Below are 288,358 nucleotides of genomic sequence, written 5' to 3'. Positions count from 1 at the left end.
TAAGAGACAATGATTGATACTTTCAGGAAGCGGATAATGTCGGATACTATGGTGAACAGTTATTGTTATGATGTCACGAACAGTAATATTTATCCTCGCAAGAACGACACACGTGTCAACTTACGATATCGATCGTCCCACACTGAAACTCTTAAATGAACTATCGTGGCGCGAATGATTACAAACAGAACACAACTTTAAACCGAACCGTGCAGGACCGCTCGTAATATCATCTAGGGGCGATCGATATTCATCGATGTTGGTCAGATATCGATGTTTAGTGGGAACATATCAATGTTTTTACATAGATGTTACAGCCCCTAAAACAACAACTCATCCATCGTACAAAAATAATATCGGAATATTGATATTTCCATATTCAACTCGTTAAACTAATAAAATATTGATATATTGTAGAATGCCAAGCCACAAACCAAAGTGGTGTAAAAATCTGTATTTTGTATTGCATTCTATTTCTTTGTCCTGTACACTCATTCTTTTGCATTAATCTTTTGCTATTTGCGGGTTTTTAAAGATGCCACCAAAAAGTCATACTGCAAACACCTCGAAAAAATAAATAATTCTAGTGTCAAATATCGTTCGTATGGAAAAATATTAAAAACTGCTGGTAACACTAATCATCTGAAATGTCAAATGGATAAAATACTTCCAAATTTACTGTCCAAGGACGTCCAATGTACTAGGACTACTGCACCATCATCACCAACTTTTAGAGAACCTAGTGTTGTGCCGTTAGCTGGTACCGCTAATGTAATATCGCAAATATCTGAATCATTGAGTAATTGGAATTCGGAAGTGACACAGGAACTGCTAACATATCATTCTCTCAACGAGCCCTATGCTCTAGTTTTTGAAAAACATCCGAATATGCTGATATGGAGTCAAGTAGTATTTTGTACGTGATTTTTTTTTTTTTTCAAATGGTGGAAAACGAAAGTAATCTGAATTTGATGAAAGTCGCTTACCCATTATACAAGGTACTTTCATAGTTTACAATAAAAGAATGCTACTAACCAAGTATGATGCTATTAGAGAACTCTATAAAGAAAAACTTCCGACAGTGAGTAGTTTGGGTTCAACAACAGACGTTTGGACAGACGTGATGCAAACAAGAAGTTTTTTGGGACTGACCGAGCTGCTTTTTAATGAGGAACAGTTAGAGCCTGTGACGTTGGGAGTTTGTGACTCAACTCAATCCCAAACTGCGCAATACGCAGCAAATACTTTATTGAAGACCTGTGAACAGTGGAATGTTGGAATCAATAAAATTATGGCAGTTGTCACTGATGCTGGTGCCAACATCATAAAAGCGGTAGATATTGCTTTTGGTAGAAATCGTCATATACGCTGCTATGCCCACATTTTGAAGTTGGTGGCACGAAAATCGGCTGAAAAAGCTCCAAATATGCCTGACTTAATAGCAGCAGTTAAAAGAATAGTAACGTGGTTCAAACAATGTGTTACCGCTAGTGAGTTGAAGCTGATTCACGATGATTGCACACTTTCGAAGTCAACATTGCATATGACTAAAAGAATTTTAAAACTGCGCCTTGCAATCAGTAAAATTATTAACTGTCACACCAGAACACCAGAAATTTTGAATGAAAAACAAGTAATTGATTTAACTGAAGTGTGTGAAGTGTAACGACCAACTGAGATAGCGTCTCGAGAAGTCTGTTGTGAAAATTTTGTAACGTGTAACAAAGTGATACCATTACCAGATCATTTACTATGAAAGTAACTGGCTTCCAAACGAAACAAACGATTGCAGATAGTTTATAAATAACCTAACTATAGAAATTAAAGAATTATTGCTACATACTGCAAATGTTAATATCCGTGCTCTCACCACTCTCTCGGCTGTTCGATTCAAGAATATACATATACATATACATGTACATATTACATATACATATACGTTTTCATGGTGCGCTAACCTATTCAAGAGCCATTAAGAGTGTCAAGGACTTGATTTTAGAACTTGAGATGCATGAAGAAAGTGAAAATGAACAATTACCTGAGAATTCCAAAACACATGGGGAACCGACAGATACATGGAGTGAGCACTATATACATGTTACCGAGAGGAATAATGTTTTTTGGATGAACAGCGTGACAACAGTATGCCTATGGAAGTAAGTTATTATTAAAAAGTCCTGTAGCTGATTTAAAGCAGAATCCATCACTTTTATGACACATTCTAGGAGCCACCTTGTCTGAAGAACGTAAATATCAAACTTTTTTGCTGCGCAGCGTCTTCGATGTCTTCGGAAAGACATTTTTCAAAAACCGCACAACATCTGTACCAGCAAAGAAATAGACTTAACGGAAAACTTCTTGAAAAGTTACTTTTCTGCTGAGTGTACTCACATCACAATTTACTAGTGATGAAGAGTAGGCTGAAGTTTAAGAGACTAATCAGCAAGAAGCAATGAGCAAAGAAGTGGATAAGGAATTACTAAGGAATGATGAGATACGCTTGATGTTCTCTAATGCTATAGACACTGCGGGAAGGAATAGCCCAGTAGGCACTTCAGTTGAAGGGGAACGGACATCTTTAAAAAGGGAAATCACAGAAGATTAAAAGAAAAACAAAGGTACAAAGACGGTAACTGCGAAGAAATCGTGCATAAATGAAGAAATACTTCAGTTGATCGATGAAAGAGGGAAGTACCAAAATGCTCAGGAAAATTCAGGGATACAGAAATACAAGTGACTTAGAAATGAAACAAATAGGAGTGCAGGGAACCTAAGGGAAAATGGGTCCATGAAAAATGTGAAGAAATCGAAAATGAAATGGTTGGCGGAGGGACTGACTTAGCGTATACAAAAGTCAAAACAACCATCCGTGAAATTAAAAGCAAGGGTGGTGACATTAAGAGTACAATGGAAACTCCGCTGTTAAATGCAGAGGCGAGAGCTGCCTAAAGGCTTCTACGAGGGGGAACACTTGTATGATGGCGCGATGGAAGAAGAAACAGGTGTCGATATAGAAGAGATAGGGATCCAGGATTAGACTCAGAATTTAAGAAAGACTTTGGAAGACTTAAGATCTAATTCCCTCAGAATTGTAAATTTGTAGTAAGGTCTTATGGAGCCAAACTGCTGAGTCATCGGTCTCTAAGCCTACACACAACTTAGTCTAACTTAAACTAACATACACTGTGGACAAAGCACACGCATTCCCGAGGGAGGACTCGAACCTCCGACGCCCTCAGAATTTCTAAAGTCATTGGGGTAAGTGGAAACAAAGCGACTGTTCACTTGGGCGTGTAGAATATATGAGTCTGGCGGTACAACACATGGTTTGCGGAAAAACATTATCCACACAATTTCAAAGATTGGAAGAGCTGACAGAGCCGGATGATGTGGCTGAGCGGTTCTAGGAACTTCAGTCGGGAACCGAGCGACCGCTACTGTCGCAGGTTCGAATCTTGCCTCGGGCATGGGTGTGGCTCAAATGGCTCTGAGCACTATGAGACTCAACTACTGAGGTCATTAGTCCCCGCATGGGTGTGTTATGTCATTAGGTTGGTTAGGTTTAAGTAGTTCCAAGTTCTGAGGGACTGATGACCTCAGATGTTAAGTCTCATAGTGCTCAGAGCCATTTGAACTTTTTTTTTTTTTTTTTTTTTTAGGAAAGGAAGGAAGTAGGGTTTTGGAACATATACTGTATTAGAACATTGCGAAGTACCTCGAAGAAAACGATTTATTGACACGTAGTCAGCACGGATTCTGAAAATATCGTTCTTGCGAAACATAACTAGCTCTTTATACTCATGAAGTAATGAGTACTATCGACAGAGGATGTCAAATTGATTCCATATTTTGAGATTTCCAGAAGGCTTTCGACAGAGTTCCTCATACGCTTCTTCTTACCAAACTGCGTGCCTATGGAATATCGCCTCAGTTACGCGACTGGATCCTGATTTCCTGCCAGAAAGGTCACAGTTCATAGTAATAGGCGGAAAGTCATCGAGTAAAACAGAAGTAATATCCGGCGTTCCCCAACGAAGTGTTATAGGCACTCTGTTGTTCCTGATTTATATTAACGACATAGGAGACAATCTCAGTAGCCGTCTCAGACTGTTTGCAGACGATGCTATCATTTCCGCCTTGTAAAGTCATCAGATGACCAAAACCAGTTGCAAAATGATTAGATAAAATATCTGTATGGTGAGAAAAGTGGCAATTGACCCTGAATAAAGAACAGTGTGAAGTTATTCACATGAGTCCTAAAAGAAATCTGCTAAATTTCGATTACGCTATAAGTCACACAAATCTGAAGGCTGTAAATTCAACTAAATTCTTACGGATTACAATTACAAATACCCTTAATTGGAACGATCACATAGATAATGTTGTGGGTAGATCCAACCGAAGACTGCAATTCGTTGGCAGAACACTTAGAAGGCGCAACAGGTCTACTAAAGAGACTGCTTACACCACGCTTGTCCGCCGTATTCTAGAGTATTGCTGTGCGGTGTGGGATCCGCATCAGATGGGTCTAACGGATGGCATCGAAAAAGTACAAAGAATGGCAGCTCGTTTTGTATTATCGCGATGAAATAGGGAGATAGTGCCACAGATATGATAGGTGAATTGGAGTGACAATCATTAAAACAAAGGAGTTTTTCGTTGCGACGAGATCTTCTCATGAAATTCCAATCACCAGTTTTCTCCTCAGATTGCGAAAACATTCTGTTGGCAACCACCTACATCGGGAGAAATGATCATGACGATAAAATAAGTGAAATCAGGGCTCGCACAGAAAAATTTAAGTGCTCGTTTTTCCCGTGCGCCGTAGAGAGTGGAACGGTAGAGAGACAGCTTGAAGGTGGTTCATTGAAGCCTCTGCCAGGCACTTTATTGTGAATAGCAGAGTAATCACGTAGATGTAGATGCAGATGTAAAGTTTCCAGAGAGCCAGATCTGACGTTGCGGTTAATAATGAAAGCAAAAGTGAAAAGAAATCAAGACTCGTTCATATGATTTATCGATTGTAGGATTTATCGACCTGGAAAAAGCGTTCGACAGTGTAAAATAGTGCAAGATGTTAGACATTCTGAGAAAAATAGGGGTGAGCGATGTGAAAAGACGGGTAATTTGGGATATGTACAAGAGCCAAGAGGGAACAATAGGATTGGAAGACCAAGACGAAATGCTCGGATTAAAAAGGGTGTAAGACAAGAATGCAGTTTTTCGCCCCTATCGTTCAGTCTATACATCGAAGAAGCAATGATGGAAATAAAAGAAAGGTTCAAGAGTAGAACCAAAATTCAAGGTTAAAGGATATCAGCGATAAGATTCGCTGATGATATTTCTATCCTCAGTAAAAGTGAAGAAGAATTACAGGATCTGATGAATTGAATGAATAGTCTAATGAATACAGAATATGGATTGAGAGTAACTCGAAGAAAGGCGAAAGTAATGAGAATCATTACGAATGAGAACAGAGAGAAACTTAACATCATGATTGGTGATCACGAAATACATGAAATTAATTAATTCTGCCCTAGGCAGCAAAATAATCAATGATGGATGGAGCACGGAATACATAAAAGGCAGACTAGCACTGGCAACAAGGACGTCCCTGACCCAGAGACGTCTACTAATATCGAATATAGGCCTTAATTTGAGGGAGAAATTTCTGAGAATGTACGTTTGGAGTACAGCATTGTATGGTAGTGAAACGTGGACTGTGGGAAACCACAATAGAAGAGAGCCGAAGCATTTGAGATGTCGTGCTTCAGAAGATTGTTGAAAATTAGGTGGATTGAGAAGGTTTGCCATGAGGAAATTTTCCGCAGAATTGGCGAGGAAAGGAATATATGGAAAACACTGACACGAAGATGGGACAATATGGTAGTACATGTTTTAAGACATCAACTAATAAGTCCATGGTAGTAGATGGGGATATAGAGGGTAAACACTGTAGGAGAAGACAAAGACTGGAATACATGCCGCAAATAGTAGAGGACGTAGGTTGCAAGTGCTACTCTGTGATTAAGAGGTTGGCACAGGAGTGGTATTTGAGGCGGGCCGCATGGATATATTTAATAAATAAAGTAATGGACTGTTTACTTTGGCGCCCAGTACATCTATGTTTTTATTTTGATATTTATCGTACATCGATACCTCTGAATCAATGTTTCATATTCTCAACCCGACCGCGAGCCTCACGCGACACCGCACTGCCTGCCGTCTGCGGACTGTCAAAACTGCCGGCAGTACTGGCGCTCAGCAACAAGAATTTGACTTTATTCAAAATATCGTCAGAGAGCAGCGAATCAGTGATTACTTTAAAATTCCACCTCGGCGAAACCAGAGGTAGCTGAACATAGTCAATGCGATTAATCAGTTCCCTAAATTCACTCTCAAAAGTTATAAATAATAGCAAATGATACAGGATCCTCACATATCTCTGGATCTCACAATGTGTCGAACACCCCCTACACAGATTTCCTACTCCACCTGTCCAAGCTATGAAACTGTGTCGATTTAGCAAGTGGGGTGTCTAGCAACTGATCGGTCCAACCGACTTTTTTATATGCTTTTTATGTCCAGTGGCGGTCTTCTTGTCACTAAGTTAAATTGTACGCTTCTACACGTGTAAAGTGAAGTAAGCAGCAGTACGTATGGGGCGAGTCTTCTGTATCCTATAGCGAAGTACTGGTTCTTGCTGGTATGGCTGCCTACTAATTGTTGACCAGCACTGGAATGGTGGACGATTTACTGGAATGTGGGCACTGTATCAACCTGCGATGGCAGTGACTCCCGGTATCAACACGCTGTTGTTCATGGCACTCGACCCTCTGACGTCCCAGCTGTGTATTCGTGAAATACACGTGACACGATAGCACATGGAAAGCCTGTGTCACCTTGTAGGTGATGTGTCCCACATGTCAGACACCCCGAATCTGAACTTTCTCATACCCTCCATCTTACCCCTGCTACAATCCACCGTCACTTTGATGTTTATCAAAAGTTTTGATGATTTCCGAGTCCAATTACATACCGAGCCATTGCGTTCGACGTGGCGACTCGAGTGCTCTATGTCCAACACAGCAGGACTCTTATTGCTCAACAATTTATACTATGTACACAGTTATATAAAAAATTATTAAACAATGTTTGCTGACCAGTGGAGTGATATTACGCACATACAGTTGTAGAAAATACCATGACTGCTAATACGCAGCAAACAGTGTTGCTGGTAAGGGACTTAACCTAACATCTTTAGATGTTAAATATAATAGGAGATCCGACCGCTGTGGCCGAGCGGTTCTAGGCCCTTCAGTCCGGAACCGCGCTGCTGCTACGGTCGCAGGTTCAAATCCTGACTCGGGCATGGATGTGTGTGACGTCCTTAGGTTTAAGTAGTTCTAAGTCTAGGGGACTGATGACCTCATATGTTAAGTCCCATAGTGCTTAGAGCCATATAATAGGAGAGCAATGAAATCGTTTCACAAGTTCTTATTCTGCACGTTCGTGGAAAGGAAGCCAACTAAATACACGACTGAAACTAGTCCTTTAACTTCACGAGCTGCGATGTTGTTGCGAATAGAAACAGTGATCCAGGAAGTATAATTTTTGTTCTTTAATTGCAGCTCTATTATTACAGAAATTGTCGTCAGACAATAGATTTCGGTCAGTGGTGACTGTGGTGTCACCGCCAGACACCACACTTGCTAGGTGGTAGCTTAAATCGGCCGCAGTCCCATTTAGTACATGTCGGACCCGCGTGTCACCACTGTGTGATCGCAGACCGAGCGCCACCACAAGGCAGGTCTCGAGATACGAAATAGCACTCGCCCCAGTTGTTCGACGACTTTGCTAGCGACTACACTGACGAAGCCTTTCTCTCATTTGCCGAGATACAGTTAGAATAGCCTTCAGCTAAGTCCAGGGCTACGACCTAGCAAGGCGCCATTAGCCTTACATAGTTTGATAGTGATCGTATGAAATGTCTCATCAAGAATGCTGTATTCACATCAAAGAATAAAAGATAAGTATTCGAGGAGCTGCATACTTTTCTTATGAGAATTCACTACTTATCCTGTTCCAGAATTCACGCCCGTCTGCGTTAGATAGCGTGCATTTCGGCCACCTCTATCTACAAGGTGTTGGCACATTTACCAACACATCATTGGCGACGAGGGAAACGTGTTCTTTCTAATTGTTTACATTTACTTGTGTCATGGCTTCGCCAGATGTACTGTCCGAATTTTATCGCTTGCAGAATCAGCAGACGCAGGCGTTATTGGATGCCCTTGGACAGCTCGTCCAGGGTCAACGTGCCATTCAAACCGATGCGGCAGCCGCCGCTTCACCGCTACCGCAGCCACAACATGCAGTTGCACCGCCGTTTCGCAATTTTGATGCACAGCAAGTGACCTGGACTGAGTGGTCACGCCAGTTTGGATTTCATCTCGCCGCCTACAGAATTCAAGGTAACGAGCGGCAGCCTCACTTATTGTCTTGTGTCGGCGTGCAAACGTACCGTGTGATAGTGAAACTGTTTCCCCGACGCGACGTAGCAACTCTCTCCTACGAAGAAATTTTGTCGGCTTTGGACGCCTATTTCAAAGAAACAGTTAATGTTGTTGCCAAAAGGTATACTTTCTTTCGTACAAAACGTACGGCCGGTCAAACTAATAGGGAGTGGGTAGCAACATTGCAAGGCCTTACAAGGGATTGTGCGTTTGAATGTGACTGTGGCCTTCCTTATTCAGATACTATGGTGCGTGATGCAATTGCACAGAACGTTTCTGATGTTCGTATACGGGAGCAAATTTTGAAACTAGTTAATCCCTCCCTTCAGCAAGTGATAGACATATTGGATAGATAAGACACGCTTGACTGTGCTCAGGAATCTTTTGAAACTTCGCCAGCAGTGTGTAACATTAACCGGCCCGCTGGACGCGCTGCGCGGCCCGGTAAACTGCCCTCGCACACGTCCGTGCAGCTGCCGCCACGCTCTAAACCAGGTGTGCCGCGCCAGCACACAAATGCAGTGAAATCATGCCCGCGGTGTGCTACTAGACATTCGCGTGAACATTGCCCGTCACGCCAAGCAATATGCTTTTACTGTAATAAGAAAGGACATGTTCGAAGTGTTTGCCAGAAAAAGCTCAGATCAGACAATCACAACCATTCCAGGCCCTTTGCTTCGCGCCGGAATCGAACCAAGGACACTCAGACTCGTGAACCTTCGCCCATGGACATTCATGTAGTTAATTCCGCTTCGTCCAGTGCCACTTTCTCTGACAGTGACTGTGTTCGTCCCACAAATACTGTGCATCGACGTCGCCGGAAATCACGTCCATTAGCAAGTGATGCTGTACCTGTATCAGTTCAAATTGCACGAGACAGTCGCTCTTGTCGCCAGCAGGACAATAAACTTTTTGTAGATTTGGACTTTAATGGCAAAGTGATCCCATTCCAGCTCGATACCGGAGCTGCAGTTTCATTGCTCAATCACGACACGTACAAACAACTGGGCAAACCTCCGTTGCGTGCCGCAAATGTTCAGTTAAAAAGTTATTCAGGACGGCAGATCCCTGTGTTAGGACAATGCAGCCTTCTTGCAATATACAAGGGACAAACAAAACTTGTGTCATTTTACGTTCTTCGTTCTTCTACTGCAGTGAACTTGTTTGGCTTAGATTTATTTCAGTTGTTTAACATGTCTATTGTAAATCAGGTCCTATCAGTGAATCAGACTGTGCCTTCAGACAGTGTTTCTCGGCTGTGTGAAGAGTTTGCAGACATTTTTGCACTGGGCCTTAGTTGCGCTACGAACTATGAAGCACATTTGGACCTGACAGTAAACGCGCAGCCGAAATTTTTCGGAGCGCGCAATGTTCCTCACGCATTGCGTGTTGAGGTCGCAAGAACATTACACGATTTAGCATCACAAGGTGTGAGTGAATGTGCGCAATGCCTCTTCTATTTCAGCACGGCTTCATAGCTTACGCCGTAAGGGTGTTCCGTTCGTGTGGACGACGGAATGCGAACGCGCTGTTCGCCAGTTGAAATCGGCGTTGCTTTCAAATACTTGCCTTACGCCATTCGTTCCCCAGAAACCCCTTTTGTTGATGGTAGATGCATCGGAATTCGGGATCGGTGCTGTGCTTGCGCACAAAGTTGGCTCGCATGATCGCCCTATTGCCTTTGCGTCCAAATTGCTCTCATCTGCGCAAAGAAATTATTCACAGATAGAGAAAGAAGCTTTGGCTCTCGTGTTTGGTGTTACAAAGTTTCATGATTTCTTGTATGGTCGTCACTTTACCATCATCACAGACCACAAACCTTTGACGTCGCTTTTTCACCCAAACAAGCCTGTACCTCCGCGTACAGCGCAGAAATTCATTCGCTGGTCTATTTTCCTCTCGCAGTACCGCTACGATATCTTGTATCGGTCCACTGCTAAGCACGGAAACGCCGATGCGTTGTCCCGTTTGCCTGTTGCTGAGGATAAAGCATTCGATTCTTCCGAACTTGCTTGCATGTTCATTGATTCGGAAACCGATGAAGTGGTCGAATCGTTTCCGATTGATTTTCGTCGTGTAGCTACAGCCACAGCTACTGAACCTGTCCTTGCTACCGTTTTGCGTTTTGTTGCTACGCAATGGCCTTTGTCAAAGTCTCGGATCGAGGATCCGTTGGTTCGCAGATTTTTTGCTCACAAGGAGCGACTTTTTGTTCGACGTGGTGTTTTGTTGTTGCGTTCTGATAATGATCAATCCAGAGTCGTGGTCCCACGTTCGTTACAGTCCTCTGTTTTACGGCTTCTTCACCAGGGACATTGGGGTATAGTGCGCACGAAACAACTTGCTCGTCAGCACTGTACTTGGTTCGGAATCGATGCTGCGATTACGAATATGTGTTCTTCTTGCATGGCGTGTGCCGAACAACAATCCGCACCGCCGCGGAAAGTCTTTGCATGGCCAAAAGCCACTTCCCCTTGGCAACGCTTGCACATAGATTTTGCTGGTCCATTCTGGAATGCTCGATGGTTGGTTCTGGTAGATGCCTTCAGTAATTTTCCTTTTGTTGTCCGGATGTCTTCCACGACGTCCTCTGCCACCATCCACGCGTTGTCTGCTATCTTTTGCATTGAAGGTCTTCCGCAGACTATTGTTTCCGACAATGGCCCACAATTCATGTCCGCAGAATTTCAGTCATTCTGCCAGGCCAATGGTATTCAACATCTGACGTCCGCGCCGTTTTCGCCTCAGTCAAACGGTGCCGCTGAACGATTGGTCCGGACTTTCAAGTCACAGATGTTGAAGTTGAAAGAGTGGCATTCTCGGGAGGACGCATTGTTGCTCTTTTTGTCTTCGTATCGCTCTCAGCCCCGAGATGGTCGCTCGCCGGCTGAGTTGCTCCATGGTCGTCCTTATCGAAACTTGATGTCTTTGCTGCATCCGCCGCATCAGGTTCCTGTGCAGCGGCAGACTTCTGCTTTTGCTCCAGGCGACGTTGTATTTTATCGCAACTATCGAGGTTCACGGCGTTGGCTCGCAGGGCGCATTCTTCAAGTCACAAGGAGCGACTTTTTGTTCGACGTGGTGTTTTGTTGTTGCGTTCTGATAATGATCAATCCAGAGTCGTGGTCCCACGTTCGTTACAGTCCTCTGTTTACGGCTTCTTCACCAGGGACATTGGGGTATAGTGCGCACGAAACAACTTGCTCGTCAGCACTGTACTTGGTTCGGAATCGATGCTGCGATTACGAATATGTGTTCTTCTTGCATGGCGTGTGCCGAACAACAATCCGCACCGCCGCGGAAAGTCTTTGCATGGCCAAAAGCCACTTCCCCTTGGCAACGCTTGCACATAGATTTTGCTGGTCCATTCTGGAATGCTCGCTGGTTGGTTCTGGTAGATGCCTTCAGTAATTTTCCTTTTGTTGTCCGGATGTCTTCCACGACGTCCTCTGCCACCATCCACGCGTTGTCTGCTATCTTTTGCATTGAAGGTCTTCCGCAGACTATTGTTTCCGACAATGGCCCACAATTCATGTCCGCAGAATTTCAGTCATTCTGCCAGGCCAATGGTATTCAACATCTGACGTCCGCGCCGTTTTCGCCTCAGTCAAACGGTGCCGCTGAACGATTGGTCCGGACTTTCAAGTCACAGATGTTAAAGTTGAAAGAGTGGCATTCTCGGCAGGACGCATTGTTGCTCTTTTTGTCTTCGTATCGCTCTCAGACCCGAGATGGTCGCTCGCCGGCTGAGTTGCTCCATGGACGTCCTCATCGTACCTTGATGTCTTTGCTGCATCCGCCGCGTCAGGTTCCTGTGCAGCAGCAGACTTCTGCTTTTGCTCCAGGCGACGTTGTATTTTATCGCAACTATCGAGGTTCACGGCGTTGGCTCGCAGGGCGCATTCTTCAAGTCACAAGGAGCGACTTTTTGTTCGACGTGGTGTTTTGTTGTTGCGTTCTGATAATGATCAATCCAGAGTCGTGGTCCCACGTTCGTTACAGTCCTCTGTTTACGGCTTCTTCACCAGGGACATTGGGGTATAGTGCGCACGAAACAACTTGCTCGTCAGCACTGTACTTGGTTCGGAATCGATGCTGCGATTACGAATATGTGTTCTTCTTGCATGGCGTGTGCCGAACAACAATCCGCACCGCCGCGGAAAGTCTTTGCATGGCCAAAAGCCACTTCCCCTTGGCAACGCTTGCACATAGATTTTGCTGGTCCATTCTGGAATGCTCGATGGTTGGTTCTGGTAGATGCCTTCAGTAATTTTCCTTTTGTTGTCCGGATGTCTTCCACGACGTCCTCTGCCACCATCCACGCGTTGTCTGCTATCTTTTGCATTGAAGGTCTTCCGCAGACTATTGTTTCCGACAATGGCCCACAATTCATGTCCGCAGAATTTCAGTCATTCTGCCAGGCCAATGGTATTCAACATCTGACGTCCGCGCCGTTTTCGCCTCAGTCAAACGGTGCCGCTGAACGATTGGTCCGGACTTTCAAGTCACAGATGTTGAAGTTGAAAGAGTGGCATTCTCGGGAGGACGCGTTGTTGCTCTTTTTGTCTTCGTATCGCTCTCAGCCCCGAGATGGTCGCTCGCCGGCTGAGTTGCTCCATGGACGTCCTCATCGTACCTTGATGTCTTTGCTGCATCCGCCGCGTCAGGTTCCTGTGCAGCGGCAGACTTCTGCTTTTGCTCCAGGCGATGTTGTATTTTATCGCAACTATCGAGGTTCACGGCGTTGGCTCACAGGGCGCATTCTTCGCTGCCTCGGCCGCGCGATGTATTTGGTTTTGGGGGCCTCTGGTGAGGTGCGTCGGCATCTCAATCAGCTGCGCCTCTGTCGTCGCACGGGTTCTGCCGCTCCCCGTCTGCTTTCAGCGACGGTGCCGTCCGGTCAGCGCCCTGGGGACCCATCTACTGGCTCGCCTCATCCCCAGGTGTTACCGACGATGCCTTCCATTTTGCCCCATGGCGACGCGCCGCCGCAGCCGACGCCGCCGCCGCCGCCTGTTCTCCCGCCGGCGCCGCCCGCATTCGACGCTTCGCTGCAGCCGCCAAGCGCCTCCCTGGGTCACGCGCCGCCGATCGCTTCCCGTGACCAGCTGTCCTCCGCCATGGAACTCTTGCCCGCTCCGGACCGGATGACGTCATCGCGCGTCGGGTACCCCGACGCAATGGAGGTCGACCCTTCCGCCCCTCCTATCTCTTTACGGGCGCATACACCGCATGTTGACGTGCACCCTGGACTAGGTTTTCAGGCGTTTCCTAGCTCCCCTCGGACCGAATGGCCGGGTGCGGGTGGCACAGCCTCGCCTGTTGTTGGGCTCCCCACCTCATCGCATACGTCAACATGGGGTCCTCCGCACGGCGGGCGGAAGCCTTATAACACGACCGTTCGCCGATTTGCGGGGGAGGAATGTGGTGTCACCGCCAGACACCACACTTGCTAGGTGGTAGCTTAAATCGGCCGCAGTCCCATTTAGTACATGTCGGACCCGCGTGTCACCACTGTGTGAACGCAGACCGAGCGCCACCACAAGGCAGGTCTCGAGATACGAAATAGCACTCGCCCCAGTTGTTCGACGACTTTGCTAGCGACTACACTGACGAAGCCTTTCTCTCATTTGCCGAGATACAGTTAGAATAGCCTTCAGCTAAGTCCAGGGCTACGACCTAGCAAGGCGCCATTAGCCTTACATAGTTTGATAGTGATCGTATGAAATGTCTCATCAAGAATGCTGTATTCACATCAAAGAATAAAAGATAAGTATTCGAGGAACTGCATACTTTTCTTATGAGAATTCTCTACTTATCCTGTTCCAGAATTCACGCCCGTCTGCGTTAGATAGCGTGCATTTCGGCCACCTCTATCTACAAGGTGTTGGCACATTTACCAACACATCATTGGCGACGAGGGAAACGTGTTCTTTCTAATTGTTTACATTTACTTGTGTCATGGCTTCGCCAGATGGACTGTCCGAATTTTATCGCTTGCAGAATCAGCAGACGCAGGCGTTATTGGATGCCCTTGGACAGCTCGTCCAGGGTCAACGTGCCATTCAAACTGATGCGGCAGCCGCCGCTTCACCGCTACCGCAGCCACAACATGCAGTTGCACTGCCGTTTCGCAATTTTGATGCACAGCAAGAGACCTGGACTGAGTGGTCACGCTAGTTTGGATTTCATCTCGCCGCCTACAGAATTCAAGGTAACGAGCGGCAGCCTCACTTATTGTCTTGTGCGGCGTGCAAACGTACCGTGTGATAGTGAAACTGTTTCCCCGACGCGACGTAGCAACTCTCTCCTACGAAGAAATTTTGTCGGCTTTGGACGCCTATTTCAAAGAAACAGTTAATGTTATTGCCAAAAGGTATACTTTCTTTCGTACAAAACGTACGGCCGGTCAAACTAATAGGGAGTGGGTAGCAACATTGCAAGGCCTTACAAGGGATTGTGCGTTTGAATGTGACTGTGGCCTTCCTTATTCAGATACTATGGTGCGTGATGCAATTGCACAGAACGTTTCTGATGTTCGTATACGGGAGCAAATTTTGAAACTTCAGCAAGTGATAGACATATTGGATAGACAAGACACGCTTGACTGTGCTCAGGAATCTTTTGAAACTTCGCCAGCAGTGTGTAACATTAACCGGCCCGCCGGACGCGCTGCGCGGCCCGGTAAACTGCCCTCGCACACGTCCGTGCAGCTGCCGCCACGCTCTAAACCAGGTGTGCCGCGCCAGCACACAAATGCAGTGAAATCATGCCCGCGGTGTGCTACTAGACATTCGCGTGAACATTGCCCGTCACGCCAAGCTATATGCTTTTACTGTAATAAGAAAGGACATGTTCGAAGTGTTTGCCAGTAAAAGCTCAGATCAGACAATCACAACCATTCCAGGCCCTTTGCTTCGCGCCGGAATCGAACCAAGGACACTCAGACTCGTGAACCTTCGCCTATGGACATTCATGTAGTTAATTCCGCTTCGTCCAGTGCCAGTTTCTCTGACAGTGACTGTGTTCGTCCCACAAATACTGTGCGTCGACGTCGCCGGAAATCACGTCCATTAGCAAGTGATGCTGTACCTGTATCAGTTCAAATTGCACGAGACAGTCGCTCTTGTCGCCAGCAGGACAATAAACTTTTTGTAGATTTGGACTTTAATGGCAAAGTGATCCCATTCCAGCTCGATACCGGAGCTGCAGTTTCATTGCTCAATCATGACACGTACAAACAACTGGGCAAACCTCCGTTGCATGCCGCAAATGTTCAGTTAAAAAGTTATTCAGGACGGCAGATCCCTGTGTTAGGACAGTGCAGCCTTCTTGCAACATACAAGGGACAAACAAAACTTGTGTCATTTTACGTTCTTCGTTCTTCTACTGCAGTGAACTTATTTGGCTTAGATTTATTTCAGTTGTTTAACATGTCTATTGTAAATCAGGTCCTATCAGTGAATCAGACTGTGCCTTCAGACAGTGTTTCTCGGCTGTGTGAAGAGTTTGCAGACATTTTTGCACTGGGCCTTAGTTGCGCTACGAACTATGAAGCACATTTGGACCTGACAGTAAACGCGCAGCCGAAATTTTTCGGAGCGCGCAATGTTCCTCACGCATTGCGTGTTGAGGTCGCAAGAACATTACACGATTTAGCATCACAAGGTGTGAGTGAATGTGCGCAATGCCTCTTCTATTTCAGCACGGCTTCATAGCTTACGCCGTAAGGGTGTTCCGTTCGTGTGGACGACGGAATGCGAACGCGCTGTTCGCCAGTTGAAATCGGCGTTGCTTTCAAATACTTGCCTTACGCCATTCGATCCCCAGAAACCCCTTTTGTTGATGGTAGATGCATCGGAATTCGGGATCGGTGCTGTGCTTGCACACAAAGTTGGCTCGCATGATCGCCCTATTGCCTTTGCGTCCAAATTGCTCTCATCTGCGCAAAGAAATTATTCACAGATAGAGAAAGAAGCTTTGGCTCTCGTGTTTGGTGTTACAAAGTTTCATGATTTCTTGTATGGTCGTCACTTTACCATCATCACAGACCACAAACCTTTGACGTTGCTTTTTCACCCGAACAAGCCTGTACCTCCGCGTACAGTGCAGAAATTCATTCGCTGGTCTATTTTCCTCTCGCAGTACCGCTACGATATCTTGTATCGGTCCACTGCTAAGCACGGAAACGCCGATGCGTTGTCCCGTTTGCCTGTTGCTGAGGATAAAGCATTCGATTCTTCCGAACTTGCTTGCATGTTCATTGATTCGGAAACCGATGAAGTGGTCGAATCGTTTCCGATTGATTTTCGTCGTGTAGCTACAGCCACAGCTACTGAACCTGTCCTTGCTACCGTTTTGCGTTTTGTTGCTACGCAATGGCCTTTGTCAAAGTCTCGGATCGAGGATCCGTTGGTTCGCAGATTTTTTGCTCACAAGGAGCGACTTTTTGTTCGACGTGGTGTTTTGTTGTTGCGTTCTGATAATGATCAATCCAGAGTCGTGGTCCCACGTTCGTTACAGTCCTCTGTTTACGGCTTCTTCACCAGGGACATTGGGGTATAGTGCGCACGAAACAACTTGCTCGTCAGCACTGTACTTGGTTCGGAATCGATGCTGCGATTACGAATATGTGTTCTTCTTGCATGGCGTGTGCCGAACAACAATCCGCACCGCCGCGGAAAGTCTTTGCATGGCCAAAAGCCACTTCCCCTTGGCAACGCTTGCACATAGATTTTGCTGGTCCATTCTGGAATGCTCGATGGTTGGTTCTGGTAGATGCCTTCAGTAATTTTCCTTTTGTTGTCCGGATGTCTTCCACGACGTCCTCTGCCACCATCCACGCGTTGTCTGCTATCTTTTGCATTGAAGGTCTTCCGCAGACTATTGTTTCCGACAATGGCCCACAATTCATGTCCGCAGAATTTCAGTCATTCTGCCAGGCCAATGGTATTCAACATCTGACGTCCGCGCCGTTTTCGCCTCAGTCAAACGGTGCCGCTGAACGATTGGTCCGGACTTTCAAGTCACAGATGTTGAAGTTGAAAGAGTGGCATTCTCGGGAGGACGCGTTGTTGCTCTTTTTGTCTTCGTATCGCTCTCAGCCCCGAGATGGTCGCTCGCCGGCTGAGTTGCTCCATGGACGTCCTCATCGAACCTTGATGTCTTTGCTGCATCCGCCGCGTCAGGTTCCTGTGCAGCGGCAGACTTCTGCTTTTGCTCCAGGCGACGTTGTATTTTATCGCAACTATCGAGATTCACGGCGTTGGCTCGCAGGGCGCATTCTTCGCTGCCTCGGCTGCGCGATTTATTTGGTTTTGGGGGCCTCTGGTGAGGTGCGTCGGCATCTCAATCAGCTGCGCCTCTGTCGTCGCACGGGTTCTGCTGCTCCCCGTCTGCTTTCAGCGACGGTGCCGTCCAGTCAGCGCCCTGGGGACCCATCTACTGGCTCGCCTCATCCCCAGGTGTTACCGACGATGCCTTCCATTTTGCCCCATGGCGACGCGCCGCCGCAGCCGACGCCGCCGCCGCCGCCTGTTCTCCCGCCGGCGCCGCCCGCATTCGACGCTTCGCTGCAGCCGCCAAGCGCCTCCCTGTTTCACGCGCCGCCGATCGCTTCCCGTGACCAGCTGTCCTCCGCCATGGAACTCTTGCTCGCTCCGGACCGGATGACGTCATCGCGCGTCGGGTACCCCGACGCAATGGAGGTCGACCCTTCCGCCCTTCCTGTCTCTTTACGGGCGCATACACCGCATGTTGACGTGCACCCTGGACTAGGTTTTCAGGCGTTTCCTAGCTCCCCTCGGACCGAATGGCCGGGTGCGGGTGGCACAGCCTCGCCTGTTGTTAGGCTCCCCACCTCATCGCATACGTCAACATGGGGTCCTCCGCACGGCGGGCGGAAGCCTTATAACACGACCGTTCGCCGATTTGCGGGGGAGGAATGTGGTGTCACCGCCAGACACCACACTTGCTAGGTGGTAGCTTAAATCGGCCGCGGTCCCATTTAGTACATGTCGGACCCGCGTGTCGCCACTGTGTGATCGCAGACCGAGCGCCACCACAAGGCAGGTCTTGAGATACGAAATAGCACTCGCCCCAGTTGTACGACGACTTTGCTAGCGACTACACTGACGAAGCCTTTCTCTCATTTGCCGAGATACAGTTTGAATAGCCTTCAGCTAAGCCCAGGGCTACGACCTAGCAAGGCGCCATTAGCCTTACATAGTTTGATAGTGATTGTATGAAATGTCTCATCAAGAATGCTGTATTCACATCAAAGAATAAAAGATAAGTATTCGAGGAGCTGCATACTTTTCTTATGAGAATTCTCTACTTACCCTGTTCCAGAATTCACGCCCGTCTGCGTTAGATAGCGTGCATTTCGGCCACCTCTATCTACAAGGTGTTGGCACATTTACCAACACATCAGTGACCGTATTCAGATCTGTTTAAAACATACCATAGTATAATAAAGCCAAATTGTCCTCGTCAAGGGACAACTTTCGTTCTGGGATTAGTGGAACAAACTACGTCTTTACCAGTGAGAACAAACCAAATGTGGCACTTAGAAACAGGCAGAACATACTTACTCAGCTTATATGACGGAGAAACACTTGTAGGTAGTGGGGTGGGCAGTAGGGGGTGGGGGATGGGGGAAGCAGGAGTGGTTACTATGAAGATAAATAATCACTCGCCCTCCCGTCACTTATACAATGAATACTTTTACTCTCGCAGCGTATACACAACGCGTTTACCATAGATCGCATACGACATCTGGCAAAGATACAGATGTTCTGGCTGCGGCAGGGCAGCCCTGTTATTGGGGTGTAGAGCCAGTGGTTCTATGTCCCCACACTCAATTTAAAATTGATCTCCGTGGATGGTTCAGGTTTTACGAGGTTTCAATAAATTTTCATACGCTCAGAAAATACCAGTGTCGTCCCTAATAATCTCATCTTCATCGGGATTATTAACCTTCGTATCAAATCCTTCAGAATTACCTTCAGCGTTTTGTTTAGCGTAGGATAACACATTTCGCATGGGGAATATGCGCTACTGTTGCGAAACACTCTCACGTTTATTGGTGTCTATAGTCCAATTAAAACTGCTTGATAGTCGACGTCTATCACTTGCCTCTACAGTGTTCCCATATCCGATACTGGCTACCGCTTGGCTAGAGGCCGCACACAAACACGAAAGTCACTTCGCAAATGTTGTTTAAGGGTAAAACGGGGCAATGTCGGAAACGACCGCCGTGAGGCATGACGGAAATAGGAGATGCTCTGTCGGCAGATGATTCTAAGTGATCAATGACTGAACTGCGGCAAACGACACGTTTTGTAGCCCTGAATTTAAACTAATGTCCCTAACCTAACCACAACCTCGTAATGATGTGCAGTGTATCCCAGAAAACGGCGATCAACAATCTCCGGCAAAACTAAAATCTCGATTGCATTGTTCTTATCATTTGAAGGCTAACCTCTACGAGAAAACTCAAGACTGCATAATTTTAATTTCAGTACTAAACGCAAAAGATAAGAGACAGAAAAGTTTCATTATATACATTTCTTTGCATAGCGCCTTCCGCATGAAAATTCAGTTTCATCGGTAAAAGAAAACTGTAATTTCTCACTGTCTTTGGTTGCCTATACTATCCTCACACTATTTACTCAGGATGCCGCATTACCAACTGACGAGCAGTCCAGGCTGGCACTTGGTTGCAGATTACAGGCGATAGAAGAAGAAGCCAAACGGAAAACGAATGCTTGGAAAAAAGAGCAAATAAAATACTCAATAGCATGATGAAAATTACATGGAAAAATGTGTTAGAAAGTAAATATATACCTGTATATACAGGTTCGAGTCCTCCCTCAGGCATGGGTGTGTGTGTGTGTGTTGTTCTTAGCATAAGTTAGTTTAAGTAGTGCTTAAGTCTAGGGACCGATGGCCTCAGCAGTTTGGTCTCTTAGGAATTCACACACATTTGAACATTTGAACCAAGTAAATGAATAAAAATGATAAAGTCATCTGATTAGATTTAGAAAAATAAAAAATTTCACTGCAATTTACCATACTCGAACTTACGACTTGCGAAACGTCAGTTACGCCCGCTAACCACTACACTATGACATTGCACTGCAAAAAGGTGTTGTATTTGTGACTCTCCTGACCCAGTCGCAACGATTAATTGCAGCCTTCAAAAATTCGGCTTCACGCAATGTTGCTCGAAGATTATCTAATGTAAGCTGTTCTCTGTGATTATGTTGTTGTTGCAGTCCAGAGACTGGTTTGATGCAGCCCGCCATGCTATTCTATCCTATGGAAGCTTCTTCATCTCCGAGTAGCTACTGCAACCTACATCAATCTGAATCTGTTTAGAGTATTCATGCCTTGGTCTCTCTGTACGATTTTTCCCTCCACGCTTCCCTCCAATACTAAACTGATGATCCCTTGATGCCTCAGAACGTGTCCTACCAACCGATCCCTTCTTCTAGTCAGGTTGTGCCACAAATTCCTCTTCTCCCCAACTCTCTTCAGTACCTCCTCATTGGTTACGAGGTCTACCCATATAATCTTCAATATTATTCTGTAGCACAACATTTCGAAAGCTGCTATTCTCTTCTTGTCCAAACTATTTATCGTCCATGTTCACTTCAATAGATGGCTATACTCCATACAAATACTTTCAGAAAAGACTTTCTGACACTTAAATCTATAGTAGATGTTAACAAATTTCTCTTCTTCAGAAATATATAGAAATAATTCAGATTATAATAACTGCATATGTCACACTGTTTAGTTTGTGCTGTGTACGAAACGTTTATATTTCGTTAGTGTTGTTTCTGGTGTGGTTATCGTGTGCGATGAAATACGAAATATGAGGGCCAGACCCAGGATTCAGAATCCAAACTGTCAAGAAAGAAACCCATACCTGGAATTGGAAGTAAAATAATTATCGTAGCAATTTGGCAACGGCGATCGGTTCGAGCGTGACACTGAGCAATGTGGTTGGAGGAAACCAGCTACAGCAAGTGAGTGTCAACTATCAAGTAATTTTAATGGGACTGCAGCAATCTTTGGAAACCTTAGGACTGACGCTCCATCACTGAATAGCCAAATGGAATACAATGTTACCTCTTCACCGTGTCGATGTCGTCGCAGCTTGTACTTCTTGACTTACTGACCATTGGCAGAAGAAGCTGGACAAAGAATCCTGTACAAGAAGGGGAGAAAAGTCATGGAGTTTGGTATTGAATGTACTCAATTATTTGGCGTCACGAAACCTTCCTGAATCTTAAAATTATTACAGTCTTATTACGACGTTTACCTACATCTACAGGACTCGTGAAATCTGCAAACTAATTTTACTGAAACTTCCTACGTTTGGAAGTTACTTGATTGAATAAATAACAATTAATCTTCAGCACAATTACAACGCCGGTATACGAACCAATTAAGTCAACACAAAATAACACTTTGATAAATAGCATGAAATAAAAATGTGTAAAATTAGTGTAGTTTTACCTGAATCTTAATTTTCCAGTAAGAGTTCAATTATATTTGCTCTACTGTTACTTCAGTTAAATCATTATAGTGAATATTGCTTCTAGTTATTATGGAACAGAAACTGATGTCCAATGATTTATTTGTAATACTGAACGGTCGCCAGTTCAAGTGGACAATACCTTTTCTTTATCTAATCGATAATCGGAATAGTAATAATTACGTACTTATTTTAGCGAACGTCTCCACCATATTTTTAACAAGAAAAGAAATTTGAGAGCATTAACTTTTTTTATAACATTTTCTTCAATAAATCAACGACACTCTGTGTTTCTATAGCAGAAAGGTATAGGACTTCAATCAAGGTCAGAGTGACATTGACGAATGCTGGAATCAGGGAGCTAGAGTTTATTCATAGTAATTGGGGGTGCTTCACAATACAGGGTGTACATAAAGTCCAGGAACACTTTCAATTATTTATTACACAAAAATCAAATATTGTACAGATATCATACATATGTCATTTCGAAGAGAAACCCTGAAAGTTTTTTTTTTTCATGTATACCACCACAGCGTAGTTTGGTAATTTGCCGATAGTCAGCGCTAGTCGCAAACATGGCGAGTTCAGTGCGGATCCAGCTGTCTCTGTGTTGGAGTTCGACAAATCAAGTGTGCTACAGCTGTTCAACGGATTTTTAGAACCAAGTACGGTAAGAAGCCAGCAACAAGGAAGGCCATTTACCATTGTCACAACAAATTCATTACGACCGGTTGCTTGTGCCCGGCAAAGAGAAGTGGACACCCCAGTGTGAGTGAAATGAGTATGGAGCGCGTACATTCATAAGGAGTCCAAAGAAATCGGAGCGTAGTGCATCCTGTGAACTCAAAGTGGCTCCAATGACAGTGTGGAAAGTCCTGCGACAAAAGCTGTCTATGAAACCATTCAAATTGGAGCTAGTGCAGAAGCTCAATGACGACGACAAAGGCAAGCGTTTTGAGTTTTGTTCTCAGTTGCAACAATTGAAAGAGGATGGGGATGGCATTGTTGATCGCTTAATTTTTAGCAACGAAGCCATTTTTCACACTATTGGGAAAGTGAACAGGCATAATCGTCAAATCCGGGGTACAAAGCATCCACACAAATGCATTGAATTTGAGCGTGATTCCCCAAAGGTAAATATTTTTTGTGTCCTGTCACGTCCGAAACTGTACAGGCCATTCTTCTTCGCCGAGAACACTGTAACTGGATATTCCTACTTGTACATGTTGCAGCGATGGCTGATCCTTCAAACGCAATCGGACCCTCCGTTCATCTTTCAGCAGGATGGGGCTCCATCCCATTTTCATCGTGAAGTTCGTGGTTACCTGAACACGGAGCTGCCGTGCTACAGAAGGGGACAGCTGTTTCCTGAAATGGCCCCCCCCCCCGATCACCAGATCGCACTCCGTGTGACTTTTTTCTATTGGGACACATTAAGATCTGGTGTATGAACCGCCTCTACCACGTGATGTAGCAGAGCTCCGGGAGAGAATACGGGAAGCGACTGCCACAGTCGATGATGCCATGCTGGAACGGGTATGGCAAGAATTCGATTACCGTATTGACGTTTGCCGGGTCACTCATGGTTCGCATATCGAATGTTTGTAATAAAAAAAAACTTTCAGAGTATCTCTTCAAAAAATGGTTCAAATGGCTCTGAGCACTATGGGACTCAACTGCTGATGTCATTAGTCCCCTAGAACTTAGAACTAGTTAAACCTAACTAACCTAAGGACATCACAAACATCCATGCCCGAGGAAGGATTCGAACCTGCGACCGTAGCGGTCTTGCGGTTCCAGACTGCAGCGCCTTTAACCGCACGGCCACTTCGGCCGGCCGTTTCTCTTCAAAATGCAATATGTAAGACATTTGTACAATGTTCAGTCCTTGTGCAATAAATAATTGAAAGTGTTCCCAGACTTTATGTAGACCCTGTATTTATAATTTGAACGAAGCTGAACAGTCTTACAGATCGTTGAAGATGTTGAGGTGATGATTTCGACGCCTGAGATGATTCTCCTTTTACTTTATGTATTACAGACACACTTTTACTAGCCGTGGCCAATTATCTTGCTGTTTCTGGAGCCTTAGACATCGGTACACACTTGTCCCACCCGCTGTGGTTCGCAATTATTAATTTGGTCTTACTTAGACGTAATTTTTCACTCTGCACGTAATACGTGCGACAACACCGTCACGTGTTTTAACATCTGAGGGCCGCATACTCTCTCTGACGTCACATGGCTGCGCCCACAGAAGGTTTCAATTTACTCTTTGACAACCGAAACAAGATGTGCCCAACAGTCCCATCTGTTCCTCTAGGCAATGATCCGATGTAAAATACAATCCATTACAGCGGTAATTTACATTGGTTCAACTAACCCCACATTAATTACAAAAAGGATACTCCATTTTTGCCACAGGTAACATTTCAAAAGCCGGCTAGAGTGGCCGAGAGGTTCTAGGCGCTACAGTCTGGAGCCGCGCGACCGCTACGGTCGCAGGCTCGAATCTTGCCTCGGGCATGGATGTGTGTGATGTCCTTAGGTTAGTTAGGTTTAAGTAGTTCTAAGTTCTAGGGGACTGATGACCTCAGCAGTTAAGTCCCATAGTGCTCAGAGCCATTTGAACCATTTGAACATTTCAAAATTTACAGAAAATGTAAACAAACTGATAAAATTTACAAGATACAAGAAAATATAGCTGGCACTTTTGTGTCATAGTGCTACAAGAGGTGGGGGCCAACCTGGCGAAGAGGCAAAATATTCTCCGTCCCTCCTTGGTCAAAACGCTTAGCGCATCTGCAGTTTTCGTAAACACCACTCTCTTCAACGATCTTAGCTTCTTTCTTTCCTCCTGGTGTACGTGTGTTACGTAGACTCCTTGGATTTTATGGAATATAGAATCCTTCTACACTGCATTTTCCTACGTTTCATAGCATGTCCAAAATCTGTCCATAATGGAGCTGATGTTTTACACCCCCAGTATACTTCATTATCAAGGAGCAAAAAGAAATAGATAATATTATTCCTGAACACAGGGTTGCGCTTTCTTCACAGGTCTCATGCAAAGAAATAACGCACTACGTTTATCTCCAGCATTTACCCTCCGTTGGTATCCAAAGAAAGGCCCCAAGATGCTAATTCATCGTCCAATCACTACGTGGGTATTTGTTCACATGTCTCATTTTACAATGAACGGTGGCAGCTGGAAAATACTGATATTAATTTTGTCCTACTGTGTGCGTATTATATGATTTTATTTTAAGCGTCTGCGTCATAAGGGAAACAGCTGTGGTGTTACACTAGGGATTTCGATCTCTTTCAGTAAGTGAGGAGAAGATTCCGACAGTTTTTCTGCTCTCCTATTAGGAGTCAACTCCTCGTGACACATATTGCACCATCTCGAACCTGGCGTGATGTTTTTCAGCGAATGTATAGATAATAGCTCCGTTGTCTTATCTTTCGTAATAAACACGTGTCCATTGCTAAATAATCAGATAGTTGCATCGACTGATTCATTGCGGAGGTGTATAAGAACACCGGCAAATGTAACGAAATCAGTATCAGTATTTTACACAAGTTAGCAGTGAGACGCATCGAGAAAAATTACCACCGTAACAGGTAATACAAGCTACAGCACGATGCTTCAGGATATACCGATAGAAGAGCTGCTGTCACCACGAAAAGACGTCAGCATCAGTGAGAAAAACAGTTTTACTGAAGTTTTCTGGGAAACTATCTACACAATTACAAGGACATTTCGTCAGTGTCTAACTCGAGGCGATGGCGACTACTTTTGTATCTCTGGTCGGATGGTGACTTTCTCAAAAGTATCCGGTGTGTCAACAACCTGGAAAAAGACTCCTGTAACTGGAACGGGGAGGTACAACAAAACTTACAGCGCCCTCGACGTTGACGTCCTAGAAGGGCTGCACAAAGCAATGGAGCCGAAAACGCAGAGGGATCAAAATGTTACGCTCAAAAGAGCAGTAAGCTGTTTTAATTTCTGAGCGAGATCCGTAGGATGCCCAGAAATAACACTAAAAATTTATCGTATCTTGACTCTTGTGTCTGTCATTTCAGTGTGTAACGTCCTTATTGTGACAGACCAGATATGAAGCCTGGAGCAAGTACGAGCGGGAAAATATACTGCATGCTATGATATGTAACCTGATGTGTGGTTATCTGCATTTGATAAAACGGGTATGGACTACTTTCTACAACAGCCTAAGGACGACGCGTCGATCACGACCTGTGGAGTGGCTAATTCAGTGTAACGGAGTATGAAGAAGCGTTTTGTGCATAACATGTTTTGTGGCATCCTGACTTGGCTACAACGGATATATCTACTGTTCACGACTTCTCAACGAAATGATGCCTCTGTTACAGCATCCAGAGAGACGAGGTAAGCAACCGTTCAATATAATGGTACGATGGTACAGTTATTTACATTTCCATCGCGTTAAATCTCAATTCTCATCATCGTGGATATATGCTTAATGACATAATTTTTCTTTACGCTATACGCATATTCCATTATTATAATTTGACGGTTTCTGGTAAGTTTGATATGTGTATTATAAGACATGTTAACAAGTATGCAAGTTTACAAGTCTAAAAGTGTGAAATACCTTGAACTTTACCCCACTATCAATGTAACTGTGTAATTTATTTCAGTGAAGTTATATTCGTGACTGACAATAATGACACCGAAATATTTTCGTTTCAGGTAATGTTCTGTCTTGCACTGCATGGAAGGAAGGAAGATTAGGGTTTAACATCTCGTCCATAAAATAGCACTCTCGCATTTGAAGGTCCCCTGTTGAAGGCAGTCTTTGCTGTTTCATCAGTTATCTGTAAAGACATGGAAACAGTTTACGAAATTTGAAGAGAAAAGAGTAAAATTACACTAATGTATTAAAAGTTAATAAAATACTTCATATGTGTCTTTTTGTGATAATTGCTGTAAATAAATTAAACTCGTGTGTGCTTTGTTTACCTGTTCGATCCATTCGTAGAATGGCTAACTTGACAAAGGAAGTAACGTCACGGTTTAACGACATGGATGTCATTAGGACGGAGGCCTTAGATCAATAGAAATATAAAAGAACTACCTTGTCATCGAGCTGGAATGATTTACAGAAACAAGGAGATACACACTTGTGGATAGTGGTGTGGGACTTTAATTAAACACCTTTCTCTGTCCCACCTTGAACAACAATGTTGAGTATAAATAGGATAGCGTCTTTCAATACGGATACTCTTCAGTGGAAATCAGTTACAATGATTAATGAGTTCAGGACCAATGTTTTAAATAACGTTTACAACAGGTGACCTAGGATGCCATTTCTATTGAACCAAATGCTAACAACAAATTTAATCTATTCCATTATAAATTCATACTATTGATTGAAAGTAGCTTTCCACATAAGCGAATCACAGAGGACACTAAACAGCCATTTAAAAAATCTTGGATCACTATAGAAATTAAAGTACCTTGTAAAAGGATAAAGGAAACGTATCTGTTGGCAAGAATAACTAGAGATCCTGCAGTAGTTTCACACTACAAAAACTAGTCAAAACTACTAAGAAAAGTTATCAAAAATTCAAGGAACATGCACATAATGTCAGAAATCAGTAATTCCAACAACAAATTTAAGGCCATATGGAATGTAGTGAAACGAGAGACAGGACCACTGCCCACAGAACAGGATAACTTCACTATCTAACTGAATGGAAGGGCTATAAGTGAAGTATTACAAACAGCAAATATATTTAACAATCATGTCTTAAATATAGTAGAAAGTATAGGGGCAAACAGTTCAAGAGAAAAATCGCAACAGTATGTTGAAAAAGCAACATTCATGGAGTTCAGTCATATGAATGTATTACCAACTCTCCATCTGAAATTAAGAAAAATATATATCCTCTCAAAAATAAAAACTCATCTGGTTTTGACGGTACTTCCAATAGAGTACTAAAAGTTTTGTTCCCATACAATAAGCCCTGTATTATATGAAATAACTAACGCATCGGTAACTCAAGGCATTTTTCCAGAGAGACTGAAATATGCCATTGTGGAATTCCTCTTTAAAAAAAAGGTGATAGGAAAGATGTCAATAACAAGGGACCTGTTTCACTGCTGATACCATTTTCCAAAATCTTTGAGAAAGTGATTTTTGAGAAAGTGTCTACCTGAGGAACATTAATATCCTCAGCAAATCACAGTTTGGATTTCAAAAGAGTTACTCTACTGAGTATTCCATTTACATATTAAATCACCAATATTTATAAGCATTAAATAATAAAATAGCTCCAGCTGATATTTTCTGCGAGCTGTCTAAGGAATCTGGCTGTGTGACTTGCAGTGTTCTCCCACATAAATCGAAGTTTTATGGGATTGACGGTATACCCAACCAATGGATAATGCCATATCTAACCGAAAGAATGCAGACAGTTGTAATGAGTAATTCAACAAATGTAGTCCAGGGACATTATTATAACCAGGGAAAAATCACTGCAGGTTCCCCAAGCCTTAATCTTAGGTCCACTATTGTTCCTCGTATATGTAAACGATTTAAACGACTAATATACAACAAGCAGAATGAGTTCTTTATCAATCCCACCAAGTATACATGGAGAAACAGAACAAATGATAACAGTGTTATTAATAGTATTGATGACTGGTTTTCTATAAATGGTCTCACCCTCAACTTAAAAAAGAAAAAAAAACCACAACATACACAGATCAGCACCTCTAGTGGTACAGCGCAAACCACAAATTTCTTAGACATCCATATTGATAAGAATTGAAACTGGAAAAAGCACATTTTGGAACGCCTAAAACAACATAGTTCAGACACATTTTCACTTAGAATCATTGCAGAACTTGGGGAGAGACAAACCAGTAAGATGACATATTTTGCATCTTTTATTGAATAATGTCATACGGAATAATGTTTTGAGGTACCTCATCTGTAAAAAAAAAAAAAAAAAAAAGGTCCTCATTGCCCAAAAACGTGCTGTAAGAACAATATGTGGTGCTCACTCACTGTGATGTTTCCTTCCTTACTGGTAGAATAAAATTTGGGAAAAATGTTTAGCTGTTACCAAAATATATGCGACTTGGCTAAGAAAGGTTTGACTCGGAAAAGACACATAACAAGTGTGATGGCACAATGTGGTTACCACTACAGCATACATCACAAAATTTAATATTATTAGGTTAACTTTCGCCAGCTTTAGTATCTTCCTTCTCTGGTTTCCTGTCGATGTATGAAGCTCAGGTGACTGTTCTACATCGTCATTGTTAGAATTATTTACCGTGAAAATATTTTGTATTGACTTCCACACACAAGATGGCAAAAAGTATGAATACCGATTTCGCTGAAAAATGATGTAAGGATTCGACTTTGTATACAGCGTGTATCATATTTAATGGCGTAAGCGCATACACATGAAAGTAGACGATGCAAGAAGCAAAAAAGTCTCAGTAAACATAGGGTCGAAAATGCATACGTTAACAGCTACGAGCAATTTTTCATCTTGGCTACTGTGAAGCAAATCTCTTCTATTGCAAGCTCTTTGCTTTCCACATTTTGAAAAGTAGTAGTATGGACCAAAAGAAGAAAAATGTCCAGTAAACATTTGCTTAAAATGCATACCTTAAAAGTCATTAGAAGAGTTGTGCTTCCAAGTAGCGAAGATGTGCACGCGCTCATAGTTCTTAAGGCATGCATTTTAGAGCACATGTTTACTGGTCATTTTTTTCGTTGTTTTCGTCCACATTACCATTTTACAAAATATGGAAAGCAGAGAGTTTTCGGTAGATTTGCTTCACAGTATCGTAGATGAAAAATTGCTCATAGTTCTTAAGGTATGCATTTTCGGCCCTATGTTTACTGAGACATTTTTGCTTCTAGTATCGTATACTTTCAACTGTATGCGCGTACGCCATTAGTTATGATACCCCCTGCATACATTACAGTGACAGATCCGAGGCGACAAGCTACTAGCCATTCAGCTTCCAAACAATGTGTTCACTATCCTGATACATAGACCTGAAATATTGAGACTCATAGACCAAATTAGCATATGTGATCCTAAAGGATTCTACAAGTGACGGTAGACACATTTTTTTAAAAATTGTCTTACTATTAAATAATAATAATTATAATAATAATAAGTAACACATAACATTTACATATACCTCTGTTCGCTAATGAAACACAAGAAGAGGTCAAGTGAGCATTGGAAGACCTCGCTTCCCTACTTTTAAATTAAAAGTGGACAACATTTAGATACAATATCTTTGCTGTTTTTTTCGTTATACGCAATCTGTAAAATTACATTCATCTTTTAGGACATAGCTCTTACACAGCATGATCAATAATAAATGAAATTTAGTACATTTTTCTATTTACAATATGTGTTTCACTGCCTCCTTGAATTCTGGAAGTTGTGGTTTGAAGACACTTTACTTCCTGAGTTCAGTTAAAGTTAATTAACAATGGGGCATAATTTTTGTATTTTTATCAAGGTTTTCTTTTGACTGCACGCTGCGTTACAAATTCTACATCTACATCTACATCCATACTCCGAAAGCCACCTGACGGTGTGTGGCGGAGGGTGCCTTGTGTACCTCTATCGGTTCTTCCTTCTATTCCAGTCTCGTACTGTTCGTGGAAAAATGGATTGTCGGTATGCCTGTGCGTGGGCTCTAATCTCTCTGATTTTATCCTCATGGTCTCTTCGCGAGATAAACGTAGGAGGGAGCAATATACTGCTTGACTCCTCAGTGAAGGTATGTTCTCGAAACTTCAACAAAAGCCCGTACCGAGCTACTGAGCTTCTCTCCTGCAGAGTCTTCCACTGGAGTTTATCTATCATCTCCGTAACGCTTTCGCGATTACTAAATGATCCTGTAACGAAGCGCGCTGCTCTCCGTTGGATCTTCTCTATCTCTTCTATCAACCCTATCTGGTACGGATCCCACACTGCTGAGCAGTATTCAAGCAGTGGGCGAACAAGCGCACTTTAACCTACTTCCTTTGTTTTCGGACTGCATTTCCTTAGGATTCTTCCAATGAATCTCAGTCTGGCATCTGCTTTACCGACGACCAACTTTATATGATCATTCCATTTTAAATCACTCCTAATGCCTACTCCCAGATAATTTATGGAATTATCTGCTTCCAGTTGCTGACCTGCGATATTGTTGCTAAATGATAAGGGATCTTTCTTTCTATGTTTTCACAGCACATTACACTTGTCTACATTGGGATTCAATTGCCATTCCCTGCACCATGCGTCAATTCGCTGCAGATTCTCCTGCATTTCAGTACAAATTTCCATTGTTACAACCTCTCGACGTAACACAGCATCCTACGCAAAAAGCCTCAGTGAACTTCCGATGTCATCCACAAGGTCATTTATGTATATTGTGAATAGCAACGGTCCTACGACACTCCCCTGCGGCACACCTGAAATCACTCTTACTTTGGAAGACTTCTCTCCATTGAGAATGACATGCTGCGTTCTGTTACCTAGGAACTCTTCAATCCAATCACACAATTGGTCTGATAGTCCATATGCTCTTACTTTGTTCATTAAACGACTGTGGGGTACTGTATCAAACGCCTTGCGGAAGTCAAGAAACACGGCATCTACCTGTGAACACGTGTCTATGGCCCTCTGAGTCTCGTGGACGAATAGCGCGAGCTGGGTTTCACACGACCATCTTTTTCGAAACCCATGCTGATTCCTAAACAGTAGATTTCTAGTGTCCAGAAAAGTCATTGAACATAATACGTGTTCCAAAATTCTACAACTGATCGACGTTAGAGATATAGGTCTATAGTTCTGCACATCTATTCGACGTCCCTTCTTGAAAACGGGGATGACCTGTGCGCTTCTGCAATCCTTTGGAACGCTACGCTGTTCTAGAGACCTACGGTACACCGCTGCAAGAAGGGGGGCAAGTTCCTTCGCATACTCTGTGTAAAATCGAACTGGTATCCCATCAGGTCCAGCGGCCTTTCCTCTTTTGAGCGATTTTAATTGTTTCTCTATCCCTCTGTCGTCTATTTCGATATCTACCATTTTGTCATCTGTGCGACAATCTAGAGAAGGAACTACAGTGCAGTCTTCCTCTGTGAAACAGCTTTGGAAAAAGACATTTAGTATTTCGGCCTTTAGTCTGTCATCCTCTGTTTCAGTACCATTTTGGTCACAGAGTGTCTGGACATTTTGTTTTGATCCACCTACCGCTTTGACATAAGACCAAAATGTCTTAGGATTTTCTGCCAAGTCAGTACATAGAATTTTACTTTCGAATTCATTGAACGCCTCTCGCATAGCCCTCCTCATACTACATTTCGCTTCGCGTAATTTTTGTTTGCCTGCGAGGCTTTGGCTATGTTTATGTTTGCTGTGAAGTTCCCTTTGCCTCCGCAGCAGTGACTTTTAGTGCAGTACTTTCAAGCGATCACATGATCACTAGCGAAGTCTGGAATTGTATTAACTGTGATCCGATCAAATATTTGTTTCGTTCACCTATTCACTCCCGGCATCAGGGGGAACGGACCGCAAAGCCGCAGTCTGGTCCTCGAGGCTCTCATATTACCCATAATTTCCGATTACAAAGTTTCTTTAGCAAATGACGCATAAAATGGTAAACAAAACAGCAACATTCTTCAGCTTATTAAAACAGGGTATGTTTAACGTACACAGTTTACGATATGTATATGTCACACAAACACACACACACACACACACACACACACACACACACACTGACAAGCCAAAACACTATGACCGATGCCCGAGGCGTTGCGGGCACTTGACATGGTAGCAAAAAGTATGTAAGCGGAGCAGACACGGAAGGAGGATCACCCTTCTGAAGATGTGGGCTACAAGTGGAGAAATCAGTTGAGATAAGCGACTTTGATAGGGCAGATTATTATTGTCGCGCAGAGCCTGTGAACGAGTATCCCGAAAACGGCGAAGCTGGTCGAATGTTCACGTGCTACTGTCGTGAGCATCTACGGAAAGAGGTAGATTCCCACTAGGCGCTAAATAGTTGGACGTTCCAACTGTTCACAGAACATGGGGTTCGGATACTTGTCTGCTCTGTAAAGTAGGATAGACGGTGATCTGCGACATCTTTGCCGAAAGAGCACAACGCTGATGTACACGTAAGTGTTTCGGAGCACACCTTTCATACATTGTTGAACATGGCCGTGTCTGGGAGTCAGGACCGTGCTACTGTGATATACGGGGCGTTATAGCGATCTCACGTTAATGTCTCGGTGGCCAGATTTGCCTGATGTAAATCGTATGGAACCCATTTGGATCACTACCAGCTGCAGTCACCTCGTGCGCAAATCAGCGGCGCGTTATTTACGCATATTACACGACCTGTGCGTACACATCTAATGTCACATACCTCCACAGTCCTACCAAGGAACTGTCGGATACCGGATGGGCATAGTCAGTGACTTATTTCGTTCCAAAGACGGACAAACTAGCTGTTCAGCAGGCGGTTATAATGTTTTGTCTCTTCAGTATGCTCATTAACCTACAGCCACGCAAGATTCGTGGTCCGGTGTTCGGGCGGGATATACGCAATTATCACGAGTCAGGCCAGCGGTGCGTTGGTCGGGCGAAACGTAAACATTGCACGCCTGGTCCCTTACATGACGGTCGCCACATGTGATGTGTTCTACAACACACAGCGAAGACCAGGCTTGTGATATTATCTCTTTCTATCACCCTCAGTTAAATGTTATTCTTGGTCACGTTCACATGTCGAAATTTATGTTCTTAAATGTTTCTAAACGTAAATGTTGAGACGAGCGTTATGTTAGTATCTCTGCTACGAACAGTGAAAGTACTGATATCTCACGTCCTGCACGACAAAAATGCAGGCGATTAATATTTAAGGATGATACAGGTGATGAAGATCAACGACCAGAAAGCTGAATTTTGAAAGAAACACGAAAAAGCCCAAAACCCTGGAACTATACAGTGACTCCTGGCGCGAAAGAGGTAACCTTACGTCAGAGAGTAGTAAATAAAAGAGAACTAGATATATTTATTTTAATATCTGATAACTTTCTGGAAGGATTTTGTAACCGAGAGTGACCGGTACGCAAAAATACGAACCAATCCACACAGAATACCATGAATCGACAGCAGTTGGTTTCCTGTAGATTTTAATCAAATTGAAAGATATTTTGCATTGTCCATAATAATAGTGATCGTGGAAAAACAATATTTCAGCTAAATTGTTCAAAGAAGGCTGGTATAAAATCGCCCATATTTAGAAAACCCTGTGACTTAGTATCTGAATCAAAAATGTAAATAAGGGTATAAAGTGAAACAGGACAGTACTGTAGACGAATAGCTCAAGAAATTTAAGGGACGCAAGTCTTACAAACAATTCAGTCAATTAAATAGGGCACGATTTGGTATTAAATTTTACAAGTTATGTGAGTCAGATTCATGTTATTGCTATGACTTTGAAATACGTACAGGCCTTGTTTAGATAAATCGTGATGACAGTGCCTCCGAAATGTAGCCATATTTACAAATAAATCAGATGAAAACTTATGATGCCGGAGAACTTCTCAAATCTGAAACGTCTATGATGTACGTATACATACTGAAGCAACAAATGAAAATTTGTACCAAGGCCGGGATTCAAACGCGGGTCTCCTGCTGACTATGCAGATGCGCCAACCACTACGCCATCCTGGCACAACGGCTTTTCACAACTCCACGGACAACCTTAGCACGCCTCCGTCCTCAGTCCAAGTTCCCATTCACTCCTCAGCCCATTGGTATTCGTCCTAAACTCAAACAGCATTGCAGAGGCTCTTCAACTGTAGTGGAATGGCACGGCGGTGTCGAACGAAATGAGGGATCCTGCCTGCAAACCAAGGCATAGGTGCTTTTAATCAAATAAAACTATATGTTCCATGGGTCCCTGGGCAGCAAAAGTGTTGGGGTCGTCTTTTTCTACATCTACATCTACATCCATACTCCGCAAGCCACCTGACGGTGTGTGGCGGAGGGTACCTTGAGTACCTCTATCGCTTCTCCCTTCTATTCCAGTCTCGTATTGTTCGTGGAAAGAATGATTGTCGGTATGCCTCTGTGTAGGCTCTAATGTCTCTGATTTTATCCTCAAGGTCACTTCGCGAGATATACGTAGGAGGGAGCAATGTACTGCTTGACTCCTCGGTGAAGGTATGTTCTCGAAACGCCAACAAAAGCCCGCACCGAGCTACTGAGCGTCTCTCCTGCAGAGTCTTCCACTGGAGTTTATCTATCATCTCCGTAACGCTTTCGCGATTACTAAATGATCCTGTAACGAAGCGCGCCGCTCTCCGTTGGATCTTCTCTATCTCTTCTATCAACCCTATCTGGTACGGATCCCACACTAGTGAGCGGTATTCAAGCAGTGGGCGAACAAGTGTACTGTAACCTACTTCCTTTGTTTTCGGACTGCATTTCCTTAGGATTCTTCCAATGAATCTCAGTCTGGCATCTGCTTTACCGACGACCAACTTTATATGATCATTCCATTTTAAATCACTCCTAATGCCTACTCCCAGATAATTTATGGAATTAACTGCTTCCAGTTGCTGACCTGCTATTTTTTTTTTTTTTGGTCATCAGTCTACTGACTGGTTTGATGCGGCCCGCCACGAATTCCTTTCCTGTGCTAACCTCTTCATCTCAGAGTAGCACTTGCAACCTACGTCCTCAATTATTTGCTTGACGTATTCCAATCTCTGTCTTCCTCTACAGTTTTTGCCTTCTACAGCTCCCTCTAGTACCATGGAAGTCAATCCCTCATATCTTAGCAGATGTCCTATCATCCTGTCCCTTCTGCTTATCATGTTTTCCGCATATTCCTTTCATCTCCGATTCTGCGTAGGACCTCCTCATTCCTTACCTTATCAGTCCACCTAATTTTCAACATTCGTCTGTAGCACCACATCTCAAATGCTTCGATTCTCTTCTGTTCCGGTTTTCCCACAGTCCATGTTTCACTACCATACAATGCTGTATTCCAGACGTACATCCTCAGAAATTTCTTCCCCAAATTAAGGCCGGTATTTGATATTAGTAGACTTCTCTTGGCCAGAAATGCCTTTTTTGCCATAGCGAGTCTGCTTTTGATGTCCTCCTTTCTCCGTCCGTCATTGGTTATTTTACTGCCTAGGTAGCAGAATCCTTAACTTCATTGACTTCGTGACCATCAATCCTGATGTTAAGTTTCTCGCTGTTCTCATTTCTACTATTTCTCATTACCTTCGTCTTTCTCCGATTTACTCTCAAACCATACTGTGTACTCATTAGACTGTTCATTCCGTTCAGCAGATCATTTAATTCTTCTTCACTTTCACTCAGGATGCCAATGTCATCAGCGAATCGTATCATTGATATCCTTTCACCTTGTATTTTAATTCCACTCCTGAACCTTTCTTTTATTTCCATCATTGCTTCCTCGATGTACAGATTGAAGAATAGGGGCGAAAGGCTACAGCCTTGTCTTACACCCTTCTTAATACGAGCACTTCGTTCTTGATCGTCCACTCTTATTATTCCCTCTTGGTTGTTGTACATATTGTATATGACCCGTCTCTCCCTATAGCTTACCCCTACTTTTTTCAGAATCTCGAACAGCTTGCACCAATTTATATTGTCGAACGCTTTTTCCAGGTCGACAAATCCTATGAAAGTGTCCTGATTTTTCTTTAGCCTTGCTTCCATTATTAGCCGTAACGTCAGAATTGCCTCTCTCGTCCCTTTACTTTTCCTAAAGCCAAACTGATCGTCACCTAGCGCATTCTCAATTTTCTTTTCCATTCTTCTGTATATTATTCTTGTAAGCAGCTTCGATGCATGAGCTGTTAAGCTGATTGTGCGATAATTCTCGCACTTGTCAGCTCTTGCCGTCTTCGGAATTGTGTGGATGATGCTTTTCCGAAAGTCAGATGGTATGTCGCCAGACTCATATATTCTACACACCAACGTGAATAGTCGTTTTGTTGCCAGTTACCCCAATGATTTTAGAAATTCTGATGGAATGTTATCTATCCCTTCTGCCTTATTTGACCGTAAGTCCTCCAAAGCTCTTTTAAATTCCAATTCTAATACTGGATCCCCTATCTCTTCTAAATCGACTCCTGTTTCTTCTTCTATCACATCAGACAAATCTTCACCCTCATAGAGGCTTTCAATGTATTCTTTCCGCCTATCTGCTTTCTCCTCTGCATTTAACAGTGGAATTCCCGTTGCAATCTTTATGTTACCACCGTTGCTTTTAATGTCACCAAAGGTTGTTTTGACTTTCCTGTATGCTGAGTCTGTCCTTCCGACAATCATTTTTCCTGCAGCCATTTCGTCTTAGCTTCCCTGCACTTCCTATTTATTTCATTCCTCAGCGACTTGTATTTCTGTATTCCTGATTTTCCCGGAACATGTTTGTACTTCCTCCTTTCATCAATCAACTGAAGTATTTCTTCTGTTATCCATGGTTTCTTCACAGCTACCTTCTTTGTACCTATGTTTTCCTTCCCAACTTCTGTGATGGCCCTTTTTAGAGATGTCCATTCCTCTTCAACTGTACTGCCTACTGCGCTATTCCTTATTGCTGTATCTATAGCGTTAGCGAACTTCAAACGTATCTCGTCATTCCTTAGTACTTCCGATCCCACTTCTTTGCGTATTGATTCTTCGTGACTAATGTCTTGAACTTCAACCTACTCTTCATCACTACTATATTGTGATCTGAGTCTATATCTGCTCCTGGGTACGCCTTACAATCCAGTATCTGATTTCGGAATCTCTGTCTGACCATGATGTAATCTAATTGAAATCTTCCCGTATCTCCCGGCCTTTTCCAAGTATACCTCCTCCTCTTGTGATTCTTGAACAGGGTATTCGCTATTACTAGCTGAAACTTGTTACAGAACTCAATTAGTCTTTCTCCTCTTTCATTCCTTGTCCCAAGCCCATATTCTCCTGTAAGCTTTTCTTCTACTCCTTCCCCTACAGCTGCATTCCATTCGCCCATGACTATTAGATTTTCGTCCCCCTTTACATACTGCATTACCCCTTCAATATCCTCATACACTTTCTCTATCTGTTCTTCTTCAGCTAGCGACGTTGGCATGTATACCTGAACTATCGTTGTCGGTGTTGGTCTGCTGTCTATTCTGATTAAAACAACCCGGTCACTGAACTGTTCACAGTAACACACCCTCTGCCCTGCCTTCCTATTCATAACGAATCCTGCACCTGTTATACCATTTTCTGCTGCTGTTGATATTACCCGGTACTCATCTGACCAGAAATCCTTGTCTTCCTTCCACTTCACTTCACTGACCCCTACTATATCTAGATTGAGCCTTTGCATTTCCCTTTTCAGATTTTCTAGTTTCCCTACCACGTTCAAGCTTCTGACATTCCACGCCCCGACTCGTAGAACGTTATCCTTTCGTTGATTATTCAATCTTTTTCTCATGGTAACCTCCCCCTTGGCAGTCCCCTCCCGGAGATTCGAATGGGGGACTATTGCGGAGTCTTTTGCCAATGGAGAGATCATCATGACACTTCTTCAATTACAGGCCACATGTCCTGTGGATACACGTTACGTGTCTTTAATGCAGTGGTTTCCATTGCCTTCTGCATCCTCATGTCGTTGATCATTGCTGATTCTTCCGCCTTTAGGTGCAATTTCCCACCCCTAGGACAAGAGAGTCCCCTGAACCTCTATCCGCTCCTCCGCCCTCTTTGACAAGGCCGTTGGCAGAATGAGGCTCACTTCTTATGCCGGAAGTCTTCGGGCGCCAATGCTGATTATTTATCAAAATTTAGGCAGTGGCGGGGATCGAACCCAGGACCGAAGACGTTTCGATTATGAATCAAAGACGCTACCCCCTTTTTCTTTTTTTTTTTTTTTTTGACCTCATTTTGTTCGTTATAGTTTGTTCTATGTGTTCGGAGCGGACGTCCTAAGACGTCCGATTAAGTTCTTAGTTGATCCACTAACTCAGTATTTTTTATTCCAGAGGGCAACTAACCCTCTGACCGAGCACGCTGAGCTACCGTGCCGGCTGTAATATAATATGTACTGCGGAGAATAAAAGCTATTTACTTACCGTCATATCTTTCAGCCTGTTCTGCCAGTTTGGCTTTGTATACGTTATCATCTCTTTCCGACATGGTTGATGTACTAGGATTTACAACGCGATGTGCGGACCGACCACTATTACAGAGATATCTAAGATAAACAGAGCAAATCAAGTAGCATTCGATACTATTTTTTTTATCTCATTTTGTTCGCTTTTGTTCGTTGCAGCTGCTCGGGGCGGACGTCGTAAGACATCCGTTCAAGTTCGTTATTGATCCATTAACTCAGTTTTTTTTATTACAAAGGGCAGCTAACCTTCTGACCAAACACGCTGAACTACCGTGCCGGCTCTCATTTCGTTCGCTATTGTTCGTTGCATCTGTTCGGGCCAGACGTCGTAAGACAGCCGTTTTGGTTCGTTGTTGATCGATTAACTCAGTTTTTTTATTACAGAGGGCTGCTAACCCTCTGGCCGAACACGCTGACCTACCGTGCCGGCTATCCCTAGACCACGGGTACCTGCTATATTGTAGCTAAATGACAAGGGATCTTCCTTTCTATGTATTCGCAGCACATTACACTTGTCTACATTGAGATTCAATCGCCATTCCCTGCACCACGCGTCAATTCGCTGCATATCCTCCTGCATTTCAGTACAATTTTCCATTGTTACAACATCTCGATATACCACAGCATCATCCGCAAAAAGCCTCAGTGAACTTCCGATGTTATCCACAAGGTCATTTATGTATATTGTGAAAAGCAACAGTCCTACGACACTCCCATGCGGCACACCTGAAATCACTCTTACTTCGGAAGACTTCTCTCCATTGAGAATGACACGCTGCGTTCTGTTATCTAAGAACTCTTCAATCCAATCACACAGTTGGTCTGATAGTCCATATGTTCTCGCTTTGTTCATTAAAAACAACTGTGGGGAACTGTATCGAACGCCTTGCGGAAGTCAAGAAACACGGCATCTACCTGTGAACCCGTGTCTATGGCCCTCTGAGTCTCGTGGACGAATAGCGCGAGCTGGGTTTCACAGGATCGTCTTTTTCGAAACCCATGATGATTCCTACAGAGTAGATTTCTAGTCTCCAGAAAAGTTATTATACTCTCGAAGATAATACGTGTTCCAAAATTCTACAACTGATCGACGTTAGAGATATAGGTCTATAGTTCTGCACATCTGTTCGACGTCCCTTCTTGAAAACGGGGATGACCTGTGCCCTTTGGAACGCTACGCTCTTCTAGAGACCTACGGTACACCGCTGCAAGAAGGAGGGCAAGTTCCTTCGCGTACTCTGCGTAGAATCTTGAAAGTTTCCCAGTATCCATACATGTAAACTTAATTATTAGAGTTTTTCGTAATATTAATAACTGAAGTGTTCAAAGGCTCGAGTCAAGTTATTACAATTTATAGGGTACTGCAGTTCATAAATCGTTCAGTGTGATTTTGAAAAATCAAATTCCTGCATAAAATAGTTGTTTTGAATTTGCTTACTATTCCGAAATGACTTTTGCTGGAATTTGTACAACCCAATAAAACATATGTACTATGCGTGTCTGTGTATGAAAAGTGCTACTGAAAGTGTTGTTGAAAGATATCACAGTTGTAGGATCCCCATTTGTTAGCAATTATTTTGATCGGTTATTATTTTTCGATAAAGAGGTATTCTGCTTTATTAAGCTGTCACCATATGTTACAAATTAGTTTGATGAGTTATTATTTTTCATCAAACAAGTGTTCTGCTTTCTTTAGCTGGTCAGTTAGTAAACGTTAGAGTGTGGAAAGTTTTATTACTTTGATCGTGTATAACTGTAGGGATCCCTGCAGAATTTGTGATTGATGTTGCTAACATGTTCTCGCCTAATTCTAAGGTCAAGAGCTTACATTTTATTTCTGAGTTCTGAACGTACTTAGCTACGAATTCGTTCACAGTAACATTGTCCATTTTTAATAGAAATGTATGTTTCGAAACGAAATGAACAGTCCATGAGTTTTTGTCCTTTAGACACACGATCATGGTCACTCAAACCTGTAAAAGAGGTAACACTTTCCAACTTAGATTGAGTGAGAGTGGTGTTATAACCGTTTGTTTTTTTATCTTATGCTCTCTGACTCTCAATATTCCTCAGTGTGCCGCTACCCAACAAACAGACCGCTGGATTATAAACTCTTTTGTACAGTGCTCTTTTCTATACTTTCATTCTGGAGATATCCACCATTCTTATCAGTTGACCTCTAACGTGTTTACGTCTTACAGATAGATTCAGCTTGTGATAACAAAGGTTGATAAGAGACAATTCACGCATTACTTAGTCGAAAGTTCGTTTTGCTGCCACTGGGACAGAACCTTAACTGATTGGAAAGTTCGGTAAGAAGATAACTCACAAGTTTCTTCTTGCTGAATGTGACTTTATGTGGAAATGAAGCTTTTTGCGTTTCTCCGTGGCTTATTACAGTCTTTCCTAAGGACGGAGGAGGTATGAGGGTGAAAGTATGTGGCAACAGCTAGCTTCACTCTTCACATACGTATCCAAAACACCGTACTTTAAAAGATACGGTCGAGCACGTATTTATTGCTACGGTACCAGGTGGCTTTACTTACGGTAGTCCAGAGTGGGCTGTAATTGTCGTATGGCAGCGAAATTTGGTAGATATGCTAATGCATTAATGCGCAACCGAGAGGCGCTGGAAAAACATAGAATTTTCGCCACCAGGTGCAAATCTGGCGCTGTGAATGCAAGAAAGACGTACAGAAATGTTTTAAAATGTACCGGTAGTGGATTAAGAACGGGACATGGGCAGAAAACATCAAACAAGTTAAGTAGGCATAATGTTGATTTTGTTATTAACCGCCACTTACACAACTTGTTAAATATAAGCACCAGACCGAGCGAGGTGGCGCAGTGGTTAGCACACTGGACTCGCATTCGGGAGGACGACGGTTCAATCCCGTCTCCAGCCATCCTGATTTAGGTTTTCCGTGATTTCCCTAAATCGTTTCAGGCAAATGCCGGGATGGTTCCTTTGAAAGGGCACGGCCGATTTCCTTCCCAATCCTTCCCTAACCCGAGCTTGCGCTCCGTCTCTAATGACCTCGTTGTCGACGGGACGTTAAACACTAACCACCACCACCATAAGCACCAGACACGTCGACGAGATGCTGCATCTGTAAAACGACGTGGTCAACAGTTGCGTGCAGCAGTTGCACAGGAATCTGAGCAATGCGTTCCTGTATAATGGCCTTTAGACCAGGTACAGACCGAACGTGTCCCTGGTAAACGCATTCATTTAGATGTCTCGAGAGCCAAAAGTAACTTGGATTCAGATTAGGTGATCTTGCAGGCCATGCATCCGGAAGACCTCTGGAGATAACGTGTTCGTGGAATGTTGCATTAAGCAGATCTTTTCACTGGGCGTGCGATATAAGATGTTGTCCCATATTGCACGAGAACTGTGATTTCCACACAGTTCCGCTCCTCCAAAGCAGGAATCTCATGCTGTACAAGGTCTCAATAATGAGCAGGCGTCACGACAAACTTGATGGTCCCACTGTGCGTTTCTCTTTAAAGAAGAAGGGACCGACAATGAAGTGTGAATCCACACCTCACACTCACATACGACGGGAGAGATAGCGCTTTGTGCACAACACGCGGTTTACGAGTACCCCAAATTCGGCAGTTCTGTGTATTGACTGCGCCTTATAGCATAAAATGTGCCTCGTCTCTCCACAGAATATTGTCCGGCCACATGTCATCATCGTCGAACCATCCCAGAAACCGAAGAGCATATTCAGAGCGTTTCTGCGAATCGTGAGGCTTCAGTTGCTGCACCGTTTGGATGTTGTACGGGTACCAGTGCAAATAGACCGCAAATTTTCGGTACTCTTGAACATGGAACACACAATTCTTCTGACACTGCATGAGCACAACTACTATCCGAGGTACGTGCTGCATGGTCAGGTACAGCAGCAGTAACCTCGTCAATAACTTCCACCGGAATAGGACGACTTCCTATTCCAGGTGTCACATCAAGATCACACGAGTTTTCGAATTTCAATATCAAACGATTTAATGAAATCAGGCCGCTCCTCAGATCTTTCAGTCGGCAATAATCTCTGAATGTAGCACTGTAATTGCTGCCGTTCACCTGAAACACTTGCACTGTCTTTCTTCTCGAGAGCCATACTGTAATACTCACATTATGGCTTGTCATATGACAGCGTGGACGTCCACAACACACCGTCATACAAAAAATATGTAGCGCCAGATACGCAAGTGGCGGCCAAAACTGGAACTAATTTCTTTCCGGCGAACATCGGTTTCACTTCAACGCATTAGCATGTCTACCAAGGTTCATTGCACATGATAGTGAGTAGCTGCCTTTAATTACGCTACTGGCCATTAAAATTGCTACACCACGAAGATGACGTACTACAGACGCAAAATTTAACCGACAGGAGGAATATGCTGTGCTATGCAGATGATTAGTTTTTCAGAACATTCACCTACAACGTATGACATGAGGAAAGTTTCAAACCGATTTCTCATACACAAACAGTGAAACGTTGTTGTGATGCCTCGTGTAAGGAGGAGAAATGCGTACCATCCATTTCCGACTTTAATAAAGGTCGGATTGTAGCCTATCGCGATTGCGGTTTATCGTATCGCGACATTGCTGCTCGCGTTGGTCGAGATCCAATGATTCATAGCAGAATATGGAATCGGTGGTTCAGGAGGGTAAAACGGAACGCCGTGCTGGATCCCAACGGCCTCGTATCACTAGCAGTCGAGATGACAGGCATCTTATCCGCATGGCTGTAACGGATCGTGCAGCCACGTCTCGATCCCTGAGTCAACAGATGGGGACGTTTGCAAGACAACAACCTCTGCACAAACAGTTCGACGACGTTTGCAGCAGCATGGACTATCAGCTCGGAGACCATGGCTGCGGTTACCCTTGACGCTGCATCACCGACAGGAGCGCTTGCGATGGTGTACTCAACGACGAACCTGGGTGCACGAATGGCAAAACGTCACTTTTTCGGATGAATCCATGTTCTGTTTACGGCATCATGATGATCGCATCCGTGTTTGGCGACATCGCCGTGAACGCACATTGGACGCGTGTATTCGTCCTCGCCATACAGGCGTAACACCCGGCGTGATGGTATGGGTTGCCACTGGTTACACGTCTCGGTCACCTCTTGTTCGCTTTGACGGCGCTTTGAACAGTGGACGTTACATTTCAGATGTGTTGCGACCCGTGGCTCTACCCTTCATTCGATCCTTGCGAAACCCTACATTTCAGCAGGATAACGCACGACCGCATGCTGCAGGTCCTGTACGGGCCTTTTTGGATACAGAAAATGTTCGACTGTTGCCCTGGCCAGCACATTCACCAGATCTCTCACCATTGAAAACGTCTGGTCAATGGTGGCCGAGCAACTGGCTCGTCACAATACGCCAGTCACTACTCTAGATGAACTGTGGTATCGTGTTGAAGCTGCATGGGCAGCTGTACCTGTACACGCCATCCAAGCTCTGTTTGACTTAATGCCCAGGCTTATCAAGGCCGTTATTACGGCCAGAGGCGGTTGTTCTGGGTACTGATTTGTCAGGATGTATGCACCCAAATTTCGTGAAAATGTAATCCCATGTCGGTTCTAGTAAAATATATTTGTCCAATTAATACCCATTTATCATCTGCATTTCTTCTTGGTGTAGCAATTTTAATTGCCAGTAGTGTATAACCACCCGATACGTGCAAGATGAACTATGAAATAAATGAAATTATAGAGGGTGTAGTCGACTGTTTCGACAACGGTGAAGGATGCAGGATGACAGTGGTAAGAGAATGAACTCGCCTTCTGGATTACTTCGGTTCAAAATCCCCTCTGCAAACCTGGTTAGGTTTCCTAGGTTTCGCTAATCCTCTTGAGGAAATGCTAGGATTGTTATTTTGAAAAGGGCATGGCCGATGTCATTTCCCAATCCGGACAGATGTTACGTTTCTGAAGACCGCGTCGTCAGTGCAACGTTATTTCTCCTCTTCCAGTCTGTGTTGTGAAGATGACGCTGATAGCGTGCAAATACACATTACAAGTTTCAGACACTTTTTAAGTCACTTTCGGACTCAGACTACTACAGATTTCTTCATAGCTAATGATCGGTTATTTGTAATTGTGGATACGAATGTATCGTAGACTTCAAGGGTATGTGGTCTGGAGATAGTAAGCGACCTAGGCCGGATGCTACGAGAATGTACGGACTGGAAACGGCAACGAGAAAGTTTCTCTTAAGAGAACAGCAGAATATACGTCAGCGATGCGCAGCCTTTGGTAACCAGCGGGCCTGTTTCACGTACTATGTTAAGCTCGCGGGCTACCTCGTTATGTGACGCGACATTAGAGCTCCTAGCGCATAAAATCAGGACTATAGGGTACTGAACGTTAAATGTTTATGGGATAACGCCCTGGTGTGAAAGACACCCCTTTTCCAACACGTCACGATATGAAACTACGCCTCGAAACACGTTTCTTTGAGAATAATTCTACTTATGTTGATCCCATTTCAGATGTTTACATTCATTTACGCGTCGTGAACATCGTTTCTTTACCTACACGTTTTACAATAGCTGTCTTGGAAATATCAGCTGCAAAATTCTACAACTCCGTTAATGAAGAACAATGTTCACGACACCTTAAAAAACGCAAACATCTGAAGATGGGATGCAAGGCATCTTGAACTGTCGTCATGGAAAAATAAAGCATCTGGTTGCAGATAATTCACTATACTTATTACAGTTTCTAACAATACCACCACTTGCATAGTAGGTTATAAATCAGATTAATAATGTTGCTCACGCAGAATATGTTCGCTTTATTGGGCAACAACAAAGTTATTGACTGTGGATAGTATCGTCAGAATGGAAATAATGAAGTCACTGTAATAAAGTCATTAATTTTGGCAATTATCGTGAATGGATTCCCACGTAGATTTCGTCGAAGTCGTTATGGCTCATCTTGCTGAGTCTAGGGTGATTCCACTTTGACTGCTAGAAGGTCCAGATCTGTATTTTAGCAATATTTGAAGACCTAACAAATGCGTTTTTCAGGAAATACTTAATGATCAAACAATCCCAGATCAGAGCAATGGTACGGTAGAAATAATTTTTGACTTGGTTTTCACGATCTACATTTTTATTAAACTTCTTGTAAATTCACATATACTTCTTCTCAATTGTCATATCATCAAGAAAACAGTTTTTGTATCAATCTTAATATATTTAAATTCCACTTTAACCAAACACAAGACTTGACTGTTCTATTACGAAGCGAAATAACAACTTAACTTCTGCAAAGTGAAACAAAGACTGCTCTGTGCGCATTCGCGCCAAAAACGGTTACAAGTAAGTCAAAGATTATGACAGTCTCACAGAAATGAATACACACAAGAACCACATCACTGTAATATATCGATACATCGGAGTATCTATACATTAATAAAACCTGTTGTGGATTGGCAAGACAGCCAACCCACTAGAAGGAAGCCGAAAGGCACGAGTTTTAGCTCACGCAGGCTGGCGTGAGGTCTGGAACAGGTCAGGGATATGAGACTAGCAAAAATAATACGTAGCTGCTGGAATACTTAACTTTAATCCATAATTGGTGAACATCGCTCTTGGCGGTACATGTTTTACAGCATCAATAGTAACTGGTAATGGCGCCTTGCTAGGTCGTAGCAAATGACGTAGCTGAAGGCTATGCTAACTGTCGTCTCGGCAAATGAGAGTGTGATTTGTCAGTGAACCATCGCTAGCAAAGTCGGCTGTACAACTGGGGCGAGTGCTAGGAAGTCTCTCTAGACCTGCCGTGTGGCGGCGCTCGGTCTGCAATCACTGATAGTGGCGACACGCGGGTCCGACTTATACTAACGGACCGCGGCCGATTTAAAGGCTACCACCTAGTAAGTGTGGTGTCTGGCGGTGACACCACAAAACCAAATGTGAATATTGACACAAATATATGTCTGTTACTTCGCAGGAAAGTAGTACGATACTACTGGTATCGAGAACTGGGGTTGGAGTGCCGTAATGGTCATGTAAATAAAGAACCATTACAAGTTGCAGTGTTTTACGAGGGGGATTCAGTAAGTAATGCAACACATTTTTTTCTGAAAGCAGGTTGGCTTTATTCAGGACTCCAATAAACCACTCTTCTGGCTACAAAACCCTATTTCTTAACTCCATTCAATGCTGCGGCCTTACAGCTTATCGGGAGGGACCGCGCGGGGTTAGCCGAGCGGTCTGGGGGCGCTGCAGTCATGGACTGTGCGGCTGGTCCCGGAGGAGGTTCGAGTCCTCCCTCGGGCATGGGTGTGTGTGTTCGTCCTTAGGATAATTTAGGTTAAGTAGTGTGTGTCAGCTTAGGGACTAATGACATTAGCAGTTAAGTTCCATAAGATGTCACACACATTTGAACATTTTGATCGGGAGGGCCTGTATATCCGCATGGTGTAACTGCACTGGTCGACGTCGGAGCCAGCGTGTTGTTGCATCAATAACCTCCCCATCAGACTCGTAAGGCTCAAGCAATTACGCGCAGATGGTCCTTCGTTTCTCTTCATGGTGCTCTGTCAGGCGGCCAACGGGTGCAAACCTTTGAGTGCTTCGACTGGTGGACCAGTGTGTCAGCACTACGAACAGAGGTGTCCTGTTGTGCACAGAAGTGTTTAATTGTGATTCTTCGATCACCTCGAATGATTATGTCCGCCACTGCTAGTCTCTCTTGTCTGTTCCACATGCATATGAAGCGAGGGAAAACGACTATCTACGAGGTCCATTCAAGTTCTAAGGCCTCCGATTTTACTCTAATTAACTACTCACCCGAAATCGATGAAACTGGCGTTACTTGTCGGCGTAATCTCCCTGCAGACGTACACATTTTTCACAACGCTGACGCCATGACTCCATGGCAGCGGCGAAGGCTTCTTTAGGAGTCTGTTTTGACCACTGGAAAATCGCTGAGGCAATAGCAGAACGGCTGGTGAATGTGCGGCCACGGAGAGCGTCTTTCATTGTTGGAAAAAGCCAAAAGTCACTAGGAGCCAGGTTGGGTGAGTAGGGAGCATGAGGAATCACTTCAAAGTTGTTATCACGAAGAAACTGTTGCGTAACGTTAGCTCGATGTGCGGGTGCGTTGTCTTGGTGAAACAGCACACGCGCATGCAGGTGTCGGTCGTCATGCAGGATTGTATGCACAGAACCCACAGAAATGCCAACTCTAGAGGCGATCTGTTCAACAGTCATTCGGCAATCCCCCAAAACAATTCTCTCCACTTTCTCGATCATGTCGTCAGACTGGTTTGTGCGAGCCCGAGGTTGTTTCCGTTTGTTGTCACACGATGTTCTGCCTTCATTAATGGCGGTTACCCGAAATTTTTTTGGTGGCGGTGAATCTGTGTGCTTCCATTGAGCTGACTGGCGCTTTGTTTCTGGATCGAAAAATGGCATCCACGTCTCATCCATTGTCACAACCGACGAAAAGAAAGTCCCATTCATGCTGTCGTTGCGCGTCAACATTGCTTGGCAATATACCACACGGGCAGCCGTGTGGTCGTCCGTCAGCATTCGTGGCACCCACCTGGATGACACTTTTCGCATTTTCAGGTCGTCATGAAGGATTTTGTGCACAGAACCCACAGAAATGCCAACTCTGGAGGCGATCTGTTCAACAGTCATTCGGCGATCCCCCAAAACAATTCTCTCCACTTTCTCGATCATCAGACTGGCTTGTGCGAGCCCGAGGTTGTTTCCGTTTGTTGTCACACGATGTTCTGCCTTCATTAAACAGTCGCACCCACGAACGCACTTTCGACACATCCATAACTCCATCACCACATGTCTCCCTTCAACTGTCGATGAATTTCAATTGGTTTCACACCACGCAAATTCAGAAAACGAATGATTGCACGCCGTTCAAGTAAGGAAAACGTCGCCATTTTAAGTATTTAAAACAGTTCTCATTCTCGCCCCTGGCGGTAAAATTCCATCTGCCGTATGGTGCTGCCATCTCTGGGACGTATTGACAATGAACCCGGCCTCATTTTAAAACAATGCACATGTTTCCATCCCTTTCCAGTTCAGAGAAAAAAAATCGGAGTCCTTAGAACTTGAATGCACCTTGTATATGCTTCTGTACGATACCACATTTCTCGTGTCGTCGCAGTCCTTTTGCAAGATGTATGTTGGTAGCAGTAGAATCTTAATGAAGCCTTTCAGAAACGCCTGGTCTCTAAACTTTCTCAATAACGTTTCGCGAAAAGAACGTCTTTTCCCTCCAGTGATTCCCATTTGAGTTCACGGAGCATTTCCGTAATACTCACGTAATTTGGGTAACAAATCTACTAGCGCAACTCAGAACTGCCTCGGGGTCTCCCATTAATCCAACCTGGTGGTTATCTGAAACACTCGAGTAGTACTCAAGAATGGTTCCTTAAAAGATTTTGCACGCTATCTCCTTTACAGTTGAGCTACACTTTAGTAAAACGCTCTCAATAAACCGAAGTCAGCCAGTCGCCTTTCCTACAACAGGCCTTACGTGGTCGTTGAGTTTTATGTCGTGTTGCCCAGGTGTTGATTGACGTAACTGTGTTAGGGAGCATGCCACTAATGCTGTATTCGTACATCACAGGATTGTTTTTCCTACTCATCGGCATTAACTTACATTTTTCCTCATTTAGAACAATCTGCCATTCATCACACTAAATAGAAATTCCGTACAAGCCTTCTTGAATCCTCCTACAGTTACTCAATGAAGAGACTTTCGCCAACACTACAACGTTATCAGCAACCCTACACGTCAGGCCGTTTACGTGTGTAGAGAATAAGAGTAGTCCTAAAACACTTTCGCGGGGAACTCCTGACGATACTCTTGCTTCTGATGAACATTCGCCGTTCAGGACAACGTACTGGGTTGTGTTACTTAAAAAGTCGTCGGGACACTCACATACCTGAGAACCTGTTCCTTATTCTCAGATGTATGTTAACAGTCTGCAGTGTGGCATTGCGACAAACGCTGTCCGACAATATACGGATACGGAATATGCCTGTTGCCTTTAATGTTCAGATGTGTGTGAATTCCTAAAGGACCTAACTGCCGAGGTCATCGGTCCCTAGACTTACACACTACTTAAACTAACTTATGCTGAGAACAACACACACACCCACGTTTGAGGGAGGACTCGAACCTCCGGCGGGATGGGGCCACGCAATCCGTAACATGGCGCCTCAAACCACGCGGCCACTCCGCGCGGCTGTTGCCTTTAATCCAAGATTCTTGAGAGAAAAAGGCAACCTATAGTTGGCATGAGCGCGTATTTCTAAATCTTTGGTGATTTGTGGACATAATCTTTTCTCTTTCAGTAATATTTTTCATATTTGAACTTACACTACTGACCATTAAAATTGCTACACCAAGAAGAAATTCAGATGATAAACGGGTATTCATTGGACAAATGTATTATACTAGAACCGACATGTGATTACATTTACACGCAATTTGGGTGCATAGATCCTGAGAAATCAGTACCCAGAACAACCACCTCTGGCCGTAATAACGGCCTTGATACGCCTGGGCATTGAGTCAAACAGAGCTTGGATGGCGCGTACAGGTACAGCTGCCCATGCAGCTTCAACACGATACCACAGTTCATCAAGAGTAGTGACTGGCGTACTGTGACGAGCCAGTTGCTCGGACACCGTTGACCAGACGTTTTCAATTGGTGAGAGATCTGGAGAATTTGCTGGCCAGGGCAGCAATCAAACATTTTCTGTATCCAGAAAGGCCCGTACAGGACCTGCAACATGCGGTCGTGCATTATCCTACTGAAATTTAGGGTATCGCAGGGATCGAATGGAGGGTAGAGCCACAGGTCGTAACACATCTGGAATGTAACGTCCACTGTTCAAAGTGCCGTCAATGCGAACAAGAGGTGACCGAGGCGTGTAACCAATGGCACCCCATACCATGACGCCGGGTGAAACGCCAATATGGCGATGACGAATACACGCATCCAATGTGCGTACACCGCGATGTCGCCAAACACGGATGCGACCATCATGATGCTGTAAACAGAACCTGGATTCATCTGAAAAAATGACGTTTTGCCATTCGTGCACCCAGGTTCGTCGTTGAGTACACCATCGCAGGCACTTCTGTATGTGATGCAGCGTCAAGGGTAACCGCAGCCATGGTCTCCGAGCTGATAGTCCATGCTGCTGCAAACGTCGTCGAACTGTTCGTGCAGCTGGTTGTTGTCTTGCAAACGTCCCCATCTGTTGACTCAGGGATGGAGACGTGGCTGCACGATCCGTTACAGCCATGCGGATAAGATACCTGTAATCTCGACTGCTATTGATACGAGGCTGTTGGGATCCAGCACGACGTTCCGTATTACCCTTCCGAATCCACTGATTCCATATTCTGCTGACAGTCATTGGATCTCGACCAACGGGAGCAGCAATGTCGCGATACGATAAACCGCAGTCGCGATAGGCTACAATCCGACCTCTATCAAAGTCGGAAACGTGATGGTACGCGTTTCTCCTCCTTACATGAGGCATCACAACAACGTTTCACCAGGATACGCCGGTCAACTGCTGATTGTGTATGAGAAATCGTTTGGAAACATTCCTCATGTCAGCACTTTGTAGGTGTCGCCACCGGCGGCAACCTTGTGTGAATGATCTGAAAAGCTAATCATTTGAATATCACAGCATCTTCTTCCTGTCGTTTAAATTTCGCGTCTGTAGCACGTCATCTTCGTGGTGTAGCAATTTTATTGGCCAGTAGTGTAGAATATAATCAAGAATTCTGCAACAAACAGACTTTCAGGATAGTGGTTTGCGAGTCCCTTTTTTTACCCTCATTATATAGGGGAGTTATCTGAGGTTTTTTTGTCGCTTTGATCTATGCCTCACCTGAAAACCTTGGAATTTTAGTGTTTTGAGTGAAAAACGAAGATACATAAATTGATTACTACTTTGTGTAATGAAATTCCCTATCATGACTAAAAATATTCTAATCTGGTTCAATGCTTTCCTCTCCGAAATTGGGTACTAGTTTCATGGACACCTGGATGTTAATAGTTTCTTAATCAGGAAACTAACATAGAAACCCTTAAATAGTTATCGTTTACTGTGGAATAGTTTATAGTAATCATTAAACACGACGTTATTCGCTCTACCATTAAAATGAGTTTGTCTAGCTTGCATAGAAGGTACTTGATGGGGTATGCTATGTGAAACGTCCCCTTTTGAGAAATTATATACGACTGTGCTTAAACTGACACACAGTATTTTTTAGCGCAACCCAATCTGACTTTCAAAAATCCCTACAAAAGAATGGCCCTGACTAGCATTAACCTATACCTTTCACAAATCACTTACCTCACAAAAATCTTCGTTACTCGAACTACTGCAATACAGCGAGCGCCACTACTGCCAGCTAAATAAAAGATTCAAGCTACAGAAGGCACTAACTACTGATAGGCATAGTTAGCAAATGAAAGATTTTAATAGAGAACAAACAATGTATTTACCTTAATAGTCATAATATATACAGCAGTTCATGACATCCAGTCTTACAAATTTCAAAACTCCGCCATTTCTCTCCCCACATCCACCACTGCTGGCGGCTCACCTCCAACTGCGCAACGCTACGCTCTGTTAACATCCAGCTGCCCAACACTACAATGGCAGACAACAATGCAAACTAGCCACAGACTGCACACAGCACAGCCAGTGATTTTCAAACGGAGCGCTACGTAACGTTGCCAATAAGAAAACATAAAGAGCCTACTTACATATGTAGATAACAATCTCATGCATTCAGGGGAATAAAACTTCGTTTGCGGAGAATGGCGAAATTTATGATTTATATTGTTTGACAACAGGTAGACAGTGATGGTTTCGTGGCAGTATACGAGAATTTCAGAACGATGAGGATCATCAGGTATTGATAGATGTCTTCAATATATTTTGAAAAATAAGCAGAGGGCAGTGAAACCGCTAATGAACTATATGGAATTAAATGTCCACACCTCATCGGGTATCGTGGGCGAAGTATTTCTGACCATTCTGTAAAAGCAGAACAGGCAGCTCTCTTCAGACAGGTGGATAGCGGATTACAAGTGTGGAAAAGCCGTAAGTCGTTTTGATTTAACTGATCAGAAGAACGTGATACGTCACGTCACGACGAGCTGGGCTGCTAGTCGTACGTATCGTGTGAGGTGGTGCACTGGACTCATATGCAGGAGTACTGCATTCCATATCCCTGTACAGACACGCAAATTTCAGCAGAATGGATTTTCACTCTGCGTCGGACTGTGTGCTGATTTTAAACTTCATGGTAGATTACAGCTGTGTTCTGGATCTAGACTCGAACGTTGCACTTTAGCTCTACCGACTGAGCAATCCTAACACGACTTACGACCCTTTCTCAGAGGTTCACTTACGCCAGTGCCTCAGCTAACATTTCCCAAACTTCACAGAAATTCGCCTGCGGGACTAGTGGTTCCGAAAGAAACACGGGCTGGGGCAACCTGTGGGACTGATTGCGGAGTCAGTTTCTCTACATTTACGTCAATACTCCGCAAGAGGGTGCTTCTGGAAACACTAACTGACCCATCCTTTCCCAATCCGCTTGCGAATGGCGCGTGGGTAGAATGATTGTCGGGAAGCCTCTTCTGCATTAGCTCTAATTTCTCGAATTCTATCGTCGTGGTCTTTTCTCGAAGTTTACGTGGAGGGAAGAAAAAAGTTATCCGACTCTTTCCGGGAAGTTATCTCTTGAAATCTCAATAGTAAACTTCTAGATGCATGATGCCTCTCTTCTAGCGTCTGACAATGGAGTTCGTTGAGCACCTCTGTAACGCTCTAGTGCAGACTAAACGATCCCGTGTAGGAACGCACGGCTCTTCGTAGGATCTCCTCTATGTCTTCTGTCATTCCTACCTGGCAAGGGCCGCAGATTGAAAAGCAACATTTAAGAATCGGTCGAACAAAGCGCCTTTGTAAATCACTTCCTTCGTTGATGGGATAGATTTCCTTATGATTCTCCCTACGAATCTCAATCTGTCGTCCTCTTTTCGCACTAACTGTTTTATGTTGGTCATTCCACTTCAGGTCGCTTTAGATAACATCGCTTTGGATCGTTACTCCTAGCTATATTACGGTAGATACTTCTACAACAATATGTCATCAATAGTGTAATGTTACAGTAGTGGATTTCTTTTCCTATGTATGTGCAATATATTACTTTTATTTAAGTTGATAGTCAACTGCCAGAGCCTGCACCATTGTTCAGCACTCTGTATGTCATTCTGCGGATCGATAGTGTCTTCTGGCATTGCTACTTGCTTATGGACGACCGCATTTTCTGCGAACAGTCTTAAAGAGCTTCCGGCCGCGCGGGGTAGACGTGCGGTCTCAGGCGCCTTGCCACGGTTCTCGCGGCTTCCCACGACGGAGGTTCGAGTCCTCCCTTGGGCGTGTGTGTGTGTGTTGTCCTTGGTGTAAGCTAGTTTAAGTTAGATTAAGTAGTGTGTAAGCCTACGGACCGATGACCTCGGCAGTTTGGTCCCATAGAACTTACCACAGATTTCCAAAATTTCCAAAGAGCTTCCGACTCTTCCTGCTAGATCATTCCCATCACCTCCTTGGGATACTCCGGAAATTACCTTTATACCTGCAGATTTTGTTCCACGAAGAGTTACATATTGAGTTCTCCCTGCAAGGAGATACTAAATCCAGTCGCAAAGCTCGCCCGATACTCGGTAGGGTAGTTTTTTTTTTTTTTTTTTTTTTTTCACTAGACAACAGCGCGGGACGATGTCAAATGCCTTCCTGAAGCCAACGAACATGACATAAATTTGATTGCCCTTGTTTACAGCACTATGGATCTCACGAAGGAACAGAGGAAGCTGAGTTTTGAAACATCTCTGTTTGCGGAACCCATGATGATTTTAATAGAGGAGATTTTCGTTATTCAAAAACGTCATAATTCTTGAGCATGAAACATATTCCATAAGCATACATCAGACTTATGTCAATGACACAGGCCAGTAATTATGTGCGTCTGTCCTAGGACCCTTCATGAAAATGGGAATGACCTGCGCTTTTTTTTTTATTCATTAGGTACCCTTCATTGCTCCAGCGAACTACGATGAACTGCTGTTAGAAGGGGAGCAACTTCATTCTCATAATCTTTGTAGAATCTTACAGGTATCTCATCTGGTCCTGGTGCCTTTCCTCTACTACGCAATTGTAGCTGTTTTTCTATTCCGCGATCGGTAATCGGGATATCTGCCATTTTAACATTCGTACGATGATTGAAAGGAAGGACTGTATTACCATTTTCTATGTTGAAACAATTTCAGAAGACCGAATTCAGTATTTGGGACTTTTCTCTCTTATCTTCGGTTTCGGTGCCTGTATGGTCGCTGAGTGACTGTGTAACCTCCTCCTTCCTAAACGGCCTATTGGATTGCGATATAACTGACCGTGATTGCATATGCCTAATGAAATTTTACATTGAATTTCGCCTGTTTCATACATCTTGCTCAACAGATGGAAGAATTTTGTCATGGCTGGCTGCCCCAAGGCTATGGAAATGAGCGTTTGGCGTCATTGACCGGGAGGCCCCTTGCGGAGTAGGTCCGGCAGCCTTGGTACAGGTCTTCTACATCTATATCTACATCCATACTCCGCAAGCCACCTGACGGTGTGTGGCGAAGGGTACTCTGAGTACCTCTATTTGTTCTCCCTTCTATTCCAGTCTCGTATTGTTCGTGGAGAGAAAGATTGACGGTATGCCTCTGTGTGGACTCTAATCTCTCTGATTTTATCCTCATGGTCTCTTCGCGAGATATACGTACGAGGGAGCAACATACGGCTTGACTCTTCGGTGAAGGTATGTTCTCGAAGCTTCAACAAAAGCCCGTACCGAGCTACTGAGCATCTCTCCTGCAGAGTCTTCCATTGGAGTTTATCTATCATCTCCGTAACGCTTTCGCGATTACTAAATGATCCTGTAACGAAGCGCGCCGCTCTCCGTTGGATCTTCTCTCTCTCTTCTATGAACCCTATCTGGTACGGATCCCACACTGCTGAGCAGTATTCAAGCAGTGGGCGAACAAGCGTACTGTAACCTACTTCCTTTGATTTGGATTGCATTTCTTTAGGATTCTTCCAATGAATCTCAGTCTGGCATCTGCTTTACCGACGATCAACTTTATATGATCATTCCATTTTAAATCACTCCTAATGCGTACTCCCAGATAATTTATGGAATTAACTGCTTTCAGTTGCTGACCTGCTATATTGTAGCTAAATGATAAGGGATCTTTCTTTCTATGTATTCGGAGCACATTACACTTGTCTACATTGAGATTCAATTGCCATTCCCTGCACCACGCGTCAATTCGCTGCAGATCCTCCTGCACTTCACTACAATTTTCCATTGTTACAACCTCTCGATACACCACAGCATCATCTGCAAAAAGCCTCAGTTAACTTCCGATGTCATCCACAAGATCATTTATGTATATTGTGAATAGCAACGGTCCTATGACACTCCCCTGCGGCACACCTGAAATCACTCTTACTTCGGAAGACTTCTCTCCATTGAGAATGAAATGCTGCGTTCTGTTATCTAGGAACTCTTCAATCCAATCACACAATTGGTCTGATAGTCCATATGCTCTTACTTTGTTCATTAAACGACTGTGGAGAACTGTATCGAACGCCTTGCGGAAGTCAAGAAACACGGCATCTACCTGGGAACCCGTGTCTATGGCCCTCTGAGTCTCGTGGACGAATGGCGCGAGCTGGGTTTCACACGACCGTCTTTTTCGAAACCCATGCTGATTCCTACAGTGTCGATTTCTAGTCTCCAGAAAAGTCATTATATTCGAACATAATACGTGTTCCAAAATTCTACAACTGATCGACGTTAGAGATATAGGTCTATAGTTCTGCACATCTGTTCGACGTCCCTTCTTGAAAACGGAGATGACCTGTGCCCTTTGGAACGCTACGCTCTTCTAGAGACCTACGGTACACCGCTGCAAGAAGGGGGGCAAGTTCCTTCGCGTACTCTGTGTAAAATCGAACTGGTATCCCATCAGGTCCAGCGGCCTTTCCTCCTTTGAGCGATTTTAATTGTTTCTCTATCCCTCTATCGTCTATTTCGATATCTACCATTTTGTCATCTGTGCGACAATCTAGAGCAGGAACTACAGTGCAGTCTTCCTCTGTGAAACAGCTTTGGAAAAAGACATTTAATATTTCGGCCTTTAGTCTGTCATCCTCTGATTCAGTACCATTTTGGTCACAGAGTGTCTGGACATTTTGTTTTGATCCACCTACCGCTTTGACATAAGACCAAAATTTCTTATTACATTCGACGCCACACTGGACGACCTGCGTGCAGGATGGGGATGAAATGATGGTGAAGACAACACCCAGTCCCTGAGCGGAGACCGGGAATCGAACCCGGGCCCATAGAACGGCAATCTGTCACGCTGTCCACTCAGCTATCGGAGCGGACGCCCCACGGCTATCAATAGTTCTGACGGAATGTCGTCTTCTCCCACGGCCTTGATTCGACTTAGGCCTTTCAGTGCTCTGTCAAATTCTTCTCGCATTATCTTATTTCCCATCTCCTATTCATCTACGTCAATAACATTTCTTTCAAATTCTCCTCTTGTATAAACCCTCTATACTCCTTCTACCATTCAGATTTCGCTTCGTTCTTACGACTAGGTTTCGATCTGAGCTCTTGATTTTCATGCAGCTGCTTTTCTTTTCTCCAAAGACCTCTTCATTTTCCTGTAGGCGATATCTATGTTTCCCCCAGCGATATATGTTTCCAAATCTTTGCATTTGTCTTCTAGCCATGTCTTAGGAATGGGCAAATCACGGCCTCTTTGGGAGTGTACGCTGTAAATTGTTGTAATGACGGTCTCACTGATATCCTATTTGATCCCTCACTTTTTTCCACAACTTTCACGACCACGCTTTATATTTACGGATGTGGCTACGCACAGAAATCGGTATTACGAGTACCCTTTGCGTTACAAGTTTTTCGTGGATGAGCGCGCACTTGTATGTCTTATTGCGCTGGAATCCAGAGATAATTCGCCGCATTTCATTATCATTACGCCTCAGTCATTTCCTTTATTATGTTCATGGAACAAACGGTCTGTATATATTGGTGGGGTATTAAGAGTCGTTTGTTACAGCTGATGGAAAGGAAGGTATGACCCAAGATACATAGTTTTGAGTTATTGTGTGTTATACAAAGACGAAAAAAATCGCAGCACTAAAAGAGAGATTAATATATGTAAAGCAATGAAATTTCGGGAATACACCTGTCTTGTTAACATTTTTAACTGATTAACACTGCAAGAACACAGGTTGATGTAAGCACGAGATAAGCCATTGCAAATGGGAGATGCTGGTACATTAATAACCAGTATAACCGCCAAAATATTGAATGCAGGCATAGAAACGTGCATGTATTGTGCCGTACATATGCCGGATGTCAGTTTGGGGCTAGGAGTTGCATGCCTGTTGGCCTGTTGGCCTGTTGGAGTTCTATTTGGTCGGTCGATACAGGGGCAGTCAATGATGGTTGTGGATGATGCTGGAGTTGTCGTCTGATGATGTCCAATAGGTGCTCGATTGGGGACAGGTCAGGTGATCGAGCAGGCCAAGGAAACATGTGGGCGAGTGTTATCCTGTTGGAAAACACCCGCTGTTTTTCTACGTAGTTGCCTTGTTTATTTAAGCACTTGTCATACCGTACAACTAAGTTTTTAATTCCCTCTTCAAAGAATCCGGCCGCCTGCTCCGACAGCCAAGAGTTCACGGCCGCTTTCACTTCATCGTCGTCATTGAAGCGCTGCCCGCCAAGATGGTGTTTCAGGTACCGGAAAAGGTGAAAATCGCTAGGAGTAGGTCGGGGCTGTATGGTGCATGGTCCAAAACTTCCCAGCCAGAAGAATCAATCAAATCCCGAGTCTTTTGAGAGGTGTGAGGCCTAGCGTTATCGTGCAGGAGCAAAACTCCTTTTGTCAGCATGCCGCGCCTTTTGTTTTGAATTGCTATGTGGAACTTCTTTAGAGTTGCACAGTAGGCATCTGAGTTGATTGTCGTTCCTCGTGGCATAAAGTCCACTGGCAAAACACCGAGCCGGTCCCAGAACACAGTTGCCATAATCTTGCGCTTTGACAGCGTCTGTTTGGCTTTGACCTTGACGGGTGAGGTTGTGTGTCGCCAATCCATCGATTGTCGCTTGCTTTCGGGAGTGATATGGGATATCCACGTTTCATCTCCAGTGACAATTTGACTCAACATGTCATCCCCTTCTTCCTCGTAACGAATCAAAAAGTCCAATAAAGTGGCAAAAAAAAAAAAAAAGGTTCAAATGGCTCTGAGCACTATGGGACTTAACATATTTGGTCGTCAGTCCCCTAGAACTTAGAACTACTTAAACCTAACGAACCTAAGGACATCACACACATCCATGCCCGAGATAGGATTCGAACCTGCGACCGTAGCGGTCGCGCGCTCCGGACTGAACGCCTAGAATCGCGAGACCACCGCGGCCGGCGAAGTGTCAAATCTCTTCCCTTTGTGGTCCTCTGTGAGGAGTCTGGGTACCCACCGAGAACACAGTTTCTTAACGTTTAGGTTTTCAGACACAATTTTGTACAAAACCGATCTTGAAACTTGTGGAAATTCCAAAGAAAGAGTGGAAATTGTGAATCTTCTGTCCTCACGAATCTTTGTTTCGACTGCAGCCACCAAATCATCAGTGATCACAGAGGGCCGGCCTGAGCATTCTTCGTCATGGACGTTTTGACGGCCATTTTTAAACTCTCTAACCCACAAAAGCACTTTACCTTCACTCATTGCATTCAAGCCATAAACTTCTGTTAACTGACGATGAAACGATGAATTTCTGCAGCTGATAGGCTTCTCGCGGTCAAAAAACGTATCACTGACCATATCTCACACGCGGCGGGCGATTCAATAATCGTAAACATTATAAAGTAGCACAGCGATGCGTACACGTCAGCTACAGAGCCGCAACTTGCACGAGTGTGAACGGGAAGGATGCCGGCAAGTGGCGCGGTGGCTTGTTGCGGCGTCCGCGCGAACTACGGGACTATACGCGCGAACTGCCCTTACTTAAAAAAACAACACTCGTACTTTAGACGTCTAGAACGGGCACAAAACGTCCGATTGTCGGAAACGCACTAGGAAGGAGAAAAATACTTAAGTTTCGACGCAGTTTGATAGAAGGGACATTGCGATTGGCAGAGAGAGTTTCCACAAAATAAGAGGAACGCTCCTATTGGTCAACAAAGGCCGTGACGTGAAGAACGAATGAACCCAAGTGGGGGAGGAAGTTCTGCCATGAGTAGGAAAAGAGAGAAATTTTCGAGGACTCTTCTCTGAACTGGCGTCAAGTGCAGAACGGAGTGCTTAATGCTCTGTACGACGCAGAGCAAAAAAATTGTGTGGACACTGCTTTCACAGCGGCTGCAATCCAGCTAGAGATTAGCTGTAGCAACGTTTAGCTCCAACTGTGGAGAAACAAACCAGCCAAATTAGTTCATTGTTCTTGCGAGAACTGAGAAGACACTGCAATATGCACGCTGCTCCAACCATGGGCATGTATATCGCCACATCCTAAGACTAGAGCTGAGTACATGTTTTCTTGCATAACGAGAAACATAGGGAAAGTTGCTGCTGGAAAGTTCAGCAAAGGCCTGATTAGTTTTGTAGGAATTTCAGTGGGAGAGAGCAGCCTTGCAGTCGGCAGCACGTCGCAGCTTATGGTAAATACCACACACAGAGGTGTAAACTTTGTTGGTACACCAGCTTGCGTCCACTGCAAACTCGAGCGGCCTTGGGTAATCTTGCGCTCAAATTTGTCACATAACTAACCATCTACCTCGATCAAACTCAGATCGCCCGCTTTCCCCACTTTACACACGAACGGAACGCTCACTGATACTTGATGCACCTTGCATTTGTCTGACTAACAGTCATTCCTCGACAAGAGTCGCTGCTGTGGCTTGGACAGGTTAATATTTCTAGTAGATCGGTGGTCATAATGTTGTGGTTGCTCAATGTATATGTAATAAATTAAGGGGAAAAATTGTTACCAAAAATCTGGAAAAGTTCTTGACCAATTTACTTCAAGTTTTAGCACGATACTCTAATGAACAACGAGGTGTACATGGACTATAATATTTAAAAAAAATATACAATATATAAATATACACGTTTATATGAAGACGAAATGTTTTTACCAAAAATCTCGAAAATTCTTGACCGATTTATTTCAAATTTTTAGACATTACTCTTACAAACGTTTCATTGGACATACGCTACATATTTTTCATATATGTTACAAATAAATATCATTATATAGTATGTAAGCTTGTCGATTTGTGAATAGAATACTGCTACGGAATCGAAATTTGTAATAACAATAAAAAAGAGTCTAGATCAGAGGGGTAGGATAAGAGGACAAGGACAGAAGAAGGGGGTTAGGAAATGGACATATGGGGGGGGGGGGAGGAAGAAGATGTAGAGAGAGAGATGGGGGAGGAACAGGAGATGAATAGAGAGAGAGAGAGAGAGAGAGAGAGCGGAAAAGCAAAGTGGTACATATAACCAGTTATCATGTAAATATAGCAATTGAGAATCATTGCTAGGTTGCTAGTTACTAATATGTAAGCATGTAGTGCACTTCATGCTAATTTGACGTTTGTCACTTGACTCGTAGTTTTATTGGCCAACAGTAAACCAACTGCATTGGGAGCCATTACAAGGAAAAGCTTTATGTGTAACAGAGGACCTGTCTTACAAAATTCGAAGAAATTGTAGAGTTTTGCTCCTACAGTTGGAAGTGATACGTGGACGATAGACAGTTTAGACAAGAAGAGCACAGAGGCTTTTGAAATATGGTATTGTAGAAGAATGTTGAAGTTCAGATGGATAGAGCACGAAACTAGTGAGGAGATACTGAGTACAATTGGGGAGAAAAGAAATTGTGACAAAACTTGACTAAAAGAAGGGATCGGTGAAAGGACACATTCTGAGACATCAAGCGATCACCAGTTTAGTACTGGAGAAAAGTGTGGAGGATGGGGGTAAAAATCGTAGAGGGAGATCAAGAAATGAATACAGTAAACAGATTCAGAGAGATAGTGGTTGCAGTAGTTATTCTGAGATGAAGGGAGTCGCACTGGATAGAGTAGCGTGGAGAGTCGCATCAGACCAGGGCAGTTGACTACCTTCACTTCCATGCCATTCGTGAGTAGAATAGGAAAGTAGAACAACATGTGTCCTTCCCCACACACAGTGCGGTGGTTTTCGATCTATACATTTAGATCTGAATGCTATCTTCTCTAGCCAAATGGTACTGTTTGCTCCACGAGACAAATGATATGAGAAAGTGGCTAATGCCACAGCGCTATGAATGCAGAAGGTAACGGGAATTCCGTCACAGACGCGTCTGGCGGCATGAGGATGTAAATACAGCCGCGGAGTCCTGACTCAAGCGGGCGGTGACGTAGCGATGACGCGGCGGGCTGTTGCGTCACAGGCGGCGATCGTCGCTTGTCGGATGCGTAGCGCGCGGCTCGGTGAACCGGCTAACTTAATTCAGTGCAGCGTCAGAGCGGGCCGTGGCAGTACGTGTAATACATCGCGGAAATCTGCAATAGCCACGGTAAGTGCATTATGTCTTGGTCGTCAGCGCAACAGCTCGCAAAGAGAAAGAAGTGATTAACAAACGGCTTCAGCAATGAGGAAAACTACCGCCTTTCTGTATCTGACGAAAAATAGTTTACCATGAATCCGGCGATAACGTCACTTTCGTGTTACTACTTCCCCGCGAGTGACACACTAGTTTAAATCTTAATCATAACTGAACATCTAGTAGCGCTGTATGTGTAGGTGACAGGAGTATTGTTTAAAACGTTTCAGATGAGTTACTAGTGTCAGAGCATTCATTACTTGATACTACGAGTATTTATGTAGTTAAAATGCGAAGAGGTGCTATATTCATACGTATAATTTCTTTAAGATTGTAGAACTCTTGGTGAATTTCAGGCTGTTTGATTTTTAGAACGAATCATGTAAAGTGAAGCCACGAAGTCACAAAATGGTGACAGTCCAAAAAAAGTGCGTAGTTACAATGACGCTTACAGAAGCGATTCCTGATTCTGACTTACGTCATATGGTGTACAATCACTGGGGAGGGGGGATGTTGTGATTGTACGGGGATTTACTGTTGATATGGCGGAAATTAATATCGTTGTTTTGGTCTGTGGACATCATATATTCCCTATCATTAATTCACGAGCAGCCATATATACCTATTATTTATTCACGAGCATCGTAAGGACCTGTGTTTATTAATAATGCATTTATCCTTTACGCAGACATGTAGCTGTCGAAATGTAAACAGTGCACCAGCTCAGTAAACAAACATCAGCTCAAGAAACTGTTTACGAATGAAACACAAAATTTAACATATTCTGTCGAATGGGCGTACAACTCTGCACATTGATTCTTTACAGTAATATTACGATACAATACATCTAAACGTTTTCTGATCGAGAGTATGAAATTTTGGCCGGCCGGTGTGGACGAGCGGTTCTAGGCGCTTCAGTCTGGAACCGCGCGACCGCTACGGTCGCAGGTTCGAATCCTGCCTCGGGCATGGATGTGTGTGATGTCCTTAGGTTAGTTAGGTTTAAGTAGTTCTAAGTTCTAGGGGACTGATGACCTCAGAAGTTAAGTCCCATAGTGCTCAGAGCCATCTGACCCATATGAAATTTTGTTTCTTGTGACGAAAGTTGTCTGTTTCGCTGAAATTAGTCCTGTTCTCGGAAGGAGCTGTATAAAACTTCTCTAATAACAGTGCGTTTGGGAGGTGAGGGGGGCGGGAGGAGTATGTCAGATTTTGTATGCTGTTTTTATTTCTTTACCGTGACACAGATTACAATACCTTAACACAGATTACAATTCTTGAACAGTTTCATAACGATGGCCGAAATAAGAGACACGGCCTGTAAGAAATATTTAAGGAGTCACCAATAAACACTGTCAGGTTTTTTCTTTTTTTGTTATTCCACGAAAACAGTAACAAAAAATGGTTAGCTTACAATGAAATGACATAAATAAGGTGACAGATAATTGCAATATAAATTACAGCATTCAAGTAATGAGGAATGATTTGCAGTCTTTAGCAGTAGCACACATTTAGCACCTCCACTGTCACCTTCAACTGGTGTTAGTTACAAAACCCTTGTTCTTCTAACACCCGAGCGACTAACGACAATGATTTTCTCGTAGCCCGGATGTTTATTCTTGAATCGGGCCATTTTCCGCTGTTACTTCTCCAAAAGAAGAGCAGCGCGTTTCGTTACAGGTTCATGTAGCAATCACAAAAGCGTCACGGAGATCCTCAGTATTGGTAGATGCTGCAAGAGCGGCGCCCTTGATGACGGTGTGGTTTACTGTTAAAGTTCCGAGAGCGTCCGTTCCTAAACATAAAGAAATAGATTGTTTCCTCCTACTTACACCTCTCAAAACTAAGGTGAAGGTAAAGCTAGAGAGATTAGACCCCACACGTAAGCTTATCAGCAACCCTTCTTCCCTCGAACTATTCACGCCTGGAACAGCATGCACGAAGTACCCTTTGACACTCACCTTCCAGCTTCCGGAATATGTGTTTAGATGTAGAAAATAGGCCACTTCAGCGTAGTTACGTTTCATGCAGTAGACGTAATGACAAAATCCGTCTACTGTCATTAATAAGAGCTTTCATTTCGCAAATGAAATTTTGTATGTTCAGATGTCAGTGTAAACAGCATGTAAAAATTACGTCATTGTGATATTACATATCGCAGAAATCGGCTAGATTCGCGGATGCTTGTTGACATAACATGAAGCTCTTTACATTTCAGCTGGAACCATGGTGATGAAGCTTTGCTTCTGAAGGTACGTTGGCGAAGTATGAACATAGTAGATGTGATTTATCAAGTTTTACGTTCATTTCATTATCTCGGTTTGTCGAGAACGACCAGTACTGCTGCAAAGAAGCTTTATGGAACTATTCTTCCTTTTGAGTAACATGTATAAGACAGGCGAAATGCCCTCTTACTTGAAGAATGTAATACTGGTGTAGAAAACTTAAAAGATGTAAGCAGGCCGCGCGGGATTAGCCGAGCGGTCTGGGGCGCTGCAGTCGTGGCCTGTGCGGCTGGTCCCGGCGGAGGTTCAAGTCCTCCTTAGGGCATGGGTGTGTGTGTTTGTCCTTAGGATAATTTAGATTAAGTAGTGTGTAAGCTTAGGGATTGATGACCTTAGGAGTTAAGTCCCATAAGATTTCATACACATTTTTTAAATTTTTTTATTTTTTTTTAAACGAAAGCATCTGTCATATGACATGTCACTGCCAGTTAACTTATCTCGATGAATTTGGACCACACATAGGGAGAACTTATACAGCACAGTGCAGAAAGTGACCGAAAGAAATAGGCAATGAGACGAACATATATGAAAAGATAGTAATTAAACTATATCGCCGTGAGTTATGATGGTTCCCTGGACATACCAAAAGATGGGATGTGGTTTTTAATAGGGTGTGTGAAATCACTAAGGACGACAATGCAGTCTCTGAGACGAGCTCCATTGCTGGCCACAAATTTAGGTTGACCGTGGATGCACCGCACTGAGAGATTTGGTCAGCATGCTAATTCAGCATGTCCCCAGGCCATAGCACCTTGACCACCAGAACGATCGTGTTTGACAATGTTCCTGGGAGCATTACTTATGACGGTAAGTTCAGCTTTGTCGAAGATGATAGTTTTGGTGGTCCAGGCGTTAGTGTGGTGAGGCAGAAGTTGCATGGGCGTAGTGACCTTCAGGTCTTCGAAGAAGGTACACACAACGGTCAACTTTGTGACACTGTACTTCATCCCCCGTGGGTGTTTTCAGGGGTGCATTCGACCTTGACTTCACTTATATGGATGACAATGCGACTGCATCGAACAGGGCAGGTGGAACAATTAAGGGAACGAGAAGATATTCGGCGAATGAAGTGACGTGCCCGTTATCCTGACTTAAATCCCACCGAGTACGAGACGGACCCGTTAAGTAGACGTATTGTAGCACTTCCATATGCATCAATGATCATCCAGCAGTGGTCAATCGCGTTGCAAGCTATTTCCCAGTCTGATACATCTTGCTCACCAGGTAGAATAGTTCCATAAAGCATCTTTGCATCAGTACTGGCCGTTCTCGGCAATCCGGGATAATGAACGTAAAACTTAATAAATTCCATCTACTACGTTTATGCTTCGCCAACGTACCTTCAGAAGCACAGCTTCATTACCATGGTTTCATTCGAAATGTAAGGAGCTTCATGTTATGTCAACATGCATCTCAGAATCTAACCGATTTCTGTGATATGTAACATCACACCGAAGTAATTTTAAATGCTGCTTACACTGTCATCTGAACATGCAAAATTTCATTTGCAAAGTGAAAGCTCTTATTAATGACAGCAGACGGATTTTATCATTATGTCTACTGCATGAAACACATAACTACGCTGAAGTGGCCCGTTTTCTACATCAAAATAATTATTCCGCAAGCCACGTTGCAGTGCATGAACGGCCGTGTGTGGTGATCACACAAATTATTATGAACGATTTCTTAGTTATTATAATGTTCAGGGAACCATCATAAAATGCTGGAGACTACAGTTTATTGTTGTCTTTGAATAAAAGTCTCACTTCTCTTCATATCATTGCGTATTCGTTTGTTACCTTGTGTTCGATACTGTTGAAGTTGATACGTATGTTCAAAGTTTCATAGATGTATGAAACAGTTGACAGTAGAGCACCATGTGAAAGTTACTTTTATCCTTGAGCTCACAATGCAGTGTAATCCCAATTCCAAAGAAAGCAGGTGCTAACGGGTGTGAAAATTACCGAACTATCAATTTCATAAGATAACTGTAAATAGTGACACGAATTATTTACAGAAGAATGGAAACTCTGGTAGATGCCAGTCTCGGGTAAGATAAGCTTGGATTCCTGGGAAACGTTGGAATGTAAGAGACGGTACGGACCCAACTACTTATCTTAGAAGGCATATTAAAGGAAGATCAACCTAGGTTCATAAGATCTGTGGACTCAGAGCTTTTGACCGGAATACACTCTTTGAAATTCTGAATAAAAAGATGGCAGTTAAGAGAGTTGAAAGGTATGAAAAAAGCAGTGGTTGATAAGGGAGTGAGACAGGCTTGTAGTCTATCTCCAGTGTCGTTCAGTTTGTACGTTGAGCAAGCGCTAACGTAAATTAAGGAAAAATTTGTTACTTCTTCACGCTGAAATCACTGGATGGATTAGGATGAATTTTGGAACGGAGATAGCTTATACCTTGAATTAACACAAAGGATATCTTGTATACACGTATAGAAGGTGTAGGGGTCAAAAAGAACTGCAGCCCACGACTTCCGAATACCGATACTTGTTTCATCCGGTATTTGAGAATGGCGCATTCACTGCCTTGCAACAAACTTAACAAATAATTCCAAACTTGTACGCCCCTTTTTCCTCGCTAACAACCTCCACAAAATAACAGGAAAAAAGGTATTCGTTTAATACATTTTCGTTGTTCACGCAGTAAAACTGCCCCAGGAAGCATGATGTTTTATTACTTATTTACTACTACCTCTGTTCACAACACATTTCTAAGACATTAGGCACATAGACCAATGAATGTACCTGCAAAATGCTATCATTGTACGGACAGTTCAGGGGATACGTCATAAATATTGAGCAGTGTGAAAATGAAACTCTAGTGCGAAGTTCGCTAGAGATACAGTTGAAATGTGTCAAAATACATGTGAAATGTATTCAACGTGTGCGTACGCTAGCAAAGCCATGGGTAAAAATCTCGTCTGAGACCAAGGAAACGATTAGAGCCAAATTTGGTACACATTTTAGTTAAGATCTGGAAAAAAATATACTGTGGTGTGTAAGCACCATGATCCTCCTTTTATGGTGGGAGTAATAACGTCGACAGGAGGAGGAGGAGAAGAAGAAGAAGAAGAAGAAGGTCTGTGTGTGTGTGTGTGTGTGTGTGTGTGTGTGTGTGTGTGTGTGTGTGAGAGAGAGAGAGGGGGGGGGGGTAGGAGATCGACTAATAGAAGATTTGAATAAATACAAACTTGAACACTTTTTATAAATGTCTGTCTAATCGCGGGTAACACCATGGTGTGCAAATACTATACCATACAGGTTGGAAAAAGGCAGTGACACTGGTCAATTATTTGCTGCCGAAGAATAACATTTTTAATGTACGTACACTGTTGAGCAAAACTTAGGATTATCAATGAAGGCACACACACAATACTGGTATAATATTTTACAATATTCATTATTTATTTTACAAACAAGTTTCCAGCTGCTACACCATTATCAAGTACAAAGATAATCTCTGTACTTGGTGATGGTGTGACAGCTGACAATAGATAAGAACTAATCTTCGTACCTAATGATGGCGTAACAGCCGAAAATCGTTTTGTGAAATAAATAATAAATATTGTACAATATTACACCAGTGTTATGGTGTTTTCATTCACAACGCATAAAATATTCTCCGAAGAATCTATGGAACAGTCAATCAATGCAAAACTTAGGAATTAAAGTATTTTGGGCGTGATGTGTCTGCTAAGTAATATCGTTCCATGAAACTTGGAGCAAACGTAGAAAGAACTGCAACAGTAAAGTGAAGAAGCTATCAAAGAAATATGCAATGAGACGAACAAAAATTACACTTTCATTCAAAGACAAGAACTGCTCAAGTCGCCGCGTCTTACGACGGTTTCTCGGCATCACAAAATGCTTACTGCCACTGGATCTCGGGGTACCGGGTTCGTTTCCCGGCCGGGTCGGAGATTTTCTCCGCCCGGGGTCTGGGTGTTTGTGTTATCCTATCATCTCATCATTTGAGACGTGGCGATACTGGAAAGGGACAGATTGGGAACTAGCACCGCCGCTAATGACCACAATGTTGAGCGCCCCACAAACCACCACCACCACCACCACCACCACCACCACCACCAGCATCGTCGTCGTCATCACAACCTCCACCATCACAAAAGGCGAGACGTAGTTCTTAATAGAGCGTATGATACACACGGACAGCAGTTTATGCTTTTCAACGTGCTCCCATGTTGGTCACAAAATTGGTGAGGAGATCTTGAGGTGGAGCGTTACATTCCTCCTCCAGCGCGATTGTCAAGAGCTGGATGGTCATTGGTTCATGAAGAGCTGCAGTACGTCTCTGCAACGCTTCTCACGCGTGCTAGATAGGATTTAAGTAGGGGGAACGGGCAGGCTAGTCCAGTCCATTCGCCGAATACCCTCTCGTTCCAAAAGATCCTCAACCAGTGTTGTTGGATGCGGTCACGCGCTATCAGCTACAAAAATTTAGGCGGGGCCGAACGCACCTCTCAGAAAAGGGGAAGGAATACAGTGTCAAAACAGAGTTGGCCAACGAGTGTACTATGTGACTGAGGTAAGTATGCCCGTGCAATGTCATGCATCCCCACACTGTAACACGTGACTACCAAAATGATCATGTGCGACGATGTAACTAAATGTATGTGCATTAAGTGCTCCCTTCTCTCGCCATGTGATGGTAGGCCTACATCCAGTCACAAATCAGACTTAATCTGCTCTCATCCGAGGAAAGCACGAGACCCCACTCTTCATTGCTCCAGTCCCTATACTCCTGGCACCTTCTAAAACTGTGCCATCGATATGCGGATGTCAATCGAACACAACTTACTGGTCGTTGGGCAAAGTGACCGCACCCGTGCAGTCGCCTTGACACTGTAGGGAGGTGGGGGGCGGGGGGGGGGGGGTGAAAGAGAAGTATACAGGGTGTTACAAAAAGGTACGGCCAAACTTTCAGGAAACATTCCTCACACACAAAGAAAGAAAATATGTTATGTGGACATGAGTCCGGAAACGCTTACTTTCCATGTTACAGCTCATTTTATTACTTCTCTTCAAATCATATTAATCATGGAATGGAAACACACAGCAACAGAACGTACCAGCGTGACTCCACTTTCTTACTGGAAATGTTCAAAATGTCCTCCGTTAGCAGGATACATGCATCCACCCTCCGTCGCATGGAATCCCTGATGCGCTGATGCAGCCCTGGAGAATGGCGTATTGTATCACGGCCGTCCACAATAGGAGCACGAAGAGTCTCTACATTTGGTACCGCGGTTGCGTAGACAAGGGCCTTCAAATGCCCCCATAAATGAAAGTCAAGAGGGTTGAGGTCTGGAGAGCGTGGAGGCCACGGAATTGGTCCGCCTCTACCAATCCATCGGTCACCGAATCTGTTGTTGAGAAGCGTACGAACACTTCGACTGAAATGTGCAGGAGCTCCATCGTGCATGAACCACATATTGTGTCGTACTTGTAAAGGCACATGTTCTAGCCGCACAGGTAGAGTATCCCGTATGAATTCATGATAACGTGCTCCATTGACCGTAGGTGGAAGAACATGGGGCCCAATCAAACCATCACCAACAATGCCTGCCCAAACGTTCACAGAAGATCTGTGTTGATGACGTGATTGCACAATTGCGTGCGGATTCTCGTCAGCCCACAAATGTTGATTGCGAAAATTTACAATTTTATCACGTTGGAATGAAGACTCATCCGTAAAGAGAACATTTGCACTGAAATGAGGATTGACCACATTGTTGGATGAACCATTCGCAGAAGTGTACCCGTGGAGGCCAATCAGCTGCTGATAGTGCCTGCATACGCTGTACATGGTACGGAAAGAACTGGTTCTCCCGTAGCACTCTCCATACAGTGACGTGGTCAACGTTACCTTGTACAGCAGCAACTTCTCTGACGCTGACATTAGGGTTATCGTCAACTGCATGAAGAATTGCCCCGCCCACTGCAGGTGTCCTCGTCGTTCTAGGCCTTTCCCAGTCGCGAGTCATAGGCTGGAATGTTCCGTGCTCCCTAAGACGCCGATCAATTGCTTCGAACGTCTTCCTGTCGGGACACCTTCGTTCTGGAAATTTGTCTCGATACAAACGTACCGCGCCACGGCTATTGCCCCGTGCTAATCCATACATCAAATGGGCATCTGCCAACTCCCCATTTTTGAACATTGCACTGACTGCAAAACCACGTTCGTGATGAACACTAACCTGTTGATGCTACGTACTGATGTGCTTGATGCTAGTACTGTAGAGCAATGAGTCACATGACAACACAAGCACCGAAGTCAACATTACCTTCCTTCAATTGGGCCAACTGGCGGTGAATCGAGGAAGTACAGTACATACTGACGAAACTAAAATGAGCTCTAACATGGAAATTAAGCGTTTCCGGACACATGTCCACATAACATCTTTTCTTTCTTTGTGTGTGAGGAATGTTTCCTGAAAGTTTGGCCTTACCTTTTTGTAACACCCTGTATATATTACGCGCTCTGCACTCATGTTAAATGTGATTGCGCCGTTGGACACGGGTCCTTCTTGCCTGTTGTACAATGTAGCGGTCATCTGCTACTGTAGTTGACCGTGGTAGTCCACCTCCTCTCCTTCGGGCAGCAGTGGTTTTGGTTCGGAACGTCCCCCACGCACGTGAAATACTGCTGTGAGCAATACCAAACTCCTGTGCTACACTCGCCACGCTTTTCCCCCCAATTTCCCGATGATTCTTTCCCGTCTGAAGTCCCCAAAATGCCTCTGGGCCATGTTGTTGTGAAGACCGCCACAGCGCACCGTACCTGCTTGCTGATTCACACGCACTGCATTTTCCAAATCTCTTAACTGCCTCGCGCTACGCGACCATCCCCATTTGGCGCTATGGTCACGCTGACTTCACGACGAGAGAGATTCGGATCTCTGTGCGCTCCAGGTAGACATTGGCAACATGCTCCCGAGCTTTCATTGGTTTCCACAGACTACTTAGTGTGTTACATTAGTGTATGTGTTTCATGATTAAGTTTTCGAGAGCAGTGTATTATTGCTGTTTCCGTGGCAGTTACCAGTACGATATTCTGGCGATGATATCCAACCTGGACAACAGCATTGCACTTGCCTCGTCGTCTGATTTGACTCAGCATACTGTAGAGTGTGTGGCTATTACTGTAAACAGAGATAAGCGAGACTCGCTTGGAAACGGGAGTACTTGCGTACTCTTACACCAGAGATAGTGAGTGCTGTCAGTGAGAGCCGAAGCACTGCCACGTTACGGCTCGTATTCCAGCTTATTTCAGAACATAATTTTGTAAGGAAGACTTCCAGGAAAGGACTGTCATTATACGTAGCACAGAATACAGCTTATGACAAACAAAGCAAAGATGATTATGAATAGTAGCAGAAAAGAGAATAACAACTTGATCCCATAAAAATTCTCGACAACGCAATGAACGAGCAGGTGAACGATTTCTACTACTTCGAAAGCAAAATTAAGGAGAATGGCCAAAGCTAGGAAGATATAAGGAGTAGGCAAACAAAGTTCTCTTCAGCAAAATAATGCTCTCGATATTGAAATAAGGAAATAGGCTGTTTAGGTTTTTATGTTGGTAACGCCATGTAGCGCTCTGTATGAAAATCACTGACTGTGCTGTGTGCAGTCTGTGGCTGGTTTGCATTGTTGGAATATTTGCTATTGTAGTGTTGAGCAGTTGGACTGGAACAGCGCGTAGCGTTGCGCATTTGGTGGTGAGCCGCCAGCAGTGGTGGATGTGGGGAGAGAGATGCCAGAGTTTTGAGATGTTAATATGAGCGATCTGGACGAGTGTCCGTCAGAAAAAGGAAATTTGTCAAAATAGATGTCAAGAATTTATATATATATTATGACTTTCGAACACTATTAAGGTAAATACATTGTTTGCTCTGCATCAAATCTTTCATTTACTAACTATGCCTATCAGTAGTTAGTGCCTGCAGTAGTTAGAATCTTTTATTTAGCTGGCAGTATTGGCGCTCGCTGTATTGCAGTAGTTCGAGTAACGAAGATTTTTGTGAGGTCAGTGATTTACGTAAGGTATAGGTTATTGTTAGTCAGGGCCATTCTTTTGTAGGGATTATTGAAAGTCAGATCGCGTTGCGCTAAAAATATTGTCAGTTTAGTGTTGATCACATTAAGCAAAGAGAGAAATGTCTGAGCACGTTCAGTTTTGCTCAGCTGTTTGAAAATCAAATAACGTAAGAGGTTTACCAGCACAGTCATTCTTTATTTTTCTAAGGGGATATTTCTACGTTTGTCTGCTAAGCACACCATGGGATGAAAGTGAAACGTGTACTATCTGACATCAAGAGAGAACGAATAACTGGTAGAACCTGAAGTGCAGTACTGTCGAAGAGAGTGAAATACGAAATGGAGTGCTGAAAAGAACGGGTGAGGTAAGGAGTCTGTGGAAGATCGTTACCTGAAGAAGGGTCAGGTTGTGCAACATCCGCCACTGTATTCAGAAATAAATTTGACGCTTTACGAACCAGCAAAGCGGAAAACGTGTAGCGGCAGGCAAAGACTAGAATATGCTAGGCAGAGTATAGAAGAAGTTGGATGTAGTAGTAAATACAAAATTAGTACAATATGGAAAAATGCGAAAGATGGTGAAATCCTGACAAAAAATAAAAAACTGGCTACGTTCACAACATTGTAGAAACAATGGAAATGATAATAAATTTAAACATGGATTATCGACGGACACAAGTGTTTCCAATTGCTATGGCGTCAGAGAGCAATGTAATGCAATCGTTTGGGTTAAAGTCTCGTCACTGATTTTTTGCTTCCCCGGCAGGAGGCACTCATCAATGCTTTGGGTGGGTTGGGGAGGCAGAAGACTTTGTTTATAAGGGGAGGTGACGAAGTGAGCTGATGAAGGCATTGGACTCGCATTTGAAAGGAACAGGGTGCAGACCAGATCCCCATACCATATCTCCCTTTGTATTTTTGAATTGCTGTCGGGTGGTCGCCTTCGAAAAAGATGAGTTAGTATTGCGCCTCCTTTGTAGAAAGGATATTAAAACTCTAAGCTACCTTCCACACACTCCGCAAGCCATCATATGGTACATGGCGGAGGGTAGCTACGGCACATTTCTATTCCTGTAACAGTCGCAAATGGAGCGACGGAAAAATGGTTGTCCATACACCTCTGTATGAGCCCTGATTTCACCCTGTGGCCCTTATACGAGAAGTATGTTGGTAGCAGTGCAATCATTCTGCAGTCAGCTCCAAAGGCCGCTTCTTAAAATTTTCTCAGTAGTGTTTCGCGAAAAGAACGTCCTCTTCCCTCCAGGAATTCTCATTTTAGTCCAAGAAGGACCTCATTAATACACACGAGTTATGTCTTCCATTACTCAGAACTGGCGGGGATCCTGAACACTCCAGCGGCACTTAAGACGGACCGTTCTAGCTTTTTATACTCTGTCTCCTTTACAGTTAAGATACACTTTCCTTAAAGTCCCCCAGTGAACCGATTTCTACCATTTGCCTTCCCTACTACCGACCGTACGTGCTTGGTTCATGCCCCATCGCACTGCAACGTCACGTCCAGATGTATAACGGACGTGACTGTGTCAAACAGGAAAATTACAGGATTTTTTTCTCCATTCATCTTCGGTAAATCACATCTACATACATTTAGAGCTATCTACCATCCTCCACATCAAACGGAAGTTCTATGTCATCCTGTATCCTTCGAGTCAATCAGACATCTTCGGTATACTACAGCTTCATCAACAACTAATCGCAAATTTCTCCCCACTCTGTCAGATAATTTCTGCAAACAGAGCAAAACAGCCTTCCCTGTTGACGCCCTAGTCTCTGATGAACACTAGGCGTCGTGGACAGTGTATTGGGTTGCAGTACCTAAGAATTCTTAGAGCCACTGACACATCTAGAAACCAATTCGTTATGCTCGTACCTTCGTTAAGTATGCAGGGTGGAACCGTGTCAAACGCTTTCTGGAAATCAACCAATACGGAATCTGCCGGATGCCCCTCATCCAGTAGTTTGCAGGATACAGTGTGAGAAAAAGACAAGCCGATTTTCACACGAGCTATGCTTTTAAATCCGTACCGATCTGTGAACAGAAGGTGCTCTGTCTGAAAGAAATTTATTATACACGAATTTAGAATATGCTCATAGGACATTAATCTTTATCAGAATGTTCACGAAATCCATTATTAGTCTATTACAGAAAAAAAAAATATCCCAGAAGGCTTACGCATTGCGGGTCCGCTCCAGCACAATCCTGAGTCTACAGGACAACCAATTCTTGAAACAGATTCCCACTAACAAACATGGCGTTGCGGACGCATTTACGTTCACATATCCTTAAATGTTTTCGAAAGAAAAAAGTGATGAGAAAAATCTGGCGACCTGTGTTGGAGAAAGACCTGTAGAGTGTTCGAAAGAACACTGAAATTTATCAGTTGGTGAAGTGGCGCAGCATCGTCCAGAAATTAAAAGATAAAAGATTGTACTGGGCTGGGCATGCGGCTAGAATGGAAATAAACAGAATTGCTAAGAAGGTGTTTGAGGACACTCTCCAAGCAACAAGACCACTGGGCCGACCTCGCACACGGCGGAAAGATGACACAGAGGAGAACGTAGCAGTGTTAGGAATTGCTGTAGGGTGGAGAGAGACAGCGAGAGATACAGGAAGATGGGAGCAAATCGCTGATGCAACCGTGGTCTGTAGGGCCTGTAATCGCTGAAAAGGAGTTGTTGGCTATATAACGAGGCGATTTTGGCAGAAAAGCATAGCAGCACTTGGGAATATCTTCGTAATAATGTTCGTTGTCAAAATAATTTTTTATGACAAGTGTAGATTCATTTGAGTGGTTTATATAGTTCTGCGGTAGAGATCAGTTGTCATTTTATAGAGCTATGAGCAAGAAATGCCCCTTCCCGTCCAGAGAACGTTTAACAGGTAGTCCGAAGTATTTCCCAGTTGTACCAGCAAATCTATTCCGATATCTGAGGCACTTCAGACAGCATAACAATAATAATTTTTGGCAATATTTTTTCGCTGTTCAAAAGACAACGGCGCTACTGTGCATTTGCGAAACTGACCCTCGCTAATGTACTACGTCCCGAATAACTGACTACGTATTACATGCAGGTCACACGGTAAACTTTGTGTTTCTAATATTTTGTTTCTGTTCCAATGGATTTACTTGTCAGTGCTAGACTATCACAGAATACACACGTGAAACAATAACACACATGATCGATTCCTCAAATGCCGCCTTCAAGCAAACAGCTGTTACTCCTGTAGACTGCGCACAAAGGTGCGAAGTTCTCAGCGTACAACAGTAAACCGTCACCGTTAGGCCAGAAGCTTAGGCGTAGTATAAACTAATAGGAACGCTACAGGCGAGACACGTTATCCGAAACCTTGATCCTTATTACTGCGTGGCAAATTGCAAACGGCAGTAAAGTAAGAAAGATAGTAAGAAATCCCATGCGAGGAACTGTCAGCAGCATAATTTTCGGCGCTAGACGCAGGCGGAATAAACAAAGGCGCAATAAGCGATTCACTCGGAAATGGTTTGTAACAATCGTCTGTGTATAACCTTGCGTTGATGATTACCGTTGGAACCAGATGCAGGTTTTGCAGAAGTCATAGCGTTGGGCCAGGCAGCGAAGTATGATTCCTGACTGCAAATCATTCAGTCGAGCGATTTTAATTCAGACTACCGTGGTAAATAATATGCAGAATTTTCAGTATTTTGTAAAGAAACTGGGAAGTCTTTAGCTAGAGGTACAGGTTGGTTCTTCCGGCCATCACGGATACAGGAGGAGGGCTCCGACGCTTTATGCAGATTCGGAATCAAAGACCAATGCGCTTCGCTTACGTGGTTGCATCATAGTTAATCGTACTTAGCGACGGTATGATTCTGTTGCCACCCAACCTCGGCGAGATCCGTGGTACATGGAGAGTTCTTTGTCCTTTTTGTGTTTAATACATTTGATGCCGATTTCAGGGGACAATCAGCTCACGACAATTTACAAACTGACGAATACGACAGCTTTTGACTAGAGTAGTTTTGCCACATTCTGAAGAGTGCCTAAGTCTCTAGGCGCTTCAGTCTGGAACCGCGCAACCGCTACGGTCGCAGGTTTGAGTCCTACCTCGGGCATGGATGTGTGTGATGTCTTTAGGTTGGTTAGGTTTAAGTTGGTCTAAGTTCTAGGGGACTGATGACCTCAGATATTAAGTCCCATAGTGCTCAGAGACATTTTAGCCTAAGTCTCTGATTTGCAGCACTGAAATGTAGACTAAGAATTGGAACCACATGATGACTACATGGGCACACTTTTGCTCTGAATTACATTCTTGGCTTCACGATTCGCTATTTCCGTGCATTCCGACACTCTAAACAAAGACCTTGGATCAAGTGGGGCTTTTTCTTTTTATTCGCCAACTTGCTGCAATCCCGGCATTGCTGGTCATTCTGCCAATTTTCTGTTGGAAATGGAAACAAAAAATGAAGTGTGTTTGTAGTGTAATATCGAAAAAATTTCATTTCCGTGTACTCATGAAAATACTTCCAAAATTATAAGTCATACAAAGAAGTACTCATAATGTACAGATACATAAGTACAGCTTCTTCGCCTGTCTAAAACGCGTTTTTGTAAACATGTCTGTGGCAACGGCTCTTCATAGCTGTACTGACAGCTATTGCTCTCGCCTACAGGCGTTCGCGATGAGCAATTGAAAGCTATCAAAAGCGTTGGCAGGTGTCAGAGAGATCCTTAAGTTTACTCAGCTGTAGAACTGTCTCAGCAGTGAAGAATGAATGTATTAAAACTTGATGGATCATACGGCATTTTTTCACGCATCTAAACGTTTATGAAGTCATATCTCCTGGCCTGTGCGTCGTAGAATGATATAACTTTGTAGATGCATTCAGCGATATATCTGGATACTTCGGTATTTCAGTGCCTATGTTATTCCCAATTACGATGCAATATTCCTTCGGACATGGTTGCATGTCCGAAAGCACAGGCTGTGCGGCGACTACAGCTGTCGTGAAACACATGAAATGCATTCGCAGTTGAGTGTGGACAATCACCAGTTGCATAATGGACGGTTGTAGCCGCATGCATGCCCGAAGGAACATTTCATCGTAATTCGGAATAACAAAGGCGCTGCAATCTCATAGTTACTCGCCGACACCGGCAAGCGACTTCCAAGTAAAATGTCTCCCCCTGTACGGGAATAGCCAGTATGTGATCAGAAGTATACGGACACCTGGCTGAAAATGACTTAAAAGTTCATGGTGCCCTCCATCGGTAATGCTGGAATTCAGTATGGTGTTAGTCCACCCTTAGCCTTGATAACAGCTTCCACTCTCGCAGGCATACGTTCAGTCTGGTGCTGGAAGGTTTCTTGGGGGAATGGCAGCCCATTCTTCACGGAGTGTTGCACTGAGGAGAGGTATCGATGTCGGCCGGTGAGACCTAACACGAAGTCGGCGTCCCAAAACATCCCAGAGGTTTTCTATACGATTCATGTCAGTTCTCTGTGTAGACCAGTCCATTGCAGAGATGTTATTGTCGTGTAACCACTCCGCCACAGACGGTGCATTATGAACACGTGCTCGATCGTGTTAAAAGATACAATCGTCATTCCCGATATGCTCTTCAACAGTGGGAAGCAAGAAGGTGCTTAAAACATTAATGTGGGCCTGTGCTGTGATAGTGCCACGCAAAACAACAAGGTGTGAAAGTCCCCTCCGTGAGAAACACGACCACATCATAACACCACCGACTCCGCATTTTACTATTGGCACTACACCCGTTGGCAGGTGACGTTCACCGGGCATTCGCCACACCCACACCCTACCATCGGATCGCCACATTGTATACCGTGATTCGTCACTCCACAAAACGTTTTTTCACTGTTCAGTTGTCGAATGTTTATGCTCCTTACACCAAACGAGGCGTCGTTTGGCATTTACCGGCGTGATGTGTGGCTTATGCGCAGCCGCTCGACCATGAAATCCAAGTTTTCTCACCTCCTGCCTGCCTGTCATAATACTTGCAGTGGATCCTGATGCAGTTCGGAATTCCTGTGTGATGGTCTGGCTAGATGTCTGCCTATTACACATTACGAGCCTCTTCAACTGTCGACGGTATCTGTCAGTCAATAGACGGTGTCGGCCTGTACGCTTATATGCTGCACATGTCTCTTCACGTCTCCATTTCACTATCACATCGGAAACAGTGGACCTAGGGATGTTTAGGGGTGCAGAAATCTCCCGTGCATACGTATGACGCAAGTGACACCCAATCACCTGACCACCTTCGTGAGTTCTGCGGAGCGCCCCATTCCGCTCTCACGTCGTCTGATGACTACTGAGGTCGCTGATACTCAGTACCTGTAAGTAGGTGGCAGCACAGTGAACCTAATACGAAAACTGGATTTTTTTGGGAGTGTCCGGATACTTCTGATCGCATAGTGTACATAATAGATGTGAGAGTGCAGGTTATAGATAAATGTTTGAAGATATATGAAAGTTTGAGTCTGGTCGTGAGTCGTGCTCGGGTAGCCGAATGATAAGGCGACCGCTCGCGATAAGCGGGAAATCCGGGTTAGAGTCCCGGTCCGGCACGCATTTTCATTGTCGTCATTCCATTACTCAGCTGATAGTTGCCTATATTCGCAACTGTGAATAGATTTCATTTATGTGAATACTGTCTGAAAAATGTTGCCAATAGTAGTAGCAAATAAGTAACAAATTTAAATGTCATGCATAATGCGGCGGTTGCTCCACACATCTTTATGACGTCACATCTCCTCAACTATGGTAGGTAGGCGGTTCTTACCCAGATAGCGATTGTTACCTGACAGTAAGGGATGTGTGCACAAAGGTTGGTTGAAATCTGTTCTGTGGTTTAGGAGGAGATGTGGTACATACATACATACATACATGCATACTTACAAACGCTCATTCATTCGTTTTTATAATATGCATGAATTAAACAAATAAATTACGTAGTAAGGAAAAGGGCTACTGCAGTTCACTGAAAATCTGTGCTTCTAATGAAATATTAGTTAAAGTGTTTCTTAAATTGCAGTACAGTTCATACACTCCTGGAAATTGAAATAAGAACACCGTGAATTCATTGTCCCAGGAAGGGGAAACTTTATTGACACATTCCTGGGGTCAGATACATCACATGATCACACTGACAGAACCACAGGCACATAGACACAGGCAACAGAGCATGCACAATGTCGGCACTAGTACAGTGTATATCCACCTTTCGCAGCAATGCAGGCTGCTATTCTCCCATGGAGACGCTCGTAGAGATGCTGGATGTAGTCCTGTGGAACGGCTTGCCATGCCATTTCCACCTGGCGCCTCAGTTGGACCAGCGTTCGTGCTGGACGTGCAGACCGCGTGAGACGACGCTTCATCCAGTCCCAAACATGCTCAATGGGGGACAGATCCGGAGATCTTGCTGGCCAGGGTAGTTGACGTACACCTTCTAGAGCACGTTGGGTGGCACGGGATACATGCGGACGTGCATTGTCCTGTTGGAACAGCAAGTTCCCTTGCCGGTCTAGGAATGGTAGAACGATGGGTTCGATGACGGTTTGGAGGTACCGTGCACTATTCAGTGTCCCCTCGACGATCACCAGTGGTGTACGGCCAGTGTAGGAGATCGCTCCCCACACCATGATGCCTGGTGTTGGCCCTGTGTGCCTCGGTCGTATGCAGTCCTGATTGTGGCGCTCACCTGCACGGCGCCAAACACGCATACGACCATCATTGGCACCAAGGCAGAAGCGACTCTCATCGCTGAAGACGACACGTCTCCATTCGTCCATCCATTCACGCCTGTCGCGACACCACTGGAGGCGGGCTGCACGATGTTGGGGCGTGAGCGGAAGACGGCCTAACGGTGTGCGGGACCGTAGCCCAGCTTCATGGAGACGGTTGCGAATGGTCCTCGCCGATACCCCAGGAGCAACAGTGTCCCTAATTTGCTGGGAAGTGGCGGTGCGGTCCCCTACGGCACTGCGTAGGATCCTACGGTCTTGGCGTGCATCCGTGCGTCGCTGCGGTCCGGTCCCAGGTCGACGGGCACGTGCACCTTCCGCCGACCACTGGCGACAACATCGATGTACTGTGGAGACCTCACGCCCCACGTGTTGAGCAATTCGGCGGTACGTCCACCCGGCCTCCCGCATGCCCACTATACGCCCTCGCTCAAAGTCCGTCAACTGCACATACGGTTCACGTCCACGCTGTCGCGGCATGCTACCAGTGTTAAAGACTGCGATGGAGCTCCGTATGCCACGGCAAACTGGCTGACACTGACGGCGGCGGTGCACAAATGCTGCGCAGCTAGCGCCATTCGACGGCCAACACCGCGGTTCCTGGTGTGTCCGCTGTGCCGTGCGTGTGATCATTGCTTGTACAGCCCTCTCGCAGTGTCCGGAGCAAGTATGGTGGGTCTGACACACCGGTGTCAATGTGTTCTTTTTTCCATTTCCAGGAGTGTAGTTACGCCGTATGTGGTGAAATAGGTTCATTCAGCTGGACAGATGAGATATTCCCCATCGCAAGGAAAGTGACAGTCTGTTGCAGTTGGTTCATTTGGCTGAGTGTAATGCAGACAAATTGAGTGGAATGGATATGATACTTAGTACAGAAGGTTTTTAAGAATAAACGAAGACGAAAGTAATGAAGAATAGTAGAAGGTAGCCATTTGCTTAATACCAAAATTCCATAAGATGGAGTAGAAGTGAATTTTCCTATCTGCACAGGATAGCTGAAGGAAAGTAGTAGACGTGCGCAAGTAAAGAATACCTTGTACAACAAAAGAGCTCAGATACCGTATGAGACAAGAGATACTATTAATAGGTAACTGAAGATAAAAAGCTTGTAAATTTCACGACAGTATTTTGTGCCCAGCTGAGAGTCATCTAATGCTACACCCAGGGAGAACGACAGACCATTGTTCGTGGAACTCTAAAGTTAGTAATTCGTGCTAGCATACTAATACAGTGTCTTGAAAGGAGGATATAGGATGAACATCAACAAAAGCAAAACAAAGATAATGGAATGTAGTCTAATTAAGTCGGGTGATGCTGAGAGAATTAGATTAGGAAATGAGGCACTTAAAGTAGTAAAGGAGTTTTGCTATTTGGGGAGCAAAATAACTGATGATGGTCGAAGTAGAGAGGATATAAAATGTAGGCTGGCAATGGCAAGGAAAGCGTTTCTGAAGAAGAGAAATTTGTTAACATCCAGTATTGATTTGTCAGGAAGTCATTTCTGAAAGTATTCGTATGGAGTGTAGCCATGTATGGAAGTGAAACATGGACGATAAATAGTTTGGACAAGAAGAGAATAGAAGCTTTCGAAATGTGGTGCTACAGAAGAATGCTGAAGACTAGATGGGTAGATCACATAACTAATGAGGAAGTATTGAATAGGATTGGGGAGAAGAGAAGTTTATGGCACAACTTGACCAGAAGAAGGGATCGGTTGGTAGGACATGTTCTGAGGCATCAAGGGATCACCAATTTAGTATTGGAGGGCAGCGTGGAGGGTAAAAATCGTAGAGGGAGACCAAGAGATGAATACACTAAGCAGATTCAGAAGGATGTAGGTTGCAGTAGGTACTGGGAGATGAAAAAGCTTGCACAGGATAGAGTAGCATGGAGAGCTGCATCAAACCAGTCTCAGGACTGAAGACCACAACAACAACATACTAATATTCCTTCAGACGGTCTTACATTTCGTTTTGTCCCAGAGTTTGGGCCCACATTACCACTGAAGATGTGAACTGTCTCAGTATTGATATTTTCATGTCTGGCATTGAAATATTTGCACGAGTATAAAATAAGGAATTTAGATTTACCTCGTCAGTAAAGAACAATGTGTAACACTGTGGCTACTGTACTATCAAATAATCATACTGATCAATACAGTACATTTCATTTTTAGAAGTGGACAGTGGAGCTGTAAACATAGTTATATTTTGGGGAAAGTCAGTTATCACCAAATGTGTGTGAAAATGAGCAAAGGAATTACTCAGAATTTTGGATAAAGGCACAGATAGGCCACAGAGCTTAACAAGTAATTTTGCGCTCCAGATAAAATAATCAGTACTGCACCGATAACACTTATCGATTGTTTGCCTTGACTTGTAAGCTCTTCAGAAAGTTCAAAGTCATAGAGAGCATATTAGTATTTCGCGCCGGTGGATCAGCCATTTACAGCTAGCAAACAACTTTTCTTGAGTTTAATTTATATTCAGTCAACTTATACATTATAATTATGTATAATTTTCAACGTGGTATGTACCTAAAATTGTTTAACCGACAAGTGGAGTATTCAGTTAGAACCTCGAATTTCGACATATCCACACGAAAAGAATGTGGGGGACCACGGACGTAGCGTGTCTGCAAAATAGTAGACTTAACCAACAGCGGTTTCTTTTCACAACGCGTGCTATTGTTTCAATTTAAAAGTGTGTATACTAATACACAGTTTTGTCTGAAGGTAGATTTCACACAGACAAAAAATAAAATGTATCAATAATAGTGACTGACAACGATACACACAGGTCCGACAGTATATATAATTAACTGTGTAATGTGTGCTCCATATCGCGATATGTAGCTTACTGTACGCTGTCTTTGGGTTTATTATTTGCTGATTTCACGATTTATTTCTTGATATCCAGTTATGTGCGTTTTAAACACAGGCTGTGTTAATTCTTACATTCATTGTTACAGCAAATTCTTTTCTATACGTCGGCAACTAATGATCCAATAAACATTATTATATACTAAACAATACTACTATGACCATAGCTATTCGTACTATTAATAAAGTTATGCTTACTTCCAATGTAGCAATGTCTGCCACTATTATTGGCCTCGCCACTGTTATGACAGCGGTACGTCTCTCTCTCTCTCTCTCTCTCTCTCTCTCTCTCTCTCTCTCTCTCTCTCTCACGCACACGCACACACGTACGCACGGTATACCAAGTCCGTACCATCGCCCCAATGTTACAAATCTGGAACCTACAGTGTTTCCGTTAGCCCTTACGCGCTACGCCTCTGACCTGTAAGACCGCAACAGCCACCCAAGGGTACATACTTGATACTCATATCTGTATTCTTGTTTACGTCGGTTGCATCATTGAGTATGAAAGTTGGTATTCTGTTGCTCGGATACCTTTCCTTGCACTGTACCCCAATAAACACGTTTATATTTTCATTCTTTCATTCCATTTCTACAATAACGAGATATCATTAGATATATAGCTTTTCTCAATGGAAATACGAAAAAGAGAACGCATGTGAGCGCATACACTTCTTCTACCGTGCATGCGCGAATCCACGCCAGAAAAGAACCGTTTCTATTTCTTCCATGTGGATAAACAATGTTCAAATAGCAGCTTCACCCGTTCTGCAGCCAGGTGGCAGGCCGTCTACATTTGACTCTCACACGTTAGGTGTGTCGTGTTATACTGGCTTAACAGCTTGTTTCAGGGTGCAATATTTTGACACAGTCACAGCAGGGGGTTTTCAAACTTGGGGTACTAACAAGGTTATCCGCCTAAGCCCTACACTCTGTAGTCCAATTGTCTGTCAGTAGTAAACACCTTACATGATCTAAATAGATTAAAAATAGAAATAAGACCAATTCTTGCCTGTCATATTCCACAATGCACCCCCACTGCTCCCCGATCGGTAGGTACGCCCTGCTAGTGTTTCTGTAGCCCAGTCAACGAAGACCAAAGGAGCGAGTGCTATGAACGATATGCTAGAATTCCTGAAAAGTGAGAAGGAAGGGGGAATGATAGCGTTCAAAGGTTACTTTGTTTTGTCGAATAACTTGAAGACAGCGGCTTCTAGTGAAAACATTTTCATGTACAAAATTAGTTTTTCCATTATAATGGTTTCCGCGTTACAAGGGTATGGAAAAATCGCAGACTATTAAAATAGTGTTTTAATGACATAAAATTGTTTATTTTTAAAATGAAGTGGACTGAGAACAGATATTAAATGTTTCAGAACAAAACCAGTCCCCGTTGAGAAATTGTTAACGACGCGTTTCACCCTTTTGGGCATCATCAGAATGTTTACAAAAACAAGAAACGAGTAGTATGCAGGGTCGGGCGTATGTACGTTGGAGTGTAGCAATTGCGAAGTCATATGTAGGACAGACTGGCAGATGGTTAAAGACCATCTTGCTGATCATCGAAAGTAAAGTATCCACCAGTCCCCGACACTAGAGAACCTGAGGATACCGCACCTTGTTCAGAAGGCGAAGACGTTGGATCTTCTACAGGAGCTGGAAATTGTTAAACATCTCGATGTTGGCCGGCCGCTGTGGCCGAGCGGTTCTAGGAGCTTCAGTCCGGAACCACGCGACCGCTACGGTCGCAGGTTCGAATCCTGCCCCGGGCATGGATGTGTGTGATGTCCTTAGGTTGGTTAGGTTTAAATAGTTCTAAGTTCTAGGGGACTGCTGACCTCAAATGTTAAGTCCCATAGTGCTCAGAGCCATTTGAACCACCTCGATGTCGACAAAGAGAGGTTGCTGAAAGATCAACTGATTAGCAGTAATCAAATCTATTATGATACAATGTTACCAGTGTTCAGAATGTTGCTGCAATGAGTATTTTATGCCGACAGCATCACTCTCAATTTGTTGGTTTTTGTGTGAGAAGTTGAGGAAACCATATTTGAAAGCGGGCTTTTTAATGACTCTTTTTTACTATAGATGACTTTACCTCTTTACATTTTATAACGTGTTCCTTTATTCTGACGGGTAAAAATATTTTCCTCTTGTTTGTGATGCTTAAGACTGTCCAAGATCCCGGTATCTTGAAGTTTTATCTATTCAGTCTGCATATGCTATGAATGTATTCCAAAATTTAGCTGTTTTACTCCGTGAGACGGAGTTTAATGACATATTTTGATTCGTTGTTTCTCATGTAGTCATTTTACCTATTATATGAGCTTTATATGGGGGTACTTCTAATTTTACTTTCGGATTGTGTGTGTGCGTTGGTTTGCTTATATGCAATTTAATTACTAGTTTTACGCACTCTTGTTTTTCGAAAAATGTGCCTTAAGCCGGTCATGTGCGCCTCCTGAGTACTTTTTTTGCCGCACTATACGCGGCACCTGCATCTCAATTTGTCACTGTAATGTTTGTGTGCACGCCAATACAGACATTGTGGGACTCGTACCGCGGTTTTGTAAGCGTGGACCCACCTTTCACTGCCACGGTGGACAGCTGGTGTACTCGAGGTAACACGCGATAACCGTGGGAAATTTTTCCGCCACATATTTGCACCTGCTCGCTGTTATTTTGGCTGTTTCTCACCTTTCAACAGGTCCACTGCGTGTTTTAGATGTTTCGTGACGGATGGATTATACTGCGTGTTACAAAAAGGTACGGCCAAACTTTCAGGAAACATTCCTCACACACAAAGAAAGAAAATGTTTTATGGACATTTGTCCGGAAACGCTTACTTTCCATTTAGCGCTCATTTTATTACTTCTCTTAAAATCCCATTAATCATGGAATGGAAACACACAGCAACAAAACGTACCAGCGTGACTTCAAACACTTTGTTACAGGAAATGCATCCACCCTCCGTCGCATGGAATCCCTGATGCGCTGATGCAGCCCTGGAGAATGGCGTATCACAGCCGTCCACAATACGAGCACGAAGAGTCTCTACATTTGGTACCGGGGTTGCGTAGACAAGAGCTTTCAAATGCCCCCATAAATGAAAGTCAAGAGGTTTGAGGTCAGGAGAGCGTGGAGGCCATGGAATTGGTCCGCCTCTACTAATCCATCGATCACCGAATCTGTTGTTGAGAAGCGTACGAACACTTCGACTGAAATGTGCACGATCTCCATCGTGCATGAACCACATGTTGTGTCGTACTTGTAAAGGCACATGTTCTAGCAGCACAGGTAGAGTATCCCGTATGAAATCATGATAACGTGCTCCATTGAGCGTAGGTGGAAGAACATGGGGTCCAATCAAGACATCACCAACAGTGCCTGCCCAAACGTTCACAGAAAATCTGTGTTGATGACGTGATTGCACAATTGCGTGCGCATTCTCGTCATCCCACTAATGTTGATTGTGAAAATTTACAATTTTATCACGTTGGAATGAAGCCTAATACGTAAAGAGAACATTTGCACTGAAATGAGGATTGACCACATTGTTGGATGAACCATTCGCAGAAGTGTACCCGTGGAGGCCAATCAGCTGCTGATAGCGCCTGCACACGCTGTACATGGTACGGAAACAACTAGTTCTCCCGTAGCACTCTCCATACAGTGACGTGGTCAACGTTACGTTGTACAGCAGCAACTTCTCTGACGCTGACATTAGGGTTATCGTCAACTGCACGAAGAACTGCCTCGTCCATTGCAGGTGTCCTCGTTGTTCTAGGTCTTCCCCAGTTGCGAGTCATAGGCTGGAATGTTCCGTGCTCCCTAAGACGCCGATCAATTGCTTCGAACGTCTTCCTGTCGGGACACCTTCGTTCTGGAAATCTGTCTCGATACAAACGTACCGCGCCACGGCTATTGCCCCGTGCTAATCCATACATCAAATGGGCATGCGCCAACTCTGCATTTGTAAACATTGCACTGACTACAAAACCACGTTCGTGATGAACACTAACCTGTTGATGCTACGTACTGATGTGCTTGATGCTAGTACTGTAGAGCAACGAGTCGCATGTCAACACAAGCATCGAAGCAACATTACCTTCCTTCAATTGGGCCAACTGGCGGTGAATCGAGGAAGTACAGTACATACTGACGAAACTAAAATGAGCTCTAACATGGAAATTAAGCGTTTCCGGACACATGTCCACATAACATCTTTTCTTTATTTGTGTGTGAGGAATGTTTCCTGAAAGTTTGGCCTTACCTTTTTGTAACACCCTGTATATCCAATTATCTTGGTGTCTGTTTTACATTACATGTGATTTTATGACTGATGGACCACGTTTCCAGCTACTTTTACGTACGTTTTTATCAGCTTTAGTTCACGTTGTCTGCTTAGCCGTGCAATATAGGCCCATGCACTTTTCCTCCATTTGTATCTAATTGAATGGTTTCTTGTTCTTGTCGACAATTTGATGATGCCCCAGAAGAGTGAAATGCGTCATTGACATTCAATAATTTCGCAAGCGAGACTGGTTCTGTTCTGAAACACTTTTAAACCGGTTTCTGTATCATTCTGCCACGATGGAATGGAATTTATTAAATATATTATTATTTATGATTTATTAAATATATTCTGAATGTGGCAGGGGTGAAATACAGGGAGCGAAAGGCTATTTACAATTTGTACAGAAACCAGATGGCAGTTATGAGAGTCGCGGGGTATGAAAGGGAAGCAGTGGTTGGGAAGGGAGTGAGACAGGGTTGTAGCCTATCCCCGAAGTTATTCAATCTGTATATTGAGCAAGCAGTAAAGGAGACAAAAGAAAAATTCGGAGTAGGTATTAAAATCCATGGAGAAGAAATAAAAACTTTGAGGTTCGCCGATGACATTGTAATTCTGTCAGAGACAGCAAAGGGCTTGGAAGAGCAGTTGAACGGAATGGAAAGAAGGATATAAGATGAACATCAACAAAAGCAAAACGAGGATAATGGAATGTAGTCGAATTAAGTCAGGTGATGCTGAGGGAATTAGATTAGGAAATGAGACACTTAAAGTAGTAAAGGAGTTTTGCTATTTGGGGAGCAAAATAACTGATAATGGTCGAAGTAGAGAGGGTATAAAATATAAACTGGCAATGGCAAGGAAAGCGTTTCTGAAGAAGAGAAATTTGTTAACATCGAGTATAGATTTAAGTGTCAGGAAGTCGTTTCTGAAAGCATTTGTATGGAGTGTAGCCATGTATGGAAGTGAAACATGGACGATAAATAGTTTGGATAAGAAGAGAATAGAAGCTTTCCAAATGTGCTGCTACAGAAGAATGCTGAAGATTAGATGGCTAGAACACATAACTAATGAGGAGGTATTCAATAGAATTGGGGAGAAGAGGAGTTTGTGGCACTACTTGACTAGAAGAAGGGATCGGTTGGTAGGACATGTTCTGAGGCATCAAGGGATCACCAATTTAGTCATGGAGGGCAGCGTGGAGGGTAAAAATCGTATAGGGAGACCAAGAGATGAATACACTAAACAGATTCAGAAGGATGAAGGCTGCAGTAGGTACTGGGACATGAAGCTTGCACATGATAGAGTAGCATGGAGAGCTGCATCAAACCAGTCTCAGGACTGAAGACAACAACAACAAATGTGTGTTCGACATATGCGTGCAGAAGAGCTGTGTTAACGGATATTGTGTTTTGGCGTTGTAAACGGAGTGGAGGGGAAGGTTGGAGGTTAGAAATGCGAAGACAGGCAGATCACCGGATTGTGGCCTTGACTACGATCTTACGTGGGTCTGCAAACTGAAGAGCAATAAGGCAAGTCCTCCCCCTCTAAACCCACAACGCCACAAGAAGAAACTACAGCGTGCTTCGCACAGTTATACGTACCCCCTGCCACACACTTCATGAATCACTCGCGACGTATTGCGCAGACGTGACCAGGGCCTTCATTTTTCACAAAATGCATTAACACTACCTAGAATACAGATACGAGTTACTAACCATGGCAACGCAAGAAATGAGTGTAGAAAACATCTACGTAAATTTCTGCTTACTCGTCTGTGCTGCTAGAGAGGCAGATGTGACGTTCTCCAGTGAAAGGTAACTTACCTGTGCACGGGCGCTGCTCGCTTTTGAATTTACAGGCTACACATCTCCCGCGTTTCCTACGAGTTCTCTTACGCCAGCAGACAAAATAACTTCACTGAGCATCCGTTTATATAGTGGAATTATTTTCACTTTACGTGAACACATACTTAATATTTTATCTTGGCCCACTTCATTAAAAAATAATCATTACTTTTATACCATTAAAACTTAATTTTCAATAACGTTGCGATTTTTCCAACCCCTATAACGTGGAAACTGAGTCCTAGAGAAAAAAAACGAGTACGAACTTCTTCATAAGAAATTTAATATGGTTTAATTTTGTACTTAACAGTATTTTTAGAGTTACTAAAGGAACACACAAAGAAAAGTAGTGACGTGTAAATGCCCTCCTCTGTACAATGGACGCAACTGCATTTTTTATTTTTTTTCATACGAAGAACGGCAACCGCTCTTATCGCACAGTTAGCATTTTTACTAGCCATTCTCCCTTTCCAAATAACCAGACATCCTTCTTAGTTATCTCATAGCAGAATGGTGATTAATATTGTACGGTAGATTACTTAGTTTTGTATTCCAAAAACTACCGTGACACTTCAGTGTGAAACTGAAATTCTGATTGTTTCCTTGGTAATGTGTTGTGTGCTAGAGTTGCCATTGTGCGTCCACAAAACTACCGTCTGACACCCTTCACATTCATTTGTTGTAGAATGTTAGAACTGTGGCAGGACAGGTGTAGCTTCTGGGAAACCGGAGTTGAATGCAAGTAGTTTCTTGACTTCCGCAAGGCGTTCGATACAGTTCCCCACAGTCGTTTAATGAACAAAGTAAGAGCATATGGACTATCAGACCAATTGTGTGATTTGATTGAAGAGTTCCTAGATAACAGAACGCAGCATGTCATTCTCAATGGGGAGAAGTCTTTCGAAGTAAGAATGATTTCAGGTGTGGCGCAGCGGAGTGTTGTAGGACCGTTGCTATTCACAATACACATAAAAGACCATGTGGATAACATCGGAAGTTCACAGAGGCTTTTTGTGGATGATGCTGTATATCGAGAGGTTGTAACAATGGAAAATTGTTCTGGAATGCGGGAGGATGTGCAACGAATTGACGCATGGTGCAGGGAATGGCAATTGAATCTCAATGTAGACAAGTGTAATGTGCTGCGAATACATGGAAAGAAAGATCATTTATCATTTAGCTACACTATAGCAGGTCAGCAACTGGAAGCAGTTAATGCCATAAAGTATCTGGGAGTAGGCATTAGGAGTGATTTAAAATGGAATGACTATATAAAGTTAATCGTCGGTAAAGCAGATGCGAGACTGAGATTGATTGGAAGAATCCTAAGGAAATGCAATCCGAAAACAAAGGAAGTAGGTTACAGTACACTTGTTCGCCCACTGCTTGAATACTGCTCACGAGTGTGGGATCCGTACCATATAGGGTTGATAGAAGAGATAGAGAAGGTCCAACGGAGAGCAGCGCGCTTCGTTACATGATCATTTAGTAATCGCGAAGGCGTTACGGAGATGATAAACTACAGCGGAAGACTCCGCAGGAGAGACGCTCAGTAGCTCGGTACGGGCTTTTGTTGAAGTTTCGAGAACATACCTTCACCGAGGATTAAAAAAAATGGTTCAAATGGCTCTGAGCACTATGGACCTTAACATCTGTGGCCATCAGTCCCCTAGAACTTAGAACTACTTAAACCTAACTAACCTAAGGACATCACACACATCCATGCCCGAGGCAGGATTCGAACCTGCGACCGTAGCAGTCGCGCAGCTCCGGACTGAGCGCCCAGAACCGCGAGACCACCGCGGCCGGCCACACCGAGGAGTCAAGCAGTATATTGCTCCCTCCTACGTACATCTCGGAAGAGACCACGATGATAAAATCGGAGAGATTAGAGCCCATACAGAGGCATACCGACAATCTTTCTTTCCACGAACAATACGAGACTGGAGTAGAAGGGAGAACCGATATGTGGTACTCAAAGTACCCTCCGCCACACACCGTCAGGTGGCTTGCAGAGTATGGATGTAGTAGTCCTTGCTTGTCTGGATGGGTTAGTTTTCCTGTGAACGTGGTAGGGTCCGTAGATGGCTCTGGAGGCAGATGAGACGTGTTGGAAAGCTGCAGACAAACAAGCCGTCATTATATACAGAGTCCGTTATGAAATCATTCAGCTAGACTCCTCCATGAACACGAATAAGTCGCTAATTGTTTTATCCGGCTAGTACAATTATTCAAATGGATTTTCTGCTTCACGTAATATTCCACGCTGAGCGGCAGGCGATGTTCGGGCAGCGGCGCACACGGGCGAGCTGAATACACAGTGGAGCGCTGACACGGTGTACCGACGCGGGTCGGTGGCGAAGACGCCTCGCGAGGCTTAAATAGGACCGCCGGCGCGGAGCAAGGCCAGCCAGCAGAGCCTTGCGTCTTAACGGCGGGTCGCGCTGTCCCAGTGACACGGGGGTGGCACTGGCCGGCTTCGACATGCGGACTGCCGACCGGCAACTGGAGAGTAGGAGCGAGCGGAGCTGCCGTGTTGGCTGCCTAGGCTGGCCAGACAGGCCGAGGTCCCTCCTTCGCAGCCCGGTGGTCGCAGGAGTGCGGCGAAGACTCGTGGCTCACGCATGACAGGCGTGCCCCTGTCATACCCTACATAACGTATGCGGCAGGGCCAGCGTTTAAACGCAGGTTGTCGGCGTTGAAGTCGACCAAGGACTGCGTTTGTGAGCCACTGCGAACCGGCTGGAACAGGGCAATGGGCGGGTCTACATCTAAAATTCACAATTAAGTATCTGGCAGTGTGCAAGACCTTCAGTAAATACACCATCAGATTATTTGACTTGTCGCTCTAACGAAGTAGGCGAGTGTCAGCAATATGTCTCGTGGTCTTATCGTGGCGTGTTTATCTTCCGCCGTTAGGTCAGACGATAGAAATGCCACTTGCACGGTTAGAGTAGCAGATTGATGGCGACCAACTTTAACCAGAACTTGATCAATTTTCACACACATTTATTAAAATAATAACAAGCATAAAAATTACTTAACTTGGTTCTGGATGCTATTTACAATTGACAATCGGAAGTTCCTTTGATATTGGTACGTTAATCTTATTCTCACATATATCTTTGATACTTGACAAAAGTGTCTATACATTTATCATCATGGCTATGTACAGGAATATGGTTATCTTATTAGGCGCAGACGGAACCTTGACTATAGACTGGTACAGACTGGTGCAGACAAATGCAGACTGGTGCAGACTGACTAATCGGAGGCCTGTACACTCTTTATACTACCTCGCGCGTTCATGTATCACTGCACGATTGTGATCCACAAGGAGAAAAGGTTCTACGTTAGCAGCAATCTCATTGGCTGCGTTACATATTAATACGCGGATTGGCGGAAGCAGAATTTGGTCCGTCTCTATGGCAGCGCCATCTCGTAGTGCGGAGACGGACGAGCGCTGCGCCTGCGCTGTTGTGCTTAGCGGGGCGCGCTCTAGTGAGAAAGTTTTGTACGCGCTGACTACGCGGAACTATGTACACAACACAGAGGATTCATCGAACCACTTTAAAGCTATTTGTTTACCGTTCCACTTTCGAACAGTGAGGGGGAAGAAAGAACAGTCAACCATGCCTACAGGGTGGTCCATTGAGAGTGACCAGGCCAAATATCTCACGAAATAAGCATCAAACGAAAAAACTACAAAGAACGAAACTCGGCTAGCTTGAAGGGGGAAACCAGATGGCGCTATGGTTGGCCCGCTAGATGGCGCTGCCATAGGTCAAAAGGATATTAACTGCGTTTTTTTAATATAGGAACCCTCATTTTTATTACATATTCGCATAGTACGTGAAGAAATATGAATGTTTTAGTTGGACCACTTTCTTCGCTTTGTGATAGATGGCGCTGTAATAGTCACAAACATATAAGTACGTGGTATCACGTAACATTCCGCCAGTGCGGACGGAATTTGCTTCGTGATACATTACCCGTGTTAAAATGGACCGTTTACCAATTGCGGAAAAGGTCGATATCGTGTTGGGGGTATGGCTATTGTGATCAAAATGCCCAACGGGCGTGTGTTACGTATGCTGCTCGGTATCCTGGACGACATCATCCAAGTGTCCGGACCGTTCGCCGGATAGTTACGTTATTTAAGGAAACAGGAAGTGTTGAGCCACATGTGAAACGCCAACACGACCTGCAACAAATGATGATGCCCAAGTAGGTGTTTCAGCTGCTGTCGCGGCTAATCCGCACATCAGTACCAGACAAACTGCGCGAGAATCGGGAATCTCAAAAACGTCGGTGTTGAGAATGCTACATCAACATCGATTACACCCGTACCATATTTCTATGCACCAGGAATTGCATGGCGAAGACTTTGAGCGTCGTGTTCTGTTCTTCCACTGGGCACAAAAGAAATTACGGGACGATGACAGATTTTCTGCTCGCGTTCTAATTGGCGACGAAGCGTCGTTCACCAACAGCGGTAACGTAAACTGGCATAATATGCACTGTTGGCCAACGGAAAATCCACGATGGCTGGGACAAGTGGAACATCAGCGACCTTGGCGGGTTAAAGTATGGGGCGGCATTACGGGAGGAAGGATAATTGGCCCACTTTTTATCGATGGCAGTCTAAATGGTGCATTGTATCCTGGTTTCCTACGTAATGTTCTACCGATGTTACTACAAGATGTTTCACTGCGTTACAGAATAGCGATGTACTTCCAACATGATGGATGTCCGGCACATAGGTCGCGTGCGGTTGAAGCGATACTGAATAGCATATTTCATGACAGGTGATGACCATACCATGGCCCGCACGTTCACCGGATCTGACGTCCCCGGATTTCTTTCTGTGGGGAACGTTGAAGGATATTGGCCATTGTGATCCACCGACAACGCGTGAAAACATGCGTCAGGGCATTCTCAATGCATGTGCGAACATTACGGAAGGCGAACTACTCGTTGTTGAGAGGAATGTCGTTACACGTATTGCCAAATGCATTGAGGTTGATGGACATAATTTTGACCATTTATTGCATTAATGTGTTGTTTACAGGTTATCACAAATGATAAGTTCACAAAGGTACATGTATCACTTTGGAACAACCGAAATAAAATGTTCAAACGTACCTACGTTCGGTATTTTAATTTAAAAAACCTACCTGTTACCAACTGTTCGTCTAAAATTGTGAACCATATGTTTGTAGCTATTACAGCGCCATTTATCACAAAGCGAAAAAAGTTGTCCAACTAAAATATTCGTATTTCCTTACGTACTACACGAATATGTAATAAGAAATGGGGGTTCCTATTAAAAAGGCAGTTGACATCCGTTTGATGTAAGGCAGCGCCATCTAGCGGGTCAACCATAGCGCCATCTGTTTTCCTCCTTCAAGCTAGACAAGTTTCGTTCTTTGTAGTTTTTTCGTTTGACGCTTATTTCGTGAGATATTTGGCCCGGTGACGATCAACGGACCAACCTGTATACGTGGTCTGAATTATAGATTATGATGAGTCCTTCCTTTGAACGTGGGCGCTAACAAAGTAGTTTCACACTGTGAAGAGAAAGTTGGTGATTTCATGAAGATCCTGCCGCAACGAAAAACGCTTTTGTCCTTTGCCACCCCAATTCACGCATCATATCCTTGGCGCGCTCTCCCCTTTTTCACGACAGTACAAAACGACCCGCCCCTCTTTGAACTTTATCGATGTTCTCCGTCGATCCTATCTGATACGGATCCCACGCCACACAGCAGTACTCCAGATTAGGACATATAAGAGTAGTTTAGTCACTCTCTTTAGTAGAATTAAATTTTCTCAGTATTCTACCAATAAATCGTAGTCTCTGGTTCGCTTTACCCACAAAGTTATCTGTGAGATCGTTCCAGCTTAAGTTATTCGTGATTGTAGTCCCTAAGTATTTAGTTGTCTACAGCCTTTAGATTTGAGTGAGTTAACATGTAACTACAGCTTACTGGAGTCTTTTTAGTGCTCATTTGGATGACTTCACACTTTTCATGATTTAGTCAGCTGCCATTTTTTGCACCATACAGATATCTTCCCTGAATCGTGTTCTAGTATGTTTCTATCACCTGACGACATTAGAAGACGGTAAATCACAACGTCGTCTGCAAAAAATATGATTGCTACTCAGATTGTCTCCTAGATCATTCATGTAGATCAGGAACAGCAGAGGGCCTAAAACACTTCCGTGGGGAACGCCAGATGTTACTTCTGTTCTACTCGATCATTTTGTGTCGGTTACTATGAGCTATGATATTTCTGACAGGAAATCACGAATCCAGTCACAGAACTGAGACGATAGTCCATAGGCGCGCAATTTGATTAAAAGTCGCTTGTGAGGTACGGTGTCAGAAGTCTTCAGTATATCTAAAAGTATGGGATGAAGTTGACACCCCCTGTCAATATCACTCATCACGTCGTGAGAATAAAGAGCTGGTTGTTTCACAAGTACGATATTTCCTGAATGCGCGTTGGCTGTTTGTCAGTAAATTGTTTTCATAGAAATAACACGTAATGTTTGAACACAGGATATTTTACAAGAACCTACTGCAAATCGACGTTAGTGATACGGGTCTGAAATTCAGCGGTTTACTTCTATTTCCTTCCTTCGGTATTGGTGTGACTTGGGCAACCTCCCAGTCTCAAGGTAAGCATCTTTCAACCAGCGATCGGCTGTGTATGTTGCTAAATATGGAGCTACTATATCAGCATACTCTGAGGGTAACCTGACTGTTATACCGTGAGGACCAGAGGCCTTGCTTTTATTAAGTGGTTTAAGCTGCTATACTACGCCGAGAATATCTGCTTCTAAGTTCCTCATGTTGACAGTTGTTGTTGCTTCAGATTCTGAAATATGTACTTCATGTGTAGTGAAGGAATTTCGGAAAACCATATCTAATAACTCCGCTTCAGTGGCACTGTCATCAGTGAAGGTATTGCCTTTCCGATGGTGTACTTTACATAAGACCACAATATCTTCGGCTTCTCTGCCAGATCTGGAGACAGAATTTCGTGGCGTAATCGGCAGCGCACATAGACGACGCGGAAGTCAGTCAGGTCAGAGTCGCTTCCTGTCTGCTGGTCCCAGGGCACTCGACACCTGGGATTGTTCCGCGGTGAGCTGATTTCGGCGCTCGTGTTCTGCCGTCCCAGTAGCTGACCACCCTGTTCAGTAACACACCTGCTCTTGGGTGCTGCCTGGTTGCACAGTTCTGTCCCGGGACGTAAAAACGGACGTGGGCGAGCAGCTGGTGACGTCACAGCGTGGAATTCAAAGTTCCACTACACTGCGTAGTGTGAAATAAAGAATCTGGTGTTACGGATTTTTGCCTGTTGGAGAGGAACTTGGCCAGCGACATCGTTTTACGTTAAGCCGACGGCACAGGGGACGAGTTAGATAACGTTCACGTGGCGTTCTACGAGTTCCTTCGAGTCATTTCCTGCTCCTATTTTACGTTAAGAAACCGGTTCGTGACGTGAGATACAAAATAATTTCTGCGATATTGCGACAACATGCCACGTGAAGTAGAATCAGTAAGAAGCAAGAACGCTTCCTAGGTGACAACCAGAAAGCAGGGCGCCATACTGTCTTTTTCGTGTTCATTATAAGCCCACATGCGGTTCGTTTTATGTTATACGTTACACCATATGAACATATACTGCTTCTAAGCACTAGCACATTGAATTTATGGAAAAAGTGTAGTTACTAGTACGATTTGTTGCAATAAAATGACGGGAGACATCATATCGGTGGTTAAGGAATTTTCGTCGTTGGTTATTTCGGCAATATAGCTCGGGTGTTATGAGAGTAAGTAGTGTACTCGTTTGTACATTTTTTCACTTTCTCGTTTTATAAAAGGTTGTGCGATGTGCGACTCTCCTATGAAATTAACAGAAATAATTTCTCTAATATTTGATGTTATGTAAATATAAACGTGCTTTGTCAAGAGTGAGTGTGTGCGATTTAGTGAACTGCCATAAGCTGATGTTCATCTACATCTACATCCGCACTCCGCAAGCCAGCTGACGGTGTGTAGCGGAGGGTACCTTGAGTACCTCTATCGGTTCTCCCTTCTATTCCAGTCTCGTATCGTTCGTGGAAAGAAAAATTGTCGGTATGCCTCTGTGTGTGCTATAATCTATGATTTTATCCTCATGGTCTCTTCGCGAGATGTACGTAGGAGGGAGCAATATACTGCTTGATTCCTCGGTGAAGGTATGTCCTCGAAACTTCAACAAAAGCCCGTACCGAGCTACTGAGCGTCTCTCTTGCAGAGTCTTCCACTGGAGTTTCTCTCATCTACGTAACGCTTTCGCGATTACTAAATGATCCTGTAACGAAGCGCGCTGCTCTCCGTTGGATCTTCTCTATCTCTTCTATCAACCCTATCTCGTACGGATCCCACACTGGTGAGCAATATTCAGGAATTGGGCGAACAAGTGTACTGTAACCTACTTCCTTTGTTTTCGGATTGCATTTCCTTAGGATTCTTCCAATGAATCTGTCTGGCATCTGCTTTACCGACGTCTTACCGCTTTACCGTTTCTTGCTGAGTCGACACGTATCTTTTATTTTTGTCCTATTACACGTTCAGAGAACTTGCAGTTTTTATGTATACCACACACAGAACGTGACCCGCTTATGATCAAGAGAGGAAATGTGTGTTTCAGTATAGCTAACGTAGCAGTTCTACGCGCGTCCATTTTCGTGATCAAACTGTTCTGGTTTGGGAGCCAAATAAAGCCGACAACTCCGACTGCAGGGCACTGAGGACGCAAAATGATGTTAACCAGCTCGCGTCGTGTGCCGACGGCTCTGCGTGTCGTAATGTTGGATATCACGCCTGCGTGCGCGTCAACGTTAGCTGCCTCGTCCCGTGTGCAGACGGCTTTACAAGCAGACGACAGGAGCCACCGTATTGTATTAAATATCGTATTCGGTGGGTTTTTTTCTCGTAGAGTACGCGGAATGACAAACTCATTCAAATCATCAGCAAATTGCAGATCTCTCGCAAACGCGTCAATTTAGCTACAATTTGTTACAATAAAATGACGGGGAACTGCACTACTGGCCATTAAAATTGCTACACCACGAAGATGACGTCCTACAGACGCGAAATTTAACCTACAGGAAGAAGATGCTGTGATATGCAAGTGATTAGCTTCTCAGAGCATTCACACAAGGTTGGCGCCGGTGGCGATACCTACACGTGCTGACATGAGAAAAGTTTCCAACCGATTTCTCATACACAATCAGCAGTTGACCGGCGTTGCCTGGTGAAACGTTGTTGTGATGCCTCGTGTTAGGAGGAGAAATGCGTACCATCATGTTTCAGACTTCGATAATGGTAGGATTGTAGCCTATCGCGATTGCGGTTTATCGTATCGCGACATTGCTGCTCGCGTTGGTCGAGATTCAATGACTGTGAGCAGAAAATGGAATCGGTGGGTTGAAGAGGGTAATACGGAACGCCGGGCTGTATCTCAACGGCCTCGTATCACTAGCAGTCGAGATGACAGGCATCTTATTCGCATGGCTGTAACGGATCGTGCAGCCACGTCTCGATCCCTGAGTCAACAGATGGGGACGTTTGCAAGACAACAACCGTCTGCACGAACAGTTCGACGAAGTTTGCAGCAGCATGGACTATCAGCTCGGAGACCATGCCTGCGGTTCCCCTTGACGCTGCATCACAGACAGGAGCGCCTGCGATGGTGTACTCAACGACGAACCTGGGTGCACGAATGGCAAAACGTCATTTTTTCGGATGAATCCAGGTTCTGTTTACAGCATGATGATGGTCGCATCCGTGTTTGGGGACATCGCGGTGAACGCACATGGAAGCGTGTATTCATCACCATACTGGCTTATCACCCGGCGTGATGATGGTATGGGGTGCCATTGGTTACACGTCTCGGTCACCTCTTGTTCGCATTGACGGCACTTTGAACAGTGGCCGTTAAATTTCAGATGTGTTACGACCCGTGGCTCTACTGTTCATGCGATCCCTGCGAAACCCTACATTTCAGCAGAATAATGCACGACCGCATGTTACAGGTCCTGTACGGGCCTTTCTGGATACAGAAAATGTTCGACTGCTGCCCTGGCCAGCACATTCTCCACATCTCTCACTAATTGGAAACGTCTGGTCAATGGTGGCCGAGCAACTGGCTCGTCACAATACGCCAGTCACTACTCTTGATGAACTGTGGTATCGTGATGAAGCTGCATGGGCAGCTGTACATGTACACGCCATCCAAGCTCTGTTTGACTCAATGCTCAGGCGTATCAAGGCTGTTATTAAGGCCAGAGTTGGTTGTTCCGGATACTGATTTTTCAGGATCTATGCACCCAAATTGCGTGAAAATGTTATCACATGTCAGTTCTAGTATAATATATTTGTCCAATGAATACCCGTTAATGATCTACATTGCTTCTTGGTGTAGCAATTTTAATGGCCAGTAGTGTACATGTTTGTAGGTTAAGACTCCGTGTAGTTGGTATTTTTAGTGTTATTACTTGTGTTTTAAGAAAGTGTACCGTTGCAATGCTACTGCACAGTGACGATCTATAAAAGCGCGTCTTTCTGGGGCAATGTGCAGATTAAATATCAAATGACTACTGCAGAACAGTCTTCAGATTGTAGACGCAAACAAAGGTCGCTACGTCGAAGTTACAGCTCAGTGGATAGCGCTGTGAGCTCTGAATTGAGGGGAGCAAGATAGTAAGTTCGCTTTCACCATCTTCCTAAACTTTTTCGACAGTTTCTGTTGTAAGAGATTCTGAATCTTTTATATGCATTTAGTAGAAGCATTGTCAAAAAACTATGTTATTATAAATAATGTATTTGCTGCAATTCTTGTTGCAAAAGACGACGACTGGAATGTCTCCCCAGTGGCCAGAAATCTTATCGTGGCTCCCCGTCTGAAAGTAAAAGCAAGTTACACGTTGGACGTTTTTGCAGTTACAAAACTTTTTGTAAAATGTGTATACTTATTTCTGGGTTAATGGACTGGCCCGCGTTTCTATGTCGTCGGGAAATGTCTTTTTCGGTGTTGGTGAGCAGCTTCGAAAAAGTTTCATCTTCCATTCGAATGAAATTACGAATCTTAACCTTGAAATCAGTGTGATGAAGTACATTATTTCAGAGTGTTGGTAGTAAGTACAACATCGAGAATATGGATATTATACACGCGCAAACTGACATTAAACACTATACCCGAATTGTATTAAATTTGAAACCGGAAATGGAATGAAAAATGCAATTGAGTTAACGTATAACTGCTGCTGGCGTGTACTGAAATCATTGTAAACCATTAGGCAATGTTCCTCTACCAGCAATTAGCTGTTAAAGCCATCGCTGAGTCAAAATTTCTTTGGCGATTTTCTCCGCTCGTCTTCACAATCGCTAACAGAGTTAACGCAACTATTTTACGTGCGTCCATTTTCGTGAGGAAACTCTTTGGTCTGCGAGCCATATAAAGCTGACAACGGTCGCTGAGAGCTTAAATCATCTTTACCAGATCGTCCACTTTCGATGACACTGTCTCTCGTAAGGTCGGATGGCCCGTCCGCATCCACGACTTTAGCTGCCTCGTCCCGTGTGAGGACGGCCTACAACATATTGTGAGCTCAAACGTGATGAAGTGTTTCTAACAGAACGACGACCTTCATGTGAAGCAGCATGGATCCCGAAAACATCGATCATCTGAAAGCCAACTCGGTCTTTCCCATGACATGATGAAGGCTTTGGATTAACGCCGCTAGAGAGATGCAATATTTCTCGATTTCCGAAAAGCGTTTGACTTAGTACCGCAACTACACTTACTAACATAATTTCGATAGTATGGGGTATGAAGCGAAATTTGGGTTTGGATTGGACACTTTGTTAGGGAGGACACACAATATCATCTTTGGTGGAGAGCCAAAGTGAGTAGAAGTATCTTCTCTTGCTTCACAGGGAAGTGTGCTGTTCCCGTTGTATATTAATGACTTTGCAAACCATATTATTAACAACGTCAGGTGCAATTACGTAGAATGGAGTACCGTCTGATAACTGTACAGATATTCAGTCAGATCTTGCAAATATTTCAGTACGTGCAGATTGACAATGTTCTTCAAATGTTCAAAATGGTTCAAATGGCTCTGAGCACTATGCGACTTAACTTCTGAGGTCATCAGTCGCCTAGAATTTAGAACTAATCAAACTAACCTAAGGACATCACACACATCCATGCGCGAGGCAGGATTCGAACCTGAGACCGTAGCGGTCGCTCGGTTCCAGACTGTAGCGCCTAGAACCGCACGGCCACTCTGGCCGGCTCTAAATGATCAGAATTGTAATATTGCGCTCTTCAAAAAACGAAGAAATATACTATTCTGTGACTGTAACATCGACGAGTCACAGTTCGAATTGGTCATTGCATACAAATACCTGGGTATAACACTTTATAAAGATATTAAATGGAGTAATCACATAGGGTTAATCGTAGGTAAAGCAGGTGCAGACTTACGGTTATTGCTAGAAAACTAGGGAAATGAAACCAGTGTGCAAAGGAGAGAGTTTTCAAGTCAATAGTGCGCTCCGTCCTAGAATACTGCTCAAGTATGTAGGCCCAGAACCAGATAAGACCAACGGGGAATACTGAAGGTATGTAGAGAAATGCAGCACTAATCGTCACATACGTCTATAAGTTGTAGAAACTGAACTGGTATACTCTTTAAGGTAAACGTGAACAATCCCGAGAAAGTCTAGTCGCAAAGTTGCAGCAAATGGCCTTAAATGATGATTCTAGGAACATACTACAACCCCCTATTTATCGCTCCTGTACTGATCGTGGGAACAAGATCGTACTAATTACAGCGAGCACAGAGGCATTCAAACATTCACTCTTCCCGCGCTCCATACGTGAATGGAACGGTAAAAACACTAATAAGTGATACAATGCGACATACCCTCTGCCATGCTCTTCGCTATCGTTTGCAGAGTGTAGATGAGATGTAAAGGTGCAGTATGGATAGCGGTTTAGTATTTAGTTTTAGTTATGTCATGTTCCGTGCATCACTTTCCCGATTATTTTATCGATATGATGTGGAACAAGTCAGATTACAAGATATATATACACACATGAATAGTGCTAATATTAATATTACTGAAATTTTTAGTTCTACACATGCAACTACATTTAGAGGTACAATTTTTTTTACCATTTCTGAAACAGAAACTCGTCCATGGAGTAGTAGTAGTAGTAGTAGTAGTAGTAGTAGTAGTAGTCCAAAAGAAATGATTTTAAGCTAGATTTAAAACTTGATCTGCTACCTGTCAGACACATTATGTTGTTGGGCAAATGATGAAAGATTTTTGTTGCTGCGTAATGTACTCCTTTTTGAGCAACTGACAGCTTCAATAACGGATAGGAAAGGTCATTTTTTCCTCTGGTGTTGTACGTATGAACATCACTGTTCTTCGCGAATTGAGATGGATTATTTGTAACGAATTTCATTAGCGAATGTATGTACTCTGATGGTGCAGTTAAAATACCTAACTCCTTGAAAAGGTGCCTACATGACGTTCTTGGGTGAACACCACTAATTATTCTCACTTCTCTCTTTTGTGCAATCAGTACTTTATGCCTAAGTGGTGAGTTAACCCAGAAAACTATTCCATAACCCATTATTGAGTGGAAATATGCAAAGTACGTTAGGAGACCGATCTGTTTATTACCAAGACTAGCGATTATACGACGAGCGAAAGAAGCTGAACTTAGTTGTTTGAGAAGCTCAGTAATATGCTTCTTCCAGTTCAAGTTGTCATCAATGTGAACACCCAAAAATTTGGAGAAATGTACCCTGTTAACTGAGCCCTGTTCATATGCTACATCAACTGTCGATATAACTTGTTTCGTCAAATCACAACCTTTGCACTTGGCTTATCACTGATATACAAATATTTAAAACTATTCATAGCATGACAATGCCTTACTTGAAGTCTCCGGAACTGTAGCTTCTTATGCAGACGGTGGGTGCAGTGGAGCCTTTATATAATAGGATCTTTATCGATACCCGTAGAATTTTCAGTCCTACTACAAAAGATGGAGAAAGGTAATTTACACGTACTATATATATATATATATATTTCCTGGAAGTATATTTTGAAAAACGTTTTGTAAAAGCCGGGAACGTCTGAATTTGGCTCGCTACATTGTATGGGCTACGTGGGCATATCCTGTTTACATATAGAGGCAGTTTTAAGACCAAGTGCTTAGCCAAAGTAAAGTGAATGGAGAAGCACGAAAATCAGCATGGTGAGGAAAAACATGTTGTATTCAGTGGTAGAAGGAAGATGCTGTGTTTGGTCGGCAGTGATACATGGACGACAAAAACAGAACCCTCAAAGAATTGTAGCAAGATGCAAATCTGTATGCCGACTTGGTGAAGTTGAGTTTGTGTTATAATAGACAATTATTAAGTTTCGCGCTCGAGTGTATGGGGACAATACTGAGTCGTGTCTAATCCTCACGATACCATACTGTGCAACTTGTCTGATCAATGACGTACACGCGAAGATGGGGCTTCCAGTCATCTGGAAGGAGCATCAGGTAGTAGCCGATGCGGTAGCTTACATCACTAGGAGTACGTGAAATCGTTATTCGACAGTTCCATCGACGACTGTTCTTCGCTGTTAGATCATTTCCTTGAACTAAAGCCTAGGAGTTCAGAGTTTTCAAAGACAAATGGCTCTGAGCACTATGGGACTTAACATCTGAGGTCATCAGTCCACTAGAACTTAGAACTACTTAAACATAAATAACCTAAGGACATCATACACATCTATGCCCGAGGCAGGATTCGAACCTGCGACCGTAGCGATCGCGTGGTTCCAGACTGAAGCGCCTAAAACCGCGCAGTCACTCCGGCCGGCTCTAAGAGACAGAACTGGCAGAAAACAGAGGTGGTGTTTGTCCTATTTGAACGTGATTTCCCTTTCTGCCCCTTCCCCTTGTGATCTATACCTTCGTACAGAGTAGGTGTGAAAAAAGGGGCACAGGTATACTGTATGTGCACGACTCCGCCTTCTCAGGTGGGTATTAGAGGTGCTGCAGACTGGCGGCGAGGGATCAGAGTAATAGCAGTGAGCAGTGGAACGCTTCTTGAAAGTTCTACGGCTGCAGTTCCGGTTACAAAGTGAATTGGTGTCTATTCTGCACAACAAACCTTAGGAAGGCATGTCAAGTCTTTTTTTCATGTCCTTGCGGTTATTTTAAAGTAATTTGACAGTGAAACACGGAAAGCAGAATCTCCAGCTACATTTATTAAGGTGGTGAGTAAGTTCGTAGTGTTTTTGTTTTGATTGTTGTTATTTTGGTTGCTATAGGTTTATTTATCGATTGTCATGTTTTATTTGTAGTTCACAATTGCTGTTTGAATTTACATACAGAGTGTTTGAAAAAATCTCCGTAGTTTTAAGTATAAATGTAATGGGAAAATAAATGAAAAATTACAGCAATGAGTACATATCATGTAAGAGAATTCCTTCAAGTTTTGTTTAATGTTAGGAGACGTCAACGTGGTATTCATTTGTTGCCCTGCACACGTAGAAAAGATATTCCACTTCTACCACCTATTCACCAACATTTCAGGTGTAACTGTCCCAATGGCCGCGACGATTATTTACCGTAAACGATTGATGTCCCTGATCTTTTCACCGTACACAATATATTTTATGTTGCCCTGAAAGAAAAAGTCCAGTCGGGTTATGTCTGGGTTTCGTAGTGGCCAAGGTATTGGGCCAGTCCTGCCTATTCACCTCGCTGGAAAGCGAGTGTCTAGAGCCGCACTCCTAATTGTAGACTACGTCTGTCCAGTGACTTTAACAAGAAAGTAGAAATCGCAAATGTAAGTGGCTCCTTCAGCCCCACCGAATTTTTAGTGGGTCCAGCTTTGGTAAACAACACCTGCAACCTATACTTCCCCTGAGTGCGTTGACGGAGTTTTTCATCACAAATAACGCATGTTGCATCCCACGAAACTGGTGTCTGCTCATTTTCGATTTCCAGGTCGTCGTCGCTGCTCACGCAAGAGGATCGCATGAATAGGCGAGTCTTCTGAAGTCTGTTCTGTGGATTGAATTTTCTTTTCCTGAAGACCTTTTATCTTTCCAACCCTGAGCGCTGTCCAGCATCCAACCCCTTTTTTTCCAGTACTTTTGTTAAGTGAGCTGATCGTTGTCTGAATAAAAAAAGAACCGTCCGGATCACTCTGCCTTCCAATAATGATTAGCGGTTTTGACCTGCGCAGCAGATCATCATCTGAAGTGGCGCTGCAAGGATATCATGCGTATCTTAGTTGACAAACTGCGCCTTCCGGTGCCAGTTCAGACTATGATCTATTTGACAGATCGAAACCGCTCTGGTTAAACGCGATATGTCCCATATCAGGTAGACATAAATTTCGCCAAGGCTGAAACAGACTTTGACAGTTAGAATTTATGATTTGATATTTTATTTGATGTTCATTACAAATGCTTAAATACGTAAATTACTCTTTGTATACTACTCTGCGGTTTCGCTTTGTTATGCCCTGTACTATTTAAGCATTTTCAAAAATTTGATTTTTTGGGAAGTGTCCATATTTGCACCCTGTTTTTAGTGCTACTTGAAAAGCTTTTGAGCACCTCCGTTTTCTAATCAAAATAATTGGTATTAGTCATCATTCACCTTCTATCATTTAGGTAACTTCTGGTATTTCTTATTAAGATCAAATATCAGTAAGTTTCCTAGAAGAAAGCTCCTTTAAGTCAAAAACGAAACAGGGTGGCCATATTTACATACTTTCCTCTAATTGTATGATAAGGCTGTCCTCTATCCTAATGTTAGTTTGAGCAGCAGGGTTTTTCGCTAGACATGGTCATGCTGGATTTCATAACAATGTTGATGAACTACACCTTCCGGAGCTAGATCAGAACATTATCTGCTGTACAGATCTAGACCAGTAACCACCAATAAAAGTAGTAGTGATCCAGACGGTGTTTGTTTATTCATTATAACAACTGTTATCATGCATCCTGGGACATGTGGTCAATTATGTGACCCTTGTACGGCGCTCCAGTGATGATGTTGGCACTCGTTGCCTTGCGTCCCCTAATGTTGGTACTCTTCTTAACGTCGGTGTCAGGGAAAACGTTTTTAACCTAAGGCCGTGGTTGACAGAGTAACACAACGGATGTACATAACAGGGACTTTACTCATCAGTGATATATTCTCCTTCTTATTTACAAGTGTGCCAACGCTGGGACAACTTTTTGATTCAGCGATTGAAGAAATAACGTGGATTTGATGCGAGTAACTCATCAATCCATGTACGAATAGCTTTTTCATCCGGAAAGGAAGTTCCTTGTAGGTTGTTCGATAGTGAGCGGAAAAGTTGAAAATTTGACGGCGTAAGATCATATCAATGTAGTGGTTGTGGAATGACATCCCAAGACAACTCCTGTGTAGTGTCTTGTCAGCCTAGCAGAATGCGGGCGGGCGTGTAATGTTGGAGTAGCATTACTTCACGCTGTCTTACTGTTTTTTGTTCTTGGATTGCGTCTGCAGGACGTCTCAGTTATTGACAAATGTCAGCAATGATTGTTACACTTAAGGAAAGCAATTCTCAGTAGATGATACCGTCGCTGTTCCCCCAGACGCATAACATTGCCTTTTTGTGGATGCGCGCAGGTCTTTATACGGGGAGTTGCTTTGTTTCGTCTCACCCCCTTTCTTTCGCGTATGTTACCGTACAGACATCATATGTCGTCACCAGTAAACATACGTGATAGGAATGGTAGGTGTTGTTCACGAGTCATTTGATGAAAGGCAAGCAGAGATGCACATATGGCCACCCTCCGATTTTTGTGATCTGGGTTTAGATCATAAGGAGGTACCCACACACCCGATTTTTGAACCTTCCGTAAAATCATCACATTTGAGCCGCGCGGTGCAGCCGCGTGGTGTAAGGCGCCTTGTCACAGTCCACGCAGCTCTCCCCGTCCTAGGTTCGAGTCCTCTCTCGTGTGTGTGTGTGTGTGTGTGTGTGTGTGTGTGTGTGTGTGTGTGTGTGTGTGTGTGTGTGTGTCTGTGTTGTCTTTAGCTTAAATTAGTTTTAAGTTAGATTAAGTAGTGCGTAAGCTTAGGAACCGATGACCTCAGCATTTTGGTCCCATAATACCCTTCCACAAATTTCCAAAATTTCCAGCACAATTGCCTGTTGCGGAATACATTTACGTCGATGATTGTGGATTAATGCATTTACGTGATCTTCTTCAAACCTCGAAGGTCATCCTGAACGTCGGCCGGAGTGGCCGTGCGATTCTGGGAGCTACAGTATGGAGCCGAGCGACCACTACGGTCCCAGGTTCGAATCCTGCCTCGGGCATGGATGTGTGTGATGTCCTTAGGTTAGTTAGGTTTAATTAGTTCTATGTTCTAGGCGACTGATGACCTCAGAAGTTAAGTCGCATAGTGCTCAGAGCCATTTCATCCTGAACATGAAGGGTCACTTACGTCAAAACGATCGTCCTTAAAACGAGAAAACCATTTTCCTGCCGTGCTCTGTCCAATGGTGCTACCTCCACACACGGCGTAAATGTTTCTGGCTGACTCCGCTGTTTATCACGCCTCTACTGAAGTCGAACAAAAGAATAAGTCGGCAATGTTCAGATTTCCTCCATTGTCACGATATTTTCTAGCGTTCACAATTCTACTGTATCTCCAACTGACTAAGTAGTGTTTGAAACAGAACTCCCTAGTTTTAATGTGCCCTAGAATCTGTACAAAGTGGCATACACTAATCTGGTCTGTGGTGTTTGATTCATCAACTCTCCAAGTTTAGCCCCTTGAAGTTGACAGGTCTGCTTAACCTTGAGACGACACCAAGCTGTTTTTTCCTCCGTTCCCTCAGTTCAGTCCAGGCATGCGTGCAGTGCAGAGCAACTCAGAAAGAATGTGTACTCGGCAACAGGAAGCGCAGTGTGTTATTTGGCTTGTGAAAACTGAGTCAGTTATAACGGTGCAACGTAATTTCAGACGTCAGTATGGTGGTGAACCACCTACAGCAAAAACTGAAGACTTTGAAGGAAACCGGTAGTGATTTAAAAGCAAAATCACCAGGTAGGCCGAAAACGTCTGGAGATATTGAACAGATCCTTGTTTCGGGTGTTCGGAGCCACTTACATTTGCGATTTCTACTTTATTGTTAAATTAAAATGCTTAAATACACAAACTGCTCCCTTGGTCTAGTCTCCCTTCTGTATTCTTTTCGCCAATTTTAATAATACCTATTGAAATTTTTTGTTACTCACGGGAGGCCTCATATTTGCACTCCATTTTTACTGCTGTTTACGAGCTTTTGTGAATCTTGGTTTTCGAACGGAAATAACTGATATTAATAATGGTTTCGCCTGCTATCATTTAATAAAATTGTTCTGGTTGTTGATGCCAGTTTGAACAACACAGTAATTTACTGCCGGCCGGTGTGGCCGAACGGTTCTAGGCGCTTCAGTATGGAACCCCTCGACCACTACGGTCGCAGGTTCCAATCCTGCCTCGGGCTTGGATGTGTGTGATGTCCTTAGGTCAGTTAGGTTTAAGTAGTTCTAAATTCTAGGGGTCTGATGACCTCAGATGGTAAGTCCCATAGTGCTCAGAGCCTTTTAGTAATTTACTAGAAATGGTTCTATTGGAGATCGTATGCCGTTGTCTCCCTTTGAACCCAGCACCTTGTAGAGGGTGACCTATATTTTAAGGTGGACCCAGTACCTCAGGCCAACCTGGCATTTTTTTGCACCTAAAAATTACCGGAGGTTAAAGAACTGATCAGGGAGAGAGAAAAATTATAAGAGGGAATTGAAAATTGGACCCAAGATTTATAGTTTGGCACTGAACTGCCGAGTCTCTCAAGTAGTTAGTTATTTTATCAAATTATATGGTGCCTGGATGACAGCAACATCTACATCGGTACTCCGGAAGTCACCTGACAGTTTGTTGTTGAGACCGCTTCTGTTACCACTAACTGATCCCGTCTTCCCTTTTCCACTCGCGTATGGCATGTAGGAAGAAAGATTCTCTGTAACCTTCTGTATTAGCTCTAATTGCTCGATTTTTTCATTTCCCGAAATCTACACTACTCTTCGAAAAAATGTGAGACACTAAGAAGCGATGGTCTGCAACACGCCACGATAAGAGGATGCGTAGAACAGCGGAGCTACTAGTTACTTAAATGGCAGAGAGGTGGCGTGCACATAGGCCCAACAGCGGACCCTTTTGTGTGACCGGACTGGTCAGTGCTACGCAACACTCAGTCGGTTTGGAGCCCTTGTGCAAAGTACAAACGTGTAACCAAGAGCCACTATGGCTCACTAACAGGACAGGACGGAGTATTGACATGTGTGTGCTTTCGAACGGGACAGGATGAGCGGTGTCCGGGAGGCGGGGTCTGTCGTTCCCTGACATTGCCGCTTGTACAGGGCGCACGGCTTCAACCGTGAGACGTATGTGGAACCAGTGGGGAGAAGACAACCCTAAACACCGCCGACAGGGTACTGGAAGACATCGCGAGATGGCCGCCATCTTGTCCGCTTAGCAGCAACGGACAGAACAGCTTCGTCTACAGTGTAGGCGAGACGTTGGAGCACTGCAGCAGGTGTGGACATGTCTGCGCCGACAGCTCGCCGCGGTCTCCTGCAGGATGGACAGGTGATACACGTCACTGCGTCGGCTTCCATTGGCCACAACCTACCAGCGCTGCAGACTGCAATGGACACTTGAACGTAGACACTGGCGTGCTGAGTGGCAAAGTGTAGTGTTTTCGGAAGAGTCCCGCTTCAACTTGTCCTGCAGTGATGGCCGCACTCGTGCTTGCGCCGTCATGGTGGACGCAATCGGACAGACAATTGTTGAGCGGCATAGCGCACAAACACAAGTGTAATGGTTTAGGGCGCCATTACATATAACATGCTATGTCGCCTCCTTCGTCTTCAGGGCAAGCTGAACAGGTACTACTACATCACGGAGATTTTACAGCCCGAGACACTGCCGCTCTTGCAGGCCGTTCCGCGCGCCATATTTCAGCAAGACAACGCCTGGCAGCATGTGGTGAGAAATGGGCAAGCCTTCTTTGAAGAACGATGGCTACCACTGCTTTCCGGGCCCAGCTGAGGCTTCGTGGAGACGCCTACAGACTGTGTGGGAGAGTATTCCCCAGCAATACATTTAGGCATTCCTTGATTCCATGCCACGACATCTAGCAGCTCTGACTGCAGCAGTTGGTGGCGCTTCTCCGTACTGAATTTTCACACATACAGTGTATGTAGGCGAACATCTAATTATTAGTGTAGTGTCATGCCCCTAGTCTGTGGAATAAATTTCTCTGCGATCACATCTCTCGATCTTGGTGTTTAACTCAATCCAAACACCAGTGAAACCTGGTTGTCAAGGGAAGGCAGGATTCGGTTACGATTGTGGCCGGGGCCTTAATCCGTTACTATTGGTTTCCTTTTACAGTTACATACATTTATTTTTAAAACAGTAATTCCAGACTCAACAATAAATTAAAAATACCACACGTTATTAATGAAGGAATAAACAACTGTGAAGATAAGTGTTTTCAGTGCGTTTAAACTTAGTAAATCACCATAAAATACAGATACAGATAATGTTTAGAAAAACAAGCCATTGTGATCACGGCTGAAGGCCTTATACACCAAGAATGGCAATAAATTAAAAATGTTTAAGAACTGGCTGCAATTACAACTTACAGGTACTGAAATACTAAAAAGTGGCCACAAGCACAGCAGAAGGCATTAAACGCCAGGAAAGGTAGTGAATAAGGTTTTAAGGCTTACTGCTAAAATACAAATATCGAATTTTTTCAAAGCAAATAACCACAATCACGGCTGAAGACCTTACACGCCAAGAACGGCAATTATATTAAAAATTTAGAAACCTGCTGTAAAACAGCAAATACCAGTAAAGCTTAATTAAAAGAAACAAGCAACTGACCACCAAATGGGTGAAATATGATGGTAAGCTTGTAACACAACTATTACACTGCTACATTAATTCCAGAAGGCGACCGGAACTATTAACTAGACATACATAATCTTTACTGTAGGCATACAAGGTATGGTAATAAATAATACAATAATAAAACACAAGCACCAGTCACAGATGGTGCTGCAGGAAACAACCTCTGAGAAGGTCCGGCAACAAACACTTTTGCGAGCGATGAGATAGGCAGCCAAGAGTTGCATTCACTTCACAGGATGGTAACTCAGACTAGTGGCAGTCTAACGAATGACTAATGATAATCTTGCTGAAGCTACCTGACGTCCGATAAACCAAATGCAACGATGGAACAATACGCCAAAGCCGGCACTGCCTGTCTGCACTATGTCCAGAATACTATGTTCAGAGTGCCCGGAACGAGAAAGGAATCACTACCACTAGAGTAGAAGAATCACAAACGGCCTACAATCAAGGAAGCTGTCAAAACTACACGCCATACCGGACAGCAGCAGCAGCAAGGTGAGGAAACGTACACTGCCGTTACATACACTAACCCCCCAGGGCAGGTAACTGGGGCGTTAGCGGGCACCCGGCAGCAAAAATATCGCTGGTTGAACTTAACAAACTGTAACAAGCTGAACACAGTAAATAGTAATAAGAGGTCGAGGAAAGCTAATCAGATCCGCTTCCTCCAAGCACTCCACTCGCTGCTCTTCGCCTCAGCGACACTACGAGCAGCAACACGATCCCAAGTCACTGGAGAATCGCGAGATGTCACAATGGTGGAGGTTTCTCTACTTGGACTGAAATGCACTCATCTTAAAGCTTGCTGGATCCTGTTTACGACGAGGTCGTGCACCCTTGTGACCGCAGCCCTTTCATCCAGCAGTCCATGCGCACCGCCAGCCGTCCAGGCGTGTTCTCGCACTGAGCGGACCTGGCACCTCTTGAGTCCCCAACCGAACTGCCAGACTCACACGATACAGAAGAAAACGACGTAGTTCCAAAGATAGGGAAAAAGTTACTACATATCAATAACCGCCGCTGCTGCCACTAGCGGACAGGCAACGCTTGCGAAACGAGTGATCCCAGTCAAGACAAGAAGAAGACAAACCGCAACCATGCCAACTGAACGATAATGTCTGGCCTCCAAGAGAGGGCAGAAACCCACAAACAGCACTAGCTTGAGCCGCAACACGACTCAAGCAGTGTATGGGAGAAAGTAATGCACAACGCCTCTCTTGTAGCGTCTGCCACTGCTGGTTGTTGAGCGTATCTCTAACGCTCTAGCGCCGACTGGACGACAGTTACACTAATTTGTAGGGGTCATGCACTCCTAGGCTGGGATCCCCTGCCACTTGTCAGGATGGAGGCCAAGAAACCTGTGTGGCATCGCCAGAAGCAATAAAATAGGATTAATTATTACTTCATTTGTTTCTCTGAATACATCTTGTCCCTGTTCTTCGGCGCGCCTGTTGGAGTAGCAAGCTAGCGAGGAATCTGCTGAAGCCAGTGGTTGGCTCAGGCTGTAGTATCTCGCTGCATCGTCCCAGTGCCATCCGTGTTGTGGAAAGTGTGCCCCTTCGGAAGCTCTGCTCAGAGATGGTGATGACTACGATGCGTGTGTATTGCCCCTCTAACGCCATTCTGGGAATACGCTGTTCCTTGCAGGTATGTTGTCCCATCAGACGAAGCACGATGTCGGATGCTGTGAGATAATGTTGAATGCTGATCCCGGTCTGCTGTTTCGGTGGTCAGTGTGACTCAAGGGATACTGGAGTTAGAGTAGTTTGTGCCCCAGGCTGGAACGGTGTTGGTAGGCCTCTGGGCTACCCATCATAGGCGGCTTGTACTGAATACTATCATCTGTGGCTCTGGATCGGTGGGCATCTCGTAACGCAACAGGAGTATGGCACTTACTGTTGGGTCTTGTACCATAGGAATCAAGGGAGAAGATGTTGTCTTTCTGCAATACAACTTTATACGTGTTAAAATGGTTCTTTGTTTACATAAACAGGAAGCTACTCAACTTTCAGAGTCCATGTGTCATGGTACAAGCTCTTCACTAACAGTCCACACTAGCCCCGCTGATGGTGAAGTAAAAGTCCCACTATGTATTGAATGACAGACGCCAAACTAGAATGTTAGTTAGTGCGCCAGTGACTGAGCTAATGACTGAGGCTGACTGAGCTACTGAGCCCTCCGGTCCATGGCAGCGATCTAAATACTTGCGGTCTAGAGGGCGTTGGTGGCTCGTTGCTTGTGAGTGTGTCTTTGGCCTCTCCTGATAGGCGCACTTCATTCAGCGCCTACTATCGATCTTCTTGCTAAATCTTTGCCGACCGGTGTGCTGGCGACAGCTTGCGTCTGCACACATACTGGGACAATCTCGAAGTTCTCATAAATAGATGAAAGAAGCCCTTGTAAGCCGTTTCTTTCGTGAATAAGCTACATTTCCTTAAGATTCATTCTGTGAATCCGTCTGGCCTCTGATTTTCCTACTAATATTTCTTTTATGTGGTCATTCCACTTAAGGTTGCTCTGGATAGTTATTTCTAGATATTTTGTGGTACATACTGTTTCCAGCCATTTGTTGTTGTTGTTGTTGTTGTTGTTGTTGTTGTTGTGGTGGTGGTGGTGGTGGTGGTGGTGGTGGTGGTGGTGGTGGTGGTGGTGGTCTTCAGTCCTGAGACTGGTTTCATGCGGCTCTCCATGCTACTCTATCTTTTGCAAGCTCCTTCATCTCCCAGTACCTACTCCACCCTACATCCTTCTGAATCTGCTGATTGTATTCATCTCTTGGTCTGCCTCTACGATTTTTACCCTACACGCTGCCCTCCAATACTAAACTTGTGATCCCTTGATGCCTCAGAACATGTCCTACCAACCGATCCCTTCTTCTAGTCAAGTTGTGCCACAAACTTCTCCCCAATCCTATTCAATACCTCCTCATTAGTTATGTAATCTACCCACCTAATCTTTAGCATTTTTCTGTAGCACCACGTTTCGAAAGCTTCTATTCTCTTCTTGTCCAAACTATTTATCGTCCACGTTTCACTTCCATACATGGCTACACTCCATACAAATACTTTCAGAAACGACTTCCTGACATTTAAATCTACACTAGATATTAACAAATTTCTCTTCTTCAGAAACGCTTCCCTTGCCATTGCCAGTCTACATTTTATATCCTCTCTACTTCGACCATAATCAGTTATTTTGCTCCCCAAATAGCAAAACTCCTTTACTACGAGGGCAGTTCGATAAGTAATGCAATACATTTTTTTTCTGAAACAGGGGTTGTTTTATTCAGTATTGAAATACACCAGGTTATTCCCCAATCTTTTAGCTACACAACACTATCTTTCAACGTAATCTCCATTCAATGCTACGGCCTTACGCCACCTTGAAATGAGGGCCTGTATGCCTGCACGGTACCATTCCACTGGTCGATGTCGGAGCCAACGACGTACTGCATCAATAACTTCTTCATCATCTGCGTAGTGCTTCCCACGGATTGCGTCCTTCATTGGGCCAAACATATGGAAATCCGACGTTGCGAGATCGGGGCTGTAGGGTGCATGAGGAAGAACAGTCCACTGAAGTTTTGTGAGCTCCTCTCGGGTGCGAAGACTTGTGTGAGGTCTTGCGTTGTCATGAAGAAGGAGAAGTTCGTTCAAATTTTTGTGCCTACGAACACGCTGAAGTCGTTTCTTCAATTTCTGAAGAGTCGCACAATACACTTCAGAGTTGATCGTTTGACTATGGGGAAGGACATCGAACAGAATAACCCCTTCAGCGTCCCAGAAGACTGTAACCATGACTTTACCGGCTGAGGGTATGGCTTTAAACTTTTTCTTGGTAGGGAAGTGGGTGTGGCGCCACTCCATTGATTGCCGTTTTGTTTCAGGTTCGAAGTGATGAACCCATGTTTCATCGCCTGTAACAATCTCTGACAAGAAATTGTCATCCTCAGCCACATGACGAGCAAGCAATTCGGCACAGATGGTTCTCCTTTGCTCTTTATGGTGTTCGGTTAGACAACGAGGGACCCAGCGGGAACAAACCTTTGAATATCCCAACTGGTGAGCAATTGTGACAGCACTACCAACAGAGATGTCAATTTGAGCACTGAGTTGTTTGATGGTGATCCGTCGATCATCTCGAACGAGTGTGTTCGCACGCTCCGCCATTGCAGGAGTCACAGCTGTGCACGGCCGGCCCGCACGCGGGAGATCAGACAGTCTTGCTTGACCTTGTGGCGATGATGACACACGCTTTGCCCAACGACTCACCGTGCTTTTGTCCACTGCCAGATCACCGTAGACATTCTACAAGCGCCTATGAATATCTGAGATGCCCTGGTTTTCCGCCAAAAGAAACTCGATCACTGCCCGTTGTTTGGAACGCACATCCGTTACAGACGCCATTTTATCAGCTCCGTACAGCGCTGCCACCTGTCGGAAGTCAATGAAACTATACAAGACGAAGCGGGAATGTTTGAAAATATTCCACAAGAAATTTCCGGTTTTTTCAACCAAAGTTGGCCGAGAAAAAAAATGTGTTGCATTACTTATTGAACTGCCCTCGTACTTTGTGTCTCATTTCCTAATCTAATTGCCTCCAGCAGTTTATCAATAATGTAATTGTACAGAAGTGGATTTCATTTCTTGTGTATGCGCAACATGTCATTTATTTACGTTTCGGAACAACTGCCGGAACCTGCACTGTTGATGATCCCTGTGTATGTCATTCTGCAAATGGATACAGTCCTTTGGCGATGCTGCTTGTTTGTGGACTACCATAATTTCTGCGAAGAATCTTAAAGCTGTCTACACTTTATGCTAGATCAATAAAATGCTTTGTAAACAGTAACGGTCCTGTCACGCTTCCTTGGGTTACTCCGTATACGACCCTTACATCTGTCGATTTTGTTCCGTTAAGAGCGATCTGTTGAATTCTTTCTGCAAACAAGTCCAGAATCCAGCCGCTAATCTAGTCCAGTACTCGGTAATTTGGTATTTTTTTTACGCCTACGGGCAGTGTGGCCCGGTGTCAAATGCCTTCCCGAAGTCAGGGAACGCGGAATCAACCTGAGTGCCTTTTTCTATCGCGCTATGGATTTCGGACAGGAACAGAGCGAGGTGAGATTCCCAAGATCTGTCTGCGGCATCCATGTTTATTTTTATAGAAGAGATTGTAGTTCTCTAAAAACGTCATAATTTTTTAGTACGAAACATGCTCCATATTTTATAGTATGGTTGACGTCAACAACATGGACGTGCAGGTATGCACATCTGTCCTACGATCCTTCTTGAAAACAGGAGTGACCTATGCATTTTTCCTGTCGCTGGGTACCCTTTGTTACTCCAGCGAACTACGATAAACTGCTGCTAGAAGAGTAGCTAGTTCTTTCACGTACCCTCCTTAGTTCACAGGCATCTCATTTGGTCCTGATGCTTTTCCACTACTAAGCTACCGTAGTTGCTTCTGTTCTACGATAGGTTATCTCAAGCATGTGCCATTCTGACGTTCGTATGGTGATTGAAAGGAAGGTCCGTATTAATGTCTTCTGCGGTGAACACTTTTGAAGGCTGGGATTCAGTATTTCTGCCCTCTCTATTATCTTCCGTTTATGCGCTACTAAGATCACTGAGTGACTGAATAGATGATTTCGAACCACTGACTGCTTTTATGTAAGACCAAAACCTATTAGTGTTTTTAGTCAGATCGATTGAGAAACTACTACTTTGAAAGTCATTGAACGCTTGTCTCATCGCTCTCCTTACTCTCATTATCGTTTAGTTCAGCTAGATTTTGACTCCTCTTGATTCGGCGATGAAACACTTTATGTAGCAGTTTCCTAGCACGGGTACTAAAACACGGTGTCCCTTTCCCCTAAGACCTTGCTCGGAACACGCTTGCCTAAGGAATGTTGAACAATTCTTTTGAAGTTTTTCCATCTGTGCTTTGTCTCTTCATCCTCAGCGGTGAATATTTGATACTGAATACTCAGGTACTCTGCAGTTCGTATCCTGACACTCACGCTAGACAAAAAGCGTTTTCCTACCTTGCTTAACTTTCCTAGTCATAGTTGCTACCAAAGCCTTATCACCGAGACCTACCTCTAAGTTAACTGATTCGGTAAGTTCAGGTCTGTTTGTTCTAGCTGGTGTAAGAGTTAGCTTTACGAGTTAGTTCTCAGGCAATCTTTGGACAACACATTCAGAAAAATGTCATACGAATTCCTGTCTCTGGCACCGGTTTTCATAGCATGACTCTCCCAATCTATACTTGCCAAGTTTGTCACTCCCTGTTGCAGCGACAAGATCATAGAAGTTACTAACATTACATTGGAGATGGGCTGATGATTTTGGATAGGGGACAAGTTAGATACTTCCTACGAATAACGTGAAACATATACAGTTTCTCTTGGGTTCTTAACTGTTTTCACTTCTAAGTGAAACAAAATAGTTGATTTGTGTCCAAAAAATGATAAATTTTAACCCTAATTTAGACAGAAGGTAACTCAGCACCAACATCATACTTCAAAGGAGTTTGATCGTCCGCTAGTTTTCGCGGTCACCTGGGGAGTGGTTCCTCGCTACACTGATTGCATCAGCTCTCGTTCGCTGTTTACAGTTTCCGGCCGCAGCGAGTAAGTTCTATGAAATAAAGGTAGATTCTGATCTGCTATACAAAATACGTATAAGTCTAGATGTGGAACATGGGTAACACTCAAAAGATTACTTCACTTGGTACGTCTACTAAATGGAAGACCTATGGAAGAGTTGAATCAAATCTCCAATATCGCTGCGGCCGGAAAAGGTACTGCAAGAACGGGACCAACGACCACTGGAGAGAATCGTTCAACGTGACAGAAGTGCAACCCTTCCGCAAATTGCAGCAGCTGTTAATGCTATTCCATCAATAAGTGTCAGCGTGGAAATCATTCAAGGAAACATCATCGATACAGGCTTTCGGAGCCGAAGGCCCGCTCTTATACCCTTGATGGCTACATGACACAAAGCTTTACACCTCGCCTGGGCCCGTCGTCACCGACATTGGACTGCTGATGACTGGAAACATGTCGCCTGGTCGAAGACTCTTGTTTCAAATTGTATCGAGGTGATGGACGTGTACAGGTGTGGAGACAACGTCATGAATCCTTGGATCCTTCGTCAGCAGGGAACTGTTCAAGGTGATGGAGACTCTGTAATGGCGTGGGGCGTGTGCAGTTGGAGTGGTATGGGACAACTGATACGTCTAGATACGACTCTGACAGGTGACACGTACGTAAGCAACCTGTCTGATAACCTGCATCCATTCGCGTCCATTGTGCATTCCGACGGACTTGGGCAATTCCAGCAGGACAATGCGACACCCCACGCGTCCAGAATTGCTACAGAGTGGCTGCAGGAACACTTTTCTGAGTTTAAGCACTTCCGCTGACCACCAAACTCCCCAGGCATGAACATTGTTGAGCATATCTGGGATGCCTTGCAACGTGCTGTTCAGAAGAGATCTGTCACCCTCGTAGTCTTACGGATTTATGGACAGCCCTGCAGGATTCATGGTGTCAATTCTCTCTAGCACTACTTCAGACAGTAGCCGAGACCATGCCGTTGCGGCACTTATGCGTGCTCGCGGGGGCGCTACGCGATATTAGGCGGGTGTGGCAGTTTCTTTGGCTCTTCAGTGTAGTTTCTGATAATCAACGACAGCAGGGTGTTAAGATACGATCTTTAAAAACAACAAATACAAAACCCTAAATTGTTACTTTTATTAAACCGTAATACCTTTAACAATCAATCATGGAACCCACTGGTCTTTCGATTCAGGTTAGAACCCGTTAAATGAACAACACTTACAGAAATACAGGAATTTTATAACGAACACACACTAATATTTCCCTTCTGTCACAGCGTGCGAAAACAGCTGCCACTGTACCGTCCAGTAATTCAGCATCATAGAAAGTGTATTTAGAGTGTTTTCCTGTTACAGGACATACATAGTGAGATACAGACCATGGTCTCATAAAGATGGACTTTGACACTGGTTTTGTTACCCTACACACATGCAAACATCATTTCATCTGCTTAACAAGTAATACGCAAGCACCCATGAGGCCAGTAGCACCGGACTGCTGCCGACTCTGTTAGAGAAAGACCAGTCTATTACTTTGGCGTCTTGTAAGGATGCCTTTAGTGTTCCTTGAACAACACCACTACCACATAGCAACCGACTGACCACTATTAAATTGAGCATCTTATCTCCGAACCACAAATAGTACTTGGTATTCAGGATGAGATTTTAATTCTGCAGCGGAGTGTGCGCTGATATGAAACTTCCTGGCAGGTTAAAACTGTGTGCCGGACCGAGACTCGAACTCGGGACCTTTGCCTTTCGCTGGCAAGTGCTCTCTACCATCTGAGCTACCCAAGCACCACTCACGCCCCGTCCTCCTAGGAGACTAGGTACTGGCAGAAGGAAAGCTGTGAGGACGGGGCGTGAGTCGTGATGCGTAGCTCAGATGGTAGAGAGCACTTGCCAGCGAAAGGCAAAGTTCCCGAGTTAGTCTCGGTCCGGCATACAGTTTTAATCTGCCAGGATGTTTCAGTACTTGGTATTTCATAAGAGGCACACCGTCACAACAACAGTGAACAGTCCAAAGGGATTCTTCAGTAAACTGTCAGCAGAGGCACAGTACAATCTTGCTTTAATTCAAACGTCGGCCACGTACGTGTTTACATCGCCACGAAATGCAGGTATCACGTTTTCCGATAAAGTATCGATACTTCTGCAATAACACCGTTTGAGTAGGGCTCCAAGTATACCACTTCTTCCGGGCCAATTCCCTCCGCCCACCGGCCACGCTTCCAACTTGGCCAACTCCATTCGACAAACACCTCTCTCGCTGCCGACCACCCCGCCAGGGAACCTCCGGAACTTCATTATTCAGAAGATAGGTCATTGCCCCATGATGCGACTATCAGTAATGCTGACATGACACAGTTTTTACCGAGAAAACTCCGAACACCAGCAGTGTAATTTCGTGATTATAGACACAAGCGGCGAGTGACAATTTGTACCAAGGCTGGAAATCGAACCCAGGTCTTCTGCTTACAAGGCAGGTGTGTTACCCACTAAAACACCTTTGCACAGCTGTTCACACAACCTCACTCCTTGATCCAAATTCTCACTGCTGGCCCAGTCTACTTTAAGTTCTCCCTTACGGAGGCGGCAGTGAGAATTTGGAACGAGGAGAGAGGCATGCCAGGGTAATCCGTGCAGTTGTGTGAATCGTTGTACCAAGGTGGCTTAATGGCTAATGCATCTGCCTTGTAAGCAAGAGACCCCGGTTCGATTCTCGGCTTTAGTACAGATATTAACTCGTCACTTCACTCTATATACACTACTGGCCATTAAAATTGCTGCACCAAGAAGAAATGCAGATGATAATCATTGCAATGATATATTATACTAGAACTGACATGTGATTACATTTTCACGCAATTTGGGTGCATAGATCCTGAGAAATCAGTACCCACAACCACCACCTCTGGCCTTAATAACGGCCTTGATACGCCTGGGCATTGAGTCAGACAGAGCTTGGATGGCGTGTACAGGTACAGCTGCCCATGCAGCTTCAACACGATACCACAGTTCATCAAGAATAGTGACTAACGTATTGTGACGAGCCAGTTGCTCGGCCAGCATTGACCAGACGTTTTCAATATGTGAGAGATCTGGAGAATGTGCTGGCAAGGGTAGCAGTCGAACATTTTCTGTATCCAGAAAGGCCCGTACAGGACCTGCAACATGCGGTTCTGCATTATCCTGCTGAAATGTAGGGCTTCGCAGTGATCGAATGAAGGGTAGAGCCACGGGTCGTAACACATGTGAAATGTAACGTCCACTGTTCAAAGTGCCGTCAGTGCGAACAAGAGGTGTCCGAGACGTGTGACCAATGGCACCTCATACCATCACGCCGGGTGATACGCCAGTATGGCGATGACGAATACACGCTTGCAACGTGCGTTCACCGCCATGTCGCCAAACACGGATGCGACCATCATGATGCTGTAAACAGAACCCGGATTCATCCGAAAAAATGACGTTTCGCCATTCGTGCACCCAGGTTCAACGTTGAGTACACGATCGCAGGCGCTCCTGCCTGTGATGCAGCGTCAAGGGTAACCGCAGCCATGGTCTCCGAACTGATAGTCCGTGCTGCTGCAAACGTCGTCGAACTGTTCGTGCAGATGGTTGTCGTCTTGCAACCGTCCTTATCTGTTGACGCAGGGATCGAGACGTGGCTGCACGATCCGTTACAGCCAGCGGATAAGATGCCCGTCATCTCGACTGCTAGTGATAAGAGGCCGTTGGGATCCAGCACGGCGTTCCGTATTACCCTCCTGAACCCACCGATTCCATATTCTGCTCAACAGTCATTTGATCTCGACAAACGAGAGCAGCAATGTTGCGATACGATAAACCGTAATCGCGATAGGCTACAACCCAACCTTTATCAAGTCGGAAACGTGATGGTACGCATTTCTCCTCCTTACACGAGGCATCGCAATAATGTTTCGTTAGGCAACGCCGGCAAACTGCTGTTTGTGTATGAGAAATCGTTTGAAAACTTTCCTCATGTTAGCACATTGTAGGTGTCGCCACCGGCGCCAACCTTATTTGAATGCTCTGAAAAGCTAATCATTTGCATATCAGATTATCTTCTTCCTGTCGGTAAAATATCGCGTCTGTAGCACGTCATCTTCGTGGTGTAGCAATTTTAATGGCCAGTAGTGTAGATCAAATATCTGTATGAAGCCAGTAAAGTCTCTGAGGTTGTCATTTCATTTTTACATAGAGTAAGAAATAAATCCTGCTCGTATTTCTGTTTGGCATATTAAGCTGCAGTCAGTTAATGATTGTGGCATTTTTACATCCAATGACAATTATTTATTCGCTAATTGTTACGCATATAGAGCAGTTTCGGTCGCTGTTGGATATTCTCAGCATTATATGTTGCTTCCAGCTTGCAAATAGAAAAAGATATGCATTGACAAGTCGAAGGCGATAAAGCACGATTTCGCACTGCAACGAAGATACATCGTTTATCACATCTTTCGTCCAGTATCTACTAACATAGCTGTCAGAGTGACATCGGTATATTATGTCTTGTATTTCTTCCTTAGAGCTCTAGACAGACTTATTGTTGGGACGCATGGTTGATCGTTCAGTTCCGATGAAATAATGATCTGTTTGAATGGAATACTCCCAGGTACTTAATGGAAAAAAAAGAAAAGAGGGAAAAACACTTGACCTAACTGAACTAACGATGCTGACGCACATGCTCATATTAAAAGTAGATAACCTTCACCCTTATCGCTTATTTAGCTCTTCTGTTTGTCTCTTCAAGAGATCATGACCTACCTTTCGCCTAAGTTTAGAGTCCACAAACTGCTTTATGGAGATAAGAGGTAATTACCACAGAGATCGAAATTTACGTCTGATATCACTGAATTGGCAATTATAGGGAAAAGCCCGTAGTTATTGTGTATCGATTGCTACTGAAAATTTCAAGAGGTAGCCATAGCACACAATGTAGAGAATTCCTAGAATGACTGCGCCTCGCTACATCCTCACTTAATGATTCTTTCCGCATAATAAGAGAGTAAATTGTTTATTCGGAGAAACGTCCTTGCTGACACCATACAGTCATCCTTATTAACGTGTAGTAAGCTTAGAACTTTCTATTCGTCCAAATAAAGTTGTATAATTTTTATTTGCTAGCACATACCCACAGTCATGGCACATCAAAAAATTCGCACAGTACCACAACAGGCGCAAAATAAGTCTGTCGCAACCCATCTCCAATCTATCAACGCGCTGTGCCATTTTCTTCTGGTACCTATTGTTGCAATTCGGGAAATTCAGTATGTGTCATGGCTACGGGGATGTGCGTGCAAGCCGGCCGGAGTGGCCGAGCGGTTCAAGGCGCTACAGTCCGGAACCGCGTGACCGCTACGGTCGCAGGTTCGAATCCTGCCTCGGGCATGGATGTGTGTGATGTCTTTTAGTTAGTTAGGTTTAAGTAGTTCTCAGTTCTAGGGGACTGATGACCTCAGATGTTAAGTCCCATAGTGCTCAGAGCCGTTTGAACCATTTTTGTACGTGCAAACAAAAACTAATTCTGTAGATTTATTTTTCCATGTGATACTTAAAACGTTGACTGTAGAATAACTGTCGCTTAACAATGTAAACTCTTTTTCTGGGTGCCTGCGTTTTTGATTCTAATTTTCTGGGGTGAGTTAGAAGCAGTCACGCATTCGCCGAAGGGGCTTGAGAACAATACAGTAGTGCAAATCGCTGTAAAGGCAGAGTTCCCACGAAAGTAATAGACAATGTCTGAAGCATACATTTATCGATTTTATTATGAAAGTAGTAGATTCTTTTTTGTTCTGTCATCAGTCTCCTGATTGGTTTGATTCGGCCCGCCACGACTTCCTCTCCTGTGCAAACCTCTTCATCTCAGAGTAGCACTTGCAACATGTGTCCTCAATTATTTGCTGGATGTATTCCACTCTTTGTCTTCCCCTACAGTTTTTGCCCTCTACAGCTCCCTCTAGTACCATGGAAGTCATTCCCTCATGTCTTAACAGATGTCCTATCATCCTGTCCCTTCTCCTTATCAGTGTTCTCCACATATTCCTTTCCTCTCCGAGTCTTCCTTATCTTATCAGTCCACCTAATTTTCAACATTCGTCTTTAGCACCACATCTCAATTGCTTCGATTCTCTTCCGTTCCGGTTTTCCCACAGTCCATGTTTCACTACCATATAATGCTGTACTTCAGACGTACATTCTCAGAAATTTCTTGCTCAAATTAAGGCCGATATTTGATATTAGCAGATTCTCTTGAACAGGAATGCCGTTTTTGCCATTGCTAGTCTGCTTTTGAGGTCCTCAAAAATGGCTCTGAGCACTATGGGACTTAACTTCTGAGGTCATCAGTCCCCTAGAACTTAGAACTACTTAAACCTAACTAACCTAAAGACATCACACACATCCATGCCCGAGGCAGGATTCGAACCTGCGATCGTAGCGGTCGCGCGGTTCCAGACTGTAGCGCCTAGAACCGCTCGGCCACTCCGGCCGGCTTTTGAGGTCCTCCTTGCTCCGTCCGTCACTCGTTATTTTGCTGCCTAGGTAGCATAATTCCTTAACTTCATCTACTAAGTGACCATCAATCCTGATATTAAATTTCTCGCTGTTCTCATTTCTACTATTTCTCATTATTTTCGTCTTTCTTCGATTTACTCTTAGTCCATATTTTATATTCATTAGACTGTTCACGCCATTCATCAGATCATGTAATTCTTCTTCACTTTCACTCAGGATAGCAATGTTATCAGCGAAACGTATCATTGATATCCTTTCACCTTGAATTTTAATTCCCCTCCTGAACCTTTCTTTCATTTCCGTCATTGCTTCCTCGATGTAATGATTGAACAGTAGGGGCGAAAGGCTACATCCTTGTCTTACACCCATTTTTAATACGAGCACTTCGTTCTTGGGCATCCACTCTGATTATTCCCTCTTGGCTATTGTACATGCTGTGTACGACCTGACTCTCCCTACAGCTTACCCCTACTTTTTTCAGAATCTCGAACAGCTTGCACCATTTTATATTGTCGAACGCTTTTTCCAGGTCGACAAATCCTATGAAAGTGTCTTGATTTTTCTTTAGCCTTGCTTCCATTATTAGTCGTAACGTCAGAATTGCCTCTCTCGTCCCTTTACTTTTCCTAAAGCCAAACTGATCGTCACCTAGCGCATTCTCAATTTTCTTTTCCATTCTTCTGTATATTATTCTTGTAAGCAGCTTCGATGCATGAGCTGTTAAGCTGATTGTGCGGTAATTCTCGCACTTGTCAGCTCTTGCCGTCTTCGGTATTGTGTGGCTGATGCTTTTCCGAAAGTCAGATGGTATATCGCCAGGCTCATATATTCTACACACCAACGTGAATAGTCGTTTTGTTGCCACTTCCCCCAATGATTTTAGAAATTCTGATGGAATGTTATCTATCCCTTTTGCCTTATTTGATCTTACGTCCTCCAAAGCTCTTTTAAATTCTGATTCTAATACCGGGTCTCCTATCTCTTCTAAATCGACTCCTGTTTCTTCTTGTATCACATTAGACAAATCTTCCTCCTCATAGAGGCTTTCAATTTATTCTTTCCATCTATGCGCTCTCTCGTCTGCAGTTAACAATAGAATTCCGGTTCCACTCTTAATCTTAACACCCTTGCTTTCAATGCCCCCGAAGGTTGTTTTGACTTTTCTGTATGCTCAGTCAGTCCTACCGACAATCATTTCGTTTTCGATTCCTTCACATTTTTCTAGCAGCCATTCCGCCTTAGCTTCCCTGCACTTACTATTTCTTTCATTCCTCAGTGACTTATATTTATGTATTCCTGAGTTACCTCTGTACTTCATCCTTTCATCGATCAACTGAAGTTTTTCTTCTGTTATCCATGGTGTCTTCGCAGGTACCTTCTTTGTACCTATGTTTTCCTTCCCTTTTTAGGGATATCCATTCCTGTTCAACTGTACTGCCTACTGAGATATTCCTTATTGCTGCATCTAGAGAACTTCAAGCGTATCTCGTCATTCCTTAGTACTTCCGTATTCCACTCCTTTGCGTGTCGATTCCACCTGACTAATGCCTTAAACTTCAGCCTGCTCTTCATTACTACTATATTGTGATCTGAGTCTATATCTGCTCTTGGGTACGCGTTACAATCCAGTATCTGATTTCGAAATCTTTGTCTGACCATGGAGTAATCTAACTAAAATCTTCTTGTATCACCCGGCCTTTTCCAAGTATACCTCCTCTTGTTATTCCTGAACAGAGTATTCGCTATTAATAGCTGAAGTTTATTATAGAACTAAATTACTCTTTCTCCTCTCTCAATCCTTTTCCCAAGCCCATATTCTCCTGTAACCTTTTCTTCTTCTCCTTCCCCAACAACTGCATTCCAGTCCCCTAGACCATTAGATTTTCATCTCACTTTACATACTGTATTACCCTTTCAATATCCTCATAGCTCTCTCTCTCTCTCTCTCTCTCTCTCTCTCTCTCTCTCTTTCTCTCTCTCTCCACCTTCATCTTCAGCTTGCGACGTCGGCATGTACACCTTAACTATCGTCTGTGTTGGTTTGCTGTCGATTCTGATAAGAATAACCCTATCACTGAGCTGTTCACAGTAACATACTCTCTGCCCTATCTTCCTGTTCATAACGAATCCTATTCGCGTTACATCATTTCCTGCTGCTGTTGATATTAGCCTATACTCATCTGAGCTTTCTTCTTTCCGCTTGACTTCACTGTCCCCGACTATATCTAGATTGAGCCTTTGCATTTACCTTTCCATTTTCAAGTTCCGTACCACGTTCAAGCTTCTGACATTCCACGCCCAGACTCGTAGAATGTTACTATTTTGTCGATTCTTCAAGCTCTTTGTCACGGCAACTTCCGTCTTGGCAGTCCCTTCCCGGAGATTCGAATGGGGTACTATTCCGGAATCTCCTGCTAAAGGAGAGATCATCATGACACTTCTTCCATTACAGGCCACTTGTCCTGTGGACACACGTAACGTGTCATTGATGCAGTGGTTTCCATTGCCTTCTGCCTCCTCATGCCGTGGGTCTTGGTTGATTCTTCCGCCTTCAGGGCAGTTTCCCACCTCTAGGACAATAGTGCCCTAAACCTCTATCCGCTCCTCCGCCCTCTTTTACAAGGCCGTTGGCAGAATAAGGGTGAGTTCTTTTGCCGGAAGTCTTCGGTCGCCAATGCTGATTATCAATAAAAATTTAAGCAGCGGCGGGATTCGAACGGCACCGAAGACGTTTTGATTATGAATCAAAGACGCCACCCAGAGACCACGGATAGTATTTACTTAAGACATTAAGTCATGGCGGAATTACAGTTTCTTTCATAACACACGAAACAAAATAAGGCATCTGCATTTCCTGGATGGAAGTTGGTATAAAGGCACTCAATGTCCTGTTGTGCTATTGCATGGATGGTACTTTGTCCAACCTCCGTTCTTCCTAATTACGTCAGTAACACTCTTCGGCATTTTTGTTAGAGCTTGTAGTTGTTGCAGTGAAATCTACACCAACTCTTCGCGTATCGCTCTTTTCAGCTCATATACGTTCTCAAATTATCTTCCATTGAGATAAACACGCCTTATAAATATTCCCCAAAGGTTATAGACGGAGTTCAAATCCAGGCTACGTGCAAACGAGGGTAAGACACTGATATCTTTATTGTAGCAGAACCATCCACAGATGCATTATCTTGCTCAAACATTTGACTTTGGATCCCTAGGTCTCATACATTCTAATAGATTCCGTCTCCGTACATACTAGTGATCATTTTAGAGTTTATCCAAGAACTGAGCGAATACCGTCCAAATCATAACACTTCCACCAAAATATCTGCTCATTCCTACATGCTGCTCTGTTTTCGTATCATACCGTTCATACTGAAATCAATTCGGACCATCTAAATTCTTCTATCACTGAAGAGCACGCCATTCTCAAGACCACGACATGTTCTTCAGCTAATACCAGTCTAGCCTATTTGTTTGGGTGTCAGAGCAGGTTTTTGCAGTCGTTTCTTGAATGCATGATGTAGTCATTTGACACAATTTGTCGTAGACGTTTGGTAGTTACTGGCAACTGCAAAGCAGCAAGAAGTTGAAAATAATATGGTTTGTGGCCCTTGCTTTGCGCAAAAGTAACCTTTTCGATGCCTCAGATAATTTTCTTCTTTTCCCATATTTTCCGTTCTGTCCATATCTTGCACCTACTCTAATGAAATTATAAATTACTGTACTTGAGCGATTCAAGGGCGATAACAAGTAGTGTGCCAGTTCCTTCTATGCACCGATTTTTGCATTTTCATCACATAACTGTTTTCCGCGTGGCACTGTCACAGTCGTGTTTCATGTACGCAATACGCACTGGCTCTAATGGTATTTGTTTCCTATCTTCAGGAAAGACACGTAGGCACACACGAACACCGCAAAGAACCGACTACCATTATGCAGAGTTCCACCCTCTGCCACCTGATTCGTCGGTATCTTATTGTAGTGTGTGCTGTTGACATCAAATTCGATACAATTTGACTGAATTTGTCACTATACTGTATCTCATCTCACAGCATATACACTGCACAACTATTTCAACCGATAATGTTAATTTTCACACAAATATTCATGCCTTCATACTGATTTCCACTACTGTACAACCGACTCAAACTGGCCAGTGAATTAGAACAACAATCGGTAACTGATCACCTAAAGCAAGAGAAGATACTCGAAAACATTAATCTCGTTCATATGGGTTCAAAACAGACACCTTGCGCCCCCCCCCCCCCCCTCCCTGTTCGCTCACACCAGATACGTGATCACTGAGAAAAATGCATTTTGTCGCAAAATGTGCTTAAAAAGATGCGACGGATATTGTCCGCATCCCCCTCTAGTCGATGCCCAGTGTAGACAGATGACCCTTTCCTTGGTGGTAACACTTCCCCTTTGTAAACTGGACTGCTAAAGTTGAGACCAAATCTTATCGAAGGACCCAGTAATCGCAGTAGTGTTTCAGTTACTCTGGGTAAAATAGCGGATATTCTCGTGGTCTGTTCGTTTTATTCTAGACCGGCGCTGTGACACGCCAAGCTACAGTACCCACATGCCTAATGGATTCTTCGGCTTGATTTTAGAGTTTAAGTGCGGAAGCCACCTTACGATCAGTGTCAGACGGTTAAGTCTGGTTCCACTATAATTTCCCCTTCTATATTCCATTCGCGAATGGTGTGTGAGAAACTAGACTGTCTATAAACTTCCGTATGAGATTTGTGATTTTTGCTCGTGGTAAATTTCGCGATACATGTGTGGTAGGAAGTAAAATGTTGCAAAAATCTTCCTCGAACGCATGCTCTCTGAAATTCAACAGTAAGCCTCTTACTGATGCATAATGTGTCTCTTCACAGCGACTGCCACTGGACCTGGTTGAGCTCCTCTGTAACGCTTCCGCATCGACTAAACGGTACCGTGAAGAAACGTGCCTATATTATTTGATTATTCTTTCTCTGTTATGTTAATCCTACTTGCTAAGGGTCCAAGACTCTTGAACAGTTGTCACGAATCGGTCGAACAAGTGTTTTATAAGCTATTTTTTCATGTAGAGTTAAATTTCTTTCAAATTTTTCCAATGAATCTGTTTTTCCTACAATTATCTTGGCGGCCATTTCACATAAGGCTGACTTTGCCCCGTTAAGAATGCCTTATAGAGATCTAGTGACAAAAATAGACCCACATTCGGTAAGCTTGTACTTTCCACTCTGATGGACAGTACAAAACTGCATCGAATGTATTTTGGATGTCTCTGGACACGCCTTTAAAAAAAAAAAACAAAAAAAATTGGCAGCTAACAAAGTTTGAGCTCAGAGATACGATTCAGGTGAGTCCCACGATGTATTGTCTTCCACTACAGAAGGTATGATACCTTACAGGCATAAGCTACCACATTGGGCTTGAGTACATGTAATAAATATTGTCCACACGTGTAATAAGACATAACAGTATTAGGTATTTTACAAGAAAACCAGTCCAGAATGACGTCTCATTTCTCCAGTTTCCTGTTAGACAGAGCGTGACGCTCCTTGGCGGGCTATATCGCCAATTCCATTTCCAAAGAGAGCAGGTGCTGACATGCGTAAATATTACCGAACTATCAGTTGAATAAGTCATGGTTGCAAAACATCAACACAAATTCGTTGCAGAAGAATGGAGAAACTGGTAAAAGTCGCCCTAGGGGAAGATCAGTATGGATTCTGGAAAAATGTAGAAACACCTAAGGCAATACTGACCCTACGACTTACCTTAGAACGTAGGCCAAGGAAAGGAAAACTTACATTTTTAGCTTCTGTAGACTTAGGGAAAGCTTTCGACTATATTGATTGGAATAATCTCTTTGAAATTCTGATGGTATCAGGAATAAAATACAGGGAGATAGGCTATTTACAACTTGCACAGAAACCAGATGGCAGTAAGAGAGTCGAAGGACATGAAAGGGAAGCAGTGGTTGACAAGGGAGTGAGACGAGGTTGTAGCAAATCGCCAATGTTTCTCAATCTGTACGTTGAGGAGATAGTAAAGGAAACAAAAGAAACATTTGGACCAGGAATTAAAATTCTGGAAGAAGGAACAGAAACTTAGTTTGCCGATCACTTTGTAATTCTGTCAGAGACGGCAAACGACATGGTGGGTTGGGTTGTTTGGGGGAAGAGACCAAACTGCGAAGTCATCAGTCTCATTGGATTAGGGAAGGACGGGGAGGGAAGTCGGCCGTACCCTTCAAAGGAACCATCCCGGCATTTGCCTGCAGCGATTTAGGGAAATCAAGGAAAACCTAAATCAGGATGGCCGGACGCGGGTCTGAACCGTCGTCCTGTCGTCTTCCAGAATACGAGTCCAGTGTGCTGACCATTGCGCCACCTCGTTCGGCGCAAACGACATCGAAGAGCAACTGAGCGGAATGGGCAGTGTCTTTGAAAGGAGAATATAAGATGAACCTCAACAAAATCCAAACAAGAATAATGGAAAGTAGGCTAATTGCTGGAGGAATTAGATAAGGAAACGACCCCTGCAGTAGTAGATGAGTTTAGTTACATGTGAAGCAGAATAACTGATGATGGCCGAAGTAGGGGCGCTAAAAATGTAGACTGGCATTGACAAGAAAAACATTTGTGAAGAAAAGAAATTTGTTAACATCGAATGTAGAGTTTTAGGAAGTCTTTTACTGAGAGTATTTGTATGGAATGTAGCCTTGTATGGAAGTGAAACATGGACGATAAACAGTTTCGACAAGAAGAGAATAGAAGCTTCTGAAATGTGGTGCTACAGAAGAAGACTGAAGCTTAGGTGAGAAGAACACTTAACTAATGAGGAGGTACTTAATAGAATTGGGGAGAAAAATAATTTGCGGCACAAGCCGACTAGAAGAAGGGATCGGTTGATAAGACACATTCTGAGGTATCAAGGGATTACCAATTTAGTATTGGAGGAAAGCGTTTGAGGGGGTAAATATTGTGAATGGAGGCTGAAGATGAATACACTAAGTAGATTCAGAAGGATGTAAGTTACAGTAGTTACTCAGAGAAGAGGCTTGCACTGGATAGAGTAGCATGGAGAGCTGCATCAAATAAGTCTTCGGACTCAGAACAACAACAACAACAACGCCCGACTTAAGTGATTTGAGAACTAGTGCAAGCGCAGTGTTACAGGGCAGCTTCTGTTCAGTTGCTGTGTAAGTCGTCTGCTGCTTAAAGTAGTAAGCTCAAGATTGTTTTAACTGATGATGCTGTTGTACGTGCGAAATTCCAACGCCAGGGAATTGTAATTAAATTCGTGTAGACTGGGGAGGATAGACACCTGGGCAGCTACTGACCGTTGGTCTTGAACATAAATGGAACATATGTTAGATTATACTATTATATTAGTCACTGAAAAAAGATCTGTAAGAGTGTGCATCCCGAAATACCTGGCGTGGAACACTAATTACAGGAACAAAGATAGCTTTCAAACCGCTCGTTCTTAAATATTCTCGTCAGCACGTAAATCTTGACACACAGGATTAAGAAAAATATATAGGACACAAAGAATAGCATAATTCGTCACGGTGTTGCTTAAAAAGCACCAGGATGACAGGAAGATGTCCATCGAACTTGCATGGGCTACGCCATGAGAGACACATCGCCAATCTCGGAAGAGCTCACTGTTTAAATTCAGAGTGCGATGCTTCCATGAAGAAGCCTCCACGTCCATATAGCTTAGCTAAGGTACACAAAGAATTCCTCTAACACTCACTGTTTGTAATACTGACGCACCTTCACTGACGGCAAAAAGGTCGCAACACGAAAAAATAATTAATGTTGAGTAATCAAACTTCGGGAATAAATTTCTCTACGTAACATAGGTAAGTATTAAACATAGCAAGATCAAAGGTTAATGTAAGCACCAGAAAAGCCATTGAAATAAGAAATGCTGGTACGTTTATAACCAGTGTAATCGCCGGAATGTTGAAGGCAAGCATGCAAACATGCGTGCATGCATTGCGTTCGACAGGTGCCGGATGTCAGTTTGTGGGATGGAGTTCGGTATCTGTTGCACTTGGTCGGTCTGTCAATACAGGAACGGTTAATGCAGTCTGTGGATGACACTGGAGTTGTCGTCCGATGATGTCCAATTTGTGCTCGATTACTCGTAATCGAGCGGGCAAAGGCAACATGTGGACACGCTGTAGTGTATGTTAGGTTACAGCAGCTGCATGTGGGCGAACGCCATCCTGTTGAAAAACAACCTGTGGGATGGTGTTCATGAATAGCAGCACAGTAGGTGGGATCGCCAGATTGATGCACAAATTTGCAATCAGGGTGCGTGGGATGATCACGAGTGTGCTCCTACTGTCATGGGAAATCACACACTACACCATAACCCCAGATGTAGGTCCAGTGTGTCTAACATGCAGACAGGTTGATTGCAAACCATCAACTGGCCGCCTCCTAACCAACATGCACCGAGATGGACCAGCTTTCGTAACTAAACACAACAGACCACCACCTTGCATTCCAGTGAGCTCTCGATGGACACCACTGAAGTCGCAAATGGCGGTGGTTTTCGGCCAGTGGAATGCACACGGCATCTGGCTTGGAGATGTCCTAGAGGTAACCGATTTGGGACCGTTTTGCCACTATGGTGCCAGCTGCTTCTGAAATTGGTGTTGCAGATGAAATATTATGTGCCAAAGCCATACAACGGACACGGCGGTCTTCCCTTTCGGTAGTGCCACGTGACCATCCAGAGCTCGGTCTTCTGGTGACCGACATTCCCGCCAATTCTTTCTGCAGTATCGCAGAAGGAACATCCCGCTTTCAGAAGCCCTATTAAACGACCTTGTTCAAACTCAGTGAAAGGTTGATGATGGCGCCTTTGTCGCCTTAAAGGCATTCTTGACCGACATCAGCTCACCACCTCCAGTTTCAAAAGTAACTAACGCTCACAACCGTTACATGGTGCATTTAAAGCAAACCTGATTTGCATCCACATAGAGGCGCGTCTAGCATCACTCTTATGCGACGGATTGAAATTTGAATGGACATCATCTTTCAGATCTAGAAACAGGCCTACCAGCTTTAGTTCATCTAACCCAACTCCTTGTTGGTGTTGCGGCTTTTTCCATCAGTGTAAAAACCAGCAGGGAAACTACCTGAAACGCGTTCTCACCGAATATGTGGGGAAGGGCGAACACCGGATTCGCAACTCCCTTGATTTTGTAAACCGCCTCAGTTACTTGAGGCTTCAGGATACGGATGCTATGATTAGCTTCGATGTAGTATCCCCATTAAGTAAATCCTAGTTCACACGACGACACTAGGTTGCAGGCAACTGCGCTACCGGCCACTGCGCATGCGCGCCGCGCGTTTGCGCAACTCGTCGGTTAAACTAAACACTTTCGGCGTGTTCCAACTTTAGCGACACTAGTTGCATGACTTTTTGAGGTTATGTGTGTTCGAAGAGTGTAGACAAACTGAAATACGAAGTGAGGAACGGAGAATAATGTTCGCTTTTTGGATATCTATGCTTTGCATAGGTGCTTGTGGGATTTCAGTGATGCTGATTACAAAAATTAGCAATATATTTGTGCTCCTGAGACCACGTACGATCAGAACACAAACATTTGACAATATCTTAGCTGCAGGGCAAAATTTATTGAATTAGGAGCACATATACAACTGAACTAAGAAAACTACAAGCAAGTATAATTCTAGCTGTGGAAATGCTTTCGTGTGCAAGATTGAAATCCCATCGTTCGATTTTCCCAACTCTTCGTTAAGCAATATTGTTGACAGGAGGGAAGGCTATACAAATTCACGAAGCTGCATTCTTTATTCAATATTCATCTACTTAAAACGTCGCTGCAGTGCTCTCCATTCACATAAGTTAGAATTTTGAAATATTGCCACTGTTCAGATCTACTTTCAAGAGAGTAGTTTGCAGACCATTCTCTTCTTAATGCGGCCTGCTTCGAATAATTATTGCTATTAATGTTAATAATTACTGCTGTTAATGTTAATAATTGTTGGTGTTAATGAAAAAACGTCACCACCAACTTAAACAGCCTCTTATAGCATGCCGAGTGTTCTTGATTGTAATGCACGCAATATGATATGTAATTTCAGCTCTGGTGACAGTGCTTCATGCATTACAGTACCTTTATTCCTTATCGCATAATTAACTCTATTTAGAAGAACCGTGAACAGTTCTGGTGACATTATAAGATAATTAAAAGAACTTCTTGAATCTTCCGTTATAAATTATTTCAGCAAGGATGCTGAGCAACCAAGCTGACGTCATTTCTTCATCCAGTCACGAATCGAAATAAGTTTCTTATTTTTTTCTTTTGCAGCGGTTCCACGCTACAAGCTTTAACTCCATCACAGCTCGTGCGACGTGCAGCTGCCAAAACTCAGACACGACTCAGGGACCCACAAAACGACGAAACTGAAGTGTATACTGGGTTAGCCGTGTCTACAGTCATATATGAAACAACATGCGTGCAACTCATTCCACACAGAGAGTGGCGCAACCCAAACTCGTCGTGTAAACCAGGCTTAAGACTGCGACTTTGATTTCTTGGAACTAATCGCGGGGAAGCTTGACCATTGTGTCACAGAACTTATGAAACACGTTTTCCTATCCGACAGAAAACATTATGAAGAAGCAGATGGCGTGGAACTGGTAGTCAGTTATCACCTGAAGCGGCGAGAGTATACATTGAACATTTCCAAGCAAAGACACTAGCATCCACCAAATTGCAACGAGCGTGTTTCCATCGGAAGCTGCATTGGCGACACATCTGTAGTGTGGACACTTGGAGCGTAAAAGTGTAAAGAGGTCCTGGAACAGTTAAACTTCATCCATCGTAATGTAAAATTGACCGTGGAGGGCCAACTATCTTTCAGCGACATTTTAGTTAATAACGGACGGATCCCAGGATCACAGTTTGTGTAGAACACCATTTACATCTTAACTCTACGCATCGAGCCGTTACCATTCGTCAGAAAGAAATACAGTGCTGAAGTCTGTGGTTCATAGGGCTCGAACAGTTCGGAACAAGAACAGTCACGAACAAGAATTACACTAAGGTGACAAAAGATACGGGGTACCTCTTAATATCGTGTCGGAACTCCTTTTTCCCGGCGTAGTCCAGCAGTCCGGTAAGGCATGGACTCAAGTCGTTGGAACTCCCCCGTAGAAACACTGAACCATGCTGCCTCTATAGCCGACCACAATTGCGAAAGTGTTGTCGCTGACGTATGTTGTACACGAACTGACCTGTCGATTACGTCCCATAAATGTTATACTGGATTCATGTGGGGTTATGTGGGTGCCAAAATCATTCGCTGGAACTGTCCAGAGCGTTCTTCAAACCAGTCACGAAGAATTGCGGTCCGGTGACATTACGACGTCGTTTGGGAACGTGAAGTCCATGAATGGCTGCAAACGACCTCCAAATATTCGAACTCATAATGTATTGTTGACAACCTAGACCCATGGCTTCGTGGGATTTGCCCCGCACTCGAACCCTATCATCAGCTCTTACCAACTGAAATAGGGACTGATGTGACCAGGCCACGATTTTCCAGTCGTCTAGGGTCCAACCCATATGGTCACGAACCCAGTTGAGACACCGCAGGCCATGTCGTGCTGTTAGTAAAGGCACTCGCGGCGGTCGGCTGCTGCCATACCCCATTAACGCCAAATTTCGCCTTACTGTGGTAACGGATACGTTAGTCGTACGTCCCACATTGATTTGTGCGGTTATTTCAGTGTTGTTTGTCTCTTCGCAGTGGCAACTCTACACAAACGCCGCTGCTTTCGGTCGTGAAATAAAGACCGTCGGCCACTGCGTTATCCGTGGTGGGAGGTAACGCCTGAAATTTGGTATTTTCGGCATACTCTTGACACTGAACATCCCTGAACATTGATTTCCCTAACGATTGCTGAAATGGAATGCCCCACGCGTCTAGCTGCAACCACTATTCCGCGTTCACTTACTGTTAATTCTCGTCGTGCGGCCACAATCACGTCGGAAAACTTTCCACATGAATCGCCTGAGTGCAAATGTAGCTCCGCCACTCCACTGCTCTTCTATACTTCGTGTACACGATACTATCGCCATCTGTGTATCTGCATGTTGCTATCCCAAGCCGGCCGCTGTGGCCGAGCGGTTCTAGGCGCTTCAGTCTGGAACCGCGCGAACGCTCCGGTCGCAGGTTCGAATCCTGCCTCGGGCATGGGTGTGTGTGATGTCCTTACGTTAGTTAGATTTAAGTAGTTCTACGTTCTAGGGGACTGATGACTTCAGATGTTAAGTCCCATAGTGCTCAGAGCCATTTGAACCATTTTTTGCTATCCCAAGACTTTTGTCATCTCACGGTAAAATACTTACGGGTACTGTTCTGAAGGAATGAATACTCAAATCATCAAATTTAGGTGTCCCGAGAAAGAGGGTGATTCGACTGAGATCGCGGGGGAGAAATAAAAAATAGCTCATCTGCCTTATGCTGACCCAATATCCTGAAAGATCGGTAGACTCGTATGGAAACATGGCATTTCATCTAAGATAAAGAGTATTCTTTGTAATATTAAAGACGATATATGTCTCAGAGCCGGCCGTGTGTCACATTCAATGTAGATGAGGAATGTCTCACGGGTGGAAGAGGCGGGCACAGACTATAGGTCAGTCTACGGGAGGTGCAATACACATCAGCGATACACCAGACTAGAACCACCAAGCAAACCGTCACCGAGCACTGCCTCGAGTATAATAATGAAATGAAACCAATATCGTGGTGCAGATGCATGTTCCTGAGACAGCGTAACCGAGTCGATCGAAATAAAGATGTCAGACAACCTCATAAACAGGGACGACGGTGTCAGTTTAAATAATGCCTGGAGTTCGGCACTCAATCGATTAAAATCCCGCCTGCCATCACACCCGTCACGGCGGAAAAATCCTGTGAGAATTTCATAAAATCATTGCGTGCTCTGTAAAAGGCATCAACGGGCGTAGGGGGCGTCAGGAATCGAACTAGGCTGTAAATACTAGCGCAAGACCTAGTTCGGTCTGGAGTCCAAATAGCGAGTAACACCTAACAGCAAAACTCGCAGCACGTGAAGAATATAGTTGGGTCTGTCGTCAAAATATTGTGCATAAAATGGAAACAATATATTTGCAGAACACTCGGAAGTACACCGTTATTTAACCAACGTAGCTAGTGACATGACCACAACACTAAAATCAGAGAAATAAGAGCACATACTAAGGCCTATCTTGATTTTCCGCACCATTCAAGAATCAAACAGGAAAAGGGAGAAACAACAGCGGTAGGCTAACTACTCTCCTAAAAAAACAGCAATAGGTATACATAGGAGTTACGCAAATAGGTCATAAACTGCTATTCATACAGGTATCGACGAAAAATGCAAAATGGTAAACTGAAGCGGCCCTCGGATGAATGTGTGGCGCTGCAGCGCAATTTCACGTCGCAGCTGGCAAGCTGGCAAGGATAGTTAACAGGGGACGTGTCGATGCCAGGGCATAAATCTACATCTATATGGGTACTCTGCAAATCACACTTCATTGCCTGGGAGAGGGTTCATCAAGCCACCTTTACAGAAATTCTCTATTATTCCACTCTGGAACAGCGCACGGAAATAACGAAACCTGTATCTTCCCTATGTAGGGCGGCCTCAACAAAATATTTTCGCATTCGGAGGAGAAAGTTGGTGATTGAAGTTGCTTCAGAAGATTTCGCCGTAACGAAAAACGCCTTTGTTTTAATAATGTCTACCCCAAATTCTCTATCATGTTAGAGACACACTCTCCCTTATTTCGCGATAATACGAAACGTGCTGCTATTTTTTTGAACTTTCGCGATGTACTCTGTTAATCCGATTTGGTAAGGATCCCAGAACGCGCAGCAGGACTCCAAAAGAGAACGCACAAGCGTAGTGTAGGCAGTCCCTTTAGTAGACTTGTTACATTTTCTAAGTGTTAAGCCAACAAAATGCAGCCTATGTTTTGCCTTTCCCACACATTTTCTATTTGTTCTTTCGAATTTAAATTGCTCGTAATTGTAATTCCTAGGTTGATCTTGTGGTCTTCAGTCCTGAGACTGGTTTGATGCAGCTCTCCATGCTACTCTATCCTGTGCAAGCTTCTTCAACTCCGAATAACTGCTGCAAGCTATATCCTTCTGAATCTATTTAGTGTGTTCATTTCTTGGTCTCCCTTTTCGATTTTTACCCTCCACACTGCCCTCCAATACTAAATTGGTGATCCCTTGATGCCTCAGAACGTGTCTACCAACCGATCCCTTCTTCTAGTCAAGTTGTGCCACAAATTCCTCGTTCCCCAATTCTATTCAGTACCACCTCATTAGTTACGTGATTTATCCATCTAATCTTATGCATCCTTCTTTAGTACCACATTTCGAAAGCTTCTATTCCTTCTCTGTCTAAACTATTAATCGTCCATGTTTCATTTCGATACATGGCTACACGCCACAGAAATTCTTTCAGAAAATACTTCCGGACACGTAAATCTATACTCGATATTAACAAATTTCTCTTCTTCAGAAACGCTTTCCTGGCCATTGAGTGTCTACTTTTTATCTTCTTTCTATTTCAACCCTCCCCAGTTACTTTGCTCCATAAATAGCATAACTCATCCACTACATTAAGTGTATCATTTCCTAATCTAATTCCTCCAGCACCACCTGATTTAATTCGACTACGTTCCATTATCTTCGTTTTGCTTTTGTTGATGTTCATCTTATATCCACCCTCAAAGTCACTGTTCATTCCGTTCAACTACTCTTCCAGGTCCTTAGCTGCCTCTGACAGAATTACTATGTCGTCGGAGAACTTCAAGTTTTTCTCTTCTCCGAGGATTTTAATTCCTGCCCAAAATTTTTCTTTTGCTTCCGGTACTGTTTGCTCCATAAGCAGATTGAATGACATCGGGAATAGGCTACAGCCCTGTCTCATTCCCTTCTCAATAACTACCTGCATTTCGTGCCCGTCGACTCTTATAACTTGCCATCTGATTTCTGTACATATTGTAAATACCCTTTTGCTCCCTGTATTTTACCCCTGTCACCTTCAAAATTTGAAAGAGAGTATTCCAGTCAACACTATTAAAAGCTTTCTCCAAGTACACAAATGCTAGAAACGTAGGTTTGCCTTTCCTTAATCTATCGTCTAAGATAAGTCGTAGGGTCAGTATTGCCTGACGTGTTCCGACACTTCTACGGAATCCAAATTAATCATCCCGAAATCGGCTTCTACCAGTTTTTCGATTCGTCTGTAAAGAGTTCGTGTTAGTATTTTTCAGCCATGACTTATTAAACTGATAGTTCGGTAATTTTCACGCCTGTCAACACCTGCTTTTTTTGGGACTGGAAATACTATATTCTTGAATTCTGAGGGTATTTCGCCTGTCTCGTACAACTTGCTCACCAGATGGCAGTTTTGTCAGGACTGGCTCTCCCGAGGCTATCAGTAGTTCTAATGGAATGTTGTCTATTCCCGGAGCCTTGTTTCGATTTAGGAGTTTCAGTGCTCTGTCGAGTTCTTAACGTAGTATCATATCTCCCATTTCATCTTCATCCACGTCTCCTTCCATTTCCATAATATTGCCCTCAAGTACATCGCCTGTAGTAGACCCCCTTAAATACTCCTACCTTTATACATTCCCTTCTTTGCTTAGGACTGGTATTCCATCTGAAGTCTTGATATTCACACGATTCTTTTTCTCCAAAGGTCTCATTAATTTCCCTGTAGACGGCGTCTATCTTAAGCCTAGTGATACATGCTTCTACATCCTTACATTCGTCCTCTACCCATTCCTTCGTAGGCATTTTGCACTTCCTGTCAATCTCATTTTTGAGACGTTTGTATTCCTTTTCGCTTGCCTCATTTACTGTATTTATATTTCTTCTTTCATCATTTACATTCAATATGTCTTCTGTTACCCAAATATTTCTACTAGCCCTCGTCTTTTTATCTACTTGATCCTCCGCTGCCTTTACTATTTCATCTCAGAGTTACCCATTTTTTTCTACTGTATTTCTTTCCCCCGTTCTTGTCAGTCATTACCTTATGCTCTCTCTGAAACACTCTACAACCCCTGGTTCTTTCAGTTTATCCAGGTCCCATCTCCTCGAATTCCCACCTTTTTGCAGTTTAGGACCCCTTTGGATGTCATCCGGAACCTTACAGCGCAGCGGTATATCGACGATATTCTACGACCCGTTTTGTTGTCCTTCATGGCATGCCATCCTGGGCATACTTTTCAGCAGGTAATGCCCGTCTGTGCACGGCGAGAGGTTCTACTGCGTGTCTTCGTGCTTGCCGTATCCTGCCTTGGCCAGCAAGGTCGTTGGATATCTCCCCAGTTGAGAAAGTTTCGAGCGTTATGGACAGGGAGCTCCAACCAGCTCCGGGATATTGAATATTTGACACTCCAATTGGACAGAATTTGGCACGATATTCCTCAGGAGGACATCCAACAACTGTCACTTCGAAGTAGAATAATGGCTAGCATCGAGGGCAGAGATGGACCAATGCTTTACTGACTTGCTCAAGTTTTGAAGCTTTGTGTCTTGAATAAATCTTCCAAATTTCTGAGAGTGTAATCACTTGGTCGTCTGCACAGGTACGTAAGAGCTACCGATTTCGTCCCATTCGGATCGGTCCTCGTGGTGCATCGTTCATGCTCGACTGTATTGGATTTGAATGAATTTTCACTCAGCAGTGCAGTGTGTAGCGATTTGAAACATCCTGGCAGATTAAAAGTACGCCACACAAAGATAGAACCTGTGACTTTCACGGGGAAGTCCTCTACCGAGCGAGGTGGCGCAGTGGTCAGCACATTGGACTTGCATTCGGGATGACGAAGGTCCAAACCTACCTCCGGCCATCCAGATTCAGGTTTTCCGTGGTTTCCCTAAATCGCTTCAGGCAAATGCCGGGATGGCTCCCTTGAAAGGGCACAGCCGAATTCCTTGCCCATCCTGCCCTTATCCGTTGGGACCGATGACCTCGCAGTTTGCTCCCCTCCCCCCAAATCAACGAACCAACCAAATCTACCGACTGAGCTATACAAGCACGACTCACGCTCCCCACTCACAGTTTTACTTCGGCCAGTTCCCCATCACCTACTTCCCAAACTTCACAGAAATGGTTCAAATGGCTCTGAGCACTATGGGACTTAACATCTATGGTCATCAGTCCCCTAGAACTTAGAACTACTTAAACCTAACTAACCTAAGGACAACACACAACACCCAGCCATCACGAGGCAGAGAAAATCCCTGACCCCGCCGGGAATCGAACCCGGGAACCCGGGCGCGGGAAGCGAGAACGCAACCGCACGACCACGAGATGCGGGCAAACTTCACAGAAGTTCGTCTGCGTAACTTACAGGGCCATGACGCTTGGAAGAAAGGATACTGCGGAGACGTGGCTTAGCCACAGCCTTGGGGATTGTTTCCGGAATGAATTTTTACTCTGCAGTCAAGTATCATAGGTACTGCGCAGGAAGTAAGGCTGTGGGGGCGGGTCGTGAGTCGTGCTCCAATAGTGTAGTCGGTAAAGCAGTTACCCGCGAGGGGCAAAAATTGTTTCGGTTTCCGGTCCGGTGCACAATTTTCATCTGCCAGAAAGTCTCACATTCTACGTATGTCTCATTAACCTTAGTATTTCAGATATATGACGGGAATAAACACATGATTCGTTAATTTAAATTATACCGGATAAAACAGTTATTCACCGGAGCACGTTCTTGACTTGGACTGTCAGTGCCGAGAAACTTAAACAATTACCGAGCGAGACTGTGCAGCGGTTAGCACACCGGACTCGTATTAGGGAGGACGACGGTTCAAACCCACATCCGGCCATCCTGATTTGGAGTTTTCGTGATTTCCCTAAATCGCTCCAGGCAAATGGCGCGATGCTTCTTTCGAAAGGGCATCCTTGTAACAATCCGGGCTTGTGGTTGGTCTCTAATGACATTATTGACGGGGCGTTACTCTGTATCCTTCCTTCCTTCCTTCCTTTTTAAAACAATTTTCCCACAGTACCGTTTGTCGCTACCATACTGTTGAATATATATTAAGTTTTGGCCATAGCAAGAACATGTGTGATCTCTTGAAAAAATTAGCGTTCTCCTCTGGAATGATTTCTTCAGATGCAAAGTAGGGAAGTCGTAACTATCACCAGTGTTGAAAACAGATACATTCTCTGCTTGCACGTAATTCGGGTAATTGGTCAGATCAGTATGTACATCGAAGAGAGTTCAAAACTGAGGCCGTTGATACAGCAGAGTCATGGTGATATTGGCAGAGTCGCATGCTCTTAAGTCGTGGCGCACGTAAAGCGCCTTTGAGATAACCACTGGCGTGCTGTATGAAGCGACGAGGCACACAGATAGAACGCTAAGCTTGTGTGCCTCAGTTAGCGAGACGGTGACGCAACGGCGGAAGAGTACGGACCGAGTTTGAGTAACGTGTTTTTTAGTTCCTGTGCCGTCCAGCTGATGGAGACCAGACATACAGGGTTATTACAAATGATTGAAGCGATTTCACAGCTCTACAATAACTTTATTATTTGAGATATCTTCACAATGCTTTGCACACACATACAAAAACTCAAAAAGTTTTTTTAGGCATTCACAAATGTTCGATATGTGCCCCTTTAGTGATTCGGCAGACATCAAGCCGATAATAAAGTTCCTCCCACACTCGGCGCAGCATGTCCCCATCAATGAGTTCGAAAGCATCGTTGATGCGAGCTCGCAGTTCCGGCATGTTTCTTGGTAGAGGAGGTTTAAACACTGAATCTTTCACATAACCCCACAGAAAGAAATCGCATGGGGTTAAGTCGGGAGAACGTGGAGGCCATGACATGAATTGCTGATCATGATCTCCATCACGATCGATCCATCGGTTTTCCAATCTCCTGTTTAAGAAATGCCGAACATCATGATGGAAGTGCGGTGGAGCACCATCCTGTTGAAAGATGAAGTCGGCGCTGTCGGTCTCCAGTTATGGCATGAGCCAATTTTCCAGCATGTCCGCGGGCTACGCGTGAAACTTGCACGCACGCGTTCAACCGTTTTTTCGCTCACTGCAGGCCGACCCGTTGATTTCCCCTTACAGAGGCATCCAGAAGCTTTAAACTGCGCATACCATCGCCGAATGGAGTTAGCAGTTGGTGGACCTTTGTTGAACTTCGTCCTGAAGTGTCGTTGCACTGTTATGACTGACTGATGTGAGTGCATTTCAAGCACGACATACGCTTTCTCGGCTCCTGTCGCCATTTTGTCTCACTGCGCTCTCGAGCGGTCTGGCGGCAGAAACCTGAAGTGCGGCTTCATCCGAACAAAACTTTGTGTTTTTCTACGTGTCTGTAGTGTATCGTGACCATATGTCAATGAATGGAGCTACAGTGAATTTATGAAATCGCTTCAATCATTTGTAATAGCCCTGTATTGCACTGTCATAGTGGGCACCTCTTTAGCACTAAGATATTTTCTGCTTCCACGACGAGCACGCCTCCAACCCTCCCCACTCTTCACCCCGCACACCCCTACACTCTGCTAGCCGACTTATTCTTCATGGCACAAAGTATTTCGTGTACTACTGCTATTATTTTTTCTTGCTCCGTTCGCGGCTGGTGAGCGGTAAGGAAGACTACCGGTAGCCTTTGACTTGAAACTTCAAGATCATTTGGAAGTTACGTACAGTAGGAGACATGTTTCTGATAGGACAGGGAAGTGGTAGGGCTGATTGGAGCAGCAAGTGAGCACTTCGCTTAAACATACTTCATTCCACATAATGGATAACACACAGGAGCATCAGTAATAAGAAACTCAAGGCAATAACAATAACCCTCCGTGGATCATGCATTGAAGTTCATGTTTCAGTGCTAAAGATTGATGTGACCACATTAACGTTCGAAAAATCATGTAATGATTTGAGGTTCGTCCCCTTTCACATTCACAGAGGTGACAAGTCGTGGGATATCGATATTCACATACGCGCATGGCGGTAGATTCGCGTACACGAGATATAAAAGGGCAGTGCTTCGCCGGAGCTGTCATTTCTGATTCATGTGAAAACGTTCCCGGCTTGATAGTGGCCCAGAACTAACAGTCTTCGAACGCAGATTAGTAGTTGGCGCTAGACACATGAGACATTCCATTTCGGAAATCTTTAGGGAATTCAATATCCCACTGACAACACAGTGGCCGACTCCTTCGCTTAACGACCGAGGGCAGTGACGTTTGCTTACATTTGTCAGTGCTAACAGACAAGTAATACTGCGTGAAATAACCGCATAAATCAATGTGGGACGTACAATGAACGTGTCTGTTACGACAGTGCGGCGAAATTTGGCGTTCGTCGGCTGTGGAACGACACGATCTTCGCGAGTGCCTTTGCTAAGGGTATGACATCGCCTGCAGAGCTTCTCCTGGGCTCATAACCATATCAGTTGTACCCTAGACGACTGGAAAACAGTGTCCCTATCAGAAGAGTTCGGATTTCAGCTGGTAAGAGCTGACAGAGTTCTAATGTGATGCAGACCCCACGAAGCCATGGACCCAGGAGTCGACAAGGCACTGGTCAAACTGGTGGAGGATCCATAATTGCGTGGGCTGTTTGTACACGAAATGGACTGAGTACTCTGGTCCACCTGAACCGATCATTGACTGTAAATGGTTGCATTCGGCTACTTCGAGGCCATTTGCGGCCATTCATGGACCCCTCAGGGGGTCCACAACTCTTTTGTGGATACGTGCGTGGCGAGCACGGGGCCCCGAGCCATTGCAGCCTTCTTTCTCTCCCGGGCTGCATTTCCTTTCCCTTCCCCTCCTTTCCCCTCCATACCCCTTTCCCCTCGCCCTCTCCTCTCCCTCTATTGGTGTCCTTGCTTATGTTGGCCCCCGCTATCCTCCTGGTTCTGTTGGTTTTACACTCCGGCTTTGTTGCGTAATCATCTCCTCCTTTTGGCATTCCTTGGTCCCCCTCTGGGGTTTGACCTCCATTCCAAAATTTCTCTTCCGTAGTGTGAGCCATTTGGGGAAGAGCACCTTACCTAGTGTCTCCGACGTGTGCCCTCCTAGTACATTCCACCTTTTCTTTTACGTCGTTGTCTGATGCTAGGGTGCATAGCCAGCACGGCAGCCAGCCCGTGTGGTGGGGTCGCTATGTACCCTTTTGGTTGAGCCCCCTGAACACACAGGGATCACACTTCTGATACCTGAGCTGTGACCTCCTCATGCATGCCTTGGAGTGGTTGCTCGTCATCCTGGAGCATCGGAACTCCCGGCAATGGCCGCCGTGCCAGACGGCCCTTGCTGTGGCTGGGTGGCGCCCGTGAGGAGAGCCCCTGATCGGAGTGGGTGGTATCAGGGCGGACGCTATGCAGATGAAACGCATACGGGTCCAAAACTCTGGCCGCTCTTCTGCGGCCGTCTCTCTGCGTGGTACTTATTCCTCAAGTGCTGCTTCTCTTACCCCTTCGGCCTTCCCTTCCGTGGCTACCCCCTGGGAGGAGGGTCAGGCCCATCGTCTAGGGGCAAAACCTTTCCCCCGTTATCTAGTTTGCACCAGGACTGATGGAGATACTTTCACCAGTGTCAAACCTTTATTCTTTGTGGAACACATTGAAGACAAGTTCGGCGAAGTGGACTCCCTGAGCAAGATGCGGTCGGGTTCGTTGCTGATAAAAACTGCTTCGGCTGCCCAATCTGCGGCCCTTCGTGCTTGTACCCATCTTGGCACAATTCCCGTGTCCATTACCCCTCACCAGTCTCTAAATATGGTACAAGGTGTGATTTTTCACAGAGACCTCATCCTTCAAACTGATGAGGAACTTCGGGACAATCTCGGACGGCGGGGTGTTCACTTTGTTCGGCGTGTTCAGAAGGGTCCTAAAGATAATCGTATTGATACTGGTGCCTTTATCCTGGCCTTTGAAGGGGATACCCTTCCTGAGAAAGTTAAGATTATGGTCTATCGCTGTGATGTGAAGCCGTACATCCCACCTCCTATGCGGTGTTTTAAGTGCTTGCGTTTTGGCCACATGTCTTCTCGCTGTTCCCAGGACCCTCTCTGTGGTGACTGTGGACGTCCACTCCATGAGGGGAGTCCCTGTGTTCCCCTTCCTGTATGTGTAAATTGTCATGGTAGTCATTCTCCACGTTCAGCAGATTGCCCAGTCTATAAGAAAGAAAAAAAAGATACAGGAGTATAAGTCCCTTGATCGTTTAAGCTACACAGAGGCCCGTAAGAAATATGCACGATTGCACCCTGTGTCCATGACATCTAGTTACGCCTTGGTTACATCTTCATCCCTTCCTCCCCCTTCCTTACCCCCATCCCGGACCCCTCTCCTTCCTCCCTCCCCTGCGGCTCCCACACCTTCTCCTCTGGGCGCTGCTCCCCCTCCCCAGCCGGAGAAGTGTCCCACTCCTTCGGCGTCTGCCGGCCAAGGGCGCCTCTCCCGGGATGCCCCTTCCCGGCACCTTCCAGGTCAAAGGTCTGCTGCAGCGCGGCGACCGCGAGAGCCGCGGTCTATCGGCCCCCAGGTCGCCCGGTCTCTTTCTGTTCCTGATCTTGCTGCAGCTGGCTCCATTATGCCACACAGCCCTCCTCGATCTCAGCCTGAAAAGAAGAAGAAACATAAGTCCCGGGACAAAGAGCCTCTGGTGTCACCGGAGGTCCCTTCCCCGACTTCACAACCGGATTCTGACCTGTCGTTTATGGATGTCGCCCCCTCCTTGTCGGTGACGGGTGGGGACCCGGCGGTATGACTGGATTTAGCATGTTCAGCCCTCATTTAAACCATCGTTCTGTGGTTCTCCAATGGAATTGTAATGGCTACTATCGTCACCTTCCGGAATTGAAATCCCTTCTTTCGTCCTACTCAGCAGCTTGTGTGGTTCTCCAGGAATCTCATTTTACTGATGCTCACTCACCGACCCTCCGTGGGTTCCGTGTTTTCTGTCGAAATCGGGTCGGACCCTTGCGGGCTTCTGGTGGCGTTTGTACGTTGGTCCGTACAGACATTGCTAGCACGTGGATTCCTCTCCAAACTACATTGGAAGCGGTTGCTGTTAGGGTCCACTTAGACTCTGCAGTCACAGTATGCAATCTTTATCTCCCTCCTGACAGGACTCTTACACCTGCTGCCTTAACCACCCTCCTTCAGCAACTTCCTCCTCCTTGGGGATTTTAATGCTCATCATCCTTTGTGGGGCAGTGCCTTTCCATCTAGACGAGGTCTTCTTATAGATCAATTTATTGCAGACCACGACCTGTGCCTTCTTAATGATGGCTCCCCTACTCATTTCAGTGCTGGTCATGGTACCTTTTCTGCCATTGATCTTTCTCTTTCTTCTCCCTCTCTCCTCCCTTCATTACACTGGTCGCCACACGACGACCTTTGTGATAGTGACCATTTCCCGTTGATTATCACGCTCCCTTCCCGCTCCCCGATGGAGAGGTTACCTCGTTGGTCTTTCCACCGCGCCGATTGGCCTCTATATACTGCACAGGTCGAGTTTTCTCCCTCTTTGTCGGGTTGTATTGATGACGTCCTACGTGACGTGTCTGACGCGATTGTTCGCGCTGCTAACCTTGCTGTCCCGCGCTCATCTGGACAATTTCGTCGTCGGCAAGTCCCGTGGTGAAGTACGGCCATTGCCATTGCCATCCGTGATCGCCGTCGAGCTTTGCAACACTTTAAGAGGCACCCATCTGTAGCCAGCCTTTCTACCTTCAAGCGCCTTCGCGCTAAAGCCCGTTATTTAATCAAACAGAGCAAGCGGATATGTTGGGAACGATTCGTTTCTTCCCTTGGTTCCACTGTCCCTCTGTCACGGGTATGGGCTACACTTCGCTCTCTTCAAGGTTGCCATCGGCAGTCCACCCTCCCAGGCCTTCACCTCCCAGATGGCATTTGTACGGACCCATTAGTTCTCGCAGAACATCTTGCGACCCATTTTGCAGTGGCATCAGCGTCGGCCTCCTATCCAGCTGCTTTCCTTCATCAAAAACAGCAGGCTGAAGCTGTCACCTTATGTTTCACCACTTGTGAGTCAGAATCTTACTACGAACCTTTCACTGAATGGGAATTTCTTTCTGCTCTATCTTCTTCTCACGATACGGCCCCTGGCCCAGATTCCATTCATAACCAGCTGCTTCAACATCTCAGTGCTCCACAACGGCACCATCTTCTTCGGGTGTTTAACCGTATCTGGCTCCAGGGTGACTTCCCTTCTCAGTGGAGGGATAGCATTGTGGTTCCTGTCCTTAAGCCTGGTCAGAACCCCCTATCTGTTGACAGCTATCGGCCAATTAGTTTGACCAATGTTGGTTGTACGTTACTTGAACGGCTGGTAGCCCGTCGGCTCACTTGGGTCCTCGACTCTCGGGATCTATTGTCCCCTTACCAGTGTGGCTTTCGAGAGGGACGATCTCCAATCGACCATTTACTTCGCTTGGAATCCGCAGTTCGGCAGGCTTTTTCCCAGCGCCGCCATTTGGTTGCAGTGTTTTTTGACCTTCGCAAGGCCTATGACACGGCCTGGCGCCATCACATCTTACTAACCCTTCATCAGTGGGGTCTTCGGGGCCCACTCCCGATTTTTATCCGCCAGTTCCTGATCCATCGGTCATTCAGAGTTCGAGTTGGTACTGCTTTTAGTTCTCCACGGACCCAGGAGACGGGCATCCCACAGGGTTCTGTCTTGAGTGTCCTTCTTTTCCTCATTGCTATCGATGGACTTGTGGCCTCTGTCGGTCCCTTGGTCGCCCCTGCCCTGTATGTGGATGATTTCTGCATTTGGGTTAGTTCCTCCTCGATGCCATCTGCAGAACGGCAGCTCCAGGTGGCTATACGGCGTGCCTCTGCATGGACCCTCTCACACGGGTTTCAATTCTCTCCTTTAAAATCGCGGGTGGTCCACTTCTGTCGCCGTACTACGGTCCACCCTGATCCAGAGCTCTATCTCGCTGCACAAAGATTGCCTGTGGTTCCACAGTTTCGTTTCCTAGGTCTTCTTTTCGACAACAAGCTCACTTGGCTGCCCCATATCAGACTCCTGAAGGTAGGATGTTTCCGTAAACTCAATGTCCTTCGCTTCCTTGCCCACTCCTCTTGGGGTGCGGACCGTTCCCTCCTCCTCCGTCTTTATCGTGCTCTAGTTCTGTCACGTTTGGACTATGGTTGTCAAGTTTATGGTTCAGCTGCTCCTTCCACGCTGCACGTGCTGGATCCAGTCCACCATCGTGGTATCCGTTTGGCCACCGGTGCATTCCCTACTAGCCCTGTTGATAGTCTCCTGGTTGAAGCTGGGATCCCCCCCCTTTCTGTTCGGCGGTCCCAGCTTCTGGTGTCTTATGCCCTTACTATCCGTTCTTCTCCCGCTCATCCTTCCTATTCTATCCTATTCCCAGACCATGGACGTCGCCCGCCTGACTCCCGCCCTCGGGCGGGTTTACCGGTTGGGCTGCGCCTTGCGTCTGTTAACCGTGATTTTCGGCTTCCTTCTTTGTCCTGCCTTCCTCGCTCCCTCCCCTCCACCCCTCCTTGGTTAGTTCCCCGGCCTCGAATTCGGATGGATCTCCGCCGCGGTCCGAAAGATTCCATCCCCCCGGTGGTGTTCCGTTCCTTTTTCCGCCAAATTTTATGGGCGTTTCGGGATGCTGTTGTTTTTTACACTGATGGCTCTAAATCTGCTGATCATGTTGGGTATGCCTTCACGTCCTTTGTTGGAACGGAAAATCATCTACTGCCACCCTCATGTGGGGTGTTTACTGCGGAATTGATGGCAATTTCCCGGGCCCTTACCTTTATTAAACAATCCCAACACAACCGCGTTTTGTTATGTACGGACTCGTTGAGTGGCCTTCTTGCTATTGACCGGTGTTTTTCGCGCCATCCCTTGGTCTCTGCCATCCATGACCATCTCGCTGATCTTCACCGTGCTGCTTGTTCCATTGATTTCCTATGGGTCCCGGGCCATGTGGGTATCCCGGGTAATGAGCTCGCTGATCGTTTGGCTGGGGGAGCAGTTACTTACCCCCCGTTTTCTGTAACCCCTCCTGCAGCGGATTTACGGCTTCACATCAAATCCCACTTTGCACAGTCATGGGCCAATTCTTGGGAGGCTACTCCACTGTCTAATAAACTTCGTGCCATTAAGGTGAATCCAGGCCCATGGCGTTCTTCCTTTAGCCTGTCCCGCAAGGACTCGACCACACTGTGTCGTCTCCGCATTGGCCATACCAGGCTGACCCCTGGTTTCCTTTTGCGTGATGAGCCACCCCCGCTATGTGGTTGTGGAGCCTTCCAGTCAGTGGCCCACATTTTGGTTGAATGCCCCCTTCTTTTGGCTCTGCGTGCTAAGTATAGACTCCCCCACACTTTACCTTTGATGTTGGCTGACGATTCCTGGATGGTCTCTCTGGTTCTAGGTTTCCTCCGGGAGAGTGGTTTTTATTCTCAGTTTTAAAGTTTTTAATCTCCCTCTGGTGTTGGGGCAGGGCGGTGAGTGTTTGGGTGTCTCCCACTGTAGGCAGTGTTCAGAGATTCCCGATTCATCTCCCTGACCGGAATCCTCTTTTCTTTCCCTTTTACTCTGTTTTTACCCCTTTTTTTAAGGCTTGGTTAGTTTTTCTATTCCCATCCGTACTTTCTGCATTATAGCAGTTGTACCTTTTAAGTCACAGGTGGTCTTGCCTATGCTGCTTCAGCATAGTGTTGGGTCCGTTCTCTTGCCAACTTCCCTCATTTGTTTTTACTAATGACAACGTGACTGCCCTTTTACGTTTCCCCTTTTTCCGTTTTATTGTTCTGACTTTTCTGAGATGTCCCGTTAGCAGAATGGAGTCTATTTGAAACAAGGGACTGATGACCTTGCTGTTTGGTCCCTTTAACCTCACACAACCAACCAACCAACCAACCATTCATGGACTTCATGTTTCCAAAGAACTATATCACGTCATTATCCCACAGGTGTTCGTAATTGGTTTGAAGAACAGTCTGGACACTTCGTACGAATGATTTGGTCACCCAGATCGCCCGACATGAATGCCATTAAACATTTATGGACGTAATCGAGACGTCAGTTTGTGCACAAAGTGCTACACCGGCAACATTTTCGCGGTTGTGGACGGCTGTGGAGGCAGCATGGCTCAGTATTTCTGCAGGGGACTTCCAACGACTCGTTGCGTGGATGCCGTGCCACGTCTAGTAGCTGCTGTAGGACAGGAAAAAGGTGGTCCGACATGACATTGGGAGGTATCACACGACTTCTGTCACCTCAGTGCACAAACTACACAAAATGCATTTATCCTTAATGGAGATCAGCTGACCAATAATAAATGAAATAGAATAACTCTGCATTAATTTGGTAAATGATAGAAACCAGAGCTATGACATAACGATTATGACGACTTAAAGTTGTGACATCAATATAATTGTTTCTCAGTTACTTGCACCATGCTCTTTCAGCCACAATTTTAACACAGTAATTAAAATCTCACTGGATACACTGTGGAATCTCTCGCCACCGTTATCGATCGGTAACGTTAAAATTATACTCAAATCGACTCCCCACGGTGATCAAAGCACAAAGTGGAGAGCCCAGTGTTCTAATGTCCCAGACCCCCAGATCTGCCTCGGGCGTGGATGTGTGTGATGTCCTTAGGTTAGTTAGGTTTAAGTAGTTCTACGTTCTAGGGGACTGATGACCTCAGAAGTTAAGTCCCATAGTACTCAGAGCAATTTGAACCATTTGTCTTTCCGGTGGATGGTCATCTAGGGGCCTACAATGTTAGAATTCGATTTATGATGTTGGGCAAACGATTTTTTCTCTACTCTGTTTACACAGTTTTTCGTTCTTCACTACATGGCCCCCCTGTTGAGTACAGCTAGAAATCCTCTTCCAAATTTTGCAGATGTGCAGATCATGTGAGGAAGTTGACACAACGCTGTGTACATTCTACCTTTACCAGCGCTGTGGAAGCCACCTGACCACAAAGGGGTTGCACTATTGGTGCTTGAGCTGGAAACTCCTCACGCATGCCAAGCATTGTGTGCATTTGCAGCTGGGGTGGTGGTGGTGGTGGTGGTGGTGGTGGTGGTGGTGGTGGTGGTGGTGGTGGTGGTGGTGGTGGTGGTGGTGGTGGTCATATCCCCTAGGCTTAAACTCTACTTAATCTAACTTAAACTAAATTACGCTAGGGACAACACACACACCCATGCCTGAGGGAGGACTAGAACACCGACAGGGGGGAGCGGCGCAAACCGTCGCAAGGCGCCTGAGACCACGCGGCTACCTCATGCAGCTGGGGCATGGGGTGTCTGAGCAACAGCTCAGTGGCCATGCAGCTATTGCTCAGGCTGGGTGGCGCACATGGCGAGAACCCTGCTCTGAGTGGGTGACACCAAGCCAGATAACTTGCAAATGAAGCGGCTCAGACTTTCTTCCACTGGTGCCTGTACAGCCGCAGCAGTCTCTTCTGTATACTGTGTGCGGATGGATGACCCAACAGCGTTTCCTTCCCTGACTACATTGTGGGAGAAGTGTAGGGCTTAGTTTCTGATAGGGATTCTGTTTTGGCCAGAAACACATTATTCTTTGTTGATCATCTTGAGCAGGCATTCGGGAAGTAGCATCAATTTCAAAAATGGAAAGTGGTTCATTTCAGATTAAAATGGCATCCACTCTTCTGTTGCAGGCACTGCTGGCCTGTGACAATCTGTGTGACCTTCTGTGACTCTCGACCCCCGTAAGTCTCAGTATGGTACACTGTGACCTCCTTTTACAGACTGATGAGGAGTCAGTTGCAGTTTTGAGTGACGAAGTGTGCACTTTGTCCATCGCGTTCAGTGGTGGCCAAAGGACAATAGGATTGATACTGGGGCCTTCATCTTGGCCTTTGAAGGAGACTCGTTGCCTCGAAAGGTCAAAGTGATGCTGTATCAATGAAATGTGAAACTGTAGTTCCCCCTCCCATGCAGCCCTTCAAATGCGTGAGATACAGGCTCACGCCTTCTCGATATAACGCCAACCGTGTCTGTAGGGATTGTGGACATCAGCTACACTGGCACACTGCTTGTGACTCCTCCCCCTACCCTCGTCTGTGTCGAGTGTAGGGAATGTCATTCCACTGCTCACTTCACTGCACGACGTTCCAAAGAAAAAAGAAAATAGAACAACACACAACTATAGAATGACTCATGTATTAAGAGGCCAAGAAAAATTATGGTAGTCTGCCGCCTGCACATAGGATAACGTTTGTTGGGGCTACAGTAACGTCATCCCCTTTGGCGACAATACCCATACTCTTCATCCCATCCATGTCAGACCGTCAGGGCTGCTTTGACGACACCTACTCCGAAGGTGGTCGGGGACCCTCCTCATACTGTTTCCTCATACCCACTTAGCGAATGTTCGCTCCCCACCCATTGGGGACATCGATCACCAACACACCAGCTGCAGAAGCAGCGCCCTCCTCCTGCATCCCTCGCCATAAAGGATCCTCCAGGATCCTCCGTTACCAGGTACCAGCCACTGGCTGGAGCCGCCAGAGGTTGTGGTCATACGGTTTCGCGTTCCTACTTTGTCCCTGAAAGTAGGACAGAAAAGCCCTTGTAGACTTTGAAACCGTACAAGCAGAAGAGGGACAGAAAGTAACCTGAAAGATAGCATTCTAGTGGTCCCCACGCAACACATGCCGCATGTTCCAACTATGTATCTGAGGTGGGGTTCCACGTGACCCCAGTGGCACGAGATTCCCCCCCCCCCCCCACCTTTCCTAAAAACCTGATTCAGAAATAATGTGGATTGATGCCATATCCTCACAACTGCTGGCAGGTGGTGTCCCCTGGGAATGACTTCTCTGTATGGTCTCGTCACACCCCCCACAAGTTTTTTTTTTCTTTTGATTTGTCAGTCTTCTGACAGGTCTGCTGCAGCCGGCCATAAATTACTCTACTGTGTCAAACTTTTCATCTTCGAATAGCACTTGCAACCTATGTCCTCAATTACTTGCTGGATGTGTTCGAGTTCCTATCCTTTTACCCTCTACAGCACCCTCTGGTACCATAGAAATCGCTGATCTTTTGACAGATTCCCTACCACTGTATTCCACCTTCTTGTCACTTTTCGCCATATATCTCTTTCCTAACCGATTCTGCAGAGAACCACCCCATTCTGAACCTTATAAGTACACCTAATTTTCGACATTCGTCTGTAGCACATCTCAAATGTTACGACGTTAATCGGTTCTGGTTTTCCCACAGTCTGTGCTTGACTATCACACAACGCTGTGCTCATGCTAATGTTAGTCCTGCCTGTGTTGCAGTTGCCATTTACGTCTGTTTTTCGGCCCTAGCGTACGTATTTAGTGCATTTGTCTCAAGCGTTTTAATTATTGTACTTTGTCTCCAGATGAGTCCAAACCTGCGACCGCTGAGCCCGCAACTTCAGGAGGCGGCCAAGGAGCTGGGTGAGGACCCGCGCCGCCTGGAGAAAGACATCCAGCACATCAGGGACTGGCTCAAGCAGCAGCCACACCTCACGGCCAGGACCGGTGAGTCTCGCTGGACTAATAATGGGAGCAGTATCTAGTCGTGGGACTGGATAAATGTCAAGGAAGAAGGGGGCGGGCTGGCGGGGTAAAAGGTGGGGCGGGGGGGGGGGGGGGGAGGGAAGGGAGACTGTCGAGGAGGAGGAGGAGGAGGAGGAGGAGGAGGAGTCATTTTGTTAGACAACTTATTTTCTCCAGTTCCAGCATTTGGTTGACAGGGAACAAGCAGCTTTATTAAATTTCTTAAAGCGTTTATTAACGATTGCGTCAACAGTTTCAGTATTTATATTAGGCAAGTATTTTCGAGCCTCACGTGTTTATTTTCAGACCTGGCCTACTAAGGCTGCACTGACAGTGCCTTATCTAAATAATAAAAATCAAATAGCAAAACATGGTTTACAAAAGCTTGGAGAATGAATGCCACAATACACACACTCCTCTCACCAAGTTAAAATCATGACAAATAGCTTACAGTCCACCTCCATTTATCGACATCTTGACGAAAGCTCAATACATATTGAAACGTCCCCTTAGAAAAATTGTGAACGATGTAACGTCCCTTTTGAAAAATTATGAATCACTTTGCCAGTAAACTTATATGTTATTTGATTTTCAAACAGCTGAGTAAAACTCAGCTTACTCAGACATTTCGCTCTATACGTATTCTGATCATCACTAAACTGACACACAATATTCTTAGCGCAACGCAATCTGACTTTCAATAATCCCTACAAAAGAATAGCCCTGACTAACAGTAATCTATACCTTTCATGAATCACTTACCTCACAAAAATCTTCGTTACTCTGACTACTGCAATAAAGCGAGCGCCAATACTGTCAGCTAAATAAAAGATTCTACCTACTGAAGGCACTAACTGCTGATAGGCATAATTAGCAAATGAAAGATTTTGTTAGAGAACAATGTTTTTAATTTAATAATGTTGAAAAGTCATTATAATCATGGAATTCATCTTTACAAATTTCTTTTTTCTGGGGGACACACGTCCAGATCGTCCGCTTATAGCAACCTCTCAAAACTCTGGCATATCTCTCCCCACATCCACCACTGCTGGCGGCTCACCTCGAACTGCCCAACGCTACGTGCTGTTCACATCCAACTGCCCAACACTACACTAGCTAATATTCCAACATATGCCAACCAGCCACAGACTGCACACAGCACAGCCAGCGATTTTCATACAGAGCGCTACGTGGCGTGACCAACATAAAACCCTAAACAGCCTATTTACAATATACGTTGCTGCAGTAAAAAAGTTCACAAGAGATCAGGGACAAGAATAAATACCAGAACAAATATGCCAAACCAACCAAAGTCCCTAGACAAGGGTACTGTGTAGCACCTCCTATGTTTAAATATTGTGTGAACGAAACTTCCTGGCAGATTAAAACCGTGCGCACGACCGAGACTCGAACTCGGGACCTTTGCCTTTCCCGAGGCAAAGGTCCCGAGTTCGAGTCTCGGTCGGGCACACAGTTTTAATCTGCCAGGAAGTTTCATATCAGCGCACACTCCGCTGCAGAGTGAAAATCTCATTCTGGATTATCTGAACGAATTTCTCGAAGACTGGAAGAAAAACAGTGGAGGAATGGATGTAGACATAAAAGGGGCTTTATCTATCGTGTTAACTATACGCTAGTGCTAAAATAACATTGGCTGCAAATGACCACGATAACAGAAAACATGGCGAAGAAATCTTAGAAACGTACACGAAGGCTGTACAACAATTATTTTCTAAAAATCTAACTATAAGAAATTAACAAGACATTGTTGTCGATGTAAATACAACGGGGTATGTCAAAAGTTTAAATATCTGGGAACTTAATTTTAAACAAGGATTTCATTAAACAAGAAGTAAGACAGAAGACAAAATAAACTTAAAGAAGCAATTAACAAGCTGAATTCCATCATTTGGTCAAATAAAATCAAGAAGACACAGAGGTTAAATGAATCAGTAGTGTAAAAGTGTTTATAAGGAGCGGAATCCTGAGAAATGACAAAAATAGTCGACGACTTGAGCTGTACAAATCAATTTTTTTTGAGAGAATTTCTAGAGTATCAAGGCGGAAGAAGATACCAAATAAAGAGATTAGGAAGCGAATGAAATCTCTGACGTTCATCACTGAACATGCGGAAAATCGGCATTGAAAACGGTATGGGCTTGTGATAAGATTGACGTATGAACGATAGCTGAAAGAAGTGCCAGCCTCCATGGTGGCAACCTCCATACAAGAGGCAAAAGAAAAGATGTTGTAGAGAATGGAAAAATCAAGTGGCGGAGGATACTCAACGAATAAATTTGAAAGATGATTTATACAGGCTGACGGCGGCCGCCGCCGCCGCCGCCGCCGCCGCCGCCGCCGTCAATTACAGCTTCCAACTACACATTGCCGTATCTGTGAAGCACTATAACGTGCTGAGGTTCTGCAGTAGTCAAACTTTCTGCACAGTAGAACGCAGAACTGTCATTTCCATATATAAATTAACATTTCTGCTGTTCTTGACCATTTAGACTCATTTCAAGTCAGCCAGAGACCGTCACTATCGTTAGTATTCTTGTTTCACTAATTTATAATGTGTAATTTAATAATAAGTGTGGCATTTAACTGCTAAATACTGCACTGCTGAACTTTATTTTTAAGTAACTGAGAGACCCGACATTACTCGGGTATTACAGTCTTCTAATAGTCCATCTCCTCCTTTCCTCTTTCTCCTGCTCTCTATCTTCTCATTTTCCTGCTCTCTATACCCTCTGTCTTTCTCCTAGTGCACCCTCTTTCTTCTAGTGCACCCTTTCCCTGTCACCTCCCCCCCCCCCCCCTCTCTCTCTCTCTCTCTCTCTCTCTCTCTCTCTCTCTCTCTCTCTCTCTCTCTCCCTCTCCCCCTCCCCCTCCCCCTCCCCTCCTCCTCCGTCCTAACGCTACCCTTGTCCCTGTCCAAATCCTCTCCAGCCCACTGCCTGCAAGCCTACTCCTTGCTCCCTCTCTCTGTCCATCTCCTCCCTCTTTCCTGTATGTGCCTATCTTCTCCTTCCTTCCCTCTGTCCACCCATCTGCTCGTCCTTCCGTCTCTCTTCATGTTATCGGATTCCAGTAGGAGGCTGGTGGTTCTTACCCCTACAGTATTTCTTTCCAGCCTACGGCTAACATGTGTACCTACCAAACTTGATAGAAATCGTTCCTTGGGTTTCGGATGAGCTTTTTACTCATGGTTTTGCCCGCATTAGCACATATAAAATATATTTCACACATATTTAACGTATTTCACAAGTATTTGTACAAATATTTCACCTGTACGTCCAGCGAATTCCGCCATAAAGTTTTATTTCCACGTAGCTTAATGATGATGATATCCTATTTCCTGACTATTTGGTGTACAATAATATTATTTTGAAGATACATCCAGTGCTATATGTGCCTGTCTGCGAAATGTATCGTCACTTAATTAATAAATAATAAATTAGAATGTCATGCATGACGCGGAATTTTTTACGCATCTCAGTATCTGACGTCGTATATCCTGAAATAAGTGCCGTACAATGATGTAATGTTTTTGATACATTCAGTGGCATATGTGTCTGCTGTCCGCCAAATGTTACGGATACAGTTAGTAGTAGAGAAGTGATAAATCAGATCATCATGCGTCATGCTCAGTTTTACTGTATGAACAGCGAAAACGTAGTAAGCGACAAACTTTTTTCCTTTCATTCTGTGGGGCGCATCAGCGATAAATCGTTTCGTACAGGTTTGAAATTATGTGTGAAGTTCGCTGCAAGACACTAAGTGCTCTCATTCTGAAATACTGGGTAGTTAAAGTATGGGTATTCTCGCGGCGAGGGCCTCACTGCAGTTTCACCCACATCGACAACCCTTTGACGGGTGTTTGGTACTTACCCCAAAAGCCATCCTTTCCAGCCAGTAAGTGATACGTTACAAAGTTTGGCTGAAATCGATCCAGTGGTTTAGCAGGAGATTTGGAACATACATCAACAGATACATACATATATTTTTATAATTTGTGTGGATATATAAGTAAGTTACAAATGGAACTATGACAACTGGATCCCTCCAGGCGCCCTTAGCACTTCATCATCGTTTTCTTTTTCCTTTTTTTTCTTTTTCTTCAACAAATGTAGAGTATACTTCAGAAAGGAACATCGTTCAGTCTTTTCAAAGTGTCGAGGTTTTGAAATATTACCTAGATAAGCGCAACTGTAAGTCATTCGTCTACGTTGACGAGGAACGTCTCCTAAAAATATGGAAGAAAAATGATTACGAGTAAACGAGCGAAGCAGTTTCAGCACGCCTACGCAAGAAACACAAATTATTCTGATGTAACCTAAATAATCAAAACAGAGTCTTAACAATATATCTAGTGGAACTAATCATACACCTGTAGTGAGGAAAAGTGATATCGATGACAAATTCGACGAATCAGAATAGTTTTCAATGTCGGGTAAGGAAGACAACTACTAACTACTTTCACTGAATTTCGTAAGAAGAACTGCGGCATAAGTTAGATTTTATTACTGGCTTTTTAATGCTTCAAGAAATACTGAAACAATACAGACATAACAGAACCATGACAGCAGGCACTGAGCATTGGAATGTAACTCAAGGAATTTTTGCCTTGATCCTTCAAGTGGCGTCGGATACGAGATACATATATCAGCAGAAACGTCTGAGAAAACATGACAGGCATTCGGTGAAGATGATAAAACATCTGCGCTTTCTGGATTACACCTTGTCTCCATAGGGATGTTATCAGTTTATTCCTGACACAGTGATATCTATTTAAATAGACAGCTGTTTGTGAAGGCTAGAAAGCCTAGATAAAAACATGCAAATCGTTAAGTACTTACCATAATAAAAATGTGAAATATAGGAATTAGTAAAATTAAAAAGTATTCATGATTCCTTGGGCTGGTTTTATCTTAATAGTTTAATGCCATTACCGTACCTCCGTTGAAGTCAATCTTAATTCATTAAGCATCAGAGAAAAATCGGTATTAACGTAGGCCCTAATTAGGAGTGGAGAGGAATTGCAGGTTTGTGCAGCTTTGACTGTTAAGCTTACACAATTACCCTGGCTAATTCAACCAGTAACTCCACTGTTTTGCGTAACAGGTATTGCCTGGGGCTATTAAATGAACACATTTCCGTGCGCTATACGCTTAATGGCTGCCTTTTTACGGAAGAGTTCCATAACGGTGCATATCCGGCCAGTGGTTACGGACCAAGGTTTACTGAATTCGAAGTCTCCTATTGGACTCTTACCTCATTCGGGTTCTTTTCCTAACCATTATTGATGTTAAAATAAGTTACACATCTGGTATAAAAAATTATTCTACAAGTGTATTGAAAGTCGTCTCCAGTCACTAAGATTTTTGTTTCGTAATACCGGTGCTAAACTATGTATTTCTGACACTGTGGACCTATCTTCAGGTCTCTGTGGGTAGTCACATGAGTATTCCCGCCCTTGAGCGAGACAATGCAGAATAGTGCGTTTCAGGTATTAGAAACGTGTGTGTTGAATTTGGAAATCGGAGAAACAGAAAACGAATAAAAATGAAAATTCATGACAACGTGCAAAACTTACTAGATGAGTTAAATGAAACAGTCCTGATTATTACTGTGTTTAATGCTGGTAATTCTGTATTACTATGCAACATTACTTCGCTCAAGGTGCATATGTTTATCTATAGTTATAAAAAGTTCATAGCTTTGTTGTAAAATAAGCGCTAACCACAGATGTATGTTGATTTACAGTGTCAAAGATGTACAATAGTTTATTTCTAGTTAGAACGTCACGGCTTGCGGCACTGCGAAGAAGTATTTTTAGTGTTAGCAGTGATTACTTTAACAATATTGTTTAAAACTACTGGAAAAGTTGTGGCTAACAAATTGTGCTTGTTAATTTAGCAGTGATTAACTTTTAATTTATTTTTTTAGTTCGATGATATTTACATTCATTCCTGTAGACACAGGTTCTTCCCATTGTGTCGGGTGTGTAGAACTGGTAGGTTCTTTTGTATATCATTAAACAGGTGGTTGGTGTTGAGCATGTTGTGCAATACCCGTTTTTAGAAAATGCTTCGATCGGAAAACTTTCATCTGCTGAAACTTCCTGGCAGATTAAAACTGTATGCTGCAGCGAGACTCGAACTCGGGACCTTTACCTTTCGCGGGCAATTGCTCTACCAACTGAGCTACCCAAGCTAGCTGACGACCTGTTCTCAAAGCTTTACTTCTGCCAGTATCTCGTCTCCTACTTCCAAGAAGCTCTCCTGCGAACCTTGCAGAACTAGCACTCCTGAAAGAAAGGATATTGCGGAGACATGGCTTAGCCACAGCCTGGGGGATGTTTCCAGAATGAGATTTTCACTCTGCAGCGAAATGTGCGCTGATATGAAACGAGTTCGAGTCTCGATCCGGCACACAGTTTTAATCTGCCAGGAAGTTTCATATCAGCGCACACTTCGCTTCAGAGTGAAAATTTCATTCTGGAAACATCCCCCGGACTGTGGCTAAGCTATGTCTCCGCAATATCCTTTCTTTCAGGAGTGCTAGTTCTGCAAGGTTCGCAGGAGGGTTTCTGTAAAGTTTGGAAGGTAGGAGACGAGATACTGGCAGAAGTAAAGCTGTGAGAACGGGGCGTGAGTCTTGCTTGGGTAGCTCAGTTGGTAGAGCACTTGCCCGCGAAAGGCAAAGGTCCCGAGATGGAGTCTCGGTCCAGCACACAGTTTTAATCTGCCAGGATGTTTCATATCAGCGCACACTCCGCTGCAGAGTGAAAATCTCATTCTGGCTCTCATATGCTCTTGAAACCAGGTCTAGAAACTTCTACTTGTTCCTCCTACACAGTACGGGAGGGGGGGGGGGGGGTTCAATAAATAACGCAGCGCAGCTTTTCTGAAAACAAGTTGGTTTTATTCAAGTTTCCAATACATCATATTATTCCCCAATGTTTTTGCTACAAACCCTATTTTTCAACATAATCTCTATTCAAGGCGACAGCGTTAAGCTACTTTACTGGGAGGGTCTTTATGCCCGCATGGTAAGACTACTAGTCAGTGTTGGAGCCAACGTCTTGCTGCAGCAGTAGCCTCCCAGTCATCCGCGTACTGCTTCCTTCGGAGCAATTCAGCACAGATGGTCCTTCGTTGCTCTTTATAATCTTTTGTTAGGTCGTGAGCAGGAACCCAGCGGCCACACGTCATTGGGTAGTCCAACCGGACGAGTGTGTCAGTAATACCAACAAAGACATCCAATTGTACAGTGAGGTCTCTGTTTATCATTGGTCGATCAACTCGAATGAGTGTGTCCACTCGTTCCGACATTGCAGTAGACATAGCTGTGAAGTACCCGGCCGGCACCGGGCAGATACGACGGGTTTGCGTGACCTTGTTGCCGTGGTGACAAACGCCTCTCCCAAGGAGTTCATCATCATCAGTTATCTGCTATATTAGCAGGTCCTTTGCCTCTCCATTTTCTGCGATCCATTGCTTCCTTCTTAAGGCTGCTGTATGTTGTACCGTCCATCATGTCATCCAGTATCTGGAATCTCTTCCTTCCTCGCTTCCTTTTCCCTTCTACATAACCTTCTAAAGCTGTTTTTATCAGTCCGTCATTTTTTCTTAATATATGCCCAATCCAATTTCTTTTTCTTCTCTTTATTACATCTAGTAACTGCCTTTTCTCTCCCACTCTTCTCAGTACCTCTTCATTTTTTACTCTGTCCATCCAACTTATTCCTTCCATCTTCCGCCATGTCCAGATCTCAAAAGCCTCCAGCCTTTCTCTGTCTTTTTTCCTCATAGTCCATGTTTCAGCGCCATATAGAAGAACACTCCATACAAGACATTTTATGAGTCTCTTCCTGAGTTCTCTGTCCATACCGCTGCAGAAGATTCTCCTTTTCTTATAAAACGCCTCTTTTGCCATTGCTATCCTTGTTTTAATTTCTGTGGTGCACTTCCAGTCGGTGTCTATCCTGCTTCCAAGATACTTAAAATTTTGCACCTGTTCTAGTTTTTCTCCATTCAGCACAATTTTTAGTTCCTTATTTCCTCCTATTGCCAATACTTTTGTTTTATTTGTGTTAATTTTCATTCCATATTTTTTTCCGTTAGTTGCAATGGTGTCCACCAAATCCTGTAAGTCTTTTTCCCCTGTGGCTAGAAGGACCATGTCATCAGCAAATCTCAAGCACCCTACTCTTCTTCCTCCAATTTCTACTCCTTTGTCATCTAATGAGCATTGGTCAATCATATTTTCCAAGTACAGGTTGAAAAGAGTAGGTGATAAACAGCATCCTTGTCTTACTCCTTTCCCTAGTCTGATCCAGTTTGTACTTTCTCCTCTCACTTTAACTGAAACTTTTTGATTAAGGTACAATGAGTTTATAAGTCTTCTGGTTTTCCAGTCCACTCTCTTTTCCCTCATAATAGTCGCCAGCTTGTCCCAAACCACATTGTCAAATGCCTTTTCTAAATCGATGAAGCACATATATAGGTCTCTTCCTTTTTCAATAAACCTTTCTCCTAAGATTCGTAGGAGCCCTATTGCATCTCTGGTGCCCGTATTCCGTCTAAAGCCAAACTGCTCCTCGCCGAGATTCTCCTCTATTACTTTTTCAAGTCTTTTATTAATTATTAGTCTTTTATTATTATTAATTATAAGTCTTTTATTAATTATTCCCAAGGAGTTATCGTGCTTTTATTCACTACCAGTTCTCTGTAGACGTTCTGCAAGGGCCCATGAATACCTGAGATGCTCTGGTTTCCCGCCGAAAGAAACTCAATGACAGCTATTTGCTTTGAACGCACCTGCGTTAGAGACGTCATTTTGAAGACTACATACAGCGCCGCCACCTATAGGAGTTTCATGAAACTACTGGGGCTGTAGTGGGGATAATCCACGATGTTCCACGACAGGTTCAACATTGCTGCAACCGAAATTTCCTGAGAAAAAACTGTTGCATTACTTACTCAACGCCCCTCGTAAATGAGACAGCTAGGAAATTAAACCTTGCATACTCAACTATTACTAATATTTATGTTGTCTCTTTCTATGCTGTGGGATTATAAGTGTCCCAGCTTATTAGACGTGGAGAATGCAATTGCGACATAGCTTTTTTTTTTTTAAAAAAAAGAGTTTGACATTTCTCGAACGAATTTTTCACTCAACAACAGTGTGTACGCGGAACTGAAACTTCGTGGCAGATTAAATCTGTACGCTGGACCGAGAGTCGAACTCGGGACCTTTGCCTTTCGCAGGAAAGTGCTCCATCGGCTGAGCAATCAAGCGTGATTCACGTATCGTCCTCACAGGAAGGTAGTAAATGGGATACTGGTGGACAACCATATAGTAGTAATGTGTCATCCACGTATTTCCAGTAGTGTATTATTTTATCTTTAAGCTTCTTCATAAAAGTGTTTTATAAGTGACAGAGAAACAGATCTGCCTTTGTCAATCCCTTTTTCTGCTGATGAACTTTCTTATTAACAGTAAAATAATTATGTAACAATATTTGTTTTCAGATATTCTCATTTTCTTTCATTTCCTTTTTCGCGATTTCCGAAGTAATCAGAAATCATATATTTCTGGTAACAGGAATACACTATGGTGAAGCATCACACGTTTAAGAGTAAGTAAATTAATTTAGCCACATAGATACACTAGAAGTGTGGCCATAGGACCTTAAATGCATAGTAAAGTGTAATTAAAACAAATATTAGCATCACATGGTGTTCCGACACAGTCACGTCCGCAACTCCAAAACTCTCATGAAAATAAATCAATGTTTAAATATATTTCAACCTCCCTTTTTGATGCAAGGTGTAACGCAGTCGCGTGATGAGCTGAAATTAAAAATACAAAATACCTCTGACTGCGAGGGTGGTTCTTTCTTCATTGTATCATCGATTGCAGGAGTATCAGCCCCATCGACAGATGCAGTTGTTCACATTTAAATTTCCTTTAATTACGTTGCCGCATTGTATTCTAAACGTCACCTCCCCGTTGTAACGCAAAGTCGATTCATTAATTTGGAATTAAGTTTACATTTGGGCGTATGGTCACAATTTCACAGCACTTTGCACGCTGCGATAGTGATACACTTCAGAGAGAGGTAGCAACGGCAGAATTATCTAAACAGTCTTCATAGTATTCATATATTACTGTTGTTCGTTGTTGTCGAAAGTTGTAGGCTCGTAATCCATGTCCATGCTAGATTCTGAAATGAAACTTCATATAAGGGTCTAAGGGATGGTCGGCTCAGTTTTCTTAAATGATATGAGCAATGGCGGAGTCTCTATTCTCGAATAAATATATTTTTAGTTACTCCACTTCCACTTCACAGTACAATAAAGTCCAACCTTCGTGGTAACTCAACACATACACAACTCGTACTCTATACTCGCACTCCACACTCGTTCTAAACAAGAACAAAGATACACGTACAACAACATATACCAAAGAAAATAATATCGTGTATGGATCTATTCATGCAAAACCATCTTTGTAACGTTCATTACAAACACAAAGTACTCAACATATTAATCTGTTGAAACCTGTTACGTGAAATAAAAATGTTTTGCACAGTTAATTACCCTTTTTATTTTGGAGCAAAGAATACACGCCGTATCTCTTGAACAACTAGTACTGCCAGAACTTGATAAGATGAATTAATAATTACTGGTTCATATTCTTAAGTAGTCTTTTCTTAATTCAAGTGTAAACTGGTTGTCAAATTTGTGACTACAGTTAACGTGCGTAAATTACGTGAGTACAAGTGTACAAGTATTTTAACATTGATATGTAAAAGTTCAAACAAATCTTAAAATGATTCTAGAAAAAATTATCGTATCAGCAGATATCGCAGGGTTCTTATTCCTTCTCGATTTATTGTTATGGAGATCTTCACCTTAAGATACGGCTGTTAGTGCCTTAAAACCGGTAGTGGCCTAAAAATAGAGGATGAAATAAAGCTCAAGCGGTTTATTAACATCCGAGTTGATTACTCATAGCTGTGGTTGCCCTAACTGCAAAGTTGTCTGCATTGTATTGTTGTTATGCCCAAGAATATGAGTAATTGTTATTTTATGCACAGCCTGACTTTAGCATAAGAACGTTTATCTGATAATACGACCAATAGTGATGTAATAACTTGTAACACACAGTCTAAGTAATAGTGCTGTTTTGCTTACGCACGGCTTTAACAAAAATCCCGAATCAAACAGTACAATAAAAAAATTAAAAACCTTCCCTGTAGCCAGAGGCAAATTTAGAGTTCGTTTTTTATAATCTTTGTATCTTGGAAATTTTGGATCCCTTCAGAATGTAGTGAGATTTATCTACTTCGTATTTGTTCGGTCGTAACTGCTTTTATCTCAAAGCAGGCGACCTCTGACACTATTGAGAGTATTCACGAGCCCAGTTCGGATGATAAGACTTCTGAGGAGAACCAGACAGCGGCTTACGTGATGGAAGTCGGTCACACGTTTGCGCAGGTGTTGCGGGTACGGACTTCAGCCAGACAGCAATAACACCGGGATTAACAGGCTGCATGCTCCCGCCTCCTGTATCTTCGAGCTCTAAGCTCTGTCAGCGGCACACGAAGTGCTATCGGAGATTACTACTCCTTTTGTGTTTTCCCACTAATCGTTTCGCTGTGGTTTTGGCTGCAACAGTGCTCTGACATTGAATTTTGAGTTTCCAAAGAAACCAGAAACAACCGTAAATTTCGTTTTGGACTTGTTTTCGTTGTCCATCCACATGAATGATGTTTTTCATTGTGTGCATACACTGATTTGAAACTGTTGTTAGTTTGTTTCTCGACGATCACCTCATCTACGGAGCGTTAAAGCAATTTGCATCGCCAGTCATGTGTCTCCACTTCCTACAAACGATTCCACAGTTCCTTTCGAAGCATTGGTGCCCATCTTGATTCTCTTCATGCAGACTTACTCTAGACTTCAGCCACCTGTTTAAGTTGAACGTTGCCTGTCTCGTCAGTCCCGCTGACAATGAGTGTTGATAAACTCTTGCGCCGCGTCACATCATTAAATTCGGTAGAATTCTAGTCTTCTAGGCTTTGGCATTGCTCGCGTTTCACTTCTGTTCGAATCTAAGCTGCGTAAGTATAATTTTAGATACAAGTATCTGAGTTAGGGAGGTTCACGACAGTAATCACGCCTCTGAATAACTATCTGGTGATGAGACGCATTTATACACCACGCGACAGCTGTTCTTCGGATACGTGTCCGTTACTGAATGTTTGCTACTACACGACGTGTTTCCACTACTTTCGATTACGTACACTCGGGTGGCGAAACTTACGGGATAGGGACATACACATTCAGATGGCGGTAGTATGGCGTACACACGATATAAAAAGGCAGTACATTGGCGGAGCTGACATTCGTACTCCTGTGATCCATGTAAAAAGTTTTCCAGTGTGATTATGGCAGTTACACGGGAATTACGACTTTGAACGCGGAATGGTAGTTGGAGCTAGACGCCTGGGACGTTGTTGTTGTGGTTGTTGTTGTTGTTGTGGTCTTCAGTCCAGAGACTGGTTTGATGCAGCTCTCCAAGCTACTCTACCCTGTGCAAGCTTCTTCATCTCCCAGTACCTACTGCAGCCTACATCCTTCTGAATCTGCTTAGTGTATTCATCTCTTGATCTCCCTCTACGATTTTTACCCTCCATGCTGCCTTCCAATACTAAATTGGTGATCCCTTGATGCCTCAGAACATGTACTACCAACTGATCCTTTCTTGTAGTCAAGTTATGCCACAAACTCCTGTTCTCCCCACTTCTATTCAATACCTCCTCATTAGTTATGTGATGCCGCGCGGGATTAGCCGAGCGGTCTAGGGCGCTACAGTCATGGACTGTGCGGCTAGTCCCGGCGGAAGTTCGAGACCTCCCTCGGGCATGGGTGTGTGTCTTTGTCCTTAGGATAATTTAGGTTAAGTAATGTGTAAGCTTAGGGACTGATGACCTTAGCAGTTACGTCCCATAGGATTTCACACACATTTGAACATTTTTAGTTATGTTATCTACCCATCTAATCATCAGCATTCTTCTGTAGCACCACAATTCGAAAGCTTCTATTCTCTTCTTGTCCAAACTATTCATCGTCCATGTTTCACTTCCATACATGGCTACACTTCATACAAATACTTTCAGAAACGACTTTCTGACACTTAAATCTATACTCGATGTTAACAAATTTCTCTTCTTCAGAAACGCTTTCCTTGCCATTGCCAGTCTACATTTTATATCCTCTCTACTTCGACCATCATCAGTTATTTTGCTCCCCAAATAGCAAAACTCTCATTTCCTAATCTAATTCTCTCAGCATCACCCGACTTAATTCGACTACACTCCATTATCCTCGTTTTGCTTTTATTGATGTTCATCTTATATCCTTGCTTGCTACACTTTGTATTATTGTCAAAGTTAAATATTGTCATTGTTCATTTCGTAATAAGAACTCATTAATACAATTTGCTTGAATTGTCCTAGACATCCCATATTCGACGACTAGCAGATTACGTTTGGGAAATCGTTAGTAATTTCAATATTCCGAGATCCACAGCGTCAAGAGTGTGCCGAAATACCAAAAATCAGGACCTATTTCTCACCATGGTCAACGCAGTGGCCGACGGTCTTCACTTAACAACAGAGAGCAGCGGCGTTTCGGTAGAGCCATCGGTGCTAACAGACAAGCACCGCTGCGTGAAATAACCGCATAAATCAGTGTGGAACGTACGAGGGACGAAGCCGTTAGGACAGTGCGGCGAAATTTGGCTACGATCTACGCGAATGGCTTCAACAGCACAACATCACCTGCAGAGCCTCTCATGGGCTCGCAACCGTACCGGTTGGACGCTAGAACACTGGAAAACCGTGGTCTGGTCAGCTGAGTCTCGATTTCAGTTTGAAAGTGTTGAATCCTTTCTAGTCGTCGAATATGGGGTGTCCAGGAAATCTACACTCCTGGAAATTGAAATAAGAACACCGTGAATTCATTGTCCCAGGAAGGGGAAACTTTATTGACACATTCCTGGGGTCAGATACATCACATGATTACACTGACAGAACCACAGGCACATAGACACAGGCAACAGAGCATGCACAATGTCGGCACTAGTACAGTGTATATCCACCTTTCGCAGCAATGCAGGCTGCTATTCTCCCATGGAGTCGATCGTAGAGATGCTGGATGTAGTCCTGTGGAACGGCTTGCCATGCCATTTCCACCTGGCGCCTCAGTTGGACCAGCGTTCGTGCTGGACGTGCAGACCGCGTGAGACGACGCTTCATCCAGTCCCAAACATGCTCAATGGGGGACAGATCCGGAGATCTTGCTGGCCAGGGTAGTTGACTTACACCTTCTAGAGCACGTTGGGTGGCACGAGATACATGCGGACGTGCATTGTCCTGTTGGAACAGCAAGTTCCCTTGCCGGTCTAGGAATGGTAGAACGATGGGTTCGATGACGGTTTGGATGTACCGTGCACCATTCAGTGTCCCCTCGACGATCACCAGTGGTGTACGGCCAGTGTAGGAGATCGCTCCCCACACCATGATGCCGGGTGTTGGCCCTGTGTGCCTCGGTCGTATGCAGTCCTGATTGTGGCGCTCACCTGCACGGCGCCAAACACGCATACTACCATCATTGGCACCAAGGCAGAAGCGACTCTCATCGCTGAAGACGACACGTCTCCATTCGTCCCTCCATTCACGCCTGTCGCGACACCACTGGAGGCGGGCTGCACGATGTTGGGGCGTGAGCGGAAGACGGCCTAACGGTGTGCGGGACCGTAGCCCAGCTTCATGGAGACGGTTGCGAATGGTCCTCGCCGATACCCCAGGAGCAACAGTGTCCCTAATTTGTTGGGAAGTGGCGGTGCGGTCCCCTACGGCACTGCGTAGGATCCTACGGTCTTGGCGTGCATCCGTGCGTCGCTGCGGTCCGGTCCCAGGTCGACGGGCACGTGCACCTTCCGCCGACCACTGGCGACAACATCGATGTACTGTGGAGACCTCACGCCCCACGTGTTGAGCAATTCGGCGGTACGTCCACCCGGCCTCCCGCATGCCCACTATACGCCCTCGCTCAAAGTCCGTCAACTGCACATACGGTTCACGTCCACGCTGTCGCAGCATGCTACCAGTGTTAAAGACTGCGATGGAGCTCCGTATGCCACGGCAAACTGGCTGACACTGACGGCGGCGGTGCACAAATGCTGCGCAGCTAGCGCCATTCGACGGCCAACACCGCGGTTCCTGGTGTGTCCGCTGTGCCGTGCGTGTGATCATTGCTTGTACAGCCCTCTCGCAGTGTCCGGAGCAAGTATGGTGGGTCTGACACACCGGTGTCAATGTGTTCTTTTTTCCATTTCCAGGAGTGTACTTTCTGGAATCGCTAGACAATTCAAGGAAATTGTATTATTATTCTCGAGTCAGAAACATACAGATTTACAGTAGCCATACACATCAATAAATATATGTATAGATATATGTAGATATATATATAGATAGATAGATATATAGATACATATACAAATTGTATTTATATTACATGTGTCCAATACTTCGCAACCTCCAAGGCGCTTGGAGTGGCTTGCAGGAGATCAACCTTCGTGCAGAATGTAGGACACAAAAGGCACTGAAGCATGTGGCTTGTGGTTTGTTCTTATCCACAATCACTGGACGTATCTTCTGTTGTGAAGCCCCGTCTCTTCAGGTTGTCTCTGGATCGTCAAACTCCTGATCGTAATCTGTTTAAAGATTTCCACACCAGCCAGCTCTTGTTGTGTCCAGGTGGTTGTTCTTCAGCTTCTGGCGTCTGCAGGTGAGGCGTCGACTTCTTCCATAACTCCAGCCTTGCCTTCTCTGGTGAAATGGTGAGCTTTTCGGATGTTCTCAGGAAGCTCTTTCGCGATCTCAGCCGTTGCTGTGGTGGTTTATGTCCGTGCAGTGGATGGGCACTGTCCTGTTCCACTTTCAGTCTCTCCTTGTTGGCAGCCACTGTTCTGCGTACCCATGGTGGCGCTATTCCAGCCAGGCGGTAGAGCTTGTCAGTTGGGGTAGGTCTTAAGCAACCTGTGATCAACCTGCATGTTTCATTGAGAGCAATGTCTACTTGTCTGGTAAGGGATGACCTGTACCAGACTGGAGAAGCATATTCAGCAGTAAAAAAACACAGTGCCATTGCAGAACAGCGAATAGTTTGTGGATGTGATCCCCACTGTGTCCCCGCTAGTTTGCGAATTAGGTTGTTTCGAGCGGAGATTTTCATTTTGGTCTTCTTGCAGTGAGTTTCGAATGTCAGAGTTCTATCGAGAATGACTCCCAAGTATTTAGGTGCGTGATGATGCTGGAGTTGGATGCCTGACCATGCAATATGTAGCTCTCGATTAGCTTCCCCGTTCCTTAAACGAAATGCACTCACTTGTGTCTTGGAAGGGTTTGGTCTGAGTTGGTTCCGATTGTAGTAGCTTGACAGTGTTCTAAGTGCTGTTGTCAGGTTTCTTTCCACTCTTTCAAAGCATGAGCTCTGCGTAGCAAGGGCTAGGTCATGTGCATATAAGAATCTCCTTGTGCCTGGGGCCAATGGCTGGTCGTTGGTATAAATGTTGAAGAGAAGTGGAACCAAGACGCTTCCCTGAGGTAGACCATTTTTCTGCGCTCTCCAGCGACTGCGTTGTCCTTGAAATTCAACAAAAGACCTGCGGTGTTTGAGGAGGGTGCTGAGTAGTCTAACGAGGTGGGCATTCTTGATCATATTGTGCAATTTTGCATGGAGTAACCGATGATGGACAGTATCATACGCTGCTGTGAGATCCACAAAGCCATCCTCTATAAACTGAGTGAGATTCAAACGCTGCCCTGTGCAGCTTCTGTTTGGCCGAAATCCTGCTTGTTTGGGTATGAGAAGAGGGTCTATTATTGGTAGAATTTTAGTCACAATCATACGTTCGAACAGTTTATGAAGGTGACTCCGAAGGCTAACTGGTCTGAAATTCTTGGGATAATTTGCTTCCTTTCCAGGTTTCAGAAGAGCTATCACCCTGCTCTTTCGCCAGATCTTTGGTATTTGGCACTGGTTCATGCAGTTGTTGCAAAACTGCAGGATCCACTTTCTTGTTTCAAATTGTATTAATGAGTTCTTATTACGAAATGAACAATGGCAATACTTAACTTTGACAATTACATAAAGTGTAGCAAGCAAATGACTTCATGCAAATAAGAAATCTATTCAGTCGCTGATCTTGAAGTGCTTAATATTTATGCTGGTGTAGAATTGGGCCGCGATAGGTCGGCACGGCGCTTATGTCCTCATGGCATAGAGGTCGCTGACGTGGCGTTGTAGACCTGGAGAGGGGTCGGTCAGCATGCAATTGGCTGAAGTCTTCTTCACAGCCCTGTCTGCTCTCTCTCTCGTTTCCGACTGGCGTGCCGGTGCTCGACTTCACGCCGTAACAGCAAGAGCCGATGGCAGGGTTCGAACGTAGTGCAGGCCCCACGAAGCCATGGATCCAAGTTGTCAACAAGGCACTGTGCAGGCGGGTGGTTTCTCTATCACGGTGTGGGCTGTGTTTACGTGGAATGGGCTGCGTTCTCCGATCCAACTGTTACAAGGAGGTATCACGTGACTTTTGTCACCTCAGTGTAAGAGGTGTTGCGTTAGTCTTGACTATTTTGCAGCAACGGTAGCTCGTTGCAGCCTCTTAAACATTGGTCTTAACTGTATGTAACTGATCGAATAACAAAGATAAACGTGTAAAACATGAGCCGGTGAACATTTATACTTGTACTAATAATGAAATTTGTAAAACCGTCGTCTCTGTCTACTTGAACACGATAATCTCCAAAAATACTGGAATAATTTTCATGGAAGTTCCACAGGTAACTTGAAGTAACCTGTGGGAAAATATAGACTTTACTTTGTCAAAATAGGAACACGGAAAAAGGTAATGTAACTAAAACTTATTTAAAATCATCTGTTCACCTTAGTAGTTCGGATATTTAAGCATTACATCATAGTATACCAAAGAACCAGCAGATGCTGTTGTTTATTTTCGTAGCACATCAAAGACCCAATAGATGGCATAGTTAGTGTTTTTTATTTCAATGACAAACGCATTTTCAGAAGTTTACATTAGTGACAGAATTAAGCTCCGCAACCTTATCTTCACGAATACAAACAGCGAATTTACGCGGCTACGACATAAAAAATTTAGATTTTTCTTTGTGTATTGAAAACTTGACATTGCTTTGCTTCTTTCCATAGGTTTATGTATTCCTTCCTAGGAAAAAATAATTTATTAAGTTTGTTTAGTGATTGCGGTGTCTACTCGTTAACCATTATTTTTGTCTTTTTTATGAATAAAAATGCTAGAAAACAGTCATGTCTTTCTGAAAACACCAAAACGACTAAAAGGACTGAGCACTTTGCAGTCTCAAAAATACAATGAAGATGGTGAGGTGAGACTTCCTGTGGCTCAAGAACATCAGGCTTTACCTCACTCTTAGGAAACTCCTTCCGAAAGTGTGGTGCGATGTGCCTCCTGCTCGAAAGCATCATGCCATTGTCTCACTCCTCAGAACTCTACACTCACAAAGACCTTAGTTATAACTCTCCAACGTATTACAGAAGCGTACATTTTGACGGGATGTGGGGCAGGCGAACGAGCTTTTTATACTCCATTTCTCGATTATTCGTAAAATTTTTGCATATTCCTTTAAACGTATACAGTTTCCAGAGAGCTTACGTTATACCATGACCATAAACAAACCAAGAGGACAGACGTTGCGGTTTACAGGAGTGGACACTGGTGACAATTGATTTTAATACATCCAGCTCTATGTGGCTCTCTGCAATGTTAATGAAGCAAACAAGCTTCTCATGTCACCAATCAGATTACCTCGAACGTTGTAAACGAAGGAGGTTTTAAGTCAGAAATGAGTTCCATTCATATGAAACCTTGGGCACATCTATAAACACGGTAAATAGCCAGACAACTCCGGATTTCTCAGCAGGTAAATTAATAAGTTCAGGATAGTTGAACAACTGCTAATAATGGAATGACTTATATTTCCAGAGTCCGTTCTCATATTCTAAGATGGTATTTCCAGATTCATGTATGTTCTAAATATTCTGTAGAGGCTACTAATGACAGGAAATATTACAGAAACTGCGAGAAGTTTGTAGATAACTTTGTGGAATGTTGTAATGCAGGGAGAATTCGACCAGTCACATAAGGAACATCACTACACATGCGAAGTTTTCCCTTGTATGTTAACCGGGGACCTAGAAACGGCGGAGAGGCTCCGTCCGCGCCGCAGCCGCAGTGGTCCACAACCCCACGACGACTACCACCGTCCACTTCACCCCTCCGTCGCCCCACACCGAACCCAGCGTTATTGTGCGGTTCGGCGCCCGGTGGACAAACACCCCTCCCCCCCCCCCCCCCCCCCCCCCCCCCCCGGGGAACCTTTCACACGGGACGAGTGTAACCCCTACCACGCTAACATAGAGTAATGGTTAGTGTACGCGTACCTGGAGAACTTCTTTGCGCAGCAATCGCCGACATAGTGTAGCTGAGGCGGAATAAGGGGAACCAGCCCGCATTCGCCGAGGCAGATGGAAAACCGCCTAAAAACCACCCATAGACTGGCCGGCTCACCAGGCCTCTTCACAAGTCCGCCGGGCGGATTCGGGCCGGGTACCAGGCGCTCCTTCCCGCTCCGGAACGCCGTGCGTGAGACCGCTCGGCTTACCGGGCGGGCCAAGTTTTCCCTTAGTGCATCTCATATTTTAATAACTATATTTTGTTTGAGATTGTAAATGCCAAGCAGATATTAGAGCTACGCCAGGCGGTAGAATGTAGAATATATGCCATCTGATAAAAATTATCCAGAGACCTGTTAGTGACCATTACTAGGGGTATGTCCACCGTTCGACAATTTGACGGAGTGAACTCTACTGGGGATTCTTTCAGTGAGCTGTCTGGATGTGTGATAGTCCTTTCTACCTTAATAGTGGACACCAGATAAAGTTATGTTGGACGCCGTGGTCTTGAGCGAAGTGGACATTCTAACTGATCCCACTGGTGTGCCATCGGGTTTCAAGTCAGGTGTCTGGGCAAGCAACTCTGTTCCAGGAAAATTATTGTCCATAGACCGTTGCCTCACATACGGTGCTTTGGCAGGTTGCTTTGTCATGCTGTCTCCGAACTGTTACACTATCAGAAGCAGGGCACAATACAAGACAATGTGTTCGTTACCTTCCCCATTTAGCTTGCAGCATGGGGACCACACCCTAACAATGGAAAACACTCCTATACCGTAATACTACCTCGCCCTGAATTTCTTTTTCGAAAGTATTTGTCTGGAACGCAGTCATGTATGGAAGTGAATGGACGATAAACAGTTTAGACAAGAAGAGAAGCTTCATAAACGTAGTGCTATAAAAGAATGCTGAAGATTAAATGCGTAGATCACGTAACTTATGAGGAGGTACTGAATAGAATTGGGTAGGAAAGAAATCTGTGGCACAACCTGACTAGAGAAAGATATCGGTTGATAGGACACCAGTTCAGTACTGGAGGGAAGTGGAGGGAGGGGGGTGGGGAGGAGGGATATACCGGGTGATAAAAAAGTTAGTATAAATTTGAAAACTGAATAAATCGCGTAATAATGTAGATAGAGGTACAAATAGACAGACATGCTTGGAATGACATGGGGTTTCATTAGAACCAAAAAAATGCAAACATTCAAAAAAATGTCCGACAGATGGCGCTTCATCTGATCAGAAAAGCAATAATTAGCATAACAAAGTAAGACAAAGCAAAGATGATGTTCTTTACAGGAAATGCTCAGTATGTCCATCATTCCTCAACAATAGCTGTAGTGGAGGAATAATGTTCCGAACAACGCTGTGAAGCATGTCCGGAGTTATGGTGAAGCATTGGCGTCGGATGTTGTCTTTCAGCATCCCTAGAGATGTCGGTCGATCACGATACACTTGCGACTTCAGGTAACCCCAAAGCCAATAATCGCACGGACTGAGGTCTGGGGACCTGAGAGGCCAAGCATGACGAAAGTAGCGGCTGAGCAGACGATCATCACCAAACGACGCGCACAAGAGATCTTTCACGGGTCTAGCAATACTTTTTTTTGTTCTGATAAAACCCCATGTCATTCCAAGCATGTGTCTCAATTTTTAACTCTCTATCTACATTATTCCGTGGTTTATTAAGTTTTCAAATTTATACTGACTTTTTCATCACCCGGTAAATTCAGAGGAAGACAAAGATACGAATACAGTTAGCAGATTGAGAAGGAGGTAGATTGCGGTAGCTACTGAGGTGAAGAGGCTTTCACAGGATAGAGTAGCTTGGAGAGCTGCATCGAAGCTATTCGTGGACTGAAGAAGACTGTACTTCGCTATTGGCCCTACCAGTGACGGCAGGTAACATTCTCCAGGCTAAAGGGTCTCAGGCTATAGGGTGATTGATCACTCCAGACCGCCGTTACTAGTCATCCACTGTCCAGTGACGTTGGTCTTAAAACGAAGTCAGTTGTCGCTTAGCACTCCCTACAGACATGTGTGGCTACAAGGAGCGGCTCAGACCTCGTGCCCAGTTGTTTTTAAGCGCCCATGCACAGTTACTTCGTAACCTAGACTGCTGGTAGCACTTCGGAACCCGTGCGTGATTCCTTTCGCTGATCTTATGTGGTTTTAACAACTACGCTCAGCAGTGCTCGACGGTCCCTGTCCGAACGTGATGTGTGCCTGGTCTTTGTTTAGTTGTGCTTGTTCCTCCACGTTTCGACTTCACAATCAGATGACTAACAGTCAGCATGGGCTGATGGATTTGCTGCCCAGGTGACATCCATTCACTAGTCATGCCGCGCGTCACGGCCTTGAAGAAGGTTGCCATTGCATTCATATCTTTCGAACTGCCATAGCGGTATGACCAGGATTCAAGGAAATTTGTCGGTGAGCCGGAACACGCAGCTGCGCTCTAAGAAACATTTCAGGTTCGCCAGTTGTTTACTATACTCGTTCGATACGAGGCGCTCGTGACGCAAGCAGCACTCTGTGTTTACGTTTCTCTGAGTGCAACTTCTCCGGCCCACACTATTTATACCCCCGCTCCAACAGTGCACGGGCCGCTTCTGATGAATGCGCTCCAGCCTTTCTCATCCATCACACTATTTTTCATTATAAGATTCTTATCTCGATATATTTTCTGTTTCCGATCATTTTATCCGTAGCTGTACAGCTGCATCTAAATATTAGAATTTTCTGATACATTTCCTTAAAGTATGAGACATTTCTACGTCAGACGCCTGAGTGACAATAACACAACGAGTGAGAAAAACTGGAGACCTCGTTGCATTTGGACGAGTGCCTGTGATACGGATGTAAGTGGGCTGTTTAGGTTTCTATGTTGGTGACCGCACGTAGCGCTCTGCATTAAAATCGCTGACTGCGCTGTGTGCAGTCTGTGGCTGGTTGGACTCATTGTTGGATTATTCGCTAGTGTAGTGTTGGGCAGTTGGAGGTGAGCCGCCAGCAGTGGTGTATGTGGGGAGAGAGATGCCAGAGTTTGGCATATATATATATTCTTCACGTCTATTTTGACAAATTTCCTTTTTCCGACGGACACACGTCTGGATCGTCCGCTCATATTAACACTGCCAAACTCTGGCATCTCTCTCCCCACATACACCACTGCTGGCGGTAATGACTTTTGAACACTATTAAGGTAAATACATTGTTTGTTCTCTATCTAAATTTTTCATTTGATAACTATATGCCTGTCAGTAGTTAGTGCCTTAAGTACTTAGAATTTTTTATTTATCTGGCAGTATTGGCGCTCACTGTATTGCAGTGGTTCGAGCAACGAAGATTTTTTTGTGAGATAAGTGATTCGTCAAGGGTATAGGTAATTGTTAGCCAGGGCTATTCTTTTGTAGGGATTATTAAGTCAGATTGCGTTGCGCTAAAATATTGTGTGTCAATTTAGAAATGATCAGAATAAGTAAAGAGAAAACTGTATGAGTATGTCTAGTTTTACTCAGCTGTTTCTGTATCAAATAAGGTAGAAGTTTACCAGCACAGTCTTTCTGTACATTCAAAGGGGAAATTTCACGAAGAGAGAGAGCTTCGGAAATTGAAATTTCGGAACTGTCTAAACATTGCGCATTTAGGTATCTGCTGGTAAAACCCCGATTCGGGTGAAATGGTGCCACCAGACTAAACTGCCTGCTGAACAAACTATAACTGTGAATAACAGTGGATGATGATTAATTAGTTCTAATTTATGTTGACGCAAGCTGATACGAGGGGACATGGTGTTTGATGTACCAACAGTTCGTAATGTAGACCACTGATGTTATTCTCGTATGATGATATTTGAACAGGCCGGATGTGGACCTCATACTAACGCCTCTGACCGCATCTCACTGCTCAACAACACGGGAAGTTGCCCGTTGTATTAGTCGGTGTGCAACACAATGGCAGAGATAACTGTATGATATAAAACACGTAAATCAACACATTCCCTTATTCTTAGAAGATAGTGAGCTGTCTACAAACGAGGAAGTATCCGCCTCTGGTGAAATGCGGACCCAGCGGGAAGCAATGCTTTCTGGCCAGCTCATAACTTTTCAAATGGTGCTCAGGCGGTGGTGCTGTGTACTTACTGCTGTCACACGTTTTCATGTTTTTAATGTTCTCTACTTGCTTAAGCCGGTGTTAAGCCGTTGAGTATCTTTTTCTGACGTTTACAAGTCAGCTATGGCGTATACTTTCCTGGTTAAATAGCATGTGCGGCATGTGAAGGTGTCACAACAGATACTTTTCAACTGTGGAGATGATCCATGATCGAAACCTGCTCCGGATAAATGTATTGTAAGACAGCACAGTGTGTATCATGCATTTATCCGAGTATTTCTGTACCCGCTAGATGTAACTAGGGAGGTTCTCCTTGCTGTGAACCTTGCCAGGCGAACTCTCACACGGACTACTGCAGTGATCAAAGCCGAGGTCGTACTTATCAGATGGTATTTCTGTGATCACTGGTAAAAATGTGCTTGTAAGCATCTCAGATGAATATTTTGGTTGTAAGGGGACCCACATGCTACACAGATTGTCTGCATGACAACATTTTACACTGGCTATCAATTAATGGAATAAAATACTCCTTTGTTTTATTTTCATTACTACATCATTCTGACTGTGAAACCAGTTGCAAAAATTTGCGTAAGTACAGCCCATTACAATTGGCATACCCGGATCAAAACATAAATCACGGGAAGTGTAAAGTAAACGTAGGACGGTATCACATCAAATGACTTCATGATGCAGATTGTATTTACACATAGGGACATTTAGATATTACTGATAATAGTAAGTACAGCTACTTTCCTTTTGGTATGTGCTGTGTCGACATCGACTTAAAGTATTCAACAATTTCATACTACTGTGACACAAATCAGTGAGTCGGTAACGCAGTAACTGAACTGTGTGGGGAAAAATAACCTTTCGCTGATTGTTAAATGGGAAACGAGTATATGAGCATTGCAAATAAACAATACTTAGATTACTGGATTTGCTCTAGCCGGCCGTTGTGTCCGCGCGGTTGTAGGCGCTTCAGTCTGGAACCGCGCGACCGCTACAGTCGAAGGTTTGAATCGTGCCTCGGGCGTGGATGTGTTTGATGTTCTTAGGTTAGTTAGGTTTCAGTAGTTCTAAGTTCTAGGGGACTTATGACCTCAGATGTTAAGTCCCATAGTGCTCAGAGCCATTTGAACCATTTTTGCTCTCTTTCGAACAAACTGTAATTCTCATATGTTATCTTCTATTGTAAATGAGTGTTTTTCACTGAGGGGAAAATCGTGTTCTATATGAGTGCTTTTGTCTGAAAGAAATGCTTGTACTGGCCATTCACACGTGGCCACCTGTCAAAAGCCTGAATAACGACGTTCTTCGAGCGTTGTCCGCTGAGAAACGTGCAGGGAGAGACTCATTGAGATTCTGGAACGTATCGACAGAGACGTGGAGCCTTGCCGACTCCAATGCCGTGGTCTGCTGCGCAAGGTTTCTCGATCGAGGATCTACTGGGCAAACAGCGCGATCGATATGGTCTCACAGACTGGGTTTAAATGCGGGGAGTTTGGTGGCCGGGGGAGTAAGGTAAACTCATCGGGGTGCTATTCGAACCACGCACGTACTCTGCGACCCGTAAGACGCACTGCATTGTCATGGTAGGTGCCATCGTGCAGTGGAAAAACAAACCGCAAGTAGGGGTGGACGTGGTCCCCAAGGATAGATGCATACTTGTTTTCATCCATCGGTCCTTCCAGAATGACAGAATCATCCAGTATATGCCATGAAAACATTCCTCAGACCATAATGCTCCAACCTCCGGTCACGACCTTTCCGACGACTGTTGTAGCGTGTTTGTTTCCAGACGTTTCACACCGTACACACCAACGGCCATCTGTTCGATGGAACGTAAGACGTGATTAATCCGGAAAGCCCACCAACCACCAATCAGTGGACGTTCAGTTGTGGTATTTGCGCGCAAATTCCAGGCTTCGTCGCCCATGAACAGTAGTCAGCATGAGCGCATGAACGAGGCGCCTGCTGTGGAAGCTCATAAGCAGCAATATTCGCTGAACGGTCATTGAAGAGACTTCCTAGCCCCTTGTGTAATTTAGGCTGTCAGTTGCTCAGCAGTCGCACGTCTATTCGTCCATACACACGTTATTTATGGCCCGTAGTTCACTTCAGTTGCCTTGGCGCCAGTTTCCAGTTGCATCATTTTGACATACGCGGTGTACTTCAACGATGGCGGCACACGAACACTTTATAAACTTAGCTGTTTTGGAAACTCTTCCACCCTTGGTCCCAAAGCCAATGATCATACCCTTTCGGACGCCTGGTAAATCGTTCAGTTTCCGCCGTACGACGCTGACGACTCCACTGTTTACCGTCCCCCCCCCCCCCCCCCGTCCCCCCCTGAAATGTTACATGTACTCTTCACTGCTAATGCTGCCACCTGCCCACCGCTATTTCTTGCCGACATCGAGCTTAGGCGGCGGTCATATTAACGTGACTGGACTGCGTACTAGAAATCAGAAGGTTCGGAATTCAAGCCGCTGACGATCCTAGGATCTTTTTGCTTACCGCCTCTTTCATCCCTGTGAAAGATTTGCAAATAGACAGAAAAACTCCAAGTCTCGCTTTTGTTCGGAATTCACGTTAAACTCTGCGTAGTTTTTTTTACCTGTACTATGAAGTTTGTCAAATCTCATTTTGTTCGTGATCGGAATATTTGATCATTACTCATTACGAATCGGAGAGTGGAATGTCAGATCCCTTAATCGGGCAGGTAGGTTAGAAAATTTAAAAAGGGAAATGGGCAGGTTAAAGTTAACTATAGTGGGAATTAGTGAAGTTCGGTGGCAGAAGGAACAAGACAATTGGTCAGGTGAATACAGGGTCATAAATACAAAATCAAATAGGGGTAATGCAGGAGTAGGTTTGTAATGACACATTCCTATGCAGAGACATACAATATCTTGAAAGCTGCGCCAAAGAGAAATTGAGAGGCATGTATATTATAATCTTTGTAAAGTTCACATTGGATTCTCTTTTGTTTGATACTCCAAGGAGCTAAGGGACACTTTCGATTGTTGCCTTGTGGAGGATGGACGTGATTTTTGGACTGTGCGGAAAGGCAGCCATATGGTTGGTAATTATGGTTTGTGCGACGAGCACAGCAAATCTTATTGTGTTGTGAATAAAAAAATAGTGAAAAGTATCGAAGTGTTACGAAAATTATTTATAGCGACGTAGCATAGTATTCCTTGGTTTCCACCGTCTTCGTGAAGTGAACCGATGCCGACTCACGATGGTACACACGGTCAACAAAGAGAAGAACATCGATGGCGACTAATGAATTAATATTGTGGCAGAAGGACTAATTCTACGTCTAAGGTGAGAACTCTGATTAAATCAACAATGACGTGGAATTTAAAATGTAAAATGATTTTTATTTATTTCGCCACAGGTTAAATAATGAATAAAAAATAAGAAAGCTACTACAAACAGCATAGTGAACGCATTATTGTGGCCAAGATAGACACGAAGCCCTTGCCTACAACAGTAGTACAGGTTTATATGCCAACTGGCACTGCAGATGACGAAGAAATTGATGAAATGTATGATGAGATAAAAGAAATTATTATGGCAGTGAAGGGAGACGAAAATTTAATAGTCATGGGTGACTGGAATTCGAGAGTAGGAAAAGGGAGGGAAGGAAACATAGTGGGTGAGTATGGATTGGGGGAGAGAAATGAAAGAGGAAGCCGCCTGGTAGAATTTTGCACAGAGCATAAATTAATCATAGCTAACACTTGGTTCAAGAATCATAAAAGAAGGTTGTATACATGGAAGAATCCTGGAGATACTAGAAGGTATCAGATAGATTATATAATGGTAAGACAGAGATTTAGGAACCAGGTTTTAAAAAGTAAGATATTTCCAGGGGCAGATGTGGACTCTGACCACAATCTGTTGGATATGAACTGTAGGTTAAAACTGAAGAAATTGCAAAAAGGTGGGAATAGAAGGAATAAACTGACTAAACCAGAGGTTGTACAGAGTTTCAGGGAGAGCATAAGGGAACAATTGACAAGAATGGGGGAAAGAAATACAGTAGAAGACGAATGGGTAGCTCTGAGGGATAACGTAGTGAAGGCGGCAGAAGATCAAGTAGGTAAAAAGACAAGGGCTAGTAGAAGTCCTTGGGTAACAGAAGAAATATTGAATTCAGTTGATGAAAGGAGAAAATATAAAAACGCAGTAAATGAAGCAGGCAAAAAGGAATACAAACGTCTCAAAAATGAGATCGACAGGAAGTGCAAAATGGCTAAGCAGGGATGGCTAGAGGACAAATGTAAGGATGTAGAGGCTTATCTCACTAGGGGTAAGAGAGACACTGCCTACAGGAAAATTAGAGAGACCTTTGGAGAAAAGAGAGCCACTTATATGAATATCAAGAGCTCAGATGGAAACCCAGTTCTAAGCAAAGAGGGGAAAGCAGAAAGGTGGAAGGAGTATATAGAGGGTCTATACGAGGGCGATGTACTTCAGGACAATATTATGGAAATTGAAAAGGATGTAGTTGAAGATGAAATGGGAGATATGATACTGCGTGAAGAGTTTGACACAGCACTGAAAGACCTGAGTCGAAACAAGGCCCCGGGAGTAGACAACATTACATTGGAACTACTGACGGCCTTGGGAGAGCCAGTCCTGACAAAACTCTACCATCTGGTGAGCAAGATGTATGAGAATGGTGAAATACCCTCAGACTTCAAGAAGAATATAATAATTCTAATCCCAAAGAAAGCAGGTGTTGAGGGATGTGAAAATTACCGAACTATCAGTTTAACAAGTCATAGCTGCAAAATACTAACGCGAATTCTTTACAGACGAATGGAAAAACTGGTAGAAGCCGACCTCGGGGAAGATTAGTTTGGATTCCGCAGAAATGTTGGAACACGTCAGGCAATACTAACCCTACGTCTTATCTTAGAAAATAGATTAAGGAAAGGCAAACCTACGTTTCTAGCATTTGTCGACTTAGAGAAAGCTTTCGACAATGTTGACTGGAATACTCTTTCCAATTCTAAAGATGGCAGAGGTAAAATACAGCGATCGACAGGCTATTTACAATTTGTACAGAAACCAGATGGCAAGTATAAGAGTCGATGGGCATGAAAGGGAAGCAGTGGTTGGGAAATGAGTGAGACAGGGTTCTAGCCTGTCCCCGATGTTATTCAATCTGTATATCGAGCAAGCAGTAAAGGAAACAAAAGAAAAATTCGGAGTAGGTATTAAAATTCATGGAGAAGAAGTAAAAACTGTGAGGTTCGCAGATGACATTGTAATTCTGTCAGAAACAGCAAAGGACTTGGAAGAGCAGTTGAACGGAATGGACAGTGGAAAGGAGGATATAAGTGGAACATCAACTAAAGCAAAACGAGGATAACGGAATGTAGTCGAATTAAATCGGGTGATGCTGCCGGAATTACATTAGGAAATGAGGCACTTGAAGTAGTAAAGGAGTTTTGCTATTTGGGGAGCAAAATAACTGATGATGGTCGTAGTAGTGAGGGTATAAAATGTACACTGGCAATGGCAAGGAAATCGTTTCTGAAGAAGAGAAATTTGTTAACATCGAGTATAGATTTAAGTGTTAGGAAGTCGTTTCTGAAAGTATTTGTATGGAGTGTAGCCATGTATGGAAGTGAAACGTGGACGATAACTAGTTTGGACAAGAAGAGAATAGAAACTTTTGAAATGTGGTGCTACAGAAGAATGCTGAAGATTAGATGGGTAGATCACGTAACTAATGAGGAGATATTGAATAGAATTGGGGAGAAGAGGAGTTTGTGGCACAACTTGACAAGAAGAAGGGACCGGTTGGTAGGACATGTTCTGAGGCATCAAGGGATCACAAATTTAGCATTGGAGGGCAGCGTGGAGGGTAAAAATCGTAGAGGGAGACCAAGAGATGAATACACTAAGCAGATTCAGAAGGATGTAGGTTGCAGTAAGTACAGGGAGATGAAGAAGCTTGCACAGGATAGAGTAGCATGGAGAGCTGCATCAAACCAGTCTCAGGACTGAAGACGACGACAACAACAACAACAACTCATTACACACACACACACACACACACACACACACACACACACACACACACACACACACACACACACACACACGTTCCCCGATATGTTCTTTGTGTTTCTGTAGTCAAACTACTGGCTTCCATCTGTAGCCCTGTTGATTCTGTGATCCCACGGAGATACTCGAAGTGTCTGACCTCTTTATTTGCCCCTCTTTCTAAAAGAATATACACTCCTGGAAATTGAAATAAGAACACCGTGAATTCATTGTCCCAGGAAGGGGAAACTTTATTGACACATTCCTGGGGTCAGATACATCACATGATCACACTGACAGAACCACAGGCACATAGACACAGGCAACAGAGCATGCACAATGTCGGCACTAGTTCAGTGTATATCCACCTTTCGCAGCAATGCAGGGTGCTATTCTCCCATGGAGACGATCGTAGAGATGCTGGATGTAGTCCTGTGGAACGGCTTGCCATGCCATTTCCACCTGGCGCCTCAGTTGGACCAGCGTTCGTGCTGGACGTGCAGACCGCGTGAGACGACGCTTCATCCAGTCCCAAACATGCTCAATGGGGGACAGATCCGGAGATCTTGCTGGCCAGGGTAGTTGACTTACACCTTCTAGAGCACGTTGGGTGGCACGGAATACATGCGGACGTGCATTGTCCTGTTGGAACAGCAAGTTCCCTTGCCGGTCTAGGAATGGTAGAACGATGGGTTCGATGACGGTTTGGATGTACCGTGCACTATTCAGTGTCCCCTCGACGATCACCAGTGGTGTACGGCCAGTGTAGGAGATCGCTCCCCACACCATGATGCCGGGTGTTGGCCCTGTGTGCCTCGGTCGTATGCAGTCCTGATTGTGGCGCTCACCTGCATGGCGCCAAACACGCATACGACCATCATTGGCATCAAGGCAGAAGCGACTCTCATCGCTGAAGACGACACGTCTCCATTCGTCCCTCCATTCACGGCTGTCGCGACACCACTGGAGGCGGACTGCACGATGTTGGGGCGTGAGCGGAAGACGGCCTAACGGTGTGCGGGACCGTAGCCCAGCTTCATGGAGACGGTTGCGAATGGTCCTCGCCGATACCCCAGGAGCAACAGTGTCCCTAATTTGCTGGGAAGTGGCGGTGCGGTCCCCTACGGCACTGCGTAGGATCCTACGGTCTTGGCGTGCATCCGTGCGTCGCTGCGGTCCGGTCCCAGGTCGACGGGCACGTGCACCTTCCGCCGACCACTGGCGACAACATCGATGTACTGTGGAGACCTCACGCCCCACGTGTTGAGCAATTCGGCGGTACGTCCACCCGGCCTCCCGCATGCCCACTATACGCCCTCGCTCAAAGTCCGTCAGCTGCACATACGGTTCACGTCCACGCTGTCGCGGCATGCTACCAGTGTTAAAGACTGCGATGGAGCTCCGTATGCCACGGCAAACTGGCTGACACTGACGGCGGCGGTGCACAAATGCTGCGCAGCTAGCGCCATTCGACGGCCAACACCGCGGTTCCTGGTGTGTCCGCTGTGCCGTGCGTGTGATCATTGCTTGTACAGCCCTCTCGCAGTGTCCGGAGCAAGTATGGTGGGTCTGACACACCGGTGTCAATGTGTTCTTTTTTCCATTTCCAGGAGTGTACTTACTGGAAGTAAATTCAGGTATTTCAAATGAGATTTGTGAACTGGATTTGGGAATTGCTATCTGTTTGATGTGATTTTCACAGCTTGCTTGTACAGTTAAATCGTCTGCAAAAGCTAAGCAAGCGACCTTAATTTCATTTTTAGGCTTAGAGATATTTTGCTTTTGTAATTATTTCCCCATTCTGCAACGACTGTGTCTTCGATGAGATTGAAGAGGCGTGGCGACGCTGCATCTCCTTGGCGAATACCGGTTTTAATTACAAAGGGTTCTGATATTTCTTCTATAAATTTTACTTTAGACTTTGTGTCCGTCGGTGTTTGCTTGATGAAGCTTATTGTCATTAAGTCCAGTCTGTGTTCTTGCAGGACTTCAACAGACAGTCCGCGTACCGAGGTATTTGGGTTCTTGAAGTCAACAGAAGTGTAGTTAATTTGGGTCTTTCGGGTTGGTTTATATCTGTGTTTTCTGGATTGACGATTTGTTCCGCAAACGAGCGTATTTATCTAAAGGCCGCTTGGTATTTTGCCAATTTAAACTTCAAATTGCGGCTGGGTTGTTTGCAGTTGTACGTGACTTGGCAGAGAGATCCCTCTATAGTTATTTACGTCTATCCTGTATACAGTTAGTTTAGATAAGTTAACTCACATGTTATTTTCGTACGGCAACAATTTTAGGTATTGGTATCGGTACGAAATGTAACATTTTGTTTGGTTTTGGAGCGTTCTTATTTATGCAAACTTGACTTCGCATCAAGAACTATTCCTTAACAGAAACAAAATACAAATTTTTTAATTCAACCAATGACACTTATCTAGATCTACAGGATCTGCAATTCACAATTAAGTACCTGGCGGACGATTTATCGAACGATATTCGAGCTATTTGTCTACCGTTTCACTCTCGAACAGCACGCACGAAAAACGAACACTTAAATCTTTCTATGCGAGTTCTCATTTCTCACTTTTCACATTTTATAATGATGATCATTCCTTCCCTTGTACATAAGCACCAACGAAAAATTTTCACACTCTGAGGAGAAAATTGGTGATTGAAATTTCATGAGATGATCCTGTCGTAGTGAAAAACGCCTGTTTTTCAATGATTGCCACTCCAGTGCACGTACCATTTGCCTGGCAATCCCTCCCCTACTTCGCGATGATACAAAATGAGCTGCCCTTCTTTGAACTTTTTCGATGTCCTACGTCGATCCTATCCGATGCGGATCACACTCCGCATAGCAGTATTCCTGACGACGACATAAAAGCGTAGTGTAGAAATATCTTTAGTAGACAAGTTGCATTTTCTCAGTGTTCTGCCAATAAATGGTAGTCTTTTGTTTGCTGTACCCTCATCATCATCACCTGTGTGACCGTTCCAACTTAAATCATTCGTAACTCTAATCCCAAAGTATTTAGTTGAATTCACAACTCTTACATTTGTGTGATTTATGGCGTAACTGTAATTTAACGGTTTACTTTCGGAACTCATGTGGATGACTTCACACTTTCCATTATTTAGAGTCAACTGCGACTTTACGCACCATACAGATATCTTGTCTAAATCATTTTGCAATTTGTTTTGATCATCTGATGACTTTATAAGATGGTAAGTCGCACCATCATCTCCAAAGAATCTTAGTGCTTCTCAAGTTGCCTCCTAAATCGATTAGGAAGATCAGGAACAGCAGACGGCGTACAACACATCCTTGGGAATGTCAGATACTTCTTCCTCCGTTTTACTAGATGACTTTGTCAGTTACTACGAACTGTCACCTTTGTGCCAGTAAATCACGAATCCAGTCGCGCAAATGAGACGATAATCCATATTTACGTAATTTGATTACATGCTGCTGGTGAGGTAAGGTGTCAAAAGCCTTCTGGAAACCTAAAGCGTGGATTAAATTTGACATTGCTTTTAGTAGCATTTATTACTACATGAGAATAAAGAGCCAGTCGTGTTTAACAAGAACGATATTTTCTGAACCCGTGTTGGCAGCTTGTCATTGACATTTTCTGGGAGATAACGCATAATGTTTGAACACAGTATATCTTCCAAAATCCCAGTGTAAATAGACGTTAGAAATATGGGTCTGTATTCAACGGATTACTCCTATTTCCTATCTTGGATATTGGTGTCACTTGTGCGTTTTTTCAGACTTCAGGTGCGGATCTGTCAATGAGCGATCGATAGTATATGATTGCTGAATGTGTAGCTATTGTGTAAACATACTCTGAGGGGAACTTCACATACATACAATCAGGACCAGAGAGCTTACCTTTATTAAGTGATTTAAGATGCTTGGTACACTGAGGATATGTGATTCTAAGTTACTCACGTTGGCAGTTGTTCTTGATTCGAATTCTGGAACATTTACTACTTCTTCTCTGGTGAAGGAATTTCGGACAACCGTATTTAGTAACTCTCATTTAATGCCACTGTCATCAATAACATCATTTTTATCGCGCAGGGAAGATACTGATTGTGTCTTTCCACTGGTGTGGTAAACAACCAGTCACACAAGTGTCATATGATATTCACATGCACTCAAAGGGAATAGCCATGAAAGAGCTTGCTGGTGTCGACGATTGTGTAGTTTGAATTCAGTACTGAATCTTCTGATCATCTGGCTGTGACAGTGCCTTTTGCTTCAGAAGTAGTAACTGTTTCTTTGTCTGTAACGTTAGCTTGTGTCACGGAAGACCTTGAAGTTTCCTTTACCAGTCACGCTTCGCTTCTTTTCTGACAGCGACGTTTGTATGTGACTCCCGTAGTTTTATTTTCAGTGTGAGGTAATTATAGTCATATCTCCATTGCGGGTTACGTGTTGCAAACGAAAGTTTATCAAGACCTTATATAATCCGATAACTTATCTTGTGCGTGACAGGCACTTGCACTTCAGTGTTTGTTCTGTAGCTGAGTGAAAACTGAAAACGAATGGATGTGAGATTCTGTAAAAACGCAACATAATATTTGGAGATCATTTTAACGTGGATCAGATTTCCTCGTTTCAACTGAATGTTTGTTGTCTTAAACGTTATGAGTAAACATGGCAGGAAATCTCCATTTTGTGAACATTCGTTTCATCCAAACAAAATCTGTTTAGTAATGAAAAAAGTTTCTTTTTAAATTTAAACCTAACGTTTATCTGAAGCTGGGTACCTTCCTAGCTCTGGTCCGTGTGAGAAGGAACAGCTCTCTAATATGAACGCAGAAACACTTTACCGTCATCAGTTGACATATGATTAAGATTTGTTCGCAGTCGTCATAACTAATTACTACAAATAAAATAGTTTCTGCGTCAGTGACTTACTTATTTTGTCACTACGTGTTTCGATGGTTCTCGCCATCATCTTGAGGTAGAGAGTGGTTTACTCCCATGGCTGGTGTTGGTGAAGGGTATAGACGCCTTTTCACAGTTGCAGACTATTTTGCGTCTTTCGAGGGGTGGTAGAGTTGTAAAAGGTCTGCATACTGTTACCTGATTTATGTCCTCTTTATTACGCATTACATTTACACTCAAAATGTAATGTGCAGTGAAGAGGACCTACGTGAGGCAACAACATGCAGACATTTTACAAATCTATCTTCCCTCAAAATATGTACTCTGCCCTTGGTCTGCGACTGTGAAAAGACGTCTGTACTCTTCAATAACACCAGCCAAGTAAACAATTTTCCACCTGAAGATGGTGTGAACAATCGAAACGCGAAGTGGCAAAATAAACAAGTGAATGACAAAGAAACTGTTTTATTTGTTTATTGGCGAAATAGTCATAACTGATTAGATAGTGACATACGGTAGTTATTGGCCCAATATCAAGATATTTGAAACTGAAAGTTATGCTGCTGTACAAAGGGAGAAAATACTGCTACTGCTTTCTATGCATCCACTGGAACACTATTAAAGAAATCATAACAGCAAAAATGAATAATTGGCAATGCTTTGAGCACTATAGCGGTAGTGAGAGGTTGGTTGTGATAGCAACCACGAACAAACATAAACTGCTCCAGTGCTGCGACGAGGCATTGCTTGCTGTGATGGAAATTTGTCATAGCAGTCACAAGTGTTTCGTACATCTTCCAGTCCCTGCCTACCGTTGTAGCAAGTATTATTGTTCGTCATTGGAGATAGGGCAATCCTGTATCATGGTTGCCAAATCGTACGAGGGCTCTTCGGAAAGTAAGTCCCAATCTGTCGCGAAATGGAAATCACTGTGAAAATCAAACTGTTTTATTAGCAATAGTTAGATATATCTTACAGCTACTTCTCTACATAGTTGCCGCTCCATCTTAGACATCTGCCGTAGCATAGTACCAATCTTCCGGTATCCTCGTCACAGAAGGTAGCCGCCAGTGCTTTCCGCCAGTTCTCTACGCTCGTCTACAACTCGTTGTCTGTGCCAAAATGTTGTCTTCACAGCCAACAGTTCATGTGGGCAGATACAAAACTCAGAACGAGACAATTACGGGCTATATTGTGGGTGACCAAACACTTCGCATCGAAAACCCTGTGGAGCATGTTCATTGCCCCTGCAGTGTGTGGCTAAGAATTATGATGAAGAACGGAAAGCATGACAGATACGTTGTGTGGGCTGCACGACATCAGGCGAAATCTGTCACTAGGCCTAGGCGGGAGACATTATTTATCTAGGCATCTTTACGTACTCACTGTGCACCCAGAATTGAAAAGAGCGACGTGCTGCAATCGATGGGCATCTGTGCAAACCATCATCGGATTTTCACAGTGGTTTAAATTTCGCGACCGATCGGAGCTTACTTTCCAAATAGCCCTCGTATTTACACGGTCGTTCTACATCTGGTAGTGTTTAGTAGGCTAATCCAACACGTTCCAGGTACAGGATAGTTAGAAAGATCTTGGAAGACCTCACACAGTTCGTGCGTCAGAAATGGAGCAGCATGTGCTAAAACGTGTCAACGATAGTCGTGAAACAAATGTGCAAATAACTGCAGCTACGGTTCTGCGTGCTTCATTCTGCAGTAGCGGTTACGTCAATCGCTTCATTTACAGCTTTTGCTCTGACTACAAACGCACAGTACCATATTACAGTTCTGCGAAAGACAGAGTGCTTACCATGTGCAGACAACAGTTCGCGTATTTTTCGCGAATGAGGCGATATTCACACCGGATAGAATGCTACATTAGAACAGCTACGTTTGAAAATAGAGAATGATAGCCTTACACCTCACCCGGTCTATTAACAAGATATTTATCATTAATTCTGCGTGACAGATTGACCGGCGTCAACCGAGATGGTCGTCTTTTCAGAAATACAATGGATGTACTTTGTTCAGGAACGGGCCGTTTTCTACCTGTGCCGACAAATCAGAGCATTGATGTATGCAACAGTTACCGGAAATGTGCACAGAGTGCATGTGACACAATCGTAGGTCAACCTCTTTGAGGAGGGGCGCTGAAGAATGTGTAGTAAACGCCGGTGACGACATGGAATACTCGGTGTGCAGTCAATAGATTACAGCTCAGAATTGCGCATTAAGCTGGTACGTCGTAGGTTATTGACAAAAAGTGAAAGGCTTACAAAGTAATTCTCCTCCTATTACTATTACTGCAACACACACAGCGCATCTACACTTCAACTTCGACAGACTGCACCTGTTTTAATTGCCGAACGCCTGAATTGTGGAGCATTGACTCTAATCGTAACTTACAGGTACTGTCATCTCCAATATACCACTGTTGTCATTCAGTGGCTGTGTCAAAGTTTGTACGGTACCTTCCCACATTATTTTACTTCATGTTTAAAACACATTTGTTCAAAAGCATCTTCTAGCTTACGTCTCAATACATTTTCTTTGCGGAAGGTACTTTATGGCATTTTTGCTTACAAATACATTCTGGGCGCACAGCCATAGACTTCAAGCAGTAATGGTCGAGAACATATCGCTAAGTTACTGTAAGACTTCTGTAGATTAGTACGTAAAAAAATGACACACAGCTGTATAAATAGACACGTCAGTTTTTCAAGCAAAATAATAAATATTGATTTTGGTAGAGATGGTTTCTGAAATGTATTAAGGTAGCAGCAAGGAACAGACAATCGTTCCACTAAAATGAAATCATAAATTTTCACCGAACTGCAGAGAGAAATTTGTTTGCGTACCACATTATGAACAAATGCACATAATAATTAACCTAAGTTATTTTTTTAGGCAACCATATTTATGATGCAGCATTTCTCGTATCACTTACGTTGTTACTCAGATGTCCATATTTCCTGGTCATTACAGAACTTTTTCCGAGTTGAAATAGAGAACATCACATATAATTCAAAGTATTAATTGGTGAGACAGGAAATTCATTCTACTGCCTATAGCATATCAGAGTTCAATTTTTAGCCAGTGCAATGAATTTCACGCGTATGAGAGTTACGGCCTACAACGGTTATTATTTCTGATAACTTTTATGAAGTGAGTCCTCATCTGGCTGAGTGCTTTTGAGACATGTCTGGGATTGCTTTAAGACTTTGCTATTATACACATTAAATAACAATGACGAAACATAGTATTGTAGTATTTTAACAACTTCAGTTTGGTTAGCAATTTGTCACTCGTCTTCCATTCTACGACGTCAGTTCCTGAGTTCCTGCATAAAAGATGTGTGTAGCGTGGAGTACAGAACAACTATTGAAACGACTCACTGTCTCTAAAAAAAAGATAAAGAAAATCTTGTGTGGCCCACATTGTGAACAGAAATTCACATCGCCATCACTCAGTAGACAATGTGTGCAGGAAAGGAGGAAACTCTGGAACCGCGGCGAAGGTAATACTGCGATAGAGCGCTACTTCCCGCTGCGTCGGTGTTATCAGTAGTGTGTGTGTGTGTTTTGGCTTCTAATGTGTGAGTAACGCCACTCCACGGTGTCTCTCTCTCTCTCTCTCTCTCTCTCTCTCTCTCTCTCTCTCTCTCTCTCACACACACACACACACACACACACACACACACACACACACTAGTCTGACGTCTTCTGCGCAGTGTCGGCACTTCCTCCTGCCAGTCTAAAGTTCCTTTCCAGAAATTCGGCACACTTGAAGGAAGGTGCCAACAGAACAAAGATCCGTATAGATCGGTTGTGTTCCTTCTTGGAGGTAAGTGAGTGGAGTTAATAAATCAATAAATCAGCTGGTCGCATTTACATGTCGATGACATGCTATGAAAATCTTCTATCTGTCGCTGAGAACTTCCTAATTCCAATAACCAGAAACTCCATTATCAAAGGGAGATATGAAAGTGTGTGGATTCCTCTAACCTGTCAATAACACATGTAGCAACTGTATCTGTTCACTTCGTATTATTTTTTAAGAAACTTTTTATCCTTCTCCCATAAAATTTAACAAAATTGGGTTACGAGGTTCATCGATGCGCTGGATTAGACCTTTGTTCACGAAAGTGCGTAAATGACTCAAAAAGGCGTAGTGTGGTGATTACTTCTGCATTCTTTTCTTTCATTTCATTCTATAATTTACTGTGCACTAATTAAGAAGTTAAGTTCCGTGAGCTGAAGAAATGCTGCGTTGCAACTGAACTTTTGACTTCCTTCACATGTCTGATAAACTGACACTTCCATCTACGCAAACACACTGCAGGCCATGATGCGGTGCCTGGTGAAGGGTACCTTGTACCATTACTAGTCTTTACCTTTCCTCTTCCACTCGCAAATAAGGTGAGGGAAAAACGACTGTCCATATGCCCTCGTACGAGATCTAATTTCCCTTACATCGTTTTCGTGGGCCTTACGCGAAATGCACGGTTGCGGTAGTAGCATTGTTCCGCAGTCAGCCGCAGATGCCGATTCTCTAAATTTTCTCAGTAGTGTTTCGCGAAAAGAATATCGTCTTGACTCCAGAGGTTCCCATCTGATACACGAGACGTATTCGCAATTGCGGTTATGAACCATTATCAGCTGTATATTGGAATGACGACAGTAAAAACTTGTGGCGGACCGAGGCTCGAACCCAGATTTTCCACTTTACGCGAGCGGTGGCCTTAAACGCTTCGGCTGCCCGTGCACGAATCACGGACAGATCAAAACTTCCGTATGTCGTCGTCATTGTGTTACATCCATCACTCGTACGTTTATTCCCGTCCAGAAAGAATGTATTTATGGAGAATAAAGAGCCTGGTATTGGCGAATTAATACGAAGGACTATTGCCTGTGTTATCAAGGTGTATGATGCAGTGTTCCTTCGCACCTGCATGCCATTTCGTATTCCCATTGCAGTTGACGAAGCATAGCAATACTTCCATTTTGATCAGACATGCCGGCAGCAAGTCTAGCAACACGTAATTGCTTGAACGTATTCCTTTAATCTGACATGGAGGAGGATCCCAAGCACTCCAGCAGTAGTCAAGAATGGGTCGCACTAGTGTTCCAGATGTGATCCCCGTTATAGATGAAGACTCTGATAAAATTCTATCAATCAATTGAAGGCCACCATTCGCCTTCTCTACTGGCGACTTCACATGCCCGTTCCATTTACTGCCTGTTTGCAACTTTACACCTTCATATTTCAGCGCCGTGACGGTTTAAAGCAGCGCGCCGCCGGTACTGTATTCGAACCTTCCAGGATTGTTTTTTCTGTTCATCTCCATTAACTTACATTTTTCTACAATTAGAGCAGTACCGAGCGAGGTGGCGCAGTGGTTAGACACTGGACTCGCATTCGGGAGGACGACGGTTCAATCCCGCGTCCGGCCATCCTGATTTAGGTTTTCCGTGATTTCTCTAAATCACTCCAGGCAAATGCCGGGATGGTTCCTCTGAAAGGGCACGGCCGACTTCCTTCCCCATCCTTCCCTAATCCAATGAGACCGATGACCACGCTGTCTGGTCTCCTTCCCCAAACCAACCAACCAACCATTAGAGCAAGCTGCCATTTTTCACACTTCGACTCTCTTGATCATGTAAACAAGAGTGCTGTTGTATACAGTGTGAAAATGATTTAAACCGCCATTTTCAGGGATGGTGCATAGCGTACAGAAAGACGTATTTTTCTCTATCGTCATATTTTCTTCTGAGAATTTTTTAATGCGCTGATAGTAGTTCCTCTGGGTAAAAATTAAACCAATAACTCTTTGAGGTTGCAAGGGACACTGCAAACTCTTTTTCGACGTCATTTCCTCTGAGACTCTATTTTTAAGAGGACATCAAATCTTAGTTACAGTAGACGAAAAGTAACACACAATTTTTCATTCCTTGTTACCAAGAGACGACAACATTAACAAAGCAGTTACTTCAGAAATGCTTGTATTGACTCGTAGGCAAAGGTTACACACAAGTATCGTGTTATAACATAAAGATTGCTGGAGTATCCCTGATTTCTCCTGCTGCTGCTATTCTCTGGGCAACCAGATCCTTGCCTGATTCAACAAGGGCTTTGCAAACAAGGTTGCGCATGTCGCACCACAAAAATAAAGTCCGGAAGGGTCAAACCAGGGGATCGAGTAGGCCATGGTACAGAACGACCTCTGGCAATTCGCTTCTGTGTAGGTTGTTGGTTAAAGAATCGACGAACAGGACGACTGAAATGTGCCTGCGCCCCGTCACGCTGGAACTACAACTGAAATTCTGTCAATGCTCTGTAAAGGAAATTGTAATTATGACTGTCATTTAATGTCTTAGGTAGGGGATATGGCCCACCTGCCAACACATTCACGTAGAACCACACTTCATGAGCGCGAGTAAATTTGGCAGTTGGATGAAACTCACTTCAAACACGCTAATTCTCGATGCTGAAGACCCCACTGCTATGCAGTAAGCACCAACCATATCACTGTATACACTCCAGGTGTATCTCTCAATCAGTCAAAGTACTGTGCAGGATCTAGGCGCACAACTAAATGTGAATGTGAAACAGCTATTAGAACTGAAAAATGAATACACCCCCTACCGGATTAAAAAATGCTCGCAGGAAATTGACATAGCATAAAAATGTTCATTTTGCTGTCCCGAGCAAGCTACCAGAGTCTGTCTGTCTGTTAAAATAATTTTCACTTTGTATACCAGTATCATTGTTGTGTCGGTAGCTGGGCCGACACCGTGAAGTTGAGATGGCTGAAAAGGCAAGCTAGACTAACGCAGACGGGCGTGAAGTACTGGAACAGGATACGTAATTAATGTTAGGAAGAAAAGTACGGAGCAGGTTTAATACTTAACTTTACTCATTCCTTTGTGGTACATCGATCTTGACGATACACAGGAGACTTTAAGTACAATCACGGTATGGCTAATGGCGCCTTGCTAGTTCGTAGCCATTAACTTAGCTGATGGCTATTCTGTCTCTCGGCTAATGAGAGAGAAAGGCTTCGTACATCTGGTCGGTAGCTAGGTTCTCGTACAACTGGGGCGAGTGCTCTCTCGTATCACGAGACCTGCCTTGGTGGTGGCGCTAGGTCTGCGATTACACAGTGGCGACACGCGGGTCCGACATGTACTAAATGGACCGCGGCCGATTTAAGCTACCACCTAGCAAGTGTGGTGTCTGGCGGTGACACCACAATCATAATAATGGCAATCAGTAGTTTGGTATCTGCATGTTAAAGTCCGCCTCTAGGCGTGTTCGTGCAATATTCTAGTTACACGCATCCATGATGATCCCGCATATTTTCGAATGTCATGTACCTTCCTAACTTCAAAAAAATTGTTCAAATGGCTCTGAGCACTGTGGGGCTTACCATCTGTGGTCATCAGTCCCCTAGAACTTAGAGCTACTTAAACCTAACTAACCTAAGGACAACACCCAGTCATCACGAGGCAGAGAAAATGCCTGACCCCGCCGGGAGTCGAACCTGGGAACCCGGGCGTGGGAAGCGAGAACGCTACCGCACGACCACGAGCTGCGGACTCCTAACTTCACTTTGGTCGTGGTGGTGGTGTCGTCGTCGTCGTCAGTCCGAAGACTGGTTTAACGCAGCTCTCCTCGCCAGAGCCGGCCGAAGTGGTCGTGCGGTTCCTGGCGCTGCAGTCTGGAACCGCGAGACCGCTACGGTCGCAGGTTCGAATCCTGCCTCGGGCATGGATGTGTGTGATGTCCTTAGGTTAGTTAGGTTTTACTAGTTCTAAGTTCTAGGGGACTAATGACCTCAGAAGTTGAGTCCCATAGTGCTCAGAGCCATTTGAACAATTTTCTCCTCGCCAGATACCACGTGAAAGCCTCTTCATCTCTGCCTAACTAGTGCAAGGTGCATTTAAGTTGAACCTCCTTACCGTAGTAAAACCTTACCATCTCCCCTTCAATTTCACACCCTACCGCACGTACCTCCAGTGCCAAATTAACTACTCCTTGACGCCTCAGGATTTTTCCTATTACTGTGCCCCTTCTTTTAATCGAGTTGTGCCATTAAGTTACCTGCTCTTCAACTCTGTCCTGTACTTCTTCATTGTGTACGCGGTGTACTCATCGAATCTTCAGCGAGAAAAACTTCTCCCGGCATTTCGAATGTTCAAATAGCGTGCACGGAATCAGCAGCGTTAGATATACTCGACTTAAACCGCCAGCGAGTCCTATGACGTCATCTCAGTTGTCAGTTCCGTCTCCTGCCGCTTAGAAGTGGGCGAGCACACAAGTTCCCAGCTGTAATCGCGGGCCCCTGGCGTCCCCTCTACATGAGAAACCATTTTGAAAGAAATTTTCGCAATTAGACTGTAAATTATTACTCATTTATTTCACGCAGTTACGATTTTGGCTTTGCAGCCATTCATAAGTGCAAGTTGAAACGTCACAAAATGTCCGACGTGCCTAAACGCTATAAACATTCTGCACAACGAATGTTTTATAGCAATATAGTGACTGATCGATTAACAGTGAATATCGTTCAAATACATACTTTCTTGAGGACTGCTGTAAATTTCATTATTTAATATCTATTCTGAGAAGGTCTAGGACATTCTCTCTCTTTCTTTCTTTCTTTCTTTCTTTCTTTCTTTCTGAGTCCGTAACAACTGTGCCAGAAAACGTGACATGAGGATGAAATGTAATCTTTAAATGTTGATTAATTATAAGATTGAATTTATAACAATACTCGATAAATCTGCAGAAACGAATGGTAGGCTGAGATACGCTCGGTTCTCGGCGCTCAGTCCGGAGCCGCGCGATTGCTACGGCCGCAGGTTCGAATCCTGCCTCGGGCATGGATGTGTGTGATGTCCTTAGGTTAGTTAGGTTTAAGTAGTTCTAAGTTCTAGGGGACTGATGACCATAGATGTTAAGTCCCATAGTGCTCAGAGCCATTTGAACCATTTTTTTTTTAGATACGCTAATAGCTGTTAGCTCTTAAACACATCTCGCCATAGGCAAAATAATACGGATATAGCGCGCCTTTTGGTCGCTGGGATATAACCTTGACATTGCCATATAGCCAGTTTTCCTTTGACGCAGCACATACGTTTTCTTTACGGTGGAGGTGGAATAAACACGAATACAAGCATTTAGTTTGTATTGAACGTAATTTTTATATTTTTCGTCTGACTGGTTCGTTGATTTTGGGGAGAGGTCCAAACAGCGAGATCATTGGTGCCCTCTGATTAGGGAACCCGGCGGAGGTTAAAGTCCTCCCTCGGGCATGGCTGTGTGTATTTGGCCTCAGGATAATTTAGGTTAAGTAATGTGTGAGCTTAGGGACTGATGACTTTAGCAGTTAAGTCCCATAAGATATCACACACATTTGAACATTTTGATTAGGGAGGGATGGCGAAGGAAGTCGGCCAAAGAACCGTTCCGGCATTTTCCTGGAGTGATTCAGGGAATTCACGGAAAACCTAAATCAGGATGACCGGACGCGGATTTGAACCGTCGTCCTCCCGAATGCGAGTCCAGTGTCCTAACCACTGCGTCGCCTAGCTCGCTTTTTTTTCCGTCCGAAGCGTCTACTACACTGTAAACCTTATCCAGACGACGCTTCTACCCTAATGGAACACATTTGAAGTTGTGTACACTGCATCCATTAATTTTCGTCTGACACCCTCCGCAGTCTCACAAAACCCTGCTTTGTCAGGCTGTTTGATCCCGACAGTCGGTCATTTCGCCTTTTCAGTGCTGCTTCACAGCAGCAAGATCGTATACTCATCTTCCATAACAAGAAGTAGTCATGACCAGCCTTACATTCATGCATGCTTCCGTAAGAATCGATGAGTATGAAGCGACCGCAGCTCCACAGTTCAGAATGCTCATATTCGTGGAACTACCGGGAACAAAGGAAGTCCTTCAGCGTTGATGCAACAGAAGCGCCTTAATTTGCAAAGTACGCAGCCCGCAACATCAGACGAAGTCGTCCCTTTTCTGATCTCTAATGCCACCCCGTCATTATCAAGGCACAAATAAAAAAACAGCTGTGTGTGACAAATGAATCCTCAATTGGGTGAGGCTACGCCCATCAGAAGCAAAAAAGATGTGTGCAGAAAGGCCACACGCACTGAAAACAACTTGCTTAGCGTAAGGTGGGTGTATACTTTATACCGTCTCCGTTTATTCAGACAGCCAAGCAGCTCATAATTCTTCATGAGGCCCACCAGCGAGACCAGAGACCGTCTCAGTATGTCACAATGCCCTTGTGAGACTACGGGGGAGCAACAGGGTAAACCGGTTGTGGGTTCCTGGTCACTTTGGAATCAGCGGCAGTGAAGCAGCTGATAGGCTGGCCACGACAGCTGCGGCAACTCCATTTGTTGGACCGGATCCTGTCCGAACCATCGCTAAGGCGATGCTAAAATCAACTGTGTAGCTGCATCAGGAGGGAGCACGCTGAGTATTGGACTAATACCCAAAATCATAAACATGGCAAGAGGTGGTCTGTAATCCTCAGCTTGAACTGGAGACAGATTAAACTCATGATGAGACTGATGACTGGCCAGGGGAACTTAAAGAACTACATAAACTACATACTCAGTCCATAAGTGTGGACTGGGCAGTGAGGTGGGTTAGTTTTTATTCTCCATAGTAAAGCATTGGAAGCCAACAGATTTAGAACATTCGGGTCAGTAATTCCTGAAGAAATTCTTTAAGTAAAAGACATCCTATTGCTCTTTAAATGTATCTTCTGGCTTCATTAGAATTACAGGAAGAGCAACCTCACAATGGACTGTTTCGGTACGGGAAACCTGTTTTGTGTCCCTGTGTAAATCAGTCAAACCGTATGCTGTCCCTGCTGCGGATTCGGGGGTAAGAATAGGCCCGCGGTATTCCTGCCTGTCGTAAGAGGCGACTAAAAGGAGTCTCCAACGTTTCGGCCTTCTGTGATGGTCCCCTCTTGGGTTAGACCTCCTTTTTTTTTCTCTAGATTTCCGTTGTTAGTGCGTGCCATTTGGGGAAGGACGCCTTACATGGTGTTTTTCTATTGGTCCATCATGCACCACCATCTTGCATGTTACCTATTGTCGTGTGGTGGGATTTACACCCAACGTCTTCTGGGTTGCCTCCTTCTTGCCTTGTGCGTAATCCCATTCTTAGCACCCCCGACAACTGTGGACCCTTTCAACACCTAAAATCCAGCACGGTAGCCAGTTCGTTGTGGTGGGGTCGTCATGTACCCTCTTGGTGGTAGCCCCCTGACCACGCAGGGATCGCACTACAGATGCCAGAGCTGTTTCCTCCCCATGCATACCAAGGAGTATGTGCCCATTTTGTCTGGGGCACGGGGACTCCGGGCAACAGGATATCCGCCAGGTACCCGTTGCTTTGGCTGGGTGGCGCCCTTGGGGAGAACCCTTGTTCGGAGTAGGTGGCATCTGGGCGGATGTGGCGCAGTGAGGCGCAATAAATCACACCAAGCTGGTGGTTGCACGGCCACCAGCGTCTCTAAGCGAGGTAGAGTAGACTTCGATGCTGTGCAATATGACCCTCAGTCGTTCCCCTCGTTGGCTGCGCCATGGGAGGGACGCCGATCTAGTGCGAAGCGAGAGCCTTACGTACCGCAATACCTTGTCTGCAGCAGGACTGATGGTGACTCCTTTCTTACGACGAAGCCTCTGTTTTTTGTGGAACACCTGGAGGATAAGTTTGGGGAAGTGGCGGGGTTGTCTAAAATGAGGAATGGTTCCATCCTCCTCAAGACGTCCTCCCCAGCCCAGTCACGAGCGTTGCTCTTGTGTGATAATCTGGGTGACGTACCTGTTACCGTCACTCCCCACAGTAGCTTAAATATGGTCCAGGGAATTATTTACCATCGTGACCTCTTGTTACAATCCGATGACGAGCTTAGAGCCGACTTGGAACGACGTGGTGTACATTTTGTCCGTCGTGTACATAGAGGACCCTAGACTAACAGGGTGGCCACCGGTGCCTTTATCTTGGCCTTCGAGGATGATGTCTTGCCCGAGAAGGTCAAGGTGATGGCTTACCGTTGCGACGTCAAGCCATACGTCCCTCCCCCGATGCGGTGCTTCCAGTGCTGGAAGTTTGGGCATATGTCCTCCCGTTGCCCATCCAGCGCTACATGTCGAGATTGCGGACGCCCCTCTCATCCTGATTCTCCTCCTGTATGTGTCAACTGTGGGAAGCACCACTCTCCATGCTCGCCGGATTGCCCCGTTCTTCATAAGGAGTGGAAGATCATGGAATTTAAGACCCTGGACCGGCTTACTTATCGAGAGGCAAAACTGAAATATGAAAGGTTGTATCCTGCTTCCATTCGAACATCTTATGTTGCAGCCACGTTATCGTCGCCCACGCGAGCGACGGTTGTCGTCTCATCTGTACCGCCTTCAGTGGGCCCTCAGGGCCATGCATCTCTGTCTGCCCCCCTCGTACCTGGGGGCAAGCCTTCCTCTGTTGCCCCCTTAGCAGTTGGGAGCAAACCCTCTTCTGTCGCTCCCCCCATGCTTACTTCGGGAGTGACATCTCCTCCAAAACCGGGGGGCTCGATCCCTCCCCCTCCTTCTCCGCCGGCGTTGCCTCTGCCGGTTCCTCTCTCGCAGAAGGGGTCCCTCGGGGCTCTCCCTTCCTCCGTTTCTTCTCCAACCCAGCCGGATGTCAGCCAGTGGCTGAAGGTTCCGCCACCTGCTGGTCGTAGGGCTTCTGCGTCGTCGTCAGTCTCTGACGCTCCTTCAGAGAAGCTCTCACAGCCCTCTCATCCTAAGGGCCAACGTGAGAAGAAGGAACGGAATGTGTCCAAGAAGAAGGACGTTCTGGCGGTTTCAGTACCGCCTGCTGTACATAGTCCTGGCTCCGGGGATGAGGTGGAGATCCTCGCCTCTGCCACGGATCTCGCCCTCACGGAACCCTTGGGGGCCTTTCCTATGGACTCAGCTGACTCTCCCCCAGTGGCGGCAGTTGGCTCTGAGGCGCTGTCTGCCTCTTAGTCGCATTCACGCCCTCCCAGTCCCTTCCTGCTTCCATTCTCCAGTGGAACTGCGGCGGTTATTTCCGCCACCTGCCTGAGCTCCGGATGCTTCTGAGTGTTTCCCCTGTTCTCTGCATTGCTCTGCAGGAAACTTGGTTTCCGGCAATGCGGACCCCCGCCCTTCGCGGTTATTGGGGATACTATAAGAACCGCGCTGCCTGTCAATGAGCGTCAGGTGGGGTTTGCCTCTTTGTTCACCACTCTGTCTGTAGCTCGCCAGTACCTCTTCTGACGCTGCCAGGGTTGAGCTCTCGCTGGCTATTACTGTTTGCTCTGTTTACATTCCTCCGGATGGGGAGCTCCCCCGACATGTCTTGGCTGTGCTGCTGGCTCAACTCCCGCCACCTTTGCTGCTTCTGGGCGATTTCAATGCCCACAACCCTCTCTAGGGTGGGACTGTCTCCGATGACCGCGGTTGGGCCGTGGAGCATGTGTTGGCTCAGCTCGACCTTAGCCTCTTGAACACCGGTGCTCCCACGCATTTCAGTGTGGCCCATGGCTCGTTCTCGGCCATCGATCTCTCTCTTTGCAGCCCTGGACTTGTCCCATCCCTCCACTGGAGAGTGCATTCTGACCTGTGTGGTAGTGACCATTTTCCCATCTATTTGTCACTGCCCCAGTGTCATTCTTCTGGGCGCTTGCCCCGCTGGGCTCTCCACAGGGCTGACTGGCCGGCTTTTACTTCCGCTGCAACCATTGAGTCTCCCCCACGGGTGACATTGACGAGGTGGTCCGTGTCTTAACCACGTCCATCATTTCAGCGGCCGAGGCTGCCATCCCCCATTCTTCTGGCCTCCCTCGGAGGAAGGCTGTACCCTGGTGGTCGCCGGAGATTGCTGAGGCTATTCGCGACCGTCGGCGGGCTCTCCAGCGTCATAGGTGGCACCCATCTCTAGAGACCCTCATCGCCTTTAAGAGGCTCAGTGCCTTGGCCTGTCGTCTTATTGCACGGCGTAAGCAGGAGTGCTGGGAGAGGTATGTCTCATCCTTGGGCTCCCATGTCTCCCCCCTCGCTCGTGTGGTTCTGGATCCGGCGGATTTATGGATACCAGACCCCTATGGGTGTCCCTGGGCTCTCCTTGGACGGCGCTGTCTGCACGGACGCTCCCGCCATTGCTGAACGGCTTGCTGTGCACTTTGCTAAGAGCTCTGCGACTGCATCTTATCCCCCCGCCTTTCGCTCTCTAAAGGAGCGAGCCGAGCGGACGCCATTCTCATTCCACACGCATCGTTCTGAAAAATACAATGCTCCTTTCAGCGAGAGGCAATTCCTCGCTGCCCTCGCCGATTGCCCTGATACAGCACCAGGACCAGACTGCATCCACGTGCAGATGCTGAAGCATCTCTCCAGGGACTGCCAGAGACACATTCTCGCGATATTTAATCGCATTTGGAGCGAAGGCGTGCTCCCGTCGCAATGGCGAGAGGGTGTTATTGTCCCCAACTTGAAGCCCGGTGCGGACCCACTGGCGGTGGACAGCTATCGTCCCATTACCCTCACCAACGTTTTGTGCAAATTGCTCGAACGTATGGTGGGGCGGCGTTTGTGTTGGGTCCTTGAGTCGCGCGGTCTCCTCGCTCCATCCCAGGGTGGCTTCCGTCGGGGCCGGTCTGCAGCGGACAATTTGGTGTGGCTGGAATCTGCTGTCTGTACGGCCTTTGCCCGACGTCAGCATCTCGTTGCTGTATTTTTTGATCTGCAGAAGGCGTATGACACCACATGGGGGCATCACATCCTTGCTACGTTACATGACTGGGGTCTTCGTGGTCAGCTCCCGGCTTTTCTTCAAACTTTTTTATTGCGCCGCTCTTTCCGGGTGCAAGTGGGTGCCGCCTCTAGTTCATCTTATATACAGGAAAATGGGGTCCCGCAGGGCTCGGTGTTGAGTGTCTCCTTATTTCTCGTGGCCATTAATGGTCTGGCTGCAGCCATGGGGTCGTTGGTGTCTCCTTTGTATGCCGACGACTTCTTCATCTCCTTTAGCTCCACGACTACAGGAGTTGCCGAACGCAGGCTGCAAGTAGCCATTCACAAGGCAGCATCATGGGCTCTGACTCACGGTTTTCAGTTCTCTGCAGCCAAGACTCGAGTTATGCACTTCTGCAGGCGTCGGACGGTCCACCCTCATCCTGAACTTTACCTCGACGGCCACCTGCTTGAAGTGGTGGAGACTTGCCGCTACTTAGGAATCGTGTTTGATGCCCGGCTCACGTGGGTTCCTCATCTTACTCAGCTGAAGCAAAAATGCTGGCGGCACCGCAACGCCCTCCGCTGCCTTAGCCACACATCTTGGGGTGCAGATCGCTGCACGCTGCTGCTATTGTACAGAGCCCTTGTGCAGTCCTGGCTTGATTATGGGAGCCTGGCCTGTGGGTCTGCATCACCCTCAGTGTTGAAGTCGTTAGACCCCATACACCATTGTGGGGTTCGGCTTGCAACTGGCGCTTTCCGTACGAGCCCCGTGGATAGTCTACTGGTGGAGGCCGGGGTTCCCCTGCTGCGGATTCGCCGCCATCGACTGCTCGCCGACTATGCTGTCCACGTGCATTGCTCGCCCGGCCATCCCAATCATTGCCTGCTTTTCCCTGCCGTGGTCCTCCATCTGCCCGAATGGCGACCTAGGTCTGGGCTTTCCATAGCTGTCCGTGTCCAGTCCCTGCTGTCCGAACTGGGGTCATTCCCTCTTCTGCCTCCCTTCAAGATCTGTGCACCTACGCCTCCCTGGTGTTTGCCCCGGCTGTCCGTCCATCTGGACTTGGCACAGGGACCCAAGGACTCAGTTCCGCCTGTGGCCCTCCATCGCCGTTTTCTTGCGCTCCTCGCCTCATTTTCGGGCTGTGAGACTGTCTACACTGATGGTTCCCTTGTTGATGGTCGCACTGCCTACGCTTTTGCTCACGCTGCCCATGTTGAACAGCGCTCCTTGCCGGTTGGCTGCAGTATTTTTACTGCAGAGCTGGTGGCCATATTGCACGCTCTTGAGCATATGCGTTCCTGCTCAGGTACGTCCGTCGTCATCTGCAGTGACTCCCTGAGCAACCTCCAGGCCATCGACCGCTGCTATACCTCTTCTCCCCTGGTGTCCTCTATTCAGGAGTCTGTTTCCGCCATTACCCGCTCTGGTAGTTCGGTGGTCTTTATTTGGACGCCAGGTCACGTTGGCATCCCGGGGAACGAACGTGTCGACAGGCTGGCCAAAGGGGCGATCGACGCCCCAGCTTTGGAAATCGGCCTCACGGCTCGCGATCAGCAGCTGGTGTTGCGCCGTAAGGTGCTTGGGATGTGGACTGCTGAGTGGCGTGGCATGACATCCCCGAATAAACTGTGGGCTCTTAAGGAGACGACCGATGTGTGGCGCTCCTCCCTGCGGGCTTCTCGCAGGGACTCTGTTATCCTGTGTCGGCTCCGCATCGGCCATACATACCTGACGCACGGCCATCTTTTGCGTCAGGAGGATCCCCCCCTGTGTCGGTGTGGGTCCCGGCTGACGGTCACCCACATTTTATTGGAGTGTCCCCGACTGCGCACCCTCTGGCAGACTTTTAATCTCCCGGGCACTTTGTCTTTGATTTTATGCGACAATGCCTCCATGGCTGACAATGTTTTACATTTTATCCGTGGTAGTCCTTTTTATGATCCCATTTAGGGGGGGGTCCTGCACCTTTCCCTTTCTGTGTCTCTTGTCCTCGCGTCTCTCCATATTTGTTGCTGTTTTGATGTGTCGTCGGATGGTTGACTCTTTCCCTTTTTTTTGTTCTTGTGGTCAGTCAACCAGTCTCCGGCCATTTTCTTTTCTTCTGTTTCTTTCTGTCTGGTGTTCGTCTGTACTCGTCTTTTCTGTAGTGTTCGTTGCCTAATTTGTGTTCTTTAGTGCCTGGGGGGGGGGGAGTCTCCTTCCCCTTGGGGTTTTAGCTGCTCCGCGACTTTATGTCTCGCCTGTTTTTGGAATGGGGGACTTATGACCTTAGCTGTTTAGTCCCCCTTAAACATCCCAACAACCACCACCACCACCGTATGCTGTGGAGTGGCGGAATGTCTTACATTAGTCAGACCACGAGGACCGTGGGGACCACTTTATAGAGCACAAGCTTCACACACACCTGCGACCGCCGAGCAAACTTGCATTTGCAGAACACTGCACTGGTACCAATATAGAAGTTTCTGGTGTAGAGAGAGATTTCCCAGCCAATAAAGCCAAAAGATGATTTACATTCTTTTAAATGCAGTCTGGTTTTTTAAAATTTGTGGATAGTCTCGCTCATTGTACTATCGTCCGCCCCGGTAGCTGAATGGTCAGCATGACGGACTGCCGTCCTAAGGGGCCCGGGTTCTGTTTCCGGGTGAGTCGGGGATTTCCTCCGCTCAGGGATTGGGTGTTGTTGTCTTCATCATTATTTCATCCCCATCCAGCGCGCAGGTCCCCCAATGTGGCGTCAAACATAGTGAGACCTGCACGAAGGCGACCGGACCTGCTCCGTTAGGGGTCTCCTGGCCAATGACGCCAAACTTTCATTTCCATTGTATTATCCTTTTTAACCTTAGAATGTTACAATATACTAGCTCACAAACCTACTACTGGCCGAGTATTATTTTACCAAATCTTTATTAGAAACAAAAACAAAAATTTAGCTGCGTTTGTAGCGAAGTATCGAAAAAATTTCGTTTCCATGTATCGAGAAAACCCCTTTCAAGTTATCAGACAGTCGCACAAGGAAACGTGCATAGTGTACAAATGTATAAGTACAGTATATCGGACAGTTTCTGTGACCTGGAGACAGCTGCTTCGTGTGTCTACAGCGCGATTTTGCAAGCATCACTATGGCAATGCCTCTTCATAGCTCTAAGGACGGCTACTGTTTTCGCCTACAGCCCTTCGCGCTTAGCAGTTGAAAGCTGTCAAAGCGGCCGCCCGGATGTCAGGAATTTCGTTGGCTCGACTCGAGCAGTGTGTCAGTGGTAAAGAATAAATGTATTAAAACGTCATGCAAGATGCCGCATTTTTTCACGCTTCTCAGTGCTTGAGACGTCAGATCTCTTGAACTGTGACTTACAATGATATATTTGTGTAAGTACATTCAGCGTCATATAAGGGTACTGTTCCGAACAGAGTTAGTAGCAAAGAAACAATAAATTTAAATGTTATGCATGATTGGCAGTTTTTCACGTTGTTGAAATCGGTCCATCGGTTTAATAGGTGGTGTCGAAACACAAACACACACACACACACACACACACACACACACACACACACACACACACACACACACACACACACACAGAGTGTGGGATACTTGTCTATGGCTTTGTTCTTCTGTACACTTTATGATGCAGCTCTCCGTGCTAGTGTATCCTGTGCAAACTCTTAACCTCTGCATAAATACCGCAAACCACATGTATTTGAACATGCTCACTGTATTCAAGCCTAGTGTATCCTGTGCAAACTCTTAACCTCTGCATAAATACCACAAACCACATGTATTTGAACATGCTCACTGTATTCAAGCCTATGTGTTGCTCTATAATTTTTGTTGCCCCTACATACACACACCTCAGCTAGCAAACTGGACCATTCCTTCATGCTTCTGGGTGTGTCCTATTAACCGATCACTTCCTTCTGTCAAGTTCTGCCATGAATTTCTTTTTTTCTTCATTCGATTCCGTACCTACTTCTTTGTTATTCGATCTACGTATTTAATCTTAAAGATTCCTCCGCAGCACCAAATTTCAAAAGCTCATTTTCTCTTCCTATCTGAATTTCCTATACTCCAGATAGACGTCTTAAAATCCGCTCAAAATTTCTTTGTTACGTCTACGATTCATTCCACTGTCTGCATGTCTTACCCACCTCCTGTCCCATAATCATATAATCATGACCAGTCCGTTAAAAGATGTGCTCGTTTCTCATATCTCCTAGAAACTCTAATAGTCACCTCCCGAACGCATACAGAGCACCTCTTAATTTATGAATGGTTTTCACGTCAAATTTCCGTTCCATTCTGTCATAAACGAGTGAGACAGGGACTTCATGCTTCGCTTCAGGCACATGGAAGCCGTGATTTACTTCAACTGAACTTCAACTTAATAAGGCCTGTACTAAACTGTACGTTGTTTCACTCTGAAACTTAGGGAGGAAAATGGAATTGAAATCTCCAGTGGCATCAGCAGAGCCTTTAGCCGTGTGACGTCAGCTACCAATGCAGAGCTCCATTATAATAGGCTGAATCGTCCGCCATGTTTTCTCCAACTTTGAGGATTCGGCAATGTTTCCCTTGTGGGTGGTTAACCTGTTCACGCAACTTTATACAATATTTCTTATAGAATATTTGATACCGCGTGTATGAAATGAAGTGTACCGAACACTAGTTATTGTGTATAGAGACATTTAGAATGTCCGTTTCACGTAATGTAGTATTACACGGCTATGGAAATGTAGGCTTGGAACTCGAGTGGTAGTTTGTAAATATTAAACGTAATTAGGTAAGAGCTCGGTTTAAATGTCTTTAAATCTGGATGCTATGCAGTAACAACCAGTGCATATTCATTAGTTTTTGTCCATGGATAAGCACTTGCAAAAGTGGTTTGTTTTTTAATCAAACGTAGGTACTTTAAGAAATGTGGCATTTTTATTGTATAGAGGGGGGTAAGTATAGTTTTAAGTTAAAGTGAAATGAATGTTCAGTAGTAATTTCGTCTATCGTTTAACCTGTATTCGTTTTGTGTAGTTCATGATAGGCTTCTTGCTTTTTGAATTGTGGTAAAAACTTTGTTTGAAGGTTATGTTACTTGCGCAGATTCCCTTAAAATGAGAATTCCGTTATAAAAATATCTTAATTATCATTCGTCGTAACGTACCTAGATGAGAGGAGGGTTATGTATTATTCCATTTGTGTGTGTGTGTGTGTGTGTGTGTGTGTGTTTTTATGACAATGGCGTGTAAATACATCACAAATATTCTTTTCTATTCTTTTCCTCTTTGCCGTTTGCAGAAATACCTCAGCAATCGAAAAATTTTAGGCGAATTGCTCCACTAAAGTTTTCGACTGTGGGAAGAAACGCAATTGCAGAACTTGGTTCCATTTTTATTACCATTTTTATTAACATATGATTACAATACACAATTGAGTGCCATAATTTGGTGCCTAGTTGTTTCACAGGCAATTTATGGCCAATATTTTTCTTCATTCCGCCTCACCGGGAAATCCCAACGTGCAAAACCGTTTTTGGAATGGTTAGTGCAGTTCACAGCTGAGCTGCCACCCATATTTACGACGAATTCTTCGATACATTTAATTAGAAATCTCCACTCTCATCATGACTCCTATGTAAACAAGTATGAATATCCTATGCTTCGGGGGAAAAATTGCGGACACTTCAGCTGAGGTTATAGGAGTCTTAAAGCACTGTGCCAGGTCGTAATGGGGCAAGGATGTGGCGAACCGATGCCACTACGCGAGAAGACAGCTGAGCAGTTTGAGATGCTGTCCGTATCTGTATCTGGCATCCAGCTTTGTTTGGACGCATTCGGGAGGAGGGTGGTTCAAACCCCTCGCCCGGCCATCCAGGTTTAGGTTTTCCATGATTTCCCTAAATCTCTCCAGCAAATGCCGGGGTGATTCCCTTTAAACGGCTACTGCTGATTTCCTTCCCCATCCTTGACACAATCCGAGCTTGTGCTCAGTCTCTAATGACGTCGATGTCGATGGGACGTTAAACACAAGTTTCTTTCCTTCTTCCTTCGTTTACACGCGAGATCATGGAACAGAAAGCTGGACTAACGTTTCACGTACAGCAGACAATGTGGTTTGCTCAATTTCAAAGAAATTATGACAGCACTCGTCTTCAGGAATTCAAGTGCGTCATGGGGAACCTGAATCTGGATGGCCAGATGGTAGTTCAGACCACGGACCTGAATAAAAACTCCAGCTTCTCATCACAGGGCCACCTTTCTCGTCGAAGCCTATGTAAATGAACATGAGTGAACTAGTGGATACACCTGCCGTTTGGCTGGTGTGCAATTCCAACATAGGCACAATGGGCCAGCAGTTACACTGTACTACTTGAGTATTCGGTTTTGACCGGTTGTGTCTTTGTTCCAGTCTTCTATTAGTCCATCTCATCCTCCTCCCACCCTCTCTGCATCTCTCGTCCTCCCCCTGTCTTTCTCCATCCCCTTCCTCTTTCCTTACTGTCTTCCTTCAGCTTGAAAAGGTTATTGGTTCGTATCCCTGCAGCATTTCGCCCGCAACTGTTACTATTACGTGTAACTAATTTGTTTCAAATCCAAGGGATTTAGGATGAGCTTCTACCGGTAACTTGGTCCGCATGGGCGTATTTCAGATATATGTGAATTATAACTGGCTTACTTAACACGAATTTGTACACACATTTCACCTGTGTCCCTAGCGAAAGTCACCCTGCAGTTTGTGTGTGTGTGTGTGTGTGTGTGTGTGTGTGTGTGTGTGTGTGTGTGTGTGTGAACTGGGGTGTGTGTGTGTGTGTGTGTGTGTGTGTGTGTGTGTGTGTGTGTGTGTGTGTGTGAACTGGGGACCTAGAAACGACGGAGAGGCCTCGTCCCATCGTAGCTCACAGTGGTCCACAACCCCACAACAGACTACAGCAGTCCACCCACCCCCTGCCGCCGACCCACACCAAACCCAGGGTTATTATGCTTTCGGGCCCCAGTGACCCCTCCCGAGCTAGTGCAGCTCTCTTTCTGGGCTGCATACCTTCCTTTTCCACATCGCTTACCATCCACGGTCGTTCCTCCCCCCTATCCCCGCCCGTTCCCTTCCCCTTCTCCCTCTCTTTGGGAGTATGTTCTGTGCCTTCGTCTGGAGACGGACGCTTGTGATTGTAAGAAATAGTTTTTCTTCTTTGCGCTCTATGCTGGCAAGTCTCTGTCCTCCCTTTGTCCTCCCTTTGTTCTTCTCTTTTCCTTGCCTCTTCTCTTTATCCTCTTCTCTGCTGCGGCGTTTGAGGCATCTCTTCTTTCCTTTTCTTAGAGCCTCCCTTCCGCCTCCCTTCCTCCCTGTGCGTGTCTGAAGGCCGACCCACGCGTTCCCGTCCCGGGTAGACACGTAGGACACGTACGTACACCCTGCTGAAGGCCAGGTCCAGGGACGGGTGATTACGCAAGCTGGTACCTTCCGAACGTGCCGATCGGTCCCTCCGTCTGTTTCTCGGGAGGTGTGACCTGAGGTGTGGACAATCATTTAAGGCGGGAGTGCCCTCAGAGAGGGCCCCACGAGGAAGGTGCGCGCCATCGGAGACGCCGGTTATCCTGGGGGATACTTTTGCAATGGTTTCCTCTACTTCAACTTCTGGCTACAAGAGAAAGCTAGGAAAGTCTCAGCCACGGTCACTTCTTCCATCAGTGCCAAAGTTCCTCGTTGTTTCTCGGTCTGACGAAGGTCAAGACTTCTCTACAGTCAAGCCTTTCATTATTCAGAATGGTGTCGACGCCATTGCAGGTCCTGCAAAGTCCTGTTCCCGATTATGAAATCGCACCTTGTTGTTAGAAACAGTGTCTTCCAGGCACAAAAATTGCGGCGAACTGCACTGGTACACACCTTCCCTGTCCGGGTGGAAGGGCACTGTACTTCAAATTCATCACGTGGGGTGGTTTATACCCGCTCACTCAACGGATTATCCAACGAGGACATTAAAATTGCCTGTCTGACCAGGGCATAACAGCCGTACGTCGAGTCATGAAAAGGGTTGACAAGGACTTGGTACCGACCCATACTCTCCTCTTGACGTTTGACAGAGTTCTGCTTCCATCGAACATTAATTGGGGATATGAGATCATTTCAGTTCACCCTTACATCCCCAACCCCAGGCGTTGCTATCGGTGTCAGCAGTTTAATCATACCAGCCAGTCGTGTCCTAATCCGGCCAAATGCGTTACATGTGGCAGGGAACCCCATGAGGGTGATCGTCCACCTCCATCTCCTCGTTGCATCAATTGTATGGGCGACCACGCGGCTTCCTCTAGAGATTGCCCTATTTTCAAAGATGAACGAATTGCAGGAAATTCAAGTGAAGGAAAGATGACTACATTTGCTGCTCGTAACTTATTCGCCAGTAGAAAGACCACTGTGCTCCAATCTGGTAAATATAGCACTGTCCTTGCATCTCCTCAGCCTACTAAGGAGGTAGCCACACAAACTTGCGATCTCACCTTTAGCGCAACGTTCGTCAGATGGGTCAGCCCAAAGATCGCCCGTTCAACCTCCCCACTATCACCTGCTCAGTCTAAGGCTCACCCTTCATTGGCTCCTGCTAAATCACGGGCTCCAAAATCGGACGCCCTGACTTCCAAAAAAGAGCCTACTCGCGAAGATTTTTTACGTATCCCGACCTCCCAACCATCGATTCCTCGCTGCCCTCAACGTCCTGCTTCCAAGAAGGCTCAAAAGAAACGAAGTTCCTCTCCTCCTTCGCCACGGCGTGTCTCATCTACAGTGCCACCCAGCGGTAGCAGCCCTCGACCTTCTTCCGTGTCGCCGAGACGCACTGCTTGTGGCCGAGCAACCAGCCGATCACTGGCGGCAGGAGCTGGCCCCGAGCAAACAATGGATCAGGATCTTCTGCCTCTGGCTGAATGGCGTTCCACGCCGTCGGCCACCGGCTGTCAGCGGTCGTTCAGTTGACGGCAACTGTGGTGAGATTTTTCCGTTTTCTGTCCGCCCTATGTCAATTATGCATTTGAATATCTGCGGAATTCGCTCCAGTCGGGACGAATTGTCGATCCTCTTACGATCATACTCCCTGGTCGTCTTTTGTCTTCAGGAAACAAAGCTGCATCCCTTATTCCCAATCGATCCAGTTTCATCTCCCCCTGTTGATAGCACACCAGCACATGGGGGACTTCCATGATACTATCACCCAGTCCTCTTAAACAGTTCCTTCCATCCTGTCGCTGTATGTCTTTCCCTTTCTGGGTACACCGTCTCTCTTTGTACCGTATCAATGGCAACAACCGATCTCCTTCATCTCCTTTGTCAGCTCCTGCCGCTCTATTGGCTGGTTCGGGTCTTCAATGCCCACCACCCACTTTGGGGATCTCCGTGTCCTTGTCCACGAGCCACCCTATTGACTGACCTCTTCCACCAAACGGATCTTGTTTGCCTCAACACTGGGGACCTACATTTTTGTCGGCCTCCACGTCAAACTTCTCTCATTTGGACCTTTCGGTCGGTACTGTTCAGCTAGCTCGGCGCTTTGAATGGTTCGCTCTTGCTGATACAAACTCGAGTGACCATTTTCGATGTGTCCCTTCAATTACAGCCACAGCGGCCCTATATGCGCCCAAGACGCTGGCAGTTTCCCCAAGTCGATTGGACACTTTTCTCCTCTCTAGCGACATTCGATGACGTCAGTTTCCTAGCATCGACGATCAGGTCACTCATGTTACGGAAATTACTCTTGCAGCCGTGGGACGTTCAGTACCTCGTATCTCCCCTTTGCGCCGGCGGCCCCCAGTTCCTTGGTGGAACGAGGCGTACCGTGACGCAATACGCGAGAGGAGACGTACTCTGCACGTTTTCCGCCACCATCCTACGTTGGCCAACTGTATCCGCTACAAGCAATTACGCGCGCGGTGCCGTCGCGTCATCCGCGATAGCAAGAAGGGAAGCTGGGACTACTTTACCAGCTCCTTTAACATCTTCACTCCATCATCTGTAGTTTTGAGTCGAATTCGACGGTTATCCGGCATGTCTAGTTTCTCCCCGATCTCTGGGCTCACTGTCGCACATGATACCTTAGTGGACCCAGTCGCAATTTCTAACTCATTGGGTCAACACTTTGCTAAGATTTCGAGCTCTTCAAATTACCCACCAGCCTTTCTCCAGAAGAAACGAGCAGCGGAAGTGCGACCTCTTGCTTTCTCCTTTCAAAATCGCGAAAGTTATAAAGCTGTTTTCTCTATGTGGGAACTCCAACACACAATCTCTTCCTCTCCAGGACTGGATGGCATCCACGTCCAAATGTTGCTACATTTATCGGACCGTAGTCTGCGTTACCTCCTTCGCCTTTATAATCGAATTTGGACCGACAGTACCTTTCCCAGAAGATGGCGAGAAGCAATCGTCAGTCCTGTTCCGAAACCTGGAAAGGACAAACGTCTTCCCTCTATCTATCGCCCCGTATCTCTCACGAGTAGTGTACACAAGGTTTTGGAGCGTATGGTGAATTGCCGTTTCGCCTGGTGGCTGGAGTCCCGAAACCTTTTAACACCTGCCCAATGCGGTTCCCGAAAGCATCGTTCTACAGTTGGCCCTCTTGTTGCTCTCTGCACTTATATCATGAACAATTTTCTCCGGAAACGTCAAACAGTAGCGATATTTTTTGATCTGGAGAGAGCATACGACACCTGTTGGAGGACAGTCATCCTCCGCACACTGTTCTCTTGGGGCTTTCGAGGTCGGTTACCCCTTTTTATTTTTGAGTCTATGGCAGAGCGCACATTTAGAGTGCGGGTGAACACTACTCTCTCCCGTACTTTCTCCCAAGAGAACGGGGTACCCCAGGGCTCCGTGCTAAGTGTTGTACTGTTTGCCATCTTCATAAATCCAATTATGGATTGTCTTCTTCCCGATGTCTCGGGCACCCTCTTTGTCGACGATTTTGCGATCTACTACAGCTCTCAATGGACCAGCCTTCTTGAACGACGTCTCCAAGGATTTCCCGATCGCTTCCACTCATGAAGCATTGAAACGGGCTTCCGTTTTTCTCCCAGTAAGACCGTCTGTGTAAATTTTTGGCGTCGTACGGAGTGTCCTCCGCCTTCCCTACACCTAAGCTCTGTCGACCTTCCGTTCACGGACATCGCCAAATTCTTGTGACTTATGTTTGACAGAAGACTGTGCTGGTCTTCCCACGTTTCGTATCTTTCGGCTAGCTGTCTGCTACCTCTCAACACCCTCCGTGTTCTCAGTGGTATCTCCTGGGGAGCGGACCGAGTGGTCCTCCTCCGCCTATATCGCGCCTTAGTGTACTCGAAATTGGACTATGGAAGGATACGAGTACTTTACTCCTCTGCACGGCCATTTATTCTTCAGCGTCTCGACTCTGTCCACCACCGTGCATTGCGTTCTGGAGCTTTTTACACCAGCCCCATGGAGAGCCTTTACGCTCAGACTGCTTAACCTCCGTTATACAATCGGCGAGCTGTCCTACAGAGTCGTTACGCTAGTCATCTGGCTGTTGCAGTTTGTGCCTTGAAAATGGCGGGATGTACTCTCACCGAAATATCGGCGGTTGCTGTAAATGTTATTTGACTGAATTCCCGTAAGTTGTTTGAAAATTGTATAAGCCAGGAGAAACTAAGGTCTCACATTGTCTGTGATTGGTTATTGCACGTTGATGTCGAAGATAGGCGTTGGGTACATTAATGTGGGAGGACTGTGTAATAGCTGTAAATAAATATTTAAGTTCTTAATTATCCAGACGACTTGCACGCTACACCAGACACTGAAGTTTATAGCAACTGTCCAAAGTGATGACCGTCAGCCTGAATCTAGAATTATCCTGGAGTACAAGATCTCTGTCATGCTCTCTTAAATATCCGTGTCCATTACTGTACACTGAGATGAGCAGTTAGGACCCTACCAACCGGTTCCTTTATGAATTTCATAAGCAATCAAAGAATTGCGTACTATCTTTCGGAATAGTGCCATCAAACTTAAGTAGTTCGTAAACAAGCACCACACACGCATTGCTCATTTAGACATAGTATCGCCTGAATTAATTATTAGTGAACACCGAAGCTGTAGCTCAGATCACCATTTTCGGAACCTCTACTGTTGCATGTTGACCCAAAACATTTGACCCACCCTTAATACGGAAACAACTTACATCTCCGGTACTCCAGTTCTGTTCTCAGATGAAATGTTTGTGTTCTTACAGACGACCAGTGGATTGTGACGTTTCTTCGAGGTTGCAAGTTCTCTCTGGAGAAGACGAAGCACAAGATGGACATGTACTACACGATGAAGACGGCGGCTCCCGAACTGTTCGCCAACAGGGACCCCTTGGAGCCCAAGATACAAGAGATCCTCAATGCAGGGTGAGTCCGTTCATATAGTGGGACGGAGGAAGGCTCATAGGACGCCTGCTTTAAGCAAAATATTGCAAAAAAATTTAAATACTGATAATCAGTTACAACGTGGCAACGTAAAATTTCGGTGTTTGTCTTAACCTATTGAAAAGTAAGAAAAATAATTAATTAGGAAAATACCGATTTCTAGAGATTGAGAATTATCCTTAGTTTCTTGTTTATGGTATCATCCCATGGTATAACCAGCAGGGAAGAAGGAAAATCCCAAAAATGTATACAGAAGACATTATATTACTTTTTGCGTAAAAACATTTCTATAATAGATACTTCACCTACTTCACTGCTATCTTTTTTCTTTTTTTCTCGATGTAGTTCTCGGATTTATTGCTTTTATCTTTCAGTTGTCTGACCATTTCACTGTCATCTTCTTGGTTTACTCTTTTATTTAACTTGCCTACTTAATTCTCTTTCTACCTTCCTAGTTCGTTCTGTAATGGGGTTACTGCTTACACACGGATCAGTCGCTTCATGTACAAGGAATTTTAATTTGATCTGGCAACTACCTGCCCACACATGGTTCAGTCATTTAATGAATGTACATTTTACCTGGTTATTTTCGTTATTTTACCTACTGGTGTTTTACATGTTTCTTAGGTATTTTTAAGTAGTGAAAGTTCATTAGTTACCACTGGCACACTGTTACAAATTATTTCATTATCACAGACATGAAACACATGCATTGTTCGATATGTCATTTACCGCCTGTTAACTGTCAGCTGATACGTTCTGATTCTTGTAATTCAGTACTTTTACATGACTTGGGTACAATGCACATCTTTTGTCTACTGTGTGTAATTATTGTATACTGATTCCACTTCAGTATTCCTAATTATTACGTCCACATTGGTGAGGCGCTTTCATTAAATTGAATTTTGGCAATTATTTTGTGTTTGTCACTATTGCATTAATTAATTTTTATGTATGTATTGTATGACCCATTGTCTGAAACTGTTGTTCGTCCATCAGATAATTGTCCCCTTCATTATTATCGTTTGTTACATTTGATAATATTGTTGTTTATGCAGGGGCGTGATGACGATGTAATGTAACACTGAAATTGGTATCTCAACACGGAGCGTCCAGAGCTCGTGGACCAGTGGGTAGAGTTGCTAACTCTAGATCACGGGCCGGATTGGGGATTTTCTCGGGCCGGGTTGGGGATTTTCTCTGCCCGGGGACTGGGTGTTTGTGTCGTCCTCATCATTCTATCACTATTCATAAAAGTGGCTAGACTGGACTGTGTACGGACTGGGAATGTGTACGGGCGGTGACAACCGCGCAGTTTGAGCGAGCCACATCATCATCATCATCATCATCATCATCATCAGTAGTGTTCGGAATGGACGGCTGAAATTGTACTACTGTTTTCTTCAAATTTAGAAACCATCTTCTACAAAGATAGCCATACAAAGATATCTCATGTGAGTTTGACCTTCGCTGATCCATTACCTGCGTAAACCAAGGACTACTTCAGTGATCTACAGTTTATCCTTAAACTTTAATTTTTTCAAGTTGCGTAATTTTCCATGGTAAGCGTCCTTTGCCACTAAAGCGGACTGTACTTACGGAATAGTGTCCCAGCTTAATTAAGCATAACAACTCTCGATTCAACTTCTTTGGGTGCATAGACTTTCGTCCATTGTGGACACACTTGGTGGATGACAGGTACAAAGATAATTTAAGCAAAGTTATTGCGTCCACCATTCAAATGAACAAATTTCTTGATGTAGAATGTGATCAATGACATAGGATATTATCACTCTACCGACGAGTATAACTACGACTCCATGGTGCTGGAAACATTCACTACAATCCAAAGTTTCGCCAACAGCGTAAAGAAAATATTCTTAAGTTTCATAGCTCATTGACTGGATGTCCTGTGCAATAGGTTGACACTGCACTTCTCTACATTAAATTACATTGAAAAAAGAGAAAGATGCAGCTATTCTGGAGAAGCCAGACTTAAATACCCTCCTGGACATCCGAAACTCTGGCAAACAAAAGCTTCTTTCCGACTGTAAGACCCTGAACAAATCGTTCCCATCATTCTCAGTATCAGTCTTCGATGGTGTTAATCTCACAGACATCTTCAATTAGCTCCATCTCCTCCCTCCCTCCCTCCCTCGGTTCGTCTCTGTCGTCCCTCCCTCCAGAACCTTCCCCACTTATCTTTCTGGATCGTTTCGACTCGCTTCTGCACCTCCTGTCTAGGATGGCCTTAACAAATGAGTTGGCCAATTCACTCCCAAGATCATCAATGGATCAATGTCGACTGCACCTTCAACATTTCATGTTTAAGGAACTCGATTTGATCAAGGTGTGAAATTGAAATGTATGGGTCCCAAACAATAACAGTTCGTATCGCTTTCAGTGGAGATCGGATTTATCGATTTTATATACTCCTAATGGGACTACGAAGTCTGACGGCGATTCTTCCGGCCAGGTTCATCACTTACCTGCCGCTGCTGGACAAGCACGGGCAGCGGGTGACCGTGCTGCGCCTGGGCCAGCTCGACCCCAAGAAGGTGACTGGCGAGGACATCTTCCGCATGAACTTCATGGGCGGCGACGCGGCCCTGCTGCAGGACGACGCGGCCGTCCTCACCGGCACCGTAGCCCTCATCGACCTGAAGGGCTGCTCGCTGTCGCACGCCGCCTTGTTCGGCCCCGCGTCCGTCAAGAAGTGCACCACCGTCCTCCAGGTGCGGCGCCGTCTCGCTCCACTGTGCGGTCTGAGCACACAAATTCAGATATTTCCAGCTGAGCGTTACTTCCTTACACCTCGGGTGATTTTCCGTAATTTAATGACATTTCTGTGAATGAGGCAGTGCTCATCCAGTGAATGAATAATGTATGGGAAAAACTATAGAGTTACGATAAATGGTTCACATTTTCAAAGCTCTATCTTTTCCCAAGTACACTACTGGCCATTAAAATTGCTACACCAAGGAAAATGCAGATGATAAACGGGTATTCATTGGACAAATATACTACACTAGAACTGACATGTGATTGCGTTTTCACGCAATTTGGGTGCATAGATCCTGAGAAATCAGTACCCAGAACAACCACATCTGCCCGTAATAACGGCCTTGATACGCCTGGGCATTGAGTCAAACAGAGTTTGGATGGCGTGTACAGGTACTGCTGCCCATGCAGCTTCAACACGATACCACAGTTCATCAAGAGTAGTGACTGGCGTATTGTGACGAGCCAGCTGCTCGGCCGCCATTGACCAGACGTTTTCAGTTGGTGAGGGATCTGTAGAATGTGGTGGCCAGGGCAGCAGTCGAACATTTTCTGTATCCAGAAAGGCCCGTACAGGACCTCCAACATGCGGTCGTGCATTATCCTGCTGAAATGTAGGGTTTCGCAGGGATCGTATGAAGGGTAGAACCGCAGGTCATAACACCTCTGAAATGTAACGTCCGCTGTTTAAAGTGCCGTCAATGCGAACAAGAGACGTGACGTGTAACCAAAGGCACCCCATACCACACGCAGGATGATACGCCAGTATGGCGATGACGAATACACGCTTCCAATGTGCGTTCACCGCGATGTAGCCAAACAGGGATGCGACCATCATGATACTGTAAACAGAACCTGGATTCATATGAAAAAAATGTCCTTTTGCCGTTCGTGCACCAAAATTCGTCGTTGAGTACACCATCACAGGAGCTCCTGTCTGTGATGCAGCGTCAAGGGTAACCGCAGCCATGGTCTCAGAGCTGATAGTCCATGCTGCTGCAAACGACGTCGAACTGTTCGTGCAGATGGTTGTTCTCTTGCAAACGTCCCCCTCTGGGATCGATACGTGGTTGCACGATCCATTACAACCATGCGTGTAAGATGCCTGTCATCTCGACCGCTAGTGATACAAGGCCGTTGGGATCCAGAACGGCGTTCCGTATTACCCTCCTGAACCCACCGATTCCATATTCTGCCACAGTCATTAGATCTCGTCCAACGCGAGCAGCAATGTCGCGATACGATAAACCGCAATCGCGATAGGCTACAATCCGACCTTTATCAAAGTCGGGAACGTGATGGTACGCATTTCCCCTCCTTACACGAGGCATCACAATAACGTTTCAGCAGGCAACGCCGGTCAACTGTTGTTGTGTATGAGAAATCGTTTGGAAACCTTCCTCATGTCAGAACGTTGTAGGTGTCGCCACCGGCGCCAACCTTTTGTGAATGCTCTGAAAAGCTAATCATTTGCATATCACAGCATCTTCTTCCTGTCGGTAAAATTTCGCGTCTGTAGCACGTCATCTTCGTGGTGTAGCAATTATAATGGCCAGTAGTGTAATATAGGTACAAACCAGACTGATGCACTAATAGGACGGTAAAGACAACAAGTTGGCATTTTGCACTCTACATCTACATCTACATTTATACTCCGCAAGCCACCCAACGGTGTGTGGCGTAGGGCACTTTACGTGCCACTGTCATTACCTCCCTTTCGTGTTCCAGTCGCGTATGGTTTGCGGGAAGAACGACTGTCTGAAAGCCTCCGTGCGCGCTCTAATCTCTAATTTTACATTCGAGATCTCCTCGGGAGGTATAAGTAGGGGGAAGCAATATATTCGATACCTCATCCAGAAACGCACCCTCTCGAAACCTGGCGAGCAAGCTACACCGCGATGCAGAGCGCCTCTCTTGCAGAGTCTGCCACTTGAGTTTATTAAACATCTCCGTAACGCTATCACGGTTACCAAATAACCCTGTGACGAAACGCGCCGCTCTTCTTTGGATCTTCTCTATCTCCTCCGTCAAACCGATCTGGTACGGATCCCACACTGATGAGCAATACTCAAGTATTCCGTGAGTGCCCCTACCGCCGCCACACGTCTCAGGTCCAAATATCAGTCAAGTTCGTTCCATACTTTATGTAGCAACATACGTTAGTATCAATAGTCACCAGAGCAGCATTGATGCGTTCTCTGAGCTGTTACTGTCGTTGAAAGTGGGGGTATGTAAACATGGTCCTCAATGTATCCCCAAACCAAAAAGTCACAAGTCGTTAGGTCAGGCAACTTGAAGGGCCCAGAACCACATCATCTTCGCCCCAGGGCCCAATCCAGTGACGCGCCGACCACAGTCTTTTGGTTTAATTGTAGTACGAGCGGCAGACGGTACGGTTTGAAATGTAAGTGCAGTCGCGAAAACCTTCCACATATTTTGCTGCGGTATCAAAAGTTCGTGGCATGCATGACCCGTTGATTTTTCTTTGGACTGGTCGACTGTACCTGACGGCTAATGCTGTGTAATTTCCCTTCCTCAACGCAGTCCATACGAGCAAACCGGTTGCTATTTCGCCTGATATTGCTCATACGTTAGAGGTATTTAGGCTATGCACGGCTCTGTTAAAAGAAGCTCGTTGTGTCACAGGGTCGAGCGGTGCACATATGCTTTCATTCCCCGCAGCTAATTTGCTGCAAATAGTAACCCGCAGCTGTGATCCTGCAGTGAATTAATCTGTGTGTTGGCTAGAATTGCGATTTAGTAATAGACTCAGAAAGAAAAAGTAAATGTTAAATGAATAGCTTACTAACAAAAGTTCTATTCAACAAACCGTTACGTTGAGTGATAATTATTCAAAATAGGACATGCCAAATAAATGGGAAGTGCTCCTACGATATTCAGTAAAAATTCAGAGACAGTAACCTCACAAATGAAGTGAAATTATGTTGCGACGTCCGCCCCCGGTAGCTAAGTGGTCAGTGCGACAGAATGTCAATCCTAAGGGCCGGGGTTCGATTCCCTGCTGGGTCGGAGATTTTCTTCCCTCCGAGACTAGGTGTTGTGTTGTCCTAATCCTCATCATTTGATCCCCATCGACGCACAAGTCGCCGAAGTGGCGTCAAATCGAAAGACTTGCACCAGGCGAACGGTCCGCCGACGGGAGGCCTTAGTCACACGACATTTATTTATTCCTGTTGAGACGTTGCAAAAATGGTAGCAAAATCATCAAACTAAATGGTCACTGAAGATACGCAAAAACTAATTCCATTTCATAATCGCAATATACGAACATTCACCAGCTCGAAACAGTTCAACTCACTCTGAGTAACAAATTAACACCTTCGATGCAAAAAATAGTAACTCATACCCTATATATTCTCAGTTCTGTAAGTCAAGCGGAACAATTGGAGTCCTACTCTAGAGCACATTCAAACCTTTCGAAAAATAAGTCCCTCCAGAAGCTAAAGGTCGGCCTTCACTGCTCTGAGTCAATCACCTTCACAATCGAATACTACTTGTTACCACAAGCAGTCTGCCTCCTGCCAACACTAGCGTAAAAGTGGCCATCATACCTCCCTTGAACTCATCACTCGAAAAGTGGCACTCTCCACTTGACTAATAGTGTTCTGCTACTATCGACTTTTCTATTGGCTGAAGGTCATTCCCATCACAAATATATCTTCCTGAAGCTCTACAGACATGGACTGATTAAGAATGACCACTTTCTGGACTAAACTAATTTATTACAACAATATTTAAATAAAGAAATGTCATAAACATTCGGTTAGAATCAGACCATTTACAACAAATATAAGTAATAGTTGTTCATAAATAAATAAGCTAGCATTCTTGCACAAGTGTGCTAAAGTTAAATCACAATGAATTGTTAAATATTATTTAAAAATTATCTAGGTCTTATTGAGATAAGTGTCTTTTGGTTCTTTTCTGAATTGTGATGTCTGCTAACACGTGACTGAACACTTTTAAATAAGCTCAGTTTTTTAATAGCACTTCTAATCAACATATTGAAATAAAGATGCAGGAAAAATATTAAACTGTTCATCAAATAAATACACAAGTATGACAATATGGGGTATTGACGGCCAGCTGCTGTGGCCGAGCGGTTCTAGACGCTTCAGTCCGAAACCGCGCTGCTGCTACGGTCGCAGGTTCGAATCCTCACTCGGGCATGGATGTGTGTGATGTCTTTACGTCATTTAGGTTTAAGTAGGTCTAATTATAGGGGACTGATGACCTCAGATGTTAAGTTCCATACTGCTTAGTCATTTGAACCATTTTTGGAGTATTGAAACTCTGTAATTGTGGTGGATACAAAGTTCTCATGAACATTGGCGTAATCAAACAGATATAAAAGGCATTCCAAGTGGGTAACTAAAACATACACGGAAACCTAATTTTCAGGGATGGTAGCTGTAGCGAAATTCTGTCATAAGAGATAAAGGTTGTTGAAATCGCATGAAGCGAATAAAAGTTAAGTTAGAGATTCAGTGAGTAAATGTTTATTCACTGTAAATTATCAACAGTAGTAATTTTAAAGATATTGAAATCACTGTTGTGTCATAGGATGCGTCGTGTTTTCTAGGATCTCAGATGTACTCAGATTTTCGTTAATATTTGATTGGAAATCAATACAGCCTTTGCAGGGGCTGTTACCTGGCCGTCTTTGATTGTCTGACACTCCATTTCCTGGAGCATATTCTGCACAAAGGCAATGCGAGCATCTGCCGCCCAAATTCCCATCGCATTCATGCATTACGGGACTGTTGCTTAGTTGATATAGCATGCAATGAGAATAGCCTCTAATGGACCAAAATTATCTTGTACTATGAATTCCGTGTTTAGTTCAGACGAAGAGTAGCTGAATCTCTCCAGCAAGCTACTAAATAAGACATGGAAACAAAAAAGGAATCTCACGCAACTGTGAGCAATTAGCTTCTCTCTACTATTATTTCTTTCCTTTCTCAGACGTTATGCCTGGTTAAAAATGGAAAGTGACGCGGTTCTTGATCAAGCGTGACTTCCTTTTAACTGTACGGTATATGTTACATTGGAACTTCCGGGTAATTGAACATCTGTCAATAATTACAGTCTCTGTAGTTGTATATATACGTTTGGATGCAGTTGTATTGCGTTGATGTACTGGTGATAGTATAATTGGTATGTCAACTTTATCCTGATGCCACATGTCCTTGACTTCCTCAGCCAGTTGGATGTATTTTTCAATTTTTTCTCCTGTTATCTTCTGCATATTTGTTGTATTGGGTATGGATATTTCGATTAGTTGTGTTAATTTCTTCTTTTTTTACCGAGCGAGGTGGCGCAGTGGTTAGACACTGGACTCGCATTCGGGAGGACGACGGTTCAATCCCGCGTCCAGCCATCCTGATTTAGGTTTTCCGTGATTTCCCTAAATCGCTCCAGGCAAATGCCGGGATGGTTCCTTTGAAACGGCACGGCCGACTTCCTTCCCCGTCCTTCCCTAATCCGATGAGACCGATGACCTCGCTGTCTGGTCTCCTCCCCCAAACAACCCAACCCTCTTCTTTTTCTTGGTGAGTATGATGTAAGGTTTGTTATGTGGTCTTGTTTTATCTCTTATAATGGTTCTGTTCCAGTATAATTTGTAGTCCTCATTCTCCAGTACATTTTGTGGTGCATACTTGTATGTGGGAACGTGTTGTTTTATTAGTTGTGTTGTATGGCAAGTTGTTGATGTAATACTTTTGCTACATTGTCATGTCTTCTGGTGTATTCTGTATTTCCTACTATTGTACATCCGCTTGTGATGTGATCTACTGTTTCTATTTGTTGTTTGCAAACTATGCATTTATCTGTTTTGGTATCTGGATCTTTAATAATATGCTTACTGTAATATCTGGTGTTTATTGTTTGATCCTGTATTGCAATCATGAATCCTTCCGTATTATTATTAATGTTGATTCTTCCGGGTTTGTATGGTCGTGGTCCATGCAATTTTCCCATCGTAAAGTTTCGTCCAGAGTTGCGATGGACATTTTCTGATGTGCTGCTGGATCTAAGTCTTGCCAACTGACGAACTCGGCAGAAGCAGGAGCACTTCCGAAAATGTGCAGCGCAGCTGTGGACGAAACTTTACGAAGAGAAAAGTGTCTTGGACCCCCACCATAACTTCGCTCGCCCGGATAGCCGCGCGATCTAACGCGTTGCTTCCCGTGCCGGAAGGCGTGCCGGTCCACGGCACGATTCCGTTCCTCGGATTGGTATCGAGGTCCGGTGTGCCGGCCAGCCTGTGGATGCTTTTTAAGGCGTTTTTCCATCTATCTCGGCGAATGCGGCCTGGTTCCCCTTATTCCGCATCGGGTACACTATGTCGGCGATCGCTTCGCTAACAGTCTCCACGTACGCGTACACCATAATTACTCTACCACACAAACTTGTCGATTACACTCGTCTGGTAAGGGGGGAGGGTCCACTGGGGCCGAGCTACACAATAACCCCAGGTTCGGTGTGGGGCGGCGGTGGGGTGGGTGTACTGCTGTGGCCTGTTATGAGGTTGTGAACCATTGAGAGCTACGGCAGGACGAAGCCTCTCCGTCGTTTCTAAGTCCCCGGTTTAATACGCAATACACTACCATACAATATAGGAAGAATCAAGAACAGTTAAGACATCCGACTGCTAAACCCTTCCTTGAATTAGTGTTAATGTCAAAATTTTTAACAGACAGGTACGAAATGGTGGTGGTGGTGGTGGTGGTGGTGGTGGTGGTTAAAATGCCAATATCCGTAAATTTTCATATTTCAATTCCAGGACAGTACACTTACAGGTTGATTCCTTACAACAGTATGAACAGAACACTGTATCGAGTCAAACATTCCTACTAGGAAGTGTCAAAGTACTTTGTGTGTGTGTGTGTGTGTGTGTGTGTGTGTGTGTGTGTGTGTGTGTGTGTGCGCGCGCGCGCTTGGATAAATTTTCAGTACTGTAATTAAACAGTGCATTCACACACAATTGAGTTGCAGAGAAAGACATAAAATTTCTCTAATATTAAAAAAGTCAAACATTAAAAAAAAGTTCGAGCCGAAAAGGGCAGACGGAGAAGTTATACTACTATGAGTCAATGTAAACTGGAATTTGCACTTCAACAAAGGCATAGATTGTTTAGAACTGTTATTGAAAAAATTAATCTGTGCAGTTAGGCCTAAAGCATCTAAAAATTGGCCTAAACGGATTCAGAATATTATGGAAGTTTAAAATATATCCTTACTTTGCGTGAAGGTGTACAAGTAACTGTTAAATGGCATTACTGTTAACACTGAAACGTTCTAGCGGAGTCATCAGATCATCAAAATCTACCTTAGAGAAAAAATATACTCCTACAATAACATAGCTGTTTTAATTACAGTAAAAAACGAGTTAAACTAATAAGGTAAATGAAATGTGTGTAACGTTAATTGAAGAAAACTTCTAAGGGAGCCCCATGAAGTGCTCACAATTTTACGAGTAACACCCTTCTTATGTCAGTAGCAGATAATTGAGATTACAACACTTCCTTCGTAGATAGCCTCCAGGTTCTCAGAAAAGCGAAAATAAATAAGTTTCATAAGACTGAATTACAGCCTACGTTCCAAAGAAAGTTTTAAACGTTATCAACACTTTTAAAAATAGATATTCAAGTGATTCCGAGAAAAATCTGTTGAACCTTGGAATATATTATCTGAATTTGGCAAAACATTACGTTATTTATGTAAAGGTCCTTTCAATAGTGGTATTTTCCGAGACAGACTGAAATGTCAATTCATTTAACTTCGGTGACAACTTGCTCATTATTGTTAGTATTTTCAGTACCTCTTCAGATTATTATATTCAACGTAGCATATAAAAAATTCTCTTTTTGTATGCATCATCGTGATAGGAAAGTTAAATCATTATGGAATGGCAGACACATGAGACTAAACGATTCTGTTGTCGGTTTTCTGTGAGGTACATACATGACCTTCGCTTGCGTTGTTAAAAGACGCAAATTTCGCTATTTATTCAGGTGCTACAAAGCACAGGAATAAATACCGGTGTCAATCATCTAAAGGAAAAGGCATCTAAGAAAATATTCTTCAATAAAATTCTTCAGGGTATCAGACCGCATCGTCATAATTTAAAATGCGCCAACGTTTCGGCCAGCGTTGCAGCTACCCTTCATCAGGGCCTTACGTAAGGCCCTGATGAAGGCTAGCTGCAACGCTGGCCGAAACGTTGGCGCATTTTAAATTATGACGATGCGGTCTGATACCCTGAAGAATTTTATCGAAGAAGACAACGGCCGCGGAAGTCTACGCTTACATTTAAGAAAATATTGAAAATACACGATTCAAGCGACGTGGATTGTAATTGAATTTTGATCCGACCCCGTACATAAAATTCTTTTCTTAGAACTACACAAGCTGTTAAAAATCTTCTTCAGCAATGAAATATAAGAAACAGATAGCGTTAAATTTTTGATACTACGGATAAATCACAACATTGACAAAAGACACACATCCTACAATGAATGAAAGGCCTTAGTTAAGCTAAGCTCCGTGAATTTTAAAATTTTCCCGGTCGACTGAATGTTCAAATAAATTTCGGACTTGGAGCCGGTCGTCGTTTAGTTCATCGCACGATATTTCGACTGGGCACCTGCGTGTCATCTTCAGGGGAACTATACAAATTCATACATCGGTCATCCTTCCTTAACCAGCTTCTCTGACATTCTGTGAACTGCCACTATCGTCCACATCAGAACTACCAGGGAAGTTCGTGAACATTTAAAGGAATTCAGGGGTATTGACAACTACACAAACCTCCAGTGGTGGAATCATACATAGCAGGTCATACTGTTTTCCATGACTGTAAGGTTGATGGTCCAGTACCTTGGTCTCAACAAGATGCAACCACAAAAATCATATCTTTTCAATTTACGGATTTCAGTAATCACTTAACTTACCAGTTTCTGTCATCTGTATACGTACTTGATTTTGTCGGTTAAACCTTGATCCATCGGTTGTAGAAGAACCGTTACGTTAGGAGGAGAGAACTTCACTTTGATGTCACAACTGACGAGCAGCTATCCGCTAGAATTTGACGGTACAGTGTCCATAAACAGTACGGCCTTAGACAGATGATGATCCAAATATCTTTCCAAACTTGGCACAAAATGATCATGAAACCATTTTATTAAAATGTCACTGTCAACCCACGTACTTCTTTGTGATCTGTAGACAACTGGCAAAGAAGACCGATTAATCCCTTGTTGTGCCATTTAGTTCTAAAAAATCCGTGTCAAAGTGGTTGCAGACGAAACATGCTAAACGGGCCAGCGCGTTGCGGAGACAATGAACACAAAAGCCGACATGCGGATACTTGGTGCGTAGCTTTACACTTACTTGTTTCATGAGATACTGTTCCTGTGGACGTTAACACTTACGTAACTCCTGATATATATAAAAAGGAATTAAATTAGTGTTAACGTCCACAGGATTATTTATATATATATATATATATATATATATATATATATATATATATATGAAATATTTTGTATGTGTCAAGCAATACATAAAACGTAACAAACTATTTAATTACAAAAATAAATGCTCCCCTTGAACGGTTTTCTAAAAGGAAAATGCCTACAACTGTAGAAATTAGTCGTCCTGCATGAAATGGTAGTTTCGAAAGCATTGTGGCACCTCTAAAGCTACTTTACACTCAGTCCGTTCTCATGTCGTTTCGTTTAGAACTTGGTGTTTCACACAAACTTTGCACATCCTAGTTGGAAGTATTTTGTTAGGCGTCGCATCGGTATGTTTTGGAAAATGGGCGCAATATTGCGAAGAGGTGTCTCAGCTAGTGGAGGTCTTCCACGCTCTTCGTAGTCAGACAGTTGGACGGTTTGTAAAATTACCTCTGTTATTCATTTTTCCTTTCTTCGACCGTGTATTATTTTATGGATAATGTACGTATTGATAAGAGCTATATCCAGCACATAAATAGTTTCAGTAACTATTTGAGATTTTTCTCGTGGTTGGGAAACAGGCAAACGTCTGACCTTGACGGTCAGTATCACCCATTCCATTCTTTATTCCTTGATGCATTTGGGTTTCATGTTCTTTTTGAAAAAATAAATCTCTTTGTGTGTTCGATCATCTGCACACTTTCGTGTTTCGTGGATATCATATACTCGTTACGCTTATATTTCATTAAGGATTCGTCTACACTGACGTTTTCAACTGACGTGTAAATTTATGTAGATTTCACATTTCAGAGGTTGATGACAGGTCTTATCTTTCGAAGCCTTTCACTAATGCCGGCAGTTTCATATTGCAAAAATGTGACAATCTCGAAGTTTGTTTAAATCTTTTCAAAGGCATTACTTTTGAAGATATTGACGTTTCTGATTTGATATTTTAGACCAGTGCATTTGGATGTTTGGTTTTCTGGCGTGAGCCATAAAAATGCACAGTGCATAGTAGGCCTTCATTTCTTTGAAAGTGACAAGGTACCAATTGTCGTCCACTTTCCGTTTTTCCCATTCGTTGTCAGTTATCTGCGGTGCGAAGAGATTTGTATCCGTGACAAGTATCCCAAAAATTTGTCTCAAATATAATAAAAAATAGTTCCAATAATACTGCTTTTTCACTTAAATGATTTCCAACAAATGCTTCTATGCCACGAGTCTATTTCCGAATGTCTGTGTTTTTCGCTTTCCCCCAAATCCAAATTAGACGTAACTTACGTATTGAATTTTCTCTATCACTATCGTCATCCATAATTGAACGTTTCGCATCCTTTCTATTTTGTACAACCACGTCGCTACCACTGGATCCTTCATCACTGCTTTCATGTAAACGCCCGACTCTTAACACTATGTAAGGGTGTATTGAATTTGTCTTCAAAAACGCGAGTTCAAAACCATTGCACGCTTGTTTTGTAACTCAGATTTAACGAAGTGTGACCATTTCTCACGGCCTTACGTTAATAACAAACCACGATTGTAACTGTTAAGTACTCTTCTCATGAACTAGACTCGTGGTGTTTATGTTTGGCCCGCATTAGTTTCCACGAGTCTGATTCAAGATATTCTTGTTTGGTCCAAAATTATCATGAGTCAGATTCATCAAAGTACGGAAATGGGTTAATAAATTTCAAGGTACGCGGGTGTTCTGATTTTCCTATCAAAGGAGAGGGGATTTGTGTCTTCTGGGTGCATTGCTACACGCCATAATTTTAACTCTACAGCCACTTGCCGAGTCATCTGGTTTGGAATCAAGCATCTTACTTGGCAGCATACGAGAAAAAAGTCCAAAGTCATCTGCATTAAAAATCTGGTGTGGGGTTGTTTTAGAAGGACATAACGTATTCAAGTTCTTTTTTGAAGTTTTCTGCGGCCACTTTATCCCCAGGAAAACATGACAAGCTTTCCATCTTCCCAACCACCCATGGCTGGCTGTGAAGTAACAATAGTCATCGGGCAGCTTGCTGTTTAACACCTTTTCCTGCAGGATTGGTCTTGATATCGGAACGCCATGCTCTTTTCTCACTGAACCATAATGATTCATCGAGCGTTTCATATCTCGCTTTCCTTAACGTGTTCCAGTTCTGCAAACGCTCTTTAGTTATCATTTTGAAGCAGATGTCCTCAGTTTCTTATCGGTTCTTCCTGCAGCCTGACCGAGCTGCAGCTATATTTCTCAGCAGTTCTGCGTTGCCTATTCTGTTACGTACTTCCAACTTTTTGTCCAGGGAAAGAACGACTTTCTTTTGCTTCGAAGCAAATTCAAAACATGGGAGAAAAAGAATACTAACGGTGCATCCTCTTGACTATATAAGGAACAGATCCACACTGACCACCAACGATCTCCATGCTACCAGCAGCACCAACAATGCTGTACGTATATCGTACCGTAACAACTGTACCCCGGACATTTTCGCAAAAAAAAAAGAAAGGAAAACAATGAACAGGGATGAACGGAAAATGAGAATTTATGAAGACTGGATAAACGAAGTTCTTGTGTATTAAAATCTACGCCTAATAACAATAAATCTTCGGCGCTTGTGTAGCAAACGTCTTTCACAATTTTTAAGTTCTTTACATCTTGCTTGCAGAGATCTGATGATGGCAGATGCCGAAACGTTCTAATAAACAGACACTGTATTTAAGAATAAAATTCAGTCGTAAGTCGCAAATATCTCCTAATTTCCCTTCACCGGTTTCGACAAATTAATCATCTTCAGAACCCTACTACACTACTGGCCATTGAAAGGGTATTCGATGGACAAATATACTAGAACTGACATGTGGTTACATTTTCACGCAATTTGGGTGCATAGATCCTGAGAAATCAGTACCCAGAACAACCACCTGTGACTGTAATAACGCCTTGATACGCCTGGGCATTGAGCCAAACAGAGCTTGGATGGCGTGTACAGGTGCAACTGCCCATGCAGCTTCAACACGATACCACAGTTCATCAAGAGTAGTCACTGGCGTATTGTGACGAACCAGTTGCTCGGCCACCATTGAGCAGACGTTTTCAATTGCTGAGAGATCTGGAGAATGTGTTGGCCAGGGCAGCAGTCGAATATTTTCTGTATCCAGAAAGGCCCGTACAGGACCTGCAACATGCGGTCGTGCATTATCCTGCTGAAATATAGGGTTTCGCAGGGATCGAATGAAGGGTAGAGCAACGGGTCGTAACACATCTGAAATGTAACGTCCACTGTTCTAAGTGTCGTCAATGCGAACAAGAGGTGACAGAGACGTGTAACCAATGGCACCCCATACCATCACGCCGGGTGATACGCCAGTATGGCGATGACGAATACACGCTTCCAACGTGCGTTCACTGCGATGTCGCCAAACACGAATGCGACCATCATGATACTGTAAACAGAAACTGGATGCATCCGAAAAAATGTCGTTTCGCCATTCGTGCTCCCAGGTTCGTCGTTGAGTACACTGTCGCAGGCGCTCCTGTCTGTGATGCTGCGTCAAAGGTAACCGCAGCTATGGTCTCAGAGCTGATAGTCCATGCTGCTGCAAACGACGTCGAACTGTTCGTGCAAATGGTTGTTGTCTTGCAAACGTCCCCATCTGTTTATTCATGGATCGAGACGTAGACGTTACAGCCATGCGGATAAGATGCCTGTCATCTCGACTGCTAGTGATACGAGGCCGTTGGGATCCAGCACGGCGTTCCGTATTCCCCTCCTGAACCCACCGATTCTATATTCTGCTAACAGTCATTGGATCTCGACCAACGCGAGCAGCAATGTCGTGATATGATAAACCGCAGTCGCTATAGGCTACAACCGACCTTTATCAAAGTCGGAAACGTGATGGTACGCATTTTTCCTCCTTACACGAGGCATCACAACAACATTTCACCAGGCAACGCCGGTCAACTGCTGTTGGTGTGTGAGAAATCGGTTGGAAACTTTCCGCATGTCAGCACGTTGCAGCTGTCGCCACCGGCACCAGCCTTGTGTGAATGCTCTGAAATGCTAATCATTTGCATATCACAGCATCTTCTTCCTGTCGGTTAAATTTCGCGTCTGTAGCACGTCATATTCGTGGTGTAGCAATGTTAATGGCCAGTAGTGTACAGTAGTGATACTACAAACTTTTAGACCTTCGCTGTACGTATATGTAAGGTATATAAAGTTGTAACACTACCGATCACTAATAATTCCGTTAGGTGTAAGACAAGTATAATGCTTATCTGTAACACTATGAGAGCAAGTTTTCAGTAATGTTACACCTATGAAAGAAATTTAATGTGAACGTGACTGTATGCTAATAGAATAGGTGCTGGACTACGTTTCGTTTCTCGAAATGCTATGCCTGGCAGGAATCAGTAGTGGAGTTAAGAGGATTCAAACCAAAAATGCGGTAGGTTTTAAAGTAAAATGAAATTTACATAAAAGATCAAAACGTTCTCCAGTCTAACCAGGAAAAGCAGAACCAAGTGGCTATCTGTTAATTAAGATAGTTAACTACTATAAATACTTAGTACTAAAATTTGTTTTGCAATTAGGACACAAAAAAGTAGCACAGTCTAACAGGCCTTGGAACAGAATTTAGACATAAGCAACATAGCTGGATCCTTAATGTGTTCTGACAACAAAATCACTCTAACATATAGTTCTGTATTCAACACTAGAAAGCAATTGTGCATTACAAAGTGTCGCTGTATGAGAGTGGAGCATCACTAATTTTCACGAGGAGTTTTTACACATTAATTATGAAAAAACCACTGCAATATAATTGATGTTCAACTGGTTATGTCAACTGATCTGATTATTATCTGGTTTCTGTAATAGCATTTACTTCTTTGCATTAAGTACTGTATGGGGTCCTTGACTCTCTTATAATCTGAACAGTTGCATCCAGTTAACCTTCAAAGACAAAAACTATTAAAATGATTGCTGCACAATGTAAGTATTTGTACTGTCATATTTAAGGTCGAACTACAAGTACAGTGTTTGTGTTCTACTGATTGTTATTTTGAACTAGTTTTCAGCTTATTTGGTCATCTTCAGGAAACAACTGACAAGCTTATGGAAGGAACACTGGTTCTTAGATAACCAAGCCTTATAGCGAAAGATACAACCACTTGGATAGTGTGTTGTGATCAGTCACAGTTCTTAATTTTGAAATTACATTTTACACAATGGGCAATGTTAAACACAATAAAAAATTAATTTAAACTACATCAGAGATTAAATGATTTTATAACATAGTAAACTAAACTTTTGGCAATGTACAGTATTATACACAGTAAATAGAATATATAACCTTACATTATTATAGGTTGTATGGTTATGATGCCATACTTGTGAAGTTGTAGCATTGGATGAGAACTATCTGAGCTCTAGTAACTTACATTGACAAATAAACGTGTTTTATGTTGTAAATAACTTTTTATGCAATGGATAATATTAAACATAGTATGTGGTTAAAATATACGATATTACAGTATTAAAAGTTGTATTGTTGAAGTTCGTCTGGTAAGGAATAGAAAATTCTGTTGTGTTTTGTGTAGCAATATGTATTGTGGCAGTATGTATTGTGGCAGTTTGTGGGTATGTGGTTGATGGATAGTATTATCTCAAGCTTAAAAGTGGGGGTAAAGCTAAGTATTTCATCTACATGAACCCAGTACCTCCTAAACTGTATGGACTACCTAAACATCACAAGGAAGGATAACCTTTACAATCTCTTGTGCCAAGCTACACCACACCAAACTACCAAATTACCAAATAATTTGATTTCTGTATGAAAATCATGACAAAATTTAAATCTAAGTAAGGAATTGTGAATTCAGTAGACCTTGTTAACAAAACTAGAGACTTCCTTATTCCACATAGTTCCAAACTAGTATCTTTTGAGGCCGGCCGAAGTGGCCGTGCGGTTAAAGGCGCTGCAGTCTGGAACCGCAAGACCGCTACGGTCGCAGGTTCGAATCCTGCCTCGGGCATGGATGTTTGTGGTGTCCTTAGGTTAGTTAGGTTTAACTAGTTCTAAGTTCTAGGGGACTAATGACCTCAGCAGTTGAGTCCCATAGTGCTCAGAGCCATTTTTTAGTATCTTTTGACATTGGCAGTTTATTTACAAACATACCAGTGAAAGAATGCCTTGATATTTTGACAGTACTACTGTAGAGGCCAGGTGTCAACCCTGTACAAGACAAAGACAAAAAACTGGCCATTCAGACATGTTTACAACAAAATTATTTTCAATTTGAGGGTACTCTATACAGACAGAGGGTTTGGAAATGGGGTCTCCTGTCAGTCCTCTTTTAGCAGGAATCTTCATGGATCATTTTGAAACAGTTCCTTCGTAGTGAGCCTCTCAGTGATAATATCAAATATTGGTACAGATATGTAGATCACGTGTGTGTGTGTGTGTGTGTGTGTGTGTGTGTGTGTGTGTGTGTGTGTGTGTGTGTGTGTGAACTGTAACTGAAAGACAACTGAGCACATTCTTTGTACATCTAAAGTCACAGCACAAAAACGTACGGTTCACCATGTAAATTGGTGAAAAATCAATTAACTTCCTAGATCTCAACATAGATAACACTATAAATACACGTAGCTTTTAAATTTACAGAAAACCAACAATGGACACTGTAATACCCTCATGTTCACAACACCCAATATCTCACAAACATGCTGCCTTTTATTCCATGGTATATCATCTTACATCCATACCAATGTCAAAACAGAATTTTCAAGCAGAATTAGACGCCATTAAATATATTGCATCAAACAGTGGCCATCCCCATTAATTAATTGACAACATTTTGCACAAAAACAAAAAATGCTACCATATGTATATGCTCCCTCTGCAGCAACAGTCATATCCAAAACCAACTGGTGTACTGTCCCATATTTAGGAAAGCTATCAGGCAAATTAGCCAAAACTCTCAAATCCTGCAATTATGGAACATCATTTTATGTAAGAGGCACTACAGCCCTTACCCTATTAAACGTAAGGGTAAAAAAGATTTATTAAATAACAGATGTGGAATACACTTTCAATGACTGTGACAAACTCGATATTGGTCAGACAGGCAGGGCTACAACAACAAGGCTCATTGAACACAAACACAGCTGGAGATTACGTAAATCAAACTCCACCTTCGCTGAAGGAAGGACACAAATACCAAATTAACACAGTAGTACTACATGCAACCAACAAAGGAGGAAAACTAAGCCTATTAGAAGCACTTGAGGTACACACACATTTAGCTTGTAGTTTTAAATGATCAATTATAGCTGAGAACATCCCCACTCTTAAGGTTCACATGATGCTATCAACCAGCCATATAACCACAAACTGCCACAATGACACATACTGTTACAGAAAACACAACGGAATTTTCTATTCCTGACCAGACAAACTTCAACAATATAACTTGTACTACTTTAATATTATATATTTTTACCATGTACTTTGTTCAATATGACCCATTGCATAAAAAATTTAAAACATGATTGTTTCTCGAGATACATTACTAGTGCTCAGTTAGACAGTTCTCACCCAATGCCACAACTTCACAACTTGTAGCGTCATAACCATATACGCTACAATAATGTAAGATTATATATTCTAATTGTTATGTATGATACTGTCCACTGCCTAAAGTTTAGTTCACAATGTTAAAAAAATCATTTAATCTGTGATATAGTTTATTTATTGTGCTTAACATTGGCCATTGTGCAAAATTTAACGTCAACATTAAGGAACAAGTATGATGCACCACACTCTGTTCAAGTGATTGTATCTTTACCTATAATGTGCGATTACCTAAGAATCAGTGTCCCTTCCACATGCTAGTCGGTTGTTTTATAGATATGATGTAATCATCTGAAAACTAGTTTGAAATAAACAAAACTCAATAGAACCCAGACACTGTACTTGTTATTCAACCTTAACTATGGAACTGTTCTACCAAGAAGTAATGGAATAATCCACAAATACTATGTACTGTCATAATTGTAATTATGGCTCAGCATTTAGGATGGGGACCGAGAAAATATTCTGTCATTTCGCTAAGATCATAACCGAACACTTCCAGTAACACACAATGAGGAAACACTTCTATACACAAATACGTGAGTATAAACACTTCAATAAACTTGAGAAGCAGGTATTTCTTTAGTTGGGCCTTAAACTGGAATGGTCAATAATCACTTACTGTGATCACAGTTCTATTCAGTTACCTTCAATACTGGTTATAGAGTTCCTTAATAATGTCTTTCAAGTAAACCAATTAGCTCTTTTCTTTGCATCTACACTTACGCAAAGCTTAAACTGTTCACTCATGGAAAATTTATGTGGAGTATTTCAGAAGCAAAAGTAAGTAAACATTTAAGAAGTTTAGTGCTCCACAAAAGTCAATGATCACTATTAAAGCAAAAAAAATGCAGTTTAATTAAGTAGTACAATCAGATGCATTACATACTTAAAAGCATATAAAAAGTATAATCTAGGTATATAAGGAAGTTATAAATAATACATTTTTAAAAACCATCACAAATAGTTCTAGTATATGAAAGGAATCATCTAATTGTCACATTCTGTAAGAGATGCTATGCAATATGCTACAACTGCTTGATATACACATACACATGATTCGGTTACTGCCATCTATGTTTACTAAAATCGCATGTGATATGTACATTTTTTGACATAAATGGCATTATGCTTCTATGAAGAAGATGTCAGGACTTGTTTCTCTGGTATAGTTCTCATACTATACATAAATGTATAGCCAAGCTCTAACGATATATGGTATCACGATTTTTGTAGGCCTCTAAAGCTAACAAATTTGTTGAAACTGGTAAAGTGAAACGAAAATACGTTTGCCACTTTTGACTGAATTTTATTCGGAAATATATACTACAATTTCTGAATAACAGATATGAATGAAATAACACAAATTTTATTTAGCAATCTAGGTAGTGTTAAATGATACTGAAAATGAAAGGTATTGATATGAAATTCTCCACAGAATCGATGAGGAAAGGAATTTGCGGAAACCAGTGACAAGAAGATGGACAGGATGGTGGGACTTGTATTAACACTTCAGGAATAATTTCCATGTTACTAGGAGGAGCGCCAGTGGGTGAAATATATAAATTTAATAACTGAAAAAATATGTGTAGAAGAAACTCGGAGATGGAGAGATTGGCGCAACAGAGCAATTCACGATTTGCTGAATTTCGTCTAGGGCAACCCATCCCCACATGCTATCTACTTCATCTTCCATACCTGAGCCAAATTAACGTAAATTATTTTTTTCTCTGTTGCAGGATGCATACCCGCTGAGAATGAAAGCAATGCACTTCGTGAACGCCCCCAGTTTTTCCGAGGCTCTAACAGGGCTGTTTCTTCCCCTGATGAAGGAAAAGATCAGGCGGAGAGTAAGTGATCAGTCGTTCGTTATCAGATTTTACTCTTACTGTTAATAGATTTGTGTTTCATCCGTGCCTTCTTGTGCTGTAGGTTGTAATGCACTCCAACTTGGACTCATTGCTGGAGTATTTCGACAAAGACATACTGCCGAATGAGTACGGCGGCAATGCGGGACCGATAGAAATAGTCGCAGGTGAGTTTTTACAGGTCTTGAAGTGGGCATCATGAACTACGTTATGGCTGTCAATATGTTAACCCTTTCCTGCTCAAACTATGAAAAGCTGTTCAAAGGGCTTAATATTAGGAGAGAACATTACCAAGAACACTAAAAACAGAGTAGTGCGTTGTTATAGATATATTTAATTTCTGTACAAAACACAATTGCAACGTCAGGGTCCTGTCCGGATATATGCATCGTACGTGATTGGGTTGTTTACTTATTGCTCTAGTAATATCAATTTACATTAACTAAAAAAGCATGAAACCAAATTATAAACTTGGAAACAATCGCAGTAACGCTCTTTCACGTGAGCAGCGCCCTTGAACTCTTGCGAGGAAATGAGCAGCAAAGCCGTATGACAGTTTATTTCTTTTTTTCTGTCGTCTGTGGACAGAGATACTGAACTGTCACAGCCAGAGTTCCTGTGCTGCGACAGAGGTACGCAGACGTCCCGACAGAACGCCATTGCATTAATAATTACATCAAGCGTAGTGTGTAGAATCAAGGGAGCTAAACTCCAAACGACATAACATGTCAAAATTATTTTCTCGAATTTGTCGTATTCTGAAAGTAGAATTTAAGTTTTTATTGCGTTGTGCGTAATACCAACAGCAGTATAAAAAAATTGAAGAATCCCGCCAAATACTGGTTATTATTTTAGACTTATTGATGAGTAAAACTGCCATGAACGCCCGGATTGTTTTGAATACCACAGTGCTTTAATAGGCATGGTCCTAGTGCAGATGTTTACCGGAGTCTTCCTTCGACACTAGAACTGACACACCCTACCAGTTATGGGGGACCTTCACTTTAGTTGAGCGCAGAACCACGGCGCAACCCTGCGTTTTCCCAATCGATAGACACATAAAAATCCGAACGATAAACATGGACACACATTCTTTGAAACTGGATAAAGGATTGAAAGGGTCAAAAAATGCAAGTGCTTTGCTTTACCTTGGTGAGACAACGCAGGACAAAGGACTAGACAAAGCATGTCTTGGTCATAGAATCCCAAAGTGCGTATTGGTCGACGAAACATATGAGTAATTAGTAGGTCATCTCCTGGAAAGGAACTAAAATAGTCATCAGAGTCTACGTGAATGAATGCTTCACGATGAACTGTAGCCTTCAGAGACTGGAGGCCTTGGATAGGATAATTGTAAGAAATCTTCGTACATCCATAGTTGAAATGGAGGACAGTGGGACGTCAGCTGGTATAAATTTATATTAAAAATGAAGAAATTCCTCCAGCTGTGTATAAGGCGTCGATTTTATTTTGGCAACTAGTTTCAACGTCGTAACGTCATCTTCAGGCCCATACACTTGTTGACGTCACCTGCGTGCGGCTAATACTAGAAGTCAGTGGTGAGATGTGGACGTGCCCCGTGTGGAAGGTGGTTAGTTACTAACTGAGGAATAGAGAAGCCCAGCAAGAACATGAGCGGAATTTCTGAGAATATGCGGTGGGTGCCGAGGTTAACGTTCTTTTGACACCTGTGCAGAATGAACGGAAATAATTAACGAAACTCATATTGAACTATCTCTCAACGAGACAACAGACAGAACAGACAGCAACAGATATTGAGCAAAATATCCACGGGTGTACTGCCGGTCTACAGTGTCCAACGGGCACAATATTTCGGCGATCATACATGTTGCCATCATCAGGTGAACTGACGGACTGAGCTCCTGTGAACGTGCCGGCACGGAGATCCGTACACTATGGCTGCTCAGGGGGAACTGGGTTCGGTCGCGGCGGCGGCCGATTTAAATACCCTCCGCTCACTCCGCCGTCCGCGCCCCGCGCCACGGTCGCGCGGTGCAACAGATTGCGGAGGCGTCTGAGATGATGCTCTCCGCCCAACCACTACATCACAACCTGTGGAGATGGATGAAATCACGAGGGAGGAGGTAGGCACTGCGTTTATCCCATATACAGGCGCACTCTCGGGGAAAATCGCCCGCATTTTGAAGAAACAGCGGGGCGGAACTGTGTTTTGTCCTCCGAATAAAACTCGTGCACTGGTGGGGAGCGCCATAGATAACCTCGATTTGAGGAAGGCCGGCGTGTACCAGATTCCGTGTCAATGTGGCAAGTCGTATATTGGTCAGACGATGCGTACCGTCGAGGATCGATGCCGTGAACACCAGAGGCACACTCGACTGATGTATCCGAGCAAGTCGGCGGTCGCTGAACATTGTTTGTCGGAAAATCACGCTATGGAGTATGAACGCACGAGGATTCAGGTACAGACGTCGAGATACTGGGACAGCGTTGTTAGAGAGGCCATCGAAATTCGCACCAATGACTACCTCATAAACCGTGACTGTGGCTATAATCTTAGCAAGGCTTGGGAACCAGCGATTGGGTTAATCAAGAGTAAATCGAGCAAATGTATAGTTGTGACGACCACGGCGGACAGAGCCATCACACCGACGTCATCTCAGACGCCGCCGCAATCTGTTCCATCGCGCGACCGTGGCGCGGGGCGCGGACGGCGGAGTGAGCGGAGGGTATTTAAATCGGCCGCCGCCGCGACCGAACCCAGTTCCCCCTGAGCAGCCATAGTGTACGGATCTCCGTGCCGGCACGTTCACAGGAGCTCAGTCCGTCAGTTCACCTGATGATGGCGACATGTATGATCGCCGAAATATTGTGCCCGTTGGACACTGTAGACCGGCAGTACACCCGTGGATATTTTGATTATCAAATACGCCGGGAGAAACTCAAGAATCACAGATATTAAGCAAGTTAGCAAATACGTAGAAAAATTGAACGTCAGAGTCCCAAATGCTGCAACGAAATATGTTTAGAAGAAAAGCTGATGAACAAAGGAATCAGAGCAGAGTACACATGTAGTGCTGGAGAAGGGCAAACCTCCAGAGAGGAAAATGTATTAAAGTTCTACAGTCATCCTAAGTGGTCACTTCACCTGAGGAGCAGTAGTAAGTATTGAGTTCCATCCCAATCGTTGGTACAATTCTGAATAAAAATCTAAGCCATTGACGGCACCTTATTGCCTGGGTCAATGCTAACGTCGTCAAGAGCGTATGAGGAAACAGTGATTAAAGAGAATAGATTTGGACTATATTATCTGGAAAGAGACTCGGCATTGATGAGCTGCGTAGGACTGCAGTTCGCAGCTATAATTATTAGAGTTGAATTTCTAGGTATATTAGCAGGAAATGCAGATTTACCATTTTCCCCGTTTCTCTCCGAAAGTGATGACAGCTGAAGAGAGGGAGAAGTGAGATCACGAAAAAAGCAAATAGTCTCGGAATTGAAACTTAGTAGTATTAAGAGTTAGAATTCTATAGAGGAAAACTGAACGTAAGTATGCACGACTTGGAGTGCAGACTTAATTTCTGTTAAGAATGTAGGGGGGAACCTCCAAGACTTCTTATCAGATAGGTATAGAGTAATCAGAATAATAAAATACACGTAAATTTACGAACTTATAAAATGTGATTGAAATGTGGTAGCCAAAAAGGCTTATTGCCATTGTAAGGGTGGTAAATAAGACGGGAATGTCGGAACATGCACTGTAAGATGTCAAGATGCTTGTAAAGAAGTTTCTCCACTCCGTAGCAGTCCGAAAAGATAAATCTGCCAAAAATAGTCTTTGAAAGATATGAACCACACTACATCCTATTTAGATTAACATGTCGTGGACCTTCATGACATAAAACGGGTTGTATGCCCATTCTTATAGTTACCGAATAGTAATAACCCGATTCAAATTACATAAAATCAGTATAAAACTGGCGGATCAAGAAAGAATGAGACTTTAGGTATTCCAGGCAGTGGTCCCTAGATGAGTCCAAAGAGATGGAAGTACTGTTGAACTAGAATGGAATATGAGAGCCCTTTGTGCTACGGGCGGGAAAGTCACGAAAATGCAGTAATTATACATTCAAGACTCTTGAATAATGCCAAATATACAAATAGCAGACAACGGCATAAATTGGGTGGAAATTAAATCATCGTAAAGTTAAGAGGTGGTCGCAGAAGTGTAATGGGTAAGAACCTCTGAAATAAAACGCAATACAGGAATATCAAAGAATTACCGGTAATTAATGAAGACGTTAGCTTTCAGGCAGCGAATAGGATGTCATATGTAGAGAATGCGGCAGACCATGGCACAATATAATCTAAAGTATGCACTGTCCGTTATCGCCATAAGACGAGCAAATTGATGTAAAGCTTATAGGCGATAATACTGCAGTCCATTTGAGGGAGCACTGATTACAATTAACAAGTCATTGAAATATCTTTAGACACGAAAATCTGAAAGATTTAGAACAATTTGGTTAGTTAAAGTATTGTTAAACTATCAAAAAGGCAGGAGTAAAAAAGGTAATGTAAAGTTTAGAGACAAGTTCTTCCCATCTCTTCCTGTCATTTTCAAGCCTAAGGAAAGTCATGAATTTGTGATAAAGATTTGGTTTTAAGGTGTTCAGAAATAAAAGATTTGAGGAGACAGCAATAAAGCAGTGGTACTAACACTCTAGCTCACTGACAAGAATCTCGGTGTCATACTAGATTAAATCAAGAACACCTATGTACAACAGAAGCTAAACGTAAAATCAAATAGACAGCAATTTCACTTAATGACTCTGGTGCAACGCTGAAGATCTTAAGCAACAGGAGTAACACAGGATGCAATGGGCTGCATATTGAAATACTTCTGGTGGACCAGAAACTGAAATAACGGTGGGTGGTTAAGATTTTCAAACAGGCGTGGAACATGACTTCAGATGAATAAAAAGTAGGGAATACGATAAAAACTTGAAAAAAAGGCAACAAAAGCGTTTGTGTCGACTCAGGGGAACGGCGTTGATGAATTACAATTATAAAATGTAAATGTAATAATAATAATAATAATAATAATAATAATAATAATAATAAATGCAGATATCGGTTGCGCAGATGCCTATCGCGTCTGGATTTCGGAAAAGAAGATCTTGCGTTAGCGTGCCCTTTGCTTTTGGAATATTAGAAAACCACAGAGAAAATGAATCGTAAGTTTGAATTTTTTATATTGAGAACTTAGGCGAGAGCCCTGCAAACAAAATTGTTGATTGACGGGAAGAATATCGAAACTAAAGTAATTTAATTCAGTCCACATACAGACAACCTGGATACGTCAGGAGTAGTAAACACTACACTGAGGCAGGAATTTTATTAATTTACCTATGAAAAGGATAAGGTTTTATACGAACTTAAGGGACAAATCGCGGAGAAGTATAATAAACTAAAACTTTGGTGCTAACATGAAATAGCAGAGACAATCTGTAATGGAGTAAGTTCCGAATATTAGAGACCTATAAGGTGAAAATACCGGCCAGCAAGAAACTTTTGCTCATTTGAAAAGAGAGGGGGATAAGAAATCAGTTTGATTTTAGTCGAGCAAGCAGAACGGTTGTAACAGTAGAATATGGAGCCATGTTGAACTCGTTCACACACATCTTCTTGTCTGTCTTCTGAAATCCTTTATAGGTGGCAAATACTGGAACTAACAATGTCGAGGGTCCGAGGGTAAACTTGGCCTCTGAATGATACAGAGTAGCGCACGAAAAACCGGCCGAAAGTACAGACTGCTCGCCAGTTATGGTTCAAATGGCTCTGAGCACTATGGGACTTAACATCTTAGGTCATCAGTCCCCTAGGACTTAGAACTACATAAACCTAACTAACCTAAGGACATCACACACATCCATGCCCGAGGCAGGATTCGAACCTGCGACTGTAGCAGTCTCACGGTTCCGGACTGCAGCGCCTGGAACCGCAAGACCATCGCGGCCGGCCGCCAGTTATGCACGAATTGTTGCCTGCCACAAGCAGATGTAATAATTAGGCAGTAAAGAAATAACAAATGAGTTAATGCAAGCAGCATCTTCGAAACAATAGGTGACAATGGCGGGCGACAATGGGCAGTCTTGTGCTCAGGACTGGTTTTTCGTGTGTGTGTGTGTGTGTGTGTGTGTGTGTGTGTGTGTGTGTGTGTGTGTGTACACGTAGCTTTTGTTCACATGCATTCTCAAAGTCTGTATGTGTAAAATATGCAATACAACAATAGGCCCATTTTGTGAACTGTACCTGTTGCAGCGCCGTGGAGGAAGCGGTTCGAGAGCCTTGGAGAATTCTTCAAGGAGGACGGGAAGTACCGCAGCGACGAAACGAAACGGCCAGGAAAGCCGAAAACCAGCAGCGACCTGTTCGGCGTGGAGGGCTCGTTCCGACAGCTAGTGGTGGACTGAGCAGCGGCCCAAGTACGGTGGTGTGCAGTGCAAGTGCAGCGTGCACCTGCGGGAAGAGAAATCAGACGGCAGTCTCCCCAAGTTACTATCTTACGCGTCATTAAGACTGATATCGTGTGCAAAACGACTTGAGAGCGAGGTCAACCAGCCCCTCACATGTGTGTGATAATGCTGGACCAAAATTAACTAACTGCTACCGATTACATTGCTTGAGGAGGCGTGACTTGAGTTTGTCAGTTCCTTATTTTAGTCTGTGATTCCTGAGACAGTCAATTGTAAGCTATGAATAAAAGTTTTAAAGATGTTATTTCTGTTTTTGTTAATAAACTGCTGCATTTGTAAAATGATAAGGAGACTTTGGTTTCTCAGATACTGTCAACTGATGAAAAAATTTCTACTGTAATATCACCTATAATAATTGTAACAGGATGTGAAGGTGTTTTAGGTGTCGTAGCTGTGATACCTACGTTCTTTGATAAAATGTACATGGACACTTATAGGGACGTTAATACAGGTGCGTCCACTCTTCATCTTTGACGGCTTCCGCTGGGGACCCTTCCAGTGGGTGTCTCCGGAGGAAGATCGATCCATTCTTCGTCAAGAGCCTAAACCAGAGAAGTTACTGATATTGGGCGCTGAGGCCTACAGCGAAAAGTCAACGTTCTAACTCATCCCAAAGGTGTAACAAAGAAATTCACCAAAGAGCGGTGCAAATTAAGAAGTTATTTTATTTTTCGCTACCAGTTTCGGCAATTCAGTATGCCACCTTCAGGCCCCATATTCACCTCTCAAAATTAGCGATACTGGCATACTGGGGCCACCTGTTTATAGATGTCGTGAATTTTTACCTCAAATGCTTCCTTCGAAGACCTGACTGTAACTATAAAGGTGTTCCATTGGGTTCACTTGAGGACTCTAAGCAGTTCGGCTGGCCAGTTCATTTCACAAAAATATTGCCCACAAAACATTATCATGCATAGATGCTGCTTTACGACAGGATGCCACGCTGATGAAAGCAATCGTCTGCTTATAGCTGTTCCTCTGCCGCAGGCACTAAACAGTGCTGTAAATTGTGAACATATCCTTCTGTATTCAGCAGCTGACCTGACAGAATACGTGTCACTTGTCAGAATCGTATCTAGACGCATCAAAGGTCCCACATCACTCAAACTGCATACACCCCACACCTTTACAGATCCTCCACCAGCTTGAACAGTCCCCTACTGACGTGCAGCGTCAATGGATTCATAAGGTTGTCTCCATACCCGTACTCGTCCATCCACTCGACACAAATTGAAACGAACCTCGTCCGACGAGGCAACATGTTTCCAGTCATCAACAGTCCAATGTCGGCGTTGACGGGACCAGGCGAGGCGTAAAGCTTTGTGTCGCGCAATCATCAATGGTACACGACTAGGCCTTCGCCTCCGAAAGCCCATATCGATGATGTTTTACTGAATGGTTCGCACGCTGACACTTACTAATGACCCAGCGTTGAAATCCTGAATCAGTTTGTGATAGGGTTGCACTTCCGTCACGTTGAACGATTCTCTTCAGTCGTCCTTGGTCCCGTTCTTGCAGCATCTTTTTCCAGCCGCAACGATGTCAGAGATTTGATGTTTTACCACATTCCTGACATTCACGGCACACTCGTGAAATGGTCGTAGGGGAAAATCCACACTTCATCGCTAAATCCGAGATGCTGTGTCCCATCGTTCTTGCGCCTACTGTAACACCACGATCAAACTCACTTAAATCTTGATAACCTGCCATTGCAGCAGCAGTGACCGATCTAACAATTGCGCCAGACACTTGGTGCCAAACACTTTTTGTCATATACAGGCGATGACGACCGCAGCGCCGTGTTCTGTCTGTTAACATATCTCTGTATTTGAATACGCATGCCAATACCAGTTTCTTTGACACTTCAGTGTATTAGTTTGCTCTCAACACGTTTTGTAGACTTGCGGGGTATTGGTTGAGCTTTAGTATATTCCTATGATGATAGATGTCGATCTATGGTGACGTACAAGGAAGGGAAGTTCCTCATAAGATTATAAAAACTGAAAGGAAATTCTAATGTCACGCAAAGGGAAACGTTTTATTGAATTATAATTGATGGAAGTGGCCAAATCAACTATGAAAATATGAGTACCACAACACACAGGAGTATGTTAACGAAGAGAGTGATCATCTACCTATAAAGGAAACAAGTGGTCACTATAATAATGAGTTGTATTACTGTAAAGCATTAACACACAATTACGCACTGAGACAAAAAACTCAACATTTAATAAGTGGCCAAGGGAGTATAGCTGCGAAATCTAACCTTGGCACAAGATGGGTAATCACGATAAAAATATGAACACATCTCCAAAGTGCGTGACGGAAGAAACTAGCTGTCTGCAAAACGTTAAAACTGAGCAATTGGCTGCTGACAAGAGTTAACCATAATTGTGTCTTTACAAAATAAATGTGCTCCTCAGTATTAAAATACACACATGCTTCGATACGACCCAAAGTCTCGTCTGGCTGCAAGTGTTTAACTCTTTGGTCGTCAGCCGAAAATTGTTAACTCGTCCATCATGTGTCCACAAGTGTTCTCTATCTCAATGCTCTGAAACATGGCTTTATCTATCCCAGCAGGGATCTCTCTGGCCAACACACCAGACTTTGCGATTCCTATGCACTATCAATTTTGTAAAAAGGTTAAATATACTCCATCTCCTGTAGATTTTAGTATAATTAACCAATAGTGATGTGGTGCGGGGAAGATGGCCGGAAACCTCTCACACTCCAGTAGACGAGTCTGAGGCTGACAGCCGGAAAGCCTTACACGAAGACCGATATGAGAAAGCAAGCGCTCTACAGGAATAAACACTATCAACTAATGACGAGGCCTGTTACAAGGATTTAAAGGAACATTCTTCAGTGAAGAGTCTGGCGAGGCAAATAGCGATTCTCGCGCTGTAGTATACGTGGAGGGCTGTACCAGGCTTAGATGTTTTGTAAAAGGGTTCTTCCCCATGCCTCAAACAATACTTTCCTTGGCAGATATTTTGCCCTTTGTAACGACAAGAGTGCGAGAAGTGGACGAAATGAATTCCACCTTCGACTACCTGTCCTGAAGCCAGCCCTTAGCTGTGAACCCATTTATGGCATCCCCTGGCTCTTTTAAATAAACTGCTACATCAGCCTCAGCCTGCTTATAAGCTTTCCACCCTACAGAAATATAACAAGTCCCTCACAGTAATAACAGAACGCAAAAAGGAGCAGTTAGCTGGCAGTCACTAGTAGTACTGCACACTGACTGCAGTTGTGATGCATTGTAAGAGATAGACTACTCCGACCCTTGGTATGAGGGTATAAGATCAAGAAATACATTGCATGACAGTTTTGGGAAATATCTACTATGTAACATACCCTCCCTGCTGCGAATAAAATGGACACTGATGAAGTTGTGGTAAGATTCATGTGTAGAAAAAGTTCATCACGAGTATTTGAACAGTGTGTGGGTACTATTTTTGTTTCTTGTTACGCATGCTCATTGCCTGATGAGTGTAGTGACTTGGCTCAACCTGGTATCAAGGTGAGCAATGTGGAAATCCATAAGCACACTTATGTACAAACCACTCACATTCTGGTATATGTGTTGGTGCAATGGGATATTTATTTCAAGAAACATTCAGGTAAAACTCCACTTATGAACGCCACACACACAGTTTTATCTAACAGTGTCAAGATCCACATATTCTCAAATGAATCCACAGTTAATTAGGTAATATATTCATACTTAACACATTAAAACAACAAATCATTCACTCATCATCATAGCCTTCTGTACTGTATATTACAGTGAACAATAGGAATGACATTTATGTGAAAATATGGGGGCACACTAAAGGGTGAAACCTCTGAATTTTTACGCGGAACCTCTTAAAGCTTTTTAAATAAAACAAACGTTATTAACATTCTATGTCTTCGTGTCTACATACATGCAAAATACTGCCATTAGAGGGCTGCGAATTGTAGTGTGTAAAATTATGGTGCATATGAGAAACAGTGGGCTGTAATCGACTTTTGATTCAAAGAGTTCATCCACACACAGAGCACCCTCTCCTTCAGCATAACAATGCCAGACTGCACACAAGCACTACAACAATCAGACACCTTGGGTTCACTGTCATCGATCATCCTCCATACACTGCCGATTCGGCTCCATTCAATTTTCATCTTCTTTCAAAACTTAAAGAACAACTTCAAAGACTTCATTTTGAGAGCGATGAAGCAAGCAGAGGTGAGGTTGTCTCTCAGTCAACAAAGTCAAACATTCTGCAGTGACAGGCCAGCAAATTGGTCTCTCATTGGGAGAAATGTATTCGTTGCTAGGGTGACTACATGGAGAAAGAAGTACGTAGAAAGAAAAAAGATGAGAATATTAATAACGTTGGTTTTATTTTTAAAAAGCTTTAATGGGACATGCTCGTGACCAAAAATTTGAAAAAAAATATTCTTGGTCTATAGAAAACAGCATTTCATACCGATTTCAAAAATGTATAGTTTGTGGACATTATCATTTTCCATTCGTTCTAAAATCCAGGTTGAACGTAATACTGCACAGGGGCCATACCCATCTGTCAGTTTGAAGTGTCTCAGAATATGTGATACATTATTTTGTTCTTCCGTTTTTTCCGTCGTTAGTTATGGATCGTTAACACAGGTGTATTCTAGAAGGCACTGACTCCCGGAACTGAAGTAAAGGCATGTCTAGAAGGCTACGGTTCGAATGTAAACAAAGATCTGAGAATATATGATTTCGGAGTTTGTAGTTAGTGTGTGTTGTGTTGTTTTGTTTGTGTGTGTGTGTGTGTGTGTGTGTGTGTGTGTGTGTGTGTGTTTTTTTCTTGTGCTAAAAATGCAGAGAGTAAAGAAATTTAGTCCCAAACGGAAGTTTGGCGGCAACCAGTTCCAAACACATCCGAATAATACACGTCAGTTGCTTCAAAAGTCGCCCGCGGAAACTGTGTCACAGGAAGTGCTTCTAGACGTAAACTTTCGCTTTTTGAATGTAATAAGAACAAGCGTAGTAGTATTGAGAGCAGCTATAACGACTGAAATGTTATAGTGTACCTAAATATGCTGTGAAGACTTTTGAAGAGTGCTGTGAAATGCAAGTACTGCAATTGTGAAGGTGGTGTTGGGTGTTGACGTTTCTGAGGACATTCCAGCAAGGAAGGGTCTTTCAAGTCGGTTAGTGATTGCCTGTAACTCGTGTAAGACACACAGTGATACTATGATATCGCCAGTAACTGATAGTCGACATTAGAGTTTAAATATTCAGCTTGCTTATGCAATGCGAAGTATTGGAAGGGGAAGGAGAGCTGCCCAGACTTTTCGTGCAGTGATGGATTTGCCTCCACCTCCACTGAGGTTTGACAGATACAATAAATTAGTACATAATGCTCTATGCAGTGTAAGTGAACACTCAATGAAAAGAGCAGCAGAAGAAGCAGTAACCTTGTTTGAGAATACAGATATTGTAGCAGCATTTGATGCATATGGGCAGAAGAGAGGTCATACGTCTCTGAATGGGACTGTTACTGGCAGATTTATTGAAACTGGTAAGTTACTAGATTATGAATGTCTAACAAAGCACTGCCAGGGTTGCTCAAGGAAATTTATTGGCACCCATGTTTGTGAAAAGAAGTTTGATGGCCCAAGTCGAAACATAGAAAAAAAGGAGTTCTAAACATTTTTAGATCATCAGAGGTCAGTCGTGGTGTGAGGCATGTTGGCTACCTTGAGGATGGAGACCATAAAGGACACACTACTGTTGTTAATGACAGACCATATGGGGACATTCTGACAGAAAAGCTTGAATATGTTGGGCATGCACAAAAAAGAATGGGAGCTCGGCTGAGAAAATTATGCACAGTCTTCAGTAGAAAAAACTGTCAGTCAGGATACACACTGGTGGTCGAGGTCGTCTTACAAAAAGTGAAACTGACTCTTTGACTCAATATTACGGACTAGCAATAAGGGGAAATGTAGGAGATTTGGAGAACATGAGATGAGCTGTTTGGGCAACATAGTTTCACAAAGTGCCAACAAATGAAACCCCACAGCATGGTTTGTGTCCAAAAGGGGAAGATTCGAGGTGCAAGTACTGGTTGAGCAGTGCTGCAGGCATACAATATACCCACAAGCATTGCTTACCTCTTGCTGTAATGGAGGCAATTAGGCGTATATATAGGGATCTGGTAAATAAAAATCTACTTAGAAAATGTATGCATGGTCTCTCTCAGAATGCAAATGAAAGCTTCAACAGCTGTATTTGTTGGGCTGACAGTGCTGAAGATTGGTGTAATGTATACAATAATAACACTCAATGATGGTGCCATTTAAAAGATCAATGTTATGAAGAAAGTGAACATCCAAACAGGAAGGAATATGGCTTCAGCTCTAACTGCTGTTCATAAGCGGCGAGTAACCGAAGCAGGAGTCAAGGATAGAGAAAAAAATGAAGAGAAAGAGTATGGAGGATAAGGGAACAGGAGGACGACTGGAGTATGCAGCTGGAATGTTCTAAATGAGTATAGTGGTAAGTTAATATATCAGTAAATTTTCTTTAGTGATTTACCGAAAACTTGAATTTTCATAATTCAAGTAGACTTTTCTCCTAAATGACTGAAGTTAAACTCACAAAAATTAGTACAGATATTTACTATTTCCTGAAAAATTTATAACATCATGATGATGTCGGTGATATTTGAGCTACATTTTTAAATATTTTTGTTGTAGGAAAATAAATTACTTGTCTTTTTCACAGATTAGCATCAGGGAAGGAAACTGGAGGCATAAAACGCTTATGTGAATGTTGTCTGTACTCTGACTCTTTTTCCAAGCTGTGCAGTCAGTGGTTCCAAAGAAAATGGTAATGCAGTGAAATAGTGTTCCGTTTTTTATACTATTGTAAATATTGTTGTCAGTACCAAAATATAATAAATATCTCAATGATTTTTTGGGAAATGCTTTGACTAATGACCCTAGTTGTGTGTAAGAATTTTGAGCTATCTCTCATTTATAGATCAGCTGCACTACGATGGTGAAGATAAGGCTAAAAATACAGCCCGTTCAGGGGCGTTACCCATAAGAGTTTTCACATGGAAAAATTGACAAGCATTACTTTTCAACACACCCATGTGTAACTAACCAGTAGTGCTGTGTTGTGGTGAGGATGGTAGAAAAAGCGTCCCAGTCAGTGGTACGATTCTGAAGCTCACAAATAGAAGGCTCACATGTAGATATTCATGGGAAAGCAAAAACTCTACAGAAATATACTATGAACCAGTGAGAAGGTCTGTTACAAGGATTTAAAATGAACGTGCTTCCATGACATGGCTGCCAACGCAAATAGCGTCTCTGAGCACAGGGGTGGGCGAAATGAATTCCGCTTTCGAATACCTGTTCTGAAGTCATCTCTCAACTCTACACACATTTGTGGTGTCTCCTCAGCCCCAGACAGTTTGGAAGCTTACAACTCTACAGAGATATACCAGGGCCCGCTTTGTAACAAAATGAAGGGAACAGAAGAAATTAGCTGGGCGGTCACTGGTGTACTGAATACTGTCTGCAGATAATGCAGTGTTAAGAGCTTGGCTATCTTGACCACGGGTATGAGCATATAATATGAAATATGTTGCATTACAATTTTGGGGAAAAGCTGACATGTAACAAGACTGTCTTCATATATGCTCTGAATGTACCTGCAAAATTATTTCGTTTTAAGACACTTTTCAAGACATGATACTACAAAGATTGAAATATATGTGAAACCAGCCTTTCTTAAAACGTAGCTAAAAGTCCTCATACATACTCGTTTGTACAGTAATCAGACGTTTGAAGCTGTTTGTACATTGGTATTCGAGTCTTGAAAGAATTGGCTATTTTTGGTGGGGTAGGGTGGGGTGGGGTGGGGGGTATTACTGGTCAGGTTATAAACTAAATGACTGAACTATTATTCAGAGTTCAGGAATAGGTTGGTAGCTCTGGTAAATTTCTGTGAAAGAAAATTTTATTTAACAATTTCTGTAGAGTATGATTCTTGAAACTCCTCTGTTGAAAGTTTCGAGTGTATAAGACACACTTGAAATTTATTAACGTCGGAAACCGTTCATGGCTCTGTAAAAAGTTAGTTGTGTCTCGTCGGCCATGGTATCTGTAACTCGGGTCATTAGCATGTTTTTCAAAGGAAGACCACAAGGTGATTTGAATTGTGTTTCTCAGATAATGCAAGAAGTTTCTTAGCCCCTGCATGATTGTTATACTGTGCTTAAGCCCGCTACTTTGTTCGACAATTACTTGAAATAAGAACAGCGAGAAACGTAACATCAGGATTGCTGGTCACCAAGTAGATGAAGTTAAGGAATTCTGATGACTAGACAGTAAAATAAACAATGACGGACAGAGCAAGGAGGACAGACTAGCACTGGAAAAAAGGGCATTCCTGGCCAAGAAATGTCTGCTAGTATCAAATATAGGCCTTAATTTGAGGAAGAAATTTCTGAGACCGTTCCGTCTGGAGTGCAGCGTTGTATGGTAGTGAAACATGGACTGTGGGAAAACCGGAACGGAAGAGAATCGAAGCATTTGAGATGTGGTGCTACAAATGAATATGGACTAACAATCTAAGCAATGCGCAGAATCGGAGATGAAAGGCATATGTGGTTCAAATGGCTCTGAGCACTATGTGACTTAACTTCTGAGGTCATCAGTCGTCTAGAACTTAGAACTACTTAAACCTAACTAACCTAACGACATCACACACATCCATGCCCGAGGCAGGATTCGAACCTGCGACCGTAGCGGTCGCGCGGTTCCGGACTGAAGCGCCTAGAACGGTTCGGCCACAGGAGCCGGACGATGTGGAAAAACACTGAAAATGAGAAGAGACAGGATGATAGGACATCTGTTAGGACATGAGTGAATTAGTTCCATGATACTAGAGGGGACTGTAGAGGGCAAAAACTGTAGAGGAAGACAGAGATTTGAATACATCCAGCAAATAATTGAGGACATAGGTTATAAGTGCTACTCTGAGATGAAGAGGTTGGATCAGGAGAGGAATTCGTGGCGGGCCGAATCAAACCAGTCAGACTGATAACCCAAAAAATTTTTAAATTAAGTTTGTTTGCGTAATTAACTTCTTATTTGTAGATACCAATCTTCACAATAAGGCCTGTAGTACTCAGTCACCGAAATGTGCAGGAAAAAGGGGAAAGTAATGGGAGAATTCTGAGATCAAACAAACCTGAGAAAGAACCAATCAGTACTGATTTCAGACGTAAGGTCGAAGAGTAAAGGAGACATTACTGTTGTGAATAGCAAATGATGAGTGCAAATGAAATGTAATTGTTTCCACACAGTATATACAGTCGACATTTATAATGTTATGCAATTATTATTAGTGAAATACAGATACAAAAATAAATGGAGGTAAGAAATCGAATGAAAAGATCTGAGATCACAGGCCTCTCACTCGAAAATCCCAAGTATCCCCGAACAACCACTGAAATTTTGTTGGTGGGGAAGAGTTAATAGCGCAGTTTTAATGAGCTCCAATAACTGATGTCATTTCTCACAGCATGATACCATCACGCGATCTGCCATGTGCTCTGCATGTGCTCATCATATGATCAGCAGTGCTACAGAAATGCGGCCCCCCGAGTCCTACAGTCTTCAGGAGAAATTCAGACAGGATGCAGTGGTGAGGACCTAGCAACGTTTGAGAGGGCCAAGAAAATGTCATTGACAATAAAACCTTTATTAGGAGGTAATATAGGACTGTTTTCCGGAGCACTGTTCCATTGCCAGACTGGCAGAGCAGCTACTTCGTCACAGTGGAATGTGGGCTTACGCTCGACTTGCAATTTCGCCAGTGCAGCAAAGTATCAGGTGGGGACACGTCACAGGTCGATCGTAGACCCGTGGACGCCGGCGGCTTCCAGCTCTATGTGAGAACTCCAAAGTGCCCTCGTTGACCTCGAAGATCTTCTCTCAGGCCCCAGGTCCTTCTGAAGTACTCGCTGGCTCTCAGGGGTCGGCTCTCAGCCTCACTTTTGGAAGACAGGAGCCGGCACCATCAGTGCGAGATGACCAGCGGTGTCCCTCACTCTCGAAGGCGGACGAAGGACAGCGTCCAGGCCACGCAGGTCAAGCTTCCAGCAGACCTGGAAGGTTCCATCATTGTCACTTGGGAAGTTGGCAGAGCAGTAGCGTCCTTCCAGCCAGACTCGCAGTTCCATAGACGATCACAGACAGTTAACCATGCCGTTTGATCACCAGTCTCCCCTCTCACTGGATATCTGCAACTCGGCTGAGATTTCACACTAGGCAGTCAGCGATTTGCTGAGAAGAGTGGAATATTTATGTTGGTGCTCCCAGTGCGCTCTGTGGCGGTGGGGACGGCTATGACTTCGTGTGTCCCCGATTTACCTCACTGTCGGCTCTCCAAGTGACTTCAGAGTTTCACAACTTCACGTTTCACAGGCTCTTTGCTGCTGGTTCGGCATCTAAACATTTACTGTTGCGTTGTACCCAGCCTTTCTTACGACACTCTGCTTTGTCACTAGTATGGCGGTATCTCTCGGCTTCCGTGAAGTCATTATCTTCGCTTACAGACTTGGGCGCTCGGTCATTCCCCCGTGCTGCGATAATTTCCGTGTTTGCCATATTTTGTTCAGCATTTCTCCCTAGCTTGCATTCTAGTGGTCATCATCACAGGCTGTTGGGATTCCTGGAGATGCCAAGGTACGACTTGGAAGAATTTTTCGTGTCCATCAGGGAGAATATCCTGGAACGCATCAGTATTGTTGCTGATACGGGTCTCGTGACAGATTTTTGTGACGTCGATAGCGATGCTGTCCTCGTTATCTTTGGGACGATAACTAAAAAAATTAATGTCTCTTTAATAAATAAAAATAAAAATATTGTTTCAGATGTGTTAATCAGATTTAGATAATGTTGGGTAGTATGGGTGCAGAAATGCAAATAAAGTTCCCCTTCTTGTAACCTCTCCCTTCCTAATCGGCCTCCTGTATTGCGATATAATTGGCCGTGATAGCGTGTGCCTAGTGAGTAAGGCTATCGCCGGCCGTTGTGGTGGAGCGGTTCTAGGTGCTTCAGTCTCGAATCGCGCCACCGCTACGGTCGCAGGTACGAATCCTGGCTCGGGCATGAATGTGTGTGATGTCCTTAGGTTAGTTAGGTTTAAGTACTTCTAAGTTCTAGGGGACTGATCACCTCAGGTGTTAAGTCCATAGTGTTCAGAGCCATAAGTCTATCGTTGCCGAAGAAAAACAATACCGGTTGGTAGTAGGAATGTGTACCATAGACCCTTCTGAAGGAAGAATCTATTTTATACCTAACATAAATACTGATGAAAATTTTGAAAGGGATGGAATATAGTGCAATAGCTCACGAACCACACTGGGGGAAAAGGGTACCATGTAATATTTTCATACACATATTGATAATACAAAAGATACTGATCAGCAAAAAATTCGTAATTAATCTTAGTCAGCCCACTAGGATAATGAGTATCCAGAATCTTAAGAAAGTCAGTAACAAAGAAATTTAAGCAAATAATCATTGTCACACTTTTCCACAACAGTTCGCGACAAAATAAATGACAGAAAAAGAACTGAATGTGCGATTACTTAATATGAAACACTAAATTTTGAAAGCAAAGTTAAATGAAGTTGCTGGTTAAATAAACGACTGACTGGAACTGAAACTCTGTTACGTAAAAAAATTACTTTCACTAATTTCAGCTAACGTAATGCAAAATTTGGAAAACGGCAAGCAATTTACTTTTAATTATTTTAAGATTGAATTGAAGCTACTTTTGGCAAATGAGCAACTGATTTACTTTTAACATGAGAACAATAAAATATGTCCCAAGCCAGCAGAAGTCACTCGCGAAGCTAAAGACAGGATAAGTGAAAATGCGCAGTCTTAGTTTGTGTTGTATCTTTAGTGATTAGTGAAATGCTAGATTACTTTCAGTCAAGTTAACACTCAAAATTGCAAGTTAGTTAAGCCTCTGTTATGCAATACAAGAATGAATAGTTACAGAGGCAGAAAAATTTAGATAGAAACTGGTCATTAGCAGACAAACAAAACTGGCAGTAAATAATCAATTTTTTATATTCTTACTTACGACGTTCGGTGATTGCATGGAAAGGAAAAGGCAGCATGCTGGGTAATAATGTCTAAGAACAATGACAACCCAGGTGCCCTAGAAGTTTTAACTATTGCAGGTTATTAATCAGGTTAGTCATTAAAGTTGGTGAAAGAAATGCCACTGGGTAATGCCTGCACAATATCAGTTACATATTGTCATTTAACAGTCTTACGATGTTGAAGCTGTGCGGACGACGAAGAATGTAGCCGACGACAATGCTGAATTGCTGCTGTTGCTGGTTGAGAACATCGAATCTTCTCCAGAACCACAGATAATTATGCTACAGGCAGTAGTTAGAATAACAGGTTCCATCCACTGTTCACTTCTGTCTCAATACTCGCGCGTTACGATATAGGTGCGCATACATTGACGCGATCAAAGCTGCACACCGCATCTGCAAGAGCGCCCAACAGACCTTGCCGCACACTTTCACGATTCAGGCTGCGCTGCTTCTTCTCTGGCCGCAGTACGACAGAGGTTCTCCATACGCAAAGATAAACAACGGCACAGCCACTGCCATTTCGTCGTTACTATCGATACGTTTAGATAAAGTTGCCTTGGCTATAGCCCAGAAATTTACAAAATTTACATTACAATTACAAACAATTATATACCGTCAGAAATAAATACACTATTACATCCATTACATACCAACAACAGTTTTTGTAATAAAGCTTACAGATTCAGAATTAGCGGTACAGTACAAGTTATCGACGGATATTAAACGGTTGCGAGCTAACATCCCAGAGATGTTCAGGCTCAAATGTGGTTCCTCTTCGTCGAAATGTCTTGGCTCAAGCTCGTTTAGGAGTTGAAGCGCACGTGTCGGATTACGCGCCCTAAATTAGACACTTGCGACCGTTTCGTTCAATTGTCTGGCTGATGGCAAGTTTGCGAAATTGTATGACCTGTAACAACAGTAATAGTAATGTCGGGAACTAAATTAACGACCCATAAATGATGTAGGCCACACAGTTGCGATTTGGTTAGAATAATGTTTATTCAGAAAGCAAACTAATAGCGAAAGTGGTCGTATTTAGAGTTAATGTTACACTCGAGCGCACATCCTTTTGACACAGATCGATCATTCACAAACTCATCGCAAAATACAAGTCTAATATTCCACCCCGTTATCTTCAGGAAAAATTGGAGTTCACACCAGGCGCGCAGCTGCCCACCGCTCAGAGACCAAGTCCCGTGATACCAAACAACGCGAAATTTTCTAAGTCGTCTCACCTCCCAGCCGCCTAAAGACAGACGGTCCGCTTTCTACATCTACATCCATTATCCGCAAGCCACCTGACGGTGTGTGGCGGAGGGTACCTTGAGTACCTCTATCGGTTCTCCCTTCTATTCCAGTCTCGTATTGTTCGTGGAAAGAAGGATTGTCGGTATACCTCTGTGTGGGCTCTAATCTCTCTCATTTTATCCTCATGGTCTCTGCGCGAGATAGGAGGGAGCAATATACTGCTTGACTCCTCGGTGAATGTATGTTCTCGAAACTTCAACAAAAGCCCGTACCGAGCTATTGAGCGTCTCTCCTACACAGTCGTCCACTGGAGTTTCGCGTCTGAATCCGAACTGTTCCCTTTGGTGTGTAGACCAGGACTGTTCACTTTGGTGTCTCCAGCCGAACTGTCCGCTTTGACGTCTGCACCAGGACTGTCCCTCTGCCCGTCCCCGGCCGCGTTTACCGCGCGCCGAATATCCTCGCTCAACTGACTAGGGCAGTTCCCTTTACTGAGGCCGTCCATATGATTGGCTACAGCTTATTCTACATTATTTTACATTTTAACATATTTCAATAATCATAGCTTGACCAGTTTCACGTTCTAAATAAAGTAACATTAATATCCATTACATAATAAACGTTAAATTCCTTTACACAAAACCAGTACAATTTCCTTCTTAACTTTGAATGTCACGGCCTGTAGTCTTCCACCATTGTGCTCTCTGATAAATAAATATAGAACAAAAGTAACTATTATGCACTAAACTTTACAACACATATTCTATTACCAAATGATTCAATAAGGTGTGACGATGTCATCGTTCAATGTGTTTTGTGTGGAGGAAATGATGATCTGATGCTTAACTGAAAATACTGATAATTTAAATTTACTATATATTTTAAACAAATAGAGTTGCAGAGTTGATATATAAAACATTTGTCATTTTAATGATGCACTTCTATATGAAATGTCGATCGTTAAGATCGACCAAAGAATTCAGATTTTTTTATTCGGATCACCATGAAAATTTATGAAGGATGGTAGATCAAAATTACTGTGGCTTCATTTCCTGCATTGCTACAGAATTAAATAGTTTTCATGAATTTTCACTTTTTGGGTGATCTTAGGTCCACCATATTTAACAGTGCTACGTCTCCTGGCCACAAATGGCTTCTACGGGGTTTACCTATGAAGTAGGTTCTTGTCTGTCTCACTCGCACACTACAGCGCCTAGGCCTCATTCAACACAGTAGACGCCTGTGAATTTCCCCATGTCATGGTGAATCTGCGCTCTTTGTGGCACACGGTCCTGGACGACAGGGTTCGTTTCACAATTCCTGTAGGCTGACTCTTTCGGCCATATATTTAAATGAGAGTGAAATGCTCGTTAACTCACACACCTCCACTTCATAACATGTTGGCGTGCCGTATATGTTATGGAGTAGCACCCAAATTTACAAGACACAAATTCATAAGACAATAACACAAATATCCTAAGCGCCAGATCAATAGTGTAATTATTCGTAGTGGAGTTGATGCAGCAGGCTTTAAATTTAAAGAAACGTATATCTAACATAAATTATGAAGTGCGGCATATTAGTTAAATGCCAAATAAAACTATACATTTATCAAAATCGACTGTCTATTGAAATGCCGCAGAAATATCAGCGCCACTGCACTCACTTTCAAAGAAGCTTTTTGTCACAACGAAGTCTCAAGCAGCCCCCACAGATTCAGAGCCGAGTATCCCGCTGAAATTCTGTATGGCTCTGCATTCCATCGTCAGCGTTCTTTTGGGGAAGAAATCTGTTGAAATTTGAATCGGGTGTAGATACCAGGAAACAAATACTTTCCGAAACCACTCAGGATCTGCACTGAACGCTTCTCCCAGTTGAATTGATATAAACAGATCTAAACTACACAGTAAACAATTCATTTACAGAATTTGCAAGATGCTCTTAAATTCATTCAATGAATGTCGTTTAATTCCGTGCAGTCAAATTGCATACAAATCGATACTCCATACAACAGTAAATTATTCCCCCACAATATTCTCAGATAATTAGATAAAAATACATCTGTCTTCCTAGGTAGCCATTATTAATTTTCATTTTAAAATTTCTCTGACCTCCATGGACCCCAATTGGCGTGACCATAACTTATAATTTGGAAATTACAACAAACATGAAACCATCCAAAAACTTAAGCCTAACACCTACCTACACATAAATAAATCCATTATATACCCCCAAAAACCAAATTTATACGCATACTGTGCAATGATTTTTCACTTGTTACCGTTCACCAAATAATTGTGTTCTCCAACCTCCTCGCACCCAGATGTCCATATAAACTTTATAACTGCATAGACCTTGTGCAAAACAAAATTAAAAAAAAAACCGTTTGTGATGAAACAACAAAGAAGCTACAATAAATCCTGAAATAAAACATTGCAAATTACCCCTCCAAATAATCTTATAATGTAGACACAGTACCCTCACTAAATCATTCTCTATGTCTCTTCGGCCGGCCGGAGTGGCCGTGCGGTTCTAGGCGCTACAGTCAGGAACTGAGCGACCGCTACGGTCGCAGGTTCGAATCCTGCCTCGCGCATGGATGTGTGTGATGTCCTTAGGTTAGTTAGGTTTAAGTAGTTCTAAGTTCTAGGGGGCTGATGACCTCAGATGTTAAGTCCCATAGTGCTCAGAACCATTTGAACTATTTTGCAAAACCTATAATTGAGGTTTTCTCAGTGAGCAACGCTGGTATGCATTTCAAAAATTACTGGAAGAGACAGGAAAACAAATAAATGGACCGAATTGGAATAGGAGACGTAATTGTGAACGAAATGAAAATTGAATTGTTCAGCGAATTATACGTGGTCAGGCGAATGAATGGTAGATGAACCAGGAAGTTGTTTGACGGCATGCAAGAGATAAGCCATAAAGCAACTTCCCAGTTCATCTACCAAGAGATGAGAGACCGGAACGAGAAGCTAATGGAAAGTGGCGGAGGAAATTAGAAAACAAGAAGTACCAACGAGGATGTGTGTAGTAGAATATCCTAATTAATGGAAAAGTCTTGAAGAGGCTTTTACACAGCAGTTCATGTAATGTGGTCGATTTTTATTCGTCACCTGTATTTTTATTCTTGTTTTTATTCTTAATATCAGCAGCACTAAAATTTTTTATTCCTACACAAGGCTTAAGAAAGGCATGTGCCAATTACAGAGGTATAAGTCTTTTATGTGGTTTATGAAATTTACTGAGAAGCATAAAAATAATAATCGCTTGAGGGCGATAGCAGGTGCATTATTGGAGAAGAACAAAATGGATTTAGGAAGGGACGCTGGAGAACGATAATATTTTCGCTACTAAAAGAATTATTATCGCAGAAAAACTACATGAAGCCAATCTAGAAACACATGTTGCTGTTATTGACTTCCAGGAACGTTTTGACTCGCTCATTACAAACGGACTATATACAATAATGGAAGAAAGACGATATCCCATGCACTTTACACAGACTATCAAACACTTATACGGAGATTACAAAATATTCATAAATGCAGGTAGCAGAGGCGTGAAGAGAAGGGGTGAGATGTAGGTAAAGGAGGTTGTGACGACCTTGCTTTGGTGTGAAACGTCCACGATGGCACTGCACAGAATTGTTGTGGCGAAGTCTGATGCTCACTGATATCGTTAATCCACTTACACGAACAGCGGAACTCTGTTTTTTTTTTTCCTTTTTGCCGGCCGGTGTGGCCGAGCAGTTCTAGGCGCTTCATTCTGGAACCACGCGACCGCTGCGGTCGCAGGTTCGAATCCTGCCTCGGGCATGGATGTGTGTGATGTTCTTAGGTTAGTTAGGTTTAAGTAGTTCTAAGTTCTAGGGGACTGATGACGTCAGATGTTTAAGTCCCATAATGCTCAGAGCCATTTGAACCATTTTTTCCTTTTTTTTTCTTTCCAAGTGTCGACACCTCGCAGTTTGAAGCGCGCCGAGCCCGAGAGTGACGTCACGAGGCGTCACGGATTTTCGACATGACAGAGGAAGCTTGCAGGCAAGTTCGAGGCTCCCGTGTCTCAATGGGAAAAAATGAAAGTGTTTCAAAAAAATTGGTCCCTTAATCTTGCTGTGCGCTCTATGATTGGTGATGAAACTGGTTATTAATTAGCTGGAGCTTGCGAGAGCATGCACATAATAAGGACCACAAATATATTCTAGCAGTAAAACAAAATAACTTCGGCTGTTCTGTTCCAGATGGATTAAGCACACGATTACTGTGAACTGTAACTAGTACTTCAGTTACATAGTCCGTTGGGGTGGAACCTATTGTCGCTGTTCAGTCACTCTGTTCGATTACTGGCCCTGCAGTCACACGATATCACAGTTCAGATAGTTTTGATGCTCGGCACAGTTCTCGCAATTAACGCTGGTTCATATTAGTAGTGCGCGTGTAAATGTTTCGCAGCACGGCCGACTGCCGATCTCTCGACATGATACGCGAATAAAAGTATCTCCACTTACAAATATCAGCTACAGAGATTATCTCTCTCAGTAAGAACGAACACTGAATTCGGATGAAGTCCACGTATGTTGGTTTCATTGCGGAAATTACACTTTTCGTAGTACTTCGCTATACGGCTACTGCTGAAATTCATGTAAAGTGCACATGTTTTTCTGGTAAAGGCTTTAATTATCTTCCAGCAAAATGCAAAATTAGCGTTTATGCTCACCATGTGTCTGCTGGCGTTAGACGTGGCGTCGATCGTCTAGCTTTCTCTAACAATTACGCCACGCTCCACGCACTCTAGAGAGGCTAGGGGAAGGGGAACGAAGTTACAGTATGCTTAGAAAAGGAGTGGCACTCTGGATTTAATAACGGGTAACAGTAAGGCAAAATACGTTACGAAAACATAAGCTAAGTTACATACTGCTGCCTGGTGACATGTAGCTGTGGCCGAGCGGTTCTAGGCGCTTCAGTCCGGAACCGCGCTGCTGCTACGGTCGCAGGTTCGAATCCTGCCTCGGACATGGATGTGTGTGCTGTCCTTAGTTTAGTTAGGTTTAAGTAGTTCTACGTCTAGGGGACTGATGACCTCAGATGTTAAGTCCCATGGTGCTCAGAGCCATTTTGATATGTAGCTTTTCTTCCGCTCTGGTGGTGGTGGAGGTGGTGGTGGCGCCAAAGTGTAGTTGCACGGACTGAAAGCACTCACGGTAATTTGTTGTAGCTGGGTTCAAGGCTAGCGCATCTTTCCCACTTTCGTCCCAGATGCTCTCTACAGAAGTGAGGCCACAAGACCTGCAAGGCCATATAACAACCCTCATATCAGCAGAGTTCGCCAAAGCGATAGGACGCATTTCGGGAGCGATGGCTTGATGAATTGTCGCGCTGTATTTATATTCGCCGAGAGAGTAGTGTAGAGGGATAAACGCATATAAATGTTCGCGCAGTATGTACGTACGAGGGTTATTCCAAAAGTAAGGTCCGATTGATTGCCAAATTGAAACCACAGTGAACATCAGAAATGTTTTACTTGTAACAATTAGCTACACCTTTCAGCTACTTCTCTACGTAGTCGCCGTTCTGACTTAGACTTTTGTCATAGCGTTGTACCAACTTTTCAATAGCCTCATCATAGAAGGCAGTCGCCAGTGCTTTCCGCCAATTCTCCACGCTGGCCTACACCTCGTTGTCTGTGTCAAAATGTTGTCTTCAAAGACAGCGGTTCATGTGACCAGAGATGAAACTCAGGGGGAGACAATTGCGGACTGTATTGTGGGTAATCTCACATTTCCATTTGAAAACGATGCAGGAGCATCTTCATTGCCCCTGCAGAATGCGGCTGAGAATTGTCTTGAAAAAGAAACAGCACGACAGTTATGTAATGTTAGCTGCATAGCTTCAGGCGAAATTTCTCACCAGGCCCTCGTACTTGGCGGCAGACACTATTTTCTAGACATCTTTACGCACTCACTGCGAGCTCAGAAATGAGAAGAGCGACGTGATGCTAACTGGGGTTATACTAGAGACACTACCCAACACATCTGTGCAAAGCTTTATCGGATTTTCATAGTCGTTTCCATTTCGCGACCAATCGGACCTTACTTTTGGAATAACCCTCGTATATCATTTTCAAGCTATAGGCGGCAGTAATCGTTTCGATAGGTCTTGTCTATCTACAAACACCTGTCACACGCTATCACTCCCAGCTGTTCTTGCGGCAGCGGCTCTCTTGCAGACAGTATTCATCGCCTCATGTGGTTTTAAACGTGGAGTGAGGACAGAAACACGTGTGGGTCAGTGGTATGTATATCCACAGCACGGAATGGCAGCAGATTTATTGTTTGTGGTCTGACTATCCCCTATGGTAAACTACTAAAAAAACTATTACAGGCCTCTTATGTAAATGTCGAGTGACTAGGGTCTCCCGTCGGGTAGACCGTTCTCCGGGTGCAAGTCTTTCGATCTGACGCCACTTCGGAGGCTTGCGCGCCGATGGGGTTGAAATGATGCTGATAAGGACAACACCCAGTCCCTCAGCGGAGAGAATCTCCGACCCAGCCGGGAATCGAACCCGGGCCCTTAGGATTGACGTTCTGTCGCGCTGACCACTCAGCTACCGGGGGCGAACAGCTCTCTTATGGTATGTATAGTTTGTATCTGTTTCATCATCGCAAATGTTGTTCTCAACACCATTTTTACCACAGGAATTCACTGGCTAGAGCCACCTATACCCGTATAAAGGAGGTAAAAAGTAAACGTTAGTTCTCAGTGCACTATCGTAGAACGCGCTGTGAACGCGAGAATAGGACAAGGAACGCCTGGGTATGCGGTAAGTTAGCTTTGACCGACGCTCGTAGTTAAATCTCATAGCTGACGTCACCAGACAGATTAGGGTGCGTAAAAATACAACCGAACTGCCTTTTTGGAGGACACTTGGAGGGCTGTGTTAACACACTGTCTGTGTGCAACCGCCTCTACGATCTTTTTGGTCTCTAGGCGTCCATTACGAATGATACTATAAAGACCCAGCACTGTGCTGTGCATGGAAGGTGGGTGAGGGAACGTCTGGAATGAAGTCTTGAAAGCTGTCCATTAGAAAAGGTCTTTCAAATCGTTTATCATTACGAGTAATTTAGTCGTTGGGGAGATGAAAGAACACAAACATTCTTCAGATATCATGTGACGAAGATCGATCGGAGGTGCAGTGTAGAATGATAGTGCGAACCCGCATCTTTTCACGGTTAACATCCTTGAGAGGAATATCTCAGAAGCAATAAACTTTTCGTAGATAAAAAAGTTGGACACATCAGTCCTTATGCATCATACAACATAGCACCTAGTTGTGCCGAAGGATCTTCGTAGCGAAATAAACATTTTAGAGATTCCGATGAGGAGTATCAGCGAGATTGACGCTGCGGGACATATAGCAAGCTCTCCTGTAGTATTCAAAATTGAAGACTTATATTCTTTAGTGTTTAAAAGACTGATACTAAAACATAAATAAAACCACTGGAAATCATAACTAAAATACCAAAAATAAATAAGAAGCAGAGAATTTTCTTCAACAAAATTTCTTGAATAAATGTCCGCAGCTCGTGGTCTTGCGGTAGCGTTCTCGTTTCCCGCGTACGGGGTCCCGGGTTCGATTCTCGGCGGGGTCAGGGATTTTCTCTGCCTCGTGCTGACTGGGTGTTGTGTGTTCTTCATCATCATTTCATCCTCATTGACTCGCAAGTCGCCGAAGTGGTGTCAACTAAAAAGCACTTGCAATACGGCGGTCGAACTTCCCCGCAAGGGGCCTCCCGGCCAACAATACCATACGATCATTTCATTTCTTAAATAAATAAATAAATTAAAATATAATAAAACACTTCGAATGCCACAGTCTTTGGCTGAACAGTGAAGGTATACATTGGAGTAGTACGTGTCTCACCAATCCGATATCAGTGCGGCAGAGATGAGAAGCGTGCTGGAGTTGCTGGAGAGACACTTGTGTTTCCGGGAGTGTCAGGGCTAGATGCATTACGAGGACGCTGCCTTCATCATTTCAATTATTGTCTGTTGTTTCATTTCGATGAATATTTTATATGCTGCAGCCTACAGGAGTTTGCGATGGGATCGTGACTTGCAAGCGTACATTGACGTAACATTTCATTCAGCAAGTTTTCAGCTGCATAGATGTGCCATCTTTGTGACCAAGGTTAAATCCGTTGTTCGAAGAGAGCGACTTTGTTAAATTTTCAAGGATCAATGTCGGTATTTTATCTATTCGAACGTGATGTAGCCCGTGACACTCGTTACTGTCCAACTAATTTATTATTACTTGAGCAATTTAAGATTATATGGGATATCTTTTGTATTAATTTAAATGCTCAGTGAAATTTTCCGCAACATCGGTTTGAAGACAAACGTAACCTTCCTATGGCAAAGTCTCACTTATTTACTGAGTAACAATATGCTGTTACTCAATATATCTGTCACTAGTCAACAGGGGTTTTGTTCCAGACAAAGTACATATAAAACTTAATTCTGTATTTTAATGTGTCGTAAAACGTGAAATCAGAAGGTGTCCATCACGTCAGGATTAAAAGTTATGACTTGCAAGTTATATAACATAGTTGAATTTACTGTATACTTTTTACACGCTTTGTGTTTGAGGAGTGTGATGAAAGTTAGTGCAGTGAACTTTTTTCTTCTTAACTTTAATGTGAACTACTTTTTAAATATAATATGTAACATTAGTGTATTTTACATAGTGAATTTAAACCCTCCAGATACATACATTTGCTTACTCTTACTTCTATACTATTTCAAGTCTTTGAATTTTTCTTTTCTTTTTCAGGAACTGATCTGGCCAAGTTCATTCGACAGAAAAGTGTTTTGTAGGCGTTGAAAATAAAACCTGAAGAAATCAAAACGTGGATGTACAAACCACCCCGATTCATTTTGTTATATAGGTGGTGAATTCACTACAAGGAAACAAAGACGACCAACTTCTAACTTACTGAAGACGCCGTATCGTTTATACTTCAAATGCCAACTGGGAGATCAGGATAAAGACTGGGCACCTCACATAACTTGCACTAGGTGCAATTCTAAACTAACACCACGGCTGAATGAAAAATAGAGCACTTGCCACTTGGCAGACCAATGATCTGGCGAGTGCCTCAAAATCATGTTGATGGTTGCTACTTCTGCTTGACTACGTAACTGGCTTTTCATCAAAGAATAAGAAGAATATTCAGTACCCTAACCTGCCCTCAGCAATTAGACCTGTTCCCCACTGTGAAGACCCGCCCGTTCCAACCCCTCCACTAGTGTGGGAATAAGTTCCTAATTCTGATCATGAATCTACAAACGCTGAGGAAGCACAGTGTCAAGTGAAGAGGAGCACTTTCCAGAGCAAAGACCACATCAGCAGACTTGAATGATATAGTTCGTGATTTATACCTATCCAAGGAGAATGCAGAAATTTTGTCTTCGCGGCTTAAGGAATGGAACTTACTTCAAGAAGAAACAACAATTACTCACTTTAGGCAACGTATTACTGTATTACTGTATGGTGGGCAACGTTGTGCTTGTAGTGATGTAGTAGGATTAATGAAACAATGAAACACACCATACGATGTTCCTAAGCTGCGCTTGTTTATTGACACTTTCAAGGCAAGTCCGAAGGCTGTACTGCTGCATGATGGTAATACGTTTCTATCTGTACCTGTAGGGTACTATGTGACTATGAAAGAGAACTACGGAAATTTGCCAGAGATACTTGAAGCTGTAACGAAGAAAATTGGAAAATATGCGGTGATCTTAAGGTGATTGGTTTACTAACTGGTCTCCAAAGTGGTTTCACAAAGTACTGCTGTTTCCTTTGCCTTTGGGACAGCCGCGCAACAGATAAACATTATACAGTTAAAACAGTGGCCACCACGAGAGAAATTGGCTCCAGGGAGAGAAAATGTGAAATATGTACCTTTGGTGGACTCTCAAAATTTTTTTCCTTCCCCCTCTACATATTAAGCTCAGCCTTATGAAGAATTTTGTCAAGGGAATGGGCACAGATGCTTATGGTTTCATGTATCTACGTGAAGTGTTCCCTGAATTAAGTGACGCCAAACTCAAAGAGGGGATTTTTATTGGGCCACAAATTTAGGAAGTTAATGCATGATAAGAACTTCGCAGAAAAATTAAGTCAGTTAGAGCTTCCAGCCTGGCGTTCTTTTAAGGATGTCGTTGAAGGTTTCTTAGGGAATACAAGAGCAGAAAACAGTGATATATTAGTGGGAACTCTTTTAGAGAACTATAAAAATCTTTGATGCAGAATGTCACTAAAAATTCACTTCCTTCTTTCTCATTTACGTTTCTTCCCTACCAAGTTTGGAGCGGGTAGTGACGAAAACGGAGAAAGGTTCCATATGAATATTTTGCGAATGGAAAGCCGCTATAAAGGTAGATGGAACCCTTCAATGCTGAGTGTTCTTTTGGTTTGTGAAGCTTGAAGGTTATATATCCCACAGGAGGAAATTGTATCAAAAAGACTCAACCTCCACCGTCAACATCATCATTGAGCAAATGAATGTTGCAATTTTTCTTGTAAAAATGTACATTAGGCGCAGGACACTAGAGTAAGATAGTTCTATGGCATTAAGTATGTTATATATTGTCCAAATTTAGTGTAGATCAATCTAGTCTCTGTTTGTGGATATAGGCATTTACAAACCTCCGTAACAAAGAGTTGGAATGTGATAGCGAAATCCTAACTTCATTTTCAGATTCAGCAAGTCTAAATTAGTTAGCTCTACCATGTTTTATCTCTGTACCTTGTAAGTAGGCTGTTTATGTTTTCTCTATGTAAGTAGGCTGTTTATGTTTTCTTATTGGCAATGTTACGTAGCGCTCAATATGAAAATCACTGGCTGTGCTGTGTGCAGTCTGTGGCTGCTTTGCATTGTTGTAATTCTCGCCATTGTAGTGTTAGGCAGCTGGCTGTGAACAGCGCGTAGCGTTGCGCAGTTGAAGGTGAGCCGCCAGCAGTGGTGGATGTGGGGAGAGAGATGGCGGAGTTTTGAAATTTGTCATGAACTGATATATATTATGACTTGTGTTGATATTAAGGTAAATACATTGTTTGCTCTCTATCAACATCTTTCATTTGCTAACTACCCCTATCAGTAGTTAGTGCCTTCAGTAGTTTGAATCTTTTATTTAGCTGGCAGTAGTGGCGCTCGCTGTATTGCAGTAGCTTGAGCAGCGAAGATTTTTGTGAGGTAAGTGATTTGTGAAAGGTATAGTTTAATGTTTGTCAGGGCCATTCTTTAGTAGGGAATTTTGAAAGTCAGATTGCGTTGCGCTAAAAATATTGTGTGTCAGGTTAAGCGCAGTTATGTATAATTGTTCAAAGGGGACGTTTCAACCTGAAAAAAAGTTTTGTTGTTGTTGTGTAGTGTTATTTTATCCCACCTTCAAAATTAGAGTGTTTTCCTGGATGTTCCCACGTCCTCATGTATTCTTACTTAAATCGGTAGCTGATGCAAGCACAATTCACTAGACACGTTCTAACTTCAGCAGGATCCTTTTCGCTGGAAACCTGCCGTCAGCAGAAGTATTTTCAATTTCTTTGCACGCGCTGTACAGTGAAAAAAGGCAGGTTTATGTTGCTGACAACTGCGAGAATTGATGCTGATCCTGAATTTGATAGGGATGACTATTGTATCATGTTCATTGTGAATATGTGTTAGACCATATGAAGTGAGATGATGATGATGATGATGATGCTTGGTTTGTGGGGCGTTCAACTGCGGGGTCATCAGCGCCCGTACACATTCCCAATCTGTACACGGTGCAACCTAGCCACTTTCGCGAATGATGGTGGAAAGATGAGGACAACACAAACACCCAGTCCCCGGGCAGAGAAAATTCCCAAACCGGCCCGGGACCCCGTGATCCTACAAAGTGAGGTTTGACATCCTCACTGCTAGTATCAGCTGTATACTAAAGAACACAACAATAGTTATGGATTGTATGACGAGAGTAATGTGCGTTGACGTTAATGTTACACTCGAATACGTATTCAACGTCCCTTTAAGTTAAAAAAGAAACGGGTCTTTTCTACTTCTAAGGAGTCAAATAGCAGTCAGTTCACGTTACTATTCTTTCCTGGGTCAAAATTGTGTGTTATAGGGGAATATTTTCAGGTCATTTTCACAAAAGTCGTTCCGGTTACAAGGGTTGGATAAGAATATGGAAACGCGCGAGTAATACATGGTCGAACGTAAATGCAGATGTTAGCCAAACCTGAACGCTGTTCTGTTGTATTTGACCACGAAGGCACCTGTGCAGTGCCGTCCATACGTTGTAAGTGTCAGACGTGGTTTGAACAGTTTTCTGTGTATAGTCTGTTCATCACAAGAACAACTCTTATGTAAACATCACTCTACGTAATCTTCAGTGTTTGCTGGTACCTGAGTGGATTTCATTTCCCTGCGGCCTTCTGCTGTGTATAGTCGGGTACAAAAATAATCTTGTTTTACGCGGCAACGACTCTCGCCCGCAGTGCTCAGCGAAGATAAGCCAACCAACAACGCTTTACAGGCGCGCGTAAACAAGTAAGTTTGTCCGTCAAGTCCGCATTGATGCGAACAACTGTAGATAGTCGTTTGGTAGCTCATTTGTTTCTGTTCGACATTCTGCAACTGAATGTTAATAATGCTACGTCCAATCTCTTACCACTTGGTTTATTTTAACACTTCTCACAGATACTTATTTGAAAATGCTGGTCACTGAAATCATTCGTGTCAAAATTGTTAAAATAAAACATTCGGAAGCAGACTAGACGAAGTATTACGCCTCCAGATAATTAATAAAATCGATCAACAGCAGACAAATAATAAAACTTGAAATGCGATTTAAATTTTAAAAGAGATAAATATGCAGTTACTCTCCGGTAATAAACTCGTTGAGGGACCAGGTGGAAACAATATTTTAGTTTAGAGAAATACCATCAAATATACTTGCATGAATCCAGTGTCTGTAAGAGTGTTTGGCTGGCTGGAGTGGCCGAACGGTTCTAGATGCTACAGTTTGGAACCGCGGTCGCAGGTTCGAATCCTGCTTCGGCATGGATGTGTGTGATGTCCTTAGGTTAGTTAGGTTTAAGTAGTTCTAAGTTCTAGGGAAACTGACGACCTCAGAAGTTAAGTCCCATAGTGCTCAGCGCCATTTGAACTATTTTTTAAGAGTGTTTGCTGTGTAATGAAATACTGAAGCCTCTTAAGGAATCGCTCGCCTCGGTCATGAGCTAACGTCTGAACTCCTTCCATCCCTGAATATGAGTCTGAAGAAGACGTTTCATCAGAGGAACTGCCATCTTCAGCATTGATGAGTAGCCGCTCAACAGCACACTTTATGAAAGCATCCAAGTGTCACATTTTCGCTTTCTTTTTACTACTTGTTGTTCTGCATGCTACCAGCGTTCGCTAGTAACGTGCGACAGAGTTTCATAGTCGTACATTAATTCAAGCACGTCTGGTAGATAAAATGCCATATCACTTTTTGTAACATACTTTCACTTGGTTCCAAATAAGTTCTATGAGGTTCAAGTTGCAGTATGCGCGGCGGTAACCTAACGACAATGTGACTCACAGACTGCGCTTGCTCGTCAATAATGCACTCATTTACAACGTAAGCTTCGCTTGATACAGTAATTCAAGCTTAATCGCATTAGGGTCGACATGTACTTCCTTTCCCATAAGCCAGTTTATAATGTCTTTCTTCCTCCAAGATTTTTGTGGTCTTCGTTCAACTTTAACCCTGTGCTATGAAGCATTGTCCATAATCATAACACAGTTCGTCTCTAGTTTCAGTAGACTACCTTTGAACCATTATAGGAACACTTCACCATTTATGTCCTCATGATGATCTCCAGTCTTTTTTTATTCAAAAATCAATTCAGCACCCTCCACAAAACCACAGTTGCTTCCTATATGCGCTATTATTAGCCTTTTCCTTTTCCCGTCGGATTTTTAGCCCCTATGATAGACGTGCAACGAAAGCTTATCTCTTATCAGTCACTGTTTTGCCAGTGCACACTTTTTGTTCACTTGTCCTAGGTTAACCAATTTTTCGGCAAGGTAATAAATCTTCCGTTTCTCGCATCTGAGCTGTTGAATCTACTTGAGGTGACGCCTCCTTCACTAAGCAATGTCCTCTCTATTTGTAAATACGCTACTTCGTTTCCTACTTTCGTAATGAAATCCAGTATCTTTTATTAGTTTAATGAAATGTCGTTCTTTTAAAAGAAGGGAAGTTATTGTCATTATTTACCACCCGAGTTACCTTGTTTATTGTAGGCATTTAGTTCCTGAAGAAAAATTGGTACATCTTTGAACACACCGCATTTTCCAGGAAATAATCACATTTTCCTAAAAAACACGATTGACATTTTCTTGTCTTTCCTGGAGTTGACAGCTTACCCGTATTTCGTCTTTCTTCAAGAACACACATTACATTTGTCACAGAAACACCGGTGAAATCAGATGTCATTGCTACAAGTTCCTTTACCAATAGCGACAGACGGTTTTCCGATAGGTTCTCGAAAACATGGTTGAACTATCAGTTTTTCACCGCTTTTCAACTGTGTTCCTCTTCTGTGTTTCACAAAAGAGCACGACGCAGTCTCAGGCATTTTCATCGTACACGATGGGAGCATGAACGAGTAAGAACCACCACAATGACTGTCCGCGAAATTGTTGAAAACCTTCTTTTTTGGGGAGGGGGGGGAGGCTTCCCATCATTTTCTTCAGTAGTTACAACGGGGGGTGCTTGTTTCTACCATCCTACCCTCCGGATGTTTCTTCATAACGACGATGTAACTGAACGCTCGTTTACAGGAAGATCACCACTTAAAAAGTGAGGAATGGTCAGCCGCACATTGTCACATCTAAAGACTGATTTTCCTCCGCACATTACATTTACTCCTAAGTGTACATCGCAGGATGTTACTTCAATAAACATTAAAAAAATTAACTTAGAGTGGAATCAAACCAACGACCTTGCGTATCCAGGTCACTTCGTATATCCACTATGCTACTACAAGTGTGTAGATTTAGTGATATTTTTATAATGATACTATACCATTGTTCTTAAATTTATTAAACAGAAGGTGGAAAAATTAGGCGTTTTGGCACTTTTTATTCAAAGGAGAAACTGAGATACTATTTACAAACCAAGCCGACACGGACCGATCAGAAATGGCCATAACGTCATGCACAGAACCGTTCAGAGAAAGCAACGGTACACTGAGATTTGAAATAGGAAATACATAGCGTAAGCATTTAGAGTACTGAACAACAAACCCGTTGTTGTCTGCTAAAACTTTTGGGCATCTTAAAGTTTCATTGGTGATAATATAACACAAAATATCTAGTACATAAGTATGGTCTACTTCTAACGGCGTAACAGCACCCATGAACATGTGTTACTACCGCTGACCAGCCCCGCATATATGTTTGTGTACATCGTGATTGTTTCTACGATGAACAGAGTATACTTGTGAGTGCACTGTGTCGGAACTACGTGATTTAGAGCGCAGGTAAATTGTTGGAGCTCATGGTGAGTACTTCCGTAGCCGATTCAGTCGAAGTGTTTGGTGTTTCAAGAGGCACCGATCGAAGATTTATACCCCATATAGGGCAAAGAAAAAATATCATCCGCTAAGTCACAACGCGGATCAAAGCATGTGTTGAGTGATGGTGACAAACTGTCATCATAGAAAATTGTGAGAAAAAATCGGAGCACGACAGCTGCGAAAGTCACTGATGAACTGAACGCCGAACTCGCCAACCCTGTCAGCACCATAACAACATTAAGGGAGCTCCGTAAACTGGGAACTGCAGCGCGAGATGGAATTCCAAAACCACTCATCAGTAATTCAAACGCCTGTAACAAGAAGATGTGGTTCCGAAGGCATTAACACATGGACGACGGAGCAATGGAAGGAAGTCGTTTGGTAGGATGAGTCTTGCTTCATACTATTTACAACTTCTGGCCGAGTTCATGACTCAGGAGTGAAATTTTTGAGTCTTGCTTCTGTTATTATCAATCACAATGTCAGGACTGCCTCTCCTGCCCCTCTCCCTTTCCTAAAACTAAACTGATCGTCATCTAACAGGTCTTCTATTCTCTTTTCCATTAACTGAGTATTATTCTTGCCAGCAAATTGGATGCATGAGCTGTTAAGCCGATTGTGCGAATGTTCCTGCACTTATCTGCCAATGATTGTGTGACCTTTTTCGCTGATGAGGTCCACCCCATGATGCGACGTTTGTTCTCCAATTGTGGTGCCTCGTTCCAAGTAGATATGGCCACTGTTTACCCAGCTCGCATCGTGCAGCACTGGTTTTGTGAACACGAGGACACGAGGATGGCCACCACAGTTCTCAATTTTATTGAGCTTTTGTGACGTAGTTTGGAGAGAGGTGTGCGTGATCTGACCCACCTCCGTCATCGTTACCTGAATTTGTAACTATTTTGCAGGAAGAAAGGTATTAAATTCCCATGAAAACAATGCAGGACCCGTATTTATCCATTTAGAGACGACTGGAAGCTGTTTTTAATGCCAGCTGGTTTCCTACACCGTATTACATACGGCAATGTGTTGTATTTTTTGTGTTTTCGTTTTTTTGACACAGACCTGTACCTACTCAGCTAGTCAAAACACGTGAGTGGCTTTCGGTCTCGGTGAAGTGCTTCTCGTTTTGTTCGCCGAAGAAAGCTGGATTTGTCTGGCGCCGGATAAGTGTGGAAGTAGCTGTGTACCAATGCACTTTGCGGCATGCTGCGCCACGGGTTCAGCAGAGAGATACGTCATTCGTGTTCTGGATCGGTACCGTTTACGGATATCGGATGCCTGTCCTCGCTAGCGCGGGTGGTGTAATGGCTGTGCAGTAGGGTAAGAGGCCCTGTTTTCGGATGGTGGCCTAATTCCGGATAGGTGGATATTTGCTCTCTGTACAGTGGTGCCGAAGAGGAAACTAGCTGAAATCCTTGTGCTTCCTACTAACTGCCAAGTACATCAGTCGCTTTCTGTGCTCGCAGCTGATTTTTTCTTGATATCTTACATTTGAATGTAATATTTTGTAGACACAACGCAAGCATGACAGCTGCGTGATAATTAGTTAGATATTTTAGTCTTATTTGCTAGCGATATACTTAACGAAACATGTGACAAACTTTTAAATGCAGTCAGCCGGTTTGGCCGAGCGGTTCTAGACGCTTCAGCCTGGAACCGGGCCATCTCTACGGTCGCAGGTTCGAAACCTTCCTCGGGCATGGATGTCTGTGATGTCCTTAGGTTATTTAGGTTTTAGTAGTTCTACGTTCTAGGGGACTTGATGACCTCAAATGTTAAGTCCCATAGTGCTCAGAGCTATTTGAACCATTTATAAATGCAACAATTCGTTACATGTTTCGGTAGTTCGGCCATTTTTGTCAAATGGTACAGGTGCGTAATTTCTATTAACTGAGAAATGCACGCCTTCCCATATTTTACTTTTTATTTCATTTCAGAAGATGGTTTGGAAGAAAACAAAGTATTGGTCAGAGGAAAAAAAAATGAGGAAGCCTATGGAAACTATAAGAAATAAGGAAATGAGAGTCTTCAAGCTGTCCAAAGTGTTTCAAGTGGCAAAGTCAACACTTTTAGATTACGTAAAAGGAGGAAATGTGGAAGAGAACCTACGCTCTTAGGATAGACAGAAAATGTGCTTTAGGAAGAGCCTTCGGCTCAAGACAAGCTAAAACGCAAGAGAACAATTTTAGAAGAACTAGGAGAACCTTCAAAAAGAGGAAAATATCTAAGCACCCAAGGCCATCCAAAAGAACACAAAGGTGTTTAAAACGAATTGGCGTCAAAGAAAATCAACACGTGAGTTGTCATCTGCTGCGGATTCCGAAATTTCTGTTACCTTTGTCTCGACAGATGCTGAAGACAGAGCAGATGGCAGATGAGGGATGCATCTATCGTTCTGTCCCATACCGGTAGATAAATCTGGCGAAGATTGGATAAGGTGTTTAAGATGTTTGCGTTGAGTACGTGAACTGTGTTCTGGAACTGAGAAATACGGCTGGAACATGCACAAATGTGAAAACTGAAAATGATAGTCTCAACGTAGTTATAAGTGTATCAGTATAGTAATCAAGTTAGAGTATCTCAACATTGCTTCATGTGACAATATTCATAAAGGTATGCAGCCTCGAATTTTTGTTATGAAATGACCCGATTGGACATTAAGAACCACAATATCTGAAATTGTGAACCCGTGTAGTACACTCTCGAAAATGCACAAGTTTATTTGACATAAATTATGAAATGTAATGTGTTGAATTTCGCTGGAAGAGGTTATTTATAACTAAAATCTGTTATATTTTACGTAGGTCAGTCATTTTAGGAGCTTTCGGCTTATTTTTAACCAACCATATCTTTAGACTTCCTTAGCTGTTCGAAAATACGGCACCTTACCCTATCGGGGACGGGATGTTAGAAGCTCTGGTCCGGCTGTATATAGGAGTGGCCGAGCGCACAGTGCATAGCTAGTCAACAGCTTTCTCAGCCAAACGGAATGACCTGCGGTATCTGTCTATTTTTTCATTCTGTGCCAACTATACAGCGAAAGCGTATTTACAAAGTTTCGAGAACCAATATTGAGTGAGGTACCTAGGAAGATAGTACAATCGCCCACGTTTCGCTTCACTTTAAAACCACAAAGACAATATTAGGCTAACTACACCGACACGGAAGAGTTTAAGCATTCGCCCTATGAGCACTGCCCTGTTTTGTGTGCCGCACAGTGGCCTGACGAGTACGGGCGTAGATTTTCGGTCGATTTAACTTTTCATAAACGGCAAACACAGAACATCGACGATTTCTTTATGAATGTTACACACAAGTAATCGGAGCGGTTATTGGGATACATAAAATTATAGACTCGATCCGATCTTGCAAAATTTTCGTAAACAATTTTCTATGCCTGCTGTGCCTAGTCCTGGCTAAAAATTTGGCCTAGTATGGCATACAAGCGTACTTGAATTCACTCGGAAATGGAATACATCTATTGTGGAGCCGTCAGCGAAACTAAAAATAATTAACTCCTGTAGAACTGCTATTTTAACGTTCTCACCTTCTTTATAAACATGTTTCTGCTTTACAAATATGTCTGTTTCAAATGCACTTACAAGGGAACCTCTCCATCGCAGCCCCCTCAGATTTAGTTATAAGTTGGCACAGTGGATAGGCCTTGAAAATCTGAACACAGATCAATCGAGAAAGCAGGAAGAAGTTGTGTGGAACTATGAAAAAAATAAGCAAAATATACCAACTTGAGTAGTCCATGCGCAAGATACGCTACATCAAAGATAGTATGAGCTCAGCAGCGCCGTGGTCCCGTGGTTAGCGTGAGCAGCTGCGGAACGAGAGGTCCTTGCTTCAAGTCTTCCCTCGAGTGAAAAGTTTAATTTTTTATTTTCAGACAGTTATTATCTGTACGTCCGTCCGTCCGATGCGAGGTAACTGCGCCGTAGTAAGGGGTCGCTACACCTAAACAAACATCGAAACACACGACGTCAGTCGACTACAGCGCACGGAAGAGAGAGTATTCCTGCTAACGAGGCGATCAAATGCTTTCGGTTCCCATTGGAGAGGCACGTCCTTTCGTCTACTGATCGCACGGTTTTGCAGTGCGGTGGCAAAGCACAGACACTAAACTTATTACAGTGAACAGAGGCGTCAATGAACGAACGAGCAGATCATAACTTTGCGAAAATAAAGAAAATAAACTTTTCATGCGAAGGAAGACTTGAACCAAGGACTTCTTCTCCCGCAGCTGCTCACGCTAACCACGGGACCACGGCGCTCCTGAGCTTACACTATCCTTGTGTAAGTAGGCTGTTTATGTTTTCTCTATGTAAGTAGGCTGTTTATGTTTTCTTATTGGCAACGTTACGTAGCGCTCAATATGAAAATCACTGGCTGTGCTGTGTGCAGTCTGTGGCTAGTTTGCATTGTTGTCTGCCATTATAGTGTTGGGCAGCGGCAGCTGGATGTGAACAGCGCGTAGCGTTGCGCAGTTGGAGGTGAGCCGCCAGCAGTGGTGGATGTGAGGAGAGAGATGGCGGAGTTTTGAAATTTGTCATGAACTGCTATATTTATATATGATGATATCAAGGTAAATACATTGTTTGTTCCAATGAGTCTAACTTTTTAAGATTTTGTTCCACTGTGTCTAACTTTTGAAGCTTTTGCTGTGTTTGTCTCTGATTTTGTTCCATTGTGTCTAACTTTTGAAGCTTTTGCTGTGTTTGTCTCTGATTTTGTTCCATTGTGTCTAACTGTTGCTGTGTTTGTCTCTGATGTTGTTCCATTGTGTCTAACTTTTCAAGCTTTTGTCCCATTTGTTGCATTAATTGTAATAACAATGCACTGGTGTCTGAAACATGTTCCTCAGTGCTTTTCGGCAGTGAATTTGCACCGGAAACATTCACATTTTGACAAGCAGAAAATGTGTCTTGACTTATTTGAGAAAACGGTGGGGATCCAAAACCTGAATCTACAGTATTTGCGAGATCGTGTCGTGTCATTTCGGCTTCCTGAGGCGAGCTATTGCCGACCGATCGATCGATAATGCTTCCCTCTTCACTAATTGTTTCACTGTCCACGCCATTGTTTGACGCCCGCTCCATTTCCCTGTGCACAGTTACCAAATTACTTCTTTGAACATTAGTAAATTCATTACTCGGCGGCGCTGATAAGCTACGCTCGTCGTCACTATTATTTCTCAGTTTAGTTTGGAGCCTAGTGTTACGTTTTTCACACGCCATAATTGTCACAATATTTCACACGATAACACAGAAAAGCACAATTTGAAGTGCAAGAATAGGAGAACACATTAACATAGCACTGAAAATAATATGTAGTTAATTGCAAGCGTAGCTGCGAAATACTTGGTGCAAATCTACATGCATGCCACAACTGTTTTACTGTACAACAATGAAAGGCTACAACTACAAAGGAGATTCTCTCTACAATTACGCGCTAGCAATAAACAAAAGCTGCACTAAATACACAAACTACAAGAAAAAATCAGAAGATTCCAGTGAGGTATCCTAGGCTAAGGGTCGGCATATGAAGCGTCCCCTTAGAACAATTATACAAGACTGTGCTTAAACTGACACACAATATTTTGTTAGCGCAACGCAATCTGACTTTCAAAATTCCCTACAAAAGAATGGCCCTGACTAACATTAAACTATACCTTTCACAAATCACTTACCTCACAAAAATCTTCGCTGCTCAAGCTATTGCAATACAGCGAGCGCCACTACTGCCAGCTAAATAAAAGATTCAAACTATGGAAGGCACTAACTACTGATAGGGATAGTTAGCAAATGAAAGATATTAATAGAGAACAAACAATGTATTTACCTTGATATCATCATATATAAATATAGCAGTTCATGACAAATTTCAAAACTCCGCCATCTCTCTCCCCACATCCACCACTGCTGGCGGCTCACCTCCAACTGCGCAACGCTACGCGCTGTTCACATCCAGCTGCCGCTGCCCAACACTACAATGGCAGACAACAATGCAAACTAGCCACAGACTGCACACAGCACAGCCAGTGATTTTCATATTGAGCGCTACGTAACGTTGCCAATAAGAAAACATAAACAGCCTACTTACATAGAGAAAACATAAACAGCCTACTTACACTTGATATTGCCCTATGTTGCGCATGGACTACTCAGTTTGTATATTTTGCTTATTTTTTTCATAGTTCCACACAACTTCTTCCTGTTTTCGCGATTGATATGAGTTCAGTTTTTCAAGGCCTATCCACTGTGCCAACTTATAACTGAATCTGAGGGGGGTGCGATGGGGAGGTTCCCTTGTTAGAAATTTTGTAGCGCCTTGTTGCTCTGCTTCCTATCCAGCAGGGAGGTGTGTAGCATTGCATAGCTATCAGGCGCTTCCGACTTGGCGTCACGATGGGTGTGTTTTAGCTGAGTTGATGGTACACTTTTCTGACGAACTGTATCGACGTGGTCATTTAAACATATATGAACATACTCCGCGAACCACTATGAGGTTTATGGTGAAGTCAACTAGACATTATAGAACATATTAATGTTGTTTTCCGTCGCGAATGCTGTGCGGCAAGAACGACTGTTCATGTCTTCGTGTGCGCTGTAACGAGTTTGATGATTTGTTGGAGGTTTCTGCGGGAGTGATACGTAGGCTCTGAAATACTTTGCCGTGAGCTGTTCTGCATGTGACGTGACGTAGAGGTTAGCATTGTTGGCTGGTGTGTAGTGGGTCGCCAGTTCAAGTTCGACCACCACAGTTATCTATTATTTAGTATTTACCATTTCTTGGAGAATCTCGAACTTCCTTATTTTACATATTTTGCAGTATTCGATGTTTGCATAAATAGCAGGACTCCTACCCAGGAGTTCTATTCTGTCTGTACGCAGCTGTCGGTGCGCGACGGAATGTCATACTTAACGACCTGGGTTCGCTTCCCGGCAGGGTCGGAGATTTTCTCCGCTCAGGGACTGGGTGTTGTGTTGTCCTTATCATCATCATTTCATCCCCATCGATACGCAAGTCGCCGAAGTGGCGTCAACTCGAAAGACCTGCTAGGAGGCCCTAGCCACACGGCATTTCCGTTTTTACTGACGATCCTGCTTTCAGATCTGAACTTTATTGTGGTTACGACGCGACATTTTTTTTTAAACTTCTTGAAACTTCTTAAACTTCGTACGTATGGATTAGCGGGATAATTGGCATCATTCTTCAAGAGTATCCCAAATTTAGGTTTTGTAGCATTTCTGTGATTTTGTCCAGTGATTTAAACAAGCGTGGGACTATTCGTGCCAACCTTCTTCACAAGTGTTTACTTTCACCTTTTCCTCTTATTTAGTATGGGTTCTAACGAAACCGCCTCTAAAAGTATTAAACTTTTGAATATTTAGCGTGGATTTGCTTAAAAATTTATCCTAAAACCTAATGTACGAGATGCAAAACCCGACTTCGATACCAAATTTAATCTAAAAGGTATGTTCGCATTTAGTTAACAAAACTCCAAAAAATTTAAATTACGGAATGCCCATGAATAGTTTCGTAAAAATAAGTCAAAAAATCGTAACACTGACCAAAAGATATTGTAAAAGTACGTAAACTCACTTACGACTTCGGAAATGTCGAAGTATGACGAGATTAAGAGTGTAAATGTAACTTAATGTCATAGTGTAGCACCAGATTAAAAATTCTAACTGTGGTAATGGGAAATAATCTTCTTTATTCTGATTAGTTTGAGACAGAAACATAGTTGGCGCTACATTTTACAACATTCAAATCGGTAAAATGCTCTGACAATGTTACTGAACGCTCGTATGCCGGAGCACATCCCCCAAAAGACATGTAAAGACAATGTAGCATGAATAAAACTGTGTGCCGGACCGAGACTCGAACTTGGGACTTTTACCTTTCGCGGGCAAGTGCTCTACAATCTGAGCTACCCAAGCACGACTCACGGCCCGTCCTCACAGCTTTGCTTCTGCCAGTACCTCGTTTCCTACCTTTCAAACTTTACAGAAGTTCTCCTGCGAACCTTGCAGAACTAGCACTCCTGAAAGAAAGGATATTGCGGAGACATGGCTTAACCACAGCCTCGGGGATGCTTCCAGAATGAGATTTTCACTCTGCAGCAGAGTGAAAATCTCATTCTGGACAATGTAGCATGCTCGTAAAGTCATTTAGCATTCTGCACTTAAACTATTTATTATGAACTATAAACAACATGAACATTTATTAACACAAATTTAATGCAGTTCAGTGTGATGACCCAGGAAATGTACGCAAAAGTCCCTTCGTTACTGTGTAGCACGAAACACCCTTTCTAACATAGATGGAGTTATTTGTCTCACAGCTGCAAAAATTATCTTTTCCAGTTGTTGAAGACTGTTGAATTTCATTTGATACACCTTGCCCCTGACAAATCTGCGGATGAAAAAGACCATACGGGTCAAATCGGATGAGCGTTGAGCCAAGAGTCTTTGTAATGCACGGATGATAAAATGAACAGGTCCTCCATCATTTTGGTAGACGACAGTGATCTTATATTAAATGTGGCTCCCAAAACTATTCTAACATATCAAGATAGATGTTACTTGTAACTGTTTTCTCAGAAAACATGAACAGTCCACACACTTTTGGAGTTTTAATTCCCATCCACACCCTTACATATGGCGTTTACCGTTCCCATTCCTGTAACGCATTTGGCTTGACAGCTTGGGTGAATGCAACGCAAGGCATATGTATAGTTATCTTTGGGTGTTTGGTATTCCTAAATAAACTCTTGAACATCAATCGAGGCAAATTTTTGAGCCACCATTATTAGTGTTTCTGTTCACGTTTCATTGTGGGTAATAGGAACAAGTAAAATATAGTCCGTTGTATTATCATGGAGAGCAAAGCTCTTTGAACTTCGTAACAGTGGACTTAAGTATGACGTAGCTTCTCTTGTTGGGAAAATCAATTACAATTCTTTGTTGGTTAGAAAAGTTTACGTCCTCTTAAGCTGATAATATTCTTCTCGGGTGTGCAACCGGATCGTAAGGTCATCTTGACACAATATTTCCGCGGTCCAACTGGCCGCCATCTTCAGGTGAGAGTGCTGGTACATGTTCTCGCCGGAACTGGCTTCTCAGCGCAAGCGGCAGCCCCTATATAGGCCGCAGAAGGCCCACAACGCGTGCGCGAGAAGGTACCGTAACTGCCCTCTAGCGCAAGTAAACATATCGCGCCGCCAGTGGTGGAAACAGGCGAAATCTAGATATCGCTATCAAAAATTAAAAATTATTCCGACGATCGAAACACAGACCGTTGTTTTTTAATGTCTGTTAACTCCGGGTTCCAAGTATTACTTAAAAGGTAACCCTTGTCTCTATTAAGATTATCAGATGAACGAATCTCTACGGATTTTTTTTAAAACACCGTCCCAATAGCGAGATGCAGGGGCAACCGTTTGATTCTTGTCATACAACATTCTATGTCCCTCGGTGAGACAGTGCTCCGCCACTGCAGATTTCTCAGGTTGAACCAACCGTGTGTGCCGCTGGTGCTCAACACATCGGTCCTGAATGGTCTGGATTGTCTGACCAATATAAGACTTCCCACAGTGGCAAGGGATCTTGTACACACTGGGCTTCCTCAAACCCAAGTCATCCTTAACAGAGCCAAGAAGCGCTCTAATCTTGGCTGGCGGACGAAAAATGCTTTTGATATGATATCTTCTTAGAATTCCTCCTATTTTCGAGGAAATGCTCCCAGCAAAAGGTAGAAAAGCTACCGATTTGCAGGTATCTTCTGGTGGTTCAGGCGAAGGTCCAAACTGGAAAGCACGACGGATCTGTTTATCTGTATAGCCATTCAGCTTAAACACAACCTTAAGATGGTCCAATTCTTGTGTCAAACTTTCTCCATCTGAAATGGCATAAGCTCTTCTCGCCAACGTCCTCAGGACCCCCGTACGCTGGAACGATGGATGACAGCTAGAAGCACGCAGGTAACTGACCGTGTGCGTAGGCTTTCGATAAACACTGTGTCCCATCATCCTTTCTGTATACCAGAACATCCAGAAACGGAAGCTTTCCATAACTTTCCACCTCCATGGTAAACTTGATGCTAGGATGCAGGGAATTAAAATGATCTAGGAGGCAGTCAAGAGTTTCTCTCCCATGAGGCCACATCACAAACGTATCGTCGACGTACCTTGTAACGCCGGAAATGCATATCCTCCCTATTTCCATCTATTGCACTGCAAATTTTTTTTTCCTTGTTTTGTTACCTGAAGATATAACATTTCTGTGTCTTTGTATATTGTAATTGTTTTACTATTTGTATATATATATATATATATATATATATATATATATATATATATATATATATATATATATGCATTTATGTCGATGTATAAATGGTTTGTTTTGTGAATATTATTTGTATTTATACGCTGGGTCTGGCCTAGGGAAAACTATGCTATCGAACGAATACATCGATAGGTCGTGTGGAGAACCAAAGTGTTTAGGATCTTTGGTAGTGTTAACTCTGCCGCGTGGAGCGCAGGCAGAGCAGAGAGAGAGTCTGGCTGGGGTAGTGCAGTGGAGCACGTGTGTTGTGTGACGCTCCCGCGAGTTGCCGCGCTTTCGGGGTTTGGCAGCATGTAATTGCGCTCGACTTGCTATGATAGTTTCTGACACGGTGTCGCGGACGGGAAGCATTATCAGGCGCACATCAAGAGCCCGTTTCGCCTGGTGACCGTGTCGAGAAGGCGTGCCAACATCCAGGTTCTGCAACAGCGACGGCCGACAATGAGTGACTGTCGCCACCTCCTCGACCGACGACTTCAAACCTTCTATCAACCAGCAAGGAAGACTGGAAGCAAAGTTTTGGAACTGTATGGCAGACCTCAGCTTTTAAAATTGTTCCATTTCCCTCTTTAAATTACAGCAATGTAGCATGAACCTTTGTTGCTCATTGTCCCAATTGCATTACCAAGCAGGGTCCCTTCCTTTTCGGAATGAACCCGAGTGTCGTTGAAATTCAAACGCCAGTATTAAAGTAATATCATTCGATTTCACTGCTTCAATTTCAAAGTTCAGTTAAGGTATTCATAGCTGGCTACAATATTTAGATTACACAAGCACAAATTAAGGGTGCGAGTTTTGTTACCATATTTTAGCTTACCTGTGACTGCAGCTCAGCTTGGTACGTACAAAATTTTACTATTGTTAATTGTTCAAAGTTAAATCTTTTATTTCTAAATTGCGTAGATTCAAGTATCTTTTGAAATGATTGTTGAGGTAGCCCAAGACTAACCTTATTTTATTGAATTTCGTAGTGCTTCAGAAATAAAGTTCACTATTAATTTCAGTCACTAAATTAACTTTAAATTTTCCTGTTTTATTAATTCTTTTGTTAAATTAAGTCAGAGTGTAGCGAAATTTATTACTTCTGACAAACATTCAGTCTTCACACAACACGTGTCAACCTTCAGTTGCCACGCTTTTAATGCTAATTATATGTGCATCAATCTTTCATTTTCAGTTATTATAGTAATTGTTCATAGGGATGGCGACCGTAATTTTCCCCAAATCTCAAATATCTAATTAACGCCAATTAATTGTTAACGTAACGACCGCACATTTACTTTCTTTATTAATTTTACCCTTTTCTCAAAATTAATTTTCACCAATTTCATTTGCATTTTTCCTTTCATTTAGATGTAACCCTTTCCTCCCTCTTCACCGACAAATTAACTTCGGTGACGATTGCTTTTCCCAAATTTCCATTAGGTGAACGCTGTTTAATTTTTCACTGTCATTAAGGTCGATAAGTGAGGGGGAGGTTAAAATCTCCAGAAACAGATTGGTTTTAAAGACGCTGTCTTCAGTGCCATATCCTCAAAATCCTCCATAAAAAGACTGGCGACTATTGGGGACAATGGGCTCCCCATAGCCATTCCGTCTGTTGACAATATTTGTCATTGAATAAAAAGTACGTTGACGTCAGCACATGGCGACAAATTTGATTGTTTCCTCATCCAGTTTCTCACCAATTAATTGCAAGGATTCTTCCAGAGGACTAAGAGCTGTGCAGTCTGTATCACATTTTATTATTATTATTTGTCATGAATATTCTGACTGGTTTGATGCAGCCCGCCTGGAATTCCGCTTCTGTGTCAACCTCTTCAGCTCAAAATAGTACTTGCTACCCGTGTCCTCAATTATTTGCTGCATGTTTTCCTCTACAGTTTTTACTAGGGCTGTATTTGAAGACGACGTTAACTGTTAGAACAGTATACGTCGCAGATCGGGAAATCTCGGGTTCTATTAGATTTTTTGGTTGGTTGGGGGAGGGGACCAAACAGCGAGATCGTCGGTTCCATCGGATTAGGGGAGGAAATCGGCCGTGCTCTTTCAAAGGAGTCACCCAGGCATTTGCCTGAAGCGATCTAGGGAAATCACGGAAAACCTAAATCAGGATTGCCGGATCCGGGTTTGAACCACATATCTCCCGAATGCGAGTTTAGTGCGCTAACCACTGTGCCACATCGCTCGGTCGATCTTTTGATCAGCCTGTGGTCTGCTGATTTCTGTTGGCGCTACCACAACGACCTGTTTCAACGTTTTTAGTGCACTATGGATTTTAACAATAAAAATAGCTGTGAAACACGGACTGAAGTATTTTCAAAGGTGTAGGTCACGCGTAACAACGGCAGCTAATAAATCATGATTCTGTGGACTTCTCGAGCTTCCGGTCGACCCACAATCTGGTGAGGTGTGGTAGTACTATCTGAAAGACTGTTCACTCCGCTGTAACGTACTCTCGCGATAAAAATAACCAGCACTTTATTCAGACATATTCCGTTTGTTCGGTATTTAATTCATGATTAGTTGACTGTTCCATCTGAAAGTTGCAGCGTTCTTTTCAAACTCATTAGAATCTGCTAAAGTTTTCACCTGTTTTTCAGAAATGTGAACAGGGATTGAACTGCTCATTTCCAACCTATTTGGAAATCATTGCCGCTTCTTGTAGTCAA

The 288,358-nt window shown here is 43.9% G+C and overlaps 1 protein-coding gene across 1 annotated transcript; it reads left to right on the top strand.

Annotated features, from left to right (window-relative positions):
* Nucleotides 1-62,931: 62,931 nt before the first annotated feature.
* Nucleotides 62,932-246,558, top strand: LOC126419187 (alpha-tocopherol transfer protein-like). The gene is made up of 7 exons (XM_050086321.1): nucleotides 62,932-63,039; nucleotides 155,978-156,119; nucleotides 217,816-217,975; nucleotides 220,470-220,728; nucleotides 239,625-239,735; nucleotides 239,818-239,920; nucleotides 246,057-246,558. Exons 1-7 carry the CDS (start codon nucleotides 62,935-62,937, stop codon nucleotides 246,206-246,208), a joined length of 1,032 nt encoding a protein of 343 aa, XP_049942278.1. The 5' UTR covers nucleotides 62,932-62,934; the 3' UTR covers nucleotides 246,209-246,558.
* Nucleotides 246,559-288,358: the final 41,800 nt, after the last annotated feature.

The sequence above is a fragment of the Schistocerca serialis genome, chromosome 9 (genome assembly GCF_023864345.2).
Source record: "Schistocerca serialis cubense isolate TAMUIC-IGC-003099 chromosome 9, iqSchSeri2.2, whole genome shotgun sequence".
Classification (NCBI taxonomy): domain Eukaryota; kingdom Metazoa; phylum Arthropoda; class Insecta; order Orthoptera; family Acrididae; genus Schistocerca; species Schistocerca serialis.
Note: the sequence above shows the minus strand (reverse complement) of the source record. Positions and strands in the feature narration are given on the sequence as shown.

Excerpts from the sequence above, each read along its gene's own strand:
- LOC126419187 (XM_050086321.1), top strand. The coding sequence starts at position 62,935 with ATGCGTAGCGCGCGGCTCGGTGAACCGGCTAACTTAATTCAGTGCAGC. Across the intron at positions 156,120-217,815 it reads ACACCTCACGGCCAGGACCG|ACGACCAGTGGATTGTGACG; the intron begins GTGAGTCTCGCT and ends GTGTTCTTACAG. Across the intron at positions 217,976-220,469 it reads CAAGAGATCCTCAATGCAGG|GTTCATCACTTACCTGCCGC; the intron begins GTGAGTCCGTTC and ends TCTTCCGGCCAG.